We start from the raw sequence: 288,358 nt of genomic DNA, 5'->3' as shown, positions 1-288,358 counted from the left end.
CAGTCCCCACACTGCATCCAGGCGGATGGTTGTGAAAATGTTTCTGATCAGGTCATCCTCCTGCTTACTTGTAACTTCTTCTAGTGGCTTCCCGTTGCTCTTAAGGCACAGACAGAGCTCCCGGCATGGGCCCCATTTCCCAGTGCTCCACTGGCTTTCTTTTCATCCCTACCCTCTTGGCTTTCTCCCACCACACAGCCACAGCCACTGCGCATGGTGATCCATCCCCTGCTTACCTAGTCCATGTCTGTCCCCTTCCCTGTTCAGAACTCAAGTATCACTTCTCAGAACATCCTTCCCTGACCTCCCTGGCTTTTCCTATCTCTTTTCTTCTATGTGTTGTCACTTGACCCAGTGATGAATTTTGCATTTGTTTGTAAGATTATTTAATTGTTGGCAATATCCTTCATTAGACTAGAAGCTCCAATGAGGACAAGGAAAGTATTTGTTTTTCTGATGACCATTTCATCCCCAATGCCAAGAACAGTGACTGGCACTTAATAAAACTGTGTGGAACAAATAAATAACAGAATAATGAATTTGGAGAAAACAAATACATTTACTTTCTTTAATATGGGATTTATTCTTTAGATGGCTCTATTTTCTTCCTCCCTCCCTCCCTTCCTTTCTTCCTTCCTTTCTCACCTCCTCCCCACCCTTTACCACCACCACCATTATCATCATTTCTTTCTTTCTTTTGTTTTCTAAAATCTTTAGACGAAACCCTTGGACTTCAGAAGTTTGTTTTAAATGAGATTTAACATAAGGCTACATATTAAGGAGGAAATATGCCTACTTTTAAACTCTGAGTTTACCATGATAAGTGTGTTATTTGGTTCACAATAGCAAAGGAATATGGCTCACAGAGCAATAAAGGAATTCTCTAATTCTTTCTTTGCTGGCTGCGTTGACATGTCTATTTCTCTTGACCCAGATAACTAGATTGGATGGGAATTGAACATTTGCCAATTAATTAGCTACTTAAATCACTTGTGAAAATGGCTGTAAAAATCAACTCAAGCTGGCCTAACTGAATTTTCAGATGCCATGTAAACATAAATGGTGTTTTCTTTTTCTGTGGTGGTGTCCAAGGAATTGCGGTCAAGACTTAAGATCATTTAAGACCTCCCCCATAGAGCTCTTCTTCAAAGACTGGGTCTAGTTACCTAAGCTATTCTTAAATTATCTCCAGGTTTCCGATTCCATTCCTCATCAGGCTTTTGATCCAGTGTGCAATTACGGGCCTTGAAAATGGTGGAATTGTAAAGGAAACATCTTTCCTTTAAAAGTCAAGAAGATTGAGTTTCACACTCACATGGGAGTGATTTCAATGTTTTGGTTCCTAATAATTCTTTGGCACAACATTTCAAATGCTACTGGCACCCCAAGATGACTCAGAGTCCAGAGATTCTGAGTCTCTGTTGGTGGCTTTGCCCCAGCCCTTTAAACCTCAAAGAAAATCAGCACAACGGCCATTCCATCTCTCACGGGAGGTTGAGACCCTCTGCCTCTCCGTCTATTTCATATGGTAAAAGATATTGCTTGAGTGAAAGCAAGAAGACATAATTAAACTGTCGGCTGAAAGGAAGTAGTCAGTTACTCCCTGCCATCTCTCTCTCTTTTTTAAAGAACCAGTAAATAAGTTCAAGAAAGACCATATTGCATCTTAAATACTTAATTTTCTTGACATTTTAATATGATTAACAGGAATTGAGCCAATCTGGAATTGTTTTAAATGTCAAGAAATGCCTGTTTATTGTGTGTGTGTGTGTTTGTGTGTGCGCACGTGCATGCATGCACATGAATGTATGTGACATAGATTATAAAAGAGCATAATTATGCTATGGTTGAACATATTGTAGGTCTCAAAAAAATAAAATCATTGTTCTGATTACTAATTCCTAAGCGTTTTTTCTCTTTTCACTATCTTTCTCTTCTGCATGTATATAAACATGGGGTAATTGTGGGGAAAAAGATATACCCTAAGCCTTAAACAAGAGTCTTTAAAAAAAAAGTCTTAATGTTATTTTACTGAATCGCATTTTTAAAGAATATATTCTTATTGATGTCAGAGAGGAAGGGAGAGGGAAAGAGAGATAGAAACATCAATGATGAGAGAGAATCATTGATTGGCTGCCTCCTGCACGCCCCCCACTGGCGATCGATTCCACAACCTGGGTGTATGCCCTGACCAGGAATCGAACCGGCGATCCCCTGGTTCCTGGGTTGACTCTCAATGGCTGAGCTACACCCGGCTGGGCCTGAATCACATTTTTAAGGAACATTTTTAGTTAAGTTTTTCTTTCTCAATAGTCATTTCATATGAAATCTTTAGCACTGTCTGGCTAGAATGACAATATGATTTCTTTATATTTACTAGTTCATCAATTTTTTGAGCAGCTGCTGTGCACATGTATAATATTGGGTGCTATGAATTATATGTTAACTTGGAAAAAATTATAACTTTACTTGAAAAATACTATTGGCCTCCTCTGTGCATCGCTTGTATCCTGATTACTGCTGACAAATGAGAAAAAAATGTACAACATATCACAAACAAAAGTTTAACTATTTTTAATATATAAGCAGCCAATTGAGAAATGAGCCAGGGTGTCAACAGACAGCTAATATTAATAGATGAAAAATTAAATATCAGTGGATTACTGATGTGAGAATTATTTTATCTTTAGTAATGCTCAAAGAGATACATATTTAAACAATGAGATGTGATTTTTGCCTGTTGAACTGGTGAGTAATATTATCTGTTGGTGAGGTGGGTTACGGGAAGCTGGCATTGCTGTACACTGCTGCTGGAACTATAACTTTTGGGGAAGGCAATTTGGCAAGATGTCTAAAAGCATTAACTTGTGTATATTCTTGACTAAACGATTCAATTTTTAAGAATTTATTCGAAGAAGATCATCTTACACATGTGCAATAATTTATGTATGATTGTGCTAGTCCAAGTATTGATTCTAATGGTGAAATAGTACAAACAGCTATATAACCAATGAGGTGATGGGTTCAATGAAAGACATTTGCATTGAAAACTATACATCAAAATTGGGATCATGCTCTATATATCATTTTTGATCGTATTGTATTTAACAATGGAAAACATGACTCCATTGCTGGCCAACATTAATTTTTCCTACTTGTTGGTAATGGCATCTTATAACTCCTTTGGGAAACCACCACTCCCCCATTGACCTTCTCCCACCTCCAGGGAAGGGAGCGGTTGAGTAAATAACCGTGTGGTATCCTCCTGCCACAGTGATGTTGTGGGGAGGCACATGCCATGCAAGCATCACATCTCGCAGGGGTTACCGTGTACCTTCGGCTGGGAACTACAAGGACAAAGACTATCTTGCTTCCTAAAGTTTGCAAATTTGGAAGCAAGTGGCTTCAGGCACTGTTGGCAGCCATTTTTGCACCGTAAAGAGAGACCTGAGGATGGAGCTAATGCTGCTAAAAGGAGAGCTGGGAAGTGGTGAGAGAGAAACCAGGTGCTCCTCATATCCTTGGGCCCTGGTGAAGCCTTGTCTGAAGCAACTATTTTGCATGACCTCAGACTCTTCAGGTGTATGAGCCAATAATTGCTCTTCCCTTTCCACTTTTCCGAGGTGGTTTGGATAGTGATATCTGTTTCATGCAGTTGAAAGCATCCTGACAGACACCTATCTCTCTGTCTCAAACATATAACTTATATGCTCAGGACACACTGATTCCAATTCTAAATAGCAAATGGCCAAGGATGAAAATATGCGTATTGCTGAAGCAGAGGCTATGGTCAAATATCATGATCATTGAAAGAATTTTTGGACTATAAAAATAAATCTGAAATTATATGCAAACTAGAGGCCAGGTGCACAAAATTTGTGCACAGGTGCGGTCCCTAGGAGTGGCTGGCAATTGAAGCGCTGCAGCACGTCCACTGCCACCCACTGCTAGTGCCACGTATGCCCACCATGTTCCGCGCCTCCCCCTGGTGGTCAGCACATATCATAGCGAGTGGTCAAACTCCCAGTCTCCATATCAAATGACTGCTCAAGGGGACAATTTGCATAGTAGGCTTTTATTATATAGGATGTTTCAATTATTTTCATAGTTAATATTTAACAGGCAAAATTTTAAATGTTATTATATTCTAGGAACATACTAGTTTCTCAGAGCTGGCAATTGCTAGACAGCTCTTTTAGCCACTATTCTGCACATTCTAATACTAAAGAGAGGAACACTTTCAACTGGCACATTTAAGAACGTTACCAACAACTTGTACATAGCAGGATATAATTCAAGCAATAATTTCAACACTGTTTTATTTACTTTATTCTTTAATAAATATATTTTTAATCTTCACCCAAGGATATGTTTTTATTAATTTGAAAGAGAGAGGAAGGGGGAGAATGAGAGAGAGAGAAAGAAAGAGAGAGAAATATGTGAGAGAGAAACATTAATTGATTGCCTCCCATATGCTCCCTGACCAGGGATCAAATCCAATACCCTTTAGTGTATAGGACAAAGCTCCAACCAACTGAGCTATCCAGCCAGGACAACACTGTGCTTTCTAGAAGTTTTTATTGAAGACTAGAGGCCTGGTACACGAAATTCATGCACGGCGGGGGGTGGGGGGGCCTTTAGTCCAGTCTGCAACCTCTCCAATCCGGGACCCCTTGGGGGAAATCCTTCTCACAATCCCAGACCACTGGCTCCTAATTGCTCACCTACCTTTCTGCCTGGTTGCCCCTAACTGCCCCCCCACTTCCAGCCAGGTAGCCCCCAATTGCCCCTCCCTGCTGGCCTGATTGCTCCTAACTGGCCCCTCCACTGGCCTGGTCACCTCTTACTGCCCGCCCTTGATGGCAATTGCTAGAGCTGTCTAGCAATTGCCAGTTCAACCACTTGCCCCTAACTGCCCACCCTGCCAGGCTGGTCACTCCCAACTGCCTGCCCCCCTGCTGGTCACTCCCAACGGCCCCCCTGCTGGCATGGTCGCACCTCATGGCCCCCTCCCCCCCCGCCCCCCGCTGGCCTGGTCGCCCCACACAGCCTGTTGTTCAGTCATTTGGTTGTCCCTCACTAACCCCCCTGCTGGCCTGGTCGCCCCTCACAGCCTGCCCCCACCCCCCGATCCGCTGGCCTGGTTGCTCCACACAGCCTGCTTGTTCAGTCTTTTGGTCATCCCTCACTAAATCCCCTGCCAGCTTGGTTGTAGGCAGCTATCTTGTGAGAGTGTGAGGGTTAATTTGCATATTACCTCTTTATTATATAGGATTCATAACATTAACAAATCACAAAAATTCTTTATCTTTGCGGTAAAGGACTGGTAGCTATAGGAATAATTTCAACAAGCTTTTTATTTAAAATGATAGCTTCTACGAGCTCAAAGACTATAAAGAATTGCTTTATTAGAGGAATCTTAGGAAGTTTATAATTATAAAATAGGATTAGTCATGTGGGTTCATTTTTCTCTAACACCTTGTTCCAGGGGTCCTCAAACTACGGCCCACAGCCACATGCAAATACAAATATTGTATTTGTTCCCATTTTGTTTTTTTACTTCAAAATAAGATATGTGCAGTGTGCATAGGAATTTGTTCATAGTTTTTTTTTAAACTATAGTCCGGCCCTCCAACGGTCTGAGGGACAGTGAACTGGCCCCCTGTTTAAAAAGTTTGAGGACCCCTGCCTTGTTTTATGCTTTATACTTCCTACATTTCTTTCTTTCTTCTTTTCCCTTTCTTTCTTTCTTTCTTTCTTTCTTTCTTTCTTTCTTTCTTTCTTTCTTTCTTTCGTTTGTTAATCCTCACCTGAGGATATTTTTTCCATTGATTTTTAGAGAAAGTGGAAGGGAGAGGGAGAGGCAGAGAGAGAAACATAGATTAGTTGCCTACTGCATGCACCCCCACCAGGGCCAAGGATTGAGCACATAACCAAGGTACATGCCCTAACCAGAATCAAACCTGGGACCGTCAGTCCTCAAGCTGATGCTCTATCCACTGAACCAAACTGGCTAGGGCCTCTTTATATTTTTTGTGTCTGGAAAATATGTTTTATTGTACATGCTATGGTTCGTGATTTGGGAACTTTTTCTCCTTATGAAATTTTAAGGTGGCAGAGTTTACACAATAGTTTTAATTTGTCTTTTTTTTTTAAAAAAAAAAGTAAAGAATTGATGCAGAAAAAGCATTTGAGAAAATCCAACACACTTTCTTGATAAAAACTCTCAGCAAAGTGGGAATAAAGGGATTATAATTCAACATAATAAAAACCTTATATGACAAACCTACAGCCAACATCATACTCAATGGGCAAAGACTAAACTCATTTCCCCTAAGAACGGGAACAAGACAGGGATGCCCACTTTCATCACTCCTGTTCGATATAGTACTGGAAATGCTAGCCATTGCAATCAGATAAGAAGAAGAAACAAAAGGCATCTAAATTGGAAAAGAAGAAGTAAAACTGCCCTTATTTGAAGATGAATGATACTGTACATAGAAAACCCCAAAGACTCCATCAAAAAACTACTAGACCTAATAAATGAATTTGGCAATGTAGCAGGATACAAAATTAACACCCAGAGACCTATGGCCTTTTTATACACCAATTATGAACTCACAGAAAGAGAAACTAAAAAAAACAATCCCATTTACCATTGCACCAAAAAAACTAAGATACCTAGGAATAAACTTAACTAAGGAGGTAAAAGACCTGTACTCAGAAAACTACAGGACATTGAAAAAAGAGATAGAAGACATAAACAAATGAAAGAACATACCATGTTCATAGATGGGTAGAATCAACGTCATTAAAATGTCCATACTACCCAAAGCAATCTACAGATTCAATGCAATCCCCATTAAAATACGAACGGTATACTTCAAAGATCTAGAACAAACTCTCCAAAAATTCATCTGGAATATAAAAAGACCTTGAATAGCCACAGCAATCCTGAGAAAGAAGAACAAAGTTGGAGGGATCATAATACCAGATATCAAGCTATATTACCAAGCCATGATTCTCAAAACTGCCTGGTACTGGCACAAGAACAGACATATAGACCAATGGAACAGAACAGAGAATCCAGAAATAGACCCAAGTCATTATGCTCAATTAATATTTGACAAAGGAGGCTAGAGCATACAATGGAGTCAAGACAGTCTCTTCAATAAATGGTGCTGGGAAATTTGGTCAGATACATGCAAGAAAATGAAACTAGATCACCAACTTACACCATACACAAAAACAAACTCAAAATGACTAAAGAACTTAAATGTAAGGCAGGAAACCATAAAAATCCTACAAGACTCCATAGGCAGCAAAATAGCAGAAATATGTTGTAGCAATATCCTTACCGACAAAGCCCCTAGGGTAGTGATGGCGAACCTATGACACGCGTGTCAGAAGTGACACGCGAACTCATTTTTTTGGTTGATTTTTCTTTGTTAAATGGCATTTAAATATATAAAATAAGTATCAAAAATATAAGTCTTTGTTTTACTATGGTTGCAAAGATAAAAAATTTCTATATGTGACATGGCACCAGAGTTAAGTTAGGGTCTTTCAAAATACTGACACGCCGAGCTCAAAAGGTTCGCCATCACTGTCCTAGGGTAATGGGAACTAAGGAGAAAATAAACAAATGGGACAACATCAAAATAAAAAGCTTCTGCACAGCAAAGGAAACCATCAATAAAACAACAAGGAAGCCCACTGCATGGGAGAACATATTTGCCAATGCTATTTCAGATAAGGGTTTAATTTCCAAAATTTACAGAGAACTCATACAACTTAACAAAAGGAAGATAAACGATCCAATCAAAAAATGGGCAAAGGACCTAAATAGACACTTTTTCAAAAGAGGACATTCAGAAAGCCGAGAGACATATGAAAACATGCTCAAAGTCTCTAATCATCTGAGAAATGCAAATCAAAACAACAATGAGGTACCACCTCACACCTGTCAGAATGGCTATCATCAACAAATCAACAAATGACAAGTGCTGGTGAGGATTTGGAGAAAAAGGAACCCTCCTTCTCTGCTGGTGGGAATGCAGACTGGTGCAGCTACTGTGGAAGACAGTATGGCGTTTCCTCAAAAAGTTAAAAATGAAACTGCCATTTGGCCCAGTGATCCCACTTCTAGGAATATATCCGAAGAAGCCAGAAACACCAATCAGAAAGGATATATGCACCCCTATGTTCATAGCAGCACGGTTTACAATAGCTAAGATTTGGAAACAGCCTAAGTGCCCATCAGCAGATGAGTGGATTAAAAAATATGGTACATCTTCTACACAACAGAATACTATGCAACCATGAAAAAGAAGGAACTTTTACCATTTGCAACAGCATGGATGGAACTGGAGGGCATTATGCTAAGTGAAATAAGCCAGTTGGAGAAAGATAAATATAACATGATCTCACTCATATGTAGGATATAATGATCAACATAATTTGATGAACAAGAATAGATTCAGAGACAAATGGCAGGGGAGGTGGCGGGGGAGGGGGTTAGAGAGCAACCAAAGGACTTGTAAGCATGCATATTAGCATAACCAATGGACACAGACACTGGGGCGGTGGGGGCTTGCCCCGGGGTGGGAATGGCTGGCGGGGGGGGGATTAATTGGGGAAAAGGGAGACATATGTAAAACTTTAGACAATAAATAAATAAATAAATAAATAAATAAAGTTAACAAAAAAAAGTGAAGAATTACAAAACAGAAATTTTCCTTGAAAAAATTATGGCCAACTAGAATTAAGTTGCTGAATATCATTCTGCCCAATTTTATTATTTAAAGTGTTATAAGCATGCTTTGGTTTAGAAAAGATATCATGATCTTCCTAAGTTATTTTGCTAATTCATTCTCTATTAATATTTGGTTAGTTTATTCTATATTAATATTGTGTTGTTTAGTGTTTGCAAACTATTTATTTAACTTTTAAAAGATTCAGTAATCACTTTAATACATAAAATTAATAACTTGTAATTATTCTTAATTATTATAGCATTTTACTCATATATTATATATTTATATTCATATATCTTTTATACTTATTATATATACTTACATTTATACTTGCAATATTTATACTTGCAACAAATTCTCCAAGTGTTAGAATTTTAGTATATGAAGCACATATAGGAATTGTCCCTCCAGGTTACATTTTAAATGCTTATGTATATTTTTAGGTGAATATTTAGATATCAGCTCAAAATCTGTTTATGTCTTGTTCAAGTAACTGACATTACTGTAGAATTGATGGTAATCTGTTGCGCCATACAATCACTGAGCAGACATGAGTTCAAGGTTGCCACATGGTGGAAAAGTTGGTATTCAGCTCTTTCACTTGCCAAGGCCAAGGCCAGAGATGAAACCAAGGAGCAGATTTTGGATAAACACAGAGGCCAAGGCCCAATGCTGGTGCAGTACATATGTATCATTTTTTTTAGCAGCTACACCTTATGACTGGACCAGCATTTCCTTACCCAGTCTTCCAGAGAAAAATGTCTGAAAACACGTGCCTCACACTGATAACAGCTTATCTCTGGGCAGTGAAATTACAGATAATTTTTTTTTCTCATTGCTTATCAGTATTTTCCACTTCTTTCTACAATAAACATGTATTACTTGAGTGATGAAGAAAAAAAGTCTAAAATGTCTATAATTTAGAATGAATAACAACAAAAAATAGACAGATTTACAAAGACAACATCACACTAAAAACAAAACAACAAAACAAAATCTAGAGGTGCACCCGGCAACCCCTGTTGGTGAGACGTTGCCAGGGCTTGGAAGCTTCGGGATGTTTTTCCTCTGATGGATCCTCAACTCCTCTTGCTGTAAGTTAAGCCCTTGCATCAAAGGAGCAGAGCAGCTGCGAATCCTCATCTAACCCCACCTCCAGTGGGCATGACACTTCCTCCCCCCACTTCTCATTTTTAGGCTAAAAACGCTTTCCTTTTGGTGTCTCTTTGCCACACCCTTACTCTGAACAATTATGGAATTAAGCCTGACAGGACAAATTCCGCCCTCAGGACATGCCCCAGTTGTTTTATTGCGTTGAACCTCGTTGGCAGAATAACGAAAGAGGGTGGGGGTGGGCGAAATGGGTGAAGGGGGTCCAGAGGTACAGGCTTCCAGGTATAAAATAAGTGAGCCATGAGGATGCAGTAATGTATAGATGAGGACTATAATCACGCTGTAGTGTATATTTGAAAGGTGCCAAGAGAGTAAACCTTACAAGTTCTCCTCACAAGAAAAAAAGAAAGTGACTCCGTATGGAGCAGGATGGTAACGAGACTTCCTGTGGCGATCATTTTGCAGTGTATACAGATACCGAATCGTTACGTTGTACAAGTGAAACTGATATGATGTTGTATGTCAGTTATATCTCAACAAAATCCAAAAGCTTGTTGGAGCCAGGCCTTGAAGCACCAATTTGTAGACGACTTCTAGCAAATAAATAGAGTCAGAATGGTTATTCTAGAAGCTCAAAGATAGAAGAAGAATAAAAAAAACACACAACCCAAAAACAAGCAAACCATCACACACACACACACACACACACACACACACACACACACACACACGCACACTTTCCATATTCCTGCTGGAAAATGCAGGAAAAGCCATTTCCAAGTTGTGTTGGGCCGCTGGCTGGGAGGAAGCACAGCCTCTTCTTGGGGTGGGAACAGCTGGAGAACGAGGGTCTGGACGTGGACTACCTTCCCGTTCAGGCGGTTAGTCTGATCCAGGCGATGTGGGTGCGAAGTATGGCCGTCTGCATAATTGTAAAACAAAGCAAAATGGAGAAAAGACGTTCTCAGTGAAGACTGAGCAGCTCCCTGTTGTCCAGTCTTGCTCCCCGTGAGTGTGAACTTGGTGCCGAGTGTGCAGGTGACACACTCACTGCCTGAGTCATCCCACCAGGCAGCTGCCTGGGAGGGAGTCCCTGTGGTGACCTCCTGTGACACACATAGCCTCTGAGGAACGTACAAATGATCTTTTTGGGGGTTTACTCTTTTCTAAGCCTCTAAACTTACAGATTCAGATGAAAGTTGGGCAGGAGGTAGGGGTTGACCAGAGACATGGTGTTATGGTCCTGACTGAACCAATCACTGGACAAAGTAATGAGCACCTAGAAGAACAGCTAGTTGGATCCTTTTTTAACCCTGTAACTGCGAAAGCACAGAATTATGACTGTAAATGATATTGTGCCATTTCTGATGGTGTTATGAATGGCGACACAGTGAAATCAAAACGATAACTTTATTTGATTCAGTAAATTATTCTAATTGGGAGAATCGAAAGCACAAATAATATGCCAAAGAATCCTGTGAATGTGTTTGGCCTACGCACTCCGTGACCTTAGACCAAGATCCTTTTCTTCTTCAGAAGTAGAATTAGAATTAGAGACCTGTGGGCACAATTTAAAAGAACCCCAAAATCTTTTTTCCAGTTCTTTGTTTCCCTTGAGTTACAGGGGAAATACGCTGACCAGCCAGACTATTATGACCACCCCATCAGTACTTTGTTGGGCCACCTTTTGCCTTCAATACTGCGGCAATTCTTGGCATTGACTCAAGAAGAATTGCTGCAGTATTGAAGGCAAAAGGTGGCCCAAAGAAGTACTGATGGGGTGGTCATAATAATCTGGCCACTCAGTGTATAGAGTGTATTAATGTAAAGCTGCAGTTTAATAGATGTGAGTCAGCTGTTCAATCTTGGGAAATGTCCTGTCCCAAGCAGTCTCCTCTTCCCTCCGTTTTGGACTTGGTGCAGAAGCATCTACAGGGGTGGGAAGGAAGATGGAGCTCATCCACATCATCGAAATTCGATGACCCTCTTGCTCAGAACATCCCGGCCAAGAGAAGGCAGCAGGTTGTCATTGCCCAATGGTTTTGACCCCAGGACAGGCTATGCCCAACGATGGAGCCGTGCCACCAAGGGCTATAACCCAAACACACTTAGGGATTGTGCCCAGGAACTGAGCTCCTGGTGCCCCTGGAGCTGGCTTTGAGATGTTCTGTTGTGACGGCTGTTGTCTAGGACCCTTCGCTTACTAACACAGCTGACGTCACCAGGGTTGAGGAGAGTGAGGCGGTTGCTAAGGGAGAGGTCGTCTAAGGGGGAGCTCCTGGCCCGGTTCCTGCTGACTCCGCTGAGGGAAGGCTGATTTGCGTCCACAGACCATTGTCCTCTGAAACCTAATAGGACACACATTTTCTCCAGTAAGTGAGACAATTGCAGAATCCATGTTTCACCAATGCTCCAAAGGGGATCTCTCACACACACAAAAGTAAACTTATAACTAATAGCCCTCGGGGGAGGGGGGATTGTATTTTCAATGACCAGGCTCACATGGCCTTCCACTGAATCTGGAACGCTGTTGTCGGAACTGGGCTAGGAGCCAGGTCTCAAAATAGCGTAAATGGGAAATATTTCGGCAAGCCGTGTGATATACACTAGGTGTGTTTGGTTATTGTAACACATTTCCCCTCAGTGCTTTCAAAGTATGTGTGATGGATTATGGGGTTTGAGATGGCTGTAATAGGTGTCACTTCCCTTGTATGACATACCGGGGCTAGAGGTCACAGGAATCAGAATTCACTTAGCAAAACCAGGGTGCATATGCCTTATTTGGGGAATAGGTAAAAGCTTAATCCCAAAATAGCAACAGCTTCAGGTGGAGTAGGACACATAAACCCATTAGCTTCATCTGTAAAATAGATTGCCAAAGATATTTGGGGCTCTAACATTGTATGGAAATAAATTTTCAGCCAGTTAATTTCAGATCTGAAAGGCCCGGCAAGTAATTGTCAGTACTTTGGGGATCAATCTCAGCACAGACATGAGGATTAAATGAGCTGATGTATAGAAATTCCCTGCCCTGATGCCTGGCACTCGGGACATGCTCAGGAAGTCTTAGAGGCTGTGATGGTTGTTTTCATTGGTGTGTTTTGAGACCTGTTTAAAACCAACACTACAGAGCCTGGCTCTGCCTGCTGCCCCCTGTCCCTCTCAGCCTCACAAAAAGTATACACTTCTTCCAATAATGTTGCCCCTGTGCAGATATCTTCAAATTTTGCCTCTAAAACGAAGACGATTGCTAATAGAATTAAAGGAATTAAGACGGTGTACATGAGATACTTTGTAAACAAAAGGGAGCTATTCAAATATAACCAAAAAAATGTGGGTTTGGCTCTTGCTGGTGTAGATGCCCTTGTATGGAAATCTCTTCAATATCTGTCTGTTTTAAAATGTAGGTTATTTTATTAGTTAGATATGGTGAGGCCAACCGATCAGGAGATGATGGCCATTGAAAAGAGAGTTTGTCACTCACAGTTCCCAAGAGGAGGGGGCATCCCACGCCTTGTGGGGCCACACAGGGAAGCTCCAGGTTGTGCAAGAGACAGAAGGAATAAGGGAAAGCATGGGCAAGACCCTGTATCGTGGTTTTTCTGGGAAGAAATGGGCAAGGCTGGGCGAGCAGGCTAGGCAGGTTTGGGATCAGCCCGTGTGAATGATTTCAGCAGGCTCTGGGATGGAGGTCTGTACCTAGACCTGGAGTGATTGGAGCGGATAGTGGCTCAACTTGGCAGACCCTGATGGAGCAGGTAGTTGGTAGGTACGGGCTCTGGCATGGCTGGTTCATTATATTTGAATAGCCCTCTTCTGTTTACAAATTATCTCATGTCCATCTTCTCAATTTGTTTATTCCTGTCAGCAATTGTCTTCATTTTAGAGACAGAGTTTGAAGATATTTGGAGATACTGAATGAAAGGCATGCTCTCAGCGGAGTTACTTGCTATCCGTGGGAATTAGCCAGCCCTGGGAGGGGCCATCTCTCCCTGGACTGATTTGGAGCTCCTTGTGAATAAAAGGGATGAAACTGATGAAACGTCCCTTATGTGGCCATAGGGAGGCTTATGGGTAGGTCCAAGTCAACACCATGACATAGAGTTGGAGAGAAGACCACCCTTTTCTTCGCCTCTCCTGGCCTCTTCATATGACTCGGTCCCTTTCAGGTTCAAGAGGAATGAGAGGATTTGGGGCACCTTGAAGTGGCCTCTGGGGCACAGTTGGGCCTTGGTGCTCCCAGGATGGGCAATAGAAGTAATGGATCATTTCCCCGTGGCTTAAGGGTGTGGAGCAGGGGGAGCCAGAGCATAACGAGAACAGACAGGCAGATGTGAGGACTCCCTCTGGGCATTCCCAAGGATAACTGGCAGGTCCACTCTATAGTCCTGAACCAGTAGGCATTTGGGGCAAATGATGGAAGATGGCATTACTTTATTTCAGAGCCTCATTTAATAGTTCACCAATATCCACCAAGTCCTTTTTCTCAGTTACACAAGAAAAGTCATCTTATTTATTTTATAGCCACTTCTTGCTTTTGCCCTAAATGTGTGTTAACAGATTGACCACCCCCCTCTTTCAACAACCTGGCACTGTGGTCTGGATCTGCTGGGAAGCAGGTGCCTAGAAGGTGGTGGAAGTACAGGGAAAGGAGGAAGCATGGAAGGCGGCAGAGCCATCCGGCCGTGTTGCAGGTCTGGCACCGTGGAAGGAGGGAGGGAAAGGGGAAGGCGGTGGTGGGAAGAATATCAGACTGCAGCACAGTTCTAAGAAATGTTCAGCTGGGCTGAAGGGAGCCCTGGAGTCCCATGTCTTGCCGGAATAGGCCTGCCTTTATTTCCCATGATGCTCAGTCATTGTCTGGAAGCCACACGGCGGAAGTACAGTGGATCCCAAGAGGCAGCAGCTGGGCCGTCAGTCAATTATGCTCCCAGCAGCCGGAGATCTGAGTGGGACATTTTCATTGCTGCCACCTCTGGGATCAAAACAATTTTGACCGCTTCCCAAATCCAAGTTAGCTTGGGCAGTGGAGGACTTGCCCCCTTTGGGAACAGGATTTGAAGGCAACCCTGAATGAGGCAGCTGAAAGGAGGTAACTCCGGATTAGTCGAGTTCCAGCAGGGTCAGCGTGGGTGACGGAGCAGGGTTCGCAGGGGGGGCTTGCTCATCAGACTGGCTGCCTGCCTGCCCTGGGCAGCGTTGTCTTTGACAGCAACGTCATTCATTTTCACTTGCATGAATGTTAGCACTGGGGGCAGGTTTCCTATGCGTTCGTTGCAAGTTCAAGCGCATGTATTATAAAGCTACACTTTTGGAAAGAGGGCCATCTACCTCTGTCTGCCTCATGGAGACCAATTAAAACTCTTCCACAAGATCAAAGGCCTGGGCACATCGATGCAAGAGCTGGCAGCCTCCAGCCACTTCTTTCTTAATCCCTCCTCACTGGTGGAACTTCTCCCCCCAACCCCCATCCCTCCTCTGCGGGTCCCACCCAGGGCTGCCCCCAGGTGCTGACCTTTCTGTACCTACTGTGCTGCGTCCCATCACACACCACCCTGCCGGCTAGTTCTCCTAAGAAAAATGTTGGACCGAGTAGCTTCACCAGGGGGTTAAAGACTGACAATGCCTCCTGAGGGAATGGCAATAGGTAACATTTATCCAAGTTACTTTGTGTTAGGTGCTATGCCAAGTGACTTCATTTCATCTTCATAACAGTGATGAAAGGGTAATATCATCCCTGCTTTTTCAGGAGGAAACCAAAGCTCGAGGGATTAAATAACTCTGCTAGAGTCACATCGGTAACAAGGGGCCCAGCCAGGTTCTGAGCCTGAGCATTTTCCCTGCAGACTCCTTGCTCTTTAACCACCACACAAGACTGTTTCAGCCCCAGAACTCTCTGACACTGACCTCTTGGTATCAAGAAAACTTCTGGGAAAAGAGAGAAGTCTGGTCAGTGCGCCTTACATTATGGCACAGGAATCAGTGTTTTTCAAAATAGTTCAAACATTTCCCAACCAATTTCATTGACCTTGAGCAGCATTTCAAAAACTTAAAATACAAAAAAAAAAAAAAAAGAATACAATAGGCAAGAAAATACCAGAGGTCATTGCATATACTAGTACAAAAGGTAGGTACTGGTCAGGGAAACTTGTTTCAGTTTTATAATTGCATATGTTTGTGTGTTGTATGGCACATATGCATATGCATCTGTATTGTCTGTGATTACTGAGCTTTGTAAACCTACACAGACAATGTACTGTTAACTCTGGGGTCAAGGTCAAATGAGTCTGTTTCACAGTTGGGTGCTGTATTAATCTGCTTCCTCATTTATCTGGCCCTAGAGGAGCAGAGAGCTTAGTAGATAGCTATGCTGGCCTGAGCTCACCCCAGCCCTCACTTGAGCTCCTGACCGGACTCTCCAGGAAGCAGAGGCCTGCAGGCGACAATATGCTCCCAGGAGACCTCCTCCCTACCCACTGGGTTTAGCGCACCCTGAAGGCATTGTGGCCACTTGGTCCAGACCCATCAGGCCTTACCCCTGGGGAGCGCCAAGGTTACAGGGCACAAACAGTGTGAAACACTACTTTTATGAAAGTGAGTGATTTAAATATTAGTGACATTCACATGTTGACAACACATGAGCCCTTTTTCAATGAATAGGAACAACTGAGTTAAATCCTAGTTAGCAAGAAGAATTTAGTTAATTTAGAGCATGGGACAACTTTTCCACTAAGACCCATCTGTGAGCCCTATCATGACTTGCAAAGAGAATCTGAGGACATGTGAGGGTGAAATTCATGCTCTTTGTTTGCAGCATCGGAATTCCTAGTTATTCTTTTTTTTTTTTTTTATTGATTTCAGGGAGGAAGGGAGAAGGAGAGAGAGATAGAAACATCAATGATGAGAGAGAATCATTGTTTGGCTTCCTCCTGCACACTACACACAGGAGATCGAGCCTGCAATCGGGCATGTGCCCTGCTCTGACTAGGAATCAAACTGTGACCTCCTAGTGCATAGATTGGACTCAACTACTGAACCACACTGGCTGGGCCCTAGTTATTCTTACCTGTTCATAAGATAGTTAAGACCAGGGCTGCAATGGTCAGTCGTTGGCCAACAATCATGGGGTCTAACATTGGTTACTTACTAAGTGAAGACATTCTTGTAAGCTCTTTGATATAGGTTGTTTTATATATATAATCCTCATAGCAATCCTGTAAGTTAGGTTTCATTATTATTCCCATTTTGCAGATGGGGGATTTGAGGCTGAGAGGTTGAATAACTTGCCATGGCCGTACATCTAATAAGCGCCTACAGAAGTTCTGTTGATTGCTGTGATAGACTGACTGCAGAAATGGCTCTGGTTCTCCCTCCACTGTACCCACCTCTTTTTCAATGTGACTTCCCCTCCTCCTATAAAGGGGCGGAGTCGATTTCCCCTTGACTTAGGGCTGGCCTCGCGCCTCTGGCCAAGAGCTATGGTGGAAGTGAGTGTGCGCGGTGCCTAGGCCTCAAGAACACCTGTGTGCTTTTGCTTCCTCTTTTGAGCCCCTGATTCCACAAGGGGAACAAGCCTAGGCTAGTCTGCTGTGGGTGAGCGGCCACATGGAGCTGAGATAGGACATCCTCACTGAGGCCATTCTAGACCAGCTGGCCACTCGCCAACCCATCAACCTACCTATTGCAGACCCATGAGCAAGCCCAGCTGGGACCGGCTGACCCTGGCTTAGCTCAGCAGGGCTGCCCAGCCAACCCATCGATTAATGAAAAGTAGTAGATTGTTGTCATTAGCCGCTGAGTATTAGGGTGATTCGTTATGCAGCATTATTGTGGCAACAGGTAACAGTTGTCTATCCACAGTCATTCCTTCTCTTTTCTTTGGAAGTGAAATGTGCTTCCCACAGCAGAGGTTTAAAAGGCATGTGTTTACTTTTCAAACTTGTTTGCAGGTCGGGTGATCCTGTTCTGTGGGAGAGGTGAAGGCTGGAGAATAGTTCCGAGAAACATGTTCCTTTCTGCAAAGAAAGAATGTAGAAACGAGACAGAGGCCTTCTCCTTTCCTTCCTATCTGCTTTGAACACCATCATTAAAAAACAGAGACTTGAGCAATAGCAGCCACGTTGTGACCACGAGGCGACAAGCCCACGACCAGCAATCTAACTGTTGGAAAGAACAGGAAGCTGAAAAGAGCCTGGGTTTCGGATCACGTCATTCAGTTGTAGAAATATCCCTGGAACTGCCTCACCTTCTGACTTATTCACTCTCCAAGCTTTTGTGTGTTGTTTATTCTAAGTGACTCAGTGCAGAAACCAGAGTCCAACTCTGGGCAGTCTAGTTTGTAAGCATTATGCTGCACTCATGGAACACTGAGTGCTGTTCAGATAACAGAACCCTGGACTTGAGAGGCCCAAGTGAGGGTAGCCTGTGGTCATTGACAAGGCTTACTGTTGCCAAATGCTGGAGTAGAGTGTAGCTCTTGCTGTGGTCTGGGCTGGAGCGGTCCCTATGAGGATCCTTAGTTTCCTGGCTAACAGCACCAGGGGCCAGAGCATGAGCTTTCCTGGGGGAAGTCAGAAGGATCCCAAAACTTTTCCAAAGACTCAGAAGCAGCAAGATAGAGGGAGGAAATATAAACTCCACCCAATACCCATGTCTTGCTCTCATTTCTGAGTCCAATCTGCAATAACAAAAACTGTTCTAAATTTGTTATGAAACTAAAAATTCCTTCATATGGTCTTACATAAATTTTCATATTTTGTAGTGTTTGTTTTATCACAAAATTATTTTATTATTGAAGTATCTTTGATCATATAGATCTAACTAAGAAAAACAGACTTTGTCTACACAGAAGAACCCATATCAGACTTCACACTGGATCCCATGTTTATTGGTTATATCATCTCTTTAAGCCAAGTCCAGGGTCATTTCTGCCCTTGGCATTCTGTCTGGCTTTCTCACTATTCCTTATTGCCCCGAGTGGTCATGTGCTTTGGCTCCTTCCTGTTTCCCTGGTGTCTACTTCCTGTTGAGTCTCTCCTGGTAGCAATGGGTCTCTCAGCCTCTACCTTTTCATGTGTCATAGCTCCTGGTCTGCCTCACACACTCCTGTCTAATCCCCACTGTTTGCATGGCCAACCCTGTCTTTGGTCACCCACAATCCAAGTATTTCCATCAGTGTACTCATTTATTCCTTTGCCTGTTACATAGCCAGAGAAAATCTTGTACAAATCAATCATAGTTTTTCTGTTAAAAAAATACAGTCCCCTTCCTTTCCATACCTAACTCCACAACACACAAAAACTTGTAGCATGAAAGTTGGAGGTGGAGCAAGTGAGAGGACATCCAGATGGATGCACGTGTTTGGAAAATGCTAAGCATCCTGCGTTTATCACTTAACAGGGCCAAGGACTTAGAGAGAGATGTCGTGCATCTGCCTGGCAAACACTTATTTTTTTTTAGTTGCAAGACCTCCAGATCCTGGAGGGAAATCTGTATCTTATGGTTGGAAGACCTTTCAGGAGCACATGTGGGCATTTTGAAGCAATGGCTCCTCTTTTTCTGTTACCTACAAAATGCTAACTGGACTCTTGCAGAGATAGAAGAAATAGAAATGGCTGATCCAGAGTCATCAGCCTGGAGTTTTACCCAAAAAAAAAAGGGGGGGGGCGTGGGGGAGAGAAACACAAAACTGCTGACCACTGGCTCCTCCGAGGCTGCACACAATGACATATTTACCCAATTCCGGCATTGTAATTGCCCTGCCAACCACGGGGCATTTCCCCTGCAGTAGGGACTCTCCCATCCAGGGCCATCTGGAGGGCCTGCAGAGGATGTCCATGTGGCAAGTAAGGGAGAAACACACCAGATCCTGTCCAATCTGCTACATACCAATTTTTGTTTCAAAATGGAAAAAGTGAGCCCTAGCTGGTTTGGCTCACTGGATAGCGTATTGGCTTGAAGACTGAAGGGTCCCAGGTTTGATTCCTGTCAAGGGCACATGCCCAGGTTGCAGGCTTGATCCCCAGTAGGGGGCATGCAGAAGGCAGCCGATCAATGATTCTCTCTCATCATTGATGTTTCTATCTCTCTCTTCCTCTCCCTTCCTCTCTGAAATCAATTTTAAAACAAATGGAAAAAGCTACGCAGGTGTGGGTTCTTACCAGAGGAAGGCCAGCTTGTTGTCTCCCATGAAAACTTGAAGGGTGGGGCCTGACTTTGGTGAATTCCATCTAACCTCAGCTTTGCAGATTGAGAAACCTCATGATTAGCCCACCCAGTGATCTAGCTTTCAGGGATGGGCTTGCTGTAGAAAGACCTACAATTGAAGGAAGCCAATTCTGATGAGAATATACAGTGGGGCTTTGACTTACGAGTTTAATTTGTTCCGTGACGGAGCTCGTAACTCAAATTACTCGTATGTCAAATCAAAAAGTGAATGAGTGAGACACGTGGTGCTGGGCTGATGTTGTGGCGTTCACTGTGACGTTCGCTGTGCCAACTAGCGGTGGGGTATCTGAAGCTGGCTCATAATTCGAATTTTAGCTCGCAACTCAAAGCAAAAAATCAGCCGAGAGATGGCTCATATCTCAAAAAACTTGTTAGTCGGGACACTCGTAAGTCAAGGCCGCACTGTATCTAAGTCGGCATCAATTCACATGATTGAACCATTGAACGGCTTGAGGTAAAGACCATCTGCCATTCCTCACTCCATTTTAGGGGTGATCTTGCCATGGAACCCAAAAACTCCCTTTGATGGTGCTCTTTTTCTCTGTTTCTTGGGCTGGTTGACACTTTCCTTGCATATATTAGTACATTAAAGCATATGTTAGTACACTATCTACTCTAGCAGGCCTCAGAGCCGCTCTGGTCCTTAAGGGGGCCATGCTTGTTTCTGTTCTGATCTATTTCGTATTGATTTCAAAGTTTGAAGCATTAGAGACACTTTAATTTTATTTCCAAGTTCTTAGGGGACACTGTCTTCCCATCAAATGCTGTCAGCAACTTGTCCTGCCATCCTTCTGTGTGGAGGTCAGCATGTGGGCCCCACCGTCTCCCAGGTATCCCCCCTAACCAGCTCTAGTGTTTTGATTCTGTGTGTTTCTTTTTCATTCTTGTTGGGTTTTTTGTTTGTTTGTTTGTTTTTTTCAAAAGCTCTGTAGCTTTATGGAAAGACCAGTGTCCCTAATATTCCAACTGCTGGTAGAGATTCTCTATACTCACATGAAGCTAGAAAAATTCGAGGAACTCTGGTATTTCATCTTTATCCTCACTGCTGCTCAATAGTTTACTTTATTCAGCTCAGTGCTTCTCCATAGCATTCTCCTCTGAACAATGTCCACACTCTCCGTTTTCCTCCAGCCCTCAAACTAACTTCTCTGCCTTTGTTGCTCAATGGAATATTAAAGGCATCTGAATATGAGTTTTCAAGTTCATCTTAAAATTTCCATCTTCTTCTTCTCTTTATTCTCAGAGGAAGAAATATTCTTTCCCCTTTCAAATGCTAGTCCAATACTATATGTCTTGATCCTTTATTTTCCTAGTACCTCCAAGATTTTGTTTTGTTACTCTTATTCCTGCTCTGTTGAGTTTTCTTTCCTTCCTTCCTTCCTTCCTTCCTTCCTTCCTTCCTTCCTTCCTTCCTTCCTTCCTTCCTTCCTCTCTCTCTCTCTCTCTCTCTCTCTCTCTCTCTCTCTCTCTCTCTTTCTCTTTACTTTATCTTTATTGTTGAAAATATTACAGATGTCCCCTCCCCTTTTTTTCCTCCAATGACACCAATTACTCCTTTGTTATGGGCTCCTGCTCCTTGTTTTACAAACAAATACAGGCCTTCCCTATCTTAAAAAAATTCTTTTTCTCTTACCCCTCTACTCTCTTGAGTTAGCGTCTAATTTCCCTGCCCTATCATTTACCCTCAGCTTGTTAAAGTGGAGTCTAATTGCCTGCCTCCATTTCCTCACTGGTGTCTTCTCCCTAATCCCTCTCAATCTGGCTTTCATCCCCACTAGGGCTGTGAGCACAGGGCATTGTGGACATGGCTCATTCACAGGGTCTCCGGGATTCAGAGCCCACTCAACGGCACGGAACACACTCCATCCCTGTTGCTGTATCGAACCTGCTCTCCTGAAATGAGGAAGGGGAAGAAAACAGAGAACAATACTTGATGTTGAGTTTAGAAGCTAATCTGTTGGAGTCACCAATTTAATTTTAAAAACAGGGTTTTAATGAAAAAAGCAAGACAAGGGGTCTACTACATAGTAGCGAGTTAGAGGATACAGCTGAGTTCATACAGTTGGTCACCATCAGCACGAAGCTGGTATGTACACTATAACCAGGAGAGTAAAATTCCATTTACTACCACAAGTACATCGTAGCAAAAATTGCTTGTATAAGAAATATAAAGTGTCCAAATGTAAGCTTTACACAGCTAGGTAAAGGAAGATTTGCGACAATCATAGCTTAGTAGTCAAGGTTTACATTCCACGGGAGATACGATAAAACGGTTGTGGTTAGAAGCAGAAAAATCACAGGAGAGCTTCTTCGCCTTTTTCAATAAACAATTCAATTTTATGATGACAAGATGCAGAGTATGTATAGATTTAATTTAAACAGGAACTCCTGCCCACCTGGATAATACTTCTTATTCTTTGTCTTACAGTAACTGTTATGTATAATTTCCTGCCTTCTTTATTTTTACAACCAAAAGATGAGTTTAATCCAGAACCTTGATATCTTTAAAACACTTTTGTCGACAGTCTCTTTCTGTCAAAATTGTTCTTTCTTTATTAGTTCCTACTTATCTTATAAAAAAGCTCAGGACTTCCAACTCCTAAAAAGATTTAAAAAAATCTTATTTCAACACTGCTCCCTCTTGAGTTAGCATCTTATGCTTCTCTTTTCTTATTCTTAACATCTTAAAGGTAAAGGTGACACTGCCTGTCCCAACCCCAAAATTTCTTATTAACCATTGTGATCCATGATATATTATTTGATAATGACTTTGAATGAGATTTAATCAATGTTTTAGGCACTTATAAACTTTCATTTTAATAGAATGAACTTTAATCAGCACCAATTACATGTCAGATGCTTTATATATTTTTGTTGTCTTGTTTAATCATCATAACTGCACTGAAGTAGGGGCGATTTTTTGCCATTGAATAGTTGAGAACAAAGATGTTGAAGACAAAGATGTTCATTGCAGACCCTGGTCAAAGTCACCCATCTAGATAAGTGTGGAGTTTGGATTCAGCCTATAACAGTCAGGATTCCTAGTTGCAAGCAATAGAAACAAAGGCTGGCTGATTCCAGCAGAGAATGAATTGATCATGTGCTTAGACCGTTCACAGACCCTAGGCTAGATATAGATTTCAGGCTGTATAGCTAACAGTGATCCTCTTCCAGCCAGAGGTAGATGGGTGAGAACACGACAGGCAGCTCTGGACATTGTGGCTTTTACTGCTAACACTGCCAGATGGACACTAGACAGTAGATGCCCTCATCAGCATCAATCTCATCACTGCCCCAGGAACTTAATATTTCTACAACTCCTACTACATCAGGGAGAATTTCTTGTCATCCCCTGATAAGAGGTAGCAATGGTTGACTGCCAGAACATAGGTCATGGACTGCACCCTAGCTACAAGTTTTCTTGGGAAAGCAAGTCTGGAATTTTTTATGTCTATAGTGGGAAATAGGTTTTGTCTCCCTTCAAGAATCATAATTTGTGTATATGTGTGTGTGTTGGGGAACAGGGTGCACTCTTAAATTAAGGAAGTTGGGTTCAGGTATTGGATGTTCAAAAAGAAAAACACATTGAATTACCTGAATTCAAATGTGTCTGACCCCAAGTCTTTCCTACGTACAATGAAGTATTTTGAAAGTCGCTAATGATCCCAATTTTAATTACTTTCTCTCTGACCCTTTTTGTTAACAGCTATAAAGATCTGATGCTTTTGAGTATATCTCTCTCCTTCCTTTCTTCATTTGTTTATTCTTTACTAAAAGGAAATTAATTTGTTGTTTTTGTAAAGCAAAAAAGTAGAAAAGGAATAATAAAGAAAAGGACAAAATTCAATGAAATAGAAGATAGGCAAAAAATAGAGAAAGTGAATAAAAACAAAAGTCTTTAAAGTAGTAATAAAATTAATAAACCCACAGGTAGACTGATAGAGACAAAAAAGAAAAACACAAATTAAGTGGCATCTGTACAGACCCTACAGACATCAAGAGGGTGAAAACGGGGATATTATAAATAATTTTATGATGATACATTTGACAACTTAAAGCACTGGACAGTTTTCTTTAAAAAGACAACTTTCTGAAATTATCAAGAGTAAAAATAGAAAATGTGACTACTCCTGTATTCGATAGAGAATTCTAACCCATAATTAGAAATCTCCCCACAAAGGAAATTCCAGACCCCAACTGGCTTCATTTGTGAATGCCACCAAACATTTAAGTAAGAAATAATATGCATGAAATGTATCTTGCTGCAATTATGCCTGCCTACAGAGCACCAAGGGGATCCTAATGGGTAGGGATAAGCATGGAGGAAGTTGATAGTTTGTGTGGTTCTGCCAGCAATTTGCCAAGCTGGAGAACGGCTTAAGAGCATCATCTAAGATTTCATGCCTGATGCAGAGGACCTGCCCAAATGCAGGCAAGTGGATTAAATGGTTTGTTCCAGTCTCTTCCAGCCCTTGATGTCTAGTCTTTCACAGAACAACATATAATAGATGTCATATGTAAAAGTGAAATAGTTGTTTATCAGTAGCTATTCTATATACATGCACATATACTGTATACATTTCAGATGTGAGTTTACGCTAAATATAGTTCATATAAATATAGATATTTATCTCCTTAGCTGTTTCCTTATCTAGTCTTTGTTGCCATTCATTCAATCACCATTGTTGCTGTTTTCCAAACTCCCAGTTTTCCAGTAGTGCACCATTTATAATCACATACAGCGAGACTGGTGTATCCGCATCAAATCTAAACAGAAAGTAAGCAAACAAGTATGTGAGAACGGCCATTAAGTAATTCCCTTAACAGTTGAGAGCGTCTGGGTCGAATCCTGTGAATATTCCAATTTTCCATGTCAGCTTCTCTTGCTTTTCCTCTAGGACTGACCACATACTCAAATGTTTTTAAAAAATATTCCAATCATTCATATATATATATATATTCCTACTTCATAAAAACTATCCTTTTGGAAAGGATCTTAATAAAAGCCAAATATGTATTCTGAGAATCCTCTTGTGAGAAGATAAACTAAAGACCATGTTTGCAAAGCCTAACTGAATGTTCATATTCATTTTACACCCAGACAAAATTTTAGCCAAAGAATGTGGGTAGCATCCTTTGCCCTGGTCTGAGCCTAAGCTAGATTCCTGTTTCAAATACTTCTAAGGGCACATTCGCAGAAGCCTGTATGCATGGGGGATGGGACACCTTCTTGGGAAGAAGTTATCCTAAGGACACAATGAGGCTGGACAGGTGTGTCCAGTAAGAAGCCTGGTCCTTGATGTGTTAGTCTCTCTCAGCCAGTTCCTCCATGACAGTATGTCTACGTCCAGAGGACAGAGAAGATGGGGAGTCAAAACTCTGGGAGACACTGGGGCAAAGACACACTGTGTGGGAAGGGCAATGCTCCCCACTCAGCACAGCGTAGACTGCCACTTCTGGCACTGGTGAAAGCCATGTGCCCGCCCACAGGGGTGGTGGCAGTGCCCTTGGTGGGAGCCAGGTCTCAGAAGCACATAGGGTGGTGTAGGGCGGTGGCAGAGCAGCCAAGCTCAGCAGACATGAATGGGTGCAATGGTGATGATGCCTTTCCGAGCCCTGGAGATGGTGGCCAGATGCTGGCACACAACTTACCAGGCTTGGCAGGGATGGCAGCGGTGGGGTCAGAGTGGCGGGAGAAGGAGAAGTGTAAACATTTATTTGAAAAATGCCCACCCTGTACAATGTGTTTGGGAAAGTATATTTGGAACAGAGGAAGGAGAGAAGATAATTAAGAACCTTTGACGAAGTTTATCAGATATTGTGCAATTTGCATTTCATTTGTCTTTTAAAAAATACTTGTTGAATGTATTAAGTCTCAAATAAGTCACAACTTGAATCTATTTATGTAATTTTATTAACTGTATCAGAAATAGCTTATTAATTATTTTTAAGGAAAACACTGAACCTGACAAATCAAATGCTTGACTTCCCGTTTCATAAGTAAAAACAGATTTTATTCACCACATCACTATTGAAGACATCTTACATCATTCCAAGTTTTAAAGAAAAAAGTCCTCTGGTTGTCATAGATTATCAGACTGTGGGACTGAGAGTATCCTACCAGGGTGAGGAGGAGTGGCATTACTTATGACGAAAATGCAAGGGAAAATAAAAGTGGGGAGGGATTTTGCAAATGTGGAGAAATGACAGAGAGGAGGGTGACTGGATAGTGCTCTTAGATTCATCAGCCAGCTTAGCTAAGTGGTCTCTACGAGAGGTGCTGCTCCTGTGAGTCACATCGCTAATGAACCCGTGTTCTGGTGCTCCCAATTAATCACCAACTCTGTGTCACTGGGGACCAGCAGCGAAAATCCTTAACCAACAGCATTCTGGTTAATTTGTGAGGAGGCAAACAGGTAACACGAGTGAAACATGGCACAGTGTCAGTAGAGGTATGCACAGAACGCTTAGAAAAGCACACGCTCATTATCCTAATGGAGAGTTAGAGAGAAAGCTTGAGTTGCACAGTATACGTGGTGTTTAGGCAGGCAAATAAAGGTGGGAAGGGTATTCTAGAAGGAATAGCAAGAGCATGAGATTGTATGTGGCGTGTGTGTGTGTGTCCACAAGTGTTAGGGTTTGGAGGGTGGGGGTGGCAGAAGCTGATTCGTGGGGGGCCAGGCAGAGTGCAGGATACCAGGGCAAACTGATGTCACTGATGCTGAAAACAGAGGCTGGACAACTGACAAAGGAGAAAAGCTGTGCATTGGACTGTATGATGCCCATTGTATTTTTCCCTTTTTGCACATTTTTTAATCTGCCCAACAGGATGTATGTATATATAACATATAACTAGTAATGATATAAATTATATATCACCAAATTTACATATAATCACTAAATTGGTTTATCATACATAATTATATATTGCATATAAGTACATATCACAATTATAGACCACCACAAAATTGGGTACTATTAATACATATCATTGTGCATATTACATATATAATTTATAAAACCACTAAATCTGTCAAGTTCACTTTTTGGTAAATTGGAGTGGAATGCAGCAGTAAGCATACTCACAGGCCCGTATTATTTTCTTAATCATCAAGTAGCATTGTGGCTGGCTCAGGCATCCCGGTTTTCTCACAGTTGAAATACTTACATGGGCTATTGCAAGTGTATAATGCCCTTGGCCTTGCATGATTGATGCTCCCTCAGAACTGTTTAGTTTTTGTGTAATTTATTCCCTTTTGGTGAGCAGAGACTGTCTGCTGGCTGGGGAGTCCCAGGCTGGTTCTTGCCCGCTCCCCCACAGCGGCCTGGGGGGCCTGGGCACACTCCCTGCCTTCTTTGTCTCTCTTCAGGAAGGTGTGCCTGGAATGAGTGTTTTCATGTGCCTTTCGGGGGCAGAGCAGTCTGGTGGCAGGTGACGGGACCAGGACCCAGGACTCCTGGCTGCTGGCTGGCTCGCCCCCCACCCCCCATTGTGCCCTTTAACAAGTAAGTGGGGACTCAGTCCTGCCATGTGTTGAATGGGGATAAGCACACCTGCTCTGCTTGTTCTGTGGCTCCTCACGGGGATTCAATGAGATTGTGTTGGAAAGTGAAGCACTTTGCAAATATCAGCTGGTCGTAGCGCTGCATAGCTCTGAAGTTCCAACACAGAGGACCATGTGCACCAGCCACTTTCCCCGTCTTACCCAGTTCCTTCCTGTTCCTTTAGAGCAGCGGTTCTCAACCTGTGGGTCGCGACCCCTTTGGGGGTCGAATGACCCTTTCACAGGGGTCGCCTAAGACCATCGGAAAACACATATATAATTACATATTGCTTTTGTGATTAATCACTATGCTTTAATTATGTTCAATTTGTAACAATGAAAATACATTCTGCATATCAGATATTTACATGATGATTCATAATCATCATGTAAAATTAAAGTAGCAAAATTACAGTTATGAAGTAGCAACAAAAATAATTTTATGGTTGGGGGTCACCACAACATGAGGAACTGTATTAAAGGGTCGCGGCATTAGGAAGGTTGAGAACCACTGCTTTAGACGAATGTTATAGTGTTAACGAGATCCATTAATATGTCCATAGCATACATCATCATCATCTTAATATTTAAGGTAGTGCTATTCATTCTGCAAACTCATCAGTATGCCACAATGTTCAGTGTCATCTCCAAGTGTCAAAAATGTCCTTTCCTCTGTCAGTTGCTGTGTGGTTTACCAAAAGGATAAAGCAAAAGTATGTTTCCTTTTCCTAAAAATATGGCAGAGCTTCAGTACGGTCTTTTTCTGTGGGAACCATGTAAATAGAGAAGCAAATAAATAATAATAAAACACCACTTTCAGAATAGGGATCACCACTTCCCCTTGGACTGTGTGAGGAGGGAAAGGTGAGACCAACTTAGGAAATGAAATTAAAAAATAAATAATGGCAGACCCTGATCCTGTCATCATTTCTCACCAGACCCAATAAGACTTTGAAAGGAGGATGTGGTGGAATTCCCTTTAAGCCATGGGAAAGCAGCATGCGGTTCAAATCCCTGCACATAAAAATGTTGGGGTGGGCGGGTGTGTGGGTCAGGAGACGTCAGACAGCACTGGGCTCACAACCTTGATCCCCAGACCTTTCCCCATTAAGTATGATAATATGTGGCCAACCCTGATGGTGGCAATACCGTGATTGGAAGTGCCTGGAGCTACCTATTTGGGGGGATCATTCTTATGGAAGTGTCAGACCAAGCTTGTCATTGTTTCCCAAAATTTATCCAGCTAGCAGAAGAAATCAGATTGCGTTTGAGTTAAACCATTTGTTTAGAGACCATCAAGTTAACGGATCTTTTTGAAGGAAAAGGACAGACTAAGAGAGGCGAACCCTGGACCACCCCGGCAATGCAGACCAGAGTGGAGAATTGACATGCTAGATCCTGCTGGTTGTTTTACTTTTTCTTTCTTTTTACTCTTTGCACAAATGTTTCTTTAGCTCCTATATCCTGGGAGGCACTTCACGAACTCTGTAGTAATACAAAACTAACAACAAGGCTCCTCTGGAAGCTTCCGAGATAGACAGGTACAGAAGTAAACTATCAGGCCGGTGAGTCGCCACTGGTGGTGACCAACAGCCTGCAGGGAAGGAGGATGGCTGGCCAGCAAGGCTTCTTGGAGGACCAGGAGTTTGAAAAGAGCCTAGAGAGATAGCTAGAATGGTGAAAGCCACAGAGAGGTGGATGGGAATCGATGAAAAGTGTAGAGGTGTGAAAATGGCGTGTCTTTCCAGTTTGGCCAAAGAACGGTGGGCTAATGAAGGATGAGGCTAATGAAGGATGAGGCTGATGAAGGATGAGGCTAATGAAGGAAAAGCAAGTTGAGGCTTTTGTTGTAGATGGATTTGTGCCAGGCTGAGGGGGGTGTGTGTGAATTTCAGCTAATTGCCCCCAAGGGGACCACAGGAGGCTTCTAGACAGAGTTGAAATGACTGCAGGATTGAATGACTAGATAGCGGGGGGCTGGGAATTGGGGGAGCCAGTTGGAGTCTGTTGAAATGGCTGAGCAGAGAGACCATCGGGGAACGAGGTGGGGCATTGATAATAGGAACCGAACTGAGAAATTATTGTGGAGATAAAATCAGCAGGACACGGCACCTTGTTAGGTGAACTAATGGAGAAAGAAGGTGTGGGTTTTGGCATCAGAGATAATGAATTGCAAGAGAATTGTGACACATAGAAGGAGTGAATGATGGGTTTTGAATACCATGGGAAATGCTGCAGGAAGAGGGCTCCCGGGCACATCGCAGGCATTTGTACTGAATAGCTTTTTCCAGGGAGATCCCCGCTGTTCTTGGAGGACAACAGAGAGCCTGGGGGTTCCCCAGATCAGGGACTTTATGGTTAAGATGGTCTAGGCTGGGCTGTTGATGTTTGGGCTGGATATGAACCCAGAAGTGCTGACGGGTAAAAACGTAGGAAGGGGGCTTAGGTGGAAGGGGAAGGTAGGCTCAGTAGGAATCAGGGAGTGAGATAGTGGAACACAGAGAGAGATGGTGATGTGTGACGAGGGCTCAGAGGGGGAGATCTTGGAGTTGGGACTGTTGGAAGGATGGAAAGGACCAGTGTGGAACTGGGCCATGTTGCTGGTGCGCAGACTCGAATTGTGGGCGTGGAGGAACTGTGAGGCTGTTGGTGGTGAGTAAAAACAAAGTCCCAAGAAAGATACCCAAGAAAGTTTGTGGGAGGCATGTATGCATTTTGTATGTGTTTTGGGAATGGGGAGAGGGGGTTACAGAAAAAGGGAAGGAAATTGCTGTATATATATATTGCCTCACATTTTTATTGCTGCCTCCTTCATTCTTAATGCGTTGAGCCAACTTGGAGCTTACTCTTTTTTTATACAATCCATGTGTTTTCTCATGTCTTTGAATTATGCTGGATGTAACGTCTTTTTCTTTTCTTTGTTAATCCTGTTCCTGGGGAAACATCTACTGCAATGACTTCTGCCAACTTATATTTTTCTTAAATTGGTCTTTGCTCTCTCTGCCAAGGTTACTCTAAATACCTCACACCTGGCCCAAAATTTCCAATCCGGAGTTCATAGCTCTGGCTGAAATAGCATAGAAGGGCAAGGCAAGAAGGCAGAGAGCTTCAGGTGGGGGGAGAGGGAGAAGGGGTGCAAACAGATCTGAAACCATTGTGGAGGCCATGATCACAACTAACGCATTTGAAAATTATATCAGATCCAAGGTTGCTTGGGTTTTCTGTGGTTGGGTGGGTGGGTGAGGTTTCTTTTCTTGCTCAGATGGTCTCGAGAGGCAAAGACATGGAGGGAAGGCAGAATGTTATCTGGACAAGGATGTGAATTGAGAGTAAAAAGAATAACCCAGACTTCGTTGAGCTTGGGCTGTCCAGTCACTGCTGTTGGACTAGAACCTTGTCTCGCCTCCATGTATGTGTGCTCTGTCTACACAGACAAAGGAAGGGGCCTTTGAGTTTCAAAATCCCTTTGGAGGGGGTGTCACGCCCACTGTAGGGTCTTCCCTCTACCTTTTCAGTTTTCCCGTTGGCTGCAGAGAGCCCAAGTTGCTCCCCTGGGCTAATAAACCTGCTGATGGTGGGAAGCTTTTTGTTTAAACTTTTTGTTCATTTTGTTCAACTTCTGAGCCCTGTCCCATAGGATTCATCGTGGAGAAGGAATGAGAAGGACACTTGGTCCTGGTCAGCCAGAAAGGTGCACCTGAGGGTTTGCAACTGACAGGAAAGTGGTTCCTCTGGGGGTGGTGAGCGCATGGCTGCTGGAGGGGCTGTGGCCTGCAGCTCTGACCCATCCCTGTGAGTCACCCCGTGAGTCCAGAGGCCAGTGAGGGAGAGAAGTGGTTTCTGACTGCAGAAGCCTTGGCAGGAGGGAAAGTCAAAATCCAGGCCTTGGAAACGCCTGATTGAGGCTCAGACTCTGGCTTTCACAACCCGAGGTTTAACTTTGAATGCAAATAAAGAACATCACTTTCTGGGTAACATTCTCCTGGGATTGTGTGTGTGTGTGGGGGGGGGGGGGGGGCGGGGGCGGGGAGCACGAAAGGAGGAACAAGTAACTTCTAAAACATGCAATAGTGCCCTTACTTAAGCCTCACGGTTTAAATTCTTGAAAACAACTTTCTCCTTGCTGAATTCAGTGTGAGGTGAGGTTTTCTTCTTCTTCTTCACTCTAATGAAATATCTCTTTCTATTTATCCTTCATAAGACCATGTTTCATCACTTATAAATGGGATTTGCTTTGGTCAGATGAACTTGTATAACTTAGCTAACCTTTGAAAGGTGGGGGGAAAGAAACTTTTTTTAAAAAATGAAAACGTACCGTGGGCTGTGCACACACACACACACACACACACACACACACACACACACCGCTCTTCTTTCACCTGGAGACCACCAAGAGCGTACGATGGCGGAGAGCTGGTCTGGTTTTTGTTTGGATTGGGTATTTTTATTTTTAATATTTGTCCTCTGAGTCAGAAGTGGTTATCTCTTAAAAGAAAAATTTGATGGCTTGAAAGCTGGGTGTTTGTACTTTCCCCTTGGAAATGTTAACATTTAAGTAGCCTTCACCGTGCTCCCAGCTAGCACCCCGCTGAGATAAATTGGCGACCTTCCCCCACCCGCCCTGCCCCCAGGCCCTGGTGCACTTACCTCCCCGCTGGCTGGGAGCCCCCTGTGGCCTGAAATGGGCGATTCTGTGGGAGACGCGGGCAGTCTGGGTGGCGTGAATGCCTTGCCAAGACAATGGTGGCTTTTCATGCCGGGTTAGTAATCTGAAGAATGCGGCAGGCTGTCCTTGAGAGGAACCTGCTCCTGTTGATGTGTTTATGTGGTTTCCAGAGGGGGGAGGGGGAGGGGGGTCTGGGCTGGGGAGGAGTGAGGGTGGAGAGTGACATGTGGATTGCCTGGAAATTTACAAGTCAGTTTGAACCTGATTTATGGAGACTTTATGAAAGTTAAAAAAAAGTCACCTCTCCAGTTTCCTCACACATTAAGTTAAAGATTGATGGAAATGAGGTTTTTCTGTTTCCAACCCTGACCCCGATGACCCAAAGACCCTACTCCTATCACAGCCCATGTGTCCAAGTCATTTTAAACGGCATCTTTTTGTTAAATTCTAAGTTCTACCTCGTCTGCCTGGTCCATCTGCTCACTTAGACACCCCGCTTGGAGTGCATGTGACCATGCCGGGTGCTGGCGGCTTGCACAGTCTCTTCCAGCACAGCTTCAAGGGGCCAACATTGGTATCTATTAACTCACTTGTCTACCACCTCCGCAGGTGGGGGCAGGTGGGGGCAGGTGGGGGCAGGTGGGGGCGGTGGGGGCAGGTGGGGGCAGGTGGGGGCAGGTGGGGGCAGGTGGGGGCGGTGGGGACAGGTGGGGGCAGTGGGGGCAGTGGGGGCAGGTGGGCCATGCCTGCTTGTCACAGGGTGGCAGAGTTTCAGCGTGTGAGTGTTCATGCACTTTCACCCCCCCCCCCCCCCGCCCCCTGCTTCCAGCTGAGCCAGGTGGTGAAGAAAACACACTGAGCTTCAGTATCTGCTCAGCCATTCACTTACCCTCTCTGAGCCTCAGGTTTCTTGTCTGTGAACTTAAGGAGGTTTATAGCCACCCCGACAGGACTGCTTTGATTTGTGAGAAAGGGATTCGCCCAGCATAGTGTCGGGAAATGTTAGTGAGAGCAGTATATGGAACAAGTACAACTTGTGATGCATTCAAGACGCAGCTTTATCTTTGCTCTCCTTGGTACCTTTGCAGTTTATTTGTGTGGGGGGGGGGGGGGCGGGGGGGCGGGGTAATGCTCCCATACCCCCGATGACAAGTCAGGCAGGCCTGTGATGGCCTTGTGCGTTCCCAGCTTGGAGTGCCTCTAAGCCATATGGTCTGGAATCAGAAGACAGAAAGCCCGCACTGGTGACAATAAGTGTCCTACACTTGACCTAGCGGCAAATCTCCCCTCCACCAGGACGCCCCCCGGGTCTGTGGTCATGCTGCCTCAGCTGTCTTCCTCCCCTCTCACCAATGACATCTGCTTGTTGTCCCTGCCAGAGTGGTGGGATCTGTGTGTGTGTGTGTGTGTGTGTGTGTGTGGCTGGGGAGAGGGGGACGGAGGAGGAGGGGGTGGGGATGAGATAAGGGGCAGAGCTGTTCCTAACCAGATTCTTGGGTCCTGGTGGATGGCTGGCACTTGCCCTCGGGGAAGCCTCTATGGCCTCCTCGAAGTCCCTGTGGGCATCTTGCCCTCAGCTCTCTGGCCCACAGGGCCCCTTCTCTGTGGTGGCTCAGCCTGGGGTGTCTCCCTCATCCCAGGGCAGCTGTCTCTTCACTCCATCTGGGGTTGCCTGCTTCCACTGGTGCCCGCCCCCCACCCCCGGCAGGCTCCACAGCTCCTGGCAAGCGCATCCCCTCCCTCTGCGGGCGCACTGGGCTCAGTGACGGGGATCCAGGAAAGATGGCTCACTAGGTGCTCCCACACCCACTGGGAAGATGAGGGGAAGAGAGTTCAGAGAACAGTTTGCTCTAAAAATTTTCTCACAACATTTCTTTCTTGTCTTCATCCTCTGATCCCTGTCTTATGTTCCAGGTTCTTGGAGCTACTCTTCTGGGTTTGTGTGCCTGTGTGGGGGGGTGTTTGTTTGTGTGCATGTGTGTATTTGTGCACATACGTGCATATGTGTGCATGTGTGGGTGTTTGTGTGCATGTGTGTATTTGTGCATCATGTGTGCATATGTGTGGGTGTGAGGGTATTTGTGTGTCTGTGTGGGTGTGTGTTTGTGTGCATGTGTGGGTGTGTGGGTGTTTGTGTGCCTGTGTAGATGTGTGTTTGCATGCATGTGTGTACATGTGCATGTGTGTGATGGTGGAAGGACCTGTTTCACGTTTGCCTTGTTATCCTGATAGTCATCGTTTTGACACCTCAGTCTAAACTGAGGCAGGAAATGTCCCCCCTCCCACATACACACATTGGCCATGATTTGCCACCAAGGGAACTTTAATCGGCGGCGCAGAAGGGGACCTTAGCAGTGATTAAAAACCAGGGCCTCGGTGCAAACAAAGCACGTGGTTGAGGCAGCTGAAAATAAATTGACAATTGGTATTTCAAAATAACATCCAAGTCATGATGGTGAGAAAAAGCAGTGCTTTGGCGAGTTGTAATTTATCGTCCAGCTTTGTTTTTATTTTGAATTGTGTGAGAGTTGGGGTCCAGGACAGCTTAGAGCAGCGGTTCTCAACCTGTGGGTCGTGACCCCTTTGGGGGTCGAACGACCCTTTCACAGGGGTCGCCTAAGACCATCGGAAAACACATATAATTACATATTGTTTTTGTGATTAACCACTGTGCTTTAATTATGTTCCATTTGTAACAATGAAAGAACATCTTGCATATCAGATATTTACATGACGATTCATAATTAGCAAAATTGCAGTTATGAAGTAGCAACGAAAATAATTTTATGGTTGGGGTCACCACAACATGAGGAGCTGTATTAAAGCGCCGCGGCATGAGGAAGGTTGAGAACCGCTGGCTTAGAGATCTAATATGCTCATCAGGTCAGCTTTCACATGGCGCTCGCAGCTGCCTGTGGGATGCTGCCTGGGTATGGCTCACGGTGCCCTGACCCGGATTCGCCCTCTGTCCCTTAGTCTAGAGCCCACTGGAGGGCCCCTCACCCTGAGAGGCCTCTGAGTGGTGGGCCCTACACCCTCATTTCCCGGAGGCCTGCCCAGCCCATGTGCAGCGTGGCCGGCAGTGAGAGGCCAAGGCTCGGAGCCCAGTCAGTCCCGATCTGGCTGTCCAGGGCTGTGTGACCTTGGACGCACGACCTCACCTCCTCGAGCCTGTTTCCTCACCCCAAACAGGAAGCGGGTCAGGAGGATCGCCACGTGGAGTCTGAGCATCCCCTGAGGTCAGGCGTGTCGGGCAGTTAGCTCAGGGCCCGGTGCCCAGTAAACACTGAGAAGTCACGTTGTTCTTCCACGACTCGGGAGAAGGCGGCTCCCGGCGCCCACCTCGGGGTGTTCTGATGCTGGAATCTGTATTTTCACAACTTTCCCAGATGAGTTGTCTGGTGAACCGGGTGGGAAATACTGAGTACACCTCCTCCTTCTACTCTGTGGAGTCATTATCCTCTGCAGGCAGGTACCCCGTCTGACACAGGCAGCTGAGGCCGTGTGGGCCAGTGGTTAGAGCTAGGACTCTGGAGTAAGAACGCCTGGGGTCGACCCCCCGCTTTGCCATGATCTATAGTGTGTCCCCAGGGAGGCTGTTCACCCCCAGTGCCTCTGTTTCTTCATCTGTAAAATGGGGACAGCAATGGTGCTGCCTGTGGGGTTGCTGGGAGGATTCAGTGAGTTGATACATGTGGAGAGTTTAAAACCGCAGCAGGCACACAGTAAGCACTCAAGACAGGCCAGCTACTATGAGGGTTAATGATTTGGAGCGCTTCTCACATACCCTGCGGAAGTCTTACAAACCATCAACAAAAATTTGAATTGTTTTAAAAATCACCTTCATTCTTTAATCAGTTCTTAAGTAACATACAGACCACAAGTTTAAATATGAGCAATCCAAACATTGCAGAATTTTACTCATTAAATAGTAAGTAACTAAATGTTAAAGAGTAATCATTGTAAAGCAATTTTAAAAAATCTCAAACCTAACAGAAAGGTCTGCCACCCATGGCTGTCTGGCCTAACTTCTCTGTTGCCTCATTTAAATCCTTTCATAGCTTCTGCTTAAAAGCCTTGTTTTGTTTTCTTTTTGCATTTATAGCACCTGTAGGTTCATTTTTTCAACATTTTAGTATCACTTTTTAAGGTTAATTTTCACTCGATCTAATTTAAAAAATATATATATTTAAAAACATTTTTTAAAAAATGTGAAGGTGCTCATCATTTTTTTCTTAATATGTACTTTTTGGTTATTCTTTCCCACAAAAGCGTCATCATGGAGGTTGGCAAAGAGGCTTTCACTTTAAAGCAAAACTAAGCAGGGCCTACCCAATTGAAATACGTTGCTTTTAAAAAGGTCTTTATGCTACACAAGCTTTTAACAGGCTTCACAACTAAGTTCAACTCAATGTACAGTGAAGTCTGGTGTCTGGAAACCATAGTCCGAGTTTCAAGTGCCATTATAAGCAGCAGTGGTGAGCATATTGATGCAAAACATCTTTGCCCACACCCTTGATTATTGCTCTAAATAAATGATTAGACAGGGAATTGCTGGATCAAAAGATATTGTTGCAACACACATGAATATTAAAGTTTTGTTGCCTATCAGGTTGCATTCCCAAATGGCTGAGCCAGTTCATACTCCCACCAGCAGCAATATGTGAGAATGCTCATTCCCTGCAGGCTCACATGGGCACTCGTTAATATCAGTTGCCAGTTTAATAAGTTAAAATGGTATCATATTGCTTAAACGTGCCACTTTATTCATTCTACCCGTGAGGTTGAACATGTAAAATCTCTTTGTTGACCACCTATATTTCCAACCTTATAACTCATATATGCACATTCTTTGACCATATTTAGGGTTACCTCTTTTTCTTATTAGTTTGTAAAGCTTTTTATGTATTAAAGAATCAAGTTCTCTCAAATATATCACAGATATTTTTCTAGTTTGTCCTTTATCTTTTAACATGTTTTTGATGCATAGAAATTTAAAAAACATTTTTGCAACTTAAAATTTTCCTTTATAATGTTATTCCTCTCCTTAATAATAGATCTTACTAACCTAAGTTTCCATAAATATTGTTTTTAAAACATCTAACTCTTCAGTATATTAGGCATTCATTTACTGTGTTTTTTCGAACATTTATCTCAGCACCATGTATAAGTCACATCCAAGAACTGTTCCTGGTTCATAGTTGGAACTAAAAAAATATGTTTGGAATCAATGAGTAAGCTAATTTTCTTACTTAGGAATTAACTGTTAGAGTTTAATCCAGCATTTCCTGTTATTTGTAGAATGAAGAATAGACAAAAATACTCATGTGTGTTGCAAAAAATCACAAACCTTGAAGAAAGTGGACCCTGGGTGTCATGGAGTCATTTCTTTATGTGGCCAGAGCCACCGTTCCCCAATGCATCACCGCCTCTAACAAATGCTAGGAAGAATGGGACTATTTTGACAGAATGGCAGACCCCGTTGGCTCTCTATGGCTACTTCCCCCTTTTTCTTTAGAGGGAGACACTGATTTTATTTAGGAGTGGGCCAGCAACATGCTCAGGAAGGTGGGCCCAGGGCAAAAATCATGAATCATCTAACCATAGAAGAGTAATACCCATTGTGTGTGCGTGTGTGTGTGTGTGTGTGTGTGTGTGTGTGTGTAATTGGTTTAGAGGTGGGCATATAACTCAGTTATGACTAATGGGACCTGCCGGGAAGTCCACTGGGGAAATGTTTACATATTCGTAGGAAAGGAATAACGGGCAAGGGGAGCTTCTTCCCAACCTCCCCTACCCCCCCCCCCACACATACATACACATACACATACACATACACATACACATACACATACACACACATACACATACACATACACATACACATACACATACACACTTGCACGCACACACCCTTCCTCCTTTTGGATATTGTCATGTGAGGATGTGATATTTGGGATGATGGCAGCCATCTTGCCAATATGAGAGGAAGGTCTGAGTCTTAACAATGTTGACTTTCTAAAAATTAGCCCATCCTCCAGACTTCTTGTTACTTCTTGTTAGATGATGAACCCCTATTTTTTTAAAAAATAGCATTTTTTAAAAGTATGTATTTTTATTGATTTCAGAGAGGATGGGAGAGGAAGAGATGGAAACATCAATGATGCGAGAGAACCATTGATAGGCTGCCTCCTGCACACCCCACACTGAGGATCGAGCCCACAATCTGGGCATGTGCCCTGGACTCAGAATTGAACCATGATCTCCTGATTCACAGGTCAGCACTGGATCACTGAGCCATGGTGGCTGGGCAAAAAATTGGGATTTTTTTATGGCATCAAATACTTGTTCTCTTAGATGAGCCCCTCAACCTTTCTGGGCTTTAGTTTCTGTAAAAAAGCGTGGATGAGCTGGATGGTCAGAGTCCTATCCAGACGTAAAACTATGGTTCCAGCCGATGACTAGTTGCCCAATGGGGCAGCTTCCTTTTCTTTATTCTAAGAGAAAGTACTTTAAATCCTGAACTACAGAGAATGATAGCATCTGTAGAGTACATTTCACATACATTATCTCTTGTAATCTTCATAACCATCCCGAGAAATAGGCATATCCATTTTGCAGATAAAACCAAGGCTCAGAGAGGTCAAGGACATAGCCAAGGTGTCTCTGGTAAGCTGGCTGAGCTGAGATTTAAACCAACCCAGCTTCTCAGCTCTGATTCCATCCCTCCTTCCCCAGTGCCTCGTAGCAGCAGGCATCATTATCTTAGTTGGTTTATAGAAGCAGACAAGCTTCCAATGTGATTAATTTCTCTTGCTGTCCAGATGATCACTGATCGTTCTGAGAACAACTCCACAAGCAGCCAGAGAGTCCAGAAGGAATTTTACCACCCACCAACGGGTTCTTTTTTAAGTGAACTTACAGGGTCAGGCTCTGATGTTTATATGAAAAGAGATAAAACACACCTGTTCTCTGGGACTATACTTTAAGGAAAGGAGAATATATGACTTATTTTGGATAGGATATTTATAACTTACTAATCTATAAACTAAATGATGAATTACTGAACATCAGAAGTCTGCAGGCCCTGGCAGCATACAGTTTACACCCTGATCATGCATCCCAGCGCCAAGAGGAGAGGAGAGATGGCTGTGACAGGTGGGGATGGGCTCCTTGCTCATCACACCCCATTGCTGATGAGTAACTGCTGCAGAGCTTGGGGACACATACCTGCCATCTCCATCTCCAAGGCCTACAGTTGCTATAGCAGGAGGGGGGTTGACATCCTCTGGGCCTCCGCCTGCCTTTATGGTTATGTCCTGTGCATCTAGCACAGAATCTGGCCCGTAACAGGCACCCAATAAATATTTTCTGCATCCTGTTGTTGATTAATGAAGTTGAAGCCTGAAGAGGTGAAGTGACTTGTTCAGAGTAAAATAACTAATAAATGACAGAGCCCAGACTTCTGGTCTCCTTGGTTTCATCTGTTAGATTTAATTCCAATAAAACTAGAAATATGGACTTTGTTGGAGGTCAGAAATATCACTACACATGGGAAAATCACTGTTTTAATTGTGTCTCAAAATGTCTGGGATCCAACATAAATACATCATTCATATAAAAAGCAGCCAAATATGTCTTTCTGGATGAGTAGTGATATAGGTAGAATGGCTGGAATGGCGCTGGGAGTCTTTAGTTGTGGAAATCAGCCTTTGTTCCAGGGCCACTCTGAGGTCTATGGAGGTCTCTGGTCAGCCTGAACAGTCCCTTCTCTATGGCCAGCATGACTTTGGCCACCCTTATATACCCATTGGGCCACAGGCATAAGTTCCCTACAGCACCTCAATTTCTAGACACATGTTGATGGCTTAAATATGACCCAGTGATCCACCTTAAAGGAGAGACAAAGGTACATGATAGAAACAAAGATTCTGAAAAGACTTGTATCTAGGAGGGAGAAGGGTTCAGACACTTTGACTTGGTAATGTAGGAGAGGAGAAAAGAGAAAGGACTGTTAGCTCCGGAGGGGAGAGACTGAGTAATGTTCATTGTATTTAACACATAGCAGGCAAGTATTTGTTGAAAAAATGAAAATTGCAGTTTTATCACATATGTTATGTACATATTAAATGGATGCATGTGTGTGTGTGTGTGTGTGTGTGTGTGTGTGTGTGTGCCTGCCTGTCAGTCTGCCTGTCATTGGTTGGATGGAGCAAACACTGTGTTCTCTGCTCTCTACTGGCTGAGTCACTGGTCATCTTTCTTGTTTTATCATAACTTAGAGTCTCCTAAACACGCTGCTTGACATGATCAATCCAAGTGGTCCCACAATATGGCTCTGACTGGCAGAGAGGATGGGATCCATATACATAAAAGACATTTCCTGATGTCTACTGGGGAAGAAGTTTCCTCTCTTCTATGGAAGCCACCTGGCAGGATTCCCTCTTTCTGATGGGCAGAGCCATTGCATTGCACACATTCAGGGAGCACTGTGAGACTGTGATTTATAATAAGATATATATTTGGTCTTCTGGCACTGAGTTTCTACAAGTCTTGGAATTTTCTTACTGGTGAGAGCAATAAAGGTGTCTTTTGCTATGTTAATGAGGTGAATTTTAGAAAGCTTCTAGGGTTGGGGGCTGGTTGCTGGGAGAACCAACCAAGTGCTTTGAGGATTGGAACTTTCTGTTCCACCACCTGACCCCTGGGGAGAGGGATTGGAGGTTGAATCACCCCTCAATGGCCAATGATCTAATCCATCATGTCTACGTAATGAAGCCTTCATAGAAGCCTGAAAGGACAAGGCTGGTGAGCATAGAGATTTGGACAGAGCTTGAAAGCTCTGTCACATGCAGCTCTTCGTCTGGATGTTCCTGAAGCAGACCCTCTTATAGCAAACAAATCTAGAAGGGCAGATGTTGCTCTGAGTTCCATGAGTTCTAGCCAATTAATCAAAACCAAGGAAGGAGCAGGTCCTTGGAACCTCCCATCGATAGCCAGTCAGTCAGAAGCCCAGGTGATAACATGGACTTGTGACTGGGGTCTGATGGGGGACAGAAATAGTCCTGTGGGACTGAGCCCCTCACCTGGGCCCTTCCTACCATCTGGTACTGTCTCTGGGTAGATCATGTCAGAATTAAGCTGAACTGTAGGAAATCCAGTTTGTGTTTGAGAATTGTGTGGTGGTGTGGAACCATCCGAAATGGGTGCTCAGGACCTTTGAGGTAGCATTGGTATCATGTTTGTTCCATGAATGGTGAACTCTGAGGTTGTGCAACACGAGGACCTCTCACGGACATGAGGAATCGTATATCCCCAGAAGCTGCTGGCAGTCATCTTGTGGCCATAGGGACGCCAGCCTTAGGGTTCATACCACACATGGCAGACACATTGGAGATCTAGGGTGAAACCAGCTCTCTGGTGACCCTGCTAAGCACCCACACAAGCCCTGGCCTTCCTACCTCAGTATCATGTGGCCCCAATGCCCTCCATTGTTTAAATCTGCTTGAATCAGGTTTCCTATGACTTGCAACCAAATAGGTCTGAAGAGATCCACCCAGAGCAATGGCTGCCTTAGATTTGCAGCATCAGTTTCACCAGTGTAGACACCCAGGTCAGACCACTTCTGAGAGAGACTATTTTGTTCCGAGTGTCCAATTTCACACCCTATTTATAGTCTCAAGATAATTACTCAGTGTCTGTTTCAGCTTAGAATAGACATGAAAGTGTCTATACACATTTAACAATTCTAATCAACAAACTTCAGCAGAACTTCCTTTACACCAGGCACTTTGCTAAATGCAAGGTCATAAAATACAGGTTTAAAAATCAAAATGTATTTAAAACCACGAACAAGACAAGAACCCAGCCTTTAGGATCTTATAGTTTCCTGGACAATAGGGGGTCGTAGAGGAGGTAGGAGCAAGAAGGAGGCCACAGATGCCTCCTGTCATATGAGGCACAATTGTTAAATGTAAAAAGTGATTTACTTCCAAGTTGGGGCATCGGTAAAGAGGTCAAGAATAAATTTGCCTATGAGCTGGACTTGAAGAATTCACAGAATTTCCATAGCCAGCAATGAGGGTAAGGGCATCCCAGGCAACAAAGGGTAAGCAAAGGCCAGGAGGCAGGAAATTAGGGATGAATACTCTAGTGTTTCAAGTGCTGGTGTGTGGTAGTGAGGTAGTGACGGATCAGGCTGGGAGGTAGGAAGGGCCCAGAGTTTGGGGGCCTGAAACACTTTTAAAAGGAGCAGGACTTTATTTAATAATAGGATAGTCTTCATACAAATATATATATTCTTTTGTGTCAGGAATTGGTCTAAGAAGATATGTACACACACACACACACACACACACACACACACTAATTTAATCTTTTATGACAACCTGATGAAGTGAGTACCATAATTATCATTCTCATTTTGCAGATGTGGAAACTGAACACAGAGAGGTGAGGTAACTTGTCCAAGCACACAATGGATCACACTGGACTGGTGAGGTGGAGTCAAGCCCCGGCAGGCTGCTCCCAGGCCTGAGTCCTCCAGGGCCCCCAGAATAGTAGCCATGTGGCTCCTGATGACTCAGGCATGACTGTGGAGGACAGAGGGCAGCCGGGCTCAGGTGGGAAACAAGGGTCTAACTAGGTCAGAGGCGGAGAGAAGGAAGGAGAGGAGATGGAGCTGAGGGAAAGACACAGATGAGGGAGACTCCCTGCAGGACTGGAAACTGGGCCACTGACCCGTGCAGTTCACCCTGCAGTGTTTACAGATTGAGCTTGGAGTGCCCTTTGATGGAGGATGCCCTCTGTTTCCCCCCATCAGACCCAGACTCCACCTTCATTTCCCTCTCCAGCCTGACCTTTGAAGGTGAACACATTTATATCCCCTGTTGCATAGAACCTGATGTCAGGGAGAACCTAGTGAGACTGAGATGAGGGTGTCTAGCGTGAGGGTGGCGTGGATGATGGTGCTTTGTTGATGTGACAAAGCATAGGAGAGGCCAGGACAAGAGGACTACCTGCTGGCCTGGGGTATGTGGACTGAGAGCTCTTTGGGCCACACTGTGGATGGCCAGCAGGCATATGGAAATAGAGCCTGGAGTTCAGGAGCTAGAAATGGTTCTAGCATAGGAGTAGAGAAACTAGTTAAAGTCACGGAGGAGGTGTCGGTGACACATGAGGGCCGGGCCCACATGCCTGAAATGGACAGAGAGCTCATTTTCATCAATTTTAATCATTCAGTTGGATCCCATCCTACGCAGCAGGTTTTAACCGGACAGATTGAATCCCAAGAAACCAGTGGTTCTGGCCCCTGGCTGTGCATGAAAACCACCTGGGGAGCTTTAAAAATGCAGATGTCAGGCATCCCCCTCCCCTCCTATGAATTAAATAGAGTTATCTGGGCATGGATATCATTTTAAAGTCCCCCTGTCCTCACAGGTGGTCTGAGGGATCAGCAACACCTAGATAGTTGATGAGAAGATCCTAAAAGTGAAGGAAATGCCAGAGGCATGCCACGTCCCAGCCCTGAAAAGTCTGTGGAATTGTGCCTCTTACCTTACCGGAGCACAAGAGAGAGTCAGACGCCTGGTTATTCAGAGCAAATCAAATGGCTGGACTCATGTCGTGCCTGTGATGGTCGAGAGCAAGGCTTCATGCTTAGACCCTAAATGTTGTTTGGGGCCTTGTTCAACCCTTCCTTCTAAAGCCAGGTTTGGGCCCTAGCTGGTTTGACTCAGTAGATAGAGTGTCAGCCTGTGGACTGAAGAGTCCTGGGTTCAATTCCTGTCAAGGGCACATGCCTGGGTTTCAAGCTCGATCCCCAGTAGGGGGCATGCAGGAGGCAGCTGATCAATGAATTTCTCTCACCATTGATGTTTCTATCTCTCTCTCCCTCTCCCTTCCTCTCTAAATTAATCAAAATATATTTGGGGGGAAAAAGACAAAACAAATAAAGCCAGGTTTGGCCCCTGTGTCAGAAGTGGAACTGAGCCTGCTGGTGGCAGGCAGGTGGCCCAGCTGTGAAAGGAGATGGGATCCAAATGCCAGGAACCCCATGGAACATTCATGCTTTTTAATGAGCACATGGTGAACTTAGCTCATCTTTGACTATAGACGAAGTCATCATCAAAGTAAAGCAAAACATAGACAGATAATTAGATTAAAGTGTTCCGAGTGACTTTAATGAGCAGCTAGGTGGCTGCCACAGCCCCAAGCTACCCGATTGAACGGCATCTCATTCACTGTGAATGATTGAAACTAAAACAAGGAGGTCACCTAATTCTAAAGATTTAAGATAGGATATGTTTTTCTGACTATAAAAGTCATAGATGCTCATTGTTGAAAATTGAAAAAGGATAAAAGAACATCAAAATCACTCAAAATCTTACTACTGCTGATAACTGTCTTATTGTGTTTCTTTCTGTTCATTTTAAAGTGCATGCATATGTGACACTCATGGTTGACATCATGCTATTTTATAACTTTATGTAATTTTATTTTACATATTTTATTTTATATAATTTTATTTTTCATCAGACATGATATCATAAGCATTTCTCCATGTCATTCAAGTGCCTTAGGAGCATAGTTTTAAATAGCTTCAGAATTTTTAATTTGTATGGCTGAAATATAATTTACTCAATCGTTCTCCCAATCTTGGAGCACTTATAGCTTTCTCTTTTTTATGTTATAAATGATCCTGGTATCCTTTGTGTACAAATGTCAGGTTAATTTCATAGGCCAAGTTTCTAAAAGTAGAAACACCAGGTCAAGAGTATGAACATTTAAAATATGTATTCACAGTTCTGCTTAGATGTGTTACAGTTGGAATTAGTGGAAGGAGTTGGGAGGAGCTCTGGAAGTTGGAGAACCTGGTAGTTGACCTAGAGTCAGGCAGGCAGGACCCAGTGGATCCTCAAGCTCGGTCTCCCTGCTCCCCACGGCCAGTCTCTGCGACTGAAGTGAAGCCATGGATCAATTAGCAGATAAGGGACAGAACACACACACACACACACACACACACACACACACACACACACACACACACACCAGGGAAGGCATTGTGGATAGAGCATCAGTCTGCGGACAAAAGGGTCCTGAGTTCGATTCCAGTCAGGGGCACATGCCTGGGTTGCAGCCTCGGTCCAACGTGCAGGAGGCAGCCAATGATTGATTGATTGGGATCTTCGTTATATGAATTAGTCAAAAACATGCCTCTCTATAACCTCATACCCAAATTCCTCACTAGGTTCTGAAATCGCCATATAGTTAAGTAAAAGCATTTGTTTCCTTGAATAATGCAAAAGGCTCATTTCTACCTCATGTGCCTCTTCAGTGTGCCAGAGATTTGAATCTTGTTCCAAAAGAATGTTTAAAAAAACACACAAAAGCTCCATATAAAAGTCTTAAAATTTCCCTTTATCAAACATGATTTAAAGGTCTTTGATTTGTAAAGTACTACAACCCCCTTTGGCTTGTGTGGGAGTGGGGGACACGGTCTTTCACTAGCTGCTGGGTGATTAGTACTTGGAGGAGAAAAACACTTTTCGCATGTAGACAGAGGAATAAACCTATCAAAGACTAGCCATCAGCGTGCACAGCCTGGCCTGTTTATGGGGAAGTCAAGGAAGATAATCAAAATTATGGGGTTTTTAATGATCGTTAAATAACTCTTGATGTGCCAAGGCAGGAAGTCCTGGGTTTTATGTTTCTAAAGAAAAATTGTTTGAGGCTAAGCAGTTCTTGGCTCCTCATAACTTGAGATCATCACCTTAATCGGGAGAAGGAATCTGTAAAAAGAACCTCACCATTAGTGATGACTTCGTTATGTAAGCAAAAGAAGGCATTAAGGATCAAATGAAAACAAGACTAAAATCTCCTTTGAGACACTGTCTCCTCCGCCCCTTCCCGTTCTGTGTGTTGACATGGCCAGATGGTTCCATTTCATCGTTCTTATCACGAATGTCCTTTCTGCAGTGGGTTTGATAAGCCCCCGAAAAAGACTCCAGCTTGTTGAGTCTGAGGACTGAACACATTCCCAGTGCTTCATTAGTTCTCAGATTCAGGAGGAGCTTGTAAAGCAGCGGACCTTGTGGCGAACATCCTAGACCAGTGATGGCGAACCTTTTGAGCTCGGCGTGCCAGCATTTTGAAAAACCCTAACTTGACTCTGGTGCTGTGTCACATATAGAATTTTTTTGGTCTTTGCAACCATAGTAAAACAAAGACTTATATTTTTGATATTTATTTTATGTATTTAAATGCCACTTAACAAAGAAAAATCAACCAAAAAAATGAGTTCGTGTGTCACCTCTGACACGCGTGTCATAGGTTCGCCATCGCTGTTAGAAATAGGCTCTGTCTAAACACATGCCTGTCCTGTCCCAAGGGTCTATCTTCCAGCTTGGCAGGGTGGAGGAGGGGAGGGGAACAGAGGAGGGAAGAGCATGGAGGACTGGCCTGATTAGCCTGGCCCGCCTGGGCTGCCCTTCCAGGTCTAGAGTGGGCTGAGGGCAACACTGTGGACATTTGCTATTAATCGAGATACGTATTTTTCTCACATCCAAAAGTTCAAAAAAAGGAGACTCCTCAGTAAGTTCCCACACTCCAGGTGGCTCTCTGCCATCCTGTTTGTGAACTAATCTCCCTCGTGGCCACAGGGTGGCTGCAGGGCCTCCAAAATCATGGTCTTCGCATGACAGCTTCCCAGACAGAAGGGAAAGAAGAAAGCAAAAGGCTTTCCTTCGGTGTCTGGCTACTTTCTACCAGGAAAAAAATCCTTCCTAGAAACTCCAGCCAACTTCCTCTTTTATCTCATTAGGTCACCTGACCCAGATGTGGGTCACCTGACTGCCACAGGCTTCCTAGGTAAAGGGAACTAGGCCTGTTGTGAGTGGTCTAGACGGGCTGCATTCATCTCCTGGGGTGGAGCACATTGCTTTCTGGACAAAAGGGAGGCTCTGCTAACAAGAAAGGCGAAGGACTGGCTGCCAGAGAGGCAGCTTCCAGGGACTGGAATTAACAAGTCACTTTACAAGGTAACCTTCAGTAGGTGACATGACTTCATGTTATACGATTAAAAAGGGAGCCCTGGTCAGGTTTGCTCAGTGGATAGAGCGTTGGCCTGCAGACCAAAGGGTCCTGGGTTTGATTCTGGTCAAGGGCGCCTACTGGGGTTGCAGGCTCCTCCCTAGCCCAGGGCCCTGGTTGGGGGCTTGCAGGAGGCAACCAATCAATGTGTTTCTCTCACATCGATATTTCTCTCTGTCTTTCCCTCTCTCTAAAAATCAGTGGAAAAATATCCTCGGGTGAGGATTTAAAAAAAATAAAATAAAAGAAGAAGAAGAAAGAAATGGAAAGATCAAATGGACCAAGTTCAAGCAGGAAGCAAGTTTACTAAGTACCTGTCATGTGCCTGGCACAGCACTTGGCTGGTGTCGGATTCAAAGCCCTAGGGATGTGTGCTGTGGGCCTTACCTGCGAGGAATTACAAGCTGCCTGGGTAACCGGAGAGAACAATAGGAACCAGAACATTCCTATGGGCTACAGTGGGAGGCAGGGAAAATACTGACGTGGGAAATCAGGATGGGGAGACATCCTTGCAATTTGGAATCAGGAGAGGGCTTCAAGGGAGAGGAGGATTTGGGGCCAGGTGGGATATTTAGACAAAAAGAGAAGACATTCCAGGTGGGAGGACATTGCAGATCTGGGGGAAGGACGTGTCAAAGGCTAAAACAAGAGTGCATGTGTTTGGGGGAGGGAGGGCCAGTCCGTTGAGGACACCTGAGTTTGGAGCAGCTTTGGAAAGCCACTGATAGTGTTACAGAATTTACCAGGTGACTGAAAAACACACAGGAGTACCCGGAGATACAGGAAAAATCCATTTATTTTCAGATGTTTCACACGTACTAGTGCAGTGACTCAGGGGGTCAGTTCTCCAAATCCTGAGTAAGCTTTCTCTTTATATCCTTTGGTTTCTTTGTCCCCCAAATAAGGATCAGACTTCCGGACCTTTCTCGAGCTTTGCAAAAAGCTATGTGTGTTGGGATGGGGGCCATGAGATCACACCTAACAGCTTGGCCTGGCGCCAGCACTGATAACCCCTCCAGGGGTTGTGTATTGTTCATGGTTTATGGCCTCTGTAAAATGGGAGTATTTAGGTAAACAGGTCTTGAAAGACCAGATAATTAAGGAAGGGGCAGTGATCCAGGGGTGGGCAAACTTTTTGACTCGAGGGCCACAATGGGTTCATAAACTGGACAGGAGGGCCGGAACAAAAGCATGGATGGAGTGTTTGTGTCAACTAATATAAATTCAAAGTAAACATCATTACATAAAAGGGTACGGTCTTTTTTTTTTTTTTTTTTAGTTTTATTCATTTCAAATGGGCCGGATCCGGCCCGCAGGCCGTAGTTTGCCCACGGCTGGATTAGACTATAAGCTAACAGGAATGTGCATTAGGGATACAGAGTCTGGCTGCTAGCACCACCCTCCCCCACAAATGTCTTATTTTCCTCATCATTAGAATTCGTGGAACGTTAACATTCGAAAGGGTACCTTTGAGAGCAGGATGGTGTCTGGCAAGTGAGTTTTGCTTCATGAATTTCCCTGGAAGGACGTTGTTATCGTTGGCAGGGCAGTCTTGCGTCTAATGCTTACAGATAAAAGCCCTCAGTTTGTTGGTTTGAAACATTGCTGATGGGGGTGCAGCTGGGCTGCTGCCTTCAGGGGACAAATGACCATTTGTTGTGCACGTAGATTGCACAAAATCAGACATTTCCTTGTAGCTCAGTTCTTATTTACACAGCATTGCATTCAAAAAAAGAGCAACCCAGCCCTGGCCTTCCTTGAAAAATCACATCCACCTTTATTATAGGTTTTCTTATAGGGTGCCTAGTGTCCTCTTTAGACATCTTGCCCTTAGCCCAAAGGTTCCCCCTCCCAGCAGCTGCTGGATCCCCCTCCCTCGGTATCCCCAGAACAACAGGCTTCCTTCCCTTTGACTCCGCCTATGACTTGTTCTCACATCACACCTTCCCCAAGATCCTGTGCCCTCTCTGTGTGCAAAGATCCTCAGTTATAAACTGGACGCAGGGGTTGTTTTGTAGATTTTTAATTTTATTTCTGCATAAAATTCTCCCTGTGGCTGATGACTTCGGGAGTCCTTAAGGAATGAGGTCAGCTGATCCACTGAAGTACATGCCGGGTTCTTATCCAGTGAGGAAATCAGATGTTGTCCAACCAGATCTCCCCCCATACCCATCCCTCTTCACTTCTCTCATTTTCTAACTTCCTTTTCTAGGGCTAGCTCACTTGTTCCAACTACACGGACCGGCTTGCTTTTCCTTGGACACATTAAGCATGATCTTGCCTCTGCACGATGCCTTTGCACTTGCCATTCCCTCTGCCTAGAACACGTTTTACTTATACATCTGCTCTATTCTCTTCCTTTTCCCATTTAGGTACTCTGCTCCAAAGTCACACATAGCAGGGCGGCCTTCCTTCGTTATTCAATTATTAAAATAGCATTCTTCTCCACTAAGTGTCACTCCCCTGACTTTTCCCCATGGCACTTATCACCTATGCCAAAAGTTCTCACACTCTAGCACAGTGATGGCGAACCTTTTGAGCTCGGCGTGCCAGCATTTTGAAAAACCCTAACTTAACTCTGCTGTCGTGTCACATATAGACATTTTTTGATATTTGCAACCATAGTAAAACAAAGACTTATATTTTTAATATTTATTTTATATATTTAAATGCCATTTAACAAAGAAAAATCAACCAAAAAAATGAGTTTGCGTATCACCTCTGACATGCGTGTCATAGGTTCGCCATCACTGCTCTAGCAGGTGTGAGAGTCACCTGGAGTGAGGTGGGCAGCCATGTTAAAATCCAGATTCCTGGCCTCACTCTCAGTTTCTGATTCAGGAAGTCTGGGAGGGGCCTGAGAATTTGCATGTTTCAGAAGTTCTCAGGTGGTAATGCTGATACTGATTCCAGGACTACATTTTCAGAATCACTGTCATATATCTAATCTGCCTGATTGTTTATCTATCTATCTATCTATCTATCTATCTATCTATCTATCTATCTATCATTTCAAGTTTGTTGGCTTTTAGTTGTTTATTACATTTAAATCATTTTAATACTGATCTTTCTCCAATTATATTCTCTTTCCTCTACACATTTTGTTTATTTGCAATTCCCTCCTCCCTTTAATCAGTCATATGAACTTTTCAAAAACCTGGCTTTCATTTTTCATATTCATTATTCTCTTTCTCTTTGTGGCTCTCATTGTTCACACCCCTTATTTTCTCTTTTTCGTCCTTGTTTTTGGGTGCTCTATTACTCTTTACCTTCCTGAGTTGAATACTTAGCTCGTTTTCCATCTCTCTTGCTTTTTGTGACATGTATTTATTTAAAGCTCCCACTAGCCCTCTAAGCACTACTTTAGCTGCATCCATTCATTTTTGACATGTAATGCTCTTCTTGCCATAAAGCTCTGTGGTTTTTTCTTTTTTCTTCTTTTCTCTGTGTTTTTAAATAATTTCTTATTTGCTCTTGTACCCAAATGTTGTTTAGTTGGATTTTTTATTTTTTTTGGTTTCCAGACATGTGAAATTTTTTTTAAAGCTATCATTTTGTAGATTTTTAATTTCATTGCACTGTGGTCAGAGAACTGTCTGCATGATGGTAATGCCTTGAGATGTCTTGACTCTTTTTTAGCAACCCAAAGCATGTCCAAATTTTGTAATGTTTCATATGAGCTTGAATGAATGTGAATTTTATTTATTTGGAATGAAGGTACCTATACTATATGTTCACACATTTAATATATGGGGGGGGGGGCAAAAGTTGGTTTACAGTTGTTCATACAGAACAAGACATGCTGGTTATGATTCTTACAATAACTTTATTAGCTGTGTTTCACATACTCACAACTGTAAACCTACTTTGCCCAGCCTGTATATTAGAACACTTATATTAACATATTAGTACTTCTTAATCATGTCATTCAAACCTGTACATGTGATTGTTGTCTGCTTGACCCATACTTTCCTTCTCTGTTTGCTCTCATTTTTCCTCCTGAGATTCCTCTTAGAGAGATGGTGACATGTCTATCCCTTAACCCTTCTCTCATTCTTCTCATCTCTAGCCTTTCCTGATGCCTACTGGGATAATTCTTTATCTGAGCATCCAGCTTGTACATTCAGACTTCGTATTCACTGTTTCCTGGCCCACAGTAAGGATCGGGGTAGGCATCAGGCCAGGGAATGTGAGGATGAGAAAATAACTCAAATATAAGCTCTTTCTCATGATTGGCGCTTCCACTATGCCCCGGGCTCTCTCCAGCATAAGGTCATCAACATCCCCCCAACATGACCCCAGCCAACTGGGTTCCCACCAAGTCCCTTCCCAAGGATTTCTCACAATGTCTGTGTTTTTTGGCTGAGAACACTTGAGATCCATCAACTTCCCCATCCCTCCTGTAACATCCACAGCCCTGGGGTCCATGAATAGTCATTTCATGTTCATCCTGGCTTGTCTGTGGGTCTCATTTCACTGTTTTCATAGCCACTGCTTGTCTTAATTTTAATCTTTTCAAAATCACGCAAGAAAGAAAATACCAAGAAGTGTGGGATCATTTTATTAGCAACAAATGTCTGTCAATATTAATTTCTCCCGTGTGTGATATATGAGTGAGATAAGTGCCAAACTATTATATTTGACTTAAACAACAGGAACAGCAAAGAAGGAACTGAAATTTTTGGCTAGTAGAGTAGCTACGTTTTCTCAGCGAAGTTGACCTGCTGAAGTTCAGAGGTCTGGAGTGAAAAACTTCAACAGAGGTTGAGACAAGTACTGAATCTGGGAGGACAAATTTCTCAGGATAAATTCCCTCGATTTTGGCTGAGTTGTTTCTTCATAGAGTTGCTTCATAGAGTTCACAATAAAAAAAATATAGGATATCCAACTAAATTTGAAAAATAGCTTTGAATGCCAAATTTTGGTAATTTATTTATTTTTAAATAGCTGAATACAGGACACTTAAGGAATCCTGGTGAAGTCAGTATATGACACAGGACAAATCACTAAATATGGGACCGATCCTGTGTACATAGGTCACCTGGCAACCGTTTTTCCATCCACTGGCATTATTAGACTCAGGCATAATGGTTGCTCACAGTCATGAGAAAGGCCTCCCTTCCAAAAGTGTGACCCATGACACCACTGGGGAGAACATTTGCAATTGGGAACATTTTGGAAATGCCAGGACAAGTATTTGCATAAAAATAGGCCTTCTGAACAGCAGAAACCCTCAACCCTGGGGTCTACCAGCATTACCTGCGGATTGGGTTGCCAGATAAAATACAGGGTGTCCAGTTACATTTAAATCTCAGATAAATGGGAGTAATTTCTTAATATAAGGATATTTCAAATGCTGCATAGGATATACTTATAGTAAAAAAAAAATTGTTTATCCGAAATTCAAATTTGACTGGGTGCTCTGTAACTTTATTTGCTAAACCTGGCAACCTTACCTGGTGAGTTTTTAAGACCTACCCCTGCCTGAGCCACAGTCTAGGGCCCAGCCTTGGGCAAACTAAGGCCCGCAGGCCGGATCCGGCCCATTTGAAATGAATAAAACTATTGAAATAAAAGACCGTACCCTTTTATATAATGATGTTTACTTTGAATTTATATTAGTTCACACAAACACTCCATCCATGCTTTTGTTCCGGCCCTCCGGTCCAGTTTAAGAACCCATTGTGGCCCTCGAGTCAAAAAGTTTGCCCACCCCTGGCTAGGCAGTTAAATCAGAACCTGACAGGCCCATCTCTTTGTCCAGTTAGGAATCTCCCCGGTGACCCTAACGTGCCCGCAGGGTTGAGCATCCGCCTCTGGAGTTTCCAGTGACCTTCTCCAGCTTCAATGTTCATGTGAACCACCTTGGACTTCAGGGAAACCTGTGGAAATGGGTCAGTCGGGGTCTGTGGGCTGACGTAGGGCAAACTTCAGGTGCATCCTGCTCGTGGGTGGAGTTCCCAAGGCCTTTGCTTTCTCTATCACCCAGCACCCCACCCTGGTCCCTTCAAGCCCATTGTATGCGCGTGCGCATGTGCCCACACCTACACACGCTCTTTCTTTTTTCAATTCTTAGGGAAAGTCCAGATGTTCTGGTCCCTGGTAAGATCAGCGGGGAAGTCTGGCTTGTTCCTCTGGAGTTGCTTAGTCCAGATGCCAGCCTTTCAGGGTGTACCCGCGACAGGGGCTGGTCACTAGTGAACGCTGTCAGGTGTGGCGCTTTGGAAAAATCACCTGAAAGTTGCCATATACCACAGAACTGCCCTCCAAATACCAAGGAGAAACGGGACGGATGGGTCCCTGCGCTTGGCCCTCCAAAGAGGTGGGGGCCGATGAGTGGGGAAAGCAGAGATGCTTAGAGAAGGTTTGATTTCCATCTCAGTTCCGCCACCGCCACCTAGCAATGGCATGGCTTAGCCGGGACGCTTCACTGGCCGGCCTCAGTCTTCTCCTCTGGAAATTGGGCTGGTTGCACTGCAGAGGGCTGCCCAGGATCAGTGAGAGATGCTGACGCACCCCGCACAGTGCCTGGCGCAGGGCAACTGCCCATCCATCGGTGTCGCCTAGTTCTGCCTTCAGGGAGAGAGTCTGTTTCCAGGACAATGCCCGGCCCCCAGCATCCAGGCTCTGCGGGAGGAAGGCGGCCACAGCAGCAAAGGCAGAGCTGCCAAGCTCCGCAGCAGCGGCCCAGCCCGTTGATGGAGAATGGCATTTACAGCCGGGCGCTTTCCAGGGTCGCATAGTTCAACAGCACAAAACAAATCACACCAAAATACCAGCGCACACCCCTCCCTGGACAAAGTATTTACTATGAGTTTTACGAGAAGTTGACTGAACTGTTGAAAGAATGTTGACATGAGGAGCCACTTCTGAAAGCTCTCTCAGGCTTAGAAACATTTGGGCGCGTTATTAGCACCCTCTCCTTCAGCGGGGCTCTGGGCCGCCCGCCGGCGTGCCTGCACGAGGCCCCGCTCCCGTGGGGTGAGCCGGAGGATCGCTGTCACCTCCCGGGAACACGTGTCCATTCCAAATGAGTCATCGCCGGGCCATCAGGAAATGCCTCTCACCTGGTACCCGGCGGATGGCACGCAGGGAGCGCAGTATTCGACACCGAATGCCAAGCGTGCAGACATGTGCTTCAGAGGCAGGGGATGGTGCCCTGGCGTTATCTTGTGATTGAAAAAATGAATTCAACTCCTGGTTCTTCAAGTGTAAAGTGAGCAGGGAATGTATTCCGCCTGACTAGTGTGGCCAGACATGGATTGCATTGTTTTTGTGAATAATGATATAATCCAGCTTAAATCTATTTTAGTGTGTGTTGTGCACATATATGTGTATAGGTTAGATTATAAATAGAGAGTACATATATGCATAATATGTGTTAAATACATTGTGCTAAAAAATATGCTCTGTGTGTGTGTGTGTGTTCTGTATAACTCCTAAAAATAAGGTGATTAAGGAATATTCAATGACAAGGGGAGGTAGTAAAGTAAGAAGTTGAAAACGATTATAAAACAGTATGAGAGTCTGATCCTACCTTTGTAAAATTACACACACACACACACACACACACACAGAAAACATACCAAGCAAAAATTAGTATACATAACAATAATTAGTTAGCTATATCTGGGTGGTTGGATTACTGGTGATTCTGCTTTCTTCAGGCTTTTCTGTATTTTTTACATTTTCTTCAATAAATGTCTTATTTTTTATAACTAGGAAGCCCCCCCCCCCCTCCTCGCCAATATATATGATTTGGGGAAATGGGATGGAAACCCTGGTGTTTTCTCTGGCTGTGAATCATCAGCTGCCTTCCCTTCTTGGTGTGATGGTGGAGACCTCACAGTTTCCTCGACTGGCCTGGCAGGGCGAGGGGTGCCACCTCCAGCAGGTGGGCAGAGCTCAGAGTCACCTCGAGCAGCGCTGCCTCGTCCAGTGAAGAAACCGGGGCCTGCCTGGCACTCGGCTTTGCACTTGAAGGTGAAAAGGGTAAAGTGACACCTGAGGCCCAGACGGAGCCCTGAAGGCCCCGTGCTGGCCGGGTGTTCCGCGGCCGCCACGGTGAAAGCCTCACTAGTTTTTGACAGAGCCCCGCGTGTCCACTGGGCCTGCAAATTATGTTGCTGGTCTTGCGTGAACCTCTTACCTCTCCAACGGGAGGTCAGAGGTTATACAAAGAAGCAAAAAGAGTAAAACCACAGTTTCGTTTTCCACTGCTTCACAGGCCTGGTCTGGAGAGCACACCCAGGTTGAGGGTCCTTGGGATGTCATATTTCTCCCATGGCATTTCACACTTCCTGTTTATTTAAAACGCAGAGCAGCCTGGCCAGTGTGGCTCAGTGGTTGAGTGTTGACCTATGAGCCAGGAGGTCACAGTTCAATTCCTGGTCGGGGGGCATGCGGGAGGCAGCCGATCAATGATTCTCTCTCATCATTGATGTTTCTATCCCTCTCTCCCTCTCCTTTCCTCTCTGAAATCAATACAAATATATTTATAAAAAGAAAGAAAGAAAACACAACGCAAAGCAAGGCAAACAAGCTCAATACCAGGTTGGTGGTGGCTTCCACTCAGCGGATCGATGTTTTTTATCCTCTGGAGGTGGTTGTGCGGGGAGGGGAGGGGGGTGTCCCTTTCCCGGCCACGCATCCCCGACTGGGGCCCTGGGGGCACACGTGTGCCCTGTTCTCAAAGATGTCCAGTGACCCTGTGTCGTCAGAGGGGAAGGGCTGCCCCTTCCCACTTTTTGGCTGTGCCTTCCAGGCGTGTGGCTTACTCTTTTTTGTTTATCTTGTTAAAGAGTAGTTTTACTCAACACCAAAGAGTGCCGTCAATACAGTTCACCTGGGCGGTTGGCTTGGCACGCTCTTCAAAAGGAAAAGTTTGCGTTCCATCCTGAATTACTTTAAGGAAACTGCACATTGAAAGCAGAAAACAAGCAAGCTCATTCTTGACTCAGTCTTTTGCCAGAAAGAGGCAGAAAATCATTAGCCCAGTCGCCCCCAGGACTGCCGAGACTTTGGTTTGCACGGTGTCTCACACTGTTTCAAGCATTGCTCTTGAATAAACACGGGCCTGCCTGGTGGGCCTGCGGCTGGCGAGGCTGGCCTGGCCTGGGCAGCTGGGGCCTGCGGTCGCCTCCGCTGGCTGCCGGCGCTACCGCTGAGCCCGGCTTGTCATCTCCGTGTGGGCTCAGCTCCGGAGAGCTGGCCGTGGGCTCAGCGTGCCCTGCTCAGCTTGGTCTCCCTGGACCCTGTCCCCGGCGCAGGACCCGGCTTCTCCTGTTACAAAGGATCGCCTGCCGCAGCTGTTGGGGTCCAGTCGCTTCGCACCTGCTCCGCAGAGTTCGGAGTTCGGAGTGCCCCTTGTTTCTGATGAGCTGCTCACCTCGTAAATCCACCCTCTCCCTCTCTCAGCACTCGGCCGCCACTCTCCTGTGTCCCCGCTCAGCCCCTCGAGCACCCGGAGGCCTCTTTGAGCGCCTCTGTTTATGTAAAATTCCCAAATAATGATGGACAGAGGATAACAGTTGGATCCTGATAAAAGCAGCCGTCCTGAGGGACAATGGCCTTCCCGTCACACCCCCGGGTGCAGACTTGTGAGAAACCTGGCTCACCTTCTCACCCTGGGGAATTGTTTGTTTTCCCTTCCTGAAATGGCTGCCTGGGTTCTTTTCCCCTCAAAGAGTTTTCAACAGACTAATGGCTGGAAATGCTGAAAGCCGGGAGCTCCAGGGCGCCTCTGTCACTGCGGGGCTGCGCCCACCAGGAAAGTCTTCAGTGAGGGAGCCAGACCCCAGGCTTCCAGCCCTCGCCAGCCTGGCCGAGGACAGAGCTGCCCTCCTCCCTTGTCTCCAGGCTGCAAAGAGCCTCCCCTCTGAGGTTCAGACGGCGGCATCGGTGCTTCTAGAACAGATTCTCTAGAGCTGAGTTTGCTAAAACCTAACTATGTCAGTGAAAGTAAATGTTGCCATAACATCGTGCAAAAACAATAGAGAGTCTTTCCTCCAGGTATGTTTGGGGTGGTCTGACTGGGGTGTACAAGACAGACACGTTGGGAGTCCCCACAGTGATGCCGACAAAGAGATGGAACAACAAAACTGCCATGCAGAGCCAACTGGGAGAGGCATGCCATTGGTATTAAGACACCATGGACAGCACAGGAGATAAGTGTTGCTGAGAATGTGAAGTCAGGACCCTCATACATTGCCGTTGGGAATATAGGATGGTGACTGTGCTATGGAAAACAGTGTGACAGGCTCTCAAAATGTTGATCATCGAATTAGCATGGAACATAGCCATTCCACTCCTAGTTATCTATCCAAGGTAATGAAAAGATAGGTTCACACAAAGTCTTGTACATGAATGGTCATGGTAGCATTATATGCAGAATAGCTCAGAAATGGATACAACCAAATCCCATTAAGGGATGAATGGATACACAAAACGTGATATACTTATAGCATGGGATATCATTCAACAACAAAAAGGAATGAAGTACTGATGTGTGTCACAATTTGGATGAAGCGTAAAAGCATGCTACTTAAGCCAGTCACCTGAGACCATGCCTTGAGTAGGCATCTCTACAGAGAGACGGCTAGAGTAGAGGACTGGCTGCTTGGCCTGAGGCTGGAGGCCTGGAGAGTGATGCTACTGCGTAGGAGGTTGCTTTTGGGGAGGATAATGGTCGCACAACTCTGAGTACTTTAAAAACCATTGTCTACTTTAAATGGGTGAATTTTATGGTATGCAAATTATCTCAGTTAAGCTGCTTAAAAAAAACAAAAGACACCCTGAACAGAAAAAAATAGTCATTTCAATTGTAAATGCATAATAAAAACAACAAAAAAAAAATCACACAAGACCAGACCCTCCCAGTTGGAAATTCTGATCAAGGTAGATTTGGGGAGCTTGGCCCAGGGTTTTTGTTTAATGGGGGTTAAAGGTTCTGCCAAGTCGACAAGTTCACAGCTGGTCTAGGAGAGTAAGTTATCTGGTGACAGGCTTCCTGAACAGAGAGGCCCGATGTCCCCGAGTGGCTGGACCCCTGGCCTGGAGGTAAGCACCCACCCCGGCTCCAGCACACACTTGAGGGCGGAGCCTCGGGTGCCCGTGCTGAGCTTAGAGAGCTCTGCCTCTGACCCGTCAGCTAAATCTGGCCCAGGCAGCCAGCCACGGTGCGCAGAGGATCGCTGAGAGAACTATGTTCCTTGTATAAAAACCTTTCCATTTTGAAAAATTGCTCCAGGTCCACCTGCATGTGTCACTTTATTTGGGCCATTTGGCTGGAAGATGGATGGAATTTTTCAACATGACCATTTTACAGCTTGAAAGATAAACTGTTTTTTGTTCTTATTCAAATATTCCACTTGTTGCTAAGATTCTGCCAGTGGAGTTGAGAATTATTTACACTGTCTTCTATAACTCACTCTGGGTATTGTCATGGCCTGAGAAATGGAACCTTTCTGTCAGCAACGTCAAACTCTTTGGAGTTGTTAACATCCTATTTTTGTTCAATCTCGTGAAATCCCCCTCATCAGAGAACCTGGGTGTGAGTCTGAATTCTAAGCCTCAGCCCTAGCACTGAATTGTGCATTCTGTTGAGCAGATACCAATGAAAAATTAAAGAGTGCTGGACAGGACATTAGGGAACCCTCGGTTCAACACTTTGATTCTACACATTAGGGCCAAAGCGCCTTTGGAAGCGTGGCAGTCAAGTCCACAAGCTAGTTATTTCGGGCCTTGGTTGGCTCATCTTTAAAATGGGGTGGATACTCTGGTTTCTCTTCAGATCGTATAAATCTTTCGCCTTTTAAAATGGGGTGGATACTATTTTCCCTTCATTGTTGTCATTGCTTCATTCATGAACTGTTGTAAGGATGAAGTCAGATCATCTATGTAGATGTGTTTTGAAAAAACTTTAGGAGAACTAGATAAACAGTGCTTTTAATAAAGGCATGCAAACTCAAATGAATTTTATTCTGAGAAGGTTAGCGTCTCCACTGGAAAGCCTGAGACCCTAGACATTATTAGAGTGGACACGTCTTACGCTTGTCTGATAAACATCGCGTGACCCGAGTGGAGGAGCTAACTCAGTTTTTTCAAGTCCGGAAGGAAAACTGTGCTTCATACACTGTGTTCCCACATATCTTTTAAATATTCATCAGCTGTGTAATGTTTCACTCAGAGGAGTTTGTAAGAATTGGAGCAATGGGGGGAAAGCTTTGACATGGTTTCCTAATGAGGAAGAAGCAGTCTGAAAAGTGCAACTGTGCCATGTCGCCAGAGCAAGAGTCACGGGGAAGCAACCACAGGAGAGGGCTTGAGACAAGGCAGAGGTCTGGCTCCAGAAAATGATAGTGGCAAACTTGAAATAGCTGTAAACCACTGATGCGAAGACGGAAAGATGGGACAATTTAGACCTTCTCGGTTTCAATGCGAATGGAGGGAATGACTCTGAGGATTGTATGATCTCGTAGCAATGACAGCTTTCCAAGCCCATGCAAGCGTGTCATTTGTATCAAATTTACCCATAACTAAGAGGGGCGATGTGTCTTAGGTGAAAAATCAGGCTCAAGGACTATGGAAATACACACAGAAATTCCCACATGGGAAGTGCCATGAAGAAACTTGGATGAAAGTAAGATGGTACTAACATGCACACCTCTTGATGAAACCCTTAACAGGGGTGGGGAACCTTTTTCCTGCCAATGGCCATTTGGATATTGATAACATCATCCGCGGGCCATACAGCATTATCAACTTAAAAATGAGCCTGCTGTATTTGGTCAAACATTTACTTAACTCACTCCTAAAGCCTTGGCAGGGCCAGTCCAAATGATTTTTTGGGCTTTATACTCCCCGCGTGGGATCGTCCCCACCCCTGCTTGAAGAGGGGCCAGATACTTCTGTCATGCTCCGTGAAGCTAGTTCCACTTACAGAATGAATTGCAACTTCGCTCCCTGCTAAGAGAGAAAAATACAATCGTTCTGGCAGATTTTCTGCAAAGCTGAGTGAGGTTTAGAATTAGACTGCTGTCTTTATGCTTAAGCTCACAACTGAAAGCATTCTCAGTGCAAGCGAAGAAAAAGTTTGGAGGCATCTGCCCAATCCGTGCTCCCCTTCTCTCGGGGACCATTCCTAGGGATGGACTCCTGTGGCATATCTTTATTGGGCAACCTCTCCTTCATTGTCAAAACTGATTGGACCAGTGAGGGGACACCCAACCCAGGCTGAGTCAATCAAATTTTCTTCTTCCAGAACCTGGAATTAGGGTTCTGAGATGCTGGCCAGATTCAACTGAACGTTTGAGCTAGGCTATGATGTGAAGTGGAATCTCAGACAGAAGCAGAGAAGACTGGTGAGCAGAAAGGGGAAAATAGAATGGTGCAGGTACACAGAGAAAAGCAGAAACAGAGACCCCATGGCCCCAGAGAGAGGAAGAAACTGAATTGGTTCTGAAAGTTTCACAGTTTCTGGTCTACCAGTAAGTCATTATAAGGCCCAGCTATACTTCCTGCCCTAAGGTGCACACATTTTCTGAAGCTAGTTTCCACTATTTTTAATTTGACAACTTTATACAATATCTCAGGGAATTTTGTAGATGAGAAAAGATCAGATGGTTATCCTTTTTTTTTTTTTTAAATAAAGTATCCTTCTTGATCCCCCAAATTTTTTTGAGCACTTTGTTTTAGAAAACTTTAAACTATAACACATTTTTTAAATGTCATATGAATATCATTTGCATTATTACATACAAATGCCACTTTAGCCGGGGATGGCACGATCCTTAAACCGCAGTGTAGTAGAGGCTCACTGAGTATTTGTCAAATGAATGAAGGACTCTTCCTTTGACAGCTACTCACTAAGCCTGAACGCCAAATTAATCCTACATTTCTAAAATTAATGGTGAATGTTCTTGGAAGATTATTGTGTCTTTCATCAACACGTAAATGAAACATTTTTATAGATTTCCTAGACCACATGGCCTGCATATGCCATGCAGTTGTATTATTTCCACAGAAGAGATTTATTGTCTCCTATTAGCAATCAGGAGGGGAAGAACGGCATTGGACCTTTGAAGATGTAGTTTATAGAGAGAACTAGTGGTTGAAGTTCTTACATGGGGAACTTTTAGTTTAGGACTTATTCATTTGCCTTGTAGATACCTAAATGTAAGGGCAAAGTGATTTACTTCATTTTAGAGTTAGTCCTGGAATCAAATCCTGCTCAGTGTCTGGGAAGATGAATCTAAAGCAGTGGTTCTCAACCTGTGGGTCGCGACCCCTTTGGCGGTCGAACGACCCTTTCACAGGGGTCGCCTAAGACCATCCTGCATATCAGATATTTACATGATGACTCATCACAGTAGCAACATGACAGTTATGAAGTAGCCACGAAAATAATTTTATGGTTGGGTCACAGCATGAGGAACTGTATTTAAAGGGCCAGAAGGTTGAGAACCACTGATCTAAAGCCTTTTTAAACGGCATGACATCATTTCCAGAACTACCTTGAAATTGTCTGTGAAGAGCATCCCAACTGCCCAGCAGGAAGAGGAGCGTTAGCCTTTATTGGATGCCTTCACATTGAGTGGCTGCCTAAGGTTGATTTACAGGGGTCCTTATGGATGCAAGTGGGGCCCATCAACCCCGTCTGTCATTTGATAGGGAAATGGTGGCCTCTGGTTATTCCCACATTAGCTACACAGCCTTTTGGCCTAGAAACTTTCTGAAAGTTAATTTGGTAAGAGATTCTTCTGAAATATTCCACTGCAACTGCCCATTTTGAGTCCCTCATTAGCAATGAAATAATTCCCAGCCTATGATTTTAAAAGGATGGGTGCTGTGTGTTTTCTGAAGCTGTAGGACACGTGAAGGCGTTCTTGTGACTGATTATGTAAGAAATTGTTGAGTGATTTTTATAGCGATATTAGTTCTGTTAAGCATAATTTAATTTATGGAGTAAAAGAATGAGACTAATGAGTTACTTTAAAGACACAAAGGGAAACCACAAAGACAGTTTCTTTTGCTTTGTCTCTAACATGCAGAGTCAAATTCTCATTTGGTTCTACATCTTTGTAGGACAATAGGTAGGTTTGTATTTATCATGAGCCTGGCAGCAGAGATGTTTATGGGAAAGCAAAGATGTTTATTTCCTCATGTCTGTATCAGAAAATAATAGCTACAAGTAACAACTCCCATCCCCCAAACAATAGCTTACACAAACTTTCAAAAAGTCTAGAAGAGAGTGGTTAATGGCTTTGGCAAAAATGGCTTGAAGACACAAGATCTGAGAGGAACAAAGGCGTAAAATGGTGCAGAGGCCTGTCCTCATTTAAGCCCCACCCACAAGATCTCTGTGCCACCCTGGGGGCTGGTACTCTGGGAAATGTGGATTATTAGCCGGATGCAGGATGCATTGCGCCTCCCAACAAAATGATGGTTTGTGGGAGAGAGCTGCTCCAAAATTACTTCAAAGCAAAGGTGAGGACAGGGTCCTAAACGTCTGGAAATAATACCTCACTATGGATATGTGTCACCCTGAATGTATCTGCACTTGCTCGAATCTATTTCTGTTGTCAGCCAATCTACTTTTTGTAGGAAAAGTCAGCCATGCTAGAAACAAACAAATTCAAGTGGTTCTTTCCAAGTTGGTCTTTTTGGAAGATAGGAAGAGCACAGTTGGTGATGGTTATGTAACTTCACCATTTTTGTGGTCCTCACTCACTTTCTAAGGAGCCACATGGGAACCATTAATACCTGGAGAGACTTCCCCGCCATCCCTGTGTTTAACCACCCCACCCCCAACACACACACACACACACACACACACACACACTGACGTGTTCAAACCTTTCATGCAAACGAACTCCCATCCCCCCATGGTGTTCCGAGTTTGGGCCCTTCTCAAAGGCTCAGGGCATACGAGATGCATGATGGGACTGGAGCAGCAGTTTAAATCCCACATATGCAGGAGAGTGCATTAGTTTTCAGAGTTTTTCCAAGTTTGGCTCAGTGACCACCTGATTCAAAGCACTTGGGGTTTGTTAACACGCAAATTCCTGGACTCCAAGGACAGGTTCTGAATCTCTGAGGGAGAGCCGAGGAGATCTGCCAGGACAGCACAAGCTCCAGGAGGGAAGGGACCATCGATTTCCCGCTATTGCTGTATCCTCACTGCCTGGCACGGTGCCTGACATGACGTTGGCACTCCACATGTTTGTTGGAGATGAGCAAGCACTTACAATGCTTCCTATGTATTGGGTACTGTTCTACGGCCCTTTTATGTATGAACTCATTTAATCCATATAACAGCCCTTTAGGGTGGGCACTGTTGTTACCCTCATGGGACAGATGAGGAAGCTGAAGCACAGAGAGAGGACATGACTTGCCCAGAGTCTCAGTTAGTAGGTGGTGGAGCTGGGGCTTGAATAAAAGCTTTCTGAATAAAATTAATGATCAACAATGAAGCTAAAAATATTAGGTTGGATAGTAGAAAAGAAAGAGTTACTAAAAAAATCTAGAGAATTGTGCCAGTTTCAGAATGCATCTCTCAAGTAGGTCCTGGAAATTCCAAAAGGAATTTATGGGAGGAGCCAGACAAGTTAACAGGCCAATAACAAAACAGTGTGATACATACCATGAGAGAGGTTGGCTTGGCATGAGGCCAAAGGGAGGAGTAGGAGAGGCAGATGGGGTGTGGCCATGGTGAGGGTTGCGCCTGGAGGATGACAAAGGGAGTTGTTTGCCTTAATAGGGACATGTAGGGAGCAGCAGAGAGCGGCCCAGAGAAGAAATGGGTGGCTTGGGCTTCTGGAAGGCACAGGGAACAGAACGAGAGAATGGATGAGCTCGGGACCATGTATTTAGTCCTTCTCATGAGCACTACAGAGGCCACTAGCTATGAGCATCGATCTGTTCTATGCCAGGGGCAGTCCTCTATCCAGATGTGCAGTGACTACCTCATCTCTGCTGCAGTCCTATGTGGTTGTTAGATTCCCATTTTATAAATCCTGAGAAATAACAGAACCTTTGACTTTCTGAATAAAATTAATGATCAACATTTGCAGGAAGAAACTAGTAGTTCATAATTTAGTACCAAACCTTCAAAGTAGTAGGAAGAAAATGCCCAGAAAGGTTATTATAAAGAAACAGAAATGGTAAACCAAATGTGATGAAGTCAGTTTTTTCAACACGGTTCACTGTCATTTCTCTTTAATGTGCACATTGCTCAATGCCATTCCACTGAATGTCAATTTCATGAGCGTTCCATGTTCCAGATACCCTGAGCACTTCTCCAAAGCTGAATATTTCAGATACGAATGGGATAACTTTCCTTAAATGCAGTTTGCTTGTCAGAAGTGAAGCCAAAACGTCCCTTTGTCAAATGGAGAAACAATGTATGACTCTGAATGTGAAGTTTATACGTGGTCATGGGCGTTTATATGTACTTAAGTGTATGTGTTTTTTTTTGAGCGTATAGGGTGCTGGATGTGTGTTGCATGGCAGATACATATGTGAAGATATTCCTAGTCACACTTTCCCAATTCCCACCTATAACTCTAAACTTTTCTCTGTGAATTTAGGAAAAACTGTAGACATAAAATTAAACTTCTTTTTCTGAAAAAGAAAGGTATTTTAATGTTTAGAAAATACTTGAAATTCATTGTATGTTCAACATTAGCAAAAACAAGAAGCCCCAATAAACCGTGAACTTTAAAAGACTGTCAAAATACACATTGTCATATACTTCATAAGTATATATTATAAACAAGTTTTAAGTAAACAGATAATTTATTAAATTACTGAGTTGATGAATGGCTATTACAGAAATTGATTTCTACATTTATCAGAATTAGATTGGATAATTGATAACAGAAAACGCAAATGGCAGTGGCTTAAGATAGAGGTTTATTTTTCTCTTCTGTAAAAGAAGTAGGAGGTCCATGACCCAGGGCTGTAAGGTCATCAGTGTTCCAAGCTCCTTCAATCTTTCATCTTGGCCATCCTCAAGGCTTGCCTTCCATCCTCAGGTTCACCTCATGGTCCAAGATGGCTGCTACAGCTCCAGCCATCACGTCTAGGTTTTAGACAGGAAGAAGGAAAAAGGAGAAAGGGAGGAAAGGACAAAAGGGCATGTACCAGCTGCCTGTCCCTCTTTTAAGGCCTTTCCCTTGAAGTCCTACCTGAAAAATATCACTTACATCTCAGAAGCCACTTCTAAATGCAAGAGAGGCTGAGAAATGTCATCTTTCAGCTGGGCACATTGTTTCCTGGAATCAAGTTAGGGTTAGTTTGGGAAGAAAGAAAGGACTCGTGGTTAGACAGTCTTGGCCACAATACTGTACCTAAATCCTGAATTGGTCCTGCACATTAGGGCCCAAATTTTAAGTAAGGAAGAAAACCTAGTGCACTCTTTTGGCACTTACAAAAGTGAGGTCTCGGGTGACTGGCCTAAAAAAAGGGCCATTGACAACCCAGCAGGCAGCTATCAATCTAAAGTCACAGGAACCTTCCTACGTTGGGTGATTAGTGAGAAGCTGGCCTCAGAGATCTCTCTGGCCTTCAAACTAATGTCTGCCTAAGAATCACTAGACATACCCCAATCCCAAGCAACAGATGAAGAGTAACAGAAGAGAGGGCCGAAGATCGTAGATTACTATTATTCTCCAAACTTCTAGGCATGCCCATGAAAAGATGTAGTTTTCCCCATACAGATTAGCTTAGACAGAATTCCTTGTGATGCGCTGTAACAGGTTGCACTAAATCGCAGCATAAGCTGTTGGATCCTTAGCACTCTCAGTTGAGTGAACTGTGGGTTGGGACGAGGAGAGGGTTTGTCACATCCAGCCTGTGCTGCTCCGGCCTGGGAAGCGCCTCTCAGTGGAAATGCTCAGGGCAGGGATGAGCTCCTGCCTGGCGAGGGCTTCGTCCAGAAGAACATGACGCTGAGCCCTGTCCTGGGGGAGGCGTGCGATTTGTGCTACGTCTTGTCTCCTGCAGTGGTGAGAATCCCACCCCCGTGCTCGCAGTCACGTTCAAAACCGACACGGGGTCTGCTGTAGTTCTGAGCATCCTGCAAACAGAGGGGCTGAAGTTGTGGTAACAGCACTGCCAGGGGCCATCCTCTGCTGTCTGTGGCACGGGGTGATGTTGCAGAGATAGGACACACCGGATGAATCCAAGCAACTCATGGATAGTTCCTGCCCTCCTTCCAGACCTTATGATTGTACCTCTGTCTCTCTCCTTTTTCTTTCCACCTGGAGCCTTTTGTTTTCTGATCTTGCTCCAAAATCACCGAAAGGTTCATAGCAGCCTAAATACACTCTAGGCTAGGCTCACCTTTCCTTTGATGTGCTAGTATTGTGTTCTGTGAGTTGTAAAAGGTTTTTTTTATTTTATTGTCTAAAGTTTTACATATGTCTCCTTTTCCCCCAATTGACCTCCCCTCCCCTGCCCCCAGCCATTCCCACCACCCCAGTGTCTGTGTCCATTGGTTATGCTAATATGCGTGCATACAAGTCCTTTGGTTGCTCTCTAACCACCCCCCCCACCATCATTTGTCTCTGGATCTATTGTTGTTCATCAAATTATGTTGATCATTATATCCCACATGTGAGTGAGATCGTGTTGTGGAAGGTTTTTAAGGCTTACCCAAAGTTAGGCTGAAAGTACCTGTGGGGGGAAAAAGGTAACTCTTTGGAAAGGTAGCTGGGGGAGAGAAGACTGTGGCAACAGGGGCAGTGATGGCGAACCTATGACACGCGTGTCAGAGGTGACACGCGAACTCATTTTTTTGGTTGATTTTTCTTTGTTAAATGGCATTTAAATATATAAAATAAATATCAAAAATATAAATCTCTGTTTTACTATGGTTGCAAAGATCAAAAAATTTCTATATGTGACACAGCACCAGAGTTGAGTTAAGGTTTTTCAAAACGCTGACACGCTGAGCTCAAAAGGTTCGCCATCACTGGGCTAGGGGAAGACAGAGTCTCCATTGTGCTGGGGCCCCTGGGGCTGATGGGAGAGTCAGGAGTAGAGTGGGACTGAGAAAGCCTGGGCAGCACCCAGTCAGATGTTCCTTCTGGCAGGATTTTTCTCATGCCTCTGCCCCCCATTTGGGCTCCAGACCTGCATCCCAGGGACTAGAAGCTGCTACTTGTGTCACCTGCCTCCAAAAACAAACTTCAGGCATTGCCATGGCTACTGAAGGGTTTGTGATGATGTCAGGACTTGGATTTGGAGCTGAGTGGTTAGGATTATTGTGGAGACAATGGGGGGAGTGCATGCTTTTCTACCACTTCTCCAGAAAATGGAGAACAGCGCCATGTAAGAGAAATATAACATGAGCCACATATGTCATTTTAATTTTTCTAGTACCCACCTTAACAAGACAGTTGAAATTAATTTTAATGCATCTTAACCATATATATTCAAAAGAGTATCATTTCAAAATGCAATTACTATAAAAATATTAGTGAGATACTTTGCAATTTTTTGTGTGCAAAACCTTCAAAATCTGGTGTGTATTTTGCATGTGCAGCACCTGCTTTTCAAGGGCTCAGTAGCCTCATGTGCTAGTGGCTGCTGTGTGGATCAGCACAGTTCTGGGAAGACCCATTGCTTTCATATCAGAGTTACTTTTACCTGTCCTCCCCAGACTTACTGTCTCTCTCCCCAATCTTTTGGAAATCTCTCCCTTCTTTCTCTGTGCACCCCTTAACTTCTTTCTCAATATTTCCACTCTTTCTCTCCTTTTCTTTCTTATACCAATGACCCGTATAAGTCGCTTCTATAATCATTAGAAATGAGAAGACAGTCAGGACCAGGAAAAAGGGGACAAAAAGAGCTTAACTTTGTGGTATAAGAGAAGGGAAATAGGACAAAAAAACAAACAAACAAACAAAAAACGGTATGCAGTGGTAGCCTAAATTATAACATCTCAAGATCGAAGAAATAATATTTCTAAGTGAATTTAGTATGAAAAGAGTTCATTAAATTAATTTCACTCATAGTAGAAAAGAAATTCTAACTCTCCTCTATGATTAATTACTCCATGCCCAAATGTGTCAAACTGTCCAGTAGGAACCAGGCTGGCTTTCTTTCAGTTGCATAGAATCTATTTAATCATTCGATCTCCTTCTTTATGAACTAGCATCCAAGCTCATACACAATGTGTGGGAGCATTCTCAGATGACATATTTACTCTTCTCTGCCACCTGAATCCCCCAACGTTTCTTAGAAAACAAGAATGAGAAAATAGTTTATCCCCCCCCCCCCGCCCCCTTCTTCCTCTTCAGTGTGCAAGGTGAGTTGAGCAGAGCCTCTGGGTGGTTGGCTCAAAGCTGTGAGGTGTGGGATTTGCTGGGGTTGAAAGCTGTTCTTCAAAGTCTTGAATGTGCACAGAGCCCAGCTTCCCTCTGGCCCTGTTGCACTCACGGCCACCTATGGAATTCATCAAAGACCCCGTTTGGATGATTCTGGGTCTCCCAAGTCTTCCCTCTCATTGGAATGCATCACAGATACAAACATCCTTTCTAAAGTTTGGATTTGGGGCCCGATTGACATGCTGCCTCAAATTCTCAATCCACTGAATTAAAATAAGTGAAACCGTTGTTCCACCTCCTACTAGAAATGGTTGGTTGGTTGGTTGAATATTTTGACTGCTCATTGCCACATTTAGATATACTTTTGATTAGATTGTCTTTCCCACCACATGCTAGCTTGACATTAAAACACGGCTCTCTTTGGCTCTAGCCTCACTGTCTGTGCTGAACCAAAGCTCTTGTTGTTTTCTGTCTAGCATATCCACCACCCACTTCATTTGACCTTATAAACAAGTTTAAATAGATTTCTCGGATAATGACCATTTTAGCTGGCAACTTCCCGTTGAGATATTACAGCGGGCACAGTGCAAATTAGAGGGCAGGGCAGCAAGCACTAGGAATCATGAGACCCCGGATAAATATAGGAGACTGGGCTCAGCGTCGGAGGACAAGGCTGGGTCTGCTCGAGTTTACCCACTGACTCAGGGAGTGACTCGGGGCCGGCAGAGTAAGACAATCATTGGTTTCATCCGCGGGTGACTCAGGCATGTTGATCTCGATTCGGGGGGCCGAAGAAGGAGTTTACTGTCACCAAGACACCTCATTTCCATCCTGATGTTTCACTGTCCCCTGGGCTTTCCTCTGAGTTCATGCTGAGGAAAACAAAAAAGCCTTTTATACACTGGGGTGGGCGGGGGGTGGGATAGGGGTGGGGGGACACTGGGTGATTATCAGGTTGACTGGCCTTATCAGCAATGAGAAGAATCTTTCTAAAGCTCAGCGGATGGGTAAATAGAAAGAGCTGGTCAGCCTGGTATGAAAAGGTAGCCTTTACAAGGTGGTTTTGCTTGACCTGGTGATATTTGATATAATGTGCTTCTCTGTGATCATTCTCCGTAGTCATTCAGGTCTACAAGTGAGTTAGACTTTCAGTACAGCCTGCGGGTCTGCTCAGCACCCAGCACAGCATTTTGCATCGACTAGGTGCTCAATAGGTGCTGAGAGGGTGAGTGAGTGGATGAAGGGCTGAAGAATGAGGTGTGATTAAATTGTCAAGGGCTTATTCACTTTCTCTGACAGTAGCTTTACTTGTTGACTTGACTCCCCAGGTGTCAGGGTGGTCCAATCTGAGCCACGCGTCTTCTTCCTTTTCCTGAAGTTTAGAATAAGGGCTGACTTCACAAGCATTTTCAGTTACGTGGTGGCCATCTGATGGGTCTTTTACGCTCAGTTACTTGCAGATCAGACTTATGTAGCCTAGAAGGGAAATATTTTGGATAACCTTTCATTAGTCCTTATTAAATAAACTTAATATATCCCCCTCCTCATTCCACAGAAATATATTTCCATATTTTCTGATTGGAAACAGGGAATAAGAAAGTATACTATATAAAACTGTATAGCAATTTGATGAACAGGACCTGTGATGCCGATTGTATTGAGTTTGGGTCCTGGTGTGACTTTCCCAAAACCATATTCTGCTAGGATCCTGAGATAAGCATTGAAAAGTAGTGAATGACCTTGAGCTAAAGGATACAACATCTCAGCCCAGGAGTGTAGGGCACACTGCCTGGGTCTCCTCAGATCCCCTCAAGTCCATGTTACCATTTCAGGATGGCCCTCCCCTGGCTTCTGTGTGGTTTTGTTCCCTGGTTCACACTCGTGACTCTACAGAAGGCTGCCCCTTTGCCTGCAGCTTGGAAACCAGAAGAGCCTGGGGGTCTCTATCTCCCTGCAAAGGAGAGTGAAAGCCCAGATCTATTGCCTTAACTTAGAAAAAATGTGGGTGTGCAATTCACACACTAGAGTTCTCCTGAAAGACAGGAAATCATAGCCCTACCTGGCTGTCCCCCATTCCATATCCACCACCCACCTTCCTCAGTCCCTCATAATACAAATCCTCATTTCAGAGTCTGCATCTGGGAAAACTGCCCTAACACGAGGAAACATGTCAACCTTCCAGTTTGGGCAAAAGGTCTGTAAACAGAAGCCAAGAGGGAAGGGGTTATGCTGCAGCTGAGCCAGGATTATCTCCTCCTTTCCTAGGCATAGGAAGACTGCCCTCTCATCTTTTCTCTCTCCAGTTCTAAGCAGGAGACGTTTGAAGATGGCAGACTCTGGCAACCGTTCCCTGAATAGAAATGAACAAGCCTTTCCCCCCATCTCCAACATCCCCAATATAGTCTGTTTCATAAAGTGCAATTTGGAAATGATGATGACCAAAAGCATAATCATAGTCACAGCCTTACATCACTGCTCTGTACCCACACAACCTGTTGCTCACCCCACCAATGTCTGCCAGGAGGCAGCTTGCCAGAAAGGAAATCAGCTGTGGGGGTTGCACAATTCCAGGAGCCAATGCATCAAGAAGGCATTTGTGACTTTGGGGTGTGGGGGTGAAAGTGGAACAAAAGTAGTGTCTGTTTGCTGCGTCATGGGAGTAGCATTGGGAGACCAAACAATTCTAGTTGGTGGAGCCCAGACTTTTAAGACCAACTGGCTGCCCAGTGGGAAGGCTATCCCGTGGATGAACCCAGCACCATGCCTCTCTGTGTCCTGTTTGATTTTTTCAGGAGTGCCAATATGTGGTAGGTTACACTCATGTGATGATTACTCTATTATGCATCCATTGACACTAATGATGTACAGACTTTCCAAAGCTCAACTGTTTTATAATGTTCCAAAATTAATTCCAAGAGCATTTCTGGGAAGAGGAAGGGAACTGCTTTGACATATGGACCAAATCTGATGATTCGTCTGAAATAGGTCAGCTGAATTCTTACCTCCTTTGCCCCCTTCTAGTCTCTTAAGAAGTAAGAAGCAATCAATCACATTGTCCAATTATTCCAAAGCAAGGACTAACCAGTGGCACCTTCCACTTAAGAGGGGCTTTCTTTAATGGCCTCAGTTTGTCACACAGATTATGACATGGTGAAATCACTAGAAACTGAGTCTGTAGCTCATGAATTTTGACTTATTGAGTAGCCCTAATAATCATTATTCTTATTGTTAATTAATGATTGAATTTTAGGATGCATTGTACATAAATTCATATTGAAAGAAATGTCATTCTAAAAGATGTTTCCGCCGCCTTGATGAAATGAAGATATGCTATACTTAGCACTGCTTTCACCCACCATTCCGGGACAAAGCAGATTTTTAAAAAGGTTATTTTGACACAGTTTGGTCTTAGTGATTCTGATTCCTCAAGGATAGGGCTTTGTAATTATACCTGAAGGGGGCTTACCAATTCTGAGTTATATGAATAAATAAATAAATATCATATCATTGATCCATCCATTCATCATCTTATTTAGTACCTCTCTCCTTAACTTTGCTTTCTAAAATGTTATTTACACTGTCAGCTGGTTTTACAAGACTCTTTTTAAACCAAAGGCAAAATTCAGTGCAGTCACTGTCTTATTGAAAATACCAAATGTATAGTCTATGTCTATGAGATTTTACAACTTTATAGCTTAGATAATCCAGGCTTTTATAACAGTGGTTCTCAACTTTCTGGCCCTTTAAAACATTTCCTCATGTTTTTACCCCCAACCATAAAATTATTTTCGTTGCTACTTCGTAACTGTAATTTTGCTACTGTTATGAATCGTAATGTAAATATCTGATATGCAGGATGGTCTTAGGTGACCCCTGTGAAAGGGTCGTTCGACCGCCAAAGGGGTCGTGACCCACAGGTTGAGAACCGCTGCTTTTATAGGATCCATATGACATCTATCCGTCAGCAGAGAGGCTGCTTTCCCCATGCATCTCTTCTTCTCCGCAAGGAAACCTTCTCAGAATCCCCCAAGCAAGTCTTTGTGTGTTACTGACCACAATTGGGTCCATGCTCTTTTCTAAACCAATCATTGACAAGGGAGGTAAATTTACAATAGTTAGTTGGGATTAATGGAGATTTGCTCCCTGAGTCATGTAAAGGAAGGGTGCAGGCCTAAGCAAAAGCTAAGGAAGGGAGCAATGGATGACGGCCAAGACACCAACAATGTCTGCTCCAACTGCCCAGCTTCTTCTGCCGCACAGTGGGGAGAGGTGTGTCTGAGGAATGTGAGGTGACTTTTTGTAAGGGCGGCTTTAACGGAAGACATGAGGCTCTTAAGCTATGATTAGTAGATGAACATGCTTACCCTCCCAAAATGTCTCACTAATGAGCCTTCTGAAAAGTCTTGCCTTATTCCTTTGGGCTAAATTATTTTATCCAGAATGAAAGTACTTAATAAAATGCATGTATAATTTTGGAGTGGTATAGCACAGTAAATAGGATATTTGTTTAATGTTTATTTAGCAACTCTTTTTTTTTAAGCACCTAATAGCAAGGCACAATGTGAGGTGCCAGGGAAGATGCAAGAATATATCACAATAGTCCTCCGTACTGATAATCTATTCATTTGAGTGAGCTATGCACACAGAAAACAAGGTATAAAGTGGTGCCAGAGAGATGTGGCTGGTTATTGGCATTTAGAGGTAGGAACTGTAACTTTGAATGGTGTAAAGGATGGAGGGAGAATAGTGGAGAGGACTCTGAAATGGAAACAGAAAAATGGACAATTGAGACATAGATTTTCATGGCGATGAGAAGCACGGGGAGCATACAGGGAAAACAAGGAGCTCTCCTATCCTAGGAGGAAAGAAGTTGGTAACCCATGGTTGGCATTTGGTGCCAGGCTAAGGAGTTTAGTATTTATAACAAATATAGAGAAGATCCTGCCTGGCCAGCATTGCTCAGTGGTTAAGCATCCACCTATGAACCAGAAGGACATGGTTCGATTCCTGCTCAGGGCACATGCCTGGGTTGTGGGTTTGATCTTCAGCGGGGGACATGCAGGAGGTAGCTGATCAGTGATTCTCTCTCATCACTGATGTTTCTCTCTCTCTCTTCCTCTCCTTTCCTCTCTGAAATCCATAAAAATATATTTAAAAAAATACATAGAGAAGATCCATTAAAAGTATTGGAAGGAGAGGACATTTTAAAAATAGAATTAATTTTTTAGAGCAGTTTTAGGTTCCCAGTGAAATTGAGCAGAAAATACAGAGAGTTTCCATATGCCCTAGCCTCTGTAGATGCAAAGCCTCCCCCACTATCAACATTCCACACCACAGGGGTGTAGTTGTTACAGCCTACATTAACACATCATCACCTTAAACCCATAGTTTACATTAGAGTTCACTCTTTGTGTTGTACATTCAATGGGTTTTGACAGATGTATAGTGACATGCATCCACCATCATAGAAGCATACAGAATAGTTTCACTGCCCTAAAAATCCTTCATGCTCTGATTATTCATTCCTCCCCTCTAAGCCATGGAAATCACTGATCATTTTACTATCTCTGCAGTTTTGCTATTTCCAGAATGTCATACAGTTGGAATCATACAATATGCATCCTTTTAAGATTGACTTCTGCCACTTAGTAATGTGCATTTGTTTCCTCCATGTCTTTTCAGGAAGTGCCTCTTGATTAGAGATTATAAGTGAAATTATTTTTTGATTGGTGAATAAACTGGGGAGATGATAATAGATTGGCAATGGTAAAAGGCTGTTATTTATTCCTTAATGATTTGAAAGGGCCTAGCTAATTATAAAGCAACTAGGGGCCCGGTGCACGAAATTCGTGCACTGGGTGTGTGTGGGGGGGGAGTGTCCCTCAGCCCAGCCTGCCCCCTCTCACATACTGGGAGCCCTCAGGCGTTGACCCCCATCACCCTCCAATCGCAGGATCGGCCCCTTGCCCAGGCCTGATGCCTCGGCCAGAGGTGTAGACCCCCATCACCCTCCGATCGCCTGATCGGCCCCTTGCCCAGGCCTGACACCTCTGACAGAGGTGTCAGGCTTGGACAGGGGACCCCCATCTCCCCCTGATCACTGGCTCTGGCCCAGGAATCATGCCTGGGCAGGGGACCCCCATCTCCCTCTGATCGCTTGCTCCACCCCCCGCCCAAGCCTGACGCCTCTGACCCAGGCTTCAGGCCTGGGCAAGGGGACCATCATATCCCCCCATTCCCCGGCTCCACCCCCCACCCAGGCCTGATGCCTGGGCCAGAGGAGTTGACCCTCATCACCCTCCGATCACCAATCACCGGATCGGCCCCTTGACCAGGCCTGAGGCCTCTGGCAGAGGTGTCCAGCCCGGGCAGCGGGGACCCGCAGCTGCAGCGGCCCCGTGATCGTGGGCTCCGCTTTAGGCCCAGGCAAGGGACCCCTAGCTCCCGGGACTGCCAGCTTCGACCGTGTCCAGCTCCCATCGCTGGCTCCACCCCTACTTCCTGCTATCACTGGCCAGGGCGGCAAAGGCGCCTGATTCTCCGATCATGGCTGGGGGGCAGGGCAAAGGCGGCCCCAGGGCCGCCTTTGCCCTGCCCCCCAGCTCTTAGCTCCCCCCTGGGTTTCCGATCACTGTCAGTGGCAGGGGGCTTCTTCCTGCTTTCCCTTTTGCCTCCCTGCATTGTGCCTACATATGCAAATTAACCGCCATCTTGTTGGCAGTTAACTGCCAATCTTAGTTGGCAGTTAACTGTCAATCATAGTTGGCAGTTAACTGCCAATCATAGTTGGCAGTTAATTTGCATATAGCCCTGATTAGCCAATGAAAAGGGTATCGTCGTACGCCAATTACCATTTTTCTCTTTTATTAGATAGGATTATATATTTTGATATTTGCAGTAATCTAGAAGTGAAAAGATGAGACATTATGGGCAAGTAGCATGGTCAGAGGAGTTCAGGTTTACACGAGTCACCTCACTGAAATGTCTTGGACATCCAAGAGGAGATACAAGGGTACCAGGGCCCCTAAGATATTCACAGTGGTTGCAAAGTTGGAGTGAGGCCCAATGGCAACTTTGGCTAAACTCAACATTTGGCCCAGAGTAGAGATTTCTCCCAGGCGCTGGTAGGTTTGTTTTATCCATGGAGACTAGGTTCCCAACCATTGTCTATAGCTCGGGGCATTCTCAGAATTGGCGCCAACCAGTACCCAAACATCCCATTTGTCCTTCACCTCCAACTGACTCAGCTTGTTATTCATGTTGTCTGAGTTGATGTAGGAAACTCTACTAGGACAGATGAGACCTAGTTTCCTTGAGGTCTTTATTGCTCCAGGTACTTTTCCACGATAGCAGCTCTGATGACCTATGCATTTCTGCCAACAATACTAGTTCTCTAGTTTGTACTTCAAAGAATCTTGGTGGCAAGTCCAGAGTTCTGGAGTTCACTTCCCCGGCAATTTTCACCATGTTTGAATAGAAATTGGCATTGGGATTTATGCAAGGCCATGCTATAGATGATGGATTCTAATTGAGAATTGGGAAGCAGGCAGTGTTAGAAAACAGCAAAGATGAATTCATTAGACTTTATCCATATCCATCTGTTAGAGAAGACATCTGTAATTTTTAGTACACTTGATATCAGGGTTTACTTCTGCCTGGTGTGCACCGTGAGAACATATTGGCCAACCTCCGTTCTGTTATTGGTGGTGCCCCCTGTTGTAGCACTAGGTGATACATTGTTGGGCTATCACCATTGCACAAAATGCCGAATCATAAATTTAAGAATAAAACACGTAGAGAAAAATAAGTTGTTCAGGAAACTTGAAACCTCTAAATTAGCACTTTTACACTGGTATACCCTGTGATAGATATGGCGAGTTCTGGTGATTTTGCATCTACAGATAATTAGGTACAAAGAGGAAACGAATGTGAAAACTAAGTGTCATATTCAGAAGTTCCTTTGGTTTGTGAAACATTCTTTTCAAGCAGACTTGTTAGTTCAGTAGAATCAGAAAAGTCTCAGGAAAAAAGTTAGCATCTAGATTGGTGTATTAGTTTTCTGTTGCCTCTGTCACAGATTACCACAGACTTAATGACTTAAAGCAGCACACATGTGTTATTGTACAGTTCTGGAGACCTGAAGTGGATTTGAATGGGCTTCAATTAAGATGCTGGCAGGCTGTGTTCATGCTAGCGGCTCCAGGGGGGAATCGTGCCTTTGCCTTTCTCAGCTTCTGGAGGATGCCTGCACTTTTTGGCTCATGGCCCCTTCCATCTCTCAAGTCAGCAACAGCAGGTTGAGTTGCTCTCACACTGCACCACTGATACTAACTCCCCTGTCCCCTTCTTCCACATTGAAAGGACCCTTGGGATTATATGAGGAACAGTTGACAGACTAATGACGTGTCCCTCCTGCTGCACTGCCCTCTGCAGCTTGGTGGGTTGGATACACAGGAGCTGCTAGCACTGATGCTTATGGCTAAGCTTCCCTTTGACATTGCATGCTGACCCTTAACGATATCCAGGTTTCGTAAGTGGTTCCGAAAAACAGTTTACCAGCTTGGAGCAAAGCTCCGCCAAGGGGAGAGGACTTTGCCACATGTGTAATTTCACTGTCAATTCTTTAGACATGGTTCTAGTTGGAAATACTTTTTTCCCCCCCAGCCCATTTACATTATCTCAGAAAGATAGTTCCATTCTTGCCGTCTCATTGATTGTGCCCTTATTCCCCATTGATGTCAGAGCTGGGCTGCGTTATTCCAGTTTCTTGTCATCGATGCTTCAACAAAGAACTTTAAGTAGGTCCTTTAGAACAAGATGTGTACAGACCTCAAGGAAAAAACACACAACACGTATGGAAATCATTTTAAGATGCAAACAAAATGGTTGAAGACCAGTGAGACACTGGGAGTGGGCTGGAGTTTCTTCTCCCCTCCTGCCTCCCCATACTCCTAAGCACCCTCTGTCTACCGCCTTGGTCATATCGATTAAGATGTAAAAATTATCTTTCCGGTCTCCTTGTTTTAGCTCAAGTGCGAATACACAACTATTTCTTATATTTTCTTCCCAAAACTCCACAGTTATCAGCTGAAATAAACTAAGAGAAAAATTAGAAAAGAGAAAATAAATTTTAAAAGCAGTGTTTTTGAAAATACTTTTAAAATATAAGAAGGAAAAGAAATGCCTTTGCCAGCCTGATTAAAGTAAAAAGATAAAACAAAAAGAATTAGGGATGAAAATGGAGATAAAATATGGATTCCAGTGGAATTAAAGCAATTATAAGACAATTCCCCTATGGCAACAAGTTGAAAACCTAAGGTACATGTATGGACTGGTTCTGCTGACAGTGTGGACAAGTGGAAATATCCTTTGGGTCTGATGGTTTTCTCAGACCAAAGGGAAAGAATGCGGGAGGCAAGCTTGGACCTCCAGGAATGAATGAGGGACATCAGAATTGGTAAATATCTGGCTGAATATACAAGGTTTTCTCCCTAATTTCTTTAAAAGACATTTGACTGTTTAAAGAAAAATTCATAACATTTTAACCTTGTCTTGTTGGTGTATAACATATATAAAATGAAATACATATGACAACATGGGTCTGCTGGATGCGAATTTGACATGCTTATGGGATATTGACTTATACAGTTGCAATATACATATATTAACTCTAAGGAGACTATGAAATATTAATAATAAGTATCTTCATCTATAAGCAACCATTAAAAAAACTATAAAAACGCAAATAGAGATAGCTAAAAAGCCTGTTGATAAATTGAAATCAAAATCTAGGAAAATATAAAGTATTTAAATAATCCAACACTAAATGAAAAATGTGTATAGGAAAGTGATTAAAATTTTCCATAAAAATGGACTTACAGTTGAACCTATAAACGCTCTCTAGATAATTGCAATGGGCAGCTGGTGATGGTAGTCACCGATTTAATTTATTAACCCATCAAAGAATTGATAAAAGAATGGGGCAATTGCCAAAGGAAGAGTATATCCAGAATGTGGTATTCCAGACATAGTGGCTTTGGGATAAAGGAGATACTTTGGAGTTTGGGGCTGAAAGTCCTTTCCATCACCCCCCAATTCATGCTGTGTAGCAACTGAAAGTTTCGCCAGTAGCCCCAGAGCTTTCTGATCAAAATTCCCCATGTATCCTGACTGCGGATGATGTGGTCGCATTTGTTCCCATTGACTAAGTGCTACCTGCACGTTATCATGGTGAATTCTCATGGTGATCCTGTGAGGTAGGCATAATGAATTTCATTGGACAAATGAAGAAACAGAGAGAGCAAGGAGCATGCTGGAGGCCACAGCTTAGCATGTGAGATAACAGGTTCTCATGCTCTCCGAGCCCCACAAGGCTGTATCCCAGGGCCTAGAGTGTGATGCTGAACAGATTGGTTTGAGAACAGGGACCAACCCACTCAGCCTCGAGGCTCTGCAGGCCCAACACCACAGGGGGCCTGTTGGGTCAGCTGCCTTTGGACCTTGAGTTGCGCTTCACTAAATTATAAATAAGCCCCTTTCTCCCTCCTCAAAGTCATTGCCCTTGGAACGTTAGCAGCATTTCCATTCGTCACTGTCTTTTCAGAAGTGAGGGTTGAATAAAAGCATTGTATTTCACATCTTCCTTTGCCCCTTTCGCCTGCTCTGTTAAGACTGCCACAGATATTTAGGGCTGGGCAAATTGCGTCTGGGGGTGTTGACTAGTAGGTGCCTTTGTCATCACCATCCTTTCTCTCCTGTACTCTTTCTTCCCTTCCATGGAATCCAGAGCCTTTAGGCTTTTTAAGCAGGGCTTTCTCTCAGGAGAGGGTAAGCTCAGTGCATTACACTACAGTGTAAATGACTGATAGGCCCCAGGTGCCACCTTTCCCAGGGACAGTCGCCTTGGACCAGGGGACAGAGAGTTCAGTCTGGGAGCCTGTTGCACGAGGACTTGAATCTGAGACTCTGCCTGCGTCCTGGTTATGTAATGTTTGGCAAGTAGCCGAACCGGTCTTGGTGTCAATGTCCTCATCTCTAAAAAGGGAAAGATACCTCAGAGAGTTGTCATGAGGGTTCATGAGACTTGAGAAGGTGCCTAGCACAGTGCCTGGCACATAGTAGGTGCCCCTTAACTGTTCCCTTTTCCTGTGACCCCGGGGAAGAATCCATGCATCTGTTAGGCAGGAATATAAAGTTCTTCCAGACATGTTGTTTTAGAAATCCTTCAATAGCCCGAACCAGTTTGGCTCAGTGGATAGAGCATCGGCCTGCAGACTGAAGGGTCCCACGTTCGATTCCGGTCAAGGGCATGTACCTTGGTTGCAGGCACATCCCCAGTAGGGGGTGTGCAGGAGGCAGCTGATCAATGTTTCTCTCTCATTGATGTTTCTAACTCTCTATCCCTCTCACTTCCTCTCTGTAAGTAATCAATAAAATATATATATATAAAAGAAATCCTTCAATAGCAGGTGGCGCCTGCTTCCTCTGCTCCAGGACAACACAAAGGACACGTTGGACTTGTTCCCAGTGATACACACACACACACACTCCATTGCTCTGTGACATAGACGGGTCATGTAGGAAGGTCGTGACTATATTTAGCCTCCAGGCTTCTTGTCAGCCCTTCCTTTCAACCCAGAAAAACCTCCCTGGGAACCTAGGTGTGACGGTCCATATCTCCCCTCTGGTGCACTAACTGTTGGGATACATTTTGGATGAAACAGCTACGTTCTTGGTCTTTCTTTCTACGGAGGTTGGACGGCAGTTCTTCTGAATGAGGAGCTGGAGGCTGCGTGCACAGCGTGTGGCTGGAATGCAAACCGCCTTGGCTTTGCGTCTCTATTCCCACGCTTACAAAGGCGACTTAGGAAAGAACAATGCAAAGCCCTTAATTACGGAGCTTTCAGGGAGCTTTGTGCACAGGCTCCACTTTCATGATCTGTCTTTGTCATCCTTGTAAAGGACCCCATTAGACTTTCTACCGAGGCAGAGGCACAGGCTGACAGCGGGCAGGGAGTTGTTTCATTGCTGGTACCTTTGCAAGTTTGAAGTGCGTTTCCCTTTCCTAACGGTTCCAGGAAAAGAAGCCCGGATTTGAGGGCTGTTGGGTGAGTGAAGGGCTGAGGTGGAGCTGGCTGCCACACCACAATTCTTCTCATGTTGCAGAGCCTGCCCAGGGACAGTAGGATTCGGACTTCACCTTGACGGGGTGTACAGGCCCAGGCGCTGAGCCACAGGGATCTGGGTTCAAAGCCCAGCTAGGCCACTCACCAGATGGCAGGCCTTGGCAAGCCATGTAATCTCTTCATGTCTCAATTGCCTCACCAGTAAAATGCGCAGAATGGCAGTATCTCCAAGGGTCTTGGTGAAGGTAAACAGAATTTACGTAACGTGCTATCACATTGCCCGGCCGAGAGTCAACTGAGGCTGCTGCCCTTCCCTTCTCTGCGCAACCAGATGGAGCTGGTCCCGCGCAGTCACCTTCCATGAGGTCAGATGCAGTGGGCATGGCGGGCGGCATTGGGAGGAAAGAGAGGTCGCGGGGGGGAAATACCCTTGGGGGGGGGGGGTCCCAGTTTTTGAAACTCAAAGGATAAACTGTAAAAACTCCAGTACATTTATTTCGATACCTATCTTACGGCAGCAAGTGCAACCGGTGTGGCTCAGTGGTTGAACGTCAATCTATGAACCAGGAGGTTATGGTTCGATTCCCATTCGGGGCACTTACTAGTACTTGGGTTGTGGGTTCGATCCCCAGTAGGGGGCGTGCAAGAGGTAACTAATCAATGATTCTCTCTCATCATTGATGTTTCTAGCTCCCTCCCTCTCCTTTCCTCTCTGAAACCAATAAAAATACATATTTTTTTAAAACAGCAAGAACAAAGAGGAAGCCCAGACCCAGCCCTGGGAGCAGAGCCGCTTCCCGGGCCTGGAGACACCGGCTCTTTTGAAATGTCATGTTCAGAGCGCAAGATCTGATGAGTTACTTCAAGTCCAGGCAGTAAACATCTTGTAGAATAAATAACCATGGGTCGTGCCTTTCTGAAACATGTTTTCTGGGCTTTTTTCTTTTTTTCTTTTTCAAACCAACGGAGTCTTTTCTGGCTCCCGAACACAGGCCGCCCTCGTGTATTTCCTAAGCTAATCCATTATAAATTATGACAGGCTCCCGGGAGCCTGGCGGCCAGCGCGGCCCGATCCGCTGCCCGCGTCTCATTTTTCTGTCTTGGTCATCTCCGACAAGCTCCCTGCGTGACTGGTCAGGAGGCGGCTAATTCCAGTCCACGCAGTTTTCAGATGAGCTTCACTTTATTTTTAATTTCCCCACAAATCCACGCCAGGCGCAGATATCGTCAGTTACAGACATAGCTCTCTAATCTCTGCCGCCCTTCCGTAGTTCATACTATCAGATGAATTAAGGTCCAGTTACATATAAAAGTGATTATGATCAGCGAAATGTCTGCCCACAGTGGCCCTCTCCGGACGGCCAAGCTTCGAGGCTCCGCCCCTCCCTGCTGGCCGGGGAGGCCACGCACTGTACAATAAAAATGACCCATCAATAGTTTTCTGAAACTCACGCTGCCTCCACATTTTCCAGCTCCGTGGCCTCTGGCCACTACGGAGCAGAGAAATAAACTGCTTTCTGGTGTTGGATGAAATTATTTGTTTTCTGTCTTCATCCAAGAAGATTTCTTTTCAGAAAAACTGACCTCATCCTTTTGAAATCTTCCCAGTTCACCTCTACAGGCATCTGGCTTTCGCTCAGAGCAGGTGACTCCTTCAGATCCTGACATTTGAGGGGTCGGACTTCTTGTCGTCTTGAGGATCCTTGTTAGGCTCATCCGGGCAGTTCTCAGGGCAGTTCAGGGCATGCGGACTCTGTTTCCCCCTCCGGTGGCCGGGGGCCAGGAGCACGCGGAGTAGGCGTACACAGGGACTGGGAGGTAATTCGGGACCCGGGAGCAAAGGGAGGCAGGCCCTCTGCGTCTGCTCACAGCGTTTCTCCTCCACTTCAGGGAAGAGGAAATAGTCCCAAGGTCGCGTTTAGTTACTGTACTTTATCGTCTCGATAAGTGAAGATGAAGAGAACCAGGAATAGTGTAACAGAAAGGTTATTCATGGCCGAGGGGCTGGGTGGTGCCACCAAGGAAGGGTGTGTCCTTGTTGGCCTCCCTGCCTCTCTCTGAGCGGTGGTCTCAGGACTTCTGTGACAAGTGGGGAGAGAGCTGGGGGGATCAGAAAAGCCTTCTTTATTGGAGATCATTAGAACAATGATCACAAAACCATCACCAGGCTGATCCTGAGGGGAGTGTCTCAGGAGTCCCGGATCAGGCCTCTTCCTGTGGGGTTTTCCAACTTGCTGTGCAGACCCCAAAGTGGAGGCGGCCAAGTTTGTTCAAGCCCTTTGATACGGTCAAAGTGGAACCAAGTTGATAAAAGGTCCAGCAGACTCTCCCTGATCTGCACCCTGAGCAGGGCCGTAGGGGTGGTGGGAAAGGCGGGGGGAATGCTGCCCCCTCCTGGCAGAAGCCCGAGTTACACCTGCTCCGCAGCCCGCCAGGCTGGGGCCCAACTGTGCTCTGGGACAAGCCAACCTTGGTAGTCACCCAACTTGAGAATCTTTTGAGCTCTTCCTGTCGCCATGCCCCACCCCATCCCATTCCACCCTCGCCTCTTTCTTCTCCCTGGCAGCCAGGCTGTTGTCAGATGTTTACCCCGAGTTAGAACCTCAGTGGCTCGCCTGGGGCCTGGGCTAGGGGTCAGGGGAAGAGCACCCTGGAAGACAATTCCTTTGGGGGGCCTCGAGGGTGTGGCAGATGGAGGCCCACTTTATCCCGGTGCCTGACGGACTGCATGGGCTTCTGCGTGTTTTCACTGGTTGACTACGGCCGGTCTCTGGCGTGCAGAGGCATTAATCCTAGATTAGCCCAAGTCGGATGCCCTTTTTTTGGGAACACCGGTGTCACCCAACGCCCATCTCAGTGGTCTCAATTTTGTCAGGACATCCGGGTCTTGTCACATCGTTTTATCACTGTCCCCCCGACCCTGACTCCATCCTTCAGAGCCCCGAGGACATGTAACTGGAAGCTGCTCCCGCTGCTCCCCCCTTCCCCCTTCTGCGTGGACCCCTGTCACCTGCCGCCTTGGCCTCATCAGCCAGGCATGCACTGTCACACTCCCAACCGGAATGCCAGCTTGCTGCTTGCGATTCACACCGACACTCGGTCCCCAGAGGGCCCCTGGCGGAGCCGGGGCGGCCTGCGCTTGGGAGCACATAAAAGCACAGGAGTCCCCTGGCTTTCTGGAAGCACTTCAAGCACCAGCCCCACGGCGAGATCTGGACCGCATACCCGCAAACTCCACAGGCCCCGAGGGCGCACACACCGTGATATTTATGCCCCCGGGGGAAGAGCCAGCATAGCTGCGTGGTTAGGCAGACGTGGGTCTCGGTCCAGGCCAGCGTTCCTGACACCTGTTAATGGGCATTTGAGAGAAGTGAGTCGAGGGGGGCGGGGGGCCTTTGGATCCGCTGCCAACCTGTACCTGAACAGCAGGGAGCCCAGCACGGCTTTGGCCCACCCAGCCAGTGGGAGGCTCCCGGGGGGATGAGCAAAAGAGGCCAGGGGTTGCCAGAAAGGACCGTCCAAGAAGGAAGAGACTAGGAAGGAGGGTGAGAAGAAAGGTAAGAGACCAAGAGGGAAAGAAAAAATAGAGGCTGGTATTTTTAGATCTGCTAGCACAGGGCTTTGTGCGGGGCGCCCTGGTCCCTGTGTCTGCGGCACCGGGTCTGCTGGCCCAGCTCGGAACAGGCAGTCCCTGTCCTTCCCTCTGAGGTGAAGACCCACTCACCCCTCCAGGTCAGCTGCAGGACCACTTCCTCCACCAGCCCCCTCCGGAGGCCCAGCCTCTCTGCCTCCTGGGACTTGCCACACTGGGCTCAGCACCTAAAACTCCCCTGTGAGCTTCTCCTGTGCTCCCCTGCGCCCCCTCCCCCCATGGTTAATTCCCCGAGGCTTCCTCTGCCCCACACTGCCCCGCACAGTCCTAGGCTCAGAGTAGGTTCTCGGTTTCACGCTGATGGGTTGGTGTTCTCCCCCTCGTCTTTGTCTCCTTTTGAGTCCCAGGCCTCCCCCTCTAACTCCCGCTCAGCAAAGCGCCCACTGCGTCCCCACGTGGCTTCCGGCTGCCTCCCGGGGCTCTGTGGGTCTCCTTCCCTGTTCCTGTCTCGAGGTTTGGTTGGCCCACAGCTTGACCTGAGGTGACTTTAGTAAACATGATTTTTGTATTTCATTGTCAGGGCACAAGAAAATGCCCAGAAAGCCCCTGTTTATAAACTGACTTATATTCCAAAAAGTCAGCTTGTAAATTCATTGTTTGAATCTGGGGGTTCATAGAAACAATATTATAAATATTATCCATCCATTCAGTCGGTCACTCAGTCAGTCAACAATTCAACAAAGACATCTTGAGCACAACTATAGGGCTGGCACTATTTTAGGTGCTGGGCGCCTGCAGGACAAAGCATATTAAAACCCTTTGTCCTCAAGGAGTGTGGACCCTGGTGGAGGAGACAGAGAACCCACAAATAAACGAGTGAGCTGTAGATACACCGGCTGATCCCGAGTCCATGGGAAGGAGCGAAATGGAGAGAGGAGTAAGGAGCACTGGGGGGCTGGGGTTATAAGTAGGGTGGCCTGGGAGGGCCTTACTTGAGAGAGACCTGAAGGAGTGAGAGAGTGAGGGGGTAGGAAAGTTCCAGACTCAAGGCAAGAATGAACTTGCTCTGTTTAAGGAACAACATGCAGGTCAGCTGAGCTGGAGCAGGGTGAGCACTGGGGGGAGAGATACTGGCTGGTTTTCCCCGGCCAGGCCACTGGTGTCCATTTATGTTTTTATTTTTTTATTTATTTTTAAATATATTTTATTGATTTTTTACAGAGAGGAAAGGAGAGGGATAGAGAGCCAGAAACATCGATGAGAGAGAAACATCGATCAGCCGCCTCCTGCACATCTCCCACTGGGGATGTGCCCACAACCCAGGCACATGCCCTTGAGCGGAATCGAACCCGGGAACCCTCAGTCCGCAGGCCGACGCTCTATCCACTGAGCCAAACCGGCTTCGGCTGGTGTCCATTTAGCCATCACACGTCTGAGCTGTAATTCTAATTCAAAGCCATGCACAGTTCCTGATGCCCACCGTCCGCCAGGGACCAGGGCTGAGTGCTGGTGCTAATATCTCAGCTACCATAGCCACAGTTCTCTGGGAACACCCCCTGTGTCCGCTGCAGAGTGCCAGGGACCCACGGAGCCCACTCCAGGAAGCACGGGGGCAAGCAGGCACAGTGCCCGGCAGACAAACGCTCCCTCCTGGAGGCAGCAGGGGCCACCAGAGCCATCTCTTGGTTTCCTCTGGTGCTGACGGCTTCCACCATCTGAGGCGAACAAGGGCCTCTTGGTTTGGAGACTCGGGCACTAGCTTTGTGGCTGAGCGTTGCTTTATGTGTTATGTGACCTTTCTGATCCTTGATTTCCTGGTGACGGTAATGACTGTTTTATCTTTTTTGTGTGTGAAGATTAAATGAGGTTAATGGACATAACAGAGCCTTATGGAATCGTCTTTTGATCTGAGTTGTCATGATTTCAGAGCAGTCACTCTGGGTTCGATGTCAGGAATGAAGTGAAGGAAAAGGGCTCAGACGTAGGCACCTCCCACTGACACCTTCGTATCTGGGAGTTGCTGGCTTTATATGGGCTGTCTAATTTCCTCTGCTGGCCGGGCGGGCAGGAGCAAGGTGGGGAGCTGCTCCGCTGAGAGCCAGGTGGGAGAAGGCACTGCTGATGAAAGAGAACGTTGCTGGACTCCCGGGGAGGTTGTGGAGTAGGGTTTCAGGAAAGGTATATAATTCATTTCAAAAGCGACAAGCAAGAGAACAGACCCGAACAATCGTGCCAGAGGTGCAATCACATTTCTCCTTTGTACACTGCTCCTTTCTCTCCACTTCCCTGCATCCTCGGGCCCCATTTCCCAGGGCCCATGAAGCTGCTCAATTAGCCCAGCCATCCAGTCCCTCCCACGCCTGCCTTCCCTCCAAAGCTGTGAGAATGGGGGACTCCTGGAGAAAGGGAACTCTAGGGGCTCCCCCATTACTGTGGGGCTCTGCATCCTGGAGAGCCCTCGTCATTAGACCTTCTTCCTCTAAGTCACTTGCTGTCCGCTCCCCTGTGATTTGTACCCCTACACGCTGGCTCACCCTTTGAGGGACTGAGAGGTATTTTAACTAACAATTCTTTTAACACACAGCTTTTCAGATATCTGAAGACAGGTCCCTAACCCCAACACACTCAGTTCAAGATTTTCTTCTTATCTTTGGTATTCACGTCATGAAGTATCTGCTGTTGTTGTGTAAATGCTGCCCTGTATGCCGTATGTGCTTTCTGAAGATTCATAACCTTTGCCACTTTATGAAAGTTCTTAGCCATGAATTCTTCAAGTCTGCTTCTGCCCCAGCCACTCTTTCTCTTTTTTTTGAAATGATTAGATGCATGTTGGAATCCCTCAGTCCACCTTCCCTGTTTCTGACAATCTTTTCATTTGTTTCTTTATCTCTCTGAACTGTGTTCTGAGTGAATTCTTCAGAACGGTCTTCCAGTTCACAGATCCCGTCTTTAACTATGACCAGTATAGTGTTCACCCAACATTGTTTTATTCGATTTTATTATTTATATATTTTAAATCTTTATGACTTCACCTTTATATTAAATGTCTATTGCATGGAAATGTGTGTCTTAATTTAGAGTACAGCGTTTCCTTTTAATGTTCTCCTTTTGCATTCTCTGGTTGTCATGGCTGTGTTTGCAGAACAATGGGAATTTAATTCTCTGTCTTCGCTGTCCCTTCATGGTTCCCGAACTGACCTCATATGCCTGGTCTCCTGAGCTTTTCTGATCAGGATCCTGTCCTCTGACCTCACCCCCCATGGGGTGCAGGCTCTGAAAGTCAGCCATAGAGACAGAGGGCACTGAGCAAACAGTATTCTACCAAATATATGTGTTTTTACAAAAGCATCCATAGGGGGATACAAGGATGACACCAAAGGGATTTCTTTGAGGCAATTAATGGGCAGGCTTAACATGGGTCCACTGTAGGCCTATGATAAAAAAAAATGTCCCTCAATCCAAGGGAAATCCGGCTGAGTTCATCTTGCATGGTTTTTGGGGACCTAACTGCTAGTCAGTGTCAGAATGTGGTAGAATGAGGTCTGAGACCTAGGCTTATTATTACCTAGCCCCAGGTAGCTGGTTGTGGAGGAAGAAGACATGGAGCCACATCCACCCCTCACTGCTGGAGGTGACCAATATTTACCACTAGATCTGTCAACTGCTAATGGCAAAATGGCTTTAGATCCTTTTGCAATCCCCTCTATTCTTAACAATCCTCTTCATTTTCCCACCTTCTTGCTCCTTTCCTCATCTCCAGTATCATCAAGTGACACCTAATCAAAGAAAGTACCACAGTCTGACATTGACCAGAAGCTAGGTCCCCAAACAACCAGGCAAGATGATCCCATAAGCTCAGAATGTCCCCATGTGGTCCTTTCAGATAATCTGACAAGCAAGTTCATGAAAGGTTTACCCCAAAGAAGCCAAGCCAAACATATCAAACATTCTGACAGCAGAATCAGCAAACACATTTTCCACCAACTGTGGAGTCCAGCGGATAAATGAAATTCCAGGTAGGCTGCTGGACACCCCGGATTCATGCAAGGGCAGGCAAGGACGGTTAGGCAGGAGACTTGGAAAGGCCTGTATTCTTCAAGTGAAATCTAAAGATAGGAGGGAAACTGCAGTCACTTGTTCAGACAGAGGAACAAAGCACTCTCTCTCTCTCTCAGATCTGAATGACTTCTATCTCAGCGCTTATTTATTCTAATCCCTCCTTTGGTCAGAAAATGACTCAGTTCCCACTCAAGTTTGCTCATTCAACCACCATCCCTCACAGTCTTCAAGAGACATTTTCTATATAAAGATTTGCATATGGACTTGAGGCTTCAGAGCTAGGACAGCAGGAATCGGCGCAGACATTGATATCACGTGCCTGTATCTGCATTTCTTTAACATTCTGGTCTGTTCAGCGCACCTGGGTAGCTAACATTGCACCTTAGGTGATACTTTTCTCAGCCGCTCAACTCCCTCTAACTTTTCCCCACCGGTTTGACAGAAAGCCCCTGGGCTTCATCCACTGGCAGAATTTGATCAAAGCAGGGGGGTCTGGCTTTCAGCCTAGCCAAAGGTGCGAGGGACACTAGCAGGCGAACACACCACCCGTCCTTCATGGTGGAGCCAAACACCCTTTATTTTATCACATCTATTGGGCTGCTTCATGTGAAGATCACATTGGGTTAGGAGCCAAATGCCTGGATTCAGGTTCTGTTATTTGACAGCTGGGTGTGTTTTTGTAAGTCACCTGTTCAATGTCCTAGTCAGTCAAGTGGGGCTAGTGAGAGCACTCAGACTCACAGGCTGGTCATGAGATCCAAGGGCAGACTGTGCAGGTTTAGCTTTGTAACTCATGTACACAGACATATTTGTATCAGTCATATACATGCACTCAATTGCTTTTTGTGAACATGCCTTGTATTTCCAAGTAGACCTTAGGATTCTAGGAAGGGGAGGCTACAAACTATGAGTGTGGTACCTAAAAGTGCCTCACACCTACTGGCACTTAATGGGTAAATGAAAGAGTAAGACTTTTTAATAGAGAAGAAGGCAAGGACTTGGATTAATATTATATAGTATATCTAGAGAATTGTTTCAACACCATTTATTCAACCAAAAGTTCTTGAAAAGACCTACCATGTTCAAAGTTTTGTGTGAAGCTAGAACCTAAGATGAGTATGATGTGGCCTTTGCCTTTAGGACATTAAGTGGAATTAAATGCTGAGAGGGCTGAACATCTGTACTGAACACAATGGGGATGCAATGAACCACAGGGAGTTGAGGGTGGACCTGAGAAAGGGAAGGAAGGCTTCATTCAGAGAGTGAAGCATGAACAGGGTCTTGAAAGATGAGTGGGCACTTGACACAAGGGGACCCAGAAGGCCTAGGCGCTCTGTTCAACCGGAAGAGTGTGGGCAGAACCCGAAATAGAGTGCGACTAAAGGCTACGGTGGTTTGTAGGGCCAGAGAGTAGGGAGCAAGAGGGGGATAGTTAGAAAGAGGTGAGGCTAGAAAGAAAGTCTTTCCCACCATTGGTTTCTAAGAAAGGGGTTTTTCCTATGTACACTCCTGACTCCTCTCCCGCTTGGGGAGGTGCAGTGACTTCTCTGGTTGGTAAATTGTGGAAGAAGACTTAGGCATATGTTGCATAGACTTGTCCTCTTCCCTCATGAGAACACGATTGTCTGCCACATGGAAATCTGCTCCTCCCTGTCCCAGTCCACATGCCTGGGGCTCCATGGGGGAGTTTTCCCAATTAGGGGATCAGCTGGTAGGCCCACCAGCTCTCATACTAAGCTGGGGTCTCCAGGTTCGCCTTTATCAGCAATAAAGGTGATTCTCAAGGCATATTTGCACTCTTTGCTTTATTTTGCAATTTGTCCAGAATCCACATGGGGAAGAAGATACTGTGTGTTGGGAACCCAATGAGGGGCAGACCATGGAGGGCCTGGACTGCTCTGCCTAAGAGTTTGGAATTACTTGGACCAAAGGGTCTCCATTACAATGAGTGTAGGGTGAAAGGGCCCGCAGAAGGCAGCAGTAAATGGATCTGGGTATCAGGACCACTGGGAGCCAGCCCCAGCTTGCCACTAACTACCACTTGACTTTGGTCAAATCGCTTACACTTTCCCGGCTTTAGTTTCCTCATCCATAGAATGAGTTGGTTTATTAAAATCTTTACTGGCCCTCTCAAATGATTAAAAAAAGAGGATTTCCTAACCGGAGGAAGTTTGGCTGTGGGATTTCTTTGCTTGGAGGTCTTGAAGAAGCAGCTGGTTTAGCATCCAAGGTAGAGGCACGATCTAATTCGTGTATGCCGGGTACTCTATCCATGTGAGCTCTCTCATTGAACCCCCATGCCAACCTATGAAATAGATACTATTATTATTATTCTTCTTTTACATAGGAGGAAACTGAGACACCAGAGTTAAGTCACTTTCCCAGGAGCCCACAAGTAGTGAGTGCCCGTGCTGAGCTGTGAACTTGGGCAGTCCGGCACCGTGGCTGCAGGCTCCAGCACTTCACTGCACCACCTCCGTGCTAAGGGGCAGCTCTGGGTCCTTTCCCAAAAGCCCATCACGATCCATGGTGCCTCTGGAGGGACCCAGTTTGCAGCTTCTCAGGCACGTGCAAAAGGCAGGTGCTTGGCTAGTGAGAGAAACCAAACTCTTTTGGCTCTCTCTTTGCTCTGTGCCCTCGGTTTTGACATTCAGGGACGAGAAACACTTGTTTGGCAATTAATAATGCACTGCCTTTTGACATCTCTTCTATTGATGTCTTTATTGTTCGGTTTCTACGCGATTATGATTTGTCTCCTTCCTTAATGTTGACTGCCTGGTTACCCCAGATGCTCTTCTGCGTGCTTGAACGGTGTTATTTCATTTGACACTCACAACAAACTTTCAAGGGAGGTTCAACTATTATCCCCAATTTCCAGCTGAGAAATCTGAAGCCCAGAGTTTGGAAAGATACTATTCAACTGCTCATAGGCCATAGACATTGACAGCATCTACTAGGACCTTGATAGATATTTGCAAGGGGATTGATTAGTCAAGGTTCATGTATTTCAAAGATTCTTTTCATCCGGGTTCTTTTATATCGTCTTCTATTTATTCTCTATTTAGTTCTCTCTTTTCTATATTTCTTTTACTGGCTGTGTCTAAGATGCTGATGGAAAACCAAAACAGCACAACTGTGGGATATTCCTAAATGCCTGTTCTAGGAGCCCGGGGGAAGCAATAATCCAGAGTGCGCACAGCACTTAATAGTTATGCATTAATTGACTAACATATTGATGGTCTGTTGGTTTGCTTCGTGATCTGTTAAACATGTTTGTTCATTTCTTTATGAATTTCAGACCTGATAGTTACATTTTTTCTTGCTTTTTCCCCCCCCTCATTCTCCTGACTTTTGTCTTTTCTTGCTACCTGGAAGAGACACAGGAGAAACTAAAATCAGTAGAATGAGGGCTTATGGGGAAGATATGCTTTTCTGAACTGGGTCATGTGTGTGTGTGTGTGTGTGTGTGTGTGTGTGTGTGTGTGTGTGTGTGTGAGTGTGTATACATATTTTTGGAGGAGACGGGAGCTGGGAAAAATAAAACTCTCTCCTCTCTGCCTCTTTAATGCCTTATGATTCATGTGTCAATGCCAAATCTACAATATCTACTTTGCATTTAGGCCCTGACCGGGAGAGTTTAGTCTTTTCTGGGAGAGGATGGGATTTATCCACTGCGGACCAGCCGTCCACATTAGCACTATCCTTTGTGAGCCAGTCCAACCTGACTGTGGCTCGGGCAACAGTGCAGTGACCGCAGCTGGAACTCACACGGTCGGGGCCCAGCCAGACTCGCAGGCTGAGGTTGATTAATCCTGTGTGCCCATGGCCTCTGGTATCCTGACTTGTTTAAACCTCTTGTTACGATCCTTCTCATTGTCAACAAAATCAGTTCGCAATGAGAAGAGTTACGCAAGAATGGACACAATAGGCTCTTTGCCTCGTCGTTGCTGACCCTTCTTGGGTGCACACTCTGCTTGAAGTTGCAGGTAGAGAAATCTCAAATTCAACCTTGGGCCTGTTTCCTTTGGCTTCACTTGTGACACGTCTCCAAATAAATGTTAGCATTTTGCAACTTTGGAAAATACCAGGAATACATGTTTCCCCATCAACCCCAGGAGATTGTCAGTACTGGGGCATGAGCTGTCTCTCCACGACTCTGCACGTGGAGAACCGGTGTGCACGGCCTCCCTCTGGTGCGTGCTCAGGCGGTGCACGTGGCCATCTGCACAGGCTCAGCCTCAGCTCAGCAGCACGTGCTGGCGGAGCCTGGCTGAGCCTCAGACAGGAGACTCCTGCTCTCCGCCTGCGCCGAGCAAGTACGGCTCCATTGAATGAACCTGAGGAGAGGGGGTGCTCGCCCACAAATTCTCATGGTCCGAGTGGGAGCTGCATTATGCATGCAGTTCACAGTAGTGAGACCTGGCCATCCAATCTCTGCCTGTCCTGGGATAGGGAGTAGCTACGGTCCACCCTTGTTAAAAGTCAAAGGTAGGAAAAAACTACGAAGAAGCAAACTACGAGGAGGAAATGTGTGTAGTTGCCAAACATGTGACATCCATTGTTGTTAGGAGGGAAATGCAAGTGAAAACCATTGTATGCCCATCAGATGGGATAGAAACGTCTGACACTACCAAGTGAGGGTACGAACACTGAAGGCTGGGAAATCGCATGCCCTGCTGGTGGGAGTATACATTGGTTCAAGTATTTTAGAGAAAAATGTAGCATTTAAAATAATAATAATAATTATATACATATATTTCAGAGAGGAAGGGAGAGGAAAAGAGAGATAGAAACCTCAATAGTAAGAGAGAATCATTGATCAGTTGCCTCCTGCACGCCCCCTGCTGGGGATCAAGCCTGAAACCCAGGCATGTGCCCTGACAGGGAATCCAACCTTGACCTCATTCATAGGTTGATGCTCAACCACTGAGTCACACCGGCTGGGCAAAGTCTCACATGGTGCAGAGGAGATATGCACATGGAGATTTAGAAGGAGATTATTTGTTTAAAAAATGGAAATAACAGCATCCATCAATAGTGCATAAATAAATTGTGCCACCTTCATGCAATTAAGTCCTGGACAGGGTTTAACAAATGCTGCAAGCATCAACATGGATGAAGGTCATGAACAAAAGCCACTTGTAGACCAATAAATATAGTATGATATTACTGATATAAAGTTAAAAGCAGGCAAAAATACCACATAATCCTGAGGGATCTATATATATGTATATAATAATAGTATAAAGAAATGCATGGGGTCTGGCCCAGTGGCTCAGTTTGGTGTATGCATTATCCCATACACCAAAAGGTTTCAGGTTTGATTCCTGATCAGGGCGCATACCTAGGCTGTGGGTTCCATCCGGATCCGGGGTGCATATAGGGGGCAACCCATCAATGTTTCTTTCTCACGTCTCTCTCTCTCTCTTCCTTCCTCTTTCTCTAAAATCAATAAACATATCCTTGGGTGAGGATAAAAAAGAAATAAAAATGAAAAGTACAATGAGATATTACCTCACACCTATTAGGAAACACACACACAGAGACACACACACACACAATGCTGGCAAGGATGTGGAGAAACTGAAACGTTTGCACACTTATTGGTGGGATTATAAAATGATACAGTCATTATAGAAAACAGTATGAAGATATCTAAAAAATTACATATAGAATTACCATTTGATCCAGCAATACCACTTCTGGGTATATACCCCACATAATTGAAAATAAGATCTGGAAGAGGTATTTGGATACCCACATCCATTGCAATATTATTCCCAATAATCAAGATTACAGAAGCCTCCTAAATATCCATTCATAGATGAATGGATAAAGAAAAAGTGGTGTACACATGCCATGGAATATTATTCAGCCCTAAAAAGCGAAATCCCAGCAGGTGTTACAATAATAGATATAGCTTAAGGACATTGTGCTAAGTTAAATAAGCCAATCACAAAAAGACAAATACATAGAAGTGATCCCACTTATATGAAGTATCTAAACTAATCCAACTCATGGAAACAGAAGTAGAATGATGGTTGCCAGGGACCGGGGGAGGGGAAAAGAGGAGTCGTTCAGAGTGTCAGTAACGCAGGATGGAAAGTCCTAGAGGTCTGTTGTATAACCGTGCGTGGCACACGGTTAACAAGACCGTCCTGTATACTTAGACATTATTAAGAGGGTACATTTATGTTGCGTGTATTTTCCTTAAATCACAATTGAAAAGCAAAAACATGATGCGAGCAAGGACCCGTGTTGGGACGACTTGCCTGTGATCCTGACTAGTCAGTGCTGGGGCGAGGACTGGAGCTCCCAAGTCCAGGTCAGGGCCTTCCTCGGCTGCCGGGAGCCGGTCCATCCTTGCTGTTTCAAGGGACCTGGCATATATGGCATACGGTTCTTAATATGTTTGCTCACCTTCTTGGCGCTGTGTTTTAACCAAAGTCACCTCTCCAAGAAAGGTTGAATCCCCAGGTAGGGATTTTCCCCTGAAGTTAGGGAGGGAATAAAACCCCTCAACCAAGTGCCAGGCGGGTAATTAATCCCTTTAACTACGAACAATCATGCTTAAACTACATAATCTTTTCTCCCTGGAATGGAGATAAGAAACGCCCTAACCTTTGTAATAGAGATTGATAGGATTGAATCAACTGGTATAAATACAGTTGTAACAAGACAGAAACACTCAGAGCTTAGAACAGAATTCAGAAGACAGAACCTACATGGAGCCTGGAGACAGAAGAACTTCGCAGGAGAGAACATGGCAAAAGATCCTGGACTGAACCTGACTATAGAACATGGCAAGAGAACCTGACCAGGACCTGGCCACAGAACCTGGCTGGAGATCCGAAGCAGAACCTCTCTGGAGATCAAGACCAGAACTTGGCTGGAGATCCTGGCTAGGCTGCTGTTTCAACTGAACGCTGTCTCCGTGTCATTCCTATTTCGCCGACTCCGTCCACGCCTTTGGGGATCCCTGGACCCGCTGGGGCTGACCCCGGCATAAATTTGCCGGGAGCCGGTCCATCCTTGCTGTTTCAAGGGACCTGGCATATATGGCATACGGATCTTAATATGTTTGCTCACCTTCTTGGTGCTGTGTTTTAACCAAGGTCACCTCTCTGAGAAAGGTTGTTTCCCCAGGTAGGGATTTTCCCCTGAAGTTAGGGAGGGAATAAAACCTTTTAACTAAGTGCCAGGCGGGTAGTTAATCAATTTAACTACAAACAATCATGCTTAAGCTACATAATCTTTACTCCCTGGAATGGAGATAAGAAACGCCCTAACCTTTGTAATAGAGATTGACAGGATTAAAATGAACTGGTATAAATACAGATGTAACAAGACAGCAAGAGACAGAACTCAGAATCTAGAGACAGAGACAGAACTCAGAATATAGAACCTACACAGAACCTACAGACAGAAGAACTTCGCTGGAGAGAACATGGCAAAAGATCCTGGACTGAGCCTGACTACAGAAATATGGCAAGAGAACCTGACTAGAACCTGGTGACCGAACCTGGCTGGAGATCTCAGACAGAACTTGGCTGGAGATCCGGGCTAGAGATCCTGGCTAGGTTGCTGATCAACTGAACGCTGTCTCCGTGTCATTCCTTCTTCGCCGACTCCGTCCACACCTTTGGGAACACTTGGACCCGCTGGGGCTGGACCCCGGCACTCGGCCCCTTGCCACCTCTCTTTGTCTTGATTCCGTGTGTTTCTGTAACTCCTTTCGCGGTGACTGCCCTGGAGGGACTGAGCTCTGCTGAGCAGTGATCCCTCTCCTTTCGGTGTTGGCTTCTGTCTTGGTGAGGCCGCCCACCAAACGTCCACAGGCTTTCACCCAAGTCCCCGATTTCATTCCAACAACCACACACGGCGTCGTATGGGCTCGGCCTCTGCTGCCTTTCAGATGTGGAGCGTGAGGTCCTTCCAAGGCAGTTGAGACTCGCGGTTTGCTTACTGGATGAAACCACAGCTGAAGTAGAGAGAAAGGTGTGAGGCCCAGAAGGTTAGAGGAGTTATCTGACACTGCAGTACCATCCCTGAGTTACCCAGAACTTCTCCAGCTCAGAGGGCGAGTATCTCTAGAAGTGGAAAGGGATTCAGATCAGGAAATAGTGCCAGCAGGCTCACCTTTGCCCTTGGAAATGACTCCTCCCCACTACCCTCTGTGACACTCAAATCTGGGGGCTCTTCCCCACTACCCTCTGTGACACTCAAATCTGGGGGCTCTTCCCCACTACCCTCTGTGACACTCAAATCTGGGGGCTCCTCCCCACTACCCTCTGTGACACTCAAATCTGGGGGCTCTTCCCCACTACCCTCTGTGACACTCAAATCTGGGGGCTCTTCCCCACTACCCTCTGTGACACTCAAATCTGGGAGCTCTTCCCCACTACCCTCTGTGATACTCAAATCTGGGGGCTCTTCCCCACTACCCTCTGTGATACTCAAATCTGGGGGCTCTTCCCCACTACCCTCTGTGATACTCAAATCTGGGGGCTCTTCTCCAGATTTGAGTGTCACAGAGGGTAGTGGTGAGAGCATAGGCATGTCCCTGACTCTAAGGACACCTTTCTGGAGATTTTTGTAATTTGGGGCTGACGGAGACTTTGCGGTGAGAGGGGGCATGGGTAACGCACCCAGAGGAGGAACCAGGCATGTTGATAGCCACAGGGTCCCGCTCCTAATTCATCCCTCCTGTGGCAGCCCACCCCACGGTGTCCTGGGCCCGGAGGGGTTCCCAGGGGCCTTGGGGCTGCCTTCGCAGGGCCCATCTGCCCATCTGGGTCACAGTTGGGCAGGCAGCCCCCTCTGGGGGTGGGGCGGGGCACTGGTCGGCAGCCTCCTGGTTCAGCTCAGGTTCTCAGCTTAGAAAACGGAGCTGCCAGTTGTTTACACCGACTTCCCTGATGACTTGCTTCCCTTTGCTGAACTGGCCCCAGCGGGGCTCCAAGAGAAACGCCACTGCAGAATGCAGGCCGAGGCTGGCTGCGTAGGGCTCCGGCTGCCCCTCTCCAGGGCCTGCCCGCCATGGCCTGTGGGCGCATGGGGTGGGGTGGGGCCTTCTGGTGCCCTCGGGTCCCTGTGACCTGGGTGCCTGTGGGGAAGGGATCCCGATGGCCAGGGCATTCCTCACCTCGGGCGGGCGGCGCGTTGATCCCCTCCGGGCTCCAGCCTGACCTCTGGGCCTGGGTGTTGGCACGGATTTATGACCCTGAGCTGCTCTTTATCTCTCCGGGAAGTCAACGTTTTGCTTGGGAAGTTTTTCAATTTCCTCCTGGCCTGGACCAAACCGCTCAGATTTCCAAGGGCGAGATGAGATCCCCTCTCCTCCCGGGCCCTCCGTGCACGGGGGTGTGTTCCAGGCTCGCCCCAGGCTGGTGCCCGGCCTGGCGGGGACCTGACAGGCCCAAGGGAGGGGACAGCTGCTCCCTGCAGCCCTGCTCCTCTCACGCCCACCGGGGTGCCATGATGGCTTTCCCTCTATGTCCCCTGTGAGTCCCCAGTCTCCGTGCAAGAGCAGAAGCCCTCTGATACCCCAGGTCTGAGGTCCAGGCTGTAGAACCTGGACCGTGGATGGAAAGGGGAGAGCGGATCTAGTCCTCTTGCTTGTAATCCTCCTGCAACCCTATAGCATCGTCCCCAAGAGGAGAAAGGAAGCCCAGGCCTTCCAGTGCCAGGCACTGGGCTTCTCCCCAAGACCAGGCTCCTTGGGGGGGGGGGGGGGGGGAGGGGCAAGAAGTTTGCATCCAGTGACACACATTGTTTTCTCTCCACGAGATCTCCTCCTCCCAGCCCAGCCTCACCCCCCCCCCCCGCCCCCCCCCCCCACACACACACACACAGGCAGGGTTCCCTCGGAGCCTGTGGCCGAGGCCGTGTCATTTGAAAGTCAGGGGAAGCAGTGGAGTGGGGCTCCCCTTTTATACGTTCACGCAGATCTTCCGTTGGGATGGGCCCTTTCATCCTGCGGCTTCACCCACGCCGTATCCCGGGATCACTTCACCCACCACTGAAGTACCGCCAGCCCAGCCGGCCGAGCGCAAGTGGCAGCTGTTGCCGTGTTCAGGGCAGGAAGCGAGGAAGAACATGATCTTCAATTAAAACGGCAGCGGGGACTCAGCGGGACAGCAGGGTCTGATGGAGACGGATGACCCGGGAGATGAGCGGCCAGTCCTGTGCCCAGCTCGGCCACCAGCTCCCGGGGTGACCTTGGGCCTGTCCCTGCGACCGGCTGGGCCTTCGTTTCATCTGAAAAATGGTGGTGATGAGAACCGCCTGGATGGGATGAGGATTAGGGAGATTAGGGACGTGTGCGGGCTCTTTTGATCCCTTCAGAGTCAGCAGCGAAGGGTGGGGGATGCAGACGGCGGTCTTAGGCGGAGGGGCATCGGCTGCCAATGACAGGATGTGATTGGAGGTGCAATGAAAAGTAGGGGTGCAGAGGCGCCTCCCTGGCCAGTCTGCCGAGCTGCTCAGAGATGCAGGCAGGGCCGGAAGAGCAGGTTAAACATGAGTGCGGCCGATGTGCCATGTGGGGCAGCGGCCGTCCACAGCCTCTTGCCCGGTAGCCGGAGTCGTTGGCCAGTTTCCCAGGAAAAGGGGGCCCTGAGGACAGAGGTGTGAGGACAGTCATTAGAGGACAGCTTAGTGCAAAGAGCAGAGATTGCGATTAGGGACTGGGAGGGGAGGGGAAGTGGTGTTCCAGAAACTGGTGGGAAACACATGCCAATCAATGTCAGGTTAATGACAGGAAGCTGGCCTTCCAGGCGCTGCTGCCTGCTGTCTGTCCTCGCCGCGCCACGGTCTGTCCTCACCGCGCCACGGTCTGTCCTCGCCGCGCCATGGTCTGTCCTCACCGCGCCACGCTCTGCCTGTCTCTCACCGGCCTTTGCTCTGTGTGGCCCTGGTTATGCTCCACGTGTACGTCCACGGCGCCAGGAGAGAGGCGTCCTGGAGGAAGCGTGATGGCAGTGATGCCGGTGCCGCCGGTGCCACCTCTTACATTTGCACCAGCTCACACTTGCTGGGGCGTGGGCATCAGGCCAGGGAGGGTGACGGAGTCCTGGCTCTGCCATGTTGCTCTGGACCCCGAATCCTTGTGCTTTCTGGGACCCACTCATGATCTGGGAAAGGCCTAGCCAGTGATGGCGAACCTATGACACGCGTGTCAGAGGTGACACGCGAACTTATTTCTTTGGTTGATTTTTCTGTGTTAAATGGCATTTACATATATAAAATAAATATCAAAAATGTAAATCTTTGTTTTACTATGGTTGCAAATATCAAAAAATTTCTCTATGTGACACGGCACCAGAGTTCAGTTAGGGTTTTTCAAAATGCTGACACGCCGAGCTCAAAAGGTCCGCCATCACTGGCCTCCGCTGTAGTGCTTTCCCAAGGCGAACAGGTGCCGTGGGAAACCGTCCCGTGCACATGGCAGAGGGCTGCGCAAAGGGGAGGTGTGGGCTCAGGCAGCGTGGGCTGGGTTTTGCTTAATTAACAAGTAAGATAGTGGTAATAACTCTACCATTCAGCCAGGGTTGATTTCTTATTCCTGCTGCGTGCTGACCACAGCCCAGCCCAGCTCCTGGCGGTCACACTGGGATGCAGGCCCACGGAGCAGCCATCAGGGCAGAGGAAAAACAAAACATGGAAGTCACATACCATCTGACCTCACGCGGGCAGGGATGTGCCATCCTATCGTGTCGGGAGGAGACGGAGCTGGAACACTTGCTCACAGCCCTGTCACGGGCACAGTTGCTACTCCACGAGGCTGGATGAGACAGGGACCCTGCCTGCAGGCAGCTGACCTAGAATCTTCCTCCAGGTCCCTCCGCAGAGGTTCCTGAAACTGCAGTAGAGCAAGGGGCTCCCTCCCACCCCCTTCCTGCCCTTTGAGTCCTCCTGGAAGCCCCTAACGCTCTAGCCCAGTGGTTCTCAACCTTCCGAACGCCGCGGCCCTTCAATACAGTTCCTCATGTTGTGGACCCCCAACCATAACATTATCTTCGTTGCTACTTCATAACTGTAATTTTGCCCGTTATGAATCGTCATGTAAATATCTGATATGCAGAATGTATTTTCATTGTTACAAATTGAACATAATTAAAGCATAGTGATGAATCACAGAAACAATATGTAATGATATATGTGTTTTCCGATGGTCTTAGGCGACCCCTGTGAAAGGGTCTTTCGACCCCCAAAGGGGTCGCGACCCACAGGTTGAGAACCGCTGCTCTAGCACATTCTTGCCTTTGCTGCAGGCTGGTTGTAAAATAACCTGAGGCCTCTCTCTCAGAGGGGTGTCCCCCTTTGTCCTTGGTGCCCAGGCGGCAGCTAATTGCACCAGCTTCCATGCTGCTGGAAGGACAGCTCCCCTTGCCTCCAGCCCTTGCTGGCCGTCCTGTAGCCCAGGATGGGTCTGTCCCTCTTCCAGCTCACTGTCCCTGAGGACGGTTTCCTGCAGAGTGCAGGCATCTCTGACCTCCTCTCCTTCCCACCCACCGATTCCTGGCATGGCCCACACTCTCCCTCCTGCCTCCTCATGCCCCTTTCCCTTGGACACTTTAGCCAGGGCCCTCAAAGAGAAAATGAGAGTTTAATATAATACTATTAGTAATAACAATAGCTGTAATAGCGTACCACATGCAAATATTAACTCATTAAATGCTCCGAACGTCCTGCGAGATATGGATTATTAATATCCTCGTTACAGAAATGAGGCGGGAAACAGGCCCAGAGAGGTTAAGGAAATGCCCAGGTCACACAGCTAGTCAGGGGCGGAGTTGGAATTTGACTCACGAAGTCTGACACATTATTTTCCACCATGTCAGTTATTTATACAGCGGTTGAGAGAGGTGGTCGAGTTAGAGAATGTATACACTGCCACATGCTCATTTTGTGGATGGAGGAGGGAGCGCATCCCTGGTGCATTTTGAAGCCATGACTGCCCTCTGGTGGTCATTCGTGAACACTGCCACTCAGCGCGAACTGAACCGAACCCATTGGCGAAGGGCTTTACAGGAAAAGTCAAAGGGCAACTGGCAAATGAACCTGCAGCCTTCCCGCAGCCATGACATTGACGGTTTCTTCCCCTCTGGCTTGGCGTGTTTCACGTTTGTTTCTTTTCTCCTTGGAAAAAATTAAGGGGCTTGAAAAGTTCTCCGCCTCTGTGAAAACCAGCAGAAGGAACCACAATGATGCAGCCGCCACATAACACGTGTATGTGTGCACTGTCATGGAAATGGCTGTGTAGCATAGGTGCCCAGGACACCCGTCCTAAGCAGCCGGGAGAGCACATTTCCAGTTGATTATAACTAAGTTAGGGCACGATGCTCTCCTGGGTTCATCAGGGCATTCTTCCGCGATGGAGCGCTGCGTGCAGAAAGGTTCTTATGTTTAAAGTTCAGCCGTGGTGGATCCCTGCCGATGTGATGCAATTGAAAGAGACTCGGCTGAGTTTTCCTCTGCGTGAAGAAGCGTTTGCCGCTGTCTTTGCAAGGCCTTTTTTTGTTGTTTGTTTGTTTGTTTGTGTTTTGCAAGGCCTTTTCTTTGCCATGCACGCCATGTGGTGTAAGCGACAACAGGTGTGCCACCTGGCAGTTCTGGCTGTTTGGCAATTGGCTTAAGAGTCTACTCCTGCCCTGACTGGTTTGGCTCAGTGGATAGAGCGTCGGCCTGTGGACTGAAAGGTCTCAGGTTCGATTCCGGTCAAGGGCATGTACCTTGGTTGTGGGCACATCCCCAGTAGGGAGTGTGCAAGAAGCAGCTGATCGATGTTTCCCTCTCATTGATGTTTCTAACTCTCTATCCCTCTCCCTTCCTCTCTGTAAAAAATCAAATATATATATATATATATATATATATATATATATATATATATAGTCTTTGGTTCTGCTTCTCTACATGAGTGGTTCTATTTTTTTTTTAAAGTTACCTTTATTGTTGAAAGTATTACAGTGATGCCCCCTTTTTCCCATTGACCCCTTTTCCCCACCCCTACTCCCCAGGCCTTCACCACACTCTTGTCTGTGTCCACATGAGTGGGTACCGAGGACCAGACTCTGGGTGTGAGTAGGAGGCCAACTTAGGTCTCAAGTCTAATTCACATTCTCCAATTCAGCTGTTAATAGAAAGACCTGAATTTTAAAGCGATCGGGCATTTGTCTAGCTTGAACAAAATAGATTCTATATTTACACGTTTTTGGTAAGGGTACTTTATAGGTTAGAACGCAGGGAGGTGAGTTTAAGTTCTCTGAACTTTCAAAGTCTCCAATCAGGTATTCAGCCCTTGCCGATTTGGCTCAGTGGATAGAGTGTCGGCCTGCGGACTGAGGGTTCCCGGGTTTGATTCTGGCAAGGGCCCGGGTTGCGGGCTCGACCCCCGTGGGAGGCATGCAGGAGGCAGCTGATCGATGAGAAAAATAAATAAGTAAAGTTCAGCCGTTGGGGATTATCCATGTCCAAATAGACATTTGAGGTCAGGTTCTGGATGGTCGTGGGAGACGAAGGTGGCCGTGGTGACGGGGCTGTAATCAGGCGCCTCAGCCTGAGACATAGCATTTCATCAGTGACCTCTCATCACAGGGCAACCTGGCTGCTCAGCACGCGCCAGCCAGGAGGGCCCCTCGGACGGGACAAGGTGATCCTGCCCAGTAAGTCTTTATGGGGAGGCGGAGAGAGGGGAAGGGGACCCCCAGCTGCTGGCACAGAAAGCCGATCCTGGAGGCTGTGCCTGGGGACTGGCCCGATGGCCCCTGGTAACAGGTGGGTGATGCGGAGTCGGGGCTCCTGGGGCTGGCTTTTCAGCCCCGGACAGAATCACCAGCATCTGCGGTGCTGAACGTGGCTGTTGAGAAGCTTGAGCGAGTCACGCGAGCACAGCACTGACATTACCAGCAGCAAACCCTGCACCCATCAGAGCTCCTCCGTGTGTATTTGCCCCTGGAAACACACCCCACGTATATAAAGCGGGAATCACGACAGAACCGCTGATAGGGAGAACTAGAAAGGAGACCTACTTCAGGGCACACTTGAGGATGTGTACGTACTCAGCCCACCACACGCCCTGCCTGGACCACGTACATGCATACCCTGCCCTTGGGTAACTTTTTCTCACCCATGCCCATGCCCATGCCCATGCCCGTACCATCATCTCCATACAGGCTGCCTGCCAATCCATTTCCTTTCTGCTGCCGGTCCCAGGGTCCCAACTTGCATTCACCCGCCCCGTGGATGGCTCCGTCCATTTGTCCCCCCTCAGCATGTCCAATGCGGATCCAAGCTCCCCGTCTCTGCAAGCGCCTCCCCTGACGTCTCGGTTTCCTTCCACGGTCTCTCCACTCTCCCAGGGATTCCAGCTCAAAACCTCCCGCTCCTCCACTTTCTCTCATGTTCTGTCCCATTCACTGGACCTAGTCACTTGCCACTACGTCTTACATCTGTCTTCCTCCTGCCGCCCTGAAGGCACCATGTAACGGACCAGCATAAGTTTCAGAGTCAGGCGTGAATCCGGATCCCAGCTCCATTGTTTATTACATGTCAGTATGTGGACTTTTTACTTAATTCAGTCCTCATCTGGAAACTAATATGTCCCTCAGACGACTGAGTATGAGTTCGGTGGGATAACATAGGCCAAACTCTTGGCACCTGGTAGATGCTCACGTTCATTATCCGTCCTGAGACGTTTTCCCCCTCCCTGCTTCTCGCCACTTTTCTCGTTGCTGCTTGCAGATGTCTGCTTGCTTTCCAGCCGCCCACTCTGCAAGGGTGTGGGAGCGGGGGCTCTGGGTCCCTGTCCCAGAGGCCCCTGCCAGGTGTCTTCTGCTTGGGTTCCCCCAGGGGGCGCGCTCACTGGGTGTTTGGGAGCGAGGAGGGTAGGGGACCAGCTGTACTGTCTTGAGGTGTGGAGGGCTCTGCCCGGCAGGTAGTGAGGGACCGTCCTGGGCTCTGGCTCCGGGGGCAGGGGCCTGGCGGCATTGAGGCTCTCTCCTGGTCCCAGTGCTGAAGCTCAGTGTCCCAGCACCAGCAAGCGGGCCCCTTGGCAATCAGCTCTGCCACGTGGTGCTCCCACCAGGGACGTGGCCTCGTGGTCCCAGGACTGTTCCAGGTACAGCCCCGCTGCGGGCCCAGCAGCTGGGAGGCACCCGGTGTGGGAGGAGGGCCTTCAGCCTGGGTAACATCACCTCTTGGTTTCTGCAGCCAACGGGACAGAAGTCTCTTCCTCCAGCTACGGATCTCTGGGTCGCCTGGCATCCCTGGCTTTACTTTCCTGGCCCATGCAGTGTTTTTGTAGCGGATCCCCTGAATGAAACGCTCTAGGTTAGAAATGGGCAATTTGGTACTTTTTTTTCAGGTTAGACTCTGAGAGATCCACCACCCTAACGCCCTCTTCGCCACAAAACTCTTTCTGATCTCCCATCCAGAGGTCATCTGTTAACTGTTCGCTATACTTTAACGCCTTTTGGGCATTTGTCATCTGTCATCCTGGAGGAAATTGGCTTATTTTACCCCATCCAATGTCCATCAGATTGTAAGCGCTTTGTAAGCAGTCGCCGAATCGTAATCATTGTCGTATTTCTCACAGCAACTGGCTCAGTGACACGAACTCAGTGAACGCTCTGAGCAAATGGTGGTTGATTTGAATTGATGTTCCACATGGTCTGAGATCTCAGTCAGTTCTATTGCCTTTGTCATGTGATGAGAGTGGAACTTACAGCTATAAATTTAAGGTTGTTTTTTTAAAAAACACACACACACACACACACACACACAAAACCCTGTGATTAAATTGCAAAAATATTCGACCCAGTAATTCCTCAAACTGAAATGGAAATATTTGCACGCCCTCTTTCCTGTCTTCTACTCACTCATTCCTACACTTCAAACAATGCTTTCCACAAACATGACCTCATTAAAACTTCACTCTGATGATGTAGAATAGGAATGAATACCCTCACTCCACACAGCACGAAATGACAGCGTCTGGGCTCCTAACGCAGGCTTGATAACTCAAGGTCCAGCCCTCCTCCTTGCTGTTTTGATAGCTTTCGTTTGAAGTCGGGGTTCTGGCAAGCTAGGACCCTCATACTCGCCGTCTTCTCTCCTTACTGACAAATGCCATTAGACACACAGCCTTTCATGTTTCAGACAAAGGTACAAATTAACAGATTATGCGTGACTCCTTTGTCATCAGAAATAAAGGCAAAATGACCGTTTTATTCCTTTGGCCGCGGGACTGTGGACAATCATGTTCTCAGTTTCACAGTTCATCGCGCGTGCACTGATTTGATTAGCGCTGGGTTAGAAACGCACCGTGGAACCGCCCAGCATCTTGGCAGCCACTCTTTGATTGCTTTTCAGATCCGTAGACTCTGACCAAGGGTTAGTGAGTTAAAACCCAAGTGAGTGCTGCAGGCAGACATTGAATGCAATCCAGCCACGGCTCAAGCTATTACTTCTCTCCACCTGTTTATTATTTGATTTTTCGTTGGTGCCACTTCTTGTCTCCGGGGCTGATGCTATAGGAGCAGATCTGTTCTCCGGCCAGGAGACGACGAGCAGTACGCGTGCCCTGGCAGAGAAGAAAGGTCCTGCCGTGGGTGGCCCCCAAGTACCTGAAACACAGCCCGGGGAGCTCATCTTGCGATCGGCTGAGCAGGAACTGTCCTGTGGCCAGCTCAGCATGCTGCGATTTGAAGGGTACTGGAAATGTCCAGCATACGTGTCATTCTCTCCACCACACCCACCGACATTATCGTTGATGCCTGAATTCCACACTCAATAAGTCACTTTTTCCTTTCCATCTGGTTTTCGAATCCTGAGAAATTGAACACGTTGATGCTGCGTATCTGATCTTGTCCAATCCCCTTATCTGATCAGACAGTTTTGGCTCCAGAACCTTAACCACTCTTTCAAAAAACAACAACAACCCTGTTTTTATTGATTTTAGAGAGAGAGGACAGGTGAGGGATAGGGAAAAAGAAACACTGATGAGAGAGAAAATTCAATCGGCTGCCTCCTGCACCACCCCTATTGGGGATTGAACCTACAGCCTGGGCATGTGACCTGACCAGGAATTGAACTGGTGACTTCTTGGTTCATGGGTCAACGCTCAACCACTGAGCCATACCAGCCAGGCCTTAACCACTCTTAAACGCCAACCTAATGTTGGTGAAGTACTTAGAATACTGCCTGGTGTATGAGTCCTTAAACAAAGGAAGTTATTACTTTTGTTATTATTACTATCACTATTCAATTTGTTTTGTTGGAAAAGTCAGCTAATAATAATGGCTAAATCTTATGGAGCACATCCTATTCATGATATCAGCCTAAGCACGGACTTTGCTATTGAATCATTGCAACCACCTCAGGGAGTAGGTACTATTATTTGATTAATTTTAAGGATGGGCAAATGGAGGCAGAGACTTAAGCACCTTTCCCAAAGTTAAAGAACTAAAAAGTGGGAAAACCAGAACTCAGTGGTTGGAACCTCTAATAGTGGAGGAATGGAAGGAGGGGCAGCAAGAATATTCTAACACATGAGCCACATTCTCCCACGAGGGCTGGGAGGCAGAGTCTATCCGGAGAATGTTTAAGGGCATTTGTCTGGACAAAGAAAAAATTCAAAGGCTGTGTCAGTGAGGAATAATAAATATGGGCCCGCTTTCTCCCAAAGCTTTCAGAACGGGGCACGTGATATTGGAAGAGCCTGGATATAGTACTCCCTCAGGCAGAAGATGCACTAGAGATGTGGGTCTCAACCTTTCTTGGCTCACGTCAGATTTCTGTGGGAGACGACTAACGGGGACATGCTTAGCTTTGTGCACAACCAACTCTCAGCCCTGACCTGCAAATCCCTCCTTTCCTCCTCCCCTCGAATGGAGTAATGAAGTCATGTGTTTGGGCCAAATAACTTCAGAGAGCGTGGTTCTGGTAGCTCCCATGGGCAATCTCCAAGGGGAACTTGACCTGCTCATGCTCCCTATAGGATATCCGTGGGTGCCGTTATACCTATGGCTTCACCTTGAGAGCTGGGAGACTTCCTGACAGAAAAACGAGAGTGATGAAAAGGACAGAGGCATGACTGTGCACGCAGACCCAGATCTTACGAGCACAGTTCGGGCCTGGTAGAGGAAAAGGTGGTCTTTCACCTACCCAGTTGTCCAGCTCAACTCCTCGCCTCAGGCTGCAGGAGGGAGGCCAGCCGACCACTGGTTTCCATGCATAGCCATGTATTTTTGCTCAAGGCCACAGGTCAGGGCTGGGCTGGCCTCTCCGCTGTAGGTTGGTCCAGATCTGTTCCAGGAGGCACTCCTCATCCTTGGATCAGTGGGATTCTTAGAACATGTTCTTCTCACAGAGAGGACAGAGTCCACCCGACCAGGCACAGTTCTAGCCTCTGTTTGCATGTGTCTTCTAACATTCCACTGGGCAACGCATGTCCCACGGCCACACCCAGGGCTAAGGGGTCGGGAAGTGCACTTTGATCCTACTAGGAAGGTCTGCTAAGTCACATGATGAAGGGTGTGACTCTGGGGAGAGATGGAGAATTGGGGTCACTACCCCAGTTCAATCTACCACATCCCCGACTCCTGGTACAGGAACTGCTGCTTTTAAAGACACGAATAGCCAAGATTGGGAGGGCACCTTCACTCTGGTCAACTCTGGTGGCCAGGGGCCCCGGGGCTGAGGCAGTGGGCTGAGAAGGAGAGAGGCCGGGGTGCCCGTGGCAAAGGATCAATCACTTTCTAGGACTCTTATCTGCCTCTTTTCATAAAAAGTTTTCTCTTTGCCCACGAGATGGCGCCCAAGGCCAACAAGCCCGGACAAGCTGCCTGTTGGGTCCTAAGTCGCTGCCCAGTGCAGCTCTGCCTGCGCTCCCACAGGCTCAGGGCACCAGGGTCCGAGCTGGATCAGCGCCCACTTGGCTTCCAGACACCTGCACACCTCGGCCAACACGGGACTCCCTTTGGAATGTCCCCCATAGATTCATTAACATTTTCCCAAACCAAATAACTTTACCTTGGAAACTTCTGTTTACAAACTCCAGAGGTTCCCCAACCCAGAATTAACACACCTGTTCACCGCTAGCCAAGACATGTTATTACACACATGAGCATTTAATGAAGTCGATAGTTCATGTAATGTCAGCTTTTGAGGTTATGGTTGTACTAAAGAGCCCACTATACTCGTCAAGGGTGGCCCTGGAGCAGCAGTGTGTGCCAAGCCAGGAGCTCATGGAAACAGAACTTCAGATCCACCCTTGACCCACTGAGTCAGACTGTGTTTGAATAAGACTCCCCAAGTGATTCCTGTCACATTCGAGTTTGAGAGGCACAGGAGAGCCACTAGCCCATCTGCCGCCTTCCTGTAAAAATATGGGGGTGCGTCTCTGCAGGCAGGTGCAGCCACAAACTTCTGAGCACAGCGGATTTCAGCGCATTATACAGTGAGCCTGATTACTGATGGTCCTGGGAGGTTCTCTCTCTCTCTCTCTCTCTCTCTCTCTCTCTCTCTCTCTCTTTCTCTCTCTCCCTCTATTCCCCAAGATCCCATTCCCCTCTCTTTCTATAGGAAATGTACCAGAAGATCCACATGAAAAATATATATATATAATGTTTGTTTAATCAGAACACAGCAGCTTAGCTTGCCAATTGTCTGTGGAAAGCACTTTCTGATTGCCAGCCACAGGGCTTGGGGTATTTATGTCCCACCCATTAGACCCGGTAATCACGGGCTGCTTGTATTCTGAGTCCCGGGCTGAGCCCACAGCCACGCAAACACCCCCACTGCAGAGTGGATGGAGAGAATCAATGCTGTACCCCTCTCGTCCCCCCTACATTCACATCACCCAAAACAAAACGCATCTTTCTTTAAAGACTGTGGGATCTTGTTTAAAGAGCAACAATAAAATACTCTTTACGGTCTCTGCATTAGTTTTCATCATGTTCTTTGTAAGCCTGTCTGATGCCCAGCGTCGGGGAATTAGGTTAATTCCTCCTGGAGAGCCCTGGCCTGAGCCAACCCTCGCCTTTGCTTTTTCTGAGGGTAATGACCCCTTGGTTTCTCGTGCCACCAGCAGAGTGAAATATTACTGAAAAGAAGAAGAGTGACAAAGGGTAAGAGAGGAGCACAGAAAAAGAGGCATAGATAGATGGGGAGACAGAAGCTGGGAAGGAGGGGAGCAGGGAGGTAGGACACACCCCCACCCCCATCCCCACCCCCAGCCAACACAATGCTACTGGCCACGCTCACCTCACCTCTAGGAACTGGGCCCCAGGCTCCTGCTTCAGTGTTCAAACAGCTTCCCAGGTATCCACAGGCCTCGTTTCCTCCCTTCATGAAATTTCTACTCAAAATCTCTCCCCTGACCCACCCCGCATAAAACTTTATTAACACACCTCCCTCTCCCACCCCAATCCTGCTCTACTTCCCCGGCCAGCCTTTATCGGCCTCCTGACCTCTGACATGGCTATTTTTCCTTTGTCTCACTTGCTGGACCAGAATATTCGTCCCAGGAGAACAGAGGCTCTGTTTCATTCTCTGTGGAGCCTCCAGCCTGGAGGACAGAGGCTGCCCCACAGTGGGGGCAGCAGAGCTCTGAGAGGGGTGGGGCGGGGAGGACTTGTCCGAGCCAGGCACTGTCCCGAGGTGCTGCTCATCTCAGCCTGTTCGATCTCACAGTCACCCTGGGAGGCAGGTTTTGTATGAAGAGAGCCTGAGGCACGGAGAGGCAGGTGACCTGGCCAAGGTCTCTGTGTTTGGGCACGTCCCTGACTTTCCATTGACCAGGCTTCCTCCAGTAGGACGCTTCAGGACTGTCTCCAGCCTGTTGTCTTCTTTTGTAGAGAAAGTTCTAGTGGAACATAGCTACGCCCTTCACAGCTGCTTTTGTGCGACGATGGCAGAGCTGAGCCCTGGCGATGGAGAGGATGTGTCCCGAGAAGCCTAGGACACATCCTGCCTGGACTTTGCAGGAAACGTTTGTGGGCCCTTGTTCTTGAAGGCAACCCGACATGAGGACAAGCAAACTCGTAGTCGTCTGAGGGTGCTGGTCCAGGAGCTGTGTTTCCTCGCCGCTTGTCTGGACATTCAGGTGAGTGGAGAGAAAAGAACTCCAGCCTTGGATTCAGCGAACATGTATCCTCCTCTCTGTTCTGTTCCTCATTAGCGGTGCAATCTCAGCTCATCGCTCCCTGTTCCTGGATCTATTTCCGCATCTGTGCCGATAACGGTCATGATAGGAAAAGTAATAGCTCTTGCTAAACACCAGGTTCTGTTCTTCACATTTTACTGCACGATGATGGTGTTGATGCTCTCAGTGAATTACCTGGGCTTTTCATAAATACTCTGACTCTACCCATCTGGGCACCAGGTAGATCTGTACTTCCCACCCACCTGGGAGTCTGTGTGGCCTTGAACTTGTCTGGGGAATGAAGTGTTAGAGGAAGTGACACATGCAACTTCTGGTCACACGCCACGAGTCCGCGCACACATGCCCTCGGCCTCCTACCTCGAGGTGCCCTCTACCATGGCACCGTAAATGTTCCAGGAAGCGCATGTTCTGTCATCTGGTGGCAGGGTGTGGACAGTGTGAACCCTCCTGGAGCATAAGCATTCGATACCCCTCTTTTTCACTTGTTCCTTTGTTTACGAAGCCACTGAGTTGTGGGGCTGTTCATTATTGAAGCATCAGCTAGCCTAGCACACAGCCATTAAGATTCTCTCCAGGTCAAATTTTAGATTTCAAGAATAAAATTCCTTCCTCTCTGAAGTCAATAATGAAATATATATTTTAAAGTGAAAGAAGGAGTTTGGGGGAGGGTGGCAGAGATTATTGAATTGTAGGCGTGATGTGTGGTCTCTGTGAGCCGTTTACCCTTTCCCCTCCCACCGTTAGTCAGGATGCTCTCAGGTGGCGTGTTCAGCCTACAGCCCAGGCACCTGATGTGTGCACGGCCCTCTGGCTCATGCTGGCAAACTTGCACTGCACTTGGGCATTGGGTGGAATTATTTCACACATCGGAGCTTTCTGCGTTGTTCTAGAATGGGCAGCGAGTGTCTGTTTTAAGATGAGCTGACGGTCATTCTAAGGTGTCGATGGCCTTTTGTGTGACCAGCAAAGTCAAAGCCAAGTGGCAGCCACGTGGAAGCTGTGGTGTCTAAGCAGTAGGTGAGACACACGGCTGTGTGAGCCGCTGCCCTGATCCCCAACAATAACGGCAAACGTTTGCTGAACACCTGCCCTGTGCGGCCCCGGGCCTCCTCAGATGCTGGCCACTAGGCCACCGCATGGCGTAGCTCCTGGGACCCCCACCTCTATCAGGCTGCGCAGCGCTGTCACAGATAATGCGGTGTGAGCAGGCTTACATGAAGTGGTCCCCTTCTCTGACTCTCACCTCCCATGAGCATCTCACCGCCCCGGTGCCCTGGAGGCTGACCGGTTTCCAGGGCTAACTCTCTGGGATCGAGGCAAGGGGGTGGGGTCTCTAGAGAAGTTGAGTGGAGGGGAAGAGACGGAGTGTGACCTTGAACTGCTGTTGGGTACAGGAGACAAAGGAGACTCTAGGGCAGAATGGGGTGAGGGGCTTTGAAAGTGCAGGGGCTCTGTCCCATGTCGGGCAGAGCCAGAGGGGAGGGGACCCTCCTGAGAAGAGTCCCCAGACTCAGGCTGCTATATTTCCAGGTGCCCCAATGCAGGACAGTACATGTGGTTAACACATTTCAGGGACGTAGAGGGACGAGAAGGCTTTGTGGGCTAAATGATGTTGTTTCTTCCAATGTGCTTTGCTGTCTTTACATTTTTTACTTGGAGAATATATGGCTGTCATAATCAGGGAAGCCAAAAGCTAGTTTTTGACAAAATTAACTCGTGTGTTGGAAAAAGAGGTAGAAACATAAGTACATATCATTAACTATTAATTATTTACATTGACTTATAATAATGACAATAATTATACATACATGTAATGATACAGTAATTATAATGGAAAGTAATTAACTTACGCTGATTGTCAATAACTGAGGATGCATGAGTGGCAGCCATGGCATGGGATGTATTCATCTCCACTCAGATTTGTGTCTGAGGGAGGGAGGGATTTCTGGCATCTGGCCCATAGGACCTGTGAGCTATTCCCAAGAGTTTGTCATGTCATGTCATGTGAACATCTGTGCATGGTATAGGCAGGCCCTTTGTAATGATCAGCTGAACGGAAAAGCACAGTTCAGGTTTCTAAGCTTATAATCTTTGGAACATCCAGTATATCCATTTGAAAATGTGGACTTTCAAATGAGTAAGATTTTGCCTGCATTGTATAAACTCATAAGATATCCAACGGCAAAAAGCAGTCCCGTCGTGTGTGAAGCCCTGGGCAGGTGGGATTTCCAGGCCACGTAATTCTCTAGTGGGGCAGGATTTCTTTAGATCAGTGTACATATGAAAAATGGGGGGAAATCCTCATTTCACGTCTTTTCTTCCTTGCATTTTCCTCAGTCCTCTCTCCCCTGTTTCTGTGATTCCGTAACCGTGTTACCTACAGGAGCTCGGTACGTTTAGGGAAAGACTCCTATGCAGTGAGAGCCGGGCATGTACTCTGCTGTCTCCACGTGGACACATTCTGAGCGTGAAGAGTACAGGCCTTCCCACAGCAAGTGAACATGAAATGAACACAACATTCTTGTTTTATTCTAATAACCCTGGAAAGTGATCTCCTGTAGCACCGCGAGGTAGAAAGACCTTGCCTAGTGTCCTCTACAAGATGAATAATAAATGTAAGAGGAAATATTGGGTCTAGAATGGTGGTAACTTGTAAATACAGGAGGAAATATTAGATCTAGAATGGTGGTAACTTGTGAATGTAAGAGGAAGTATTGGGTCTAGAATGGTGGTAACTTGTAAATATAAGAGGAAATATTAGATCTAGAATGGTGGTAACTTGTGAATGTAAGAGGAAATATTAGATCTAGAATGGTAGTAACTTGTGAATGTAAGAGGAAATACTAGATCTAGAATGGTGGTAACTTGTGAATGTAAGAGGAAATATTAGGTCTAGAATGGTGGTAACTTGTGAATGTAAGAGGAAATATTAGATCTAGAATGGTGGTAACTTGTGAATGTAAGAGGAAATATTGGGTCTAGAATGGTGGTAACTTGTAAATTTGGAGCTGAAAGGAAACTTCAGTTCATTCAACTTACTCATAAATGAGAAAAGGGATGCCTAGGCTCACTGATGATCATCCAGCCAGTGGCGGAGTCAAGCATAGAACCCTGGTCATAGTTCCCAGCCCAGGATGTATTGCGACGGATTATATGTCCTGCTCTGTGTCTAGCAAGGGTCTGAGTTCACTCTTCCACTAGCATGTGCCTCATTGCAGATCAGAATTTGTGTGCCATGCTGACATAAACCCTAACATACACAGACTTCCACTCTCTGTAAACTGAATAAAGAGCATTGGAAAAGGAAATTCCATTTTGCTGGCTAACCCCACATGATGGAAAAAAATGAAGAAGAGTGATGAAAAAATGGAGACAGCGGATTTTAAGAAGCACTGATATGAAAGCTTGATTTATGCTCATGAGCAATCCCCACCCCAATTCTACCTCTTTACATGCTGAAATGTTCACCCATTGGATTCCATTTCAAAGCTAAAATTCCAACTTGGTGAAGTTGAGATGAGGATCTGAGTTGACTCTTGTTTTAGTGTGACCTAAATGTCCGACCCATGCCAACTTTTTCATTTTTTTTCTATTTTGTGTATTAATGGCGCCTTCTTTTTCCCTTGAAGTTTAATTCCATGAAACATCCTATTTAACTGTTCTACTTGCCACCGTCTAAACAATTCTGCAACCAAATGGTTCTGCCTCCTGGCACAATGCCTCCTCTCAGAAGGCCAGAAACACAGATATGCAGCAAACAAAGTGAAACTGTGTTCAAGTTGTTTAAGAGTCCTCCAGTGAGCAGCCCACCAATGGTGGGGCGGGGGGGGGGGGGCAGGGAGCAGACGACAAGGGGACGGGCTGGAGAGGACGGCAGAGAAATTCAAAGAAAGAGCAACAGTTTGCTTCAAGAAATAAAGTTAAAGAACACCTTTTTATTTATATAAAAAAAAAAAGGAGGAGGAGAAGGAAGAGGAGGAGGAGGAGGAGAAGGAGGAGAAAGAGAAAACTTAGAATAAGAATGCAAAGCATATAGGATCCAGCATCAGTACTCCCCAGGGAAAGAAAACTGTCTTATCTAGAAAAGTTAAGCAGATGGATGGCTGTTGCCATGGAGATTGTAAGCTGCCTTGGGCAAAGCTCTGTGGGAATATCTGTGACATTGGGTGTCCATTAGATGGGTGAGGGTGTCCTATTCGACCAAGAAGACGCAAGGAGTCAATCTGTTGGCGTGGCCAGAGAGTCTTAACATCCCTGAAATGGTTGCATGCCATCAGGAAGTTCATCCTTTAGTGTCAGGAAGAAGAAAGGGATCTTGGTTGGCGGCCGAGGAACATGGAGCTGGCTGTTGAAAATGGCCTGAGGCTAGAGAAGAGAGTTCTTAACAATAAGCTATTGATTATGAAGAATTTCAGAGACAAGGCAGGGAAGATATTAATGGAGACCCTGGGTGGGTTGTGAGACTAGACATAATGGGATCATATCAAGTGCCCCCCATACAGTGTTCCGGCTTTTCATCCTTAGGTTTCTATGGAAATGCCTGTTTCCTGAAACTCTTGTAAGCTCAAATCAGCCCAGTGCCCCAGAAAGCGATGTGTTTTTCTCTCTTACCAAGTGAAGCAGTAGATAGAGGGATGTCTTGAAGTCAACCCGTAGCCTCCTTTGTGAAACATTTATTTATTGAAAATGACAATGACAGTGGATTGTGACATATAGCTGAATCATGTCTGAAGGATAAAGATTGAAATCTTTGAGATTTAATTTGTCACTTACCCCCAAATTATGTTCTTATTTTGAGGAAAACTTAAATTTTCAATTCTCCTTCTTGGCTCGAGTTTCTACTTTATTTGATGAGCTGTGTCCAGGTGACACATAGATATTTGGGACCCTTTTGCTAGCTTCACACTTTTAAGCCAGGCTCAATTTTATAAACCAAAGTTAATTTCATCATCTGTCTCAGTAATTCTCAAATAATGGAGTGCACAAGTGAAATTGAGGGTGTTTATGACTTTGGTTAAATTCAGTTTGAAATCCTAGCTCTAGAAATTTCTCTCTCTGTGTTTCTCTGTTTTGTCTCTCTGTCTCTGTCTCTCTCTATCAGAGAGAACTAGCCTTTCCCTAGAATAATTAGCAACCCCCGAAGCAGGAGAAGACAGTAGCCCAGGCCTGACTAATGGTCACATGGTCTGGACCTCTGGCTGGCTAAAGATAACATCTTGACCTAAGTTATGTTTCAGTTTCTGAGCCCTAAAATGGACCCACCCTCTGGCTACTTTCCCATGAGACCAGACAGAGAGACGCCAGAACAGACCTCAGAGCTGTCCTCAAGACCTGAAGAAATGATTCATTACCCTTACCTCACTTCTGACCAATCAGCTCCCAGCATGACCCTGAACCCCTAACCCACATAGTATCTAGTGATGTTGCCCTGTAGAATCTGTAACCTACAGGCTATCGAGGAGTCCAGGCTTTTGAGCATTAGCTTCCTGTTCTCCAGGATGGCACCATTCATAATAAAACAGCCAATCTTTCTCCAATGCAATTCTCAGTGTTTACTATTTGGCTCTACTAGAGCCCGTGGACCCACTCTTTCAGTTCTGTAACATAAGAACTCACTGAAAGTCTGTTAAATTGTGGATTTCTGGGCCGCACTCCCAGGGATTCTGACTCAAAAGGTATGGGACCTAGGAACCTGCCTTGTGACAAACGTTCTAGGTGATTCCGATGTTCTCCCAGTTGGTCCACCAGCGGTACTTTGAGAAACACTACCTCGCCTCATCCCCTTCCAGTCACTGTCCCCTTCTGCTTATCCTGCACCCCCTCCACTTCCCAGCACCAGACAGAACTCTTCAGAATCCACATCAAGATAAGACTAAGTGCCCCAAACTTCTTCAAAGTCCATCTCACAAGTCAGCAGCGCCCAACTACGTGCCCAATCATCCCAACTCTAACTCTTCCATCCTTCAGAATCAGTCTCTAATTCCACTCGCTCTAACAGGGGTGGGCAAACTTTTTGACTCGAGGGCCACAATGGGTTCTTAAACTGGACCGGAGCGCCGGAACAAAAGCGTGGATGGAGTGTTTGTGTGAACTAATACATGTTAACACTGCTGCTGGTGAAGGAGCGGAGGGGAGAGCAAGAGAACCCTCTGCTCTTTCGGCTCCACGGGCCAGATAGAACAGCCGAACAGGCCAGATCTGGCCCGCGGGCCGTAGTTTGCCCACGGCTGCTCTAGAATCAAGCAAAGTGAGACTGAGATTGGCGATAGCTTTTCTTGAAACAAATCACAATCTCTCTTCAGTCCTTTGGTCCATCAACTACGAAATGAAACAGTTGGACAGGACCAATGGTTCTCAGGCTTGTTTGGTAGGCAGAGTACCTCCAAATCTTTGTGGCATGCTATAGAATCTAGAGCTATTTACTTACTTCCAGCGTATGAACCAAGAACAGTTTTACTAAAAGAAAACTTGGCTTTACAGTATAAAATCATAACCATGGCCACACCAGGGGCAGATTATCTTTCCCAAAGATAGTCACATGCATCTACATATCCCATCCCACATATTCTTCTTATAATGTGCCTGACACTGCTAACACTGAGAGGTGGGCTCTGTATGTTCCCTCACCTTGAATCTGGGTGGAGTTTGTGACTGCTCTGACCCACGCATTTTGATAGAAATTATTACTTTGTGACTTCCAAGGCTAGGTCATAAGAAGAATGCATTGTTCTGATGCTCTCACCTCTCAGTTACACTTGGAACCAGCCTCCACATTGAGAGGAAGCCCAATTATCTTGAGGCAGTTATTCTGCTATTAAGGAGGCTGTGTCACCTTGGTGTAATGTTTGGGTTAAGGGATGGGGAATTTTTGCCCTGTCAGCATTGGGACAATCTCTTATTATCGGTAACTGGTCACTGAACTTAGGAGTTTTCCATTTATGTCCCTTTAGAGATTTTTCATGGCAGACCTAGTTATCATAATAAGAAGTTTTGATTTGTTAAAATTTATGGTCTAAAGTTTTACATATGTCTCCTTTTTCTCCATTGACCCCCCCCCCCCCCCGCCCCAAGAGTTCTGATTTTATTCTAAGTGCAATGGGAAGCTGTTGGAGCGTTTTAAGAAAAGGAAAGTTATACCATTATTTACATTCTTAAAGATAATTCTGAGGGGTTCATGAAGAATGGTTGTGTAGAAAAATATGGAATCTGGGAGTCCTATAGGAGGTTATTTCAGAAAAAAGTTATGATGGTGTAGACAAAGGTGTAACAGTGGAGAATAAAGCTAAGTGGATGGACTTGGGATGTGAGTTGGAGGGAGATTTGACAGGCCCTCCCAGTGGATTAATCAGGGAGGGTGGCGAGAAAAAGAGTTCTCTTGGCTTTCTGACTTGAGTACCTGGTTGGAGAACAGAGCCCTTTACTGAGATGGAGGAGCAGTGACTTTGGGCTGGGGAGACGCAGAAATCTATAGCTCCCTTTTGAGATCCCATTAGCCACCCACTCAGATCTATCAAGTCCAAAGAAGGATACCAGGGCGGAGCTGAGGAAAGAGGTCAAGGCTGGAAAAGGTAAATGGAGGCATCCTCCGCCGACTGCTGCTGTTTGGAGCGAGGGGGCTAGATGAGAGCAGGGCAGCGAGGAAATGAAGGGAGTACAGGCAAAGCCCTGGACAGCCTCTGCCTGGAGAACCGCTCCAGAAGGGGCACCTGGCAAAGGAGACTGAGAAGACGTCACCGGGAGAGGAGAACCAGGAGCGGCTCCCATGTCTGTGTGTGGAGGGGGATAAATGAGCGGAAGAAAAAGAAAGGCGGGGAGGAAAGAAATAACGACAGAAGCGAAGTCCTGGAGAAGTGGGAGGGGAGAGCAGCACATAAGTGGAGGCTTGGCCTTCCTCAGGAGCAGAGAACCCGCCTTTGTGACCGACGGGACTGGGGACAGACTGCGTGCGTAGAGGCAGCAGCTGGTGGATCTCCTGTGGGAAGATGAGAGAGTTCAGCTTGAGTCACTTGCTCTAAACCCACTTGTTTATTTACTTGATCTCCTTATGGAAAACCTGTTTATAAAAGTCAGCAGGTCTTCGGGGAAGATCAGAAGTTCAGTTTGGCATTACTGGAAGGTGTTTGCATTGCAGAGTTAATCTCAGAGCCAAGATTGACCCTGGGCAAAAGGGGAGGTAAAGAATGCTTTATCTTTAGAAATCCTCCATCTCCCACATCCTTCACCATTTCTCCCACCTCCTCCTTTTTGATCTGAGTACTTTCTAACTCAGATAAAAAAGAAAAAAAGAAAGAAAAGAAAGCATCAAATACACTTCTCTATACCAAGTCCTAAGGGTGTGAATGTCACCTTTCCCAGGACTGTTTTCCTTTTTAAAGAGAGTTCTGGGAAAAGAGAAGACATTCCCACTGCAAATCCCCAGTGGAGGAAGTTCAGGCCTGGGGAAGATTTGGGGAGTGGCTTTGCATGCTCAAATCCCAGTGGGGACAGTGATCATCACACAATGGCAGGATTGAGAAACAAAACATCTGCCAATCACTGTGCACAAATCTGATAACCACTCAGGGGTGCCAGTCTGTTTTATCTTCCCAGGTATTTGTGACACTGTGGACCATCATCGTGGGGGTGGGGGAAGAGAGACCAGGAGAAGGGGAGGGGAAAGGGAGGGAGAAGTGAGGGAGGATAAAAAATATGCTATTTGGTACTATTTGGCATAACTTATTGTCGTAGTTTATTGACTCTAGCTGGCCATGTAATGATACCTTTCTAACAATGCATTTTATATTATTAGCAACTCTAATTGGCATGTCTAAGACATGTTGTGATTATCATGTATTCTACATCAAAATGGGCTGTTTGTGAAAGCTGGCTTAGTTATCATCATGTCACTTATCTTTAATAATAAGGGTATAAAATTTCAGATAGAGCATTTCTGTGTGTTTTATCAGAGGCAAGGTAAAGAAATATAGTTGGCCATTTCATAATTAGAAGAGCAGAGTCCATCTAACAACAATATTACTGGCAACACTAGCAGCCACCACACTGAGCATCCATGTGCCCAGCCCAGAGTTAGGTACTTGGTATTATCCCATTTCATTGATCTCATTGCGTCTTGTAGATACTTCATAAAGCCTATGATTTCATAAAATAAGTAGCTGTAAAGTTTGCAGGCTTGAAAGGTCAGAAATAAGGTGGCCCTCGAAACCCGCCCAGGTCAAGGCACAGGGGTCTTTCACAGTAGGATTTTCTCAGGTCCACAGAGCACGTGTTCCCTGTGTTGATTTCTGCCTCACTCAAGCCCAAGGAAACAGCACCCTCACCCTCTGCATTTGCTTTTTGGTCTCAGTTCTACATCCCTGAATCGTTTCCAAAATCTCTACTGATGTGAATGCTGTGCAATGAAAATAGTTTAAAGTTATCACTGAGCTTAAACCCCACCCTGCCCCTCCCCGCAGCCAGCAGCTGACACTGAGGAGCATGCTACCTCAGGTGGGCAGCTCGGAGTCACAAAGCCTGCATTTGGAGGCCATCTCTGCTATCGATGAGCTGTGTAGCCTTGGTCAAGTTCCTTACCCTCTCTGGTGCTCAGCTTCCTCATTAGGAAGTCAGGAAATCCTGGCCTTCTTGCGAAAATCAGATCAGAGTGTCTGTGAGCATACATACTTTGTAATGGAAAAGACACACTGAATTTGGAAGGAAGTGGGGGCGGGGAGAGAGAGGAGATGAAGAGAGAAAGTGCATTCAGGACTGGGAATTGTTTGACACATATGGGACACATTTGACTACTAGCTGTGAGGAAGAATCCATTTCAATGAGAATAATCACAATAAATAGCTAACAGTTCTCTCTCTCTCTCTCTCTCTCTCTCTCTCTCTCTCTCTCTCTCTCCCCTCTCCCCTCTCCCCTCTCCCCTCTCCCCTCTCCCCTCTCCCCTCTCCTCACCTCTCCTCTCCTCTCCTCTCCTCTCCTCTCCTCTCCTCTCCTCTCCTCTTCTCTTCTCTTCTCTCTCTCCTTCTCTCTCTTCTCCATCCCCAATAGTTTCCAATATCTGCCCCACCAAAGCTTTTGTGAAGAGGTAAAATTGCAGACTACAATATCACCTTCTTGGGGTAATCCTAACAAGGGGAAAAAAGGGTATGAAGGTTTCAGATAATTCAAAAGCTGACTAATCAGGCCTTGATTAATTGAGAGTTGATTGCTTCACACAGGTTCCCGAGCGGCCAGTTCAGTGGACACACAGCCAGGCATGTGCACCCACCACCTCCAGGGCCCCAAGCACAGGCACTGGTATTTGACCTTGACCTACACTCCACCAAGTCCAGGACCTTGGGATCTGCGTTGGGCGCAGCACACTCTGTGCGTGCCCACTGTGTGTGCCTCATGCATGTTTAGAACATGTCTGCCTGCTTTCTCATGAAAGCATGGAAAACAGAGCTACCGGTCGGCAACCATCACTTATTTGAGCACAATTAAGAAAAGATTTCCAGTAGAGTTTAGCTAACAGGGTCGGCGGAATGATTTTTAGGCTGTGAGTTTAGTAACGGGCAATGGTGTAATTATGAAGTGAAATCTGTAATATGTATAAAATAGATTTATACACTAAATAGTTATGTAATTAAGTGAACTCTAGATTTCACTGGCGTTTGTTGTTCTGCCATCTTGAATGCTAAATAAACTGGTATGTGAACTCCTACAGGAGTCAGTAAAAACAATAAGAGCTCTCCACTCTTGTGTTCCTCTGCACACGCTGCAGGGGAGTAAACGGCCATCGCCCACGCCGGCGTGGGGGGCCTGCGGGCGCTCACTCCCTGCAGAAGCCACACGTCGGGGCAGATGCCAGTGTCCTCTCAGAAGAGCGGGCCCGGAGCATTAGTGCTTCCTGAGATCCAGGGGGTCAGCAGCCACCACATACATTTCCAAATCTTTGGCCTTTCTTCTCAGTCTGGGGCCAGAAGGGTTCTTTCTGAGGCCACTCTGTCACCTTCCTCCCAGGAGGGGAGAGCTCGGCCCTCGGCTGGGGTGGAGCGGGGCTGAGAGCTGCCGATGCCCAGTGAACCCGCCCACACCATGCATCTCCGTGGGCTCCATCACCGCCTACTCCCTGTTCATTCTTCTCATGATTGGCGGGGTTATGGGACAGGCACATCTTTGAAAAGATAAAAACAAATGGAAGGGCTGTGGGGCTCAGACGGGACAGGACACAGGCCTGTCTGCTTGGAAAGGAGCCGTGCTCGCTGCGGACGAAGCCCTGGCGTTCTGCTGTGGGCTGAAGGGGGACTCCGTTCTCCAGGGCCCCGCCCGCTGTGTCCACAGGTTCTCCTGGGAGCAGAATCACGCCCCGCCATGACCCCGCCTGTGGGGACCGGCTGAGCGTTCAGAGGGTAGGTGGCAATGACCGCAGCACAGGCTTCCTCGCGGCCAGTGAGAAGGGAGCCGTTCACGGTCAGCACCCCGGTGCACTGGTCCGTGACCCTCACGTCTTACTTCTTTGGCATCAGGTCTTGCCAAGGGGAGACCTGGCAGCACAGGGCGGGCCGAGGGCAGCCCCTGACGAGACTCGATGGAGAGGCTGCACCTGCGTCCTGGGGCTCAGATTCTAAAACACAGTTCCCTGGCATCTAATCACCGAATTTGGGATAAGTTCCTTTTTTAAAGTTCATTGGTATAAAATCATTTCCCTTAAAATCAAAGTTTCTAGAAAAGGGGCTTGTTGTATATAGAGAAGTGTTCATTTTCCTGAAATGTATGCTAAACACTATGTCAGGGCTGCGGCCGCCCTCTGGAACCCAGAAGTCCCCTGTGGCAGAGGCCTAATCCTACCCCCCCCTTCCCCCCCTCCCCCCGGCCCAGGCTGCCCTCCCCCTGGGCTTCCCATTGGCCTGCAAGGCCCAGCCGCCCTGCAGGAGTTGGATGAGAAGAAGGCAGAGTGATATTTGCAGTCCTCCTGGCTCCTTTTGAAGTCACCAGCTGGAGTCAGATGGGGGTGTTAAACTGGGGCCCCGGACCCTGCCCCCCCCAAAAGAGGTCTGTGGATAGAATTCAGGGAGTCTGAGAAGTTAAATGAGGGAAAATAATTCATTTTAATTTTCTCTAGCTAACTGAAATTTAGTATTTTCTTAAATTTTGCATGGAAGTAGAATTCCTTAACAGTATTCATGACCTTGTAGCCAATGGATATGATGGGTATTTTCATATCACATTATGAAATAGTCATCGGTGAGGTCACGGAATGCTGTGTGGTCCTCTCCACTGTGACACCGTGGAAGAACTTATTGGGACAGGAAGTGCATATATCGCAATTTCTTAAGTATTTTGATAGCTATTTTAATAGTATTGGTTTTGCAATCTGAAGTAATTCATTTGATGCTTTTAAAAATAATATTTTTAAAATAATACTCTGGCAACGGTTCTTAAGCTTCACCAGGAAGCCAAGTGGGACCCTAACACAGAAACCTCTGAGTCCCTGCCTTGGGGTGGAGCGGTGAGACCGCAAGATAGAGGGGTCCTGGGTCCGACATGACTGCTTGGAGCAGACCCCTCCCCTCCCTCTCCTCCCTCTCCTGCTCTCTCATCAATTCACATTAAACTGTGATACGAGCGGGAAATAAACCGACTTGAATGGCTTGTTCCAGCATCAGTCTATGACCACTGCATTGCCATACGAAGGGAGGGAGGAGAAGTTGACGTTCATGGTGGAGGTGACATTCCGAATCCTGGTTTGCTTGTCCGCCTGCCGGCCTGCAGCTACTGGGCTTTCATCCGTGTGATCCCCAGCGAGGCGCCCTCGGCTCAGCAGAAGGAAGCACCCTACTCCCCGCATCCTTAGAGAGAGTCCCATGGCTGCTCCACGTTCAGCTGGAGGAGGCACCGTGGAGCTGGGGAGGGTTTCATAAAACTGGCACGGCGTCGCCTCTGCCCACACTCCACAGTCGTGGAAAAGACAGCAGCCACTTTCCCTGGCAGACCTCACGCAGTGAGCCGTGGCCTCGCAATGGCTCTGTCCTTCTCCTTCCAGTTCACGTTTCTTCCAGTGCAGAAGCCATGGCATCTGAAAAATCCGTATTTGTTTTTTGACTTGGTTTTAAAACAACAAGAAAAAAATTCTGATGTAGGCACCAAATTTGGTGATTAAATGAGTTAGGAGACGGAGATTACTGTGGCCAAGCATGTGCATCTCATTATAGGTTTAGCTGGAAATGACTTTTCCTTTCTTGTTCTCTTCCTGATTTGCTTCACAGGAAAAATGTCTACAGTTCTATTTTAATGGGCTCCTAACGACGTTCTACGGACTCACTTGTATGTTATTGGAGAGCAATGGGTTTCTGCGCCCAATGAGGTCGATGACTATAGACATTCAAACCCAGACCACATCTGTAACATGTGCAATTCGTTTTTAACCTCAACCTACTTGTCAGTAGCTAATGCCTCAATGTTGCTGGGCTTTTAGCCTTTTACGTGGGCATGCGGGGAAACAAAATACTGTAACAGCATTCCTGGGCTCCCAACACTGCAACTTCAGGGAGGCATCTGACACGCTGGAAATGGTCTTTGTTCCTGAGGTGCCCACCTCCTCTGTGGGCATCTTATTTTTAAACTAGAGGCCCAGTGCATGAAATCCATGCATGGGGAGGGTCCCTAGGCCTGGCTGGCGATTAGGGCCGATCAGGGCCTTCCTTCCCCTGGCTGTTGGCTGGGGCCTTCCTTTGTTCCGCGCCACCCCCTGGTGGTCAGCGCACGTCATAGAGAGTGGTTGAACTCCCGGTTGGCCAAACTCCCGAGGGGACAATTTGCATATTAGCCTTTTATTATATAGGATAATTTAACTTGTTGTCTGAGTAGATCGTATAATTTATACAATATCCAAAAAGCATAAAAGATCATCTGGGGAGAAAGCAAGCCCTTCCCTCTCCCTTGCCTTTTAGAAACCCAGTTTCCAGTTCTGAAAATTATCATTATTACCCTTTTCTTATAGATCTTTTCAGAAGTATTCTGTGCATATTTATGTAAGCATGTTTACATTCATTTTTCCACGCAAATCTGACAGTATACTATAAAAGCTCTTTGTAACTTTTCTTTTTATAGTGTAACAGTATCATCTAGAGCAGTGGTTCTCAACCTGTGGGTTGCGACCCCTTTGGCGGTCGAATGACCCTTTCACAGGGGTCACCTAAGACCATCCTGCATATCAGATATTTACATTATGATTCATAGCAGTAGCAACATTACAGTTATGAAGTAGCAATGAAAATAATTTTATGGTTGGGTCACAACATGAGAAACTGTATTTAAAGGGCCAGAAGGTTGAGAACCACTGATAGAACTTTCCATAACAGTACCTAAAGAACTTCCTTTTTGGTACAGTTTTCCATTTTACATATACACCATGCTCAGTGGAAGGAAGCATGGTGTATATGTAATAGAGACCGTTGAAACAGTCTCTATTAATGGGCATTTAGTGGTTTCTGATCTTTTGCTATTACAATATTGCAAATAGCATATTTGCCCAATAATAATGCCACTTTGCACATATGCGAGTACCTGTTAATCAAATACCAAGGAGCAGAAAATTCAAGCATTTTAAATCTGAGAGCTACTGTAAAGGACTATGTATATATATACAAGGCTAAGTGTCCGTCCATCCGAATGGTAGCTATGATGTGCACTGACCACCAGGGGGCAGACGCTCAACTCAGGAGCTGCCATGACATGCACTGGCCATTTAAAAATAAATGGCACTGTGGACCTGGCACCCACAAAGCAACACTCAGCTTCACTCAAGTGGGACACAGGCCCTGCCACCACCCCAGAGTGACACCCCACCAAATCGCAGCCAATGCTGCCAAGACCCCATGGCGCAAAATGCAGCCCACAGCCAGCCCAGCCTGGAAACCTGTGGCTATGGGCACTGGATAATGATGTCATATAGCAACACCCAGCTTCCTCTCCCTGGCAACTAGCCTCCTTGGAGTTTCTTCAGCCCAGGAACCTGAATTGCTTTATAGCCAGGTGCAAACATTTTACAGTTCAAACACATGTTTGTGAAGCATTTTCCCATGCCTCATCTCATTTGATCCTCACAGAAGTCCTGGAGTAGGTAGATAGGAGACTCAGTAGAATCCTATTTTCTTTTTATTAGCAAGATGTGAATAGTGATATTAAAATATTTCTTCTAATTGATTTCCTTTCAATGTGCACGAATCTGTGCACTGGGACACTAGTGATTACATAATTATGTCTTTAAATGCCATCTACTAGACTAGAGAGAAATTCTCCTAAAGAAGTCCCATGATGCAAGGGGCCAGCAATGCTTTGCCTCTCCTGGCCTCGCTGAAGGGCTAAGTAGACACAGCAGCCTAGACCTAATGCTGGTGTGCGGAAACAAATTGCAAGATGCAGAGATGTTTGGAGCTTGTGGTGCTGGAGGTGAGGGGAATGAGAGGAGCAGACCAATGCCATTTAGAATTAAGGCCAGCCTGGCTAAAGACAGCAAGAAATGCCTGGGTTAGGAAGGGTGACTGCCTGGAAAAGATCGTTGTGCAACTGTGGAAAGAATGGGGTGAAAAGAAGGGAGAGAGGAGAGGAGAGAGAAGGAACACTGACACTGATGTTGGGCCCGGGGTTAGAAGATCCAGGTTGGAATTCTGGCTCCACCTCTTCCTAGAGCTGTGTGACCTCAGAACAATCAAGATTGCAGTGCTTACTTCCCAAGGTCCTTGTGAGCGATAGAGAGGCTGCGTGTGAAAATGCCTGGTAGACAGTATGAATTTAACAATGAGTAGCATCTGAATGCACTTAGGTTTCAACATGCTTACTAGTAGGCACCAAAGGATCTTAACTTCAGAAAGTTCTCCAGACCATCAGCTCCATAGGAGCTGGGCTGTGTCTGCCTTGTTTGCTGTTCTGATCCCTGTGCCCAGAACTGTGGCTGAATCAGTGCCCAATGAGTACTCACCAAATAAATGAAGTTCAGGTCATCTCTACACAATTGAGGATGCAAAGGGAGAGACTGGTTAAGGTCGGAGGTGTAGTTCGGCCTCATCATTAGGAGAAAAACCTAACCATTTATTAGACCTAATCATTAGGAGGAAAACCTAACCATGTAGGTATTTTATGACAATTTGTTGATTGAATCAATGAATGAATGAACTTTTCAGGGTGCTTTCAGAAATAATTTCATGAAGTCATGGCTCCCCACTCCCTAGACGAGGAAAGGAAAGATTTTTATTTGAAATGTGTCAATTACAGTGACTTCAACTGTTGACAAAGTTACTGCATATTTTATTTTCTATATTTTTAAATGATATTTTGACCTATGTTTTGGTTGGAATAGATTAACAATGCATTTTAGTCCCTGCTGTTGGCCATGGAATTCTAAAGACTGCTTTAAGTATCAATGTGTTTTATGTCTCCGTATGGAAATATATATAGATCAAGAACAATTCCACAAACTTTCTCTTCTGATCAAGGATCAGGTTTTCAAAATGAAATGAGGAAATTGGGTTAGATGACCCTGCATGTTCTTTTCCCTAAAATGTAGAATTGTGTGAATAAAAGCATACGAGGAAGAGCAGAGGTTTAAAAAACACCACCCCAAACCCCCAGGATCCCTGTGAGACAGAGCGGCATTATACCACTTGGGACATGATAATAAACACCTGGCATTTATGGAGTGTTTACCAAGGGCCAGGCCTCAGATACCATGTTTTTCTTAATCCTTACAGTCCCTATAAAAGGGGTGTTGGAAACTCTGCCTGGTGTCGGCAGCTGGAAAGGAGGCGGCCTTTCTAAGCGCATACCACGATTGGAAGCAGCAAATGTGCCAACAATAACAAGCTTTGTAAAAGTATTTGCTGTCCCAAGTCGAAGAGCTGTCCTCCACGAGAGTTGAAAGGGCCGTTGAATCCGGGGGTGGTCTCTCCCACCAGAAAGACATGCGGAAATCACGCCATCTGTGCCTCCAGGGCAGGGCTCTGGGTGGCTGGGGCTCCATGAGCAGAGCCTTGTTGCTTGCCTCTTCCCTTTCTCTGGAATCAGCTCTTCTTTCCTTCCCTGGTGGTGGTACTCTTTCTCCCTGCTGTCTGTTTTCTGATTTTGTTGTGAACTGGCCCAGCCCAACTTGGCAGCGTGGAGTCCTCAGGCTCTTTTATCCACGCTGGGTGGATGTCCAGTGGTCAGGGGTAGGTGAGCTCCACCCACCTCCAAGCCCACCATCGCTCAGCAGGAAATAAAAGCAAGAGAGAGAAATTTGGCCCCCGCTCAGACATTACTGACAAGTGGTCGTAAAAGCACACAACTCAGTGACTTCAGGCTTTGCCCGTTTAGATGTTCCAATGACTCCGTTTAAATGGAATTATTTGGAGTCAATGCCATAACATCTTAGAGGCAGGTTTGGTTAACCTGGTAGTTGCCATCAGGTAACCAGAATCCTCCAAGCCAGCTTAGAATTTGCGGTGAATTTAGGACTATTTTGGAATTCAACCTTGGGAACCGTTTTAATGTGTGCAGAGATTTCTATTCTTAAATCCTGTCCATTCAAGGATAGTGGGTGTTTCTACACTATCCAAGCCTAGCAGTTGGCAAACTAGAGTGCTCACGCCAAATCTGGTCTGTGCCTGTTTTTGTAAATAAAGCTTTATTGGAACACAGCCATGTCAGTTTAGTCATGTATCGTCTTGGGCTGATTTCGTGCTACAGTGACAGAGTTGAGTGATTGTGACAGGGATCATTTGCCTGCAAATCCAAAAATAATTTACCATCTGATGCTTTACAGAAAGTTTTCTGACCGCTGCATTAGCCAATCCACACAACTATTCTCAGCAATGAAAATCCATTGTTAATATTCATATTGCTAATTAGCGAAACCTCTGGTGTGGATCAGAGACAGAGATAGCTGTCATGCTGACAGCAGCTGCCTCTGGCATGTGGCCTCCTCATCAAGTCCTAGATGACACCCCTGCAATGTGCGTGTCCTGCTAGAGCAATAGCAGCATCCAAGTATTTATGAAAACGAACGCACATTTACAGAACATTGTCAATTTTGAAATTCTAAAGGTAAATTACAGCCATCATAATACTTTCCTTTATTGCATCTCAAAACCCATTTTTGGTAATGATTATGATTAAACCTTCAAACACTCTCAACTCAATAACAATGTTAAGCCCAGAATTTGAAAAGTATGTTAACTAATTGGACCCCAATGCAATAGCTAAGATAGGACAGGCTTGTTATTATCCCATTTTACAAAATGAAAAACCTAAGTTCTGAAAGTGAACCTCATTGTGTCACAGTTGCAGAACTGGGAAGTGATCAAGTGAGACTTGAATTTGAAGCCTTTCATTTCCCAGATCTTAAAGTCTGTCCTCTATGCCATGGTAGCTTCCCAGTAACAACAGCTCATCAATCATCATTTTGGAGCAAACTTGACAGATTTTAACTCCAACCAATAGAAAAATATTCCTCTTTAGAAAAAAAAATAATATTCTTAGAAACTTCTTGACTCTTTTGCAAGCTATCTTTCCCTTCTTTCTTCACACTTTTTTATCTTGACGTTGTAGAGCCACCATTGAGTTTCAGGATTGGTTACCAGGGGTGGGGAGAAATTTCCTAGGGAAATCAAAGGAATGAAGGTAAATGCTTTAAAATGAATCTGTTTCATCAACTACATAAATTGAGACCCTACAGAGTCAAAGAAGGCTTTGAAAGGCCACCTGACTTAGAATTCTGTGACTATAACGCAGTGGAACAGGGCTCCAGTGCTAGACCTAGACTCATACATGTTAGATGAGGAAGGAAGCTCAGTATGAGATCAACGAGTTCACCCCACTTCGCCCTTACAATGCTGGCTTGTCCTCTCGGCTATGTTTGACTGCATGGGAAGTTCATTTATTATTGACTGGCCGGGCTGGGGTTATTAGAATGATGTGTTGTCTCCTAAGCCTTTTCTCAGGCACTTTCCCCCATGACTCTAACCCTCAGTTTCCCATAATCTATTCCCCTCCACCCCATGGTATCGTCTTGGCTGGATTTAAGCCCCTAATTGGTGCAGCTGCATTTGCTCCTCCCATCTGCAGATTCTGAGTTGAGACAGGAGAATTTTTCCTCCAAGACAGTCCCTTTATATACATGGGCTCCAATGGGCCTAAGTCAGTACCTTAACTTCTGGGGAAGAGGAAAAGGGGTAGATATTATCTTCAGGAATAAGAATATTAAGATATGAGTTTAAGAAGGAAGTTCGAGGTCCCCTCTGCCGGGAGCCGGTCCATCCTTGCTGTTTCAAGGGACCTGGCATATATGGCATACGGTTCTTAATATGTTTGCTCACCTTCTTGGCGCTGTGTTTTAACCAAAGTCACCTCTCTGAGAAAGGTTGAATCCCCAGGTAGGGATTTTCCCCTGAAGTTAGGGAGGGAATAAAACCCCTCAACTAAGTGCCAGGCGGGTAATTAATCCCTTTAACTACGAACAATCATGCTTAAACTACATAATCTTTTCTCCCTGGAATGGAGATAAGAAACGCCCTAACCTTTGTAATAGAGATTGATAGGATTGAATCAACTGGTATAAATACAATTGTAACAAGACAGAAAGAGACAGAACTGAGAACACAAGGCTTGGAAGACAGGACCAAGAGAGACAGAGCCTAGGCACAGAACGTTCTCTAGAGACAGAAGAACTTCGCTGGCGAGAGCATGCCGGAGGATCCTGGACAGGGACTGGCCTCGGAGCTTGGAGGCAAAGCCTGGCGAGAGAGCATGGCAGGGGATCCTGGACTGAACCTGACTGCGGAGATTGGCAGGAGAGCTTGACTAGAACCTGGTGACTGAACCTGACTGGAGAACCTGGACAGAACCTCTCTGGAGATCGAGAGCAGAACTTGGCTGGAGATCCTGGCTAGGCTGCTGATCAACTGAACGCTGTCTCCGTGTCATTCCTTCTTCGCCGACTCCGTCCACACCTTTGGGGACCCCTGGACCTGCTGGGTTCGGACCCCGGCACCCTCTTCAGACGCTGGTTGTCTGCAGTGATTTGGATCACAAGTCATAATGTATGGATTCTACTATCAAACTCGTGCCCCTCATTGGAGACTTTTAACAACTTTAAAGCAACTACTCAATAGTGCAGAGATACAAAAATGAGTTCAAGTGTGAGTTCATTGGTAGATGTTACAACAGCAGTATGTTAGAAGTCCCGTGTGTGCATTGAGCAGACACAAATCACTTAAAGATAGTGTCCCAACCGAAACCGGTTTGGCTCAGTGGATAGAGCGTTGGCCTGCGGACTGAAAGGTCCCAGGTTCGATTCCGGTCAAGGGCATGTACCTGGGTTGCGGGCACATCCCCAGTGGGAGATGTGCAGGAGGCAGCTGATCGATGTTTCTCTCTCATCGATGTTTCTAACTCTCTATCCCTCTCCCTTCCTCTCTGTGAAAAATCAATAAAACATATATATAAAAAAAAAGATAGTGTCCCATTTCTGGATATCTGGGAATCTTCTATGTGATTCTTCTAGTTGACTTTTGATGATGCATGGAAATAGCAGTGTAAATATTGGGAACAATACAGGACTTTCAAAAGTTTGAGTTCAAGATTAAATATTTATTATCTAGCCTCAACAGGAAAAGAGGGAAAAGTACCCAATGAGATCTTGAATTCTGGTTTTGGGGGAGAAGACTTATTTTTCTTTTAAAGATAATTTACTTTGCACATAGCACTAATCTGAGGATCACATAGTGAATGACGGTAACACAGAACCTCAAAATCTCAGCGCCTTAAAATATCCAAGGCCTATTTTTCAGCCATGCCCCATATCCATTGCAAGTGTTGACTTCACTCTGGGACCCGGGGTTACAGAATGACCACTCTGTGGAGCATGGCTGACCACTGTGACAGAGAGGATGGGGGCTTTGGGAGGGCGTCAGCCAGCAAAAAGGCTCCAACCCAAAGTAATGTTTTCTCACAACTCATTGACCTGCACTGGTCACATCCCCACTCAATCCTACCAAGAACCTGGAAGACAGAGATCTGAAAGCATTTGTAAACTATTACTAAAAACGTCCACCTGCCATTTGGAAGGACAAAATTTGGTCTGGAGCATGTGCAAAATCATGCAAATCAGATGCTTCTGATAATGGTGACATGTTGACTCTTTAAACGTGAACATTCACAATAGCAAGAGGCTCTGCCCAATGGTTCTGTGCACTTGGAGAGTAGACATTGGGAGCTCTCCGAAAGTTTAAAAACGCTCATGCCTGGGTTCCACTCCAGGGATTCTAATTTAATTAATTTCAGATGCAGTCAATGAAGGAAAAATACCACATGATCTCACTCATTCATGGATAATAGAGACCATTATAAACTTTTGAACAATAATAGATACAGAGGCAGAGCTGCCTCAAACAGATTGTCAAACTGCAGCGGGAAGGCCGGGGAGGGTTGGGGGGCAGGAGGTAGGGGGGTAAGAGATCAACTAAAGGACTTGTATGCATGCATATAAGCATAACCAATGGACATAAGACACTAGGGAATAGGGGAGGCTAGGGGACTGTCTAGGGCAGGGGGGAAAATGGACACATATGTAATACCCTTTGTATTACTTTAAGCAATAATAAAAAAAAAAAAATTTCAGATGCAGCTTGGGCATCAGGATTTTTAAAGCTCCTGGAAATGACTTAAAGTGTAGGTAGAGTAGGGACTGGATTTTAGGGTGTTTTTCAAACGAGGATTATCTATTTATCTGTGTGGTCTTGAGTCAGTTAACCTTTCTGATCTTCATTTTATTATCTGTGAAATTAGGGGTGGAATACAAATGACTTCTAGCAATCATTCCAGCCTTAAAAAATCTCACATAGACCACTGACTTCTATTTAGAACGTGTTTCAGAGCTCAAGTCAATAAGTGCTGCCAAATTACTTTGTGAGTTAATCTGGCCAAGCTCCCATCTATACTAACAAAAGGGTAATATGCTAATTTGACTGCAAGACCTTCCAGGAGACCTTCCAGATGTCCTTCCAGACAAAGCCATGGTGGAGAGGCTGAGACAGAGGCGATTAGGGGCGATCAGGCCAGGAGGGGAGGGCAGTTGGGGGTGATCAGGCCAGAAGGGGGGGCATTTGGGGGCAAGCAGGCTAGCAGTGGGGGGCAGTTGGGGGCAATCAGGCCAGCAGGCAGAGTGGTTAGGGCCAATCAGGCAGGCAGGCAGGTGAGTGGTTAGGAGCCAGAGGTACTGGATTGTGAGAGGGATGTCTGACTGCTGGTTTAGGCCCACAGGGATTGGGCCTAAACCAGCAGTCGGGCATCCCCTGAGGGGTCCCAGATTAGAGAGGGTGCAGGCCTGGCTGAGGGACAACTCCCCATGCATGAATTTCATGCACCGGGCCACTAGTATTTCTAATAATGGAATAAGGGAAGTCATTGGAAGGAGTCTTTCCCAGGTAAGTAGTTGGGCTTTTCCACCTGACCAGGAAGCCTGGGCAGGCTTGGGAAGAAAGCCATATTACAAAAGAGATGTAAAGTTAACTCGATCTCTTGGTTGTATGTGGACTGAAGGTGAACTCCTTGATCTAAAATGAAAAAAATTGTATTACCTAAGGCTGTTCAGATAAAAATAAAATTAAAAAGGCCACTTCCCTACATTCTTCTTGCTGAAAATGGAAAAGTTAAAGGTTTCACAATTTCTTCACCATGTAATCTTATCTTCGTGCGGTCAGTGTCTTAATAGTGTATTGATTGGCTCGCACTCCCACTGTCTTTAAAGAACCATTATGACTCTGTTAGGCCAAACATGAAAAACTACTTTTAAAGACCTTTCTAAAGAGTTTTTTGATTTTTCAAAAGCTTCTTGGGGTCTTATTGAGCTTCTCTGGCAGCTGGAATTAGCTCTACAACGCACTTTCTCTATTTCTGACACACAGAATTCATCTGAAGCCAAAAGCTATCAATGACTCACAGGAGGGAGAAGATAAGAGAACCCTGGAGATAAATTAATGCCATAATTATTAAACGGGCACTGGTATTTTTAGGCTCTTTCTGAGTGTTGCATTGCATTGGAAACTTGGGATAATTAACAAGAGCCATCTTAAATATGTGAAGTTGACTCCAGTAATAGGGGGGAGAAAGTGAAGAGAGAAGATAGGTGGGAAAAATTAAAACGGTTAGTGCATAAAATAGCATTAAGCTGTTTCTCAATTATCAAAATGCCTGGCAAGTTGAAATAAGACAACAATCTTCATTTGTAACTCCACTGGATTTATGCAATGTCCGTATCTCTCTTCTTCAATTATTAAGAGAAAGCATCAGAATAATTTTTATTGAATGCTTAGAAAATTGATAATGACAATACACTAAAATCCTACACTTTGGGTGATGATGGTAGTATGGTTGGGTCCTTTTTCTTCCTTTTGGAATCTCTGTGTTTTGCCACTTTTCTCTGTTAATCATCTCTCTCTCTCTCTCTCTCTCTCTCTCTCTCTATATATATATATATATATATATATATATATATATATATATATATATAAAAGGCTAATATGCTAAGTATCTGACCATCCATCTGGTCACTATGACACGCACTGACCACCTGGGGGCAGACGTTCAATGCAGGAGCTGCTGTGACGCGCACTGGTCATTTGCAGAGAAAAGACACTGCGGACCTGGCGCCGACAAAGCAACACTTGGCTCCCCCCAAGTGGGACACAGGCCCCGCCACCACCCCGGAGCAACACCCGCCAAATCACAGCCAACACTGCCAAGACCCCATGGCACAAAATGCGGCCCACAGCCCAGCCCAGCCCAGAAACGATCCCTGTGGGCACTGGGTAATCACATCACATAGCAACGCCCAGCTTCCTCTTCCTAACGACTAGCCCCCTTGGAGTGTCTTCAGCCCAGGAACCCAACTTGCTTTATAACCAGGTGCAAACATGTTACAGTTTAACCAAATGTCTGTGAAGCGTTTTCCTATGCCTCATCTCATTTGATCCTCACAGAAGTCCGGGAGTAGGTAGATAGGAGACTCCTTAGTGGACTCCTATTTTCTTTTCATTAGCCAGAAAATGGAGATTTAGAAAGCTTAGACACTTGACTGACTGAAAAGAAGTAAGAAATGGTGGACCTTCAAAATTACTGCAGGTTTTCTCATTGCACAGAATATAGTCAAACACTGCTACAGTTAAATATTTTACCCTTTGTTCTCCCTGCGTGATCTACAATAATAATCTGCTTCATGTTGATATTTACTGGTGTGTTGCTGACAATTACTTGAAAGAGAAGTTGGGATGATTCACTGGGCTGGAAAAAGTTTAGCTAAATCAGAAAGCAGGTCTAATTAAGCAAGTTTATTCTATATATGTAAAAGACTAAGTTGACTTGCACATGCGTGATACATATAAAGCTCTCACCAGCGCCAGTCGCACGCGTGTGTTTCCATCTGTCATTGTCGATCATGAATTTGGTTGACACTTATATTATAGAGAAAGGGCGAATAGCTATATTAAAATATTTCTTCTAATTAATTTCCTTTCAATGTGCACAAATTCATGCACTGGGCCACTAGAGTGTGTGTGTGTGTGTGTGTGTGTGTGTGTGTGTGTGTGTATTTGAAACTGGTTTCCTCCTCACTGGGTTTTATAGAAAATTAATTAACCCTCCTTAGCCTTATTTTATAACTCAAATGAAGATAATGATAGTATCTACCTCAAAGGGTTGTGGTAAATATTAGGTTCAATCACATGAAGTAGCTATTTGATCCTCTTTTAACCTAAGAAAATAGAAATTTGAAATGGTTAAACATAATTATAACCTTTAGCATCGTGTCAGGAAATATTAGCTGTAAATAAAGGTTAAGGAACTACAGAGAGAACGCGTTTGAAAATAGAAAAGACATATATGCAATTTTTTTATTTTTTTATTTTTTTTTTTGTTTTTTGTTTTTTTTTTATTGCTTAAAGTATTACAAAGGGTATTACATATGTATCCATTTTATCCCCCCGCCCTAGACAGTCCCCTAGCCTCCCCTATCACCCAGTGTCTTATGTCCATTGGTTATGCTTATATGCATGCATACAAGTCCTTTAGTTGATCTCTTACCCCCCTACCTCCTGCCCCCCAACCCTCCCCGGCCTTCCCGCTGCAGTTTGACAATCTGTTTGAGGCAGCTCTGCCTCTGTATCTATTATTGTTCAAAAGTTTATAATGGTCTCTATTGTCCATGAATGAGTGAGATCATGTGGTATTTTTCCTTTATTGACTGGCTTATTTCACTTAGCATAATGCTCTCCAGTTCCATCCATGACGTTGCAAATGGTAAGAGTTCCTTCCTTTTTACAGCAGCATAGTATTCCATCGTGTAGATGTACCACAGTTTTCTAATCCATTCATCTACTGATGGGCACTTAGGCTGTTTCCAGATCTTAGCTATGGTGAATTGTGCTGCTATGAACATAGGGGTGCATATATCCTTTCTGATTGGTGTTTCTGGTTTCTTGGGATATATTCCTAGAAGTGGGATCACAGGGTCAAATGGGAGTTCCATTTTCAGTTTTTTAAGGAAACTCCATACTGTCTTCCATAGTGGCTGCACCAGTCTGCATTCCCACCAGCAGTGCACAAGTGTTCCTTTTTCTCCACAACCTCTCCAGCACTTGTCGTTTGTTGCTTTGTTGATGATAGCCAGTCTGACAGGTGTGAGATGGTACCTCATTGCTGTTTTGATTTTATGCAATTTTTTTAAATTCAGGTTTATTGAGGTAAAATTTACATGTAGTATACAGTTCTAAAAAAAAGTTGGCAAAGACATACAATCAGGTAACCACAGTCAAGAGACAGAACAGTTCTATTGTCACACCCAACAGATACTATCTCCCTGTAGACAAGCCCTCCCCTCCATAGTCTCTGGCAACCACTGATGGTTAAAGCTAGTCTGTTTTTTCTTTATATTCATTTACTAGATTTATCTTTAGTGTTTTTGCCCAAATAAAGTTTCATAAGCTTTAAAATGTAAAGTATAAACTGTTGGAAATCATTTGTTATACTTAAATATCATGCATCTACTTCTCATTTCTACTTTATCCTTTACCCTTGTGCCTAAATTTCTAAGCTTATACCAGGCCTACTCAGCAGAGCATCTTAGTCGGCTCCTTGGTTCCCTTTGAGCTCTGAAACATTTTCTTAGCACGTTAGCTTCTCCACTGGGTCTCAACCTGACTTCTCCAACTGTAGGTCAAGGGAGTTACGCTTTTGGCAAGTTTGTTCTTCATTATGCCAGGATTAGGCAAGTAGCACCCTGTGGTTCAAGCCCTCGGGCTCCCTCCCTGGAAAAACATCTCCTTGAGCCGTGATGTTCTCAATTCAGACAATAATAGAATCTTAGGATCAGAAGGTTCTTCAAGGTCACCTAGACCCTCACCACTCAAATGTGGCCTTGGCTCTGCAGCTCAGACATGGTCCGGGAGCTTGTTAGAAGCGCTGCCCCAGACCAGCCCCTCTTCCGATGGATAAATCCTATCTACAGTGTCTTCCTCCTGATCGCCCCACGTGCTCATCAGCTTTCCCCTTCCGGCTTCAGGCTGGGCTTTCTCACTGGAGAGCAGGCGTTGCCAACTTTGCCCATTAAAGTCACGTGGGGAGCTTTTACAAATCCCAATGCTGAGAACTCACCTAGGCTAACTAAGTCAGAATCTCAGGAGAGGGAGCCCAGGCATCGGCATTTTGTAAAGCTCCCCATGGGATTGTAATGTGCAGCCAAGCTATGAACCACCGGTCAAGAGCCATCCATCTGCATGTTAGGCTACTTACTTTCTTCCTTGCTCTGATTTTCTGTGAAAATGCAAATATCCCCTCAGAAACAAGTACCCCTCATTTACACTGTGCTTTGAAATACGGTTCATTTTTTTAATCCAAATAGTTTATTGTAAACTCTTTGATATTATACACTAGTGGGCTTGGCAATTCGCACAAAATGGAAGTGCAGGATATAAAGACAGGTTGCCGAGAGGAAGACTTCAGGGCTGCTGTTGACTTGTTCTTGGTCAACTAAGCTACCTTGACCAGGAAGGGGCTGGGCCAGGCCAAGATCCAGGAGTTCGCCCTAACTGGTTTGGTTCAGTGGATAGAGCATCGGCCTATGGACTGAAGGGTTTTGGGTTCAATTCCAGTCAGGGGCACATGCCTGGGTTGTGGGCTCGATCCCCAGTGTGGGGCCTGCAGGAGGCAGCCAATCAATGATTATCTCTCATCATTGATGTTTCTCTCTCTCTCCCTCCCTCCGTCCCTCCCTCCCTCCCTCCCTCCCTCTCAGAAATCAATAAAAAAATATATTAAACAAACAAACAAACAGATCCAAGAGTTCCCCTTTAGCCAGCCCACCTGAGGCTTTTGGCCCACCTTGCTCCTGCCCTCGTGGTCCTGCAGGGAAAGAGAGGTGTGGAGAGGTAAGAAGCTCTGTAGCTGCCAGGCCGGAGGGCCCCATCAGCTGAGCATGGGGTTCCCAGTCTAGTCCTTGGCCTGAGTGGTCCACGAGAAATTTTGCTAATGTCAGAACCTGCTGGCCTCAAAAGCGGAGAGTAGTTTTTTCCCACTCAGTAATTCTCTTGAGTAAATAGCCCTTTTGTCTGTGGCATGACTGTTTAAGAAACTGAAGTCTGAACTTTTTGCTTTTGCAAAGATTTAAGGGGAAATAATTTTGTTGATGTTTTATTAGCTTTTGAATGATCTAGTCATATTTAGATAGTGTTGCATCGGAATATATAAATTATGTTACCAGTAATTCTGAACAGACTATATACATGATCAAGTAAAAGTTTGTTGTTTCTAAAAGACAATCAAATTACTACCCATAGCCATATTAATTTATTATTATTAAAATATAACATAAAACAAATCCTTATTAATATGTAAGTTTGGAAGCTCTCACTTTAGATTTGAGTGAATATCATTACATATGAAAATAAAATTGAGAAAATTTGCAATGTACAGGTTCTTCTTTCTACATATTTGTTTTGCAAACTAAATACTAATAGGCTAATTTATTTGTATATTTGAGGATAAAATACTATTATACCCTTTTCTCCCCCCCATTCCCTGATCTCCTAGCTCTTTAAATCTAGATAAATATACAAGAGTGCTTGTTTAATCATGAATCTGACACAGGTGCTTTACGGATTTAAAAAGTTGATTCTCAGTTCCTTAAACATCCTAATAGGTTATCTTAGCAATAACTTGCTATTAAAGTTTACTCTTTAAACTAAGCATGCATTATAGGAAGAGAGGATGTGTTTTGGGTACGTAGGAAGGAACAGAGAATTTTAGATTATTTCTGTTCTCCATTAGGGAATATGCAGTTTGGCTTCCTAAGAAAACATGAGAAAAGAAGGAGAATATTTTAAGAATAATAATTTTTTCTAAGTATAATTATTTTTTTTCCACTAATATAATATATGTATTTAAAAATTTTTTAAATGAAATCTCAATTTGGATACATATATATTCTACTTTCTTTAGTGGGTTACATTTTTACTTCAATAATGTTTTATCTTTATATCTGAATACATAATATTAAAATTAATGCTAACACTTTAGCTTAAGTGTCTATTCTACTCTTAAGGAAAGTATCTGGAAAAGTCGCTTTGGAGGGACTACTTTCCTAAAAAATGTTTTAAGTCATGAAAAAATAAATCATCTTCCAAATTCTTTTACATAAATTCTGATTTCTTTTTAAAAATATATATTTTATTGATTTCTCACAGAGAGGAAGGGAGAGGGATAGAGAGTTAGCAACATCCATGAGAGAGAAACATCGGTCAGCTGCTTCCTGCACACCCCCCACTGGGGATGTGCCCACAACCTTGACCGGAATCGAACCTGGGATCCTTCAGTCTGCAGGCCGACACTCTATCCACTGAGCCAAACCAGCTAGGGCTAAATTCTGATTTCTTATAGAAGGACACACTTGTGAGGGCAATCAATTTGAACTGGCAATTTTGTTTATCTGCTTGACTTGTCATTAAAATGCTGAATAGTTAAAATTTGAAATTGTGCTATGGAACTTGTTAGCTAGTCCTGTGGACTTTTTGGAATATAAGCTAGAGTGTGTTCTGTTCTCTGTCTGTTCCACTTCCTTTCTCCACTCCCAATTTATTTCCTTGACTTCCGGGTTTCTTCTTTGTCCCGATTTCCCTCCACATAGTTCTCCGCTGTTGGGGAGCCCAGGTGTACCCCGGCATGGGTGGGATACATGGGGGCGCACGTATACATAACACACTTGCTGATGCATACAAAGTAAAGCCACTATATTGGTCCAGTCTGCTGTTCACCCCAGCGAAAGGGGGTAGCTTCAATTGTGTGTTGTCGTTTTTTCCCTAATTAAACTCATGATAATAATAGAGCTTGGGACCAAAGAGCAATTAAAACCATCCCTGCCTGTTCGCCAAATGCATAATTTCCGGACAGCCTACTTTGTGCAAGTCAACATCTGTGTCTGCTTCTTGGGTTTCCATTATCTGGGCTCAGGAATCTCTTTGGTCTATTCCTTCTGCTCAGGCACCAGAGCTCTGGTGGCATTTCCCTGGGGTAAGTTTGGGTCTGGACAGGATTAAGGAGGTTGTGCCTGGGGCTGTCGTGCCCAGCCTAGATGCCAGAATGTCCAAGCTGGGTAGGATCTTGGGCTTCATGCAGTTCAGCCCATGAGACCGATGCCAGGGAGGCAACGTGACTCACCCAGGGACATGCAATGAGTAACAACCCAAGGAGAAGAAAGGGAACATGAAAAACATGCATACTGGATCAATTAGGAGGCACTAACTAAAGCTGAAGGAAACTATGAATGGGTGAATGCTCCCAGCAGCTGCGAGGGCTAGCTGGCGCCCCACCCGTGTAGGTATACCCTGCTTGTGTTCCTTTAGTTTGATGGCACAGCAGCCATTATTCCTTCCCGGGACAACCCCTGCCTAAGTACACCATTATCTTTTGGAGAGATCTTTCATTGTTCCAAAACACAAGCCTTGATTTTCCATTATTTCCAGTTCACATGGAAAGTGTCTGGATCAAAGCTTCATCGCTGTCCCCATGTCCTCTGTGCCAGCCTAGACATAATCCACCAGTCCTCTGCTCTGTAGCGCAGCAGAGCCCTTCGCTGTCTCCGTGATGAGCGGGGGAGGGATGGAGCAAAACAGTGCCCAGTTCAGCGTGGGGTGCGTGGTGCCCTGGGTTATCCCATCTGATGGGCACAGCCTTCGAAGTAGGCGTGACACCCCATCAAACAGGGAGGGAGCCGAGGCTGATTTTGTCCCTCGTCCTTCACAGTTGATCTTTCTTCGTGTTGTCAGTTAACTTAAAAACATGACTCTAAGTCATCCCCTCCTGCTTTTTGGATAAGGCACTTCCTTGGAAGCTACCCCGTTCCTCTTCCTCCCATCAGCACTACCATCCTGACATGCAGACAACTGCTCTTGCTTACACCTTTCCTCTCACCCCCTGTCTTCCCTGGGCTGGGCACCGTGGACAGAAAAGGGGCCCCATACTAAACCTGACAGGCTCTGGGGAGGCCTACATGGTGGGCCCTACAAACCCAGAGACCGAAAGTAACCGCCCAGGATGGTCTGACCATTAAAATTCCCAATGAAAAGCAGGTCATGGTGGGTAGGCCTGTCCTAGGTCTGTGGCTTCCTTGACAAAGGTCAGTCTTTACCTTAGGTGAGCCTATCTATTGTCTTTTTGCATCTAAGATAACATACCTTTGAAATGTCAGAGTAATCTCCCTTTTCCAGACCCTTTAAAATACTGCCATAGAACCCATCACTATCTTGTTCCCAGCATGCCAGCTCTGTGTGCTGTAGATGTTAACTCGCCTGCACTCGCCTATGTAAAAGAAGGTGTGTCTCTCCATTTTGTTCTTTATCTAATCTCACAGATTTCCCTGCTCTGCTTTCTCCCACCCCCTTAATCTCCCATGTTTGGACTTCATGTAACCCTCCTTACGCCTCCTCCTTTGATTGTATTGTAATGTGCGCAATCAGCTGCACAACTGCCCTTCTCCAGAGCATTTTCTCAATTCCTTGAGATTTTGCTTCCCAGCAATGGTCCTTCTGGCTTAAATAACAGCTCATAAGACTCTGTCTTAGGCTGGACCGCCTTTCGTCCACAGTACAAACCAAGCACACTGCTCCCAAAGCTACCCCCTACCTCCTTGAGCTACCCTTCCACTTAGTGACACCTGGCCATCAGACCACACCTTCAAATCTTCCACGCCCCTCCCCCTTCTCACCTCCTCCCTTAAGAAACACACAGATAAAAATATAATCAAACTCAGATGGAAAAACTGGCCTTTCGCTTCTTTCCACAGGTTTTCTCTTGGCATCAGAAAATCTGCATTTGTTTGTAGTCACTAAATAACCCAGACACTGAGCCAGCATTCCTCTGCTTCCTACTCTCCTCCCAACTCCGGGTCTCCCGCGCCCCACCCTTCACACCTCCCCATTTCCTGTCTGGGTGGACTGGGAACTGTGAGTCCTCTGCCTCCAGCTTCTCAGAGGCAAGGCCTGTCCTGTGGGGTATGTGGTGCTTCTGGGTTTGTGCTTGTGTTTGTGTGTGTGTGTTTAAATGTTGCATTTTTACTGTTGTTTTTTTTTTAATTTATTTTTATTTGCAAGAGACTCTTACTTTCCAACTGAAAAGTATTTTTCTGAGAATAGAACTTTTACACGACTCCTTTTATTTCTAAGCAGTGATCTTTGGCCTGGGGAAAGCACAGAGATGTGAGCTGAGACTCATCGTAGCCAACACCCTCATTTGATAGGAGAGGAAAATCAGGTCTAAAGAGGTGATGGAATCACCAGAGTCCCACTGACCATTAGTGACAGGGCTGGAGCGAGAGTGCAGGGCCCTTGACCCCTAGCCCACCGAGATGTCCTGACATCATCTTGTGTCACAAACAAACCCTGCCTTTGGAATTGCGGGCTGGCTCTCTAAGAGGTGCCTTTAGGAGGCTGAGCCTTGGCGTGTGGCCACTGTGGGGCTCCGGCATCTTATGTGGTATGTGGCCCCTGGACCTGGAGATCCCACAACCCAGGAGATCTCCAACCTGCTGCAGGGTCACTGCACTAGCAGGAAGAGGCAGCCTCTGGCTCTCTTTCTTGCACATTAAATCTGGCAGCACTGGCCTGAGTCACATCATGGGTGACTCTGCTTCTCGTGCCCCCTCCCCTTGGCAGCCCTGACCCAGACTCTTCATTCTCTCCTTCTCCTAAGACGTGTGGCACCCGGATCTCTCCGTTGCGTTTCTCAGTCCCTATCATTCCTCCTGTCACTCCACCTAGACTGCCCTGTAGTCTTTTAAAACGCAGTCCTACTTTTTAACACAAATAAAGACATTCCTAGGAGTAAAATAGAAGCAAAGAGAAAACAATGCTATTTCCCCCATCTACGCCAGACCCTCCCACCCCTTCCCACACTCAGTCATCACCCGCACTCCATTCTGCATCTTGCTTTGTACATTTTGATCCATTTTGGCGCAAGAAGCTCTAAGCCCATTATTTTTAGGTAGCAGGGTCATACTCCCTTCTATCCCCTGATGTATTTTCCCAGCTTCTCCCCTAGCGAAGGAGATGATTATTGCTTCCAGGTGTTGCTGTTGCAAACGGTCCATACCCCACATTCTGATTCCCGCACATCACAATTTCCCCTCCCAAAGCATATTACACTCATGTTCTACCTGCTGTAGACCCTGGTGCTGATGTGCTAGGTGATAGCTTCATTAGCGAATATGTTAATCTTTACCTCTGTGTCAACAGGCACAGTACTAATGAGGCCTTTCTTCCTTTGCAGGAAGAATATTCTCATTTCAAGAGTGGTCACTTAGATAAAAGTTCTTAAAACATCTCTCTTCCATCTCTTGCTGGTGCATTTTGGGACAGAAGGGGGATAAATCCTTAACAAGTCATACTTTCAGCCCATGGCAGTATTTCAAATCTTAGGAATTTCAGGAAAACAGAGACTGGTAAATGAGATATGTTGGAGCAGAAGGGCTTTGTTTATGCCCCAAACACAGAGTGCAGGGTGGCTGTGTACATGCTTACACCAGGTGGGGAGTGCGGACACAGCGTTAGCCCCAAACATCAGCTGGGCTGATGCTCGCAGAGGAAAAGACATGGACCAGAACATCCTAGAAATCACTTCTCCTCCCTTGGAATGCAGCTGCCCGTCTCTATCTCAGGAGGGAGATGCCATTGAAAAAGCCTGTCATCACCATCCATATAATATACAGAAATCTATTGCTGATCTAAATATGAAAGGGAACTGATAACTCTTTTAGAAAGAAAACCCACAAAACCAGATAATATCTTTGTGACCTTGGGGTAAATAAAGTTTTTTGCACAAGATATAAAAAATGCTAGAAAAAAACTTGACCAACCATACTACATTAAAACTACAGCTGTTGTTCAATAAAAGTCATCATTAAGAAAGTTAAAACACAAGACAGAGGGTGAAAAATATTTTTTTTCTTCCTTTTTATTGAATTTATTGGGGGTAACACTGGTTAACAAAAAATATGTCCAAAATAAATACCCACCACCAACAAAAATACTGTCACTTGTATCCAGAATATGTAAAGAACTTTCACAAACTAATGAGAAATGGATAATCTGATTGAAAAATGGGCAAGGCATGAACAGGCATTTCACAAAATAGGATATATAATGGCCAATAGACGAGTGAAAAAGTACTTGACTGCATTAGTTATCAAAGAAACACAAATAAAAACTATGTGATACTGCTGCGCATTCATCAAATGACTAACATGAAAAAGATAATATCAACACTGGTGAGACTGTGGACCAACTGGAGCTTTCATATGCTGCCAGTGGGAGTGTAAATTGGTAGAGCTACTTTGGAAAACTGTTTGACCATATCTTCCAAATCTAAACATATGCCTGTCATATAACCCAGTCATTCTGCTCACAGTTATCACAACAGAAGGGCTTACTGTGCTTACCAAAGACACATACCAGAATGATCATGTAAGCATTTTGGGTTGTAGCTCCAAACTAGAAAACACCCAAATGTCCATCAGCAGGAGAATGAAAACAAATCAAATTACATGTATACACTGGAATAGTATACAGCACTGAGAAATAACCCCAGAGCTTGAATGAACATCTGAAATATAACATTGCATAACAGAGGCTGGACATAAATGATTACATAACTGGAGTAAACTACTGGATTCCATTTACATAAAGGTCAAAACCAGGCAAAACTAATGTAGATGTTAGCAATCAGGAAAATGCGTTCCCATTTGGTTGTGGGGTAGGTTATGATTGGGGGAGGAATGAAGAGGCTTTTAGAGCCGGGCATTGTTCTGGTTCATGATCTGGAGGCTTATCTCACTGGTTTATTTCCTTTGTGATAATCCATTGAATTATACACTTGGGATTTATTCACCTTTATTTATTAAAAAGTTTACATTAAAATGAAAGGCTGGAGAATCATCAGGTTGCCCAACTTAACTATTATTCCCAGTCACTTTTAACCAGTGCTGCTAGACATGTATGCAGAAGGAAGGACAGATTTGGGGAATACCAGCTAATTTACCCTGGTCACTCCTGCTCTGCCCCTGGGGAGTCCTATTATGTACATAAGCATAATTTATACAGTTGTGAGGGTAATGGCTATATTTTAATGTATCATTACATAGGTTGTCACTTGTAATACAGGGTCTTCCTCTCTTGACACAACAGCATGATGCTTGCACCGCTAGCTAGTGCTTCCTTGGTCTGCTTTGTGGAGCAGTTGTGCAGCTGTCTTCTTGCCACAGAATGTAGTCTTCTGAGTGCAGAAGACACTGTTGGGTTTCCTTTCCTATTAGTCTTTCTGTTCCCAGCACAGAGCCTTCTACAGAATGGGATCAAATCCCAATTAATGCTTGCTTCATTTCAGGGGTGGGGAGTCAAACATTACATGTTTGACTGATCAATTTTTATTTGTGTATTTTAATTGAAAGTGCATGGAACGTTTGAACTCTCTTGATACTTCCTCAAAAATATCTACATCTAGGGAGGGAGCGTGAGAAGGGATGGCTGGGGGGGAGGGGAATTGTACAGTGTGCTCACTTTGCTATAAGGCATCGTTCAGTGCACTTATTATTTGTGCACTTTCTTTACATGTTCTATGTTGATTAAAACATGTCATTTACATGTATATGTAACATAAAGTTCTAGTTTGATAAGACACTATGTTGATGAGAGTTTGTGGAAATGGTCATACTCATCTATTGCTCGAGGCAGTGTAAATCCATACACTCTCCTTGGGGGGATTTGGCCAAATTATCAAATTGAAAAGGCATGTATCCTTTTGGCTGAGCAATGGCTCATCTGAAAATGCACCCTACAGTCTATTATAACATATGCACACCGTTGTATATTCAAGATCATTCACTACAGTGTTGTCTATAACAGTAAAAATGTTACATAAAAACTATAGAAGAAAGGATGAATTGCTGCACATTATACAATAGAATATTATTTAGCAGTTAGGGCGGGGAAGGCAGATCTGTATTTGCTTATGTGGAAGGATCTTCAGGTTCAAAGGCTTGTACAAGATGCTCCTGTTTGTGTAAAATATATGTGTACATATTTGTTTGTTCCTAGAATATCTAAAGAAAGACACACAAAAAACTGATAACAGTGATTGCTTCTGGGAGAGGAAGGGGTGAAAGGAAACTTAATTTCCACTATGCACTCTGCCTGATGCACATTTCAAATTTTATCTGTACATATGACCTATTCAAGAACTAAATTAAATCTAATGCTAATGTCTTTGCTGCTGTCTTTTTCTCTCATTTAGGGCCTTTCTACACATTTTGTAATCTGTAAGTTTGCCTTCACTTTCTTCTAACAGCCTCCAAATCCATTCCAGGGGGCAAGGGTCAGAGTCTTCTTTCATGATATTGAGCAAAGCAGGCAGGTCGGTCTTCTGCTGGTGACCTTGTTAATTGAGTTTAGACCTCCAGTGAATCTGAACAGATTTTTTAAAATGAAACGTTCAAAGCCTCTTTGCCCGCTTTAGCTTGCTCCCCCCAGAGGCAGGACGAGTGTGAAAGGCGAGCATTCTGTTTGTTCTGTTAGTCTTGCATCGCATTTCCAAGGGCCCTAAGCTGGTTGTCAAACTGGAAGGGGGAACCTTGGGGGGTGCGGTTTGACTGGCAAAGGAACGGAACAAGTTCAGTGGAACGTGTGCCCTAGAATTCTCAGGAGCAGATCTCGAGAAGCAGGTTCTTGACTCGAGACCCAGAGCTCTGGGGGCCTCACAAGGAAAATATAACCATGCGATCGGAGGGAATCCTACAAGCAGGAAACAAGAGGGGCCTCTGGGGAAAGAGGCCGGCTTCCAAGTCGCCGAGGGCCATCCACCGAAGATGGAAGGGAGGTCCAGGGCCAAGTCCGAGGAGGTGGTGCAGACAAAGGAGGAGGACAGCGGCAAGGCTGCCGCTCAGGTCTGCGAAACGTGCAGTGGACGGCTTGTACAGGTCCCTCAAAAAGCATATTCCGAGCAAAAGTGACTTGGATTAGAGCCAGGGGTGGGCAAACTTTTTGACTCCGGTTCTTAAACTGGACCGGAGGGCCGGAACAAAAGCATGGATGGAGTGTTTGTGTGAACTAATATAAATTCAAAGTAAACATCATTACTTAAAAGGGTACAGTCTTTTTTTTTTTTTTAGTTTTATTCATTTCAAACGGGCCAGATCCGGCCCCTGGGCCGTAGTTTGCCCACGGCTGGATTAGACGGTGCTATTTTATCATATGGGAGGAGAGAGCAAAATCTGAATTCACTGATGGTTTTATCCAGGCCCTATATTTTACCAAGATCTACAACAAGCAGGGCCCAGGATGAAGCCCCCACAGGCCCTGTTTCTCAGTCTCCCCTGTGTCAGCTCTCCCCCTACCTGTCCCGCAACCTGGGCTCTGGAGCCAGACTGCGTGGGTTCAACGCAAAGTCTGTCTCTTGGGAGTGCAGGTCTTTGGGGAAGTTTTTTAACTTTCAGAGCCTCAGTTTCTTCGTCTGTCAAATGGGGAGAATGCTACTAATGATACCTGTGTGGGATGACTATTATTGGGACTAGAGAGCAATTCAAAGAGAGTAGGTGTTATATAAATGCTGGCCATATGCTAATGGCTATTATTACTTCCAACTTCTACATCAGGGAGAATCATGTTTGAAGTGGGAAAGAGCAGAACCAGCACGGGAGGTATCTTCACGGTAGCACCCGCCTGGTTGTGGGTGCCACCTTAGGTCAGATATAAGAAAATGCCTTCTCCTGGGGAGGCACAATCAAGTCAGATGTGATACCTGATCTGAAGGACCTTGGTAGAATAGAAACTCATGTTCATTAATATAACATGTCAGAGAGGTAACACTATAAACATTGAATTAACATCCGGCCTGTAAAAGTCACTACAGTGTCTCTGTAAGACGAATTGGACGAGCTGCTTGTTACCTGATAACAAAGGGAACACAGATAGAGCATGATCTAGCGAAAATTTTAAGATAATAAAAGACAAAAATCTAACCACCATTTAAACAAATAAATCTGACAGATTTTGTAACTAGCCATCTGTCTAATACACAGCTCATGTCCTAATATGGACTTTAGAATCCTCCCAATTCCTTCAAGGGAAAGTGTTACTACCTGTTGATATAAATGCTCATCCCAGTAAAAGTGATTTGATCAGAATAGCAGATTTGTATTCATATGGCCCTGATGTTGAATTGAGATTTACGTAAACAGAATTTTTGTTGGTATATGTGTGCTGACAATATAGTGGTCGTGTGATGTTGATCACAAATAATGGGAAGGCAAACTTTGTGCAGACTTAGACAATTTTAGTCTGAAACCACCCATGTCTCCTGGGGCAATCTCCATGGCAGTGGACTGGTGCTGTTATGCAAATCCATGGGCACGTCCAGTGGCAAATGCCATTGGGGCAGAAATTACCTAATTGTGTGTCTTAGGGCTGGGCACAGAGCTAGCATCTGGGAGCTTGGCCATAAATATTTATTGAATGTTGGGAGATGCTTGGAATCCCTGCCCTACTGTAGACATTCTCCAGAGAAGGGGTTGCCTGCTGTCCCTGGGCCCTGATTTAGGGGAAAGCTTTAAGAAAGAGGTTCTAAAAACAACTTCATGGTTCTACTAAAAGCTGGTTATGTTATTGTTTTAAAGCAATGACTTAGAAATCTTAATATTTGAATTAATGTTTTAGTGTGCTCCAACAAGAATGGCTTAGACATTGCAAATTTGTGGAATGTGAGTTTCTGATCAGTGCTATAACATATCATGTACATTACATATGACATGCACATGAATATACACACATCTGTTCATAAGGTGTGACTCCACCTTGCTTTAGGGCATTCAGTTCATTGAGGGAAAAGAAAGTTTTAAAAGTAACATGGACATTAAGAGGTATTGCCACTGGAGTATTAATTGAAACTCGCACTCTAGGTAAACAAATGTAAACAGAAACTCGAGTGGTGAATGAAAGGGAAGAGTAACACACAGCAGCTGTTTGAACAGGGTACAAAGTGAAGCAACTAGAAAGTGCTGGCTTGCCTTTGCCCCAGGGCAAGACTATCAGTGCTGATACAGTGTCTCCAGGAAAGTCCTGAGGAGCAGAGCATTCACCCTCATGGATGAGGAGACAGAATCTCTGGGAGAGCAGGTCTGTGCATCATGGTTTGGGGAAGAGAAGAGGACATGAACCGTGGTGACAAGAATGAACCAGTGGGTGCTTGCTGCTGGTTCCAGTTCTGCAGTGCACCTCAGAAGGCTGGGTATGCTTCTGCTGCAGCCACAGCTGCAAGCCCAAGGCATGCACCCCAAGTGACACACGTCTTCTGCACACGCCTAGTCTTGCTGCAAGAGGAATCACTCCTGCATGTGGCCCTGGCTGCGCCCCCACGACCCACCACTGCTGGTCCTTGCTGCTCTCTGGGAAAGCTCCCCTGAAAAGCATGACATCCCAAGGCCTGAGGCTTCCCAGGATCCTCTGAGCAAAGGCAGCCATGTCAGGAAGCAGGTGCTGGAGAGATGGGGCTCGCTGAGTGTATAAAACATGCAGTTACTATTTCTTTCAGTCTTGCTCATGATAGTTGAGTCAATACAGAATTGCATTTTATTGAAAAAAAAAAAAAAAAAAGAAAATGCCTTCTCATGGAAAGAGCTGCCAACAACTTCGGGGCTGGAGTTCAAGTCCAGGCCCCTGACAGGCCAAGGATGCTGAACGCAGGTCCCTGAGGGTGCGGAGGCAGGGCCTCCATGACTTCTAGGGGCCTTGATCATCCTTAGGGTCTGTGACCCTGCTTTGGAGATAGCGCTCTGGGGGCAGTCACCCCGCCAGGCTCCCAGGCGGGCTTTCTTATGGCCGTGAAGTGACAAGCGCAGTCCCTCCGGACTTTTCTAGTCCAGATTCGCGTAAAGGACAAGCTCTGGTGTCACAGCTACGACGTCCCAATACTCAAGTTGGAGTGGACCTGGCATTTACTAATGGGCAGCTGCACATCTGAGAACGCCACCGTCAGGGAATATAGCCTCAGCTTTGCCAACAAACAAGATCCGGCTCTTGACAGACCTTTCGCCCCGGGAGCTTCATGGGGGGAGATCTATGGGTCAACAGGTGTTCCCTCCGGTTCTCCCAGGCCGCGGTGGAAGGAAGGGCCGCAGCCTCAGTGCTTGGTCCTTGGTCCTCTCGGGCAGCGGCCACGGTCTTCCTCTGCGGGCACTTCCCAAGGGCCTTGCATCTCTCCCGGCGCCGGTGAGCTGCGTTCCCTCCTGGTTTATTTATTGTGCCTGCTTTCTCTTCTGGCTGGCTTGGAGCTCAGCGCGCCAGTGTGCAAGGCGACTTACATCCCAGGGTCTCTCCTCTCGCAGGGAAACCTGGCAAAAGGCGCATTTTACTAAGTCCTCAGGCGGCAAATCCGGAGGCGAAGGTGTGTCTACGGGCCAGGAAACCAGCCCAGGAACTCCCATCCAGTATCAGGCACCAGGACCCCAGGCAGCGGGCGGCGGGCGTGCGCTCCCAGCCAGGTCTTCTCCGCCCTCCAGGGGGCTCAAGCTCCCCTCTCTCTCCCCAACGAGCTTAACCTGGAGTTTCATCTCCGCCCCGGAAGGGTCTCAAATTGCCTTCCTCCGAAGCCAGGGGACCCCGCTCCCCCACTCTGGGCCTCAATCTCCAGGCGGAGTTTGCGTCTGAGTGATGGGGCATCAGCTCTCCATCTGCGCGTCTTAAGTCCCATTTATCTTCTTAGCGCCCAGCCCGGCCGCCCCCGCCCCCTCTTCCTCGTTCCCGCACCCACTGGCAAACCCAGACCCTCTCCGCGCCCTCGCAGTCCCCCTGGGGCGCCGGACCGACCTGGGCCCCCTGGGGAGGTGCTGGGAAAGTCCCCAGGCGGGTGGGAGCCACCGAGAGCGCAGCGGCTGGAGAGGGTACAACCAGGGGAGGGGGAGGTGCAGCAACATTTCGGGGGGAGGACCGCGGCCCAGGGTCCGGGACTTGCAGTCACTGATCTCCTGCCCTGCGTCTCCAGTGGCTGAAGTTGCCCCTTCCTGGTCCCCCAACCGAGGTCACCAGCCGGGAAGGGCTGAGCTGGGGGTTATTCGAGGGGGTGACGGGCGGGCCGTCTGCCCCAGAGGCAGGCGAACAGTCAATTGTCTCAGGGCCGGCCCCTCTCACTTCCACCCGATTGTAATTACATCCCCGGGCGGGTCCAGCCTCCCTCCCTCCGCAGCCAGCTGGTCCCTCCCTGCGGGCCTCCTTCGCAGCCCCCGCCTCCGCCGCCCCCCCCCGTCCCCCCCCCCCCCAGCCCTGCTGCTGGCAACTGGCTTCACTCCCGCACGCCGACCTCCGGCTGCGGTCCTGCCTCCTCGGACTCCTGGCGGTTGCTGGTCTAGCTCCCTCGGCCCCTCACCCCCTCACCCCCACCAGGGGGTCCGCGGGGCCGGCGTCCCACTCGCCCCCCCAGGAGACGCCCTTGTTCTGTGCGCCCGGGACTTGGTGAAACTTTGCAGGAGCCGGCGGTGAAATGGATTTAATCCAAGGCATCTTGCTCCGGCTCTTGCTCCTGGCTTCCAGCCTCCAGTCCGGCTCCGTGTTGATCGGGGAAGCTCGCCGAAAACCAGGTAACACGCTCTGCGCGCCGGTGGGGCCTCCGGGGCGGTGCGCCCAGGTCCTGGTCCCGGTCCCTGGTGAGGACGCGAAGCGGTCCACGCACCGCCTCTCTCTCCCCTCACCAGCGCCAGTGTAACTGGGTTCATCGCTGCCCCGGGCTGAGAAAAGACATGAGCCGCCCCCACCCCCGGCCCCAGCCCGAGGGGGGTGGGGGGGAGGTGTTCCAGGGATATTTGTTTGTTAAAAGAATGATCTATTATGCAGGCACAGCAGAGGTGGAAAGCTCTGCATTTGATCCCAGAGACCTGAGAGCTGGGCTAGCGATCATGCTGTCTCAATTACAGAGGATTGCAACTGTGCAGAGGCAGACAGCTCCTCCTGTGTCTCCAAACATCTTATTGAATTCATATTGTCCAGAGCCCAGCCATTTCCTGTGAAGTGTCTGAAGGTTTGCCTGCCTGGAGTCCCCCCTGCCCATCCCTGGTCCTGCCCACGCACTGAGTAGGGATGTGGCGGTTAACGTTAGGATTCTCTTCCACTCTGAGGATGCTTTCTCAGAATTTCATCTTGTTTTGAACTCCTGCCTTTGCTCAGGGTTGTAGACTGTTAGAAGGAATTGGAGAGAACTCGAAATATAATAACTTGCATTTCCTCTAGTTTCACCCATAAAAAGTCTTCCTGTATTTTGTTTACTTTGATTTGGCCTGTGTTGTGAGATTATTCCAAGTAGAACATTCTAAGCAACGAAGTCCTAACCATTGTTTGCCCCAAAAAACGGTTTTTATTTTTTTTTTCGCTGACACTATATTTAGAATTCTGGAAAATCTGTTTTTTTCTTAGTTTACTTTGTAAGCAAGGTTGTCTTATGGGATTAATTATGCCTTATGAACAATGGAAAACAATATAACTTTATTTGAATGCAGCCTGCAAAACTTTGCAGAAAGTGCAGTTTGTCTTCACAAATAGTGTTTTTTATAAGAGACAAACCAGGGGAAACTCATCAGAGGGCAGAGGAAATACTCTTGGCAGGTTCCCATAAGGCTGCTTAAATATATTCGCTGTTCAAGGATCTCTCCTTTTGGTTATATGACTTGTTGCTGTTCAGCTCTGGGAGAGACTATATCTGTTATCACCTTGCTACCTGCCTTGGAATGGAAAACATTATCATAATTTGCAGCATACTTAAAATGTGAGCTATTCTATTTCTCTGTTTCCACTGTTCAATTCATCCTGAAGATAATAGCGGTCGTCCAAGATAATATTATGTTCGTTTCTTTTCTTATATGCACACATACGTACATCTACCAGGATTTCAGAGAAGGGCCACTTTCTAACTTTCCTCCTTAGGTAACCACATCATGATCAATTACATTCTCCAGGTTTATTTATTCACATAAAACCATCTACTCACAATTTTGAATAATGCATAGTTCTATTTGTAGTTCTTAAACATCAACAGTATATACATTTTTCTTTTAAGGATTTCCAGTATTGAAGCAGATTTTCAAAACAAAGCATTTTACAAAACCCTGCTGTATAAAACTGCTCAAATGATTCATCATATTTCCTTTGGTATTTTCTGTAGTTCCTCTCCTAGAAATATTTCCTACCTGGTTCATTCAGAGCCTCGTTCTGCTGTTCATGCCATGAAGTTGCCTCTTTGGTTTTATCTGAAGCGTGGATGGGGTTTTGGTAGTGGAAACTCCACTTGTTAAACATGTTAGTGTCTTAAATACATCAAATTTGGAGTAGAAGGAGAGTTTGGACTATGCTCAGCTTAGACAAATGTTTCATTACCTTATAATTTTATCCAGACACTGGCTTTCAGGTTGGAAAGCTGCTCAGATTAAAATGACAGCTACTTTATAAAATTCAGGGGCGGTGGCGGGGGGCGGGGGATTTCCTCCTGGGCTCATTTACATCCCTTGGAAAGACCGGTTTTTGATCCGGAAAATTGGTCCAGATTAAAAACTGAATGTGCCCGTTAGGCTCTGATGTGAACAGCAACCAGCTAATTTATAATCTTCCCCAGACACCAGCAAGTCCTGCTAGGATCCATACGGAAATTCTTTGTACCATGTTTCCCCAATAGAAATTGGGTTGTGGGCAGTACTTTGAAGGTAGTGTAGCCACCATGTAGGTGGAGCAGTCCTGTTTTATTTGGTGGCCCTATCTGTCACCTCACACTGTGGAATCTACTTTTGCCAAGCCCAGCTTTGCTGGAGAAGTCTTGTATTCAGAATCAACCTGAAGATTCCCCATGCCACCTACATCTGGTGACAAAAAAACCAAGCAGCAGCTTCAGTTATGAGTCTAATTTGGGTCCAACATAGGCACCTTCTCTCGAGACACCCCAAGACAGTTCATCTTCTGTAACTGAACATTAATAAAGGAACCTCTGTATTTTCCGAGAAAAACAAGAAATGACAGTTTTCAAGTTAAGTCAAATTAAATAATCTCTAACTAAGTGCTGGCTATACTGTTCTAAGAACTTGACACATACAGATGTATCTGATCAACCCAACAGCTCTGTGAGGTGGGTACTATGATCACCCTTGTTTAACTAAAGATGAAATTGTGGCTTAGAGACATCCAGTATCTCCCCCAAGGTCACAACTAGTAAGTGGGGGTGTGGGAATTCAGGCGCTGATGTTTGGGACCAGGAACAGTTCTCAGCAGCTCCTGGGCAGAGTGTGCAGCCTGGCGCGGACGGTCTGCTGGTTGGTTGGTGGCCTCCAAGAGACAGAGCCCAGCAGGGGGTTATCCCTGCTGTTCCGTGGGGGGAGCCTGTTGAATGCTGTTAAACATTTGTACCTGGGATTGCACCCAGGCCTCCAAAGATAACAGAATGTGAAAGATACCACTAGGGAGTTCTGGAAGCTACTGTCTACTGACCTCATCCACAAGAATCAGGCTGTAACCTTGCTTTCTCTCCTTGAACTCTTGGGGGCTGAGGCTTGGGCGGGGCTAGAGCCTACCTGGAGGTAGAAAGGGGACTTCTGAAGATCGCCAGGACTCCGTCCTTTCCCCATGGCTTGGAAATGCCATTTATCGGATGTCCTTCATTCCTTTTTAGATTACAAATTAGAATCGTAGACCTGGAAGGAAATGCAAAGTGCTGTTTAACAGCTGGGCTGAGGGTGGGCAAGGGATGGTGCAAGTTAATAGATGTTGAAACTTGAACTCGTCCCAGGCCCTCTTGAGTGGTCCCTGGCACTTCTCCCTTAGGTTGAGTCTCACGGAGAAGTGCAGCTGAGCCTTCCGATGTGGGGCAGGAAGAGGGGGAGGGAAATCCAGACACACCTGCTGGGCCAGCACGCACCCAGCCACACCAGCTCCGTAAGGCAGATTGGTACCCCTCGGTGTCGATGAACTCTCTGGGCTGGAGGACCGCCCAAGGGTCCGGCCCTCCTTCCTCCTTTCTGGTTTGCCTGACGTCCCAGGGTCAGTGGATCAAGGTCAGGTTAGGGTTGAGGATGTGAGGTTTTCCCTGGAGGACCTGGGGCTCCACAGTCATCCTCAGGGAGATGCAGGTTTCTAATCTTTACCTTTGTACTTCCCGTTGTATTTCTCTCTCTGTAAAATTGGACAAAAATATCTCCTTCCCAAAGCACAGAGCACAGGATCAGAGGAGGCTCGTCTCTTCTGAATGTCCCTCCTTCTCCCTTTCCAACCAACATTGCTCACCCTCGTTTTATTGCGCTGCACAGATATTGTGTTTTTTACAAGACAATTGAAGGCAAGATCCTCTACCAGCCAAAAGATTTCAACTAACTGGACACTCAGATGACGGTTAGCCTTTTTTAGTGACTTTTAAAAATGTCATTGTTTTTTTGATAGACATAACGCTACTGCACACCTAATAGTCTACAATATAGTGTAAACATAACTTTTATATGCACTGTGTTTCGCTTTATTGCAATATTTGCTTTACGGAGGTCATCTGGAACCGAAGCTGCACTTCTCTGAGGTGTTCCTGTGTGTACATCCCCAGCACCTGGCCACTCGGTCAGCTCAGGACCACAGCAGAAGCACCTTCCTTTTACCCTTCATTCCATCAGCCCTCCTGCCCTTCATCATATCTAATCCCTATAAGAAGCCCAGTCCTCTCTCTCTCTCTCTCTCTCTCTCTCTCTCTCTGTCTCTCACCCCCTCTCTTCCTCCCTCCCTTCCCCTGTTTGGTTCTCTAAGAGGTCAAGGGACAGAGAAGTCAAGGTCAGGGGTAAATGTAGTAAAACACGAGGCAGCACTTCTTTCTCAGAATTCTTTCTCACGCAAGAGTGACTTGGCCAGGAAAGAACTGAGTGGTGTTTTTGTCTTTGTTTCTTACCCTGAGCCAGGGCTTTCATAGCCTTAGAATTCTTTGGGGACCAGTTGTCCATCTGTTCACGAGTTACTGTAGCTCAAATGTGGTCCAGTGAGTCAGAACTAGATTTCTGGAAGACAGGGACTCGAGCGTCTGAGGCTGAGATGGGGCCTCGGCTCACACAGGGTTACCCTATGATGATCTGTATTCTCCTGCCTCACCCACTCGGCCAGCAGGACTGTCGTTTCTCCCAATCAACTAAATGAATGACGTAATGTCTTGTTGCAACAGGTCTTTGGAGCTGGCCAAGACCCCTGCCACTTGTCTCAGCCGCAGCATGTCATGCTGCAGGGATCGGAAGTGCACCTGCTGTTTTAGAGATAGAAAAGGGAAAAGGAGGAGGAGATATTACAGAGCCCACAAGGTAGTTGTAGGGGAAACCCCCAGACCCCTCTTTGATTCCATTGGTTGGGAACCTCTGTTTTGAAGAAGGACCGAGTGTGGCCTCAGCCATTGGCACCTGGAAGAACCCCTGATCTCACGGGATGGGGAAGCCCAGTGGTGGTGATGGGTGGAGGAATGGGGTATGGAGGGAGGGATAGACACTCAGGTGAAAGTCAAATCAAAGTACTGCCAGCAGAGGGCGCACCTTCCAAAGCTGGTTCAGAGCATGTCTCTGACCTCAGAAGGTCTCAGGCCTCTGACCCAAGCAAGTAATTTCCACGTGGGTAAGAATTCTTGGCGGGCGTCCCAGGCATCTGCCTTTTTGACAGGAACCTCAGGTGACTTGGTGCATGTAGGTCGAAGTCCACACCTGAGACTTGGCAAAGCAGAGTTTGGGCTCCTCCCACTGCCTCCCTTCCTCAGTGCATTCTGTACCCCACCGACAGTCTCCACTTAGTTGGTCCACACCGGGTGGGTTGCCAGCAACAACATGCACCAGCACTGTAACCAGGCAGCCCCGTGTTAGACTCTTTGTGGGTGTTCTGAAGGCTGCATGTGGGACTCCAGTGGTCTCCCGGAGGCTCCTGAGGGATATCTCTTCCGAGCAGACCCTCCTCCTACTCACCTGGCTTCCCCATCCCAGTCATGGAGAGAAGAGGGAAACCCCGCAGCAGCATTAACAAAAGCCATGCCACGCTGCAGCTAACCAACCTCTCCTCCCCACTTCCCTCAGGCCCACTCCACCCCCCAGCTCGTCTCCCTGCCTCCATGGCTGTTTTCTGCTGGCTGAGCAGGAAGGCTTGGGAGAGAGCACCGACATGGAGATTCAGCAAATTTGGATTCAAGTTCTGACTATTTTTTATTGATGACTTGGTGACAGAGAGCAAGCTGTATGAGTGAGCTCTGTAAGCCTCAGTTTCCTCATCTATCAAAATAGGATAAGGAAAGAAGCTACCATTTAAGGTCCAAAGGAAGATTACATGAGGCAGTACCTGTACCAAGGCATTAAAAAGGGTTAGAAGCCTGAAGCTTGAAGGCAATATTTATGAAACAGTGATTGTTTAATCTACCAGTTAAACGGGGGGGAAATCCTGAATGGCTAGGTGTAACGGAAAGACTGTTTCAGGCATGGTGACTGATAAACACCGACACTTAGGAAGTCATGCACTTTTATCCTTTTCCATACATGTTAATGTATGATTGCTTGCATGTGATTTAATTTGTACTGAGTTGTAAAACATTTCAGATAAATTCATCGACAAATCAGAAGGACTCTTTGGTCAATCGTGTGCCTTGATTTTTAATTTGGAGAATATGGCTGCCAAGTGTGTGGTCTTGCGTGAATGGATTTCTTTGAGAACCAGTAACCCCAAGGGTGATGGATGATTTCTGCCTAGAAATTGTCTTGGGCAAGTTTTGCAGGGTGTGGTGGCGGGGGGGGGGTGGGGGTGGGGGGGAGAATTATCCAGGCTGATGTGTGACTGAGGGTTGGTGAAAATTTCAACAGAGCTAGAAAGCTAAGAAATGGCCCATGTTTGCTCATTAATCAGTCAATAGGAGTAATTCATGAGCCCCTACCTGTGATGTAGAAAGATAAAGACCCAGTGGTTCTTCCTTTTTCTATTAATGATTCTTGCATTTTCTCAACTTTGAAAAAAATCCCCCACTTACCCCAGAAAACCCCACCAGCTTATTTTCAGCATCAAAGGAAATAAAGCAGACTAGTGCTTTCAAAGCTAAAATGGTACAAAAAGATAGGGTATTTTTATCTAACAACAATCATAGTAATTATTATTACCTTAGCCAACCGGAACAAGCAAGGACACACTTTCTAAAGCTTTGATCTCATTTCCATTCTCTTCATTCTCCACTCCCCTGAAGACACTGGAAGATTCTGTCTTCGTCTGACTCTGCAGATCTGGGCAATTTAAATCTTAACACTTGTGTTTGCTGACAGGGCTTCCAAAATCTTGAATCAGATGTAATGCAATGCTAACGCTATTTATTTTTCTTGGTGCGATACGTTTATATTAGCCCGTTAATGGCTTACATTGTGCGGAAGGAGTTGTATCAGCAGGCACTTTTCCGTAACATCTGGACAGTTGGAAACATAATACTTAAAGACAACCTGAGTTTAAAACCTTCCTTGGACAGATGGCTAATTTTATTGATCTAATCTTACACTTAGGAATAGATCCCATGATCCTTTGCTCGTAATTCTTAGGGTGAGCAGAGACAAGTAAATTGGATGACGGCTGTGAATTAGACGCCCATTCTATTGTTTGTGATTTATTTTTTAAATACTTCAGTATAAACAGTCACTGTGTGAATTACTTTAATCTCTAGCCTAAGGGTGCTTAATTAATACTTGCAGTAATCCAGGAGACAAAATAGCTCCAGCATAAGCGTTTACATCTATTTTAATCTCTCGGTGGGTGACTGGGCTGTGCCTGTGGCTAAATGCTTCCAGCTTCTCCTACGTGCTAGCCAGGAACCCGCCCCCCAGGGCTGGGTAGCTACTGTTTGAAGAACTTTGTGATGAAGTCCACTTTCAAGGTGGCTGGGAAAGTACTTTAAGGGATGTTATCAAAAATCCAAGCCAGAGGATTTGTCAATTAGCACAAATCATGGTAGAAGTAGCATTTTCATTGGTGAAATGTGGGATGAGCTGGGAAGGTTATACATTCCCTTCGATTTTACAGGGGCAAAAAATAAGACTGCAACCAGGCCAGCAGGGGCTGCTTTGCAGCTGGGCTAGTACTCCACGCAGGCCTGCATGTCCCTCGCCTAACAGACGGTAGGCTCATTTGCTGGTCCTGCCAGCTGGTTTGCTGGGCCTGCCATTGGAATATTGACCCATCTGCCTCAGCAAGGTGCTTGGAACAAACAGCTCCAAACCTCAGGGGCTTGACGCAGAACGTGTTCTTCATTTAGCCCGAGTCTGAAGTGACTGTTCCTCGTTGGGCAGCGTGGGCTGGTCTCCTCCACACGGTGTCTTGAACATCTCCATGTTGTCATGTGCCCATCTTTACAGCGGGCAGCCAAGGTGTCACGGCCGGTAAGGAGAAAGAAGGCTTGTTGAGAGGTTTTTGTGTGCCAGGTCGCACATGGTCACGTGGAAGGCTGGGGAAGGCATGGAGTTCATCGGTGCACAGAGGAGGAGAAGGGACAGCTGGGGGGGGGGGGGGGGGGCGGGGGCTTGTCTGTGATGCAGTGCTTTGGAATTCAGTCTGAAATGCAGGTAGTTACCATCTGGCTTTCCTTGTTGGGGGCTACTATTATTATTCAGCAAAAGATCCCCAACTAAGCCGTCAAATTGATTTAGGTCTGTTTGCCGTAGGGCCTAAAAATATGTGTATGGCCCCATGGATATAAGCCAGCAGTTCTCAACCTGTGGGTCGCGACCCCTTTGGGGGTTGAACAACCCTTTCACAGGGTTCGCCGAAGACCATCGGAAAATACACATATAATTACATATTATTTTTGTGATTAATCACTATGCTTTAATTATGTTCAATTTCTAACAATGAAATTGGGGGTCACCTCAACATGAGGAACTGTATTAAAGGGTCACGGCATTAGGAAGGTTGAGAACCACTGATATAAGCTATTTGTTGCTGCATATTTCATACATTTTACAAAAAAGTAAAATTAGTTCCTTTTAAACAGTAAAATATCCAGCCCAGCCAGTGTGGCTGAGTGGTTGAGTGTTGAATATGAACCAGGAGGTCATGGTTCGATTCCCATTCAGGACACATGCCCAGGTTTCAGGCACCATCCCCAGTGTGGGGCATGCAGGAGGCAGCTGATCAGTGATTCTCTCTCATCATTGATGTTTCTAACCCTCTCTCCCTCTCCCTTCCTCTCTGAAATCTATCTATCTATCTATCTATCTATCTATCTATCTATCATCTATCTATAATATAAGTAAAATATACAGTGGATAGAGTGAATTTCTTTTTTAAAATAATTTATTGATTTTATTTTATTTTTTTTAAGAGAGAGGGAGAGAAATGGAGAGAGAGAGAGTGAAACAGATTGGCTGCCTCCAGCACACCCCCCTCTGGGGATGGAGCCCAAAACCCAGACAATATGCCCTGACTGGGAATCCATCTGGGGACAATGCCCAACCAACTAAGCACACTGGCCAGGGCAAGCAGAAGAAATTTCTAAGGCACAGCAACAACCAGAACACATTCTCCCCCCGCCACCCCCCCCCCCCCAGATTTTCTAGAAGCTCTTTCTATTTGTGCCCCATAATAAAAAAGAATATTCACAGCAGAATCATTTATTCAGTGAGAGGTGCCTTTGAAAATATAAAAATTATTTTTTAGACACCACAGCCTACTTTGATGGGGATGAAGATGATGTGGGCTTATCCCAGCGAAAATAAATGGATACCTTTAGCAAAGCTACTGCCCTTTTCCCAGCACTTTCAGAGAATTGATGTCCTGTAACCCTGGCCCCACTAGGAAGTCTGGAGTGGATGATTTAGCAAAGAGGAAACAGGCATAGCCAGGACATGAACTCAGGTCAGCCCATCCCGGCCCTGTGGCTTCCCATCAATCCAGAGGTGCTCCTGCAGCGGATGGGGCGGAGCATGGTCCCTGCCAAGGGCGAGTCTAGCCCTGTAGCCCGGAGGGACCCAGCAGGGACCTTGCCAACAAGGCACACCACCCTTTCCTGGCAGAGGCTCCCTGCGTATCATGGGCGCTGTTTAGAATGGACTGGTACTGCTTTTGCACCGACTCCTGGCAGGTTCGTGCATTTTGCAAAATGCATGTTGACTGAGGGGCTGTTTGCAGTGAGAAACAGCTGTAGTCCCTGAAGGAGAGCTTTGGAGTCCCCCAGGGGTCCTCAATAGAGGACTCAGCCTGAAGCTTTCCATTCGGCCACTGTTTGGCCATCTTCCTTAGTGTGGCACTTCAACGTGGCATCATTCAAGTCTCCGGACTTTCCGTTCGTTTCTTAAACATCTCTGTGAGGGTCTAGGAGTTCCCAGTTGGTGTAAACAAGTAAATCCTTAGGTTGAAAAAGGAAGCATTCTTCTGATAGTTATTTTAAAGTAATTGATGGATTTTGACGACAACTTATACATGTATCACACACCCCTTCAGCTTGCAGGAATGGTAACAAGAATCCTATAACCAGGCCTAGGTTTAAATTTGAAATTGATGGCTGTCTGACCTCAGATAGAGTACTTAGTCTCTTCACATATTGGATCTCTCACCTAAATGTAAGGCTCATAATAGCTGCCACAGGGGTTTTACGTAACAAATATAAATGAGATGACGTGCTGACGGAAATGCTCCCAGGAAAGTACTGAAACGTTCGGTGCACAATGGGCACTTCAGAGCCAGTCCATATGAGGTAGGTCATTAAGGGTTATAGAGTCTCTGTAATTGGAGAGCTGATAGTTTTTCATATTTGGTACAACCTCAAATACTGACAGCGTTGACACAAATGTATAACTGAGCTTATTTAGGCTCCTATGAAAATGGAATTGAAAAGAACTTCATTTCCTTAATTTTACATTATTATAGAAGACTTTTAGTGTCTAGATCAGTCATAAAGTTCATGTCATTGATGAAAGACCTAGAGTCAGTTTAGAGTTTAATAAAAATAGCTAACATTTGCTTTGGACTTCGTACACAACTAAGAAGAAAAACTTAAGATCACATGTTTTTCTGTAGCCACTGTAGTAGATATAGATTTTCATGTATCAGCTGTATGGCTCCTTACCCAAAAAGAGGCCATTAGCAGTTTGAATATCAGTAATTCCCCATAGCTACCTTCTTTACTGTGATATTAAGAGAATGCATGTAAAAGATGCTACTTCTATGATGTCTACTCTCTCCCCATTTTGAGTCAACCATTCTCTGCCAGAATGGTCTTCCCAAATGCAGTTCTCATCACTCTTGTGTTTAATATTCTTTGCTGGCTTTCTGTTGCCTTCCAAACTCTAAAGCTGAGCATCTGAGGTCTGCCACATGGGCCCCAACTTACTTTTCCTGTCTTCTCACTGGATACACACCTGTGTCCCATCCAGCCAAGTGAGATCATTTGCTGTTCCATGGACCTCCTCTTCGCCCCAACCCCCTCTCCCCCCACCCCACCAAATGCAATGACCCTTCAAAGCCTGGCACCATAGTCCCCTCCTCAGTGAAACCTTCGTGCCCTCTCCCCGCCAGCAGCCGTTCCTCCCTTCTCCCGGCTGCCTGTGCCATGCTCTCAGTGTATCTGACCCAGGCCTTCTATTAGATTTGTAACTTTGTCAGGGAAAGTACTGTGATGTCTTCACTTATGTGTCCCCTCCATCACCTGGTGGAGGGTCTCCTAGGCAGCCGGCCTTTTCCAGCCAGCTCTGGAATGGAAAACGATGGCCTCGTTTGGGGGAAATATGTTTGAACATCGTGTGAATGATTTGATCCAGCTCCCAAATTCATTTCCTTCCTCCGGTACAATTCAGAAAAGGGGTCACTTCCGTGTGTGAACGTTTTTGCTTAACCTGAGCAGACATTTGAAAACCCGCACTGCAGTGTGATTTAGAGAAGGAAAGGGCCAGGGAGTCTGTCTGCATCAGCATGTAATTTCAGTCCTACCTCTGTGCTGCCAGAGGCTATGGGAATTGTGGATTTTTAAGGAGCGTCTGATTGAGCCTACACTCTGAAATATGCCATTTTCCATCCCGGAGAGCAGGTAGCGCTTAAAGTAACATGTGGGGCTGCTTCAGACCTGCTTTTTATCATGTCTTGGAGGTTAAGAAGCAAAGGCAATACCCTTACTACTCATACATCAAAATATGGGAGGAGTGAGGAGGTAAACAGTCCAATGTTCAATTGCTCTCCCTCCCCATCTGTCTTTAGATCCAAAGAAAGGAACCTGAGCCTTGCGTGGGAATGGCGTTCGTGGTGACTGAGAAGGTCGGGCTGCAGGAGGGGATGAAGGCGTCCATCTCTCCTAATGAGATCTGGCTGTGAGGGCCGGAGGAAACAGTCCTCAGGGCCTTCAGCATTCCTCTTCGGTGTTATTGTGCTGACCATGGCTTGCAGACAAAGATCAATTCTGTAATCCCTGGATGGCAAAGCGGCCAAAAGCTAGTATTTGCAAAGGTTTCTGCAGTCTTTGCTTGATAAAATGAATGCCCTTGGGCGGCCCAATTGAAGCAACAAATTGATTGACCCATTCACCAATTACATATATTTAGTTCTTGGCATATACTCAGCTCTAATGCGTGTATATGGGTAAAGTAGAGCTGAAAAGGAGTTGCATTGTAATAGCAAACAAAAAAGCTAAGTAAAGGATATGATGAGGAAGTATTTAGGGGAGGGTGAGTAGCTCTCTGAACTTGACTTTGAAATATATCAGAAGTAAGATTCACTGGTGGGTGGAGAGAGCAATAGAGTGCTGGGTATGTAGGTGGTGAAGCAGGTACAGTAGCGTTGATGGCAGAATCCACGTGGTGAGTTTACACATGTTCACTCCAAAGCCCTTTCACTTTTCTGTGTTTGATTATTTTCCCTAAGAAAGTGATGGAGAAGACGAGCTAAGTATTAAGAAAACAAGCGAAATGACTGTAAAGTCTGACCTGTCAAGAGAGGGATTCCCCCATGGCCTGCTCTGCACCCACACACTGATGGGCCCTGTGTTTCTGTCCTGCTTCTCACTCCACTCTCTGCTCCCGCTGCCCCGCTCCGTGCTGTTGGGGCTGGCGGCTGTGCCACTCTCACTGCTCTGTCCTTTCGGTGCCACCCAGGGGCGGCATCAGAAGGAGATCGGAGGAGAGCCATCCGGTGTGTTTCTTCTGGATTCCTCCCTCCTCTGGTACTAAAACCACATCTCTCAGCCCTCCATGGCACCAACTCTGCGGTATTTTCTCCGCTTCCCTTTCTGCCCTGGCGGTAGTGGCAGTGTCTCATGGTGCTGGCCTCTGAGTGCATCAATCTTCCTGGTTGGTCCTTAAAGCTGCTCACACCTCTGTGACTAGCCTTTTAATTAAGCTCTTTTTTAATTAAGTAAGTTCTTCTCTCTGCTGGGACCCTAATTGATACCTTTGGTACCAGTGCTTTCTAATATGTGCAGTATTTCTGCTACTTTCCCCCTTAGGCAAAGCCAGAGGGTTTGATTTGTGTTTAGCTCGCACCCAGAACTCTCTGAAGGTCAGGTCTGATTTAGCTTCAGGGTGCCTGCTGTATATTCATGGATCAACTACAAGAGCAATAGAAACCTGGACCTTGTGAGGCTGAGCATGTCCTCTGGGCCCAAATCTGCAGGCTTCTTGGATAGGAGCCCATTGAAGCTAACCTGCCCACTGCTGTGTGGAATCGAGAAATAATTGCAGGCAATAGAAATTCTGGCCCGAATCAATTTGGCTCAGTGGTTGGAGTGTTGGCCCTCGAACTTAAGGGTCATGGGTTCGATTCAAGTCAAGGGCACGTACCTTGGTTGCAGGCTTGATCCCTGGCTCCGGTTGTGAGGGAGGCAGCCTATCGATGTTTTTCCTCACACATTGATGTTTCTCTCTGTCTCTCCCCCTCCCTTCCGCTCTTTCTAAAAATCAATGGAAAAATATTCTCGGGTGAGGATTAACAAGAAAACCTCCCCCAAAACAAAAAACGAAAGAAAACAACAACAAAAAAGAAATTCTGGGAGCCTAGAGGTTCCTGGAATACATATGTACTGAACGGAAGATAATTTTTTTTTATCTCTTGAGAACATCAAACTAACCTCTTATAACTCTAGTGAGTTTGACCTGAAGGGAAAGACCCCAGCAAGCTTGGACTTTCTCCCACTTCTGTTAGGTTTGTTGCTGGTTTTGATGCTCTTGACATCTTTTAGACTCTCTTCTGATCTCTTGGCTATAAACACCTTGTACCTGATATTTTACTCATGAGTTGAGTTGAAAATGCTTATTATGCAAACTTAAAAGAATTAATTAGGCTATTCCCATTGTTTTTGTTTGGATTCCGCACTAACCAACCATAGGACAACGATTTGAATGAAAATAGTTTGAGATATAAAACAAAACAACACAAAAACAGAAACAGGGGAGTGGGGAAGTGAGTCAGGGAGTCCATGGTTTTCTCATCAAGTGAGTTACACTGTGGGTAGTTAGAGTTTAAACTCATGGGAGAAACTCGAAGTGATATAGAACTCATGGCTGAGAGTATCCTGCCGGAGGGTGAGGTGGCCCAGGCTTGGGTATTTACATCTGTTCCTTCCATCCCTGGAAGAAAGCTGCGGCCAGGGTGCTGTCACTTCCCCACGCGTCCAGCCTGCGGGCTGACTGCCAGTGGGCCTCTGGGGCTTCTGAGAAATCTCTTGGGCAAAAAGTTGGCCAGATTGGTAGCTGGAAGTGGGCTGGCCAGCTCTGAGGTGAGGCCCGAGGGATGATGGCGGGCACTAACAGTTCTCCTACATCCAAATCGACTCATTTTATTTGGGAACTCAATACCAAATACCACTTACCATTTTGATAGTGTCAATGTAAGAAACATTCAAATCTACAGAGAATTTTGGTGAGTTTATTTGAGCCAAACTGTCGACAATTGCTGGGAAGGAAAGTCTCAATGCTTTGAGATGATGCTCCAGAGAATGGCGGTTTTGTACCCTGTTTTACACATTACAATCAAAAGAGGAGCCCTCGGTGGGTTACATGGAATCTATTGGTGATAGGGAGGTGGGAGAAAGCAAAGCAGGGAAACCTTTGGGATGGGATGAAAAGTAAAATGATAGACGCATACGCCTTTGACGTAGGTGGGTGCAGATAGTTAACAGTCAACAATTAACTCAGTAACAATGAGGGGATTTGTGGTCTCTGCAGAGTGGTGCCTGTGCTCTGAGGGATCCAGAAAGAGGAAAATTATTTTGACATTCCAAAGATGTTATCATATGTTAGCGTAGTTGTGAAAAAACAATAGACAGGCTCAATTAGGGTAAAGATTGACTTTTGTCAGGGAAGATGCCGGCCTGGGACATGACTACCCACCATAAACTGCTTTTAGTGAAAAAGTTTTAATTTCAGACCAGCCTTTGTGGTTACTTTAGGTCTCTGAGTTTGTAAGGTCGCCACACAGGCCTCCCCTGAGCTTGTCAGGGTTAATATGTGGCCCCTTTTCATCCACAATAGACACCCCTTACCCCCCAAAGGGTTTGTATATGTTATGGGAAGAAAGCAAAAGATGTTTGGATAGTCCAAACCCTGAATTCCATTCACAGTCCCAACCTGAATCAAGACTTTTAGTGGGGGTGGGGTGGGTGTGGGTGGGGTGTGTGTGTGTCGGGGGTGGGGAGGCTATCTACATTGCAGTTCAAAATATAGGCTATTGATGGAACCATTTATCTAGTTAGAGGTACATAGGAAGGGTTATTGCTTGCGTTTTACATCTAAGAACCACCGTCAACAACAAACAAAAAATCCCACCAACTTGACTCATTTGTGCTCCTTGAGAAGGCCATTGGAAATTCCAGGCTTCATTGCTTACGGCTATGCTCTGTTATTTAGAATTTGCTTTGAAATGGTTGATTGTTATAATGAGGGTGAGTCCGCATTTCCCTTTAAAGGCAAGAATCTTGCATGTACAGCACAATAGCATAGCTAACATTCATATCGTATGTGCTACATGGCAGGCACAGGTAGTGACAGCACAGACTCCCAAGGCTGGCATCACGGAGTCCTAGGATCTTAGCACTGGAAGGGACCTTGGGGATAGCTGTCTAACCCTGTGTGGCCTAGTGAAGGTAAGTCACTTGCCTAAGGTCGTGCATCTAGTGAGTGGCAGATTCAGCACGAAGACCCAACCAGTCTTCTGACCCCTGGCCTAGTGCTCTGTCCACTAGACTTACCACCTCTATGACCATGGTGTAGGCCGAGACTTCTGTTTTCATTGACCATCCGTTTTTCCTTTGCGTTTGGTCTTGCTTGTATGTTTAGAGGTAATGAACCCCCAGCCAATTTCCTAAGGCGGTGCTGTGCCTGGAGAAACAAGTGACCTGGGAAAGGTGGCCCAGGCTGCCTTCTTGCACCTTGATTAGCTCCAGCCTGCAGGGTCTGTGAGAAGCCCCGTCTCCCAGCCCGAGACCCGCGGGTGACAGACAGGCTCTCCAGGCTGAGAAGAGTACATTGTTCAGGATCAGAATGCCCATCTGGAGCATCTCCACAGCATGCTCTTAAGTGCATCCTCCCAGGAGGCACTCCTGAAGGGGAAGTTGAGGGGAAATTGTGTCATAAGACAGTATCAGTGGCTTAGTTAATCACTTGGCTTGCCTCTCATTGTTAGGGATAACCTTGAGGGATTAATTTACTATGGCGATGTTCCCGAACATTTTTAAAAAGCACAGTTACAGTCATACCTCATAAAGCACTGCCTTTGAAGAATTGATCCTTTAGAGCCGAGGTTAGTGAACTTTTTCTGTTAAGGGCCAGATAGCAAATATTTTACTTATTTGTATTTTTACTTATTGGGTCTGTATTGCAGCTACTCAGCCCTACAAAAGTAGTCATAGGCAATGTGGAAATAAATGTGCGTTACTGTGTTTCAATAAAACTTTATTTACAAAACAGGCTGACGGTCAAAGACTGCTGGAACCCAGTATTTAAATATATATACATTTTCTTTTAGTTAAGAGATAGCAGGGCAAGATTTATTTGACAATGTTTGGATGTAGGGGCAAAGCTCTCTTCCTTTTTAATATGGGCCCACTGTTTGGAATTCTTGGTCATCCTTCAAGCATAAACTCAAGCAACAGGGCATTATGTGAGTACAGAAAGCAGCTAGATTTTCCAGTCTTTCAGAGTTGCAGTAATTGTTGTTTAGGGATTCCTTTATTGAGTTATTGCAAAGCAGTAAGCCTAGCTTTTACAGAAACAACTTTTCTTACTCTATTTGTATTTTATTTATTTATAAAATGAAAGGTCATGTGGTTAAAATAGCATCATGGAACAATACAACTGACTCTTGGTAAGCACAGCACTCAGCTGGGGGTGTGGGGGAGTGGTGCCCAAGGGCCACACAGAGTGGATCTCTGCCAGCCGCTAGCCTTCCCAGGGCCCTGGCAGCTTTCAGCATCCATACGCTCTACAGAGGGAGTGAGGCTGGTGAGTAGTTCAGGACATAAAAAGGTCAACTTTCTTTTGCTCAGAGTGCTTTGAAAAGTTTGGTTTTGATTCAGTAAATAGGTCTTGCCCTCTTGTTCACACTCATATTTTGCACAGGTAATTTCTTCACAGTACACAAGCTCCTCCCAAACTCTGGTGAAATTGTCAACTAATGTTTGCCTCGGTGGTGTTCAAAACAATGAAACTCTTTTCACTGAGTAACCTTCAATTGTCCATAAAAGCTGTATCTTCTGAAATGACACATGTAGGTAAAATAGTGATTAATCATTTCAGAATTTTTATAAAACATAAACATTCAGATAGCTTTATATGCCAAATATTATTTCAAGTTGCTTAGAAATGATAGACTTCTATTTCTCTTCACGTCCACTTGCGGTACATCTTACCCCATCACCATGGTGCAGATAAAGACACTGAGGCAGAAGTTAAGTGGCTGTGCTGGGATTTGAACCAGGGGCTGGAGCTTTTCTTCTTGACCCTGTCTTTCTGCCTTTCTGGGCTGAGGTTGCCCACCAAGAGTGGGTTAGAGACTTGACCCAAGTGAGCCCTCTGACATTGAAATCTTTTCCATCATCCAGTTCACTCCAATAAGCACAAGTGATAGGTTCTCAGCACAGTGATCATGAGATAGCCTGGGGATGTAAGGTGAGCACAACTCCTCAAATCACCCGGCTCCTCCAGGAAGACACCTTGGTGGTCATGGTAGACATCCAGCCAGAGTGAGGTCCTGCCAGCGCATGAGAAGCCCTCAGTAAGAGCTGGCCACGCCTCTTTAATCCTCAGCCATGTACCGGAAGCTCCAGCAGATTTATCTATATGGACATAGCATTGCCATTAGGAAGCCAGATCGCTGGGCTGACCACCTGAGGGCAGGATCTTGTGCCCCAGCACCATTTCCTGTACTTTATACAGATTATAAAACGGTGAGCAGGCATCACTCCCGAATAGTGAATCTGTGCCTATGAAATGATAATCAGTGTGTGAACACGCTCAAACAGTCAAGTCTGATCTAAACAGACCAAGGAGGGGTTGCACACCAGTTCAAGAGCCTACTGAAGATCTTGAAAAGTCAGGACCCTGCTGATGTGTTGAGCTGCCTTCAGACAAGAGATATCTCGGAGGGCAGTGATAGAAATATAGGAGATTGACAGGTCATGAGGACAATAGCTCCTATTTGCGTGGTGCATCAGAGTTTGCAGAACTCTTATCTTTATCATTAGAGTGGCTACTGGTGATAGACTTGGGAGTCAGATAGAGCTGTTTTGCAGTCCTGCCTCCTGGATTTGTGACCTTGGCCACGTTCCTTCATCTTTCTGACCCTCAATCTTTTATCATGTGTAAAATTGGGATAAGTCGTTTCCCTGTTGGAGTTTTATGAGTTAAGTCCTTCATTGCTCACGATGTGCCCGGCACAGAGCCCAGTCTGCAGTAGGTTCCATGAAGATGTTTGCACGTGCAAGCAGGCTCACTCACAGGATGGCAAAACCAGACCCCGGGCCTCCTGGCTGTTACAGGAGTAGTCTCTGCACTTTATCATTGTCCAGAGGCAGGCACACTTCTGTTTAATGGCCTGTCAGGCAAAGGCACCGTCCAATCAGAATGGACTACCAACCCATCAGAAATAAATGGATCCGTGGTCTGAGCTGAGACCCGGAAGTGAATATCACTCATGCCCTGAGTGGGAACAGTGACAAATGAATGTGCTTTTGCTAATCACTAATTTATGATTACAGATTCATTTATTCCTTCAGCACTTGTTTAGTTAGCAAGTACCATATGCCAGGTATTGCACCAACTGCTGGGAATAAAGTGAATAAGAAATGTAATAATTTCTCTAAAACTCATTAGCGCTTTGCAAAATTCCAAAGACATAATGATTCCTGTTGAAAACAGAAATTACTTAGTTTCTAATTGAACTATATTAGATTTAAATCATCTGATTACAGATTACAGCACTAATTATAATGCTGAAAGGTACACTATGAACTGTTTTTTTGGTATAGTTTCTTAAGACAGGTCTTTATTAATGTATTTTTATATAACTGAAAATTCAGTGCTCAGGTTAGATGGTCTGCAGATTTTAACAGTAACTGTTGGGTCAGCTTTAGCTCAAGCGGTTACTTCGGATTCTGCTTGTTGCAGACACATAACAGTAACTGTTAAAAAGGGCCTACGTATATGATGAGACTGTTTTATTGTATCACCCAATTTTCTTGACATCCAGCACTTTTAATATGATCAGTAAAATAGCTGTAACTTCTGGGGTTGTGAAAGAAATGTGGTCATTTTTAAAACTGAAAACTGGAAAAAAAGATTTTGCTGGGGAAGAAAGGAACTTCACTTTGATTTTATCTATTATGCACATTATTACTCTCAGCTTCTGGCCAAATAGAAGGCCCTCATTTCACAACTGTACTTCACCAAGAAAAATTAAATAATTTCATAAGACTTTACCAAAGAGTCCATATTTAAGGTATGAGAGGGGGTTTTGAGTTTCTGAGACTTTGATCCACAAGTTGAGAAAATATAGGGCATCTATTAGTTCTTGAAGTAAAGTGATTTTTTTTTCCAGTTACATAATGAAGCTTAGGATGACCTAAATGCTAATATTTCTTCTGGTAAGACACTCTCAGATTATAAGAAGGAGAAAGATGGCAGTTATTCACTTTATGTTCCTTACAAGTTACGTAATTCACTCTTCTAGACAGTATGTAACCACTTTGTTGAGTGACCCCTCCTCTGGTTGTGTAGACCAGAGGCATTACCTAGTCAATGCTGGGGCAATTGTGAGTGGTAGGAAGGTCACTGGATTAGAAGGCAGGGCTGAGTGCGAGCCATCCTCCATATGTCCTATAGTTGGATCCATAACAATGGATGGTGGTCAGGGATTATGATCCCTATGCGGGCAGAGCGATAGGAGGGCTTCTTTCGGTGGTGTGGGGTAGAACCTCTTCAAACTCATGTCTCAAAACAAACCAGCCTTTCTGAGACCCACTGTTCTTCTCAGTTTCCTTTCTCTTCTACCATCTCCTTCCAGTTTCCAAGCTTGAGTCTCTGGAGTCATGTTTGATTCCTTTTCTTTTCTCTTTTATTTGCTGATTTTCTTCCCTGGCATTCACTCTTTCCCACTTTCATGTTCCATTTTCTAGGTCTTATTTCCAACTCTTTTTACTAGAGGCCTGCGCTAGACTCCTAACCTGCCTTCAGTCTCTCTGCCTCTTTCCATCTGTATTAGTCAGGGTAAGCCAGGTTATGCTGCAGTAAGAAACAATTAGAATCTCAGTGGCTTAAAACAAAATTTACTTGTAGTTTATAATCATCATAGATTACAGGAGGCTGATAGCCACAGCATCTTCACTCCGTGACCTAAGCTCTACGATTTAGAATTTTGTCGGCTCCTGATGGGTGGGGCTAGAGGGCCTGGAGGATCTGACATTGACAAATAATATTCTGTACCAGAAGTGACACATTGATTTTCACTCAGTCATTTGCCAGAACTAGTCACGTGGCAGAAATGAGAAATTCTCTTGTGCGCTTGGAATCAGTGGAGAAACGGATATTGGGGAGATTAGGGGGCTTTACTATTTTATCTGACAATGAAGGCAAGAATCCTACAATGAAGGTCATGATTCTACCAAGAAAATCAGAATTCTCCAAGGAAGGCCATTGGTAGTCTCTTCAAAGCACTCCTTTATTTAAAACCTTTCCATAGTACCTCACTCATAGTATCACATACCCTAGATTTCAAGGGTCTCTCACATTTATTGAATAGCCAATATTTATCAAACACTTACTATGCCAGATACCCTGCTAGGTCCTTTATATTCATTATCTTTCCTATATCTTACAACAGTTATTCAAGGTAGGCATTATTATCTCCATGTGACGGATGAAGAAACTGGGGATTAAAGAATGTCCTACTTTGGGTTCCTCCAAAATCAGACCCCGTAGCAAGGACTCGGGTGCCAGGAAGGGCAATGAGGAAGGGGTTGTGATAACAGTGAGAGAGGAGTGTGAACAATGTGATAATGAGTGGGCTACCATTGTGGGCAGCGAGGGCTCTCAGTGCAGCTGGGGACCATCTGAGAGATTGGATACAGCAGAGCTCTACACTTCAGGCCAAGGGACTGGGCTAGTTTTCTACCAGCTTCTGAATGTCTGATTGAGGGTTGCTCTTAAGACGTTAACTACCAACTGTTTTGCCCTGCCCTGGCCTGCCAACAAGCCAGGAACACCCTGTCAACCATAGGAGCCCCTTCGGCAAAGGGGTACAAGCCTCAGTTTTCTAGAACAGTGCTGATCACCTGATGGGCTATGAGCACTGGCAGTGTCTGCTACACAGAGGTGAAGTTACTTGCCCAAGGATACAGTGAATAAGATTTAAACCCAAACACTTTTTTTAAAAATATATTTTATTGATTTTTTACAGAGAGGAAGGGAGAGAGATAGAGAGTTAGAAACATCGATGAGAGAGAAACATCGATCAGCTGCCTCCTGCACATCTCCCACTGGGGATGTGCCCGCAACCCAGGTACATGCCCTTGACCGGAATTGAACCTGGGACCTTTCAGTCCGCAGGCCGATGCTCTATCCACTGAGCCAAACCGGTTTTGGCTAAACCCAAACACTTTTAATTCCCAAACCCACTGTCTGTCCACACCGAAAGCTTACTGCTTACTAACGATGAACACACATCTGTGCTCCAGCCAGAATGCATCTCTGACCCCTTTCTGATCCATCCTGTCCTCTTCTCCATCCCTTTGTGCATGCCATTCCTTCTGCCGGGAGTTTTTTTTTTGCTCGGTGCCTCTTATTTAACTTCTATCCAGGTTCTGTGCTCAGTTCAAACATCGCCTTCTCCATGAAGCCTTCTTTGATTATCAGAAACGCTGCCTCTTGCGACTAGACCCCACAGTGGTCAGCTACGTTGCTGTCTGGGCCCGCATGGCAAGGATGCGTGTTGGGGTCTTTCTCCGGGTTAGCCTGTAGGTTGCTGGAGGGCATGGACCATTTTTTATTCAGTTTCTTCTAATGGTGGTGAAATAGACAGACAAACATAACCGTGTAGGTGCACACATATCCATATGCATGTTTATGTCACTTTCAGGCCTCTCTGGCTCACCTTGCCAAGGGCCACACTGAAGTCTGGATTTCAGGAAGAGGTGTTTTTTTTCTGTTTTTATGCTGCTGTCTCCCCTTCAGCTTCTCTACTTCCCTGACTTCTGGCATCTGTGTTGCCACTTGTACCTTCCATCCCTGAGGAGGGACAGGAGACGGGGCTGACTGATGAAGGCAGGGGGCTTTCCTGCCGTGCGCAGTGGTCCCCTCCACGTGTCTGGTCTGGGAGATGTGTACCCGCCACTGTTCCCATTAGAAATGCAAGTGGAATCATGATGGTTCTCCCCATTCGGATGACATGACCAGGAGAGCGCAATTAACCTTAAGGTGACACCCCAAACCATGTGCCAAGGATTGCTAAAGACCAGGAGGTGACAGGAACCCTTGGCCTTGTTTGGTTCCCAACAAAGTACTTCTGCCTGAGTTGCCTCCCAGTAGCTGGGAAAAGTGGCGTCGACTGAAGATGAAATTCCACGTGGCTCTGCCTCGCTTTCAAACGGACAGTCATGTTCCTGAAGGATGCCTGTCAGTGCACGCCAAGTCCATCCTAAAAAAGAACAGCAGAATGGGGGCATCGCTGTTCGCCCCCCATGAGGTTATCCAACAGGGTCCCCCAAACCCCTCCTTTAGGAATGCCGCTCAGTGTGAAAATGCTGAAGAGTGGCCACAGGTGTTCATTCATCCTAAGCAAAGACAGGTGACCCTTCTGGTCTGTTTCCCCCCATGAGTGTAGAAACAGGTTATATTATTAGTCAAATCCTTTCTGGGGAAAAAAAAAAAAAAACCCCCACACAAAACAAAACACAAAAAACAAAAACCCTATCAAATTACTTGCCTTAACAATATCCTGCACAGCCAATTCTTACGTCAGTGACGTAGTGGATGGGGAAGAAAGCATATCTTTTATCTGTTTTAAGTGAGTTGTCTTTCAATTTCATTGACTGCCCCTTAGTTCTTATATGACTAAGAGTTTATTTGAAGAATGGCAGCCATGGGTGGACCTGGAGAGCATTATTATGCTAGTGAAACAAGCCGGTCAGAGAAAGACAAGTACCATATGATCTCACTGAGATGTGGAATCTAATGAACAAAATAAACTTGACAAAATAGGAACAGACTCATGGATACAGAGAACAGACTGACAGCTGTCAGACAGGAAGGGAGTTGGGGTGTGTGTAAAAAAGGTGAAGGATTTAAGCAAAGAACTCTCATAGACACAGACAATGTCTATGTCTAAAATATGGTGATTACCAGTGGAAAAGGGGGTGGGGAGAGGTTAAAGAGGGTAAAGGGGGATAAATGGTGACGGAGGGAGACTTGACGTGGGGTGGTGAACACAATGCAGTGTACAGATGATGTACTATAGACTTGTACCCCTGAAACCTATATAACTTATTAACCAGTGTCCCCCCAATAAATGCATTAGCAATTCGCTTCTGATCCCTGGAAGAGATTTGTTCAGTTTTGATGAATTTATCTTCAAGAGGAGTTAGATCTTTTCTAAGTGTGGGTTTGTTGAAATCAGTTATAAAATTAAAAAACTTTGCTCTAATAAACAAGTTTATCTTCTCTTTAAAAAAAAGAATGAATAGCTTTGTGGTATTTCATGTTTGTCTCCACTGTTTAAATAGAGTCTACAAGATAAACATTGACAAAATCAGCTGCCTGGTTGTGAGTCTCTTGCAAGTACAGGCAACCTAAAAGTTTGCTTTTGTCTTCCAGCCTCTGAAATCCATTCCATTTATCCATCACTCATGTGCCCCCATTTGCTATTCTACACTAACCCAGTCAATGAATTCATAATTATCCTGAATAAAAACCACATAAAGATCCCAGATGTACTAAGAGGATAGTACACACATGTACACATGTAAGTATACTTTGCAAAGATACATGAGATACATGTTGCTATTATGTGAGTTTTGTATACACATGTGTAAGGGATTGGCCCGGACTGGGCGGGTGGGCAGTGATTAATCAAGGAGAACTTTCTGGAGGAGTCAAATTCTGTGTCATTGTTAGGAGGAAAGAACATAATGCTATATAGTAAGTCATGTAAACATTTATTATTCTTATACCTGGTGAGACAGTGATATTGCTATGGAGAACCATTAACAATTTAAAAAAAAAAAATCAGTTCCTGCTCTCCATGCCCCTCCCTGTGGAACATGCAGCCGAGTTGCTCTCCTGCAAAGCGGCCCCGTTGTAAATCTGCTTTGCTGTTTTCTGTTTGTTTTTTGGTTGCTGCTTTTACTTTCGCCTTGAGCCTCCGATTGCACATGTTTTTCATTTCCGGAGTTTGGACTGTTATTGACTGAGAACTTCTAGTCTAATAAGGCCTTTTATTTTTAACCTTTTAATTGGCCCCAGGTTTCAAACTCTGAAGGCCCTTGGCTTTCCAATCTGGCCTGTAGGCCACTGTCCTCGTGGGTGCCGTGGTGGGAAGAACAGGGGGTTTGAATATGAAGACCTTGGCGTGAGTCAGCTGTGCAACCCTAAGCAAGACCTTCAACCTCCCTGAACTTCTGTTTCCTTGCTTGCAAAATAAATAAGGATAGCAATGCTTACTTCCCACAGAATTACAGTAAGGATTAAATTCAGTCATATGCATTTATGAATTGTAATTGTGTTGTTTTTTTAGTGATCAACGTTATAATTATACTGACGCTGTATGGAGACTTGGCTGCTAAGAATTTCTCCTTTAAGGTCTTCCTCAATTCCTGAAACACTTCCATTGGGAACCGTTAGCCACACAGAAAACGTATTTGTCCTTAGCAGTGGCTCTTTACCACTCCCCCCAGGTGAATTCATATGCAGCTCCTCAAAATAGAAACGGTAGCGTTGTAGGCTTTACAGGGTTATTTCCTAAGATCAGTGCCATATGTCAACATTGCACAAGGAGGGAACATTATTGTTGAAGTCTTTATTATTGTTATTACTAGAGGCCCGGTGAACGAATTCGTGCACAGGTGGGGTCCCTCAGCCTGGCCAGCCATTGGGGCTGATGGGGGCGGGAGGCTGGCCAGCCGGGGGAGGGCCTGTGGGAGGTTGGCCAGCTGCAGGAGGTTGACTGGTGCAGGAGGTTGGCTGTGGGAGTGCACTGACCACCAGGGGTCAGCTCCTGCATTGAGCGTCTGCCCCCTGGTGGTCAGTGCGTGTCATAGCAACTGGTCGACCAGTTGTTTGGTTGCTTAGGCTTTTCTATATATAGATTAGGCATAGAGCATAGTGTATATTGTGTGTATGCTTTGATGTCTACACATGTGACTCATCAGGGAGCTATGTGTAGGAAAAGGATTTCTGTTTAAACACTGAAATCACACTCTGTGGGGTTGACAGTCACCCTGGGCATTGAGATCTATTAGGAAGAAGTAGATTCAACACTTCCATGTCACACGCACTCTAGGTGCTCAATCATTAAGCACCCTTTATGTTGACGTCTCTTTCTCTTTTCCTTATTACTCTTGTTGTTGGCAAACCACTTCCACACTCGATGGCTTGTAAGAGCTCTCGTTTATTCTCACTCATGTTTCTGCCAGTTGGCTGGGTCAGATTATCCAGGCTGGACTCAGCTGGGCAGTGCTGTTCAAGGTGCAGGTTCTTCTTGGGCTTGACTCCTTGTTAAGGGTCAAGTTCAGGTCTGTTCCATATATGTCTTTTCTGGGACCCAGGCTGCAGGGGCTGTCATGGGAATGACACAGGAGACAAGGCCAGGTGCACAAGAACATGTTACGCTCCTTATTGCTTCATCTCTGCTAACTGCTAACATCTCATTGGTCAATGCCAGTATTATTGCTAAGCTTAAAGACAAGAGATGAGGAAAGATAGTTATATCTATATCTACATCAACACCTACATCTATATCTTTATCTTTTTTTTTTTTTAATCCTCACCCAAGGATATTTTTTCCATTGATTTTTAGAGAGTGGAAGGGAGGGAGAGAGAGAGAGAGAGAAACATTGATGTGAGGAGAGAGAAATATTGGTTGGTTGCCTCCCGCATGAGCCCAGACAAGGGCCAGGTACGTGTCCTTGACCAGGAATCAAACCCATGACCCTACTGTCCAAAGGCTGATGCTCTAACCACTGAGCAAAATCATCCAGGGCATATCTTTATCTTTTATCTTTGTCTTTATCTTTTTTGTCTTTATCATCTATCATCTCTTTCCCTGCTTACGTTGAAACCAAATCCTATGGCCAAGCCCAATGTCAAAGGGGCTGAGAAGCATACTCCTTCCATATGGGGTGGGGAGGTTAAGTATTTTTGTTCAATGATCTAATCGACCCCTAATACATAAATTGAGTTCCTATGAGTGAAATACCTATGTGTGGCGCAACTCCCCCCATAAGCATAGACGCAGTGCCCCTCGCCACAGGCCACCCGGAAGTGACACAGAGAGGACGATGGTCACAGGATGATGCTTACATCCAGAATCGTCCCCACTATTAAAAATGATGAGAGGCTGTAGGTGCTACCGGCTTGCCTTGCATCTAGCTATAATCAGACCATTGCTCTCCCTTTCCAGAAAGTATATCTATCATGGTTGTTTTAAAAAACAAACCGGTGTTCAGCTCGGACTTCAGGGATGCTTAGTAATGAGTTGCTGTGATAAAGCGCACGCTGGTGGCAGCGTGCCGTGACCGAGAACCACAGCTGATTCCAGGAACCAGACCAGTGTGTCTGCTCAGCTGACTACAAAGTGAAGTTCATGGAGCATTGTAGTGACCTGGGTGTTTTGGTTTTTTTATTGACATTTCATCAGTTTGGGCTCAGAAAGGAAAGAATGTTTGTAGCAGTAATCAAGACAGAGAGAGGCCCATGTCAGATCTTTGAATAAATGGGTGTTTTAAGACAATACATTGAAAATGTTAAAGTCTGACTGATGAAAGAGGTGAAGATGGAAAACTGCCTAAGGGAGGCTGCCCAAGTAAGCTATCTCTTCTCTTTTTCTAGGTGCATGTTAGAAGAGTCCCAGTTTTTCGCCAAATGGAAAAGTTTAGAAAATAATCAATTACAAATAGAAATTCTGCTGATTTTTTTTTTAATTTAGGCTGGAACTGAGAGGTGAATTCTTCTTTGAACTTTACAACTGAGATGTACCTTCGTCCAGACCCCAAACAATAAGTAAGATGATGGCGATGGTTATCAGGCATCTAGGAAAGCCACCTTCCCTATTTCTAAGAGAAAAATGCTCATGGAAAGCGGTATCTATTCCACTGCTAAGCAAACTGCCCTTTTCTATTGATGGTGGGTTAAAAGGCCATGACTCTATTATCAACTTTGCAAAGGCAAGTATCCCAGGGCAGGTAGTACAAGTAGCAGTCCTGAAATGTAGAGGAATACTTGCTATAGATTCAGGGCTAGACTGCAATATGCAATCCCAAGCAAGCCCCATGACACTTTGAAGGGGCTTAACAGTTGACTTTTGGTTACACCCAGCACTACTGGCCATGCAATGCTTTTCAAATGATGTGTCGGTAAGAAATAGCATCCATGAGTATTGGGAGGGTAGGATAGAAAGAAGAGTGGCCTCTATCCAGTCTCTATGGGAGAAGCCCAGGCAGAAAGATGAAAAGACACTCCCGTAGCTCTTATACCGAGCTAAAGGATTATTCTATAGGAGGCAAGTGTCAATTTTTGATGATGATGATGATGTTGATGATGATGAAAGAGCTGACTTACTGAATATGTGCCCTGGTAAGCTGAATAGTCTGGATAAACAGTAGTCGGTTTAACGCTGACGCCCATTCCCTTTCATCTGGACTCAGCAGCCTCCCAGTGCCCTCAGCTGCCTCTAACTGAAGGAGAATGGCCTCTTCCGTACAGAAGAATTACAATGAATAAATGTCAAAGGATTAAAGGAAATAGAAAATTACCATTAGTCAAATGCTGCGATAATAACTAATATAGGCAAGATCCATCAATGGATGCTAAAATTAGTGGGTGAAAGTTTAAGGAGAAGCAAGATAATTCATAGTAACATGTTATGTTCTCACCGAAGGATATTTGTTAATGACAAAGCAGAAAATTTTAACTTTACAGTAGAAAAAGTTGGCAGCCACTACCTCATCCACGTGACCAAGGTTAACCTCACCAGTAATAAGACATATTGACATTCTGTATCCCTCAGAGAGACGCATCACTTCTGTGCTATTCTTGTCCAAAATGTGTAATCTCGATCTAATCATGAAAACAGCCAAATTGAGGGATATTCTATAAAATAACTGACCAGTACTTTTCAAAAGTGTTAAAGTCATGAGAGAGAAGGAAAGATTTAGGAATTATTGTTGATTGGGGGATATTAAGAAGACATAACAACTTAATGCAATATGGGATCCTGAATTGGATTCTAAAATAGAATAAGGATATTTGTGGAAAAATTGGATATTTGTGGTAAAATTGGAATAAGGACTATAGTTTACTTAATAGTATTGAAGAATGTTATTTTCGTAGATTTTACCATTGTGCTAACGTTATGCAAGGTGTTGATATTGGGGAAAGTTTGGGAAAGGTTATACAGGAACTCTACTATTTTGCAAATTTTCTGTAAATATGAAATTATTTGAAAATAATAAGTTTAGCAAAATAAAGGTATAGTTTAAATTCCAATAGTCTAGGGATTTTGTTGTATCATTAGGGTCACCATTTTATCAAATAAAGACGGTGATCATCTATTATTTACCTACTGAGAAATATAGAAAGCCCTAGAATGCTGGGAGCCGGTCCATCCTTGCTGTTTCAAGGAACTTGGCATATATGGCATACTGTTCTTAATATGTTTGCTCACCTTCTTGGCACTATGTGTTTTAACCAAGGTCACCTCTCTGAGAAAGGTTGTTTCCCCAGGTAGGGATTTTCCCCTGAAGTTAGGGAGGGAATAAAACCCCTTAACTAAGTGCCAGGCGGGTAATTAATCACTTTAACTACGAACAATCATGCTTAAGCTACGTAATCTTTACTCCCTGGAATGGAGATAAGAAATGCCCTAACCTTTGGAATAGAGATTGATAGGATTGGAATCAACTGGTATAAATACAGATGTAACAAGACACAGAACCTAGACACAGAACCTACACAGAACCTAGAGACAGAAGAACTTCGCTGGAGAGAACATGGCAAAAGATCCTGGACAGAAACTGGCCACAGAACCTAGAGACAGAACCTAGCGAGAGAACCTGGCTGAAGAACCTAGAGACAGAACCTGGCTACAGAACCTGGATAGACCATGGCAAGGGAACCTGACTAGAACCTGGTGACTGAACCTGGCTGGAGAACCTGGACAGAACCTGGCTGGAGAACCTAGCGAGGGAACATGGCTACAGAACCTGGCTGGAGAACCTGGAGAACCTGGCTGGAGAACCTAGCAAGAGAACATGGACACAGAACCTGGCTGGAGATCCTAACCAGAACTTTGCCAGAGATCCTGACCAGAACTTGGCTAGAGATCCTGGCTAGGCTGCTGATCAACTGAACGCTGTCTCCGTGTCATACCTTCTTCACCAACTCCGTCCACACCTTTGGAGACCCCTGGACCTGCTGGGGTCGGACCCCAGCACTAGAATTTTAAAAATTTCTAATCTCGTGCCAATGAATTTCAAATTATACAATTCTGTTTAGCATTAAACTGTCAGTTGTATATATTCTTTCTTCTGATGCTGCCCCTGGATTATGGACTTTTTCTATAGACTAGGCCAGTGGTTGGCATACTGCGGTCCCTTGAGTGTGGCTCTTCCACAAAATACCACATGCGGGTGTGCATGTATAGTGCGATTGAAACTTCGTGGCCACACTCAAGGGGCCAAAGAGCCGCATGTGGCTCGCGAGCTGCAGTTTGCTGACCACTGGACTAGGCTAATGAACAAGAAATCAAATCAGAAATGGAATTTCAGAACAATCCTGTCCTAACCAAGTTTGCTGGCCTCCCGAGCCTGCCCTGACTCTGTAGTAATGACCTGGTCTCCAAAGTCACCTTCTCGGGAGAAAAGGCGGCAGGAGCCTTTCATTAGTAAGCGTGATGAGCACCAAAGGATGGAGCGTGTTGTTCCTGGGCTCACTATCCAAATAGCAGCAGGAGGTGCTTCCATTATTTCTGGGCTCTGAAAACCTCCCAGCCGAGATTCAGAGCTATTTCTGGGTCCTCCCAGCTGCTCTCCATCGGGGTCCAAGGACAGTGTTTTCCCAGTGCCTTTCAGCCAGGATCCAGCGCCATGCAGCCCAAAGCCACATCATCCACATGGAGTGTAGACAGCAGCCTGGGGAGAGTGGAGTCTAGAAAACTGAAGTCCTTGAGGGCTAAGGAAGACTCGGGCAGAAAACATGTCCACACTTGACAAGACAGGTAACAAGGAGCTGTGAGGGAAGGACACAGGGCCAGGGATGGAACTTGCAACCCAGGTATGATGCAACCTTTGACTAGGAATCGATCCTAAAGCTCTAATCACTGAGCAGCACCAGCCTGGGCTTGAATATTCTTTTATAGTAACACTGTGGCTGCTGTGTTGAGACTGGACTACTGGAAGTTAAAAATAGAAACAGGAAACCAATGGGGAGGTCATTTCTGTAATCCAGGCGGGAGAGAAGGCAGTGACTCAGGCCAGGGTGTAGCAGTGGAGGTGGTGGGAAGGGCTTGAGTTGGGGCTACATTTCAAAGATAAGGCGAAAGGGATTTCCTGGTACATGGATGTGGGGTGTGAGTAAAAGGGAGGAGGCAAGGATAATGCCACAATTGTAGCCTGGGCAGCTAGAAGGAAGGACTTCCTGTCAGTTCAGATGCAGGAGACTGGGGCTGAAGCAGGTTTGATGGTGGTGGGAGGAGCAGGAGTGTGCAATGTGTTACATTTGAGATGGTTGCTAGACACCCAGGTGTCAGGAAAGCAATTGAATACGAGTCTGGAGCCCAGAAGAGAGGCCGTGGGCAAAATGCTGGTATTTACTAGTAAAGCCAGAGGTGGATGAGACCGGCCGGGGAGGGAGTGTAAGTACTAAAACATTAAGAAGTCAAAGCAAAGGAGGAGCAAATGGAAGGTTCTGAGAGGGAGTGAGGTAAACCCAGGAAGACCCCAGGAGAGCATGGTGTGCTGGAAGCAAAGCGAAGACAGGGTGGCAGGAGGACAGAGGGCAACGGGCGAATGCTACTGATAGATCAAGTGAGGTGGGGGCAGAGAACCGGCCGCTGGATTTCGCAGAGAGCATTGGTGACTTAGAGAAAGACATTTCAGTGACAGGGTGAGGCTGAAAACCTGCCCCAGATGGGTAAGGGGAAATGCGGGGAGAGGTAACAGTGAATTTTGATGGCTCTTTGGGGGAGTGTTGCTGCAGAGGGGAGAAAAGAAACAGGTGGTATTTTCCAGGAAAAGGAGAAGCAGGAGAACTTTTTCTAAGATGGGAAAATAGCAGGAGGTTGAAATGATGAATAGCTCAGGTCCTTTTAGGAGTGTTATGACATCTTCCTGTGCGAGGGGTCACATAGAAAACCCAATAAAATGCTGCTGGTGGTGTCAGGTGGGGGTTGGAAGAGGTAGAGTGGAACAAGATAAAAATGACATGGGAAGGAAAAGGGAGATATTTGAGGCTCGACACATCTTAAGTTCTGTGAATCTGGGGAGAACTGGTTATCAGCCAGGCCGAGATCAACCCAGCGTCTTGTACCAGGTAGTTGTCCAGTGCCTACTCTACAGTTGGCATCCATCTTCCTCTTTTCTGACAGCCAAGGGCCCAGTTTAATCCTGTGATAGAAAGAGACCAGCCTCAACTAGACATGTGGACCCCATAAAATAGACGGGGGTCTTTAGATGTTAGTGATGGACTTGGCATAGACCTGAGAGTCAGGCTAGTTGACGTTCACATTTCAGTATCTTGGGCAATGCTGTGCGAACTTGGGCAAGTCTCGGAGCCTCCATTTCCTTATCGACATCATGGGAACTGTAATAATGACTACCTTAGAGGGTTGTTATAAAAAATGCAATGAAAGAAGAGATATAAATGTTGATATACCTAAAAAAAGAAGCCAGTAAACTAGTTCCCTGTACCCTTCTAAAAATATAAAATAATTTTATTTGCATCTTAGGTTCATTTTCCCCCAACAATTTAGAGGCACTTCTTCAAACTCTTGACATTTCAGACTCTATTTCTTTAAGAAACTTGTTTTTAAGTGTCTGAGAATTAAAAAAAAGGACCTGGAAAGCAAGCCTTTTATCTCCATGTTCAAATAACTGTCACATTGGACAACATAGATTTTTCTAAAGCTTCCCTAAAACCTGGTAAGTGACAAGACTTAGTTATCTCAGCTCCGGGGTAATTTTCTGAACAGGTTGTACGTGCTTGAAATGAGGAGTTCATGAGCAATCTCTACTCTTGCTACTCCCTAGCTGTCCTCATGCCCCAAGAGCACCAGTTTCAACTGTGAGCTCATTCTAGACTCTTGGACTCCCAGGGCTTAGCAGGTGTCATCCAACTTGGTGTGTACAGCTGCTCATAAAGAGAGATCAGGCAGGTTTGTCATTCTCATTTTACAGAGGATGTAAGAAAAGCACTTGCAGGTTGTGGAATTGCAGAAAACATACCCCTTGTCCCTGGGATTTATCCAGAACATTTCTAGATCTTTAAAAGGATTTCTCAAAGAAAAAAAACATTTCCCTAGTCAACTGTGGCATTCTCATTAGTCCTCAGTCAGTGAGGAATGAAGGGGGAAGGCAGCTGAGCAGTCGCCTAAGGAGTACTAAGATATCCCAGGGAAGTAAAAGTTTCACTGGAAATACAAGATGAAGGCAATTGTAGTTACCAGAATGCTTCTCAGAGAGAGTTCTTTATGATTAGAAGACATGTTTTGGTAAAGATACTTTGGGCTGGGGTGGATGAGATAAAACCATCAAGGGGAATTCTTGTTAACAAAAGAGCCCCCTGAAATTCCCTAGGGAGATGGATCCAGGTATCTTCAGGTCTTCTAAGTTTTGCTGAGTGAGCTATGCAAACCTGGGCCAGAGCTGAATTGCTGGGCAGTACAGCTAAAGCTGAAGCCTATGTATTGATCATCCTTCTTCATGGTTCCCCGAGCAGTGCGCAGCGGTATGGGAACCACACTGAAAGATGTGTACACAGGATGCTGAGACCTCCAGTCTTCCTTCCTCACCTCCCATATTATTAGCAGACAGACTCCCCCTTTCAGGTCAGATATTGGAGGATCCCTCTCTGGGATTTGACCAGCCCGAGAGGAATGGCTTAACAATATCGGCATTAAAAACTCTTCCAACGGCGACAGTAAAGTTCACAGTCAGGGAGTCCCACTAACACCCACAAGTTTACAATGAGCTTTTTATTCCTCGATATCTAAATGGGAGCCGATAATCACAGCTCCTCAGGCATCTAAAGAATTTCTAACATGAAAGATTGAAACCAAAATTATACAACAGAAAGGCGCACTTGGAAGAAATAGGGACTATGAGAAGGAAAACTATGTAAAAGAAACACATCGAAAAAGTACTCACCCAGATCCTTAGAGATAAGATATTGCCTCCATTGCAGCCATGAGAGATGAGCAGGATTGTATATAAAAGGAAATACTAACCGGGGGCTGGGGGGGGGGGGATAAAAAATAGAGCTCTGAGATTGTGCTAATATGATGCCAGAAATTAAAAATTCATTATAAAGATTAAAAAGAAAGTTGGAGAAATCATTGGGAAAGTAGAGCAAAGAGAAGGCAAAAAGGAAAGGAAAGATGAGAAAATTAACGCCCAGTCCAGGACACTCAATGTCCAAATAGCAAGCATTCTACACGGGAAGAACGGGGAAGGGGGACCCCAGCAGAGGCAGCATTCACTCAACAGATACTGGGTGGGTGGCTGTCCTGGTGTCAGGAGACTGAGCAGTAATCAGAACAGTCGGACTCGCAGAGAGCTTTGGTGTTGGCCAGCTCATGGCGGCATCCCTAGAACGGAAGTAGAAATAAACCTACGAAATTGTTATTTGGTTTGTAAAAGTCTAGGCCTAGTGAACAGAAATCTTTTTTGAATCACCACAATTTTTTTAAAAAAGACAGCATCACTTTGAAGGGCCACCACATTATTAGTCAATCCACAAATCTAAGTTCAACATAAAGTCTGTTGGGAATATCTTTACCGAGACAATGGACCCAGCAGAAAACCCATTTGAGGCCTGATGGCTACCTAGTTTAGGCTGAAGTCCTGATTGTTGGTGGCCTGGCCGCTCGGCTCACAGGGAAGCTATGGCCAGTCCCCAACGCTGGCTTTTAAAGCTCCATATTCAGGGCCGTCTCATGGAATTGCATTGCTGCTGTTGTCGCTATTCTATAATTTATATTCATTTTTGCTTTTGCGTAACTCTATTTATTCTGCTTACATATGCACTGAAGCTACACTGCTGAGTTTACAGTATTTCTCAGACCCGTGAGGAAAGTCACCTTGGGCTGGTCTGTTCCCGGGAGCCCTGCCGCCCTGTGGGTATTCACGCTCAGTGTTGGCACCATAGTGCACAAGCCAAGGGTGCAGCTGATGGTGTGGGAAGGCTTCTCTCAGCCTTGACCCCTGGTTGCACTTGCCTCATCCCTCTCACTCCTCTGATAAAACAGGAAAAGGGGACAGACACACTGTCCACTATCAGAGAGTAAATTCAGTTCTTTGCAGGGGCAGGTCAAGTCCAACCTGCCTTTCACTTTAATGAATGATATCCCGACACTACACAGTAACACCAGTGCCTCCACACCCCACAACACAACCCCAGCTGCACTGTCAGCCTGACAGGGAATGGCTCAGGGAGCCACAACGAGGAATTCGCAGGAGCCAATACTGTGAGAGCCTCGAGGGTGCCACAGGCGTGAGGACCACAGGCATGGACACCAGCTGGGACATCTTCCCTGGAACAAGAGCTCATTCCAGGTGTTTTAGCAGATCTGGGAGACCTGGCCATGTGCTTTTCCAGCTCTTACTCCTCCAAGTCTCTGAGCTCCAAGTGTAATCTCGCCGTTTAGCTAAGTCCGCTTGGCTCGGAGGTTGCTCTCTGCCGAGTAGCAGAGTGGCCAAGAGCTGTGGCCTCTGGGGCCAGACAGTGGAGCCCAGCTCCCGCTGTCACTTACTAGCTGCACAGTTTGTGCCACAGTTTCCTCATCTGTGAAATGGGAATGATAATAGCACCTCCTGCATGTGCGTATCGTGAGGATTAAATGAGTTACACGCATTATGTACTGAGTTAAATCGCTCAGACCCGAGTGAAACGTCAGGGCTCAAAACGTCTGTTATAATTATTCTTTATTTCCATGTGAGGATGCTGCACACCCCCCACCTCCTTCTTCATACTTTCCCTCCTTCTCTAGGAATTTCTTGGTTCCAATGTTATAAATTAACCACTAAAAAGAGGAAAACAATTTTTTCCTAACGTCTTACATAAAATGTCAAATGTTTCCTAATGCGTTACATAAACTTAAGGCCATTACCATCTACCCTTCTGGCCTGAATTTGCAGACACTGTTCAGACAAAGCACAAGGTTGCAAATGTAGTGACATTGACTTAAGATTTCAATCTCAGAGGCATTTTGTCTGACGTGCCCCCATTTAAACCCAGTTTGGCCAATAAACTCTTTCCTTCTCTCCAAGAACTGTTGACACGTGAGACCTACTGCAGAATGACCACCTCAGGTGTCATTCTGGGCCAGAAAGCTGTGATGGGAGGCTCCTTCCAGAGGTGGCCAGATGTGGGTCCGCTCACTTTCCCACTGCCCCCTTCTCCCCCCCCCCCCCCCCGCCGCCCCGCCCCACCTGGCCCCTTGCCTTTCTCTCTTCTACTTGGAACTAGGGATTTGTCACTAATGTCATTTTGTATGCAGCATCCATCTGTTTGTTTGTTTTTTTTTATTTTTTTTCTGTTTTAATGGAAGCAAGAATGGAAATAAAAACATCTACAAAACATTGCAATGCATTTACACCCTCCTCTCACTAAGCTCCTTATCAAATCATGACCTTGGAGCAAAGTTAGCAAGCCTGGAATTGCAGATGCTGAGGAAGGAAAGCCAAAAAGGAGGAGGAACAGAAGGAAGGGATGACTTGGACGTTCAACGCATACTTTCTTAACTGAGAAAAGGGGGCCGCAGAGGGAAAAGGAGGAAAGCACGGGAACTGTATGTACTAGTTAACCTGGCAGTTTGCCCAGTGGTGAGGAAGGGGTGGGGGGCAGAGTCGGCATGCCTGAGTTCACAGACAAGCTCCTTTCTTGCTAGTCCTGTAACTATAGTCACTTAACATTCTCAAAGCCTCACTGTTCTCATCTGTCAAATGGTCTCCCTGGGTTGTTGCAAGAGTTAAATGTCATAATCACTGTAGACTTACAGCACTGGCTTTGGAGCCTGTCTGTCTTGGTTCAAATCTTGGCTCCATCACAGACTCACCAGCTGTGTGATTTTGGAAAAGTCGCTCTAGCTCTGTGCCTCAGATTCTTATCTGTAAAATAGAGATGATAGTAACACCTAACGACAGGATGATACTAGGCATGTGGGATCAGTCAGAGCGTCCCTAGCATCTAGATTTGTTAGATGTTATTCCGCCTTTAGCTGTAGGTGCTTCTGCCTGGATTTGTAAAGTACCCAGCATGACACCTGACTCCGTCAATCCTCAGTTATTATTATCAATTACTGAGATGCTCACTTATCTCTCATAAAAGTAATATGCTCTTTATAGAAGATTTAAACATCTGGGAAAGTAGAAAGGAAAAGTAATCATTTTGAGCCAACTTCAATAAACTTTTGCTGATTTGGGGGGAGGTTTTGCTTGGTATAACTTTGTATTGTATGTACATGCATTTTTTAGACTGCCTTGTTTCCATAACATCCTAACAGAAGCCTCTCCCCATATTATAAACATCATTTTAAAAATTTCAATGATAAGCCATCGGTTACATATACACTATAATTTGCTTAAACATTCTTGCCTGAATTCATGTTTGTTGTTTTTAAATATTTTATTGATTTTTTTTTAGAGAAAGAGAGAGACATTGATGTGAGAGAATGCTGCATACAAAATGATGTATATCCTCCTCCTCACCCCACACCAGGGATCGAACCCACAACTTGGGCATGGGATGATGCTCCAACCAACTGAGCCACACCGGCCAGGGCTCATGTTGTTTTTAATTTTAGGGTATATTGAGATGAACATGCTTGTGCATAAGACTTTTTTTCCCATATCTGAGATTATTTCCTTAGAATACATTGTGAGAAGTACAAGTATTAGGTCATAGTACTATACACTGAGTGGCCAGATTATTGTGACCGGCCAGATTATTATGACCACCCCATCAGTACTTCGTTGGGCCACCTTTTGCCTTCAATACTGTGGCGATTCTTCTTGGCAATGACTCCATGAGATGTTGAAAGGTGATGCGAGGAATCTGACACCATGCCTGATGAATAGCACTGTCCAGTTCTGTGAGATTTGATGGTTGTGGAACCAGCTGCCTGATGGCTCTTTCAGCTTTGTCCCACAAATGCTCAATTGGCTTGAGATCTGGTGATTGTGGGGGCCACCTAAGCAAGGTGAAGTCCCCCTCATGTTCTTGAAACCACTCCTGCACAATACGAGCACTGTGGCATGGCGCATTGTCTTGTTGGAAGAAGCCATCTCCATTGGGATACGCCATCAACATGATAGGATGAACTTGATCAGCAATGATACTTAGGTATGCTGTGCTATTCAGGCATTTATAATGGTCTGGCCCTCTAGCAACTTCAGCGTGGAATTATAGCTAATTTGCCTACAAACATCAGGTGGACATAATAATCTGGCCACTCAGTGTATATTTAAGAGCCTTCATACATTACCCAATTACTTTCCAAAAGCATTAATCAAGTAAAACTACAATCAAAATATATAAAAACACATCCTTTGTAGAACTGGGTTTTGATATTTTTAAAACCTTATTTCAATTTATAGATAAGCAATGACCCTGAGGGTTACAGTAAGCTGTACTTAAATATTCATGTGTTTTGAGTATTTTTCTGTATGTGGGTTTTTAAACTATCTTTTCTAGTCTGTCCATGCCCTTTGTCCATTTTTCTCTATAAACTGTAAAATGTTCCTGTTGAATTTTGTATGAGTTCTTTATATATTAAATGATTCCATTTTTTTCCTGTCTATAAATATTTGTCCCCTGCTATCTTTTATCTTCTGTTGTTGTTTTGACAGGAAGAAATGTTTTGTTTTTAATTTGTTAGGTAACCTGTTTATTTTGCGTGTGATTTGTTCTATTAACAAAAACTTAAAAGTAAACATGCTGGGGTGATTGGAGTGAAAGGGGGAGAGTATTCTTGTTTTATGGTTCATAAATGTAAATTTCTCTAATTCTTTAATCCACCCAGAGTTAAGTTATGTTGGTGTGTGGTATGAATTAAGGCTTGAAATTGATTTTCTCTTCTAATTTGCTAACCAACTGTTCTGTCATCTGTGGAATAATTCTTCCATTCCCCATTGATCCCAGATACCTCTCTAATCATAAATTAAGTTTTTTATACATTCTAGGGCTATCTGTTCTTTCCTATTGATCTGCCTGTTCATTCCTATGCCAATACCATGGTGTTTTAATTATAGTTAAAGGATATTTTAAGTCCACTATTTCAAGAGAGAGGCCCAGCAGAGCCAGAAGAATTATGTGAATGTGAGGATATGGGCAATAAGATACTTACAAATGCCTAATAGTCTTCTTTTCCTTGCCCATCCTTGGGCCCTGAACTGGTATTGGTATTTGTGGAAAGGAGATACTCGGTGATGTAGACATGCCCCTAAGAGGCCTCCTAGGCGTTAGCTCCCCTGGACAGAGCTTAGGTGGGTACCACTGTCTTTTGCCTGTGCCTCTGCGTTCTCTGTGTTCCACATGAATCCCCACTCCCCCACCAAGGAATAGCATCTTTCCTCACACCTTGACGGGTTGGTGATGTTCATCTATGATGTTGGCATCTTGAGCTGAGGTGAGGCCGTGTGATTAGCTCTGCTCAATGAAGGTGACTGGGAAGAAGCTTGAAGAACCAGTACACAGTGCACCAGGCTCCATTAGCCTGAGCCCCGCAGTGGGGACAACATGGAGGAGAGTTGGAGCCTTAGCAATTTTGCAGAATGGATGACAAATTAATCCTTATTGTTGTAAGCCATTGTGTTTGGGGGTCATTTATTACAGAGACATGACCTAGCCTACCCTGACTGAGGGCAAGTGTCAGAATATGTCACTATTGATCTGACATGAGCATGGGCTGATGGACATGCACACCTGCCAGGACACCATGGGGGTGCACCCGGCATGATTGCTAGCCTGGTACTTCAGTCAGGCCTTATCACCCCATCTCTTTAAGGTGACTTTGCATATCTCAAATCTCATTTACTGGGTATTGATTTTCTAACTTAGATTTTATAGTCCTTAGTGATTCCAGCCCCTCTTCTCTGTGACCAAGGACATGCTTTGCTGTGCTGGGCAGTAGACAACTTCATATTTTATTGTTTCCACTGTGTTTATCTTCTCTCCCCATTGAGATCATAAGTCCTGGTAGTCATGGCCAATGTTGCTGCTATTTCTGTCCCTTCACAGACTATAAGGCTGCCCTGGGCCTGCCTGCCTTCATCTGAGAATATGTACTAATTACATTTTATATTTTCCAAGCCTGTGTGTGAGGTGCTCCCACTGTGCTTTGTTACTTAATCCTAAGACCTTATTGCTCCTAACTGAACAGACCTGCACAGGTGACCAGGGACGAGAAGTGTCAGAGGGGCAGAAGGGTTTTGGTGTCCTCCCCACCAAGAGAGGAGATGGGAAAGTCTAATGATCACAAGGCTTGGTTTCTGGGGTCCAGCGCCCTGGATTCCTAGCTCCCCTTATGAGGTATGTGATAGGGGCAACCTATTGGATCTCTCTCAGCCTCAGTGTACTCATCTGTAAAATGGGGTTCTTTGTAGAGGTTAGATGAGAAGATGTGTGTAAAGTGCTTACGCACATAAATAATTAGTTATTCTTATTTGTCTTTATTACTAGGTTATCCCAGATGTCTCTGGGGTTCCCTTGTTCCTAGCTGGTTGATTAAATTTGGCACGAAGTTCCCTGCGTTATTCCCCAAGGCTTTGGAGTTGTCCTTAGTTCATGGTCTGTCTCCATCACATTGGAAAAGCTACTTAACTCCTCTCTTTCTCAGAGTTCTCACCCCTGAAACAGGACAATATTAGAATCTACCTTACAGAGTCGTTGTGAGGATTGGTGAATCAATACATCCAAAGCCCCTAGAACAATCCCTGACATATAATGAGAAGTCAATAAGTTTTCACTGTTGTTATCCTCCGTTTCCACATTTTGTAAGTTTGGCAGTTTTTATTGAATATTTGTCATCCATTCTCTCCATCTTGCAGGCTCAATTCCATTACCTCCTGCTGCCTTTCAAAGCCCATGTTCCCAGTTCTTGCCCCTCACTAACCCCTGAGCCTCCTTGAGGCATAAGGTCCAATTCAGCGGCTCCTGCTGTTTCTCTTCTGGGGAGTAGCCTTGCCAGGTCAGTTTGCCCCAATCCTAAATCTGGGAAAATAAAATTTCCCCATTTTCTCATGTTGCCATTTAAGATGCTACTAAGAAAGGGTGGAGGGCAAGGCAAGACTTTCTGTCTTGGTCCAAGGGCAGAATAAAGGGATATGCAGTTGATAGGACTTTTGCCAGCAATTTACTGTCCCATGGAGCAAATCTGCTCCCACCCACCACAGTTCCAACCGTTCTTCCATCATATGATCCTGGAAGTAATTGAAAACATCTATTTTGGGTGGAATTTCTACTGCTGGAATGAAACCCTGGCTATTCCATTTTCTATCAGATTGAACATGTTAAAACTGTTGTCCTTCAGTCTCCTCATTTAAGTGGGTATGATATCACCTACCTTGCAGATCTGTTGAAAGAATTAAAAGGAGTAACTTACAGCCCTAGCTGGTTTGGCTCAGTGGATAGAGTGCCGGCCTGCAGACCAAAGGGTCCTGGGTTTGATTCCAGTCAAGGTTACATACTTTGGTTGCAGGCTCTTCCCCAGCCCGGGTCCTGGTTGGGGCACGTGCAGGTGGCATGCAATCGATGTGTTTCTCTCACATCGCTGTTTCTCCCTGTCTTTCCCTCTCTCTTCCCCTCTCCCTAAAAATCGATGGAAAAATATCCTCGGGTGAGAATTAAAAAAATAAATAAAAAAGAGTAACTTACACAATGGTGGGCCAGTTGTGTGTAGCCAAGAGTTACAGATATCGGGAATGTGGGCAAGGATCACCTTGTTAATCCATGAGTGAGTGAGAAGACAACTGCCTGGGGTGGGAATTCCATCCCTTCTCCAAATCTCACCTGGCCTGCGGGTGTATGGGTTCCAGGAAGAGGAATCTCTTTCCTATTTGCCCGAACAGGTCCTATGGTCTTGGGGCGGATGGAATGAACTCTGTCAAATGCTGAAGACCGCCAGGCTTTGAGATGATGGTCAATAAATTACAGCCATTATCACCCGTAGCCAATCCATATGCCCAGACTATGAGCCTACTGTTCTTCAAGTTTCCAGCATTGTGAGAAATGGAGGTGGTTGGTTGTTTCCATTTTTAAATGACTGCTCACCTCTGTTCCCTGAAGGGTAAGAAACCTTAAGCCTTTGGTGGTTTAAAACAAGCTTACGCAGCTTGTTGACCATGAAGCTTCATGTGCTACTAACTCAGTGCTTTGCCGGGAAGGAGCCACAGGTGAAGGTTGGCAAAATGCTTCTTGCCGCCATCCTGCAAATTGCAGAGCTCAGATTCCGGCCCAGCACCAGGGGGAAGCTGCTCCTAAGTCAGGTGTAGCGTAGGCACTCCGCCCAGATGTGCTACCTTAGGTGGTGGTGGTGGTGGTGGTGGGGGGCAAGTTGGCAGGAGGAAACGAGAGAAACCCAGCCCGAGAGGACAAGAAAGAGCGAGAGCTGCCCTCAGCAGCGAGTTACTGAGAGATGCCATCAGCCGCTGCAAGCGGGTGTAGGGATGCAATGGGCCTTCTGGGGCTGATTTTCAGGCTGGGGATGGGTGAGTTCCAGCCAGGAGACAGCCTTGCCCTGTCAGAGGAACCCTGCCCGAGAGAACAAGGCTCTCCTGCTGGGATTATGATGAAAAGATTACATTTTTCTTCAGTGGTTTTATTGGGAGATTCATTTCAGATTTATAGAAGAGTTGTAGCAATCGCATAGAGTTTCCGTAACTCAGCTTCGCCTCATGTTAGCACCCTACATTGCCATGGTACACTTATCCAAACCATGGTATTAATATTGGTATATGCCATTAACTAAACGACAGTCCTTCCTCAAATTTTATCAGTCTCTCCACGAATGTCTTTTTTTCTATTTCAGTATCCAATCCAGGGAAGCACATTGCATTTTTTTGGTCCTACCTCCTTAGTCTCGGTCTACGGCAGATTCTGTCTTTGTCTTTCATGTCCTTGGCACTTTTGAAGAATATTGGTCAATTATTTTGTAGAGTATCATTCAATTTGAGTTTGTCTAATATTTTCTAACTAGAGGCCTAATGCACGAAAATTCATGCAAGAGTAGGCCTTCCTTCCCCCAGCTGCTGGCACCGGCTTCCCTCCGGCTCTGGCTTCGTCAGGAAGGATGTCCAGAATGATGTCCAAAAGACATCAGGTCTAATTAGCATATTACCCTTTTATTAGTATAGATCAGTGGTCGGCAAACTGCGGCTCAGCAAACTGTGGCTCTGCGGCTCGCGAGCCACACACGGCTCTTTGGCCCCTTGAGTGTGGCTCTTCCACAAAATACCGACTTCTGGGCATGGGCCACGAAGTTTCAATCGCACTGTATGTGCGCGCCCGCACGTGGTATTTTGTGGAAGAGCCACACTGAAGGGGCCAAAGAGCCGCATGTGGCTCGCGAGCCGCAGTTTGCCTGCCGACCACTAAGATAGATGATTAGACTGCGGCTGTGTATTTAGGCAGGTTCACCAGACAGGTGAAGTGTCCTTCCTGTCTCATCAAATCAGGGGATGAACAATATCAACATGGCTCCCCATTAGTGATGTCAACCTTGCTCATTGTTTAAAGCGGTGGATGGCAGGCTTCTCCACTAACGCTACCATTTCTCCCTTTCATGCTTGATTATTAGAAGTGAGTCACTAAATCCAGCCCACACTCAAGTGAGGGAACTTAAGTGCCATCTCCTAGGGCAGCGATTTTCAACCTTTTTCATTTCATGGCTCACATAATTACTAAAATTCTGCGGCACACCAACAAATGGTATATTTCTTGCCACTCTGACAAAAAAAAATAGGTATAATTTTGATTCATTCACACTGGACAGCTATTGTTGTGTTGACTGTTGTCATTTTTTATTTGACAATCTAAGGGAAAAGAGGTCAGTGTTCCTGACAAAATAGTCAGGTATTTCATGTTTTAAAAATTCTTGCGGCACACGGGTTGAAAATCGCCGTCCTAGAGAAATAAAATAAAATAATTTGTGGACATGAAAATCATCACAATAATTAGTAAATATTTTTGATGAAATACTTTGAGGCTATGCAGACATTCTCTGTATTAAAGCTTCCCCCACTGGGCCTTTTATTGACCCATGGATTTTGTCTGCGACAGCGATCACTGTGGTGCTCTCATAGTGATTCTCTCTGCACACAAGGACCCTCCCTGTGGTCACATCTGTGGGCTATTGGACAGCATGGAGAGCTGCATTAGGACAGAAGAGAGAGGGGGGAATTAAAGATGTTTCCAGGTTTGGGGCCACAGGGAATATGGGAGAGGGGGGATTTGGAGACCGAGGCTGATGGTTTCCATCTGGAACGTTTGGAGTTTGAAGTGTGTGAGCCATCAAGGAGGAGAAGAACAGTTAGATATCTGCGTAGAACTTAGGTGAAAAGGTACATTTTGTTGGTGCCTGGGGATGCTCAGAGAGGGGTATGTGGGGAGTTCAAAAGGACATCCACACAATCACTTGTGTAGAAACTCACTATTGATCCAATAAGCTAACGAACTATGAGATGCGATGTTTTCTCTCCTTCTATCGTGACAAATGTATTTTCATCATTATCTGGAAGACCACGTTCAAATTTGGATTTCTCGGACTCCTTGAAGTTCCACTTGAAAAGGGGCAACATGAAGGCAACTGGCCCCTGCGCCCTGGCTTGGTGCATCCCTTGGTCTGCCCTGCGCTGAAGGGTGCTCCTAGGTGTGGATGTGGACACCTCAGCCACATGCTCTGCCTGTCACCCATCCTGGCAAACTGCAATCCATTGGCCACCCCTGCCCCTGAGGTGGCACGCTCCAGCCGCATGGTCACACTCAGAAGGACAGACCCAGGGAAGTCCAGGAAATGGGCTCAGGACTCTCTGGGTAGGGAATCTGGAGCCTCGGGTATTCAGGGAATGGTCTGCAGGTATTGGGGAGGGGAGGTCCCAGATTCTCAGCAGGCATGTCCTCTTGGTCTGGGATGCCACACTCTGGCCATGGGGAGTGGTTAGCCTGAAGTGGTGGGTTACATTCTGCAGTTATACCCTGGAGTGTTGGTGGATTACTCTGGAATGGTGGACCACTCTCTGGAATTACTCTCTGGAATTACACAGGGGAGTGGTGGATTTCAAAGGGAAGCACAATTGTGATGCGAATGTACCCCCTGCTCCCCCAAAAATGCAGCTGGCAGGGCTCTGGAAAACACTTCGTGCTGCTCCTCAGTGTCTGAGAATTTCTGGGATCCCCGGGTACTTGGAACAAACACTGGCCTGTGTCTTAAAGTCACATTTTTCACTCCCGCCTTGAAGGCATCACCTTGGAAGTGGCCGTAGTGGCAGATCTGTGGTTACATATTCATAGCGCTACTTTAGTAATAATGGTTGGAGCAAACTTCAAAAAGATGGAAATAAGGTTTTTTCCCTATTCAAAATTTCCTGACTATTTTTAGTTAGTCTGGGCACTTTCCAGTGCATCAGTGAATATAACTTGGTTCATTCCGTGAAAATCAAATAACTAAAAAGCTAGCAATGTATTTCTGTCACAGAAGATATTTTTACTTGCATTTTGAAGTGCTTTTATGAATTGGATTGCAAAACTAATTGAATCAGAGATGAATTTTGCTCAGGAAGTTGAAGTATTTTATGAAATAAAATTACCATAAGAAATTGGCCTAATTATTCAGAGTTTACTGGTGTAAAAACCTAATACAGTTTTGAAAGCCCTCCAAAGAAGAGAGGCCAGGAATACAGCTCCCTCCTGGCAAAGAAACTTTCTCTATCTCTTAAGAAGTATAGCTTTAGCGTACAAGAACACAGCTTCGGGATATATTGTATAAATGCATCATACTGGTTTTAAAGGCTACAACTCTAAAACTAGCTTTCCATTGTGTAATATACGGCTCTGTCATTGCAACCATTGTTGGTTAAATAGGAGTGCTGTTCTGCATCTAACTGCTTAAACCGTGTTCAGTTCACATGCCAGTGGTCTACTACTTTGATTTTTTGAATACCGAGGAAGCACTGGTATCCCAGAAGACCTCAATGCTATAACCATTATCAGAACTTATTTATTTATTTATTTTTTGCTTCATTCAGACTTTTTGGAAAATGCAACTGGGGCTTGGCTTGTCAAACATTAGACTTTTCTCCTGGAGGCTCAGAAATTGTAGCGATGTGAGAAGACTTAGTTTCACACTCATCTTTCCCTTGGGTAGCTGGAAAAAATTTGAGGAAATACTTTGGCTCACCCCATTATGACCACAAAGATGTCTTCTAAGCTGACATCAGCCATGTTGGCAAGACTTGCCTGCTGGTGTTTTCTGGCCTTCTGGTCCTCTATCCTTCCCTGCCTGGACTCTGTCTTGGGTGTGTGTTTTGGGGGGAGGAAGGGGGGTGTTGGGTGGGAGGCACCTGCTGGCTTACTCTTGCCTTTAGCCTACCCTGTTCTATACATAGGCCAATAATTGTACCATCTGTGTGTAAGCAGTGTGCTTCGTCTGCAAATACAGCTTCAGAGCGCCCCCAGCTGGAGACGTGCCCTACCCTCAAGGACATTGCAAACCAATACACCAGGAGAAAAATGCAGTGCTCCCTAAGCAAATGTGCCTTCAGACTAGGCCTCTGTGCTTCCTTCCAACCAGAGGGCCATTCACGCACCCCTCCTACTCACAAGTGTGAAAACCACCAGTCCTCGGGCCGCAACAACCTTAGTGTTGCATTCAACTGCTTTGCAGGAAAAAAGGTTTCATTTGGTTTACTAACACATTCCCCAGAGGGTGTGCAGACTGGCGAGGCCGCGGGAAGGAAACTATCTCTTAGGATCCAGAAAGGTCAGAGAAACCAGCAGGGAAGTCTTGACCAATGGGCAACAGGTTCCACTGTGCACACAGCTCTGAACCGTGGTCGTGTTGCTCCAGGCACGGGTTGAAGAGGATTCTGAGTGAATAGGAGAGGATGGGTACCATGTGATGTTTGATGTTGAGGGTGAGAGGTTTCTAGAAGCCATGGTGGATGGTGATGTTGTTTATCAGGACACCGATTACCGGAGAGGCTCAGGTTGAAGAGAAAGATGATGAATTCAGTTTTGACGTGTTGACTTGGAGGGCCCAGGTGACATCTGGGTCCACTTGGCAGTTGGGTACCTAGGCCTGCCGCTCTGAAAGAGATGGCTGGGCTGCAGAAATAGATTGGGGAGCCACCAGCATACATGTGGTAGCGACTGGCAGGGAGGAGAGCACCCAAGGAGAGGGCATAGTGGGAACTGAGAAGAGGAGGTTGGCAGAACCACCCAGAACACCAGCCTTAAGGAGTGGGGAGAGGAAGAGCATCTCTGTCTTTCTCACTGTCTCTGCCTTTTGTCCCGTGGATACGATCTTCCATCAGTGCATAAGGGTTATCTGTTCTCTACGTCCTTGTCACAGTTACCTCCTGTCTTTTTTTATAATAACCATTCCAACAGGTGTGAGGTGTTGTGGTTTTTGATTTGCATTTCCCTGATGATTAGTGATGTTGAGAACCTTTTCATGTGCCTGTTGGCTATTTGTATGTTTTCTTTGGAAAAATGTCTATTCAGATCCTTTGCCCATTTTTAAATTGGATTGCTAGTACTTTGCTGTTGAGTTGTCTGAGTCCCTTTTATGTAAAACATTTTGGGTAATAATCCCTTATCAGATATATGGTTTACAAATGTTTCTCCAATTTTTATTGCTTTTAAAATGATCTGGAAATCAAAATAATAATAAATATAGCATCATATATATGTTAGTTATTTTGGGAAAAAAATAAAGTCTTCCGGTTGTTATGTGGGGACATAGGAGTAAGTCTATGTGAAGGCAGCATCTCAGAGCACTGGGCTTCCCCACCAGCTCTAGTTTATAATCTTCACGAAGACATGAAGCCAGGATCCTGGTCATATGCCCCTCACTCCTGCCCTGGATGTTGTGAGACCTGGCTGGGCCATTCACTTCATGTCTTATTAGCCCTGTGGCAGTGATTCTCTAGCTCCCACTATGAAGAATCCGAGGGGACAAAGTTGTGTGACATTTAGAATCAGGCTGTCCTAAGGAGCCAGGGTTTAAAACTGAAAATATATCCTATATAATAAAAGGCTAATATGCAAATCAACCAAACAGTGAAACGACTGTTTGCTAAGATGTGCACTGACCACCAGGGGGCAGATGCTCAACACAGGAGCTGCCCCTGATTGTCAGTGCGCTCCCACAGGGGGAACGCCACTCAGCGAGAAGCTGGGCTCAAGGCTGGCAAGCGCAGTGACAGTGGCAGAAGCCTCTCCCGCCTCCACAGCAGCACTAAGGATGTCTGACTGACGGCTTAGGCCCGCTCCCCATGGGGAGCAGAGCGGGCCTAAGCCATCAGTCGGACATCCCCTGAGGGCTCCTGGACTGCAAGAGGGTGCCAGCTGGGCTGAGGGACCCCCCACCCCCACCCCCCAAGTGCACAAATCTCGTGCACCGGGCCTCTAGTATTATACATTTAGTGTGTATAATAAATCCAGTAATAAATAGGATAAAAATAACAATATGCATACATAAGTATTTTAAAAATTGCATGTGACTAAAAGGAAGTATACTCTACTCAATTATTAATGAATGGTGAAATTATTATTTCTGTATTTTCTAAATTTTGGCAATCTGCATATATTGTTTTTATGGACATCCCACGTATTATGTGTAAGCATAAAATTATTTAAGGTAAATGTATAGTAAAACACTTGATATTTTCTAACCCCCATTTTGCACTTAACCATATTTTGAAACTTTCTGCAATGGGAATATACTGGCTACATAAAGACATGTCTATATACCACATGTATAAAACATCTGTATGCTACTGAGTTAAAAAAAAAATTTATTATCTTGCTTAAATACATTTCAAGCTCCTAGAGCAGCGGTTCTCAACCTGTGGGTCGCAACCCCTATGGGGGTCGAATGACCCTTTCACAGGGGTCGCCTAAGACCATCGGAAAACACATAGATAATTACCTATTGTTTTTGTGATTAATCACTATGCTTTAATTATGTTCAATTTGTAACAATGAACATGCATCCTGCATATCAGATATTTACATGATGATTAATAACAGTAGCAAAATTACAGTTATGAAGTAGCAACGAAAATAATTTTATGGTTGGGGGTCACCACAACATGAGGAACTGTATTAAAGGGTCGCGGCATTAGGAAGGTTGAGAACCACTGTCCTAGAGTCAAGTGAGAGCATTTGAATGTCCCGCTGCTGGTCCCTAGGGAATTAGCAGTTACAGCCGGGACTGAGGGCAAGAGCCTGGCTGATTTCCCTTTCAGTGCCAGGTTGGGAGGGGACAGCAGTGAAGTCAGACCAGAGACACGGCTGCATTGCCCGCTGTCCACCCATAGGTGCCCTCTCTTCCATCCTGTGCAGGTACCCAAGGTGCATGGACCTCTAACAGTCTCTTTTGTTTTGCCAAAAACAGGCAAGGTGGGGCCTCCTCTGCGCGTCGTGCTGGACGCATTGAACTGTACAGCTTTCAGCATCCAGTGGAAGATGCCAAGGCATCCCAGGCACCCCGTCGTGGGGTACACCGTGAGTACCTGGGCGCGGGCTTCTGCAGAGGGTGCGTTGGGATGACCGGGTGCTCCTTCTCATCTTTGCTCCTCCATGGTATGACCTCCCATCAGCCCCGCGTATCGATCACTGCCCCCTGCTCCCTCCTGAAGCCAGAGGAACTGTTTCCTCTTCAAGGCCATTTGTCAGTGCCCTGAAGGTCATTAGGATCTACCCTGTCCTTCTTCTGCTCAGGGATCGGAAAATTTAAACTAAGTAAAAGACATGGTTCCTGTACCCAGTTGCCTGCAGTCAAGTAGCAGGAACATGGGCAATGCTAGGGAGTCACTGTGGTATGTTGTCCATACGTACAAAGTAACATAACATCTGAACCAGGGGAGAGGAGTGAGCCGGCCAAGTGGAGGAGGCAAGAGAGAATGTGTCCTGCCTTCCACAGGCTGCAAATCGGACTGGCTGGAGTCCCCAAGACGTTTTCTTTGAACAGTGTTTATTAAAATGAGTCACCTTTTAGAAGTCAAAAGATTTCAGAGAAATATCTGCAGTTCTCAGCTCTCTGGGGCAATCGGAGAGCTGGCTGCACTGGGCCCGCATTCCCATTTCAACAAGGGAGGGTAGCCATTCATCAATGCCCCTGTCCTATTGTCTTCTAGAGTAGAGAAATGTGTTTCCCGACTCGGGTGGCATCCAGGGTGGGAAAATGCAAGGTTACCTGAGAGCGTGGTTGTGAGGAACAGGAGCTGGGTCCAGCCAGTCCCCCCCACCTCACTGACGAGAGCCTGCCTCTGGCCTCTGCAGGCTTCCGAGGTGACCTGGCCCGTGTGTGATGTCAGTTTTCCTGTAGTGTGTGTGAGATGAGGCAGGGCACCCGAGAGCCCACTGCAATGTGAGCGCCCCCAGAACCCAGGCCCAGATCCGGTGGGGAAGGCCTGCGCTGCCCTCACCCGCGGTCTGCACCTTCCCAGGTCTCTTACTCTGCGGTGGGCACTGATGAACCCCTGCGGGAGCGGAACCGCAGCGTGCAGCTGGGCCAGGACTCCGCCACCGTGAGTACTCCATCCCGGGGCCCTCCTGGCACACCGGGGTTGGCATTTCCGAGATACCCAGGAGGGTTTCTGATTGGAGGGGGGCATGTTGCTGTATGTGTAGTGACAGTAACAATGTCGTGTGGTCCTCGCGAATGTGTGGGTGCCTTTCGTGTACACGTGTGTCTGCACCCCCAAAGGCAGCCACATGAAGAGAGAGTTCGGACGTCAGCACTCGCATCCTGGACTCAACCCACCCCGTTTATCACACGAGAAGACGTCTGCCTTACAGCTATTTCCCCTTCTTTTCTTCAAGAAGTTCAACTCTGATTTTTGTGAAAGCTCGATAAAGCTTTATCAGTAAATATGACACAGCTGTGTCTTCCCCTCTGCCTGGCGACACAGTGCAGAAGAAAATGATGTCATTTGCAGTGTACACTCAGCGGGTCCATTCTGTCTGTTTTTCTTCTCCAGCCTGTCCTTCCACTAGCCAGTTGTTGGCTCTTCATCTATTTCTTTTCTGTTTCCTGTCACGGTCTGTCTGGGGGCATGTTTCTGCCTTAGGCCTGTTCTGTTTGCTTCTCCTTCACGGTCCTCCTCCTTCCCCATCTGCAATTGTCCTGCAGGCTGGAGCCTTCCCCATCCCTGCAAGGAGTTTGCGGGAGAGCCCAGAATACTGTGGCCCTGTCGGTCACCCCAGAGGACCCCTGCCTGCGGGCGGGCACGGAAACCTATTTGTCCTGGGTGATCAGTAGCTCTCCCTTGCTGCGCATCTGTTACCCGCCAGGCCCCATCCCTCCTGCTCTCCATTTGCGCTTCCATTTCATCTTCGCCACTATCCTATGACCTCATTTCACTGCTGGATGCCGAGACTCGGAAAGGAATGACTTTCCCCAAGTCAGACCTGCCAAGCAACACAGCGGACGGTAGACCCCGCACTTCAGGGCCCTGCTCTGCCTACTGTCACCAAAGCCCTCGTGGCTCCGAAGGAAGTCCTGCACAGTTTCAGCTCGTGTGCTCTTTGCACGATGTGCTTTTAATCTCAGACTTTTGCTCAGACTGTTCCTCATTCGCCTCAGCAGCCCTCAGCCCCAGGCTCTGTGGTTCCCTCCACCCTAACAGGGGAGGAGGGGTTGGCCTTGCCTAGGAAACCATTACCTGAGGTTCAGTCTCCCCTTGCAGTAGCGCTGGAACTTCCAACAAGCCTGTGGCCCATCGAGGGCAGCAGTGTGCTGGGCAGTGTCCCAGCCCTGCATCCTGGCCTGCAGTGGGTGGGTCTAGCACTGTCTGGGCAGGGAGTGTGACAGGTGTTTCAGAGTCTGGATAGCGCCTCTGAAAGCAAGATCCTGCCCCACCTGTGAACCTGGGCTGGACACTCGGACCCCTTGACTGCGCACTTCACATTGCAGGGTGTGTCTGGGACGGCCACCGCGGGGCACACATAGAGCAGAGGCCAGGAGGGACAGCACCCCGGGGTACAGGCCTCCTTCCTATCCTTACAGTTGGGAAACTTTGGCCAAAGTCACTCATCCTGTCTAAACCTCTCCTTTCTCCCGTAAAAAGGGTATAATAATTGCACTGTTGTGAGTGCCAAGTAAGATTGTGTCTCTGTAAGTCTTTGGTCACATGTAAAAGCAGCCATGTCAGCTATCATGTCTGGTGGCCATTGCCTATATGGTAAATACATCCTCTTGGTTAGAGTGTGTTATCAGGTTATAGCATTTGATGACCTGTGGATTTCAGTAACTTTCAGCAGAGATAACAGAGCCCTGTTCTTGGGCAGCTCTCAGTCTTATTGGGGAAACCCCAGTCAGCTGGCTAAACAATAGAGAGCAGCAGGAGGCCAGATGCCATTAACATGCCCCTTAGCAGACAGACTGAGGTTCTGAAGAGGGAGGGATCCCTGTAGGAACAAGAGGTCAAATTGGGGGGCTGAGACTTGAGGCCTGCCCGCCAGTTTCTGGAAAGGCAGGAGGGAGGGGCATTCAGGATGGTTTGAGCCAGGGGATTGCGCATGCGTGGAAATATGGACTAGCCGTGAGGGCAGACCTGACGGACGAGGGTCGAGTGGGCTCTGGATCCAGAAGACTCACGTTCAGATCCTGTATTACACCCAACCAGTGGGTCCCCGACCCGTCTCCGTTCCCTCACCGACACACAGGGTTTCCCATAGCACCCATCCATAGGTAGTGTGTCTCTGACGGCAGGCTGTGTGCCAGGGTGCTGCGGGGGCTCTGCAGCCAACCCCCAGGGGGCTGCGGCTTATCTGAACTTTTCAATGGAAGCACCTCCATCCGTGTGAGCTAGTACTGCCAAGTCGTTTGGGCATAACCTGACTGACCTCCTGAAGAAATGGAACTGCTCGGCACTGCTTTGGGGCAGAGGTGCTGTCCAAGTGTATCTGAGATGCTCCAGGTGACGTGAACAGCGGGAGTTTGGGAACCTCTGCCCTGTACCCTATCATAGGGATGCCGTGAGCATTGGACAAGGTCCTGATCAGAGAGCCCTCAGCGGCATACCTGTCCGAGGAGGCACGGAGTGAGCGTCCGCAGAATCCGTGCTGTGAGGGTGTGGGCGGCTGCCCGAGGCTGGGCGTGGGGTGGGCCGCGGCTCTGAGGGTTCATTTCACCCCGCAGGCCTTCCTTTCCTTCTCATGTGCTTCTGTTTTCTCTCCTTCGCAGGGGCAGCCCGAGCCTCCGGTGATTTTTGTAAGTGTGCTTGAGAAAAGTTAAACCCTGCCCCCCCCCCCGCCTCCCCCCACCCTCCGGGATCCAGGGGGCCCTTTTGATCAGAATGTTGATTTTCTCACGTCTGCCTCTCACTGACGGAGGCCCAGAGAAGATGCTTAGTTCCTACAGGAGCAGGACCACCCAGCATCCCCGGCGAATTCCATCCTCCACGTGCTGCTTCCTCTCACCTGCACAGGAGGGTTGAGGGGAGCATCATTAAAGGTTGAAGTCATTTAACCTCCATTCCAAAAGTAGGTGAAGAAGATTAAAGAGGAAAGGAAATTTTTAAATGAGTGAGAGAGCCTTTGTGGGGGTGGTTTCCCCCACCCCTTTCCCTTCTCCCTTTCTTACTTCCTCTAACCATCTGAGACCTCAAGAAGACAGGACCAGTCACCTAAAACGGGGTGATTGATTTTCTTTGGGTTGAATGACAAACAAAAGACTGGGTTGGCAAGTGGTGAAATGACCAAAATTACCTGGCTGATAGATAATGTGGAATTCCCATGCCTTCTTTGATAATCTGCCGATGTGGAGACTTCTGATTTGGTTAGCACTAGGCACTTACCTTTTTTGTAGGAAAGCAACCTACAGTTTCATCCAGCAAAAATAAAGACTAAAGCAAATCAGGGCAATCTGGCCATTTCTTAGAGTTAGAAATAGAAAGGGAGGTTGAAACTGGCAGTCTCCACACTTTTTATCATGCATACCATCAGTAAACACATATTTGAACATGTACCAATGTATGTATATTTATGTACTTATTAATTATACATGTGCTACTCTACTGATATATTATGCGCATTGTAAAATCCCACATAATTTTAAAGGAGGACAGTAATTCTATTTGGGTGCTACCCAAGGTTAGAGAGAGAAAACGTAACCAGGAGACTTGCATTTAGTCCCAGCTCTGTCACCACAGCAAGGGTGACTTTGGGCAAGGCCATTGGGTCCCCCTGAATGTTCCTTACACTACAAAATGAAGGGATTGGTGGGTAATGGTCCCCAACTCAGGGGTCCTTTGTCCCCTGTAGGGCATTGGGAGATCTGTGTGAGCATTTTAGTGGACAAGCTTCAGGGATGCTGGCTCTCTTGTAATACATAGGACAGACCCATAAGAGAAAGATTGGTCCTGACCCAAAGCCAGTGCTGCCCTTCCTTTCAGACCCTGGACTACACTCTCTAACTCTCTGTGACCACCGGGAATGGGAACCCCCCCCCCCCCCCTCCACCCTGGCCTGCACAGCCTTGGTCTGGACCATTGGAAGAAGGAGGTCAGGAAGAGAGTACTTTTCATTTTTCTGGTGCCTTCCATCTAATGATGCTAGATATTCCCAACTTGCACCAGGGCAACTGAGACCCAGCCCTGACTTCAGAGCTACCAATGAAGGTTATTGAAGGAGAATCCTAGAGTTTCGGTGTTGGAACTTTGGCCCAGAGAAGTTACATGGCACAGCTGCCTGGCTCAGAACCTGGGTCTCCTGGCTTCTTGTCTGGGGCTCTCACTTCATGCCTCCTCCCAGCCATGTGAACTGGCTGCCCTCATAGTACAGTAACTCCATGCCCAGGCGAGTGAACAAAACAACATTTAGCATCATTTCTGAAAACAAATGGCCTGGGATTCCAGCAGTAGGAGAAAGGGTGAGGGGGAAAAGTGAGGTCTGAAATCAGGGTCCAATCTTTGAGTTCTGATTTTCAGTGATAACTTTGAAATTTCTAGTACAGAAACTTCTACATGTATAGATCAAATAATAACCATCTGGTCGTCAGTGTTTATGCTAAGTATGGTTTGTAGATTTAAATATTATCTAATATTTTTCATCCACATATTATAGAATTAGAGCGTGGGCCGTGGAGTCAAACAAAGCCGGCTTCAAATGCCCGCCTCACCATTCATGTCCTTGAGCCAATCGCTAGCTTTTCAGGGGTTCCCTTTTACAGTCCACAAATGAAAATCAGAGTGGTACCTACCTCACAGGCGGGAAAAGGATCAAGCCAGGCTGCCCGTGTTCCTGGGGCAGAGAACAACACTCCATGGGAGCTGGATTTGTCTTGGCTCATAGCTAATGTCTCTAGTGACCTGTGAAACCGCCTTATGCCCCTACTCTTCACACAACACAATCAGTTCACAGGGAAAGGGATCCTGCAGCAAAAGCCTGTGAGAGCATCAAGTGGGCTTGGAAATGCCTCTCTGCCTCCATGGGAAAGGCCTGGGTGCGGCACTTGGGAGAGAATGAGAACTGAGTCTGCTGTCCACCGTCCAGTCTCTGAACCCAACTTGACATGAAACCAGGGGACAGATGGTGGAATTAGGTGCCCAGATGCAGGGAACTAGAATAGGAGGGGCTGTGGAAGCAGGTACGTATGCTCAGCAAAGACCCCTTGTGCAGCTGCGTGTAGAATAGAGTGGGTCGGGGTGGGGGGGAGGGAGAGTGGAGGTAGACACTCTCCAGGTGGCTGTAGGAATGGTCCAGGTCAGGATTCAGAGGAAGTGGAAGAAGGGAGCATCTGAGAGGCATGTGCAGGTGGCTGGAGGGAGTGGGTCAGTGGGAGTCAGCCCTGTGTCTGGAGTTCCTCACTAGATCCAGGGCCTGGAGCACAGGCATTGATGCTGGGAATCCAGGTGGAGGGGGCAGTCTCTCTTTGAGCTCATCGGATTACCTTAGACATCTGGGTTTCATTTGTTTTTCTCATTCACTAGTTAATGCAGTTGTTCATCAAAAAGCATTTCGTAGGCACTTGGTACATGTCCGATAACACTATGCTAAGCTCTGGGATGCCAGAGGAATAAAAACTTGCTCCCTGCCCTCAGGTGGGTGCAGAGAAGGTGACAAATCAACAGACAGTTACAATGTAAGGGGAGTGGTGTTAAGACTGAGGTGCACCAAGGACGCCAGGAAGCATAGAGGCATAGAGGAAGGGTTGCCCAACCAGACCGGAGGCTGGGGCTCAAAGAAATGAGGTAATGTCTCGGCTGAACTGAGTCATGAGGGATGAGTGGAGCTGAGCCGGGCAAGACTGGGGAGAAGGGCATTTCATGGAGAGGGAGCAGCAGGTTCAAAGGCCCAGAGGCAAGCGGTTGACTGGCATAAATCTGAGCCCTGCCAAGTCCTTAAGTCTGACGGGAATGTGGAATGCAGGGAAGGGAGGTGGCATGAGACGATGCTGGAGGGATGAACAGGGGACACAAATACGCTCTCCTAAGGGGTTTTAAATTGGGAAGTGACAGGGTATTAGGGGTTCAGGGGGATAACTCTAACAGTGTGGAGTCTGCATTGGAGGTGCAGGCAGTATTGGTGGCCTCGTAATTGTCAAAATTGCGAGGACTTGGACTGAAACGCCTGTGACAAAATGACATTACCAGAATCAAGGGATCTGAAAGAGTACTGGTACCTGTAGAGGTAACCTAGTGAATGACGGTTAGGGAGGACGAGCAAACAGGGAGAAACGTGTCAAGAATTTCTGGTCTGGACAATGAGAGGGAGCACAAGAGGTAAAATAAGGTTGTTGTTTTTTGTTTTCTTTTGGGTGGGAGGAGGAGAAAGGATTAGTTGAGCTTTGGTTATGTTGAATTTGAGTTGCTTCGTAGTTGTTGGGTGGAGATGTTCAGGAGGCAGTCACAGGCCCTCGCTGGACTCTAGAGGCAGGTCTGAGCTGGAGGTGCCCATTGGGGAAGGTGGTGCTGGAAGCAAAGGGAGCAGGAGGTGAGCTTACCCAAGCAAGACGATGGCAGTCCTCCCTTATCCCAGGTTTTGCTTTCTGCAGTTTCATTACCTATGGTCAATTGAGGCCTGAAAATATTAAATGGAAAATTCCAGAAATAAACAATACCTGTTTTAAGTTGCATGCGTTCGGAGTAGCATGATGAAATCTCTCGCCATCCAGCTCCATCTAGCCCAGGTCATGAATCATCCCTTTGTCCAGAGTCTCCACACTATACATGCTCCCCACCCTTAGTCACTTATTGTATAGATTCCAATAAAGGGTGATGCTCTAGTCTCAGGAAATTCATCATGGTGTTTTCCTCTTTACAAATTTGAAAACGTGGCCAATCTCAAAGAAAGCAAAACAACCTCTGTCCTAAGCAGAATTTCACAGGGGCCTCAAGAGGCAGCCTTCATGGAAATTGTCTGGTTTGCCCCATTGACACCTCTCCTGTTTGGTCATTGACAGGAGGAAGTGATTGGAGATTTGAAACCAGGCACTGAATATCAAGTGAGCGTAGCAGCTTCCAGCCTGACAGGCAAAGGGTGGCTTAGCTCTCCTCAGCATGTTACCACCTTGCCCCAAGGTAAAATGGGTTCAGTTCCTTAATAATAGGAAACTGACGGGTGCTCTTCATTCATTCCTTCATTCAGTATATATATCAACAAAGACCTACTCTGTACCAGGCATTGTACTATGCCAGTGATGGTGAACCTATGACACGCGTGTCAGAGGTGACACGCGAACTCATTTTTTGGGTTGATTTTTCTTTGTTAAATGGCATTTAAATATATATAATATCAAAAATATAAGTCTTTGTTTTATTATGGTTGCAAATATCAAAAAATTTCTATATGTGACACAGCACCAGAGTCAAGTTAGGGTTTTTCAAAATGCTGACATGCCGAGCTCAAAAGGTTCGCCATCACTGTCCTATGTGCTGCTTCCTCTCACCTGCACAGGAGGGTTGAGGGGAACATTGTTAAAGGTTTAAGTCATTTAAACTCTGTTCCACAACGAGGCTCTGGGAATTCAGTGGTGAACAGAACAGTTCCTGCCTTCTTGGAACATATAGGGGTGGGTCAAGACTCCATTTAATTAATGTGTAGTCACAGGTAGTGATAAATGCTACCTGCAGTGCTGTGAGAATGTACAAAGAGAGACCCGATGGAGGGGGGAGGTAAGAATTCCCTGAGATGACTTCTAAGTGGAGATCTGACAGTGAGTGGGAATTAAGAAGGTGAGGAAGAGACACGGGAAGAGAGATTTATAGACAAAGGGGACCCAACAAAGGCTCAGAGGCGGTTCTGGGGGCAAAGATGCTTTGATCACATGGCATTACTCACAGGGAGCTTCTGTCGAGGGAGAAGCAAACAGTAAGCGAGCAACCCCAGTGCATCCGAGGTCTGTGCACTCAGGAGAGAGCACGTCCTCCACCTCCAGGCTCAGGGAGGGTTTCAGGAAGAATCATGTATTTGCCCCAAATTTTGAAAACTGCCTATTTCACTGGGAAGAAAAAGCAGGAAAAACGTATCTGGCAGAAGCAGGAGTATAAAGGAAGGCTGAGCGATATAAAAGTCTGGGTATGAAAACAGTAGCAGCAGTTAGCTTTAGGCAAGAGGATCATGGGTGATGCCTATGTCTTTACACATGAGAGCATTTCCCAAATGTCCTCCCACTGGTATGTATTCTGATTATCATCGCGGGGAACACACACACACACACACACAGAAAGTAAGTGGCTGAGCCTTTTTTTTCCTTGTAGGTAAATATCAATTCCAACATGCAAACAGGGATGAAAGGCTGTTAGGAGATGGGAGTATGATTTGAGGTTTCAAAGGATACACTCCATTGTGTATCCCAAACTCAATGGTCTGGATAATAGTTTAGTTAGATTCCAGCCAGCGGGGCATGGGGAAGACGGGGAGACCAGTTCTTACTGACTCCAGCCTTACATGGTGAACCCAGTTGTGTTTATTTTTGTGTTTGTTTGGTGTGGATTTCCTGCTGCTTTGAATAGAGAGGTTTAGGCAGTAAGAAGCAGACCTGTTGTTTTTTTACATATTAAACCTCCCCTGCAGCAAAGATCCTAAACCAACTAGTTGCCTGCTGTCTTGCCTAGATTCCTGCCTGCCTCCGGCAGCACCCCAGCAGCCTCACGTCACTGTGGTTTCCGAGTCCGAGGTGGCCCTATCTTGGAAACCTGGAGAGAGTGAAGGAAGCTCCCCTATTCAGTACTATTCCGTGGAATTCATCAGGTGAGTTTGTATGTCACACCCAGAAGCCAAAGGTAGTGACCTCAGGTATTCTAAGCATGCTGGAAGCCTAGAGGGAGCATCGGCTCACAGCATGTGTGTTTAACAGATGACAGAGGTGTGGAGGCCTGGGCCAGCACCTGTCTCCACTCCTCTTCAGTGGTGGGCCATCTGGTAAACCTGTCCTCACTCACCTGACCTCTTTCCCATTTCCCTTCCACAATTAGAGACAAGTCTGCCTGCATTTCAGGCTCGGAACTTGCCTCCCTGCCTTTGAAACATTGTCTTTGAAATAAATACTTGATGGTGACTTTTCTGGAGGGAGAAGGAATAAGACCTTTAAAAACAATTACAGTTCATTGTATTCGTATTGCCTTGGGCAAGTTTCTTGGTGTGGTTTCAGCATTCTTTGCTCTCATCACCTCTCAGGCCCTTTTTATTCAGCTTCTCAGAGGGTACAAAGGTGATTAGAAGCTTTTCTAAGAGTTTAAAATGTGAAACAGGGCTTCTCAATGCTGCTATGTAGTTTTGAGCAAAAGAACAGAATGAGCCGAAGGAATTGCCATCTAAGGTCTATCCTCTGGACCCCAGTTGCAGTTGGGATGTGAGTTGAAGCATCGAGCTATTGAAATGAGGTGTGTGGAGTCAGTGTACCCTGCATGAGAGGCGAGGGGCTTGTCTGGGGCTGGCTGCTGCAGGGTCATGAAGGGACTTGCTCAGTACTCGGTCCCGGGGCTCTCTGAAGCAGGGACAGAGGATTCTGCCAAGATCTGAGTAGCTCCGCTCTGGTCCTTGACTTCCAGCTTATTCCTTGGTCGTGGGAAACACTTACTTGTTTGTCCAGAGAAGTTCTGCGCCGAGTCTCTTCAATGCTTGAATACAGAGCTTGTTTCTGGCTGGTTTGTTGAATTCCAAGTGGCAGAAGCTTGAAGAAAGATGAGGCAGTGATGTCTGGGCTCCTGGGACTGTAAAGTCCAGTGGCAAGTCTAAATTCAGGGAGGACCAGATCATGTGACCTTGACAGTCTCTCTCCATCCATTTCTGTGCCACGCCTTCCTTTTCTTCCCATTTGCTGGCCTCATTTTCAGGAAGGCTCTTCCTATAGGTGGCAAGGTGGCCACCAGGCACTGAAGATGTGCAGTTAGCTTGTGTAGCTCCCTGCTGGAAAAGGACCCATCAAAGTCTCCATGTCCACTCTAATTGGCCAGGCTTGGCTTCCTGTTTGTCCTCTGAGCCAATCAATGTAGCCAGGGAGGAGACCACACTAACTGGTCAGCACATGTCATATTCTGAGCTCTGGAAGTGAGGAATGGCAGGTTGTTCAGACCTAGAGTACATGACTGAGAGCTCAAGATGGTGGAAATTGTGGTACAACTAATGGAAAAGGGAAGAACATTAAACAAACAAAAGTTGCCTCTTATTAAAGCTCCAGGCCAATGCTCTTCCTTAAGGGAAATCTACAATCCTGCTGTTGAATAGATTTGGTAGACAAAGGGAGTAGAAAAGATTCTAATTCTGGTTTCAATAATAGTTAAACGTATTACATAGGAAAGTCCTAAAACTTCAGCTTTCTTATGTACAAAAACTTAACATTCCTAATTTACCAGCAAAGCAAAATGTAATACTTCAAAATTTTGGGAAAAAATCAAAGTTTTTTAAAGGTAGATGATATGTGTAACCCCTGGCAAAACTGATATGTGTAACCCCTGGCAAAAATGATGGTTATCATTTAGTATTCATTTTGCATTGAAGCGTGCATTTTTTAACTTGTTTTAAGTCTGGCATTTTGGTAGAAGGTAGAAATGACAGCTTGTAGCCTTGTATGTACAAATGAAAGGAGAGATACGAAAAATTCATTGGATTTTTTCATAAGAATTGGGGCAGGCGGCCCTGTGCCTGTCACTTCCCCTGCTGAGGCCTCCATGCCTCTCATAGTTTGGGGTCTCCCCAAAGCAAAGCCTGAGACAGGGACTTGGGTGCAAGCCATTTATTTTGTTTAGAAGTAGGGATGAGACACGAGGAAAGTGAGAGAAGGAAGGAGGACACATCACCGTGTGTGACTCTAGCGCCTTCCATGGGCGCTTGATGCTGCTGAGATCCCTCTGAAGTGTGCAGAGTTCTTCCTCCGAAATGTCCCTATCAAAACGACAGGAGCCTCTACTCTCCGCCTGCTTTCTCCTCTGCTGATCAGGGTTTCCCCAGGGGTATACTTCTCACCTTCTAGGCCCTGCTGGCTGTGGGTCAAGGATGGCTCCTGGCAGGGAAGGAGCTGTGATAGGAGTGCAGCAGGTGCTTGAGGTTGGATGCGGGCCATGCCAGGAGGAGAGTCTGAGCTCACAGGAAGCTCTCTCTGTGCCACAGCTGCCGCCGAAATCAGAAGTGGGGCACCTGGGAGCTGACATGGGCCCCCAGGCGTTGACAACAGTATCCTTAGCTGCAAAACATGGTACAATGTGGTTAGGAGAATCAAAGGAAATCACATATGAGGAAGAATTTGTCAACATTAAAAACCTATAAAAGTGCCAGGTATATGTGGCTGTCCTGTACCTACATTTAATAATTATCATTTCTCTCCAGCAAAAATGCATTTGAATATTCTGAATTGTCTCTAACATTTGAGGGGTTTAGGCCCCAAATTCTTATGTATAAATATTTTTAAGTTATTCATCATCATAACAAACTGTTACATATCTGTTTTTTCTGTTTATCTTGAAAAATATACTTTAATAATGCCCTGGAAAGCTAGCTTCAAATGTAGTATTACTGGACATTTTGGAGTTCCAAATAGAGTATGGTAAAATGGGGAAGCCAACTCCTCTATTATCTCTTCCAAAATGTGTGACTGGTCACGTGACCTTATCTCAGCCCCCTCCATTTCCTCACCTGTAATGTCAAGTTCATGTGACCCTCATTGCAGGGCTGCTGTGCATAGATTTCACACAGTGTTTATATACAGTAGCCATGCAATGTGTTTGTTTCCTTCCCACCATTATTTTCCTTTTACAAAGAAAGAAAGTGAGACTCAGTTGCTGAAGTTGCTTTGCTGAGACAATGACTAGATGGGGACAGAATTAAAATGGGAACTGAAGTCCCCTGACGTCCAGCCCGTGCTCTTTTTACACAACCCACATCTCTTCACATTTGACCCACCTTCCGAGAGGGAAGGAAGTGTGAACGCAGCCCACCCGGAGTCCTGCTGGCCGAGGGCATGGGGAGCCTCAGCTCAGCTGCTGTTTGCTGTTGGACCAGAAAGAAAGCTTTCACAGCTGCTTGTGGCATTTACTGTTTGGCTGCAAGATAAATCCCCCGCATTCATCTGTAAACATCTCCGAGTCACTCCCATTACAGGTGAGGCCCGAGGACATGTGTTTAGGGAGAGCTTTCTTGTGCTCTAGCAGGAGTTGTAAGCAGCCTCAACATCTTTGGGGTGTTCAATCATTCTGTTTTCCCCAGAGAGGTCTGTTTAATGTTAAATATTGAAGTCCTTTTGCCCGGATACGGATAACCTCCTGCGTCTAACACCTGTGATGGGTCTCGCTGGGAGCCCAAAGGTTCTTGTTATATCCAAGAGGCAGGGCAAGGCTAAGAAATTGTCTAAATCAGTTTATGGCCAGAGGTTATCCTCAGATTCCAACCATCTTCATGTGAAGCTTCCATCTAGGTTCTGTCCTTGGAATTAGGTTCCGGTCCTTTCTCTGTCTTGGTAAGTACTTATATAGGGTGTCCCAAATTTCACACAAGATTTGAATTTTGCGTGAGCATTAACAACAACAACAACAAAAAATAAAAGCCAAATTTTACTTGGTTTATTGAATCAGATTCTAATATCTGCTGCCCTTTGATTTCAGTCCCTTCAATTTGGTAAGCATTACCAAGTACCAATTATGGCCCAGGAGCAGGGACAATGAAGACCATGGCTTTGCGTATGTGCCAGCAAAGCCGTGGAGGCCATTTACCTGATATGCTACTCTATACATAACCCTATACTGTATACTTTATGAATCAATAAAAAATTTACAATTTTTAATTATAAACCTTGTTTTCTATCAAAATTACTTCTTGCGTGAATTTTGGGACACCCTATACATCAGTTGCTCTTCTTATTTATGAAATGAGGATAATGGTATCAAAGGCATTGCTAGGAATAGTCTTTAAAAATCTTTAAAAATACTTAACTGGCTAATAAAAGATTAACCTGAGAAATTACACTAGACCAGGGTATGGTCTGACTGCTCATTGGCTAGTTTGATGATGTCTCAGGTAGACATTATATATTTACGATGCTCTCCAGAGACCTGGACTTGCAACCAAGCACATTTTTGTTCCTCATCCAGCTTCTAGTTTCCCCTAAAGTTGGCCCGAGGTTGTTCATTATCCTCCTTGCTAACAGTAGATTTTACATTTTTAATCGGTATAGAAAAGATTTGAAGAGGCAAATTCTAAGTAAGGCTGCAGCCTGTAACCTATTTTGCAGTGTTTTCAAAAATTTTACCTGCTTTCTTAAAACAGAAAAATCGTGCATTCATGATGAAAGAGAACATTTCCAAAGTGATACTGAAAATTTATTTGTGGGCAGTGATGCTTAGCGTTTGTTAAAATAAGAACCAAGCATAAATATAGCTACCTATGTTTTGAAATATTTGGGCTATAAATGTCTGAGAAACTTTCCTCTCTCTGCCTAAGAATTTCCCCAGGGTAAGTGTCTTTCTCATCAGCAAAAAATATATGTTATGGTGGCAATAAAAACCAAGTCCTGGAAAAATATTCCTCACCCCTGATGTTCCAAATGGAAAACCATGCTTCACATACTAGTATGCTATCATTAGACAGGTTAAAGGTGAAAACTAGTTTTCATTGAACTTACCTGTAGTTTTTCTGTAGTGTGACCTGATTTGTTAACATTGCTTCAGAGCTTTGCTATGTCAATTGCTGAAAGGGTAGATTAAAGTTTTCAGTAGCTGTCTTCAATAAAAATGTCTACCCCTGACTTTGCTGGTGTGCATGTGGGAAAGTTCACAATATTTCTGAGTATATTTTAGGGGCACAGGGTCAAGAAATGCGGATCTCTAAATCTCAGACTGAGACAGTTACACTAATCAATAGGAAGGAAAGGGTTTCTTTCTTTTCCCTTTCACACTTTTCTGCCTAAATAATTCCCCGATCCCTTGCAGATGCCTTCCATCATGAGACCTGGGGAATTCATCTTCACAGAGGGCTGTTTCTAAGCTGACTTTCACTTGAGAATCTCAAGATCATGCCCACGTGGGTGGGTTTTGAAAATTATTCACAAATTGACATTTTTGTCAAAAGTTGTCTGTTTCCATCCTACACTCTTTGTTCATGTACAAGTAACAAATGAACTTAGTTCCTCACAGAAAGTGACCCTGCATAGGCTGTTGCTGAAATGAGGACCCGGTCGGGGACGCAGAATGGGGGCTGGATAGATTCTGGGTTTTCCTTGAATATTTTTAAGGGATGATGTGATTTGAGTTATGGTTGAAGTCATAGCCTAAGAGAGTCAAAAGAAGTTTCTCATTCAGGATCAAAACTTACAGTCCGATTATTGGTTTCATCTCTCAGCTTTAAGTTTGTCCAAATTTGGGATCAGAAGACAAGCTCTGAGCTGGCTCCAATCCTTGGGACCAGTGGTTTGATTCCAATTCTCAGCTTCCTTACATATACTATAAGGCTGGGCCATTTGACCTCTGAAACTTGGTGACTCTGATTTTCCATTCTCATGACAAAGGCGAGGCAGTGTACACTGGTGGCTTATGTACAGGCTCTGGACCTAGGCTCTCTGGCCCAACCCTTGCCCCCACCACTGTTAAACCATGTGCTCTTAAGCAGATTGTTTATGCCTCAGACAGATGAATGGGGGTAACCATTTGCTCACCTCATCTAGTTGTGAGATTCAGTGAGTTGATACACATGACTTGCACAGAACAGCACCCAGCACATAGTAAGTGCCTCCTCTATACAAATTCTTCCTAATGATGGATTCTGTGATCGGTCTGGTCTGCTTTCCTGTAGAGCCATGTACTTTCTTGGCTAGAAATCTTTCTGCTTGCTCTTCTCTGCCAGGATTACTCTACCACCTCTTTGCCTACCCAGCTCTCATTCATCCCTCAGGACACTTGTGTAATGATCACCTCCTCCAGGGAGCCTTCCCTGAGCTTCTGCCCCTTCTTCAGGCTGGGTTAGGGATCATTTGACCTTCAGCTTCCAGCCTTCTGTCTTTATTTACAAATTGGTTCAACCCAACCCAATGACAAGCAGAGTTTCCTTCTCCACTCTATCCGTCTGCTTGTCATTGGGTTGGGTTGGACCAATTTCTAAATAGAGAGAGACGGCTGAAAGCTGAAGGTCAAATGATCCCTAACCCAGCCTGAATTTAATTTAATTTAATACCTAATCAGCCAGCATTTAATTTCCACAGTCATCACACTTGCAGTGAATTGCTTGTTCAGGTCCACCTTCCTCACCGTGACATGAGGGCAGTGACTCCCTTCCTTCTGTGGAATACAGCACCTGGCGTGGAGTTCAACATACCACATGTCAGGCAGGGGCCGGCCAACATTTGGACACAGGCGGTCCTGGGATTGCATCTAGAGAGTGCCCACAGCTCGCCAGAACCTGCGCAAGCAGCCCCTTAGCCTCTCTGCGCCATACTTCCCTCCGCTGCCCATGGGGATGATGACAGCAGCGACCGAGGAAGGTTGTGCCAATGGAAGGGCGTCTGCAAGGAATGAGCAGGGTAGCTCCCGGGGGATTTAGTTTGTGTTGGTTCTTTTTCTCACCCTCAACCACGTGGAAATGGAGATGTATTTCCACATGGGCCACAGGGGGTTCCATGAATCCTTTAGGGCTCATCGCAGAGGCCACGACAGAAACCGACATCCTGTGTCCCCCACTGCAGAAGTCAAAGCCAGGCAAAACCCCCACACGTGTCTGTGCACCCCCCCAGACCCCCCCCCCCCCCGACACACACACACAATGTTGTTTATTGCTTTTGTTTTCTTATCACGAAAGAATATCAGGATGTGGTGAAGCTTCAAAGAACACCTAAGTGCACCAGCCTAACAGAAAGTCCTGCTCCGGGTTTATCTCATATTGAATGCCAGCTTGCCTTCTGGAACTCTCTATAGCAGTGGCTCTCAACCTTGGCTGCACATTAGAATCACCTGGGAATCTTTTTAAAATCCTGATTTCTGGGCCTCATCCTCTGGAAATTCTGTTTCTTTGTTACTCATGTTGTGGCCTCACCCCATCACAAAGAAACATAATTTCTGGAGGATGAGGCCCAGAAATCAGGATTTTAAAAAGATTCCCAGGTGATTCTAATGTGCAGCCAAGGTTGAGAACCACTGCTCTATAATATGTGAGTGAACTCAGCTTTTTTCACAGCGTTTTACTAGCATGTATATCAATAATTGGACAAATGGCTGCAATACTCACCAGTGATGTGGTCCGGTGTGTTTTCCTGCCCCTAAAACTGTACAACTTACAATTTAAATAACTGTTTTTTCACCGTTAGTTAATTTGGGGGAGAATGGAGGAAAATCCAATTTCTTTGTAAGAAGCTATGCTTTTTAAGCCTAAGCCTCCTTGACCACCAGGAATAGCCTTAGAAATAAGTGAGAATGGTCTTGCTCGATGTCAGCTGAGGCTTCACACACAATTCCTTTTCCTTACCTTTAGTTTCCAAGTTGAAAATCTCAGGAGCACCTTGCAGACTCTGGGAACCCGGCCCCAGAGTTCCTGGTGTGTCAAGGTCACCCTCAGGGGCTGGGTGGGAGGGCAATTCTGAGTGCCTTGCAGAATCTCACCAACTGTCCTTCCTACACATCGATCCCTGAACGCCCCAGCCCCTCCCACCTCGAGCACCTCTGATGTCATCCCTGGTCAGCCTGTGGCTGGCGACATACACTGAGCTCTCCTGTAGAACAAGGCAGCTCTGTGGGAGCTGTAAATGGAAGTGTGCTCTTGCTCGCCTGGGACAAAATGCCAGCTGAGTTTCCTTCGCCACTCTGTCTGCTTGTCAATGGGTTGGGTTGAACCATTTGTAAATAAAGAGAAAAGGCTGAAAGCTGAAGGTCAAACGATACATTTTTTAAACCTGTGACTACTTTGTGGTTCTGGACTTTCCTCTGCAATTCATTTCAGTGCTGAGCGGCTCCCGTGACAGTGACAGAACGGAGGCTCTTTAAAGGGTCAGGTTCTCCTCACCTCTCTGTGTCGCCCCAGGTGATCTTGGGGATCATGCCTCTTCTAGAACAGGCTGCTGGCCTGCACGCTGCAGATCCTCAGCAGGTCCATGGATAGAATTTAAGGGGTCCCTGGACTTTGGTTGGACAAAAATTACATCTGTAGTTTCACCAAATCTAGTCTGCTGCTTAAAAAAAAATCTGAACATAGGCAACAAGCCACGGTGGTATTAATAATTGCTGACTTTGTCAGCATTAGAATCCCAGATGTTTTCTTACCCCATTACATGTTGCACACATCCCCAAATACTAGTCAGGCTCATCACTACCTTAAAATTATTGTAGTAATTAAATCTATTGTGAGGTATTGTTATTTAATGTAATAGTAAAGAAGTACATATACTATTAGTATATCATAATTTTTTGTTTTTATCATTGTTTTCAATATGATTGGTTTCCTTGGTGATCTTATGTATGTCATTTTATTCATTAAAAGTATTCTGAGCCTGGCCAACCTAGGAACCAGGAGGCACGGTTTGATTCCTGGTCAGGGCATATGCCCCAGCCGTGGACTTGATCCCCAATAGGGAGCATGCAGGAGGCAGCTGATCAGTGATTCTATCTCATCACTGATGTTTCTATCTCTCTCTCCCCCTTCCTATCTTTCTGAAATCAATAAAAATACATAAAAAATATTCTGAGAGAGGGTTCAGATGCTTCCTCAGACTATCAATGCAGCACAAACAAGTTTAAAGATTGCTGTTTTGGTGCCCAGCTGGCGTGGCTCAGTGGTTGAGCGTCAACCTATGAAACAGGAGGTCACGGTTCGATTCCTGGTCAGGGCATATTCCTGGATTGGGGGCTCGATCCCCATTGTGGGGTGTGCAGTGGCACCTTATCAATGATTCTCTCACATAATTGATATTCCTGTCTCTCTCTCTCTTCCTTCCTCTCTGAAATCAATAAAAATATATTTTTAAAAATAAATAAAGATTGCTGTTTCAGGCCAAGGGTTGTACAACTCTTTCTCAAGGGTCAGATAGCAAATATTTTATGCTTTGCCAGTTATCTGACCTCTGGCTCCACTATTCAGCTCTGCCATTGTAGCAGGAAAGCAGCTATAGACAACTAAACAAACAAGCGAGGTTGTGTTCCCCTAAAACATTACTTCTACAACCTGCCAGCTGGCTGAAGTTTGCTCCCCCTGTCTTAGGGCATCTTGTTATTCCTAAGCTGAAATTCTGAAGACGTTTCAGTTCAGCTCAACCACCCTTTATTTGACACCTACTATGTGCCTGTGTCCATCCAAACACATACTGGGAGTATCTTCCATGAGCACATTGTACACAGAGCTGCTGTTGCTCTGTCCTCCTCCACCCAAAGATGCTCTCTCCCTTTTCAGTTATCCAGACTCAAGGATTTCCATTCACATTGACCCATTCAAATAGAGCTCTTGAAATATGTCATTTTGCACTGGCTTCCTACTGATCCTTAGATGTATTATCTCCCAATTAGATTGTAAACTCCCCAAGAACTATATGTGTAGTTCCTTGAGCCTCCAGAATATAGCTTCTGTGATGGAAGCCCAGTTGATAATCATTAATCACTTGCCAATTGACTAGCCCATGGCAGCTGCCTACTGGGTTTGATGGTACCGAGAAAAACAGTTGTCCACGAAGGGTGAGGTTGGCAATGGGAGAGGTGTTTAAAATGCCAAAAGAAAAAAGGAATGAAACAGAAAAATATATCACCCACTGATTGTGCGACTTTGGATAAATTATTCCCTTCAGTGTCCATATGGGTCAAATGTGAGCCTCCACTAGACAAGTGACTCTTAAAGCCGCTGAGAATCTGATAAAAGCTGAGAACCTTTTACTAAGAAAAATACAATGATGTTCACACATAAGAGCCCACATGCACTTTCCGAGAGCCTTCAGGCACTTGGGCGAAATGATCTCTAAGATGCTGATAACCAGGTTGGATGCTACATTGCCAGGGGTCATGCTTCTTCCCTCCCCAATGTACCAGTGAGTGAGTCTTAATTACTTGAATCAGCCGATTGGGATTTGAGTAGCCCCTGCCAACATCTTGCTTGTGCCCCCGAACTCCTCTGCCCAGCCACCTGCAGAGGTGCCCCGCTGGTCCCTGGAGATGCAGGACCTGACGCAGCCCTGGCCCACTCTTTGGAAAAGTGTGTCCAGTGCCCATCTGCTGGCGGCTGCCCATCTTTACCTGGATGGTAGCACATTCTTCGTCTTCTTCTCTCCCTCTCGCCTTTCCACTGTTGGGGAAATTGGCAGGCAGAGTTGCTATGGTGATTTGACTGGCAGCTGTGTAGTTGAATAAAATAATTTCCTTTAATTGAAAAAGGAAGCTGTGGCTGGAGGGAGATCTAAGACAATAGTTTTGCCTAGTTGTCCCTTTCTCAACCTCCCCTTTGCACTGCTGCACCTGGAGAGACTCAGAACATTTAAATGCAAAGCCCATGAAAAGCGGAGGCCAGATGGTAAAGGTTTTGAACTGGTATTCAGGCTGCGTGAGCTGTCCTCTCACTCTATATAATGAAATGAAAGGTTAATGATTTTAATCTCTTATTTTGCTGAAAACATAGCTTTCTTTCCTGCATTAAATGAACGAATACAAACTAATCGCCCTTCCCGGGGAGGGGGTGTAGTTTTTACAGGACGATGGTGGCAGATGGTCGGGTGAACAATGGCATCTGAGAGCAGTTACAGGTCATTTCCTCTGGAAATGCCAGAGGGAAGCTTGGCAGAGACCAACAGGAAAGAAATGTTGCATCTCTTTCTGATCTTACTTTTAGGGCATTCCTGTGGCTTTCCTCTGAAGTGGTTTTATTAATTTTAGTTTGTAAATGTGTTTCCTTCCACTCTCTGAGGTTTCCTCTTGTGTGACAACGTTAGTTTACGTGAGAAGTCCGTCTTTAAGGAGAGGGTACCAAGGAAGAGAAACTGGCCCTGCTGCCTCCAGTGGGCATGCCGCGTGACCTCGCTGCTCCCCTGCGTGGATTCCTGTGAGAAGGACCCACGTCCCGCGTGATTCAGGGTTCAGGATCTGGAGAAGGGGCCACACGCAAATGAAAGAGACGAGACAAGAAATAATAATTTGGAAATATTGGGGGCCAGGCGGGCAAGCCCAATGCAAGAGAAAGAACTTTCACTGGTGCCCAGGCCTTGCCAGCCTTTTATTCAACTTTGGATACACATCTAGCTCTTAGGCAGACAGGTAATTGCGGTAACAGACAGACGATCTTAAAGGTCAGTAAATATTAGAAGGATTTACTCTGAGACTATTTGGTCAGGAAGTAGCTTGAGCCCCCATTGTCTGGACTAAACAATCGGTGCATAGCTCTGGCCCTGCCAGGGCTCAAGGTTCACCAGCGTTCCGGCTCCTTGTTTACACTTCTCTGCAAGTGAAGACAACGGGTGGCTGCCCACAACAAACCACTCTGCACAGTGAGCCTGAGGAGGCTTCTTTTCCTGGGCCGAAGGGCTCCATTTCACCTTGTTAGAGAAATCTATGTATCCTCTGAGCATCTCTTTCAGCAAAATGAGTCTCTATTTCCATGCCCAATAAGTTCATAAAGGACAAACATCAGTCTATTTTGCTTCCTGCCTTCTTCTAAACACCTGTGAGCAGAGGTGTTTAACAACAGAGCACCGGAGAGGTGATCAGGCAGCAAGCTAAAGGGTGGAGACTAGCCCCCAGCCACTGTCCCCCCAGGTTTTCATCCAATACCAAGGGTCTTCTTAGTCTGACTTTCCCCCATCAACCCAAGTTGGCCTCACCATGCATCCGCTGTGACCTCTGGCAAGTGACGTACCTGTTAATGCCTTAGTTTCCCCTGTAAAATGGGGGAGGGTGTTTAATGTTATTACCTGCTGCATAGGGTAGTTTGGGGAAATAAATGAATTAAGTTGGAACCATGCTTCGTCCGGTAGTGTCCCCTTACTCATGGTTTTCCTCTCTGCGGTTTCTGTTACCTGTGGTCAACCAGGACCCAAGAATATTACACTGAAGATTTCAGAACTAGACATTTCATACATTTAAAATTGCACATTGTTCTGAGTAGCATGATGAAGTCTCCCACTGTCCCACTCCGTTCCGTTGGGGACATTATTTACCACTTTGTCCAGTGTCTGCACGCTCTCTATGCTACCTGCCGGCTAATCATTTAGGAGTCGTCTTGGTTATCAGATCAACTGTTGAGACGGGTGAGAAGGGCAGTGCTTGTCGTTAAGTCAGCCTTATTTTACTTACGAATGTCTCCAACGAGCAAAAGCAGTGATGCTGGCAGTTTGGATATGCCAAAGCGAAGCCATACAGTGTTTCCTTTAAATGAGAAGGTGAGTACAAGACATTTGAGAGAGAGAAACCACATTTACATAAGTTTTATTGCACGTATATTGTTATAATTGTTCTATTTTATTATTCGTTATTCTTGTTAAAATGTGCCTAATTTATAAATTAAGCTTTATCAGAGGTATGTACGTAGAGGAGAAAACAGTATATCCAGGGTTCAGTACTATCTATGGTTTCAGGTACCCACTGGGGGAATACTGTACTTCCTAAGAACTTGATAAATGGTGACTATTATTAGCTATTAACACAGAACCTCCACTCCAGCGAGGCCACCCTCACTGTCCTCCTGTCACCCACAGTCCTTCCCAAGTGTCATCTTGCAGCTCTTATTACCCAGAATGCTCTGTTCTCCCACCAGCTGGGAAGTCCGCACAGAGCAGCACAGTCTGGTAGAAATGCAATGTGAGCGGTATGGAAGTTGAAATTTTCTAATAGTGGCATTATAAAGGTAATAAGAAATACGTGAAGTTAATTTTAATAACATATTTTAAACCAGTACATCCAAAATATCATTTCAGTATGTAATCAATGAGATACTGTACATTCTTTTCTTCCTTTAAAAATCCAGTGTACGTTTTACCCTCACAATACGTCCTAGCCCTATTTCAAGTGCCTACCAGCCAGATGCTGGTCGACCCCAGTGATGTGTGCAAGTCCCTTAGATAACGGCTAACATGTGCTGAGAGTTAACAATGGGACCAGGCACCCTGCTGAGGATGCAGATTTTATCTCTTCTTTACCACAGCCCTCTTAGAGAAGTACTCCTATTGCCCCATTTTACAGATGAGGAAAGAGAGACTTAAAGACGTGAAAGGGCAGCTGGCAGGATCTGAGCGGCTCCGTGCAGCTTTGCTTGTACTGTCACCCTCTGGGTGCTGCCTCCCCAGTGGCCGCTCTGAGTGAGGGTCTGTGCGCTCTCTGCACCTGGGAACAGTTCTGCAGTTTGACTCAGAGTAGGAAGACTGGCCACGAACAGAATCTGCCTGGTTTTCCCGTGGCGATTCCTACAAGTTAGTCACCCCATAAAACGTTTATTTGTTTATTTTGTGAACAGACTGTGAGCCCGAGGAATCTGAGCTCCCCTGACCTCGGGGAATGGGGCTGTCAGGGGAAGCTGGTCTATGAAACATCTGCGGGACAGAGCCTGGAAACGATCCCCGCGGGGGATGTTTGTGCATGGCCAAGGCTTGCGAGGAAAGGCGGCTGCTCCGTACAGGCTGCTCCTTACACGGTGTTTAAACACTAGCCCTGGAAAGGACCTGCCTGCTTTTATTGGCAGGGACTTAAAAACGACGGCCTATGATTGAAAACCAAGATGGGTCTCAGCTAGGGACCGTCCCCTCTCGTTTGCACAAGCGTTGCTTGCAGAGTTGAGCCAGCGGCCGGTGTGCATGGCGCAGCGCCTTTCCTCCACGGGGGTGGCGGGGGCGGGGGCTGACCGCGCTTCTTGCTCATCTTGTTCTTTCCTCCATCAAGGCCAGATTTCGACAGCAGTTGGACTTTCATCCAAGAGCGGATCCAGATGGACTCCATGGTTATCAAGGGCCTCGATCCGGACACGCTCTACCAGTTTGCGGTGAGAGCCATGAATCCCCACGGCCGCAGCCCGCGCAGCCCGCCCAGCCACACCGTGCGGACCGCCCGTGAGTACCGGGCCCTGGGAAGGACGCGCAGGGTTAAGATCGCCTCCTGAGGACCCACTAAGTGCCCTGCGGAAGGGCAGCCAGGGCCGGGCCTCCCTCGGCCTTTCCTGTGACCGTTTCCCAGCCCCTTGGAAGCCCTTTCCGCTGGGATTCAGGCTGTTGCTATGGACACGGGGTCAGCGGAGGGTTTATTTTTGCACCGTCCTTGGGGAGTGTGAGGTCAGCTTTCTTTCACGACCGCAGGAACAGAGCGCATGCCACGGCCTCCCCACACTTTTTATCCTTTGAGAAAATGGGTTCATTTTAAAATCACAGGGTTTAAAATAACGCTCCCAGACTCTTCGGGGCCAGTGTTCGCTTGCAAATCAAGGCCGCCAGGTAAGCCAGGCCCTCGGAGGACGGTCAGGGAGAACCAGAGGGGTCGCTGGTGTGCTGACACCTACGGGCGCCGATGGCAGACGGTCCTGTGGGTCCCAGCGCCTCTCCGGGCTGGGGGGCTGGGCGATGGGCAGATCTGCTGGGCGGGGCTTGGTATCTAGCAGATCTGCTGGGCGTTTTTTCAAAATGTCAGATTAAACTCTTATTACATAGTCTATAGTTTAAGGAGCTCCCCCATGATGGATTCAGGAGCCACTTCAATGACTTAGCCCTCCTTGCCAATCCCTGCTTAGAAATCTTTGTCTTTTGAAAGTGGGGGCACATGTACCTACAGCTGGGACCCTGTGTGGCGGGGCGGTCTCAGAACAGAAACTTTGAAGACTGTCATCTTTTCAGTTTTGCCAGTAAATTCCTTCAAGTTTCTGTCTGAAGAGCCCTGCTGTCCCCCTGAGTCCCCTGTCCCCAAGAAGGCAGCCTGCCCCACACTGTCGGTTGGCTTTCCATTGGCCGGTTCGGAGCCCTAGTTCTATTGGTTAGTGCATCTGAATAAACTCCTCCCCTCTCCTCACAGGACACCCACACAGCTGACTCCCAAGGTCAGGGCTCTTATCAGAGGTGGAGAGTCACCAAGTCCAAGGGATGTGGGCTCTTCTGAGAACAGCCCTTAGCCCAGCCGTGGGCAAACTACGGCCCGCGGGCCGGATCCGGCCCATTTGAAATGAATAAAACTAAAAAAAAAAAAAAGACCGTACCCTTTTATGTAATGATGTTTACTTTGAATTTATATTAGTTCACACAAACACTCCATCCATGCTTTTGTTCCGGCCCTCCGGTCCAGTTTAAGAACCCATTGTGGCCCTCGAGTCAAAAAGTTTGCCCACCCCTGCCTTAGCCTAACCTTGGGTGTCAGGCTTCTTCCGTCAAAATGAACTGTTGGGGGATCTGGAGATGGTGATGAGGACACACACCCCTACATACACAATAACGATGATCACCCAATAACTGCTAGGCTCCTCTTCCTCTTTAGAGTTTAGGAGCTAAAACTCCCCAGGCGTATGGCCAGGAATGAAGCACCTGCTTCCTAGAAATGTCAGCGATTCTATCTCCAACCCAAGGAGGGCCTCCTTCCACTCCTGCTGGCTGACATCCGCTATACTCTTTGGTTAAACTTTGTGCTGCCTGGCCCAAAATTGGGGTAACAGGGGCCTGACAAGCCTCAGCCTTAGATCTATCTGACTGTACTTTGAACGTGTAGTTTGTCTTTACGACAAGCTAGGCAGTCACACTGTGTGCTCACCCCACTCTGCTCCCACGCTGTGAGCTGACCCACACTCGCCTTCTGCCTTCCGTCCCTAGTGTCTCCTTCTCCACAGAGACAGACACGAGAAGGATGAGATGGCCCTGGATGTGGGTGTGGACATCAGAGTCGGGGGAGGGGATGTGGGTTAGGGCGTCCCTCGATCTTTCTCTTATTAAACTGAAGAATGGTTCTGGTCTTGGAGTTCCTGGTAATCATTGCCCCCTTGGTGGGTCCTGGTTTGTGGATTCAGTAGGATAAGGTATATGAAAGAACTTTACAGATGTGTAGTGGTTTTTTATTGAATTTATTGGGGTGACACTGGTTAAAATTATACAGGTTTCTAGTGTACAGTTCTACAATACATCATCTGTATACGGTATTGTGTGTTCACCACCCCAACAGATACGTAACGTTTCATTACAGTTGGTCTCCTGTGTGAAGTAAAATGTTATCATTTCAAAGTAATTGTGCACAGGGGAGGTGGCTGCCTCAGTGAAAACTCTCAATCATGAAATAGTCTTAAATAAATGTAATTTAACGGCTTTTACATATATACAGTTACTCACATCAGGAAAACAGAAACAGAATTTGTTAGATGGCCTAATCACAGACACTAAGAATGTACTGTAATCCGTATTTCAGTTGTGTTTTTTTCTCATGATCCCTTCCAATGTTTTAGAGACCCCTGTGGTTCCGGCACATTCACACTGCTTATTTGCTTTTCGTTTAGACTGTTATTTTGTTTCCCAAACCCATTTTCCAATATATAAAATCTAATTACCGAGGAGCACTTATTTGGATCACAATAGATTCCGATATCAGAGCTACCGCTGTGAGAGTCTCCCGTGAGCCAGACACACACTGAGCACGTTACCGGGCAAACCCCATACTAATCCTCACAAACAACCTTGTGCTGGCGGAATGGTGTCCCTTCCCAGAGGTTTTTACACATGGAGTTTTTGAAGGGTTGTGGATTTTGCCAAGAATAAAAATTACAAAGCAGGATTTGAACTAGGGTTTGGCTGCCTGCAAAGCCACTTCCCTGAGTGAGATTCAAATTAAAGGTGGTTCTTATTCTTCTAATGCCAATAGCATGAGGATGGTAAGGTCAACAATTAAACGAAATGGACTGGGGAAGTTCTGGCAGCACAGGACAAACCTAAAAGATTTTTTTTTTCATTGAAAACTTGTGAGGTAGCCCTGGCTAGTGTGGCTCAGTTGGTTGGGCAACGTCCTGTGCACCAAAGGGTTGCTGGTTTGATTCCTGGTCAGGGCACATGCCGGGGTTGCAGGCTCCGTCCTAACTAGGGAGCATGCAGGAGGCAGCCAATTGATGTTTCTCTCACATCAATGATTCTCTCTCTCTCTGTCAAATGAATTGAAAAATATTTTAAAAACATGTGAGGTATACTGTACATCCATACCAGCCTGAATTCACCCAGTATTCATCGATATAGCCCCGGGATGTTGCAGCCTTGCAGCCAGCAGCTCTTCTGATTGGTTAGATCCTAGTCCAAACAGTGGTAAATCGTTTGAACGTGGCCTTGAAGGAATTTGTGAGAACAGTATTTCTACCCGTTGGGTTTTCCCACTCATTGCTCCTCTTCCTCCCCACCTCAGGGTCCTTCATACCTGGTTGTTTTTTTTTTTTTGCTGTGATGCCCCTTTTGCTCCCTAAACAGTGAACTTCAGTACAGAATGTTCAGGTTGACTACTGAGGCAGAGTGCCCAATGGGAACCTTAGATCCCACCCTGGATGCAGCCAATCACTGGACTTCCCTTGCCTATTTTAGCCTACGCCCTCCTCCTTCCAAAGGAAAAATAACACTTCCGCTCTCTTACTAACAAGCATTGACTTCCCGGGACCTATTCATGCCAGACCCTATTAGCAGCTTAATTGCTCAATGGGGCCGCTGGTAGAGCTCAGTAGCTTTTGTGTCAGTGGTTACCGAAAGCCAGGGCCAGCGTTTTCCTCCGTTAGCGCCCAGCCCAGTGAGGAGGGAGGAGGGTTTGAAGGCTTTGCTGGAGTGTTGCTAGGCATCCCAGCATCCCCATCCTAGCTCCACAAAGTCACTGTACAAGGACGAAGATCCCAGGATGTTTTAGTGTCCGTGTTTTCAAGTGAGAAATGGAGCATTTCACTGACCTTGACCAGTAGTGATGCTACCTGTGTTTACGTCCATCCTTGTACTGGAGACGGTCCTCCCAGCACCCATTCTGTTAGGAAACACGATCCGGTCCCTCACCCTATCCTGCTCGATTTTTTCAGGAATACCAACAACATTATAATTTGCCTCAGTGTTTCATGGCATTCTTTTATCCCCATGATTGATTTTATAGGTTAGCCGATCAGAACAGAGGGCCCTGTGGAACCTCACCGACATGGGTCCACGCGTGGCTTGGTAGGACATGTGTTTGCCCCACCAGGCAGCCACTTATTCTCTGGGAGCCAAGAAGGATGGAACGAGTAATACAAATGTGAACTATAAATAATAGAAAGGGCAGACGTCAGAAAGCGTTTTATTTTTACCAAAGACACATGAAATGAAATGAAAAACAACTCACATGTGTGACCAGCTTTAGGATCATAACAACCGTCCCTGAAAGGTTATCTCATCCTGGCTCCCTAAACCACTTAAACTCTTGTGTTCTATGCTCAGATACAGTCAGAGAGAAGGGAAATCGGTGCCCGCAGGGCAGTGCCCAGTAGGAAGTGTTCTTTTCTTCCTCTCAAAAGTCACTTTTCTCTTCCCCACCTGGGGACGTTTGCACCCTGTTTTCTCTGCTGGAACTCGCCCTCCCCAGATCCTCCCATGACCACCCCTCAGGCAGGCTTCCCTCTCACTGTTACCCCGGCCCCATTTCCTGCTTGACCTACTCTGTAGCCCTTTCACTGCCTGAAGCTATTTATTATCTGTATCGACCCTCCCGTATAAGCTCCAACTGGAGTTGGAATGCCTTGTTCAAGGTTGTGTTCCCAACACCCTGAACAAAGCAGGAGCTCAATAAATATTGATTGAGTACGTGAACGGCTGAATATGACTTAACACAGGGACTCCTATTAGGGGCCGGATAACTTTCCGCTGCTACTGTCTGGGGAATTCAGAGGAGATGGGAGGAGAAAGTTGGTCTAGAAACCTTTGGGTTGCACCAAAGGCAAAGTTTATAAGCAAAGTCGAACTCCCAGAATTGTGACACCAATAAAAACAAAGTAAATAAAGGAGGGAGGGAGGACAGAAGGACGGACAGGAGAAAGCGAATCCCTGGGGACTAAAGTTCAAGGCAATGAAGGTGGCAAAGAGGCGTTTGAGAGAAATCCCGGCGATCAAGAGTGTAAGTGAGGAAGAGAGACACTTTCTAACCAAGCCCTTGTTTTGCTCCTGTGCTATGTCTTGACCATTAAAATAAGCTTTATCATTTCTACACTAAATTTCCCCTCTAGTCCTAATAGGTCTGATTATGGTCTCAGAGCCTCAGAGATGCTTGGTTTGTTTGGTTTTTGCTGTATTCACCCCACAATCCAATTTCTTCAACAGTTTCAGAAACTCCTTCTTCTACTGAACTGAGACAAACCGAGCCTGGCTCAAAGCAATCAAATTTCTACACTAACCCTGACTCCACAATGTTCCCCGCCCCCCGCCCCCCCCCCCCATCCCCACCTTTACCCCACTTTTCTTCTCTCTACCTTCCTTACTCAGACGTCGCTCTTCAGCTTTTGCTGGTTGTATGTCTGTTTATATCCTGTGCCCCACAAGTGTCCATGTGTGAATCTGGCATTTACCCAGTCTTGCTCTGAGCTTTGGGCCCTTGTTTGTAATTGCCTTAACATCTCCCCAGAGACTAGCTCCGTTTGCTTGGGTTCCTGGGTAGATGTTGTCACTAAGTAGCCACAAAGTAGATGTCCTCTCTCCTGGTGATGAATGAGAGCTTCTGAATTGGCTGCAGCAGTGAGCAGAGGGGGAGGAAGTGGGGACAGAAGGTGGTGGCAGGCTCTGGGGGGCGGGGGGCAGGTAGGAAGCAATCAGAGAGGGACTGGGTTTTAGGTGGTTGGTTAGTTTCAGAAGGCTGCACATTTGGTCAGACTGGTGTGGCTCAGTGGTTGAGTGTCGACCTATGAACCAGGAGGTCATGGTTCGATTCCAGATCAGGGCACATGCCTGGGTTTTGGGCCCAATCCCCAGTAGGGGGCGTGCAGGAGGCAGCTGATCGATGATTCTCTCGCATCATTGATGTTTCTATCTCTCCCTCCCTCTTCCTCTCTCTGAAATCAATAAAATAATATTTTTTTCTTAAAAAGAAAAAAGAAGGTTGCAGATTTAAAAGACATCAGAGAATCCAAACTGCAAGGCACAATAAAATTTTATAACTCATTATGCAAGCACATCCTGGATCAGCCAGAAAGGGGGTCGGGGAGGAAAACCCCATAGTTAGTGTGTACCGCTGTTTTAATGTGTGTGTTTGCTTTTTATTTTTAACCTCCCACAAAGAACCATTCACTTAGACGAGGGGCAGCACATTTTTCTGAGGAGGGCGCCATAGTTACTCTGTTGGGATTTTCAGGCACCTCTGCGTGGAAGCAGCCACAGACGATAAATAATGTGTGTGCCCATGTTCCAATAAAACTTTATCAGTGGACACTGAGATGTATATTTCATATGGTTTTCATGTGTTACAAAAGATTTTATCTTTTCAAACCCTTTTTTCAACCATTTAAGAATGTGAAAACTAGATTTTTGACTCCTGCATTGTTAAATGATTAAAGAAGACAATCGTATATAATAAAAGGCTAATATGCAAATAGACTGAACGCCAGAATGACCAGTCGCTATGATGTGCACTGACCACCAGGGGGCAGACGCTCAATGCAGAAGCTGCCCCCTGATGGGCAGTGCTCTCCCACAGAGGGAGCACTGCTCAGCCAGAAGCCGTGAGGTGGTGGGAGCCTCTCCTGCCTCCACAGCAGCACTAAGGATGTCCAACTGACGGTTTAGGCCCGCTCCCCATGGGGGACCTCCCCCCAAGTGCAAGAATTTTGTGCACCCAGGCCTCAAGTTTAGGTGATAAAAGCCAAGTTTATCCCACACTGCCTGGAGCAGGCAGTCTCCATTCTCAAAGGTCCCTAGAACTGGAAGGAAGCTGGGCAGAAGCAGGGAGCTTACAGGATAAAGAACAAGAGAGGGAGAAGCAGAAAGTGGCTAAGGAAGGGGGAAATTGTGCAGTGCTGAGCTGGCTTGGCGTTTGCGGATTGGCTGGCACACAGCCGGTGGCTCTGGTCCAGCGGAGCATCTGCAGGGACCCTGAGCATGCGTTTGCTGGGGTGGCGCCCGGCAGGAGCGGCTGCGTCTTGGGTCGTGACCTTTCAACAGTACAAAGCAGGTGGCAGTCAGATTTGGCCTCTGGGGCATCGTTAGCTGAACTCAGGAGGGTCTCCAGGAAATGCGGGGAATCCTCTTATGGGTAGCAATTTTGCCAAACTTGGAAGGAATCAGTTCGTGCATATGAATGAAATTGTCACCTTGAAAGGTATCCCTGCAATTCACACGCATGTTCTCACACAAGTATCAGACCTGGAGAGCCTGCGAGCCAAGGGTTTTCAGGCAGGTCTGTGCTGCTCTTGCGGCCGGGAGAGGAGCGGAGGGAGGGCTTGCTTCCTCGGCATTGCTCCGGGAGCTTGGAATAAGTAGGCCCATAAATCGGCGAGCTCGTGGATTTGTAAATCTCCGGAAGGTGAGACGAACGAGGAGACGGAGGAAGAACAAGTCGTTTGTTTCACTCAGCGCCTCGGCAGTCTGCATTCTAAGTGTGCAGCTCGACGCAGACATAACTTCGGGTCTGACTTTGCATCCGGGCGCGCTCACAGCCCTCGATTCTGCACCTGCTGCAGCCTCCACACGTGTAAATCTGGGTGACAGCCTGTTCCCACACTTTATTGGCTCTGAAGGAAATGATTCACTTTGCTGTTTAAACGCCGGCTACCTGTTTCTTGCTCCTCTGAGGCCTTCTACGTCTTCCATCACCAGGCAGTTACTTAGAATCAGTACACCGAGATCTTACCCCCTCTGGCTAGTTAGGGGAGAGAGACTAAGGCAAATGGGAAGCAAATATAATTTCCCAAACAAAAGGCATTTGCGGTGCTCTGGGTCAGCCGCAGCCCCTGTCAATCAGCCAGCCGCCGGGTGGGCCGCATGCTTACTCCTCCCTGTCTCAATGGATCTGTACACATTAATATGTTGACGTGAGTTCACACAAGCGTTAACGATTTTTCCTTTGTTTCCGTCCATTTTCTTGTTACCCGTTTTGTTCTCTTTCTCTTGGACTCCTCATTCCATGGTTAATCGTTACTGCCCTTCCCGTGGGGGCACTTACTGCTTTTCCACAATCCTCCATTCAGATGTTGTCTTAGCATCCCAGCTCCTAGATCACTTAGGCTCTCGGATGGGCCACAGTCCTGGGTTAGCTCAGAGAAGTTATAGGGAATCAGCCCAACACAGCGAGAGACGTCCGGGGTGGGGGTGGGGCGCACAGTGACAGACATATGGGAGGACACAGTGAGAGACGCACAGGAGGGACACAGGCCTGCTGGCCAGGTCAGCTGGATCTCATCCAATTATGCAGCCAAACGTGGAACAAATAGGTACAAACATGTCCAGGTCAGAGACAACCCTGGGAGAAGAGACGGCTTTCCTAATGATTTCAGGTGTCATCAGGCTCCTGGCAGGAAACAGAGGCACGCGCAGTTGGGTCATTTGAAATGAGGTTAGCGAAGGGACTATTTGCACAAGTTCTGACAGGCGCCAGGAAGTGAAGAGGAAGCAATTACCAGCTTCTGGAGACAGACAGGGAGGGCCATCGGGCAAGGGCTGTGACTTTCGGACACGTGTCCAGTGACAATCTCTTAGGATGGAGGTTGCTCTGACTCATTTTCCTCCCTCCTCCCGCCTCCTGCAGGGGCTTCCCGATGGGCAGAGCACAGTGCGAGCCAGATAGGTCAGTCTCCGGGGGCCCAGGACGCAGTGGAGAAGAGGAGGGTGGCTCTGGGGGCATCGGCAATAGTATCATCTCCTATAAGTAAGAGAATGGTGCCTTTTATGTCGGTTCCAAAACCATGAATCATGTTTTGGTCCTTCACTCTTATAGACTTAGGCATAGACCTTATCTCATTCATCTTTGCCTGTTGAGCATATTACAATGAACGTAGGACATCGTCAGAGCTCACAGTCGAATGCTGTTGGTTGAGGGTTTGTGAACTCAGAGCTGGGAAGGACTGCCTCAGTCAGCCCGTGAGGAAGCAGGCCCGAGTGACCTGGCAGCCTTCTCAAGGTCACCCCAGGGCAGGTCCTGGGCAGAACCCAGGCTGCCATTCCCTTGTGAGGGGGAGTCCCACTTTCTAAAGAATCAGTCTCCCACGATATTTTACACCATATCCATCAATTCTTCCAAACTAATATTTAGTGCCTACTGTGTGCCAGGCACTGTTTCAGATGCTGAGAATTCAGCCGTGAACAAGACTGACAAAAGGAACCCTGACCTCACAGAGCTCACGTTCTAGCCATGTGGACAGACAGAGAACAGATAAATCTAAACATGTAGATAGCATGGCAGAGGGAGAAAACAAAACAGGGAAGGTGACGGGCAGTCAGAGAAAGAAAGCCTCCTGAGAAGGTGACATTTGAGCCAGAAGAACAGGGTGGCCTCTCTGGGTAGATCCTGGATCAATTATCTTCCTACCTAGCCAGCCAGCCAGCCAGCCAGCCAGCCCTTTGTGGGAGGAGCGTTGCAGGCAGATGCCGGGGTCCTGACGCAGGTGCATCCTGGGGCGGCCCTTGTTGGGGGGGGGGGGAAGGGAGGTCTGTGTGGCCAGATTGGTAGGTCCTCCGAGGGAGAAGAGTGGAAGGAGATGAGGTCACAGTTGGTGGTGGCTGATTAGGACCTAGGAGGCCACAGGAGGCCACTGGACTTTGCTCTAGCTCAAAGAGAGATGGGAAGACCGGAAGATGGGTGGAGGGTGGAGGGAGGCGCTTGATCAGGTTTCAGCAAATTCCCTCTCACTGGTTTGTGAAGGCAGGACGCCAGAGGGGCAGGGGCAAGAGCAGGGAGGCCAATGAAGGAAGCCGTCCTAATAATCCCAAATCAGAAAAACTCTTTTGTAGTCTCTAAATAGAAAACGTAATCCATACTTATTATTAGAAAAAAAAGTACAAACAACATACAAAAGTGCAAAAAATAAAAACTATGTCTGATCTCAGCATCCCGGCATAACCGCTACTCACAATTTGATATATAATCTTACAGAATTGTTCTTAATCTAACGATAAGGTCATAGTACATGTGTACTTTTTTGTATAACAAAATGCTATCTACGTCTCTGAATATAAGTAAATACAGGCCTAACACATTAATTTTAATAACCATGGTGCATTCCATTATAAAGCTCTACCCCATTTATTTACTAATTCTTTATCGATGGGCATTTAGCTCGTTTCACTATTGCACGCAGAGCGGGGCCGCTCGGCAGTGTCCTGGTTTGTCCTTTGGCTTGTCCAGGTTCTTATTCCCCCTTTCGCTATCTCCACGGAGCACAGTGGGTCAGGATGGTACCGTTCTCTGCTTTTATTGATGGAGGGACTAGTGTGCACAGCCATTGGCAATGTGGGTGGCATTTGACACCACGTCTCTTACCTGCTAGCCTAACCTTTAGTATTTTGGTAAGTACTATCCATAGTTAAGCACACGTTTGAGAGTTGTTGTTTTTTACCAGAAGAAAAAAGCCATCTGCTATGAGGACGAAACTACCCATTGTTTAAGCTCGGGTCTCCTATTGGACGTTTTGGTGGTTCCAGCTGCTCGTTCCCACCTGCGTGGAGAGCAGAGACCTGTGACTCTAATCCTAGTGTCCACCACGTTTACAAATGTGAATGCTTGCCCATTCCGGCCCAGTGGAAAGTTGCCCCCAGCAGTCGTCTGGATCACACAGTCATGAGGGATTCCAGAGCCCAACGGATTCTGAGGATCAGCTACATAAGGAAACCTTTGGAGCAGTGGTCACCAGCCAGTGGTCCATTAGGGAATGACCCACAAATGCTCCTCAGGAGCAAGCAGGAAGAGGCACCCCCAGATGGCGGCAGTTTCCAAGTAGCCCAGCAGGTGGCGATAGGGCACAGACTCTCAGAGCCCTGGGAGCCCTTTAGAATTAGTTTGGAGCCACTTGAAATGGTTGAGATGCCTTTACCAGCCATGGGCAAACTACGGCCCGCGGGCTGGATCCGGCCCGTTTGAAATGAATAAAACTAAAAAAAAAAAAAAGACCATACCCTTTTATGTAATGATGTTTACTTTGAATTTATATTAGTTCACACAAACACTCCATCCATGCTTTTGTTCCGGCCCTCCGGTCCAGTTTAAGAACCCATTGTGGCCCTCGAGTCAAAAAGTTTGCCCACCCCTGCTTTAGACAAACAAACACAGGTTTTGTAGGATAAAAGCCATCCTTAATTTATGAATAGAAATTTGCATTTTGTGCATTCGTTTTTCTTATAGCGCAGTACCCTTGAACTTGTTTTGCATTCAGTCCATGGTTTGACTGTTCTGGTTCTAAATAAATGCCTCCCTTTTAATGTTCTCTTTTCCTAATTAACAAAGTGCTAAGTCTAAAGAGATAAGTTATGCCCTTTAATTATAATAGCCCCAGGCTACTGGCAGAATTCTTATCGCTGGCTTGGACTGCACGTTCTGTCTTCACTAAGAAATAGTGTGAGTAAAAGCTTCATGTCAGTGCTGGGTCTGAGATCTGAGGCAGCAGGCCCGGCAGGACCCAGCAGCCGCAAGCTGGGTTCCTGGCGTCTCCCGGTCATGCTGCGCCTGGTCCTCCCTGGACACATTTCCTTCCGATCAAAACTGGAAAGTGACTGTTAGCCTGGGTTAGTGTGAGAGATGCGGAGTTTGAGATGCTGCAAAGAGTACTTGAGGACAGCACCGGGAGTCCAGAATTCCAGATCAGCTCTGCCGCCAATGAGCTGCCTCTCTGGGCCAGTCCCATGGACTCCGAGCAGCAGTTTACTCCTCTGTACAATGGACTAGTAGCTGATCGCTAAGGTCTGGCTACAAAAGTCAAAATGTCTTGGACTCTGAGTCTTGGTAATTCCATATTCCTTTCCCCGCTCTTATCTCACAGTCTCTCTGTCCCCAAACTGAGAAGGAACTTCTGGTTTCTAGGAGATACGTTCTATACAGTGCTGAAACAGAGCAGCTTTTATCCACTGAGTCATAGGTGCTTTATTTTACTTGTCAAGATGAGCAGAATCGAGCCATTTCCATTCTCCTCATGGTGCCATTTGGTACCTGCAGCCACACGTCCAGGTCCTTTTCTCAAAGGACTTTCCTTTAAGAAGGACTTGCTAGGATGGGTTAGGGGGCAGGACACCACTTCTCCTTCTGTGGCCTCAGTTCACTCTGAAATGAGAAGCTGTGACTGGGAGGTATCTAATGTCTCTTTCAATACTAAGCTTCTAGACTGAGTAGGGGGAAGGGATGGGAACGGTGGCAGTTTTGAGGGAATGTCTTTGGATTTGGGGGCAAAGTCTCACCATGGAAGGCTTCCTCTCCACGCGTGTCCCACTGGGCCAGGACGGACAGACAGGGTCCACCGTGCTGTGGAGCATCGCAGGAGTGTCGGGTGGAGACCTTGGTCGTTGGTGACTATGTGACATGTTAGTTAAGCGGAGGATGGGAAGGAATAACAACAGTCTGAAGTATGGGTCTGCCCTCAAGGGGTTCACAGCCAAGTTGGGAAACACCAGGGCAATATTCTGAGGCCGGGAGTTCAGAAGGTATAACTACTATCTTAATCGTCTATTGATTTCATCAAGCTATGGGAGCTGAGTGTGAGCTTACACTCAGGGGCAAATGTCGGTGTGTGGGCAGCCCCACCCAGGAGGAGGAGGAGGAGGAGTGTCCTACAGGTCTCAGCAGCTCCATCTTTTGTGGAGTCACCATTTCTTCTCCAAAAGAGTCTGATGTTTTCTTCTTAAACCATCACTTGCTTTGGATCTTTGGATGATGCCCCGTGGTCTCCACAGAATGTGTGTAGCTGGAGAAATGGGAGGCTATGCAGAAGGAGGTAGAAGAGGGAACAGGAGGGCAATGTGGAGAAGAGCACTGGGCAAAGTCTTTATTCAGGAGTCAACTGGTAGACCAGCTTGTGTGCTAAGACTTTTGAAGGAGGAGGGGGGGGCGGGAGTGGGGGGAATCTGAAGACACAATTTGCAATCAAAGAGATTCCAAGGATAAATTCTAGCTTTGCCATCTACCATCTCTATGCCTCTAAGCAAGTTCTTTCATCTTTCTGAGTTTAAATCCCCACATGGTAAAATGGGAGTAATAACGCCAATTTCAGAGGATTTCATGAGGAGTAACAGAAACAATGTCTGAAAAACAATTGGCATATAAAATACACATACACATACACACATATGTATGTATGTATTTCAGAGAGGAAGGGAAAGGGAGAGAGAGATAGAAACATCAATAATGAGAGAGAATCATTGATTGGCTGCCTCCCGCATGCCCCACACTGGGGATCGAGCCTGCAACTTTGGCCAGGGACTTTTTTAGAAAAACATATATAAAACATATAAGCCTAATATGAACACTCACATGTACCCAACACCTGTCTTAATGAATAGAATATTAGAGAGCATTCTTGAAGGCCCTGGAATGCCTCCTGCACGTCCTTCTCCTAACCTTCCACGGGTATTTTTTGTCACTGTCTTAATCATTTAAACTACATATCTATGTATTCTTATTACATAATATATTAAGGTCTGCTTGCTGTTGACTTTTATATAAATGGCATTACTCTGGATGTGTTTTGTGTTTGTGTTTGTTTTTGTTTTATTTTTGCGACTTGTATTTCTAATGTGAAATGATGTGAGAGGAAGCCATGCTGATGCATTATTAAATGCTCATTCATTCATTTCCCCTGCTACGTAGTCTTCCTCTCTGTAGAGACACCATAATTCGTTTATTCTCTCTTGAGAGATATTATACATAACAAATGTGAGATCTTGTTTTCTGTTACAAATTCTAATGCTATGAACATGTTTTGCATGTCTCCCAGTACATGTGTTTCCAGGTTTTGTACGTTAGGGTAAGATTGCTGGGCCCAAAGGAATCAATGTTTTCTACTCTATAAAACATTGCCAAGTGTTTTGCAGAATGGCGTACACGCCTAACGTCAGTGACTATGGGTGCCCATTGATCCCATCCTTGGTGATGTTTTTTTGTTGCTCAGCTTTTACATGTTTGCCAGTCTTGTCGGTATAACATGGCAGCTCTTTCTGGGTCTGATTGGCACTGTCTTGATTACTTATGAGATGAACCCTGTTTTGTACTTTTTGGTCATGATCCTTCATCTTCAGTGTTGAGTTTTTTGAGTGCCCACCACATCCCAGTGTCTTGGGCACAGCTGCGTGCGACTGGATTAGGGTGGACGAGGGGTGAAGGGCGTGTTGACGGCAGTGTGCTTCTTTTCTCTGCAAAGGCCCCGAGGAGGAGGGAAGTGGCCGCTACGGACCCCATTATCTAACGAACACGGGAGTCAGCGAGGATGACGAGGGATTTGAAGACGACTTAGATTTGGATATTTCCTTCGAGGAGGTAACAAAAATCTCTGCTATTAAAACCCAGGTGTTTTGTGTGTGTTTTTTCTTGCTGAACAAGGTAATTTGGCCAATGGGCTATGGAGCATTTTACATAAAACTGACGTCAATGGGCCTTGAACATACCCATCCCCTCTGACCATTAGGCTCCAGGCGATCATAAATGAGTAATAACTAAATGCCAACCGTGCTGATGTTCTGTGGGCATTCCTGCCTCCCGACTTCCAACCTGGCCGAAACATACTGAGATTTCCCACCACGTAAAATTTTACACAGTTAGGTATTATAAGGAAATGAGCAGGTCCTTGACAATTCCATCTTCGTGATATTGTAATAAGAAGAAGAATAAACAACCATATATCAGCTTTACTGCTGATTTTCTGACTAATACAAAGCAAGGTACCAAAAGTCCTTGAGCCTCAAGTTCTTTAGCCGTAAACTGGGGTCGGGACTGTCTGCCCCACCTACATCCCGGGGTATCAAAAGTGACCGTGTTTTCAAGGATTAGGCATCCATCATAATAAGGCTGTCTAATTCCTGGTGCGCCTTCTCAATCCTTTTCTGGCTGTAGGTTAAACCACTTCCTGCTACCAAAGAAGGGAATAAAGTGTTGGTGGAATCCAAGTTTGTGCCAAGATCAAATCCAAAGACCGTTGCGAGGCTTGTCTCCCCGACTCCAGCCTCTCTCCCTCCGGCTCCGGTGGCTCCCCAACCCACTCCGCTGAAGAGAGAAGGAAAGAATGGCATGCCTGCGATGCCCAGGCTCTTTGACAAGCCGTGCGATGAAACTCTCTGCCCCATTGACAGCTTTTGTGCCAATGACTACACCTGGGGGCGCTCACGGTGCCACTGCTACCTGGGCAAAGGCGGTGAGAGCTGCTCAGAAGGTAGGCCCTCAGTGGGGCAAGGACACGGTGGTGGGTTGGCCCCACTGGAAACCAGAGGGCAGGTTTGCTGTCCACCTGTGGTTTCTTCTAACCCTTTGTCTAAGATAAGCCTCTTCTTTTTTAAAAATATGTTTTCATTGATTTCAGAGAGGAAGGGAGAGGGAGAGAGAGATAAAAATATTAATGATAAGATAGAATCATAGATTGGCTGCCTCTTCCATGCCCCACACTGGGGATCGGGCCCGCAACCCGGGCATGTGCCCTGACCGGGAATCAAACCGTGACCTCCTGGTTCATAGGTCGATGCGCAACCGCGGAGCCACGCCAGTTGGGCATAAGATAAGCCCCTTCTTCCCTGCATAAGTCATTACATAAGCTACACAGGGCAAACATGAGTCCACTCTGTGCGTCTAGTTAGAGAGCAGCCCTCCTCTCAGTGTGCCAACGGGGAATACCTTTGGTGCAATGAAGAAGTCACCCCGGTGGCCTCGGGGGAGTGGGCTTTCCTCTCATCACAGCTCCACTGAAGAAAGTGCCGCGGGACATGTGCATGCAGATTGGGGAAGGGCTTAGTGGAGCCCACGTGCAGCGCGCAGACGCACCGCTGCAAAGCAGGCGCCGGGGATCAGGCAGCCACCGTTCCTGTGTAGGGAAGCGGGCGACAGTCTCCAAAGGCCAGGTTCTCCCTGAGAACCCCAGGAGCTCAGAGTCCCCAGCAGCGCGGAGTCCGGGTGTGACAAGCAGAGAGAAGAAGAGAGTGAGCGAGGCTGAGCCGATGGGTGGTTTCACTCAGGGACCCCCACGCAGCGGCGCGCGTTGATTTTTGCATTTGAAGAAGAAGAGGGGGGACGGCCTGTTTCCGTGTTGTCTTTTCCTCTTTTCAGATGTTGCTATACAGTTCCCCCAGTTCTTCGGCCACTCCTATGTAACCTTTGACCCTCTGAAGAACTCCCATCAGGCATTTCAGATCACTCTGGAATTCAGGGTAAGAGAGATTCCTTGTTTGATGAGTGTCCATTGGACGTCCTATCACAGGAGGGAGGAGGGGAGGAGGGAGGGCCTGGGAGGTAAGTAGCAAAGGTCAGTATGACACAGAGCCTGTCCTGAAACCCGTTCCCAGGGTGTAGCAGGGACGACGGGCCCATTCACACATTCAAGGGCGCCAGTGAGGGGGTGGGTGCCGTGTGCTATTCAACTGTGCAGGTGGCTGGCCTGAGGGTGCCCAGAGGGAAGGTTTGGGTCCCAGCCATGTTGCTCATAACAGGGGCTCCTCCCTGGCCAGGACGTCAGAAGGCATAATGCATTCTCATTCCAAAACCGCTTTTAAAGGGAGACCAGATGTCTGCCCTCGTTGCTGCGGCTGTAGCGGAACAGATAAAAGCTGAAATGTGCCTCCCTGGCATAGAGTGAGGCCAGTAGATGCCCTCCGCTCTGAACATCTGCAGATAGAATCCAGTCGCGACTTCAGCTTAAAGTGGTTCTTCTGTGTATCTCAGACGACACAAAAATGTCTGGAGACCTGGAAACGAGTCCCCTTTGAGGTCATGGTCACAATGTGTTGTTGTTGTTTTTAATTGACTTTAGAAAGAGAGGAAGGGAGAGGGGGAGAGAGAACCACCGATTTGTTGTTCCACTCATTCATGCACCCACTGGTTGATTCCTGTGTGTGCCTGAGCGGGGATCGGACCTGCAACCCTTGTGCATCAGGACGATGCTCCAGCCAGCTGAGCTACCCGGCCAGGGCGTGGTTGCTATGCTGAGTGTCCAGGAGATGATGGGTCGCACTCCAGGAGAGCCAGCATGGGTGGAAAGCAAACCAGCCTGTCAGATGGGCTCTTTTCACTGTCCTGTCCCCCTGAGAGAAGGGGAGGAGCAGATTTGCATGCTTCTCAGAGGGAGGGAAGTAAAAACCAAAATAAAGGAAAACCACAGGCTGCTGCTGGAGAGAAGAACATTGATGAGACAAGAGCAGCCTGTCCGTGGCCCTGGTCTCTGCCGCGGTTTCCCTGAGGCTCTGCTGGTGGGTCCAGGGAACAAACAAAGAGCAGGTCGAACACGAGGCGGCCTCCCCTTTGTCGCCTCCTTGACATTCCTCACACAGTTTGTGCCATTGCCGTCGGGGTGCTGGGACCAGGTACCTGGGGAGTCACTGGGCTCCACGTGCTTGTCCCTTTGGTAGGCCCGCACAGGAGAACGCTCAGGGTTCAGGCTCATGAGTGTTTCCAGGTAGCGTGTGACGGACCAGGCGGTGCTCATGGTCCCCGTGGCTTTTGTTCATCCGACAGGCAGAGGCGGAGGACGGCTTACTGCTCTACTGTGGGGAGAGCGAACATGAGCGGGGCGACTTCATGGCCCTGGCCATCATCCGACGCTCACTCCGATTCAGGTAACTCCGCCCAAAGCCCACAGATACTGTAATGCCACCTTATGTTATATTTCCATTTTTATAGTGTGAAAAAAGTAAATGCAGATGGTGTTTGTTTTTTTTAATGTTTTTATTGATTTCAGAGAGGAAGGGAGAGGGAAAGAGAGATAGAAACATCAATGATGAGAGAGAATCATTGACCAGCTGGATCCGCACACCCCACACTGGGGGTCGAGCCCACAACCCAGGCATGTGCCCTGACCTGGAAATGAATCATGACCTCCTGGTTCATAGGTCGATACGCAACCACTGAGCCATGCAGGCTGGGCCAGAATGGGTTTTTGTAGACAGGGAATGGTGTGCATAAGGTGAACGTGGGCCAGTTTAGTAAATACTGGAGCATCAGGGCCCCAGGTGACTTTTGCAGAATCAGGTACCTGACAACCATTCATTCATTCAACAGCAAGTGTTTCTTGAGCATCCACATGTGGGCAGATTGAAGATAACCAGACCGACTAGACAGATGTCGTCCCAGAGAACAAGCCCTAGCTCAGTGATGGCGAACCTTTTGAGCTCGGCGTGCCAGCATTTTGAAAAACCCTAACTTAACTCTGGTGCCGTGTCACATATAGAAATTTTTTGATATTTGAAACCATAGTAAAACAAAGATTTATATTTTTGATATTTATTTTATATATTTAAATGCTATTTAACAAAGAAAAATCAACCAAAAAAATGAGTTCACGTATCACCTCTGACACGTGTGTCATAGGTTCGCCATCACTGCCCTAGCTCTTCCGTGCACACATTCAAGCTGCCCCTGGTGCTTGTAAACCTAATTCTGAGCGCATTGGCTCCCAGAGAGGCCGTCAGCCTGAGATGATGTTTGTGGGACCCGAACACACAATGAGCTGATTGATCAAAGGATCTTTCCTTTTCCTCCTCCGCAGGTTTAACTGTGGAACTGGGGTTGCCATCATCGTAAGTGAGACCAAAATCAAACTAGGGGCCTGGCACACGGTCATGCTCTACAGAGATGGGCTGGACGGGCTGCTGCAGCTAAACAACAACACGCCGGTGACGGGCCAGTCCCAGGTGAGTCTCCGCACGCCCTGCCCACCCACCTGGCACCACCAGAGGCATCTTGAGGGCCCACCACAGAGCAGAAGCACATTTGGCAGGGCTCGGGCTCCTGTGGGATCTCGCCACCCCAGCGGTACTGTCAGGGCACACATCCATCCCCCGTCCACCCAGGAGAGCGGAATCTGCAAGCAACATCGCGGTGGGCGCCCAGGGACAGGCTCTTTCTCCACAAGGACAGGAAGGCCCGGGGCAGAGGGAGAGCCACTATCAGTGCCAGATGCGAAGCTGGCTTCTGAGACGGGGTGTCGCCATCCTGCGGCTTTAGGAAATACTTCCAAGAGGTTCACTTGGTTCAATCTGCAGGAATCGCCCATTCATCTACCTTTTTGGGGACCATGATTATAGGAAGTGGTGAAATAATTTAACCGTTGGGCTACTCAGCAAATCGCCCAGGTATTCACATATTTGTCATGCTTGGGGCAATTTTAGGACTGTGTTTGGAATAAACAGTTTGGGTTAGCAACCCGCCAAGGAACCGAACCTGTAATTACAATCAGTCAGCTGTCCGTATTCTCTGAGGGAAAATGTAGCAAGAAGGCCTTTGTGTATCTGTGGAGAGCTTCCTTCCTGCCTGGGCTCTTCGCTCCTCTGTGCTGGCGAGACATGTTAAATGAAGGGCCATGCCTTGCTGAGCCCTGGTAATGTGGACCCTGATGGTTCCAAAGGAACAGAAATTCAAGATAATGACTGTGAATCCAGTGAGATCACTTATGCATACATTTCTAAGGAAGGAAAAGACAGAATAAATGAACAACAGAGTCACATCCATGCCAGAACAATAGGTCCATATGATTAAAATTAAGTTTGATGGGAATAAAGAAGCTTTGAATTTGGGTCCAAAATACTAACATGAAAACAGGATGAAGAAACAACACCTCTGAAAATGGTGTAAGATTTAAAGCAAGGAGGTTCTATGAAGGTTAATAAACAGAACCATGTAGTAACAACAAGCTAATGAAATAATAGGTTACATTAATAGAGGCATACCATCTAGAAAACGGGAAGTGATAATTCTATTTTATTCTGGTGACTATTTGTATAGTTTCCAGAGCTCTAATGGTGACTGATCCTCGAAGAGGATTGTGTTCAGATCTGTGACCACACTCTCAGAGGTTTACAGAAAAACTGGAGCATGTGCAACAAGCAGTCAATGAAACAGGAAGATGACTTGAAGTCCCTGGAATGATTGATTGAAGGAGCATTGTTTAGTGTGGGGAAGAGAAGATGAAGGTGTGGAGGGTAGCTTTTCATCAGAGTCAAAGGGAGAGTGTTGAGGAAGTGTTGGGATTACTATGTGATCCCAAGGCTGACACTGAACGGGTGAGCCACAGAGAGCCAATTGTAGCTTCACCTAATCACACACAGGTGTACAGACGCGCAAGGGACTTTCTCAGGAGATGGCTCCCTGTCTGAGGGGGTGCTCCAAAAGAAACTTCTCAGAACCATTGGGAGGGATGTTCAAGGAATCCAGAAGCCAACGGGAGTTTGGGCTATTTGAGTTTTCATATTATTTCTAATCCTAAGAGTCTGTGATTTTAATACTGTGAGAATTAATTGCAAGAAGCATATAATTGTATGGGTACTCAGGGCAACGTTTGTCTCTCTACTCCCAGGACGTGCTAAGCAAGTTGTGTGAACAGGACCACAGATGTGGAATGTTGAATAAACGGCCGTGGGGAGAAAATGACTCTGTCTTAAGTTAGAGTTCCTCAGAGACAGGCCAGAGAAGGAGTCTTGTGCAAATGGTGCATGAACGTAGTGTTGCCATAAGAACCTGTAAGGGAGGGAGAGATGGACGGGGAAGGGCGAAAGTAGGCACAGGTGAGCTCTCAGGTGGACCTCTTCAGGGTGCGACTGCAGCCTGACCCCACAGGGGAGCTTGAGGACACCTTACACCTCCGGGTGACTCCAGCCCAAAGCCAGCAGGTTGGATTTTTGTACTTCTGCACTCATTAGAAACTGTTAAGGGCTGTGCTGGGGGAATGCAAACTCGGGGGCAATCCCAGTTCTCTGCATAATCAGGCAAAGCAGGCTCCAGGGGCCTGAAGGCAGCCCTCCTCAGAGCAGGTAAAGGCCAGGCTCGAAGACTGTCACCTGGGGTGTTGTGAATGGAGCCTCCAAGGAACCAGCCACCAAGGAGAAAGGGAGGGAGCTCTCAGGCCCCTGCCGTGGTCCTGGGTGAGGGAGCAGGGCTAGAGGGTGGATATGGGATCCAGAAGGAGTGAATCTGGAGGATGTGGATGAAATAAGCCAACAGGGCTCCCAATCCCTGTAACAGAGCAGTATGTCGGTGGCTGGCAAACAATTAATCCTTAAGCTTCACTGCACGTACTTAACTCTGCCCAGCTCATGGTCAATGTACTGTTTACCAAGGGGTCTTATCTGTTCACTAGAGGCCCAGTGTACCTGTGGGGTCCCTTGGCCTGGCCTGCACCCTCTTGTAATCCAGGACCTCCTGGGGGATGTCAGACTGCCAGTTTTGGCCCGATCCCTGCAGGCCAGGCCGAGGGACCCTAATAATGCACGAATCTGTGCACGGGGCCTCTAGTATGCATATAAGATCTTTGGCTAATCTCTTCCTGCCCTCCCCCTTTCACCTCTTCCCTCTGAGACTCATCAGTCTGTTCCATAGTATGCATATAAGATCTTTGGCTAATCTCTTCCTGCCCTCCCCCTTTCACCTCTTCCCTCTGAGACTCATCAGTCTGTTCCATGTTTCTATGCCTGTGCATTGAGCATCTGCCCCCTGGGTATAGTTCATGTCATAGCTACTGGTTGAACGGTCACTTAGGCTTTTATATATATAGAGATTAGCAGAGATAAAACCATGATTGAATCTTCTACTTTTTGGTAACAAAAGTATAAAGGATAAAGAAGACATTTCAGTGGCTTAACTTCTGGGCATTTTATGAGTCTGGTAGCGTGCCTTCTCCCAACCCCCTTCCATGTAGCCATTCATCCACATGAATGAGATATTTCCATAATCGCAGAAGCGTGTGGCCACGGGTGCCTTCATCTCGTCCCACCTGACGTTCAGGTCTGTGTTTTACAACCTCACAAGCTGCGGTCCAGGCTGTGGTCCGCAGTAAAACTGGAAATGTCTCCACCTAACTGTAATAACACTTAAAAAATAAAACAAACGTCCTATCCATGAGCAAATTTCAAAATATTTTGCAACAAAATCTGCTTGCTAATCCCTCGCCCCTCCCAGTGTTTCCTGCAGGATGTAGCGTAAAGGTGAGCAGGACACAGAGAGGGTAGATGTTAGCCCACGTCCACACACACGAAGTATGATCCCCTTCGGAACACAGAGCAGCCCTGTGACCCCTCCGAGGTCCACAGTATGTTGGTGTCAGGACTGGAAGGAGAACGTTGTTTTTGGAGGCCCAGCCTGGTGCACAGCCTGCTGGGTTGCTCTTGGCTCTGCTCCCCTCCCCTCCTTTCGAGGCTTTCCAAAATCCTCAATCGTAACAGCCCTCCGAGAAGCTCACTGTGTCTCCTGCGGTGACCACGGGTTTAATTTTGCTGCAGGGCCGGGTCTTAAAGATAAATACGGTGGTTGTAAGCTACATCCTGATCATGCCCCTCATTAAAACCAGTTGCATTTTTGGCTTTGGGTGTTGGTTCGTGAATCATGGTCTTCCTCTTTCTTAAAGGGCCAGTACACTAAAATCACCTTCCGGACGCCTCTTTATCTCGGTGGGGCTCCCAGTACTTACTGGTTGGTCAGAGCCACAGGAACGGACCGAGGCTTTCAAGGCTGCGTGCAGTCGCTCACAGTGAACGGGGAGAGAGTGGACATGCGGCCCTGGCCCCTGGGGCGAGCCCTCGGTGGGGCCGATGTGGGTAAGTGGGTACCAGGTGGGCAGGGGTGCCCCTGTGGGTGCCTTTTTGGTGTGGGCGGGTGTGGGGGGTGAGTGCAGGTGGGTGTGGGGGGTGAGTTGTGGGGGGCTGTGTTTGCGTCATCTGGTGACCTGCCCTTGAAAATGACCAAGTGCACCCTCCTTGGGCCTCTCTGATGTGTTTGGTTAAGAGAACTAACCAGCCCACCTGATGTTGAACCTGTGAGCACCTTTACTTGCGACCACTTTCTCTCCCTCATAAGATCATAAAGTTCCGGGAGAAACAGGGCTGCTGAAGTCACATGCTGAGGCCTCATGGAGCCTCCCTGCCCCTCGCTGCTCAGACTGAGGCGGCCCTGAGCGAGGCCAGTTCATAAGCTTAGACGTGGCCGCTGAGCCCCTTCAGTGCTGAGCTTGGTTGATGCAACGTCCAACCAGCAGGAGACAGCGCTTTAGGTAACTAGGCCACACAACTTAGGACACTTCCAACATCCTCACTCTGTTCACATTGCGGGGATTGAATCGCTCTCTCGCGGGAACAACAGAGAGAGGAATTAATGCAAAAACAACTCGGCCATCCCTGTCAGCGTCAGTTGCCCCCAAATCTGTTGTGTCCACCATGTTTTAAAGTCTCTGTGGCTGTTCAGAAAGAACAGCGAGGACCCAGTGAAAAGGAAGCGTAGGTGCCACGCATGCAGAAGGCTGGTGCAGCGGTGGGAGGTGTGAATCAGCAGGAGTGGGAGCCCCACTGTGTCTGTGCAGAGCCTGAGCCGTGGCGTGGCCAGCGCTGGGGCCTTGGGCTGGCTGGCGACAAAGCAGCTATGTGATCCGTTCTACGTCTAGGCGAGTGCAGCAGCGGGATCTGTGACGAGACCTCGTGCATCCACGGCGGCACCTGCACGGCCGTCAGAGCTGACAACTACATCTGCCTCTGTCCCCTGGGATTTAAAGGGCGACACTGCGAGGATGGTGAGAAAGAAGCAAGTGGATGGCGATTTCTATCTGCTTGTTAATTGATGGGGATGTGAATTTCCATCGGTGTACTTTGAGCAAAGCCCATATGTGTTTCTGGGATTAACGTTGCTTCCCGGGATGGTTGGGAGAATCTTTTTTCTTTTCTTTAAGGTGGAGTGTCTTAAAGTGTAGGTGTCAAACCAAACTTCATTTTAAGATGTTCCCGGGTCAGGTTTTGGGGGCTCCTCCTGGCCCTCAGACAACTTTGAAGAGCTTATATTTGTGTGGCCTGTTTCAGGCTCAGTTCAGAGCATTGTCAGCTCACGCTGCTTAGATTATCTGAGAGTTTCGGAGGGAAGGTTGGGAAGACACACCCAGAAACATCAACCCCGCGATGGGACGAGAGTGGTCTTGTGTCATTTTCTTTGCACTGCTCTGCTGAATTATCCCACCTCTCAATAACGTATATATTGATTATATAAAAAATATATAATCAATTACATACACACATATGTATACATATGTAGAAACATGTGCACACACAAATACACATATGTAATAATGGAAAATGTTTAAATATTTTGGAAAACCACACAGAATTGAATGTGTTTTAACTTTTCCACCAGCGATTGAGATTTGGACTTAAGATGCCTTACTGGAGAAAGTTTTTGTAACACTGTATAATGTAAAATCTCATGTCACTACCCAACTAGCATGGCTCAGTGGTTGAGCATCGACCTATGAACCAGAAGATCACAGTTCAATTCCTAGTCAGGGCACATGCCCAGGTTGCGGGCTGGATCCCTGGTGTGGGGCATGCAGGAGGGCATCAGATCAATGATTCTCTCATCATGGATGTTTCTATCTCTCTCTCCCTCTCCCTTCTCTGAAATAAATGAAAAAATATTTTTTAAAAAACCTCATGCCACCTAGAAGAGGGCAGAGGAGTTGGGATACGTGAGTCTGTTACATGCCATCTCGCATCTCCGTAGCCTAACGTAATACAGGCCGATCCTTGCTCACAGTTCACATGGCTACAGAGCTTGGAGGTGCTGGCGGTGGTGGGCTGGCCTCTGCTCCACGCAGTCATTCAGGGACACAGTCCTCTGATCCTGCGTCCAGCCAGCCGGGGGGGAGAGGGAACACAGGGAGGATGGAGGCAAGTTCTAGGGGCCCCACCTGCATAGGTGTGGTGCTCCCAGCCTCATGCCACTGGCCAGAGTTCAGTGAGCCCACCCACCTCACCACGGGGTAGTGCCCAGGGGAAAAGAACACGGCTACTTCTGCTATGGAGGGGTTTCTGACCACATGCTTGTCTCTTCAGCTTTCACCCTGACCGTTCCTCAGTTCAGAGAGTCCCTGAGGTCCTACGCTGCCACGCCCTGGCCCCTGGAGCCCCGGCGGTACCTGTCCTTCATGGAGTTTGAGATCACCTTCCGGCCGGACTCGGGTGATGGCGTCCTCCTGTACAGCCACGACACGGGCAGCAGAGACTTCCTGTCCATCAACCTGGCTGGGGGCCACGTGGAGTTCCGCTTTGACTGTGGCTCCGGGACTGCTGTGCTCAGGTAAGGGCTGAGAGCTTTAGGGGCTCCCCTTCCCCGAAAAGCCAGACTGCAGCCACGCTGGGAAAAGGTGCATGTCATTCCATAGTGTGTGACCTCCCTGTGTCCCCTGCAGTGATCCTTCCCGAAACCTCTCCTGACTCATACAGATCGCAGGCTTCCTGTCCGTCGTGCTGGCCTGCTGCAAGGCTCCCTTTTCTTACATGGCTGCCCAAGAGGTGCCGATTCTCTGCTTGAAGCTAAGGAAAACGGGCTTGCTCAGCGGGGGAGGGGGGAGTGACAGCCTTCCTCTCCATGTGGGGTCACACCGTGCCCTCAGCAGAGATGGGATGAGTTGTAATGAATCAGCACCTTGCCCCGAGAGTCATTTGGTGGGCGCTTAGCAAATAAACGATGACCAGTAAAATAGTACTAACAGAGCCCTGGCCGGTGTGGCTCAGGTGGTTGAGCATCATCCCATGCACCAAAAGGCTGTCAGTTCGGTTCCCAGTCAGGGCACATATCCAGGTTGCGGGCTCAACTCCCTGGTAGGGGGCGTGCAGGATGCATCCAATTGATGATGTGCTCTCATATCGATGTTTCTCTCTCTCCATACCTCTTTCTTCCCCCTTCCTCTCTCTCTAAAAATCAATTGAAATATATTTTTTAAAACTATTAACAGAAATTTAATGAACAGAAATGTCCTTGGTGATTTCACTTTGCATTTTGACTTTCCTCGTTGCTGTTCCTTCAGTGGTGACTTGCGCTTTAGCGAGTCTTTCACTGCTCCCCGTGCTCTGACACGAGTCCCCAGCAGGTGCAAAGGCCCCTCGCTGACCAGTGTGCCCGAGGAGGCTCAATAGCACGCGTGGCGGTAAATCGATGCCTCGAGTGCTGGCTGGTGTCTGCGGAATTGGTTCTGAGTTGTCAGAACTTTCCCTCACCTACCTGGTCTGTGGTGTGAATTTACTCAGATCGAAGGTTCAGTGCCGTGTCTGTATCTCTGTGAGTCCCGGGCGGTGCAGACATTTTTCTTGTTTGTGTCTCGCTCTCAACTGTGTTCCTCCCCTGGCAGTTTCTCCCTCCTACCCGGAGGCCACGCTTCTCGCTGCCACGTGTGTCCACCTCTTCTCTGCTGGGGCTCACGGACGCCCTGCCTCCGAGCGGCCCCGCAGCAGGGAATCAGTGAGCTTGCTGTTGTTTTGAAGGTGATTGCAGGTCATAGTCGATCCGCTCATCTTGCTGGGCTGTCATTTTCCAGAAAGAACATGTGGGTGAGATGTTACAGCCATGCGTAGCCCTGAGTTGCTGGTCATAGTTCATGGCTGATGGGAAATCACTGCATCGGATTTCCACGATTCTTCAAAAGGCCAGTTTGTTTCTGCCCTTATGGCTGACCCCCTGCCCATCAGTGACTCCTCCCACCGTGGGGGACGGACAGACGTGCTTGTACCCCTGGTCCTGCAAACACACTGGTGTTTCAAAACAACTCTGGGGGGTATTTAATTGATTCAGTTTACACATGATTAGTATGCAACCAGTCTAAGTGATCGCTAAGAACTGTTTGTCAAGTTGAGAAAGGAAGGCGCCTTGCACAGCACCTTGTACTTTCAAGTGGCTTCGTCCTGGATAAGGAATGACTGGCAGGAGCCAGGGAGGGTTGTGTCTCATCAGCGCCCCTCCTGGACAGACTGCTCCCTGCACCTCAGCAGTGTAGCTAAGCTGGGGGGGGCGGGGTGTGTTTGTCAGATTCATGGGACCTCAGAAGACCAGCTTTGCTCTTCCTAAGTCTGTGCCTACTTTTGACAAGAGTAGTTCTTAATTAAAAAATAATAATTTCGCCTGACCGGCATGGCTCAGTGATTGAGCATTGACCCATGACCCAGGAGGTCACAGTTCCATTCCTGGTCAGAGCACATACTCAGGTTGCGGGCTCAAACCCCAGTAGGGGGCGTGCAGGAGGCAGCTAATCAATGATGCTTGCTCATCATGAATGTTTCTCTCTCCTTTTCTCTCTGAAAGCAATAAAAATATGTTAAAATAATAGTAATAATAATAATAATAAGTTATTGTTTTCCTGCCTGTCAGGAAAGGTGCTTAGAAACAAAATCCTTGAGTCTCTGGGGTGAGGAAGAGGAGGCTCCAGGGCAAACCGACCACTGCGATCACTGATGGGGTTGCAGACACCCCTTTGGGAGAGATTTATGTTACAAACCATTCCAAAGACGTCCTGCTCAGTTAAGCAAATGCTGTGAAAGCCTGGCCTACGGGAGGTTGTGGAATGGCCGCAGCCTTTTACCTTGAGGAAAAGGGTGCGGTGGTCCAGTTCATTATGAGCTGGATTCAAAAATGGGAACAATTGTGAGGAGCCAGCGACGGCCGTGATCGATACAGCCGGGCTGAGCGAGCGGCGTATCTGCAGGAAACGGCCTCTGCGGGTGAGAGCAGGACCGAGGCGCCGCTCCTCGGTGTGGACACGGGCCAGCTGAAGTGCCGCTGGGTGCTTTATTGCCTATTGATTTAGCCAAGGCGATTAAATCCTAATTGCGAAGGACAAATCACAAAAGCATTTGCCGGAGCGAAAAACCAAGTAAGGGGTGACGACCTTTCAGTAACGGGGCGCATTGGTATTCCTGATGGTTTCCCGGCGGTCGCCCGGGACCCCAGAGTAGCTGGAGCTGCAGCGGAGGCCAGGGACCGCGCCGTAGCCATGCAGACGCGTGGGGACACTCCTCGTACGCCGCCCTGTAAAAAGCAATGTGCAGGACTCTGACCAGCTTCATTTAAACTCCAAGTGCTTCCACCTGGAATTTGAAACTGAATTTTTAAACTACTTTTAATCCTGTTCACCATCTCAGAGAACACGTAACCTGTCCTTGCCCCAGCGTTTTATTACGAAAACTCTCTAACGTAGAAGTTGGTAGGAGAGTACAGTGAACATCATACCCACCTCCTATGGTCCACAGTTAATGCTTTGTTATATTGGCTTTTATCCCACATCTAGCCTGCCTGCCTTCCTTCCTTCCTTCCTTCCTTCCTTCCTTCCTCCCTTCCTTCCTTCCTTCCTTCCTTCCTTCCTTCCTTCCTTCCTTCCTTCCTTCCTCCTTTCTTTCCTTTTTTCCATCCACCCATCCATCCATCCATCCATCCATCCATCCATCCATCCATTTTATTTTCTATGTATTTCAGTGGTTACTGGAAGACATCAGTACACCAAGGAATCTCTGTTTTACTCCACAGCCCGTATAACTCTTCTTCTTCAAGGCTTGTGTGCCACAATGATCACATTTTACCCTCCTGCCACCCCTCATCTAGAAAACAAGGCTCCTCCTACCCCGCTTCAGGCCCGCCGTAAGGAATAAATAAGATAATGAATGCAACGTTCCCACCGTGAAGGGGTCCGATAAGTGGGGCGAACACTGCTGTGTCCACTAAGTAGGAAGGATCGTTTTCTTTTTGCCGAGCAGCGTGAGGTGCTGAGGTTGGCATCCGTGTCATCGGAGCCGATCGATGAACAGCATTCATAACCCGGAGGATGCTAACCCACGCTCAGTCTCCCTCCTTCCACAGGAGTGAAGATCCCCTCGCCCTCGGCCGCTGGCACGAGCTGCGTGTATCTCGCACAGCGAAGAGCGGCATCTTGCAGGTGGATAAGCAGAAGGTGGTGGAGGGCATGGCGGAGGTAAGGACTCACCTGTGCTCCTGATGGTGTGGGGGGGCTGTTTCCTTTCTGTCCTGGTGACAAAGTGGCGAAGCACATGGACGCCAGGGCCAGGCTGCCTGGGCTACGCCCGAGCCCCCGACCTGGCAAGTTACTTAACTTTTCTCTTCTTCAGCTGTGAGCGTGGACAATAGCACTAGACGCCTCACAGGGCAGCTCACGGATTAAGTGAGCTAATACAAGTGCAGCACCTGAAGCATTGCCGGCCGCCCCCTTTGTTCCTGTGGGCTCTGAACCAGACTTCGGGGTTCAAAATCTGGCTCCCCTTACTTACCAGTAATGTGATCTCAGACTCTGAGTTTGTGTTTTCTCATCTATATAATGGGGGGTAATAATAGTCCTACCTCATGGAGTTGTGCAAATTAGAATATTGATATATGTCACACACAGCAGTCCCTGGCATAGGGTCAGCACTGTTTAGCTTTACTTGTTAGTAGTATTTATATTGTACTTTCGTGGCCTGAATTTCTACTCAAGTTTACAACTTGATTTCATTTCCAAGGATATATCCGAAGGAAAATGACATTTTTAAGAAGAGATAGGAGAGATTTGCTTTAAGCTATAACCTACTGGGATTCTGCACACCCCAAAAATGTACAGATGCCTAAAAAAATGTTTGACTTTATTTTGTGCATTGCAAGATTTAAAGAGGGCAATGGTGAATGTGGATGTTCTGCTGAGAAAATGGACCGGCAGACAAATAAAAAGGAAGGAAAAGAGACTTTGGGTGGGGACAGAGGTATTTGGTGGAGGAGAGAAGAAAAGACACACGTGTCTGGGAACCACCTCGGGGACAGCAGGGGGAGAAGGGGTGTCCCGAACCTCCCTGGGAATTAGAAGAATCCCAAACGGCCTGAAGGTTAGCGACAGAGACAATTCAGTCTGTGACCTGATGAAGGCAGAGCTGTGGCACCTGAATATAACATTAGCCAGCCATGCTGAGTGAGGGGTGCGTGTCCAGCTCAGTGCCAGGAGGGGCGACACTGTGCCCAGTCAGTCACACACAGCCCCAGGTACCAGCGGCTCATCACAGGGTCCACTTCCCACTCACGCTCCATGTCCGTCCATGGCCAGCGGCAGCTTCCGTCTGAGACCCAGACTTGGGGCACCAGGGGTCGGGACGAGGCAGGGCGAGCCACTCCCAGGCTCCGAAGGCTCCTGTCCAGCAGTGGTCCGTGTCTCTCTTGCTCCCGTTTCACTGAGATCGCAGGCTGTGTGCCCCATGTGAGATGGACAGGGTGGAGGCTGTCAACCTGGGGGGGTGGGAGGGGGCGGGGTCCTGCTGGCTGAGCATCCACCCCTTTGCTGTGACGCATCCGCATCTGTGAGGTAGACACTGCAGTTCCCCTTTTGTAGATGGTGACCCTGAGTCTCAGAGAGGCTATGAAATTTACAGACATCCAACGAGGTGGTGAGGGGCCACGCAAAGCCCTGTGAGCGTCAGACCAACATGAAGACAGATTGTCCTGATGGGTCTCCAGGGGACCCGAGGGCGCATGTGCTAGTCTTGACCATCTTTTCTCAACGTTACACCATGTTTTGTTTCACCTGTTGGCAGGGCGGCTTCACGCAGATTAATTGCAACACGGATATCTTTATTGGCGGGGTCCCCAGCTACGACGAGGTGAAGAACAAGTCGGGCATCCTCAGGCCCTTCAGCGGGAGCATCCAGAAGGTACGGACGGGCTCGCTTGCTCCTGGTTGTTGTGTGACCTTGACTCCAGACAGTGGGATTGAGAATTGTGACCAGTGCTCAACCCGCTGCACCCAGGGACATTTTGAGAGAGTTTTGACATGTTTAAGATTTCATTTGAGAATGTTCACAGCAAGCTTTCCAACCTCATGTCTTATAAAGTCTCAGTCCGCTCCTGGGTCTGTGCCCAGCAGATGTAGCATGAACGCAACTTGAGGAAGATGCATTTTTACAGCAAATCCACAAACATATCCTGGGACTGGCACCAGGTCGCTTCCAAAGCTTCCACGAAAGGGAAGGAGGTGAATGGATCTAATAGCAACTCTTGGCTCTACGCTTCTCTGTAGCTTACCAGGCAGTTTGCTGAAGGCAAGAACCAACTCTTGTTGCCCCTCCCCACCCCCCACTTGAGCAATGGTTCATGAGTCACATAACCCAGTTCTTCAATCACGTAACCCAGTTCTCAAGAGCGTAGAGTCCTTCCATAGAAGGTGCAGGAGGAAACTGCTCAGCTAGAGACAGACACGGGGCATGGACCCCACTCATCTTCATCTCTTCCTCCTCCCCCGGGGGCTGCCCTGCCATGACTCTCAGGTAGGAGAAGAGGGAGTTCTGTCTGCAGCAGACATGCAGGGCGACTCACCAGCCAGGTCTCCAGGCCCCCAAACCCTGGGGGACAGGGACTTGAAGGGAAGCATGCTGGGTTCCTGGGTGTTAGCATCGTCCAGTTTTCCTTTGGCCACCAGGGTTGGGGCGTGGGCCATTGACCCTAAAAACCTGATGTGGGGAGGCCCAGGGAAGGTAGGTCCTACCAGGATTTGCTCCTGGGAGCTGGGAAGGGCCCCTGGGCTCAGCCTTTCTGGGTGTCCCAGTGTGGGGTCCAGGCACTATTTGCTGACTCCTCTGTGTTTCCCTTTGTTGCAAACGGTGGTGACAGTGACACCTCAATTCAGACCATTATACCCCCTCTTACCCTGTGACTGGGTTTGGCCTTGTTTAATCTTGTGTTTGAAATTCTCACTTGGGAAGCAAGCTGAGGCGCTAAAAGGGTTCCCACCCTCGCAGGCCCCCTCCTGGGCACAGCACACACAGCCCTTTCCTGTCCACTCCGGGGAAGGCCTCCCTCCCCTCCCAGGTCCTGGCCAAAGCCTTGGCTGTACCGTATCCTGTGGCGACTGGTGCGGTGAATGGCTTGCCTCAGCTATGGTGACAGTTTCACAGCCCTTCACTCGCGGCATGAAAGGGGGAGGTTATGGAGAAAGTCTGGCTGCTCTCCAGCAGCTTCTGAGATTCAGGAGGAGGAAAGTTTGCTCCCAGCTCAGGACCAGGCCAGCCTGTGGAAATGGGGGTTAGTGGCTGGAAATGCCATTGCTAACTGCTTGGACCCCCTGCAGGGCGGGGTGTCCTGGGGCACTTTCTCTCCCTGAGTTCTGCAAAGCCTCCCCCACATGGAACACCAACAGCTCAGGTAGATACACAGCCTGAGCCAAGGGCTGGCAACAATGGGGGTATGTATTTGGGGTGGGAGCCCAGTAAGCTATTCCTAGAATTCCTCTTTCTCCAGAGCCCCCTGCAGGGAACAGGGGGTGGGGCCTGGAGCGCTCTGGCCCCAGTGAGCATGCCCAGCAGTGGTGGGAATGTGAGCTGAGTTCCTCTTTTTCTTTAATGATGAGGAAGGGGTTGTAGAGGGACTTCAAGAGTGTCCGGGAAGGAGGCCAGCAAGAGCTGGGGGCCCTGGCTGGTTGGTTCCATTGGTTGGAGCGTCATCCTGTACACCAAAAGGTTGCAGGTTCGATTCCTGAGCAGGGTACATACCTAGATTATGGTTTTAATCCCTGGTCAGGTGCATACAGGAGGCAACCAATTGATGTTTCTCTCTCACATCCTCACTTCGATGTTCTTTTCTCTTTCTCTCTCTCCCTTCGTCTCTTTCTAAAAATCAATAACACATCTCCTTGGGTAAAAATTAAAAAAAAAAAAAAGAGAAGGTGGGACTATTGGGAGGGCCCCACTGATGGAGCCTGAGGCAGTACCCCAGGACGTTAGTCAGGCAACAGAGCAGTCCAGTGAGAAGCCGCTCCTCCACCCTCGCCTGAGCCTTCACTCCGTGTCGGTTCTTTGTTCTGGATTCTTCCCTGTCTCAGCCTCAGCTGCATCTCAGGACTACCGGGAAGCCTGGAAAGGTTACTGATGACTGGTCGCACCCTCAGAGATTCTCACGCAGATATCTGGGTGGACCTGGGTGTTAATTATTTCCTAAAAGTCCCCGGCGATTCTGAGAGGCAGCCCGGTGGGGACCCCGCTTCGTAGGGACTGGGCCTTGTCTTTGAGCTCCGAGCCACCAGGCCTTCCAGACCGCAGCACAGCCCCCACGCGCCCCGGCCATCACGTCGGTTCCCTCATCATGGCACTTAGGACTACGAAGGCCGCTACCGGCCCCTGTCTCCTCTTCCCGAAGCTCTCGCTGCGCGTGGTCTGGGTCAGTGGCCGAGGGACCCTTCACACACCCCGAGTGTTTCCCGGGCCCCTGACTGTCTACGCTCTCTCCCCCAGATCACCCTGAACGACCGCGCCATCCACGTGAGGCACGACCTCACCCGCGGCGTGAACGTGGACAACGCAGCCCACCCGTGCGTGGCGGGCCCCTGTGCCCACGGGGGCAGCTGCCGGCCCCGGGAGGAGGGCTACGAGTGTGACTGCCCCCTGGGCTTCGAGGGCCTGCACTGCCAGCAAGGTACGCGGGCTGGGGCCGGGCTGGGGCCGGGCCGGGGTGGGGAGGGGACTGTTGGTGACAGCAGGCCAGCCAGCCTGGTTATTTTCATCAGCGATTTCAGTGACATAGTCAATGGCTAATCACATATAAATTGCTATACTTATTTAGCGATGAGAATGCTGAGGTCCTCCTATAACAGGAGGTAAACAGCTACCCACCCGACTGCCCTGGCCCCTTCCCTGAGAATCCCCTCATGGCCCAGCATCCAAAAGTTTAGCCCATAATATAGGGGGGCTTCCAGGACCCCCCTGCACCTGAGGCACCCCCAGAGCCCATCCTCATAGGCTGGTAAATGTTTTGCCTAAACATTTATGAACGTTATAGTAAAGAAATCTTACCAAATACAGAAAAATACGAAAGGTACTTAGAAAGTATTAATAGCCTTCTGTAGCGTGCTATGTTCCCTGCCACTTAAGACTCCCCTGTCCCTCAGTTTCCTCATTGTGAATAGCAATAGTATCTAATGCAGAGGGTGTGCGGGGTCAATGAGACGCTGCATATTCCATGGAAGAATGCCGAGTGGGCGCTCAACCAGCACCAGCCATTATTGCTATCGGTGAGAAAAATAAAAACCCATTTGAGTGCTCGGCCTTTTTTTTTTTTTTTTTTTTTTTTAAATATATGGAAATGCCACTAGGGCTATCCTTTTTTAAAAAAAATATATTTTTATTGGTTTCAGAGAGGAAAGGAGTGGGAGAGAGAGGTAGAAACATCAATAATCAGAGAGAGTCACTGATCGGCTGCCTCCCGCACGCCCCCCACTGGGGATCGAGCCGGCAGTTCAGGCATGTGCCCCTGACTGGAATCGAACCTGGCACCCTTCAGTCCACAGGCCGGTGCTCTATCCACTGAGCCACACCAGCCAGGGCTAGTGCTCGGCTTCTAACCTGCCCTGTCTGAGAGCTGGAGCAGGGCCCAGTACTGGGTGGAGGGAGGCGGGACCGGGGTGTCAGAGGCAGCCTGCCCTCATACGGGCATCACCTTGGGCCATGGGGAGCTTCTTGTTCAGGGGTCAGGATGGCCTCACTGTTTAGGAACTAATTTTTAAAAAGGTGGATAGGTCCAGAGGCATCAGCACCGCCCAAGTGAAGGCGTGTGCTGTCTTCCGTGTGTGTTTCTGGTTCCTGGTTTTCATCGGACGGAGAGCCTAGAGGGAAACTGGAAGTTGGGGCAGATGGTTCGGGGTATGGGAGGGTAGAGTTGTTTTTCAGGAGTCTTGGAAAGCATGAAAGTATGAAAGATGCCAAGTGGCCAGATGGAAGATTCAGTAGTATTATACTTAAATGAATTTTGAAACCTGCACAGCAAATCATATGAAATATGTGCATTAACATAGCTCACTCTATAATAACCCCCCACAGAAAAGTCCTAGACCCATTTGTGAACGAGCCTGAGGAGAATCCCGACAAGGGAATCCCTGGTTAGCTAACAGCGTGCACTTGGCGAGATTCAGTTCCAGAGAGGCCCGTTCACTCAGAAACGGGGTGTGGCTTTCACGGGTCAGTGTTGGAATCTCGGGGCCTCCCCTCGGCACAGGCAGGGCAAGCTGGCTCCTGCCTTAAACACCAACGCCAATGGTCAGTGCGTGAAGGCCAGGCTTCCGTGAGCAGTCAGCAGCTTCGGGAATTCGAGGAAGGACAGGGTAATGTGTGACCTTGCTAACCCTCGCTTCCTGCTACAGAACATCAACCAAGAAGGTATGAAAAGCTCAGGTGTATAGCTTGGTAACTGTGGGTTCAGGTTCAACGAGAAACACATTTTACCAGAATGAAGGGGCAGATCTCCGCTGAGGTCTGGGCTACCTGGTGAGGTCCCAGGAGCGGACAGTGGCAGGGGACCTGGGGGGCATTTAGGCCTCTTTCTGCAGCTCACTGGGCTGGAGCCACCAGCTGCCCCCCTTTTACATCGTTACCTCCTTGTGCCTTGAGAAAAAGATGGCCCTCTGGCACCGTGGCAGCTGCTGCCAGTGCTGGTGGGGGGGTGGGGAGTTCACATAGGGGAGGCCCGGCCTGCAAACACCTTCCTCTCCCGTTATGTGGCTTCCGAGGATTAATGGGGCTCTGGGTGCAGCCTAGTGCTGCTTAGAGCGCGTCTCCCAGGCCTCAGCAGGCACACAGATGGCTGTCATCCTGGGGAAAGCGTCTAGTCCAGTGATGGCGAACCTATGACACTCGTGTCATAGGTGACAGGAGAACTCATTTTTTTGGTTGATTTTTCTTTGTTAAATGGCATTTAAATATATAAAATAAATATCAAAAATATAAGTCTTTGTTTTACTATGGTTGCAAATATCAAAAAATTTCTATATGTGACACGGCACCGGAGTTAAGTTAGGGTTTTTCAAAACGCTGACACGCCGAGCTCAAAAGGTTCACCATCACTGGTCTAGTCCCAGGTCAGGATGGCAACGTTGGGAAGTGGGCCACTCTCACTGTTCTGTAAAGATGCAAAAGAACATTCTCAAAGTTTGGGCAAATTCTTAGCTTAAAAGACATGAATAGTTGGAATCTATCTTGATGGCCAGAGAAAACCCTGCCTAATCCAGCACGGTGGTTCATAGCCTCGTCCATGTAAAGATTCGGGTTTTTCCAGCCTGAAGACCAGGTCATGCTTCAGAAGCAAGACCCCGGTGTTTGTTCCCCGAGGAAGTTAGGCCCGTCCTTGTACACTGAGCAGCGTGGGGAGAATCTCCAGCACCAGGCCCATTCAGTCCACACCCAGGGGCACCTTCTCCATCAGGAATGTGGTATCGGGTTTCTCTAGCTGGCGCAGGGTGTGTGAGGACAGGCAGGTGAATCCACTTGGGACCTGGTCGGGCGACAGGGACTAGGACCCAAAATTCGGACAAATCCTAGGGAAGTGCTAGGCCCCCTGACCATCGCAGAGGTCTTGGGGGCCCCCTTGGTCCCTGAGACGTCAGGTTCAGGAGCAGGAGGGCCTGACCCTGACCGAGGTGGGCATGTAGGTCCTCTGAGCCTCAGGGGCCCCCGGGGCATCACAGGCTCCCTGAGGCAGCAGCTGCCAAAATGAGGCCGCTCTTCCCAGCCTCGGGAACCCACCGGCTCTCGGACTCGCAGCCACGATTTCAGGTCCTGAGAAAATCATCAGCCTTGACTTTGGTGGTCGCCTCAGCTTCATCTCGGGGCGCTCCCTCTTAGGTGCCTTCCTGCACCTCAAACCTCAGCACTCTCATCCTGAGCCCCGCTTCTCATCTCACCCGAGGGGTGTCAACAAGGCCTCCCTCCTCAAAACAAATGCTCCCCTGCCTTAGAGATTTCTTCTTCTTTCTACTCATCCAAATGTGCCCCATCGGACGTTCCAGTTCCTCACAGCTCTTAGAGCCAAGCAAGTTACTGAGAAGTCGGAGCCGCATTTCGCAGAGTGCATGCAAGAATTTAAGTTCTAAGGAATATCAATGGCTGTTTTTCACACAGAGACAGACACACATACATTCACATGCACAAAATGGGCGGGGGTGTTCTGTGGCCAAAGAGGTTTGGGGAAATGTGGTTAAACAGCTCTCTCTTCTGCAGGACTTCTCAGAGCCTTTGTTATGCCCTGAGCATCCCAGACACGGGTGTAGGATGCAGCTGTTTTGTCCTGGGTTCTCCCAGCCGATAGCTCACAGGCAGCTGCTTGGGGAAGGGATAGGACAGGGATTACTGAAAAGTTTGGACTCAGGCGGTGTAGGACCCTGCTGGCCACTAGATGGGGCTATTTCTCTGTAGCAGGGGAGCTGATGCCGCTCACCACTGACGCCCATAGCCACGGAGGCCACGCTGGGCTTCAGGCATGCGCTCTTCATGGATGCGAGGTCCTAACACACGGGACCCGGCCTGATCTACATGGACCTACCACACACGCAACACTTGGGATGCTTCATGTCGCATTTAGTAGATCCCACGCCGTATTGTTGGGTCTGATTTGGATTAATATTCTTCGGTCCCAGTGTATGAAAAATGGTTCCAGCAAGTATAGGCCGTGCTTTACGAAACCCAGGATATGGAAACACAAAGGAAGAAAGGATGCCCACCGCCGGGAATTTCTTTCCTGGGGGTGGTTTAGGATTAAACAATGAAACACGGCTGCTGTTCAGCCCAGGAGCTGGTCTTCGGTGTAGAGCAGGTTTTTGTTTGTTTGTTTGTGGCCACAGAGTCTGCTTCCTGGAGCTGCCCCAGCCCGGATGGGGAGCTGCCCGGGGCATCAAGCGTGTCCTCGGGTGGACGGCCACATGTCAGGGTGGTGCTGAGCGGAGCCCTGGCTGTGGGGAAAGCTGGGTGACACCCCAGCTCCTCCTGTGACTGCGCAAAGGAGCTAGATGGCAACACCCCAGCTCCTCCCTTCACGCTGTCTAGTCTGCAGGGAATTGCAAGTCCCGGGCGGACAGTGTGCTTGGCCTGGCGGCTGCCGTTCACTGGGGTGGAGCACTTCCATGTGTCCTCGGACGGCACAAGCTTTTCGGTATAAATGTGAGGAAGTGACCAAAACACATGTCAACAGATGCATCAGCAAGGCTTCGCCACAGGGAAAAGGCAGTGTGACAACGTAGACATGAAGGGTCCGGTTAAATGCAATCCCGTTTGCCATATTTAAACACACCACGAAGGGCCCGCGGGCTGGATGGTCACCTCCAGCCCCAGCGTTTGAGGACAGAAGGCGCATGTCTACCTACATGTCTACACTGACTAGTGCGGGTGTGTTGTCGCTGTTTTGTACTCAGTGGTGTCACTTCTGGACGGTTCCCCTGCCCTTCGCTCACCGCCCATAACCAGAGCTCTGGAGTCTTGCAAAGGGGGGTGGGCAGGGGTGGGAACGAGGCTGGTGTTTTCCACTCTGGAGAGAGAAGAGGCAGCTGGCTGGCTTATCATTCCTTTTTCACACGCAGCCCAGAGCCAAGCAAAGTAATAATCACTGACGGACAAGGTAAGTCACTTTTTAGCAGGAGCTGTTACTCCAGGTTTAGCATAAAGGAGGACTGTCGGTTCAAGGTCGGGGAGCCTCAGAGGTGTCAGACAACTTATCATTCACGTCTTCTTGGTCCACCGCCACCCCACCCTCTCCCCCCAACCCCCCAGGAAGCTGGGGCTGGGAGGCGAGCGGGGCCCTCTGCGAGGCGTCAGAGGGAAACGCGCTGGTTCCCTATCTGCACAGAGACGGGGGTTTACATGCCTGTGAGATTCTGACTCTCCCTGTTCTGTTTCATGCTGGCACACGGCAGAGTGTGGGAACTACTGTCTCAACAGTAAGTACAGTGAGTCCTACGAGAGACGGGGAGCATCTGGGCCGGTGCCAGGCAGGCGTGGCCAGCTCGGGAACGTGCAGGCCACCACACACAGGGGTCCCCGGGGGAGCGGTGTGGGACTTGGCCATCCCTGGAGGGTGGCGGGCATCCTCTCCCCAGAAGAGCCACCCTGAGAATGCACTTGAGTCCCCACTGGGCCTCAGGATGGGCTGAGCTCCTGAGCAGGGGCCTCAACAGACCCCTGAGAGGCTCCGTGTGCAGAGCAGACGTGTGACAAACACGTCCTGACCATTTCAAGGAGTCCAGGGGAGCCCTAGCTAGTGGCCACCGGCCCACGTCCATGGCCAATAGCAGCAAGGACAGGCCAGGCCCTGCCTGCACCTCCCACCTGAGGTTGAACCAAACCCAGAGGGGCATGTTGGTCATGGGCAGCCCCGGGAAGATGCCTCCATCTGCCTGGCTGTTCTCTCTTCTCCGTTCTCAGCTCCAGGTACCCCCTGCAGTTTCTTCTTTTTAAATATATCTTTATTGATTTCAGAGAGGAAGCAAGAGGGAGAGGGAGATAAAAACATCAATGATGTGAGAGAATCATTGATCGGCTGCCTCCTGCACTCTCTCTACTGGGGATCGAGTCCACAACCCGGACATGTGCCCTTGACTGGAATCGAACCCAGGACCCTTCAGTCCACAGGCCGATGCTCTATTCACTGAGCCAAACCGGCCAGGGCTTCTCCTGCAGTTTCTTGTCTTGTTTCTCCCCTGGCCCTCCATGTCCGCCCTCTGGGTCTGTCCTCTCCGCGCTCTGCCTTTTCCATTCCCCTGTCCTTTCCCTGCCCCGGGGCTGCCCGTCCCTGGCGTCCTTTCTTTTCCTGCCTCCCCCTCCTTCTCTCTTGGCATTTCCTTTCCCCTCTCCTCACTCTAGCTTGCCCCTTCATCCCCCACTCCTCAGGGCCTTTTTATTTTGCATCCTGCTCTCTTCTCCTCTCTCCTTTCCTGCCTTTCCTCCCCCTCCTCCTCCTCCCACTTTAACCGGAAGGTGGGGAGGCTTGTGGAGTTTAACAGATGAGGCTTTCCTCTGTCCCTGGCCCTAATGGGTCCTCTGGGCCCGCAGGCTCCGTCCAGGGCTACGTTGCTTCAGAGAGCAGTTTCTCAGAAATTACTTTTAAAGCTTTTATTTCTCTTCCTTTGCTTTTCTTGTTTCTTCCCTTTTAAAATTTTTACTTTTAATGAAAAGGTTTTGAGGAACATGCTATAGGTGACGTGTCAACATAGGAACTTATTCTTGGGGGCCCAATGCCATTGGATTTTGGAGTTGGCTGTTATCTCTCTCTTTAAAAAAAAAAAATGTTCAGCCCAGTCGGCATGGCTCAGTGGTTGAGAATCAACCTATGAACCAGGAGGTTACGGTTCGATTCCCGGTCAGGGCACAGGCCTGGGTTACAGGCTCAGTTCCCAGTGTGGGACGTGCAGGAAGCAGCCGATCAGTGATTCACTCTCATCATTGATGTATCTATCTCTCTTGCCCTCTCCCTTCCTCTCTGAAATCTATACAACTATATATTAAATAAATAAATAAATAAATAAATAATGTTTAGAAGCTACATTTCAACTTTCCTGGTTGTTGGTAGTGTCCAGTAACGATATATGTTCTCTTGGGTGTAGAATCCTTAGTTCGGTGTCTTTTTTGCACCAACCACATATTTTGTGGAACTCTGACTTGTTTTATAAGCAGACTTGTTCTTCTTGTTTTGCACATTTGTTTGAAAATGAGATTCATTCTACCTTAATTATTTCAACTGTCACTTCTGTGTTTTTCTAAAGAGGAAAGAGAGATGCTGTGATCCCTTTGGGTGGCACCTCCTAAGTTATCGCTAATCTTTGACACCAAACACAACCCATAACCTATTCCTGTGCCAACTGCGTGGAGAAGGGAGATTTCTCAGGAAAACAAAGGGAAGGCAAGTTGAGAGGCAGGAGACAGGCTGCTGAGGTCCTGGAATGTGAAGGGTGGGCTGAGGAGCAGAACCGGGAATACGGGATCAGCCTGGTTCCTGCCCTGCTGCTCTCTTAGCCTCTAACCTCAGGCAGATCCTTGCCGATGTCTGTGCCTGGTTTCCTCTTCTAAGAATGGGAATAACCAGCCCTCCCCTTTCTCCAGTCTCCCTGCTGCTTCAGGACGTTCTGGTGAAGAGCTTAGGAAGTGCGACACTGGAGGGGATTTGTAAAAACACGTCAGGGCCTCGAGACCTCATCGTTGGCCCATCGCCTGCGGTCATGGCTGAAAGGGTTTTGGGGCAGACTGGCCTCAAATAGGGAAATTTCGGTGGGCTTGTTGGGTTATTTCCTCTGCCTCCCTTGGAGGACATCTAGGGGTGCCCCCAGCTGCTCCCCACATGGCCTGAGACCGGCTCTTAGGCTTACAAGAACAACTGGGCAGGTTCAAGTTTCAGCATATATCAAGCCCGTCTCAGCAGTGCTGAGGGCATTCACAGTGACGCCAGCCTGGGGGAGGGGACAGCAGGGAGGTGCCAACCCCAGGCCTTCAGGCCAGGCAGCTCCAAACCTGGCCAAGAGGAAGGAGCTGACAAGTTGTTAACTGTCCCGATCCCAGGAGCTGGCCTTCTTGCCCTCTGTGTGTTTCCCTGCCCGTGGCTGAGTGCTGGGTCAGGAGAGCCACGGCCATGTAACTTCCGTTTTCTCTTCTGCCTCAGCCATCACAGAAACCATCGCGATCCCTCAGTTCATCGGCCGCAGCTACCTGACCTACGACAACCCAGACATCCTCAAGAGGTAATACATGTCAACCGGCAACAGGCACCTCATCTCTCTGGGGGTAGATTTCATAATAGTTTTCCCAAGGTTTTCCTTATTTTATGAGCCAGAAGATAATTCTCAAAGAGGGCCGTTTAGCCATGGCCTCGAGGGAAAACAACCACACATCATAAACAAAGAAACTAGAACAAAACAAAACAAAAAAACAAACTTGAAAGAGGCAGCCTTTCAAAACACCCAAACCCTACCAAGGAGCTTGCCTGGCCTTGGGATTTCCAGTCCTCACATCTCACCGTGCCAGGGTTATGAGTGATTCCCCAGTCAGGGCAATCGATTTCAGAGATGAAGAGAGAGAGAGAGAGAGAGAAAGAGAGAGGGAGAGAGAGAGAAACATCAATGACGAGAGAGAATCATTGATCAGCTGCCTCCTGCATGCCTCTCACTGGGGATTGAGCCCACAACCCAGGCAGGTGCCCTGACTGAGAATCGAACTGTGACCTTCTGGTTCATAGGTTGATGCTCAACCACTGAGCCACACCGGCTTCATGCTGCTCTTGGCCAGGGCCTGGCACTTTGCCGTGAGGTGCAGCAGAGGTCCTGGTGCTCCCACAGCTCCACGGACAGTGCCAAGTCCATGTCCTACTTCCTATCTTCAGCAGCAAAGGTCTATGTCCTCCGCAGCCGGCCAGCTCAGCGAGGGCTCCTCAGCTCTCTTCATGTGGACAAGGCACACGGAGGTGCCCAAGTCACCATCCTGGCTGGTAGGCCTTGGTGACTGAGGCTCCAGTACCCCTCCTCCCTCCGGCTCGTTCCCCCCCACCCCCTTCCCCCCTGCCACCCCAAGCTCCTGGTGTGGACTAGCCTCTTACGTAACCATGGGAAGACTGGCCCTGGGCAAGTCCTCGACCTGGGGAAGCTCGTCTTTGGTCCTATCATGTTGCTTCTTCTTTTTTTCTCCCTCCCCTCGTTCTCTATACAGTGGGGCCTTGACTTACGAGTTTAATTCGTTCCCAGACCGAGCTCGTTAAGGAGCTCGTTAACTCAAATTACTCTATCAACTCAATGCAAAAAATCAGCCGAGAGACAGCTGGTCTCTCAAAAAACTCGTTAGTCGGGACACTCGCAAGTCAAGGCCCCACTGTAGTTTCGAGTCTGCCATGCCCCACAACACCGCCAGCACCATCCTCGAATTTTCCTTCCTCTTCAGGTTGACTGTTGCCTAACAGGCTAAGGCAACGCTTTACGCTAAAAGCACCCAGTTTGTAGGGTGGAGGTGGGTGGCTTTTCAAGGGACAAAGTTGAGAGACGTTTTCCTGGGGCACTGGACAAGCATGTCCCTGGTGACTGAAGCCACACCAGGCGGACGGCCATTGCTTCATTTCTCTAGTCCCAATAGGGATCACGTAGGTGGTCGTGGTGGGGCCTTAGGCAAGACGGATTTCCACCAGGAGACACCCTCTTCTTTCTTCAGCCCTTTTCTCCAAAGATGGCAGGGCGCTCACTCCCCAGAAAGCAGGGAGGGTGTGAAGGGGCCCAGGTCGTCAGCCCCTGGATGCTTAGCGAGTGGCACTGGGCGGCTCGGTGGGAACAGGAGGCACTCGGTGGCCCTTGTGCACATGTATGTATGTGCATGAACACATGCATGTGTGTGAAGCCGCAGGCAACAGTCGAGTTCAGGTCTGTTTCGGTTAGATGCTTTTGGCTGCAAGTAACAGAAAACTCAGCTCACAATGGCTTAAGCTACCTTAAGGGTGTTTATTATTCCACGTAACAAGCAATCCAGGCTTAGACTGGATCCCGGTGTGACTAATTCAGAGAATCAGCTGGATCATCAAAGACGCACGTCTCCTCTGTCCTTTGGCCTTGTTATCCTCAGTGCATTCTCCAGGGGTTACTCCCTTCCTGGTTATAAGATGGACATAAATCAGGCCCATCTCCAGTGGAAATGAAAAAAACAACCCTTTTTTTCTCATGTGACTCTTTTTAAAAAGAAAGGAATCTTTCCTAGGGTCTTCCTGCTGCATTTCCTCTGTCTCATTGGAGAACAGCGGGTCACGTGCCCATCCCTAAACCACTCCCTGCAAGAGAAAGGGAACCATCATGCTTGGCTGCCACCAGTCAGCGGATCCCAGGCGAGGGGGAGAGGTGGGAGCCTGAAACAGGAGACTGGGGAGAGCAGGCCTCTCCGGAAAGGGCCAGAGCTGGGGGCTCTGCACCTGGCCTGGCGGGGAGGCACCACGTGGCCCTGCTCCTCCCTCTCCGCTCTGAGACCCCGGTGGGAAGGCAGCTGTGGTCTCCTGCCTCGGTCATGCTTGGAAGTCCCCTCCTGTTCACTAAGTGCATCCACAGCTCCAGGTTTGTGGGCCAGACAGGGGATGGTACAAGTGACAGGAGAATAGAGAGACTTTTCCTATGGTGCCATGTTAGTCGCGATATTAAATCACGGTTACTCTTACTGCCTTTCACTTTAGGACAGTGGTTCTCAACCTTCTGGCCCTTTAAACACAGTTCCTCATGTTGTAACCCAACCATAAAATTATTTTCGTTGCTACTTCATAACGGTAATGTTGCTACTGTGATGAATCGTCATGTAAATATCTGATATGCAGGATGGTCTTAGGCGACCCCTGTGAAAAGGTCGTTCGACCGCCAAAGGGGTCGCGACCCACAGGTTGAGAACCGCTGCTTTAGGACCTCGTACTTGCTCTTCTCCCTGCAAAACACTGGTCACGTTAGAGCAAGCATGTCAAACTCGAAGGCCAACATGGGCCAAGTAAACGAGGCATGTGGCCCGCGGCTGCGAGTTTGACATGCTTGCTTTAGAGAGAGGCTGGATTTCTGAACAAGTCTAGGCCCAGGAAATGATAAGAGCTCAAAAGCCTGGGATCCTATTCCCAGCCATGGCTGCAGGGCCGGGACCTGCCAGAGTACCTCTCCTCTCCACTCAGACTCTCGTCCACCTCCGCCCTGCCTTCGCCGCAACACCTCTCATCTGTCACTCTGCCTCCTGCCCACCCCCCCTCTGCCCTCAAGGAGGGTCACCACCAGAGCTGGCCGTCCACAGCCACCATCGTAGCCCCAAGAAGCTTCCAACTTGGAGCCCTTGGAAATGACAAAACCCACTTCCTTTGGGGGAGCGGGGAGCACTTTCCCCAGGACCCGTCTGTGGCAGGACAGGGAGGAAGGAGGACTGGCGTGTAGATTGGGGTGCAGCCTGGGACCTTGGAGTTGACGAGAGCCTGGTTAATCAGGCTCACCGCGTGCTCTCTTGGGGGTCGCACCGCACCTGGCACGGAGACGGCTGCAGAGCGAGCAGTCCGGCTGTCGGACCCGTGGCCTGACTCGCGGCGGTGACGCCCGCTCTCAGAGATGCAGGCTCGTCCTTCCACAGGCTTCTCAAGGCCGGCGGGCGAACCTCAGAAACGGATGCTGGGGACAACGAGTAAGTGGGGGCAATTGTTTGTGTGTTTCCTCCAGGGTGTCCGGATCAAGGTCAAATGTGTTCATGAGGTTTAAGGCGACGGCCAGAGAGGGCCTGCTGATGTGGCGGGGGGACAGCCAGAGGCCCAACAGCGACTTCATCTCCCTGGGCCTTCGGGACGGAGCCCTGGTGTTCAGGTGAGCCCTCCCCGCTGCCTTCCGCGTCACCGCGCAGGTCATGCCAGACAGGGAGGCAGAGGGAACCGAGCCTTGTCTGCTGGAATGACCTGTGCCTGAAGCTCCAGGCTGGGCCGAGGCCCCTGGCCTTTCCTTCCGGCGTCCTCCTTCCAGAGCAGCAGGCAGCCAGCCGTCCACAGCCCGAGGGTCAGGTCTGGCCCACCACGCGTTTTCGTCAATGAAGTTTGATTGGAACGCTGCCATACTCATTCATTTATATACTGTCTCTGACTGCTTTCATGCTACAGGGGCACACGTGAGTAGTTTTATTTATTTTTTATTTTTTGAAAAAATATATTTTTTATTTCAGCGAGAAAGGGAGAGGGGGAGAGAGATGGAAACATCAATGATGCGAATCATTGATCGGCAGCTTCCTGCACGCCCCCTACCAGGGATGGAGCCCACAACCTGGACATGTGCCCCGATTGGGAATGGAACCGTGACCTCCTTACCACTGAGCTATGCCAGCCGGCACACTTGAGTAGTTTTATTAGGGGCTGTATGGCAAAGCCTAAAATGTTTATTATCTGGTTCTTACAGAAGAGTTTTGTGACCCCTTTTGTACTGTGTTTCTGCCATGTGCTCCCCACTTGCAAATGGGGACTTGGTACAGCTGAGCCTGGCCTTGAGTACAGGACTTGGTACAGCTGAGTGTGGCCCTGAGTACAGGAGTTGGTACAGCTGGGGTGGCCCTGAGTACAGGAGTTGGTACAGCTGGGGTGGCCCTGAGTACAGGACTTGGTACAGCTGGGGTGGCCCCAGAACAGAACTTGGTGCAGCTGAGTGTGGCCCCAAGTACCTGGTTTAGGGCTCCGCCTCCGGCAGCGTTGAAGACCCCAGTCAGGAGACCTGGCGATCAGTTCTGACCATGCTCCCTGTTAGCTGTGCAGCCGTGGGGAGGAGAAAGCCTGCTTTCCAAACTCCCACTACCAAGAAGAGCAAAGCACAGATCTATATCTCAACAGATCGACCCCACATTCGGCTTCTTTAAAATGCTTCTTGGGTGATACTGGTAAGGAAGTCCCTAAAGTTCTTAGCCCTTTTCAGTGAACTTAGACCGCTCTCAAGTTTTCCACTTGAGTAGCTAGGAAACAGCTGAAGGATCCCGGCCCGGCCCGACCACTTCTCCCCTCCAGCGTGGGAGGGGCTGGGTTCCCACGGGGCCGGACTGGCTTGTGTAACAAATCGGAAAACGCATCCTCTAGCAGGGTGGGGAGCATCCGACCGGTGGGCCAGGGAAGGCTGGTGAAATCATTGGGTCCGGCCCTGCCAAGTTTTTAGGGGCGAGTTAATTAAATGTTTGACCAGATATTGCAGGCTAATATTTAAGTTAATAACTTTGTATGGCCCGTGAATGATGCTATAAACATCCAAATGGCCCTTGGAGAGAAGAGGTCCCCCACCCCTGGATCTAGAGCAATGGGTCTTGAAGTCTGGTCCCTGGACCAGCAGCAGCATTGTCACCTGGGACTGTCTTAGAAATGCAAACTCCCAGGCCCACCCCGGAGTGGAAAAGCACTAGGAGAGGAGCTTGTGCTGTTTCCACCATTTCTCTAGGTGAGTCGGTGCTCGCTAAACCCTGCAAGGTCTCTAGACCACCATCCGCTCCGTAGGGCAGGAGTTTATCCGGCTTTCCTTCTTTAACCTCCCTGTACCCCACCCCACCCCCACTCCCTACCTCCGGGGCCTAGCCCAAGTGCTCACTAAATCATTTCAATTGGAATAGACAAAGGTAACTGAACAAGGGAGAGGATGAGACTTGGTTCTGGGCTTCTGTGGGCAGGCGCTGGCATCCCTCAGAGCCAGAGTAGGATTATGGAAGTCTTTCCCATTTGAGTAAAAAGCATCTTGGGAGGAAATGTCACTTATCCAACATCACACTGGCCCCTAAATAGCAGAGCGTGCTCAGTGACGCGATCCTGGGACGGCAGGGGACTTTTGAGAGACCCCTGTGGTTGAAGGCTAGAGGTTGGCCGATGAGAGCAGTCCCACCATCTCCGCACCCTTCCCCCCCCCCGGCCCCAAGGTCAAACGCCAAGCTTTTCACACCCCAGTTTCAGGCTGGCTGCCGTGCAGCCATTTTCTTGTGGTTTTCCTGTGGTTAACCTCACCAAGGCCTCAAGTTCTTGATTGTGCCCAGAAAAGGGAATTGAAACAGTAGCTCAGCCGTGGGTGGGAGGCCCACTTACCCCCTAAACCACCAGCTAAATCTATTCACCGCTCGTCCCAGCAGGACAGGGAGACTCATCTGCTCAGGGCCACCTTGAATCCCATGGGCCCTGGCCAACCCCTCCCCCCCCAGGCCCTGGCCAGCCCCCCACACCCTATGGGCACCCTTTCAACAACTCCACTCCATCTGGAACTATTTCTCAGGTTTTTGAAAATGGGCCCTGTTTTTCTTTGAAAGCTGGAGCTCTGGTTGTGTTCTGTGCACAGGACACACAGCTCAGCCCCTCCCTGGCCTGCCCCTGGGCCTGGGCCCACAGCTGCTGCTCCGCTGTCGCCTGCCTCCCAGCAGGTACTTCCAATACAGATGCGTGGTGCCCCGCGGGAGGCTGGCACGGAGCCGGCTAGACCGCAGGCCAGTGGTTTGAAAGCGGGGAGCTTGTTTCAGAGGCGGGTTCCTGGGCCCAGCCCGCAGACTCGGATGGAGCAGGTCTCTGTGGGCGCCACTCTGACAGGAAACAATCCGGGACCACGCCCTGGGAAACGGGTCTGAGTGGTCAAAGGCATGAGCTCCAGAGCCAGACAGGCTGGTTCCCAGGGCCACGTGACCTCCTGCGAGTGACCGGAAAGGGTTGGTGGAAAGGGTTGGATTAGTTCATTCTCGCAAAGGGCTTAGTGCAGGGCCCGGAATAGCTAGTTATTAGGGACAATGAATATCAAACGTATTTCCCTTGGTCAAGTGTAAGTTCTAAAAACCCCTACCTAGGAATGATATCATAAGGAAGTTAGCACAGTAGGGAACTAACTGCTTCACAAAACGGAGCTATGATTATTGTTCTTGTTTTTAATAAGCTGCCTGAGAGCAGCTTACATTGGGGGAGCTTAGAGAGTGGACTGGTGTTTGGGCAGAAAAACCGTGTTTGAGGTTTTGGTGTTTGACCCAGGTCCAAAGCGAACAATAGAAAACGTAAGATGGTAAAATATATTCTCAACTTTCTTGACTGTTTTTCTTCACCGAAATGCTGCTCCTTTTGCTACTTCGGTGCTCAAAGCCCTTCTGGCAGAGAATGAGTGAGAGCAGTGGAACTCCGAGAGAAACCGTGTGTGGCTTCTGTGCAAGGTTAAGCAGAGGAAGAGGACTCAGAGTGCGCAGCCGAGTGCGGTTTTCCATCCCGGTTCCATTTCGTTTGGGTTCATGGTTGCATGTGGGGCAGAAGACCCAGTGAGCAGGTTCTGTGAGGATCCCTGGCCTGACCGTCTTTCCCGCTCATTCTCCTTGTGACCTTGGTAACATTTTTGTGCAGCAGAGAAGGGAAGGGATCTGACCTTGGCGGGTGCCCTGTGCTGCAGTTTAAAGGGCCCAGCTAAGTAGCATGTGACCACATGCAGGCGCGATGGTTTCCCGAGGCCCCCCCGGCGGCTTTTCCATGCGAGGGGATTAGGAAAACCTGCCTCAGGATAACCAGTCATGCTGACCAGATCCACAAGACCTTGCTGGCGAAACCAGACAGGCATTTTTTGTTGTTGTCCATTTTTTCACTCATCCTTATCTATTTCCTTTTTTTAAAAAAAATTGAGCTATAATTTACATGAAGTACACACATGTTTGATACATTTTAAACGTGTAAACACCTGTGGATCCCCTCTCCTCCCCCACACCCCACCCCATACACAGAACAAGATACAGAAGAGTTTTCACACCCAAGAAGGCTTCCTGTGCAGCAAAGAGAACCACTAGTCTTGGTCACATATGACTACTCAAAGGAAAGAGAGGTGCAGGGTGTCTGGGAAGCAGGAGGTTATGGGAGGGCCTAAATCTGAGGAGAGGGGGTGGGCTGGAGAGCCAGGCCCTGGAGACGCCAGCAGCGTGTGGAGGCCCCGTGTGGGCTGATGCTGGAACCTGTCTGCCGGATTCAGGGCTGCCCCGAGCACAGCCTGGCTCCGTATGGACAGGCGTGCCCTCGGGCTGCCGAACAGGCGGGAAGCCCGGCCTTTGTCCAAACACAACTGCGAAGGTTCCCACTCACCGGATTCCACTCCTGTTCCAGCCCAGTGTCCCTGCAGCTTTCCCCGGGTCACCTCTGCTCTGCGCGCTCCTGACCCTTCTGGTTACACATTCACAGCCTGTGGTTTGCGCTCACACAGGACTGCTCTCCTGGGAGAGGCCCGGGAGCTTAGCTCTAGGTGCAACTTACTCCTGCCGCCAGGTCCCGGGGGTCTGCTGCCCCGTCTGCGAGCTGCATTAACACGGCACCTGCCTGGGGTGGCGGGATCATTTGTGTGGTTTCTACTCTGTGCTGTGCTCTGTGCATGTGTTGTCTTACTGAATGTTCCCTACGGCCCTTCAGGGCAGGCATAATTACTCACCCCCACTTTCAGATGAGGGATCTGAGACTCAGAGAGATGAAGCCAGTCGCCCCAGGGCAGGAGCTCATCACTGGCAGGAGTGGGAATCCAGGCGGGTGGGTCTGATCGGTGGGTCTGATCGGTGGGTCCCTGGACCCCTCGCGTAGCTGCATAACCACTCAGCTGCTGTCTGCCAGCCAGGCTCAGCCGCTGCGCGGTCAGGCCTTGGCCACTGAGTAATGAAATCTGACAACTCCCCTCCAGGCTGCTTTGCACAAGGAGCCGCCTGATGTGGGAAACTTGCTGGGAAAACAGTGGCGCTTTCAGGGTCGGGTCGCAGCCTCCTCGCTCAGGGTGTCAGGTCACCGAGTTCTATTCTGGGTTAAATATCAGGCACTGGGACTCCTTTGAGCCTCTGTTCTTGACAAAAGGACCCGGGGCGCTTTCCCTGGGGAAAGCCGGGCGCTGTCTGTTCTCGCTTTTTTTCTCAGGCCGAGTGCGCACAGGAGCCCAGGGCCGAAGCCAGGGCCTCGCATCCCTCTCCCTTGGCCGGTGAAGGATAGGAGAGACTTGTCCTCCCACGAGGAGGGGAGAGCTGTTGCGGCTGGGAGACGTTTCCTCCCCAGGCATGATGACCGAGGGGAGGCCGGGGCCCGGCCCAGGCCCTGCCTAGGCCTGTGTCACTCGCCAGCTATTGTTGGATTCAATCGGATTAGAATAATCGAATGAACACTGGACTGGGAGGGATATTTCTCTCTGGTAAACAACCTGTGTGTGTCTTTTGATACCCTCAGGGTATCGGGGCATCTGGAAGCTGAAATAGAAAACAGAAAGCTTCTGAGTGGACCCGGCATCAGAGTAAAACGCGGGGGAGGAGGGACAGATAAAATCCCAAGTTCAAAGGGATTTTAGGCAAATGCCTTTCATCTCTTTGGGGCTCTTTGTTTTGCTTTTTAAAAAGTGAAAACACATGTATTGGTTTCCAAGAGCTGCCATAACACATTGTCACAAATTGGGTGGCTTAAAGCAATAGGAATTTATTCTGTCCGGGTTCTGGGGAAAACATCCTCAGGTGAGAATTAACAAAGTCTACGTGTAGGGGTGGGCGGGGCTGCTTCTTCTGAGGGGCAGGGTGGTCTGTGCTCTAGGCTCTCAGGGCCGGCAGTCCTTGGCTCATAGCTACATCACTCCAACCTCTGTCTTCATCTCCGCATGGCATTCTTCCCTGTGTGTCTGCCTGTGTCCAAATTTCCTTTTCTCATGAGGAAAGGATTTAGGGCTGTCCTAATCCACTATGACTCCATTTTAACTAACGACATCTGCAAAGACCCTATTTCTAATCAAGGTCACAATCTGAGGTTCTGTGTGGATGAGAATCTGGGGGGACACTATTCCAGCGAGTATAACACATTACAAATGATAAAGCCCTTCTTGTACACGGATGCTTCTGACCATGAGCCTAAAGATCATCAGCCATGAGGACACTATTCTGAGTGAAATAAGCCAGTGACAGACAAATAATGTAGGATTCTACCTATAGGAGGTACCTGGAAGTGGTCCAACTCATAAGGTGAATAGGAGCATGGGGGTTGCCGGGGACGGAGGAAGGGGGAGAAAAGAGTTGCTGTACAAGGAGTGCAGAATTTGAGCTTTGCAAAATAAGGAGAGTTCTGGAGAATGATTGTACAACAAGGTGAGCATATGTGGCACCACCGAACTGCACACATAAAAGTGGTTAAGGCGGTAGGTTTGATGTTATGTCTACTTTGCCACAATTAAAAACATATTTGGTCATTCCTGGCCCAGCGTGGAAACCTGATTGCTAACATTGTTTTGTTTTGTGTGGAGGAAACAGCATGCTGAGTTGATAGACCTTTTGCCACGAGGTCGCTGTGAGTGAGTGTCTGCCTGGGCGTCAGTGTGTGACTGTTCTGTCTTGTTCTTCTCCAACGCCCTAGCTATAACCTGGGCAGTGGTGTGGCATCCATCCTGGTGAACGGCTCCTTCAGCGATGGTCGGTGGCACCGGGTCAAGGCTGTTCGGTGAGTACCTCCCACGGCGCAGGACAGAGCAGAGCCCAGCAGCGGTGGGACGTGCTCTCCAAGTCCCTTTAGTCACATGTCCTCTTCCCCAGCCTTGCCTGGCCTCCCACGCTCCTCATCCAGGGCATTTTGCTACCAACTCCCACCTGCGCCCTCCACTGACAGTGAACTCCCAAAGCTTCACTCGCCAGCGGCTTTCTGGAGAAATTATTTATATATTTATGTTAATCCTCACCTGAAAATATTTTTTCCCGTTGGTTTTTAGAGAGGGTAGAAGGGAAAGAAGTGGGGAGGAAGAGAGAGAAAGAGAGAGAGAAACATCGATGTAAGAGAGACACATGGGTTGGTTGCCTCTCTGCACGGCCCCAACTGGTGACCGGGGATCGAACCTGCAACCCAGGTACGTGCCTTTGGCCCTAATCAAACCTGTGAACCTTGGGTGCACTGGCCAACACTCTATCCACTGATCCATACTGGCCTGGCTGGAGAAATAGCTTTTTGATGGCCACCTGGAAGAGGGCCTCCTATTTAGTGAGATCCGGGTATCACTACTGGGATGAGGTTTTGGGGCATATGGACGTTGAGGAAGGCTCCACATCTCATTATGTAGGCAGTTGCCCGCTTTTTCTTTGACATCACCTTGCCTGAACCTCAAAAGCTCTGTGTATCCTGCCCCTCACAGAAGTCGCTGCCCTGACTTCTGGTTGACTCTGGGTGAATCACTCCCTTAAAATTGTGGTCTTGCTACCTATGTCCATATTCCTAACAATATACTGAGAAGTCAATAGCAGGCCCAAATGGAGCAGTGTGAAGAAACCTCAGTCTTGCCGTGTTACTGCAGGTTCCAGGAGATGAGCTGAACAGAGGTTTTTATTTGGGTTCCCTGAGAATTTACCACAACCCTTTCTGGGGAGGTTAGTGGGTGAGGTCAAAGGTGAGGCTTGGGAAACATGGGATCACCAACGTCAGTTTCTTTCTCTGCACACATATAGACTATAGTGGGAGTAGCCTTGCTGGACCCCACTCTCTTTTCCATGGTGCCTGCCTTTGATACCCTAGAGCAGTGGTCGGCAAACTCATTAGTCAACAGAGCCAAATATCAAACAGTACTTCTTCAAAATAGACTCGCCCAGGCCGAAAACCGACTTCTGCGCATGGGCCATGAAGTTTCAATCGGACTGTACACGTGCCTGCACGTGGTATTTTGTGGAAGAGCCACACTCAAGGAGCCAAAGAGCCACCTGTGGCTCTCGAGCCGCAGTTTGCCAACCACGGCCCTAGAGCAAGCATGTCAAACTCAAAGACTAGCACGGGCCAAATAAACAAGGCATGTGGCCCACAGGCCCCAAATACGACATGCTTGCCCTAGACCCCTCTGGACACAGAGGCAGATCTGTGCCCATCAGCTGCCCACATAGCATAGGAAGTCCTGGTGATAGTGGTTTTGATGAAGCCCAACTCTTGACTTGTTGAACAAATGATATAAATGCCCACATAGCATAGGAAGTCCTGGTGATAGTGGTTTTGATGAAGCCCAACTCTTGACTTGTTGAACAAATGATATAAATGCCCACATAGCATAGGAAGTCCTGGTGATAGTGGTTTTGATGAAGCCCAACTCTTGACTTGTTGAACAAATGATATAAATATTAATACCATCAAAGAGATAAAAGCGGTTATTTTCACAAGAAACAAGAACTGTTTGCTATAGAAAAGGAACATTAAAAGACCAATAAAGAAGTGCAGCCTGGGTCGGTATCCCCCACGAGAGCTATGGACGCAGACGTGCTTTTTGAAGAAGCCTGGGGCCGGATGGTTTGGGGAACCTGCAAAGCCCTTCCACTCCACTGTCCTCGGACTCACTTTTGGGTGGTTCTTTGGGTCCTTTCCAAACTTCTAAGCCAGTGGTTCTCAACCTGTGGGTCGCGACCCCTTTGGGGGTCGAATGACCCTTTTCACAGGGGTCGCCTAAGACCATCGGAAAACACATATAATTACATATTGTTTTTGTGATTAATCACTATGCTTTAATTATGTTCAATTTGTAACAATGAAAATATATCCTGCATATCAGATATTTACATGATGAGTCATAACAGTAGCAAAATTACAGTTATGAAGTAGCAACGAAAATAATTTTATGGTTGGGGGTCACCACAACATGAGGAACTCTATTAAAGGGTCACGGCATTAGGAAGGTTGAGAACCACTGTTCTAAGCCATTCTTTGTCCCTCCCTAGAGGAATCCTCCACCTGTGAAACCTACTTCATGGTTTCCCATTGTGCTCGGAATAACATAAAAACTCATCACGTGTTAATTCTTCTCTGGTTCCCTCTCACCTGCAGGATACGTTCTCACAAAGCTCCATGTGCCCTGCACCCTCAGCTCTGGCTTCCTCTCTCTCCACTCAGCTCCCACCTCCAGAATTCTCAGTGCTCAGTCTGCATCAACCCCTTGTCCTCTCTCTCTCTCTTCATAGCGACTTCCTGTTGGCATCAGCTTCCTCCTGTGCTTGACCTACCCCGCCTTCAAAACTCATCTCAGGCAGACTCCCTGGGGGAAGCTTTCCCTGACCCTCTCTCCGCCTCCGGTCACCCCAGTCTTCCACCATCCCACGGTGACACTGAGTTGTTATTTGTAATTTGACTGTTTTGTCTTCCTCAGTAGACCTAAAACTCCTGGGAGCCAGGAATGTGCTTTTTGTTTTGTCTTCTTTTTTTCATCTTTGCAGCTCTATCATTTAGCATAGTGCCTGGTGCAGAGTAGGTCCTTCCCTACATTTTCATTGAAATCAATTGAACAATTGAATGAAACTCCCGAAATGATGGTGGATTTTTCCAGGGATGGTCAGTCGGGAAAGATAACTGCGGATGACTACGGGGCCAGAACAGGCAAATCACCTGGCATGATGAGGCAGCTCAACATCAACGGAGCTCTGTACGTGGGTAAGTGACCTTGGACCAGATCTAAGCTATGCCCTTTGGGTGTTACTCCTCCATTGGCCGTGCTGGGGCTCCTCCAAGCCGTGTGCTTCCCTGGACCAGCCAAATGCTTGGAAATAGGAAGCTCTCCAGAGAGTCCATTCTCCCTTTTCTGAACTTCTGACTCATGGTGAGGGGGCAGGAAGCACTTAGAGGCCTTTGTGCTTTGGATGGATCCACCAGGAAAACCATGCGTTTCTTGTTATAGAACAGGAATCTGCTAAATATAGCTCTGAGAATTCCCTCCGAGGAAGGAGGATCTGTTTTCCTGGCCCCTTTCAGTAGTAGAATGAGTGGTATTTCAGTAAATAGCTTAGAGCCCACTAGTGCACACACGTAATATGCAAAGATGTCTCCCTCTGTATGCTTTCTACAGGTGGACTTAATTGAAAGCACTCAACATCCGTGAATTTCTTTCAGCTTAAGACAGTGGTCAGCAAACTGCGGCTCACAAGCCACATGTGGCTCTTTGGCTCCTTGAGTGTGGCTCTTCCTAAGCCTTAGGAGTACGCTAATTAAGTTAATAACAATGTACCTACCTATATAGTTTAAGTTTAAAAAATTTGGCTCTCAAAAGAAATTTCAATCATTGTACTGTTGATATTTGGCTCTGTTGCCTAATGAGTTTGCCAACCACTGGCTTAAGAAGACAGCACCTCTAACTACACACTACATTTTGTTGATATTATACAACATTTCAAAATTCACCAGATTTGGTTTGAAGTGGCCAACTGGGTCAGAAATCATACACGATGTAGGTATTTATAGCCTCTGCCTGTGTAGCAGATTGAACCAAGTCAACCTATCTCTTCAAGGATAGTTCTAAAGTAGATGTGATGCACTGAGCCATTCGAGGGACCCACAGTCCTCACGTAGCCTGTCAGCCCAGGAACACCTTGGTCAGCAGACTCTCAAGTATCCTAAGGAAACACGGTTCCCTGTGGCTCACCCCATCTCCCTCTGGCTCCCTGGCAGGTGGAATGAAGGAAATCGCCCTGCACACTAACAGGCAATACCGGCGAGGCCTTGTGGGCTGCATCTCTCATTTCACCCTGTCCACCGATTACCACGTTTCCCTCGTGGAGGACGCCGTGGATGGGAAAAACATCAACACTTGTGGAGCCAAGTAACACCAGCTGGCCTTGCCCAAGGGACGGAGCCTTCTATCCTGAGAATCCCGGGGGCCCTGAGACCCTGCCTGATGCCCTGTGCCATTCACAGAGGCATGGGGACCAGGTGTGTTTCCTCTCACCCAGGAGAAAGGACACCTGATGAGAGCCTGGACCCAACATAGGCATCTCTGTGTGGCCTTTCCTGCTGGCACTGCGTGAGGGCCACACCCCACGGAATCCTCTGTGTGGGAAGCATTGAACATTGTCTGTTGACTGTGCAGTGGCCGTCAGAGATCACACATGAAGGCAAATTCTGGAGCCCGTCTGCTGTAGTCAATGACTGTGTTGTGATTCATTGTGCAGCGAACTAAGAAAAGAGAGAGAGAGACCCAAGGGCAGTATTAAAATATTCCTTTCCTTCTCTGACTCATGACACTTACTGACAGCAGAATGACTCTGTGACCTTGAACCTGGGATTTCTCACCTTGGCCCATGGAATATCAGGATTAACCCCTTCCACTCCCCACTGGCTGGTTCAATGCCTTCTGACTATTCCATGAAAATAAGGAGAAGAGACTAAACATAGAATCATAATGCTGCCCCCCCTTAATGAGAAATACCTACTTTTTATAATGCTAATCTAAAAACAGGCACCCCGATTTTGTAGCTGTCCTTTTGTATGTGTATATTTTTATAGCAGCTGATAGTCCACACAGTATAATTTTGCAACTTTGGGTGGATGACCCTGAATTCTTTGCACAGTTCCTAAAAATTTTCTCCCCAAGGAGACTTGTGGGGGCCCTTCATGGTGCCAGTGGGGTAGGTAACTGGGGGTGGGCAGTCTCTTGGGGAGCTGACCATTCTGTTTTGGTAAATGGTGACGGCTCAAGGAAATGGATCTGAAGCTTCCAAAATAAGCAGATTAAAAGATACATGTGTTCCTGAGGGGGGTCAGTGTCATTTTTGTTTTAAGAGGCAAATCTAATCTAATAAAAGACAAACATGCAAATTGACCATACCTTTGCTATGCCTTAAGCCACGCCCACCAGCCAATCAGAGCAACTATGTGAAAATTAACCCAACCAAGATGGCAGCCGGCAGCCACAGAGCTGGAGCAAGCAGGAGGCTTGGTTGCCCCAGTGATGGAGGAAGCCAAGCTTCCCGCCTGCCGTGGCTGGCGCTGAGCTCCACTGAAGGCAACAAAGTTTCAATTATAGAAGGTAAATAAATCCCAGAATAAAAAAGGAGAGGCTGGGAGCTTCCATCGCCGGGGGGCTTGGCCAGCCTGAAAACGGCCCTCAGCCCCTCACCCAGACTGGCCAGGCACCCCAGTGGGGACCCCCCACCCTAAAGGGGGTGTGGCCAGCCTGAAAACAGCCATCAGCCCCTCACCCAGGCTGGCCAGGCACCCCAGGAGGGACCCCCACCCTGAAGGGGGTATGACCAGCCTGCAAACAGCCATCAGCCCCTCACCCAGGCTGGCCAGGCACCCCATTGGGGACCCCAAACCTGAAGGGGGTGTGACCAGCCTGCAAATAGCCATCAGCCCCTCACCCAGGCTGGCCAGGCACCCCAGCAGGACCCCCACCCTGATCTGAGACACCCTTCAGGGCAAACCAGCCGGCCCCCACCCGTACACCAGGCCTCTATCCTATATAATAAAAGGGTAATATGCAAACTGACCCTAACAGCAGAACAACAGGGAATGACTGGTCACTATGACACTCACTGACCACCAGGGGGCAGACGCTCAATGCAGGAGCAGCCCCCTGGTGGTCAGTGCACTCCCACAGGGGGAGCTCTGCTGAGCCACAAGCCGGGCTGATGGCTGTCAGTACAGCGGTGGTGGTGGGAGCCTCTCCCGCCTCCTCAGCAACGCTAAGGATGTCTGACTGCAGCTTAGGCCTGCTTCCCGATGGCAAGTGGACATCCCCTGAGGGCCCCCGGGCTGCCAGAGGGATGCCTGATTGCCAGCTTAGGCCCAATCCCCCGGGGAGTTGGCCTAAGCCAGCAGGTGGTCATCCCCCGAGGGGTCCCAGACTGCGAGAGGGCACAGGCAGGGCTGAGGGACTGCCCCCCTTCCCCGAGTGCACAAATTTTTGTGCACTGGGCCTCTAGTGTCTATAATAAACTTGAATCAGGGAGATGAAGAAGGGTAGAGCTCATTCACTTATTCATTCATTTGTGCAGGTGTCTGAACCCTGCACAGGCCTGTCCAGAAATGGGCGCTAAGACAATTAGTGTCCCTAAGGCTGTACTGGGGTGGTGGGTGGGGGCGGAAAAGCAGGAATGCTTCCTTCTGAGCCATCGGCTGTCCCTTTGCCATTCACGCACATGACGATGGAGACAGCTGGCTGGCAGAGTCCCATGACATGACTCGCTAAGGGAAAGGTGAGATGCACGCTGCCCCCAAAGAGCAGGGAAATATGATCCAATGCACACAAGAGCCTATGTTTAGTCCCAGTCATGACTCACCCTTGTTTGTGCAGCATTCATTCAGCAAAGACTTGGAGCTCTGTGCAGAGCACAGCTTAGGCACATTCAGAATTCTATAAAATGAATAAATAAACCAGAAACACTCCCCTTGTGGTTTAACCTCTGCCTCCTGTCTTTGGGCTCCTTTGATGACCAGGATCCTCCCTCCCTCCCAGAGGACTAATGGTAACAACAACAATAACAATAATTCATCCTCTCCTACACGTCTCCTTGCGTGTGCAGTTTGGAGAAAAGCCATGTGGTATGGTAGCAAGTGGGTTTTACGACCTCCCAGATGCCCTCCCCTCATACCTGTTCCTTGAAGGCAGCTCGGGCCAGTGCTTCCCAAGATGTAAGAGTTGCTTTCATAGCACATTTTGAGTCAGTAGCCTCCGGCCAAAAATATCATCGTGATTTTAGCAAAACATCCCGCTGAGCTGAAGCCAGAAGAGCTGTGTTGTAGATGAGCTATTGTTCCATGCAAGTGTCGTCCAGGGAAGAATGCAGTGACCCAGGGATGCGGGCTGGGGGTGGGGGTGTTGAAGCAGATGAGAATCCTGAAGCACCGACTTGGGTGGGATGCAGGAGGGGCTGGAAGGGAAGGGGTGACAGACACCATGATGGATTCAGGGCAGTAGAGATCCTGCTGGTGAGAGGGCTGCAGGAACGGGGACCCAAGAGCAACTGGTCACATGGGAGGCTCCGGGCAGGAGAACAGGGTAAGAGACAGATCATCCCAAGCCAGGAGGAAGGTTCTGTGACCCCCTCAGTGAACAGAACCCAGGAGATGCGGGATGAGTTGATAGCAGAGGTGGTTGTGAGGATAAAAGTTTGTCCTGAAGCTGAGGGATTAGACCCAGGTTCAGAGGCGGGAGAGCTGAGATGGGCTGAGGCTGGGTGTGTGGGTCCCCCGTTTTCTCTCTAAGTGCATCTGCTATCTGTATGTACAATAATGCCACATGGCAAACAAACACAGGCCCCAGTGGCATACCAGGATAAGTGTTTATCGCTTACATGCCTGAGTGTTCACCTTGGCAGCTCTGCCGATCTTGGCTGGCTCGACTAGGTGCTTCTTCTGGTCTCAGCTGGACTTGGTCCCTGCGTAGCAGTTGGCTAATTTAGGATGGCCTTGCCTGAGACGGTGAGGTGACTTGAGTCAGCTCCATGTGGTTCTCACACTCCTCCTGGGACCTGTGAGAGCCCGACATGCCCTTTGCATGATGATGGAGGAGGGTAAGGGCACTAGAGGGAAGGTGTAAGGTCCTGCACAGCCGAGGTCTGGAACTGCCACATCCTACGAGTTAAAGTTCATAAGAGATGAAAATACAGACTCCGCCATCCATCATCACTTGGCAAAGGGCATGGATACAGGGAGGGTGATACAGTCATGTGCTGTTGGGAGAAGGGGTGCAGTAGTCCTTCTGTGGGGACCCTTGGTGGGGGACAGGGGTCTGTGAAGTTCTCAATGATTGGTCCAGCCAGGCCGGTCCAATGGGGCAGCATTTATCCCTCCCCGCCCCCCACCTCCTCTGCTGCCTCCCTGTTCTCCTCATTCTTCCACCTGTCCACCTGTCCACCTGTCCACCTGTCCTCGGCCGCTTGCACTGTGGTGATTCCGAGGAGGTGGGATCTGTGCTGGGCTTCTGGGCATTGGCTCTGTGGGGGCGCATGTTGGAGAAGCTGGCTGGGCTCCTGGCCCTAGAGAAGTTTAAGGAGCGGCCAGGGAGCTCTCAGGTTCACACAGTCCGCGCCCTGCCCAGGAAGGCCCGCGTGAAGCACAGGTTCCTGGAAACCTTTGTCCCACCGGCAGGACCTGGGAGAATTCCCCAGAATTCCCCTTGTGTTCTGAGCAAGGATGGCTAGGGGGGTGTGGGGGGAGGGGAAGGACTGTTCTTGCTTTTCCTAGTAACACTGACGGCCACAACCCCCTATTTCCTCTGAGCCCAGTCCTGGGGTTCTCTCGGGAAGGTCTGCGGGTCTCCCTCGTCCCCTCGCTGCTGCCCCAGAAGCTGGGAGGCAGTGATGACCGGCCTGCCAGGCACCACTGGGAGCCGCCTGCTCTCCGCCCCCTCGCTCGCCTCTCATTTCCGGAGCCCGTCCTGTTCCAGCCCCGGCTGCTCCAACACAAACAGGCCCTGCTCTCCCTCCAGCAGCCCTGGCCCAGTGACCAGCGCTTCCTTCCGACGGCCGCCCCGCCCTCCGCCCGGCCCTCCCTGAGTGGGAGGAAGGAGCTCGGAAAAGTGCCCGGAGCTGGCGGCCAGATCTCCACTTGGAGGAAACACTGCATTTTTCACCTTTAACCTAGAAAAATATGGTTCTCAGAAAGCTTGTTTTTAGCACTGGGAGTTCCCAGAGGAGGAAGCATGGGGAGCAGGAGGGGCCCGCGGCCTCTCTCAGGCTCCACAGCGAGCCCTGGGCCCAGGAGGCTGCCCCCGGGAGGGGACCCCTGGCGGCCTGGGAGGCCCAGCCCTGTGGACGAAATTCAGGCGAAGGCCCGAGGACAGGGGCTTGGACAAAGCAGCAGCTGCCTCCCATTCCGCCCCTGCTCTAAGCCCCGGCCTGGCTAGGAACACACCCTAGCTGCCCTGGAAGGTGGAGGGGTGGGTGCAGGTGGCCCTGTGACCCTCAGGGCCTCGGCTGAGTGGGGTGTGAGGTGAGCTTATCAAAGGTGGGAGAGGGTCCTGCAGGACTAAGCCCCCCAGCGCTGCCACCCAGAGGAGCCCAGAGAGCAGAGGACGCCAGCACAGTCAGAATCCGCAGTGAGGGGCGTGGGTGCTTGGGCCCACCCCGCAGGTCTTGCCCAGGGTGGATGGGTCACCCCACTGCGTCCCCACCAATGCCTTCCCTGAACACAAAGGGAGAGACGCAGCCCCGCTTCTGCCACCCTGAGGGGGAAGGTCAGGGTCCTGCTGACAGGTGGTGGCCAGGCCGCATGGCTTGCAGGTGGCCGTGCTCAGGCCGCAGAATGACTACGTAATCCAGCTCAACACATGGCTGCTCTGGGATCAGCCTGTAAGCAACTGCGCTGCCACCTCACGTCCAAAGAATGTTCTTTGCACCAGCCCTCCTTAGCCACGGGCCAGAGCCCATGGGCACGGCCTGCGTGACTCGGGAGGACAGAGGCTGGCCAGAGAGCCCGGGGTGACTTGCATGGCCCCACCACCACGACGCTTCACTGAAGCTTCTGTGCCCGTTACCCTGACCTTTGGGTGCAGCCTGCCCTGTGGCTCCCCGTCCACTGTCTGGCAGTGTAGTCCTGTGGGTGAGGGGGTCTGGGCACAGGCCAGCTCCTCCTCACCGCTCCACCTCTGCCTCCTTCCGAAGTTCTCCTACTGCAAGCACCAGGGGCTGAACACAGCTGAGAGCACAGACCAGAGCCGCTCCATCAGAGTGGGGGGCGGGTTCCCCAACAGGCCATGAGGTCTCGGTTGAAGTCTTTGCCCCTCTCTCCTTTGCCTTCCCGCCATGAGTAACCTCCAGCGCTCCGGGGCGCTGTGGCGAGCTCTTTCCAAGCAGCGGCCAGCCCCCCTGGGCAGAGCCTCGCCCTGGGCCCGCCACGACCCCGGAGGAGCAGGGCAGGCTGCAGGGAGCACCCCAGCCTCTCCTCGTCCTGCCCGCCTTGCCGAGACATCTTTGTCCTAGAAAGTGCCTGGCTTCCAGGAGCTCTCGTCTTTTTCTGGAAAGACGTGAGGGGGACGCTGCTTCTCTGTCTTCGTCTCTCTGACTCGCTCAAGTTCCACATGCTTTACAAAGGCCCAGCCTCCCCTCCAGCCCCAGCTGCCCACCTCCCAGCCGGGGCCCAACCCGGGGCATGGCGTCCTGGGACAGCCCAGCGCTAGAGGCTGCAGCTCCCACGTGGCTAAAAGATGACTTCGATGGTACATCTCTGCCAAGGAAGGCCAGGGAAGCTCAAGAAATCCGCTCCTGCAATGCACTCACTTGGACACAAAAGTCACCGGCAGCAGGCCAGGGGCTCAGCTGCAGGAGCCTGCGAGGAAACTGGCCGAAGGCAAAGCAAAGAGAGCGTCAGAGCCGAGGAGAGGACCGTGCTGCGCGGCTATGAGGCCTGCTGCACGGCCTCAATGAATGACATGCATCAGTACATTCACAGCACGTACACATATATGACAATCCACTCATTCACACAGGCCAATGTCTGAAAGGGTAGAAAGTAAAATGTTCAAAATGGCTAATGCGGCGGAAGGAGATGGTGTGAGCTTTCTCTTTTTCCTTGTACCTGTTTTCATGTTCTTCAGCGAGCCTGCAGTGGCTCTCTTGTTCTGTCCCCTTGGAATGTCGTCTCGAGTCTTTGGAGGACTGGTCCTCCCTCACTCTAACACCAGGCGCCGGTGAAAGTGGCCTTGACCTAGCGCCTCTGCCTGGCCACGTGACTGGAGCAGGCACGTGACCCGGCCAGGCCAATCGTGGTCCTGGGTGGGGGCTGGGAGGAAGGGTGCTGTCTCCTTCATGGTAAGGCTGTCTGCTGGGAGGAGCCTGGAACCACAGGCCCAGCTCTGCGGGGCCCTCAGCCAAGAGAAGGAAGTTTGGGATACAGAGAGGGATGTGTGTGACTTGAGGGAGGAGCGCAGTCTGGGAATGTCCAGGGCTCGCCTACCCAAAGTGGACGCCGAGATCGGGCAGGGGTCGGCTCCCAGAGAAGCAGGTGGCTACCCGGGGAAGACAGGTGGGGAAGGAATGGATCACTTGGCCATGCAAATCATCGATTGGAAGGATACAGAGAACCGTACCCAGGAGAATGAAAGACACTTTAAAGCGGGGAGGAGGTGCGGAGGGGGGTGGCCTGTGGGTAGGAGGGCTCTAACCTGTTGGCACTCGTGCATCTGAATTGGTTTGGAGGTGTTTACACCTGCAAGGTGCTGGTCAGAGAGCCGGTGTGGCTGAGGTTTCTCGGGGGAGGCACATCTGTTCTGTGGGGAGCAATACTCACTCCACCTGGAACCCTGTGAACTTCGGAAACGTCGGTTCAGAGCTGAGGAGGAGAGGTTGAGAGCTTCTCTAAGGTCACCCCGGGAGCCCCAAGCCTTCTGAGCAGCTCAGGTGGGGCGGCAGCTGCCCTGAGCCTGAAACCGGCCTCAGCCACCCTGGGAACGGACAGGGGCCGAATGGTCGTGGAGGAAACTGGACTCGGGGCCACTGCTGAAGGGTGAGGGCTGCCTGCACGGGGGATCTGGGACTAGGAGGCCCATCTGCAGACACGGCTTCTGCAAGGCTTCCTGGCTCACCCAGCAGCCGAAGAGAAGCGGGGAGAGGTTGTGCAAGCGCCCCCAGGACAGGAACGCAAGCCCTGGCTCCTGCCTTCGACAACTTGTCTAGAGGAAGACAAGGGAAGACGTGTGGAGGCAGCGATGGATGGAGCTGGCGGGGGCCTGGCGGGAGGTGATAGCTCAGCTGAGACTTGAAAGTCTTTCTCACCTTCGGAAGGTTGGGAGGCAGAGAGGATGAGCAGCTCAGAGCCCGCCCTGCACTCACTGTGGCGTGATCTCCACTTAACGGTTTCGATGA

General features: G+C 47.1%; 1 protein-coding gene across 2 annotated transcripts; it reads left to right on the top strand.

The window, feature by feature from the left end:
* Positions 1-151,529: 151,529 nt before the first annotated feature.
* Positions 151,530-281,305, top strand: EGFLAM (EGF like, fibronectin type III and laminin G domains). 2 transcript variants are annotated; one of them, XM_059694912.1, is made up of 24 exons: positions 151,530-151,833; positions 200,759-200,868; positions 201,813-201,893; positions 204,554-204,580; positions 208,772-208,889; positions 210,426-210,561; positions 224,619-224,785; positions 239,002-239,117; positions 239,691-240,006; positions 240,891-240,991; positions 242,292-242,392; positions 243,322-243,466; positions 247,171-247,360; positions 248,200-248,325; positions 249,635-249,878; positions 253,425-253,536; positions 255,134-255,250; positions 257,822-258,002; positions 263,260-263,283; positions 265,995-266,073; positions 269,533-269,673; positions 276,183-276,266; positions 279,109-279,212; positions 280,224-281,305. In XM_059694912.1, exons 1-24 carry the CDS (start codon positions 151,737-151,739, stop codon positions 280,376-280,378), a joined length of 3,072 nt encoding a protein of 1,023 aa, XP_059550895.1. In that variant the 5' UTR covers positions 151,530-151,736; the 3' UTR covers positions 280,379-281,305. The 2 variants fall into 2 exon arrangements, with proteins under 2 accessions (XP_059550895.1, XP_059550896.1); XM_059694913.1 differs by lacking the exons at positions 151,530-151,833; positions 200,759-200,868; positions 201,813-201,893; ... (14 more) ...; positions 257,822-258,002; positions 263,260-263,283 and adding an exon at positions 262,877-262,964.
* The last annotated feature ends 7,053 nt before the right edge of the window (positions 281,306-288,358 follow it).

This window comes from Myotis daubentonii, chromosome 4, assembly GCF_963259705.1.
Source record: "Myotis daubentonii chromosome 4, mMyoDau2.1, whole genome shotgun sequence".
Classification (NCBI taxonomy): Eukaryota; Metazoa; Chordata; class Mammalia; order Chiroptera; family Vespertilionidae; genus Myotis; species Myotis daubentonii.
This window is presented reverse-complemented; position numbering and strand designations above follow the sequence as displayed.

Coding starts and splice junctions, on each gene's coding strand:
- EGFLAM (XM_059694912.1), top strand. CDS start 151,737: ATGGATTTAATCCAAGGCATCTTGCTCCGGCTCTTGCTCCTGGCTTCC. Junction 210,562..224,618: donor TATTCCGTGGAATTCATCAG/GTGAGTTTGTAT, acceptor TCCTCCATCAAG/GCCAGATTTCGACAGCAGTT. Junction 255,251..257,821: donor TCAGCGGGAGCATCCAGAAG/GTACGGACGGGC, acceptor TCTCTCCCCCAG/ATCACCCTGAACGACCGCGC.